At 39.9% G+C, this 260794-nt stretch overlaps 3 protein-coding genes across 9 annotated transcripts; all 3 read right to left on the bottom strand.

Annotated features, from left to right (window-relative positions):
* Window positions 1-22144: 22144 nt before the first annotated feature.
* MET (MET proto-oncogene, receptor tyrosine kinase) lies at window positions 22145-144341 on the bottom strand. Of its 7 annotated transcripts, none has more exons than XM_014248980.2 (22): window positions 144236-144341; window positions 126059-126205; window positions 89502-90716; window positions 77066-77257; window positions 65208-65342; window positions 63672-63845; window positions 58208-58368; window positions 56922-57024; window positions 56584-56720; window positions 54057-54230; window positions 53065-53164; window positions 44731-44949; window positions 37754-37900; window positions 35614-35770; window positions 34675-34815; window positions 32051-32281; window positions 29586-29666; window positions 28786-28967; window positions 27182-27291; window positions 24545-24710; window positions 23506-23642; window positions 22145-23359 (listed from the first exon to the last, which is right to left on the bottom strand). In XM_014248980.2, exons 1-22 carry the CDS (start codon window positions 144236-144238, stop codon window positions 23149-23151), a joined length of 4323 nt encoding a protein of 1440 aa, XP_014104455.2. In that variant the 5' UTR covers window positions 144239-144341; the 3' UTR covers window positions 22145-23148. The 7 variants fall into 7 exon arrangements, with proteins under 7 accessions (XP_014104455.2, XP_014104459.2, XP_014104458.2 ...); XM_014248984.2 differs by lacking the exons at window positions 126059-126205; window positions 144236-144341 and adding exons at window positions 93553-93724; window positions 110095-110141; XM_014248983.2 differs by lacking the exons at window positions 126059-126205; window positions 144236-144341 and adding exons at window positions 93553-93724; window positions 109579-109739.
* An 18367-nt stretch (window positions 144342-162708) lies between these two features.
* On the bottom strand, window positions 162709-182188 carry CAV1 (caveolin 1). Its single transcript, XM_005519249.3, has 3 exons — window positions 181980-182188; window positions 181071-181235; window positions 162709-165038 (listed from the first exon to the last, which is right to left on the bottom strand). Exons 1-3 carry the CDS (start codon window positions 182007-182009, stop codon window positions 164697-164699), a joined length of 537 nt encoding a protein of 178 aa, XP_005519306.1. The 5' UTR covers window positions 182010-182188; the 3' UTR covers window positions 162709-164696.
* A 6292-nt stretch (window positions 182189-188480) lies between these two features.
* On the bottom strand, window positions 188481-198238 carry CAV2 (caveolin 2). Its single transcript, XM_005519250.3, has 3 exons — window positions 198041-198238; window positions 197727-197914; window positions 188481-190658 (listed from the first exon to the last, which is right to left on the bottom strand). Exons 1-3 carry the CDS (start codon window positions 198191-198193, stop codon window positions 190508-190510), a joined length of 492 nt encoding a protein of 163 aa, XP_005519307.1. The 5' UTR covers window positions 198194-198238; the 3' UTR covers window positions 188481-190507.
* Between the last annotated feature and the right edge of the window lie 62556 nt (window positions 198239-260794).

Raw genomic sequence — 260794 nt, 5'->3', positions numbered from 1 at the left:
GGGTCCGTGGGTGCTGGGGCTGAGGCCCGGGCACCTCACAGGGGCTGGGAGAGCTTGTGGGAAGCTCAGTCTAATATCAGCGACAGAGAAATGTGTGAAGTGGTTTGTACTGTAGAAGTTTGCACGTGGAATGAGGTCACTGGGACAAAAATAAGTAGATTGGAAGTTTTTTACCTCCAGACAGGAATTGTGAAGAATGTCATCCAGCAATGTGCCATGGGAGGTACACAGGGATTTGGGCCGATGACTTGCAAGGATTGCCTCTGTGCTAGTGGTTACGCTGGTAACATTTAAAAATACAACTTAATGTCCAGCACAGCGTACTTCACCTCAGCTATGATGAATGAGGAAAAGCTGACCATTGGTGGGAAAATCACAGGTGTTGAAAATACACCTACGTCAGTCATGATTAGTGGTGTGAATGTAGCCAGCTTCAAGCCAAAGCATCTTGTTAGGCTATGGAGTTCATCCACATCTGCCTTTCTTGCATGAGTATTTCTGCACAAGTGCTGCCAACACACAGTAGAGCAAAACATGCCTATCCCTGTAGGATTTTTCAGGGCTGTTACTCTTGATACTTTAAGAGGATTGTCACATGAAAATGACAGAAAGTGAAATCGGACAAAAAGTTGTTTAAGCTAAATGTGGGTATTGTAATGGCACAAAAAAGTCAGTATATAATGAAAACATGGAAATGAAAATAAGTAAAAAATAATGTGTAGGTTGGGCAACTTGGCTGGTTCAGGGCAGTTGAAGAAAGATTTAAAAATACCTGAAGCCATGGAGGATAAATATAATAGACAGTAGTGTATTATGTCAGGAAGAAGATAAATGACAACCAAATCTAATGTTTAATAAGACCATTGCTAGATTTAGAGTAAAGTATAGAACAGAAAATGTGCATCTAAGGGATATTTGGGTTTTGAACATTTTACATATATTATTTGGACTCAATAATAAAAGGTAATGGTCTGTAGCAGGGAACAGCATTGTGCAGCTTTCTGTGTCATGCAACAGTACTTTATAACTTCCACCCAGAAGTCTTAAGAGTAACTACCTGAGGTCTGTGAAATGCTCCTGTTAAATTTTAACATACCTTGGATTTGCCATCTGGGGGATATTGCCATGGGTGTTGCTTTATTTAATATGTAGTAGGAAGACAGTTCATAAAGGTAGGTCTTCTCAGATAAATGTGAACAGTTTTCTTATAAGTTAATATGTCTGTCTGTTGGATGTAACATGTTTAGAGCAGATTTTTCTTGGAAGTTTGCTGAAACTAACATAATGAAGTGAATGATTCAGAGGAGGATGGTGTAGTCATCATAGAAACTGATGTGAAACTTCTTAGTAGTACCCTTACAGGTACTTTACTGTGACCTTAGGACTTAATGGGAAATGAATAATCATGCAGAAATAATGTGACTTTGTATTTTGTGACTAAAGTTATTTTGGGGTGTTTGTGTGTCTTCTCAGGAAGAATATGGAAATTTCAGAGCGATTTTAAAGGAGGACTAAAAATAATCCTGGAGATGCAGAAAAAAATTCAGGATATGAGGCTTAAGGATGTCAAGACTGAGATGTGATTTTGGATATAGCAGTAATACATGAGTTAGTTTAGAATTTAAACACATCTTCAATGAAGTCATATATCTTTGCTTGCTGTTTTAAATTGAATACATCCAATTTCCAACCAGTAAATCTCATGTATAAAATTCATATGTTTTCATGTGACAGTGTCTCTACACATTGATCAAAGGCTAATTTGCACTACAATCACATACAGAACAGCAAAATATCCTGTAGCTAGCTCATGTCGCAGCAGCTGTCTAGTTCCACTATGTGAAGTTCACCATGGGCTAGCAGATCTGACTGATGAGCAGCATGTGGTTTAGTGCAGTGAGAGAAAAAACCAATAAATTATAAAAAGAACCCACCTCCCCACGTCCCAAACAACAGCTACTGAATTTTACTTAATCTAATCAGATGTAGTAGAGCTACCAGTCAAGTACCTTGCTATTTTTCTGCACTGCTTCTGTCTTTTTTTTCTGTATTGACTCTGTAGAGCCAGACCCATGGCCCTTGAGTAGCATTGGGAGGGAGAGCACAGAGCTCCTTACTGCAAGGTCTCCCTGCAGGACTACCAATAGGGCTTGAGAGAAGTGCAGTTTCTGTGCTGAAGCCATCCTGAAGACTGGCAGTGAGGTGATAGGGCACAGTGGTTAGCACAGCACACCTCTGTCCTTCTGCACTGGCCCTGAACATTGATATAAACAATGCAGAAAAAAACCCAAAACGTTTTCATTCTTCTTCATCAAGGCAGGTGATTGACATTTTATCTATTGCATCTGCTGAAAGGACAGACTCATAAGAGGTGTATTTGGGGCCTACTTGTTTAACCTGGAGGATGTACTACGTTCTGTTTCCTATGACAAGGATGGACTCTAGCCAAGCTCTGAGCCTGGCTTAGGTGGTGCTCCTGGCAGTAGGAGAGGAGGAGTGCCCAGAAAGGCGTGGCAGCCTGTATCCCTGATGCCTGCTCCTTTCCATGGGAAGCACATTCTTGCATCCTGACAGGTGTTGGAATAAATCCTCATGTTCCTGTGAGTTGGTAGGGGACATACTCCAGTTCCTGAGCATGTATGTATGTACAAGTATGTAGCAGATCTTAAGGCCTTGGGAATAGTCTACCAAATTGTGTCTGTATGTTTGGAGACTTAGTATTTGCAAACCTCTCAGTTTGCTATTTGTACCTTAGAGATCCTTAACAGCAAAAGCAAATAGGTTTGTTCTAGAGAAGTTGAATGATAAATCCTTACAATAGTGTTGGAAAGAAAGCTGTGACAGGAAGAAAAATATTAACAAGTATATCTGTAGAGCAAGCCTGATACTGAGCTTCCTTCTTAGGTAGCACTTAGGATGTTTTAGAAGAAAGAATACCAGAGAGGATAGTTTGAATGTAATGAAATTAATTCAGTGAGAATGGAATACAAAAAGGAGTGAAAAATATGTACCAGGGAAATTACTGAGGATAGAGTGGGTATTAATGAAATGGGGAATATAATTGTCAAATGAATCATCTGTAAAAAGGTTTAACTTGAGTATTTAAAATTGGATTATTGGGAAGTATTGTTGATACTTTGCTGATAAACATCTGAGTCTGAGCTCGTGACTCTCAGCTTCTATCAACAGAGAGAAATAAGCACTCCAAATGTGAGATTCATCTGACCTAGTTAAGACACCTGTCTTAGGAAAAGCTTATTGTCTATATGAGTTCAGGCCCAGCTGTCTAAATATTAGGTACCTGTATTATGACAACCAAATCCCCTTTTATTAGAATATTAAAAGAAAAGAAGGTGATGGGCCAGTGAAGAGGCACAAGGGCTAAGGGAAGAGCACAAGGGGCAGCTGAAGTTAAAAAGCTAAGGAAAGGAGAGAGGAATTTGTAGTTCAGCACTGCTCTGTGCTCCCTCGGGAAGCTGTACTCAAAGAGGTAAATCACATCTTTATGCACAAAGGACTTTGTACCAAGAGGGCTGTACTTCTGTACTGCCTTTACTGCAGCTCCTACTCAGACATCAGGAATACCATATTGATAGCTATTGATAATATGGAGATAGAGCAGGATTAGGATTAACAAAGAAAGAGGACAGGCTGGGGATTAGGAAACAGACCAGAATCAAAGTGTAAGGGTTCTGCACCCCATAAAGGCTAATGAAGACCCTTAAGATAACAGTGTGCCTTGCAACACATCCAAAACTTCTGCAGCCTTAACCAGTCTTACTCTCTTCTGGTGTACCTATTTGTTTGCCTTTGCTCTGTATTGGGATAGACTGAGAAAGCAGGAGAAAGAAAAACTGAGGAGAGCAAAGGAGCTGGAGCACTGCTTGCCCCAGCCATGAAATTGTTACAGGAATAGAACAGAATAGTGAGTAGCTGCTCACAGGATTTGAGCAGCCACCTGATTTTGAAAAGCTCCATGAGAAAACATAAAAATTCCTTTCCTTCCCTCTCACTAAGCCAGGTTCTTGCTTATATTTTTAGTTATTCCTTTCACTAAAAAAAAAACCAAAAAAGAAGAGGGAAGTGTAGTGTTCTACTGGATTTATTTACTTTCGTTCTAAAGGAGACATTGTTTGACAATTTTATTTTTCAACAGGAAATGGTAAATGTGCTGATTTGTTTAATGAAGTTGAGAGTCACTGTAGGAGTCCAAATTCCTTTTTTGTTTTACTCTCTGTAGAACTGAATGTCTTATATAGATAAAATCTCAATAAAGATAAACCATTCAAGCAGATGTGAGTAAAGAGCTGGGAATTTCTGGGCTACTGTAGAGAAAAATGCCCCACAGAGTCAGTGGTACTTTATGCTGCTTAACAGTGGTGTGGGGCCTTAATTTTGATCTTGTGCACATATTGGAAGAAATAGTAGAAAGGGAAGGTTGGACTTTGAAGTAAAAATGTAATTTTATTTTTGAATGTTTGGCCTCTGAATGATATGCAGCATAAAGTACTTGAGCACACTTACTTCTGACCTCAATAAAAGTCCTGAAAGCTAAATACTTGTAAAACAAGGACAATGTCTGAATGTTCATGTAGGAACATTGCTTCTGTTATCTGCTATTGAAACAGTTACCGTGTTGTGTGTTGATAAAATCACAGTGATGTATTAAAACATCTTTGTTTTTCTTGTGGTGGGTTTGGGTTTTTTGTTTGTTTTGTTGTTGTTGTTTTTTTTGTTGTTGTTGTTGTTCTGCAGTGTTCTGTTTAATCAAAGACTGGTTAAGACAGTGGTGCGGTTTGCCTGTAGCAGTCAGGACTCATCTGTGGCCTTAGAGCCCAAGGTGTGCTTCCCTGGGAGATCTGTCATTTCTTAACATTGGAACACAGTGAAATGCCATTGGATATAAAAGATACTGGAGAATTTATCTTGCCATTTGACTTTAGCAAAAGTAGTCCTATATATGCTTGTAGTAATTGGATTGTTCTCAATTTTCTGTTGCCATAGAAATTTGAGACTACAAGAGAGTCAAGATTTTATCCACATGGATTCTGAAGCTGATGAGAACTGTGGGTCAGGTAAATTAAATGAGCAGGACCCAAGGAAGGTTACAGATAAATGGGCAGTGCGTCTGAAGCAATGCTGAGTTTTATATGACTACATTGTCCCAAGATAGCATTCCACTTGTTTGACTTAAACCCCCTACATTTTCTTAATTTTTGGCCACAATTTTACACTTAATTGGGTTTAAAATGGTACAGAAGTCTGTTGCAAAGAGCAAGATTAATATCAGAAGTGTAAAAAAGTTACATATCCATTGTATTATTACTTTAATAAGTTCAAAACAAGCATTATGAATCAACAAATGCTTGTTTTGAACTTAGCTGTGACTAACTTCATAGGCTTCATATTGACAAACCCTTATTTAGTTGTTTAAAGGAAGAATTTGTACACCCCTCCTCCAAGTATGTCCACTGTTGATTATCTCAATGGGAATGAGTTTTTGATTAGGTTAACAATTTTGTTTATTCCCGAGAAGTTTGTAAAAAGGGAAAATACTTTTTGTTGTTGCAGTAAATTGGGTTATAGGGATCATTCTCCTTCAACTGTCATGAAGAAAATTGACAAACCTCTAATGCAAACCCAGAGAAAACACATACCACCATAATGTCCTCAACAACCCTCCAGGAAGTAATTTTTTTTTTAAGAAGAGCAAATCAGAAAAAATGTAACACAAAGATTAAAGGTCTGATTTTACTAGTTTTATTTCTACAAGCTCAAGAAATGCACAGAGGAATAAACCATTATACTTTGAAAAAACGCTGTCATTTTCCTCTTTGTGGCACTTTAGAAAGGATTTTGTATGGACTATCTGGGAATGAAAAACCATAGAACTGTAACTGTATTTTGGCAGTAATTAATAACTCACCAAAAATTTTTAATATCTAGATGAACTATTTTGAACCAAAGAAAATGCTTTTGATCCTGAAAGGGAGCAAAGTTTTATTCCACACATGCTTTAACCAGTTTTCCAATTTTTAGAGAATTGCATTTGTTACCTATCTGTGCCTGTTTTAACTCCTGTTGCTGTGCTACAGTGATATTCCTGATTGATACGGATCAGTATTAGGCAGAGAGAAAGCCTCGTGAACATTCTTTCTAAATGGTAAGCTCAGGCTTTTGCAATCTGTGGAAAGTTAATGCAAATACTGTGTTCCACTTCCTTCCTCACAGTAGAATTTTGAAGTTCTGGTTTTAGTCTCTTATGTCAGATCAGGCTATGCAGCAAAAAAAGAAGTCTCATGTCTCTGTTGTGATGTGTAGGATGAAGTGATGAAGAGCTACAAGCGGAAGTGGGATATCTAGATATGTAAAATAACACCATCTACTGTGATGAAGAGGGTTCTCTAGTCTCCCTATTATTTGTTTTTTAAATTTTTGTGGCCTTCAAAAGTAATTTTTAGGGAAAGAGGGAAAGAAAAGCAGCAAGGTGCCTTTATAGATGTTTCAGGTGCAACACAGGACAAGACAGAATTTTCTTGGAATTTAATGGTAGCAGAAGATGAGAGTTTGATAACCTATGAAAGACCTAGAAGGAAAGATGGTGGAGGAGATAAGACACAGGTGGACCACTGCCTTCCTGTGTTGCTTGCTACCACGATGACAAGAAGAGCAGTTTCTAAACCTGGTTGAGCTTACTTACAGAACTGCTGTACCTGAGTCCAGCTTCCTCATACAATTTGTGTCATCATGCATTGTTTTCTGGCTGTTCCCTTGTGTAGTACATGATGGTTGGACCTGTATGTGCTAATTTCTGGTAGTTTTAGCTCTTCATTGCCACTTGTTTCTGGGATTGGCTTTACATTCCTTTTAGTCTCAGTCTTTGCTCTGAGCCACATCAGACTGCTGATTCCACCATAGCTTGCTGCCTTGTCTGCTGGGAATTTTCCTGGGGGCGAGGGAAGAAAGAGAAGACCTAGGAAAGGAGTGGGGAAATAGGAAGGTAGGGAGAAAAGAGAGGCAGATCTCATGTAATTTTTTTTCCTTACAGCACATTGCCCTTCACAGTTTCCATGCAATATAGCCTGTCTCTTCTTGTGGAAGGGGAGTCAGGGAAGGATTTTTCAAAATTACCATTTCAAAATGGTCTGTTAACCCTGATTGAGCCACCAAAATCTCTAAACCTGGGAAAACTGGGGTTTTGTTGTGTGTACAGTGGGCAGCCTGGTGATCACATGCTGCTGACCAGCCCAGTTCACGGCAGAGGCTGAGAAGGACAGTGGTGGGGGCCTGATCCTGCCCATGGTGCAAGGTGGAGGGAAAAGACTAAAATGGGCCAGGTCTATGTCATACCAAGGGTTTTGGATTTTAACATTTACAGGAATTTCTCATGGCCAACCAAAACAAAACAAAAGGGAATCCAAAACAAATCGTGAAGTGTTTTCAGTGAATGTCAATGGACTAATTCCCCTGATGTCAGGGAGAAGCTGATGAATAAAGCTGCAAAGTCTGAAGGATGTGTGCTTGACTTCTGTGCATGCTGCACACATCTGTGTGCCCAATGTCAACTGAGATGTGCCTGACACTATATTTTATGGATTAAAGATTAGTGATACCAGGCTATAGGTACAAAAATCCCCAGTGAAATATGAGTCCTTAGGGTAGAAGGGAATCTGAGGCAATTGGCATAGATTGTAATCTTTCTTTTCCTGCTGCAGGTTATACAACCTTAATTTTAGGGTCTCTTTTGTGGTTTAAGGCAATCTGTATTAAAAGCTGACAATGAATGTACTTTAATCTAGTGTAGAGGGCCAAGTATGATGCTAGATACAGTGGGAGGGCTTTGGAAAAGGGAGCCAAATCTGTATTCTGTTTACCTGGAAGGGAACCCTGGTTGTAGGTACAGACTGAGGAATGAGATGCTGAAAAGCAGAGCCACAGAAAAGGAGCTGGGTGTCCTGGTTGATGGCCAGTTGAATGCGAGTCAGCAGTGCCCTGGCAGCCAGGAGGGCCAGCCCTGTCCTGGGGTGCATCAGGCTCAGCATGGCCAGCCGGGCAAGGGAGGGGATTGCCCAGCCCTACTCTGCACTCCTGCAACCTCACCCTGAATATTCTGGGCAGTTTTGGGTGCCACAGTATCAGAAAGATATAAGGCTATGAGAGAGTCTCCAAAGGAGGGGAGCAAGGATGGTGAAGGGCCTTGAGAGGAAACCATATGAGGAGTGGCTGAGGTCACTTGGTCTGTTCAGCCTGGAGGAGACTGAGGGGAGACCTCATTGCAGTGTCAGTTTCCTCCTGAGGGGAAGAGGAAGGGCAGGCACTGATCTCTCCTCTCTTGTGACTGGTGACAGGACCTGAGGAAACAGCATGAAGCTGAGTCAGGGGAGGTTGAGGCTGTATATTAAGAAAAGATTTTTCACCCAGAAGGTGGTTGAAGCACTGGAACAGGCTCCCCAGGGAAGTGGCCACAGCACCAAGCCTGACAGAGTTCAAGAAGCAGTTGGACAGTGCTGTCAGGGATTGCTGTGATTCTTGGGGTTGTCCTGTGCAGGGCCAGGAGTTTGACTTTGATGATCCTTGTGGGTCCCTTCCAACTCAGCATATTCTGTGATTCTAATAAAAAGCTTTGAAACATATGCAGAAATTTTTATCTATTTTAGTGCATGTTATAAAGATGATCATTTGGGTTGGAAAAGACCTCAAAGATCACCTGCTTGCACCCTTCCCCTGCAGAGTTCCGTGATACTTTCCACTAAAGCAAGTTGTTCAAAGCACCATCCAGCATTGCCTTCAGCATTTGGAGAGATGGGGCATCTACAGCTACTCTGGGTAACCCGTTCCATTGTCTCACCACCCTCACAGTAAATAATTTCTTGCTGATATCTAATCTAAACCTATCCTATTTCAGTTTAAAGACATTCTCCCTTTTCCTGTCGCTCCATACCCTCATAAGAAGTCCCCCTCCAGCTTTCTTGTAGGTCCATTGAGATACTGGAAGGATGCTGTAAGCCCTCCTTGGAGTCTTCTCCAGGCTGAACAACTCCTCTCAGCCTAGATAACATCTAAAAATAAGAGAAGTGTTTCAGTGTAGTAGTTTTGAAACAAAATTATTTAGAACCTGAGAATTAATGTCAATGTAGTACTCTATTTCAGTTAACTCACAGTCACTAAGTATATTTCTACTAAGTAGATTTAACTGTGAGGTTTCATTAATAATACAAATGTAAATATGACGTAAGACTGCCTTTGCCTGGAAGTTATATATTCCCCACTGGTAAGCCTCGGGACCTCATAAGCATATAGAGTGTGGCATTAATTTACCAGTCCTTTTTCGTAAGCATTAGGAAATATTGAAATAAAGAATTATGTGATTCTGTGTGACGCTCTGACCACAGCAATGCACTAGATGGCACTGTTGGTTTTAGTTTTACTGCTGCCTCTCCTCGGGAACTTGTCTTAATTAGCTCCTTTTGAAAACAAACATGCTATTTCAACAGAGGGTCAGTGTACATTGTTCTGGGCTGCTGCTTTTATATTTATAGTCATGTAATCAATATGTTGGAAGGGTAATTAATTTTTAACTTCAAGCCAATTGTAGATCAAATGCCACTAGAGTTACTGGGTGGAGACAGTTTAATTTCCTTTGAAGCAATGATACTGATTAGCTGTAAAGGGTTTGCAGAGTTGCTAGAGATCCAGAAGACCTTTTGCTTTGAAATACTGGTGTTAACTTTAAAGTAACACCATTACGGTGATACAGATTAATGAGTTGTGGCATAATTCTCATAAAGTTCCACTCATGTACTTGCTATATTTTGTCCTGTCAATTCCTATTTCAAAGCAGCTTTATTTGCTTTGACTATTCCGTTCCAATCAAAGTAAGCATTAAGTTGATAAAACTGACTTTCTGTTTTTTATCCCTGTTCTCTCATTATCTGTCTTTGGGGACTCTAGAGGCCCGTGGCTAAGGATGAGATGTGACCATCTGTACTACAGCGTATAGGAAGGATGGCATGAGAAGCTTGGGTATTTTTTGAAATCTCTGCAACCCATGCTTGTCACCAGACATGATGGTGTCCTGGCCTCCTATCCCTTTCTCCTATTGTCTAGGGCAGCTCTGTCTGTCTCTCAGGTTCCTTACTTGGAGATACTTGCTAGCTTTCAGTGCTCCTGCAGTGCTTTCAGCCCATGCCCTTGATGCATCCTTGTCCTCTGAGTTAACCTTCCTTGATCATATTTTCATCTGTTCACTCTTTCATCTTCTTCTTTGTCTCTGTTCTTCAACATTCAAGCAAACTGGAATCTCAGTGCTCTGCTCTCTATCCCTGTCTTACAACTTTAACACCTTCCTTCTCCCTTTTGTAATCAATAAATGAGCCATTTTCATGGATAGGCTATTGATCACTTCTCTGACTGTTTGGATTCTTTCTGATCTTGTGTCTTTGCTTTCCATTACATAAAAATTTCACTACAGGCTCTGACTATCCACTCTTGGGCAATTCTCAGAGCCTCTCTGCTGTCCTCATCTTTGTTGATCTCTTGGCTGACTTTTGATACTTTGATCGTTTAATTGGATTTCATGCTGAGTAAAACCATGGGCACTGGTTTAATCTTAAATTAAACTTTTGTTTAGTCTAACATTAAGAAAATAAGGTCAATTTCAAAACAAAAAATATTTCCGTTTCTCTTAAAAAAGCCAGACTCTTGTATTTTTATGTTTAAACTATTAATTTAATTCAGTCTGGACTAAGCAAATATTTCTGTCCTTTCAAGTCATACTTTTGAGTAAATCTTATCAATTAATGGAGCTATGTTACTGAGCTGTGCTGCAAATGTCTCTGATTTCTGCTGGAACCAAGAATAGCTGTCAGATAGATAGACATAGCCATCAGATATTAAACTTGCCAGAATTTTAACCTTTTCAGGAAGACAAAACATCATAATTAGGAAAATGATCAGCAGAGGTTGAGGTCCACACCCTTATATTTTCTGTCAGAAATTAATATTGTGACTAATAAAGGCAGGACTGCAGTTACTACAGCAGACTCTTCTGTAGACTGTAGCCTACAGTTGTTTGTAAGATATTAGATTAAGATCATGAAATTTATTCTAGTTTTGAGACAAACTAGTGATGGATATATTCAGCATACAAGAAGACTGAAAACTCAATTATCATAACCACAAGAACTGAAAAGAAAAATCTGTGCTGTCTTCCTGTCTGCCGGTTCTACAGGCTCCATTTTTCCAGTGATCTTAGTCACAGCACTTCAGAGTAGCACTTTTGTCAAATCTGACCATTCTGGGGGGCAGTGGGGTGGCAGAAGAACTTATCCCAATGTATTTACAGTAGAGGGAGTTGATGCTCAATGTGGGTGCCTGAGAATTTTAACAGCTGTGCCAGTCTTTCTACAGAATATGCCATTACCAGTGTGCGTGTGTAAGCACTGCTGAAGAAACAACTTCTCTCAGGAGTTTAAGAGAATGTCATCCCTTGCCTACTGGTCTCACAGCGGTCTCTGTCAGGGTCAGTGGCCTCAGAGAGCACTTGTTAGAAGGAAACACCTCCTGGGGCCTTTGGGCATTTTTCCATGCATCAGGTTTGACGTGAGGGGAGAGAGTGGCAGGAGTGTCGGTATAACATAGCAAACGTGGAGCCTTAGTGCTTTTCCTCCCTTACCTTCCCAAGTCTAATGTTTCCATCTTTCCAAATATCATAACTTCCTATTACACTATGAACAATGTCTCTATTGTGCTCTTAGCTTTGCTCTGCTTCCTGAATCTGGCCTGTTTTCTGCCTGACCCATCCATGAATTAGTGCTCAAGAAATTATTTTTTGTACATCTCCCTTTTAAGCCAGAGATTTCTCATTCTTTGGTATTGTGTGGTTGGATTATGCAAGCTATTCAACGTTAATGTATCAAAGTTAGTTAAAATAGAGACAAAGGAAGTGTGAAACCACTAAATACATATGTATTCAAATATATATGTTATGTAAAATGAATGTAATATTCTTTTAATGCAAGCCAAGGGATGAAGGATTAGAGTTCCAACTTGAGAGCTTGAGTTCCTGCTCCTGGCTTTGCTGTAGCTCCTTGGTTAAAAGTTGTCCTCTTGAGGCAGCTTTCCTGACTGCAGTGGTTCAACTAAAGTAATCACAAAAGAGTATGATTAGGGGAGGGACATAATGTCAAGACAAAAGTATGATATAGACTAGTAAAAAAGAGGACTCAGTGTGTTGCAGACCCATCTAACTTGTATGACCAGAACGATTCTCAAGCAAGTAGTTTATTTGTCTTGTTTGCACCTAGAGTCACATTTCTCAATCTGTTTGTGGAAAAAACCTCTAAGCACATAATGTGCTGTAGTATGTTTTTTGTCCAGGCAACTTGGGTTATATTATTGGTGACTTAATTTAGCTGTGAGCAGCACAACCACTGACGTAATCACTCTATAAAGTGCTACATTTTGAGAGTACCAAGTTTATCTTTGGCACCACACTTTAGAAGTATAGAAATAAAAATAGACTGGGAAGAACCAGCAAGAAGAAACTCAATATGTTAAGAAAATAAAAGCTATGACTAAGGGATGAAAAGAACTTTTTAATGAGAAAAAAAGAGGTTAAGATGGGGCATCTTTGCTTAAATTTTTTCTATAGATAACCTGACAGCTGTTTGTTGCTTTTGTAGCCAGTGTTGGGGCAAAAAGAAGGATATGGGTCTCATACCGAGTGAGAAAGATTTAGAAAAGAAATCCAGAAGAACCTTTAACACTATACAAATAATGAAACCTTGAAATCCTTGTAGCTTGTACAAGTGTATTTTTAAAAGAAAACATTAGACAAATGTTTGCCAAGCAGCTTAAGTGTGTTCACCCTATCTTAGTGACATGGGTTGGACCACATAATCTCCTGACATATCTTCCAGCCCTTTATTTCTGTGCAGGTGCTTTGAAATGTATTTATGAAAAGCACTCTCTCCAAACTAGGTAGTAGTATTCATTATAATAAAGGAAAACTTGTATCTTCAAAACTGGTTCTTTCTGCTAATTCTCAGGTCAGCTTTCCTCTTCAGGCTTGGCACTAGGCATTATCATAGCAGGCTGAAATTTTCATTAGCTGTTTAATCAGAGGAGTGTTTGATTAGAAGCATCATGAAAGGAAACAAGGAGGCTTTTAGGTTGACATTTCTACAATTTTCAGTATTTCCTAATCACAAATAATTTTGTTCATAATTTCCTTAACAAGTCTTCCTAAGAGTGATTGATTTTTGAGCTGTATGCAGTGGTTTGTGTTGCTGGTTAATACCTTCATGTTTAACAGTGTATTGATGTTAGCTGATCACAGAGGTAGGATGGATTTGATGGTATTTCAACAGCGTTTTATCAGTTTTCCCTTGTCTTAATTTAAAAATGATTGTAGGCCAAGGAACATCTCTCATATTCTCTAAGTGTATCTTGGCTCTGTGGGAAGATGCGATATATATGCAAACTGTACCTAAAGAGAACCCACTGCACAACATAAGTGCATTTGTGGATACCTTTCACATACATGAAAAACAGAACACTGGCATTGCAAAACATAGATAAGCCAAAGCAGCAGCCCTCCTTGTTCAGATCCCCTGTATCTGACAGCTTACTGCTCAGTTCTGCTTTACTACTGAACAGAAGTTCCTTGCAACTGTGCAAATCTGTCACTTTATGCTCAGATATTTGGAACTTGCAGTACATCTGGGAAGTGAAAAAATGCTGGGAAGCGTTTCAGATCTTGCAGTTGAGCACTTCAAACAGACGGCTTTATTCCAGAGAGAGCTCTTCCAGCTTTTAAAATTATTCCTCATAAAATTTGACCTAACTATTTAGGGGTATTAGTAAGGTGGTGGGGAGGGGTGGAATTAAACTTGTAGAAAATAGTGTTTGGTACCTTGAGCAGTAAAATCCTTTGATCTTCTTGCAGTCTCTAATTTCCTGATTGTGGCTGAATGTAGGAATGATGGACAAAGTTTCTATATTCTCATTCAGGTGATAAACTATGTTTGGTATGTTGGTTTTTGTTGTTTTTTTTTCACTGAAATGAGATCTTCTTGATTGTAATTCAGGTTGAAAATACCAGAGTGTTGATCCTGTATGTTGTACTTTATGAATGAGCCATGAGTCTGTTTTATACTATCTGCTTGGCAGACTAGTGCAGAAGCACAGTATGAAAAACATGATCTAAACAAAGCATTTTGTTAAGCAAAGATATTTGTTATTGGCTTTTCAGTATGGGCCATTAGCTTCATGGATGCTACTTTCCCTGCAATGAATCCACTATTTTAACAGCATTCATTATTTTATGCAGTAAAATATGTAACTACATAAATTTTATGATAACTACTATGAGGACTTGGGAAGAGGAGTCTTGGGAGAAGTGCTGTGTCAATAATGATTTGTTCATCACAGTAGCAATAATATAAACATATTGTTCATCACCATCCAGATATCTTCCTATTTAGAATTATCTACAGAGAATAATATTGGGTAGGTGTTTGTACATGGAACCTCTATGTGATGATGCCTTCTTGGAAGAGTCCCATGGTAGAGGCAGTAACCAGGACAAAGTATTTGGTAAATCAGTTTTGGCAGACAGATGAACCCTCAAGTACTGTAGAGAAATGTAGTTTCTGCCAAATAACCCAAAATCAGTTTCCCTTGCATCAAACTCAGCTTTCAAAAGACACAAAACCTATTTTAAGGTGCCTAGAATGGCTAATAGAAAATAATTCCCTTAATTTAGCCAAATGAATTGGTAGATACGTTTTGAAGCTCCTAGATACATGACATAGATTTAAACATATTTTAAAATAATTTATTTTGTATTTTTGTGATTGTCTTAAGGAGTTCTGCTGATACACATTAATAATAAGATTCCTAGTAAATATATTTTATCACTGTTATTGGAGATGTACAGGTATTTTTTCAGGATATTCTTGGGTAAACTTAATATTCATAAAAAGAAGTAGAAATAGTTCTGACATAGATGTGCTTTGTTTACCTGCATTTCATACAGCAGCCCAGGTTATACCTTTCAATGAGGTGCGTTTGGTTCCATCATTTCATGACATGATTCATGGGAACTGCATTTGCCTGACAATTTTTTACCCTCTTCCTATCTGATTCAGAGCTACTGTTCAAAAATTCTGACAATAACCACAACAATTTGGTGCTCAAAGATATATGGAGGACACAGAAGTGCTGGAGCATTTTTACAATTAATGATCTACTGACCTTTGAGGGAAATGTTTCAATGCTGTTGCAATTCCTGTGGCCAGGTGGCAGACATATCACATAGGCATGGCTAATGATTTAATAGACCAGGTCATTTCAATAGATGCATTTCCAGTAACTGACAATGAATGAAGAAGCTATTCATTTAATTACATTTCTCTGCAAAATGCAAAAGTCACATGGTGAAAGTGTTTTTAACTTCTGATGATGGTTGTCATTCCTGTAGCAGTCTTTTCTTCCAAGGTTTGCTTCAAGAAATGATAACATGCAATTGGAGTTGGATGTGACTCACTCCTTGTTACGTTCCACTTGCTGATGAGGGTGTATGTTTTGTCATATCTTCCCATGTGTTTGCCATCAGTTCCCTACCATGAGCTCCAACAGGCTGCAGCCCCACTGTCTTTCATAAATTGCCTTTATTTTATATTGAGCCACACAAGATAGAGCATATACCATTGTTGTCTGGAGGCCTTTTTTTCTTCCTAATTAAATTTCAAACTCTATTTTTAGCATTTGTGTTCAGCTTTGTCACACTTGCAAAGCATGCCAACTGCCCCAGTGAGCCTCCTGGCAGCTGAGGTGTCCATGTTTGGTCATGCACCCTAAAGTTTTTGGCAATAACATTTTTCACATCCTAAAGGAGGATATTCAACTGTCATTTGTGCCAGAGAGGGTCTCAATGTATGCTTGATAATTAGAACCTGGCAAGTGTTAATGCATGGTGTTTGTAGAAATGCACAGAGCCTCAGAGGCCCAAGCAAGGATGACTTTCCTGTTAAATTGTAATGAATGTAAAAAAAACGTTTGGCACATAGTGATGAACCTCCAAACAGCACCGGGCTGCATCAAAGTACTTACTACTGAAACAGAAACCACACAGGAACAAGAGGGTCTCCCTGGGCTGAATATGACAAGGATTTACCTTCTGCTGAGGGTCTCTCCCCAGACATTGTGTGTATTGAGGAGGCTGTTTGCTCTTGGAAGGAAAGCACGAAAATTAATAGTAACAGCAGCCAGGGAAGCAGATTTTCTTACAAAACAGAAATCTTTTCTCTTCTGTCCTCCATGAGGTCATGGAGTGGCTGTAAATGCTTAACCTTAACCAGAAAGACTTTTGGTATCCTCACTGGAAGTAAATGTACTTGTAGTGTTAACAGGTGGATGGGGATTGCAAAAGGAAAATTCAGGTTTAGTGTCAGAGCACAGTTCTGGGGTGAGAGACTGATTTCCACTGGGCTGGTGTCTGTTGAGTCAATAAAGTTGTTCTGAGTTCTCCCTGTTGTCTGTGAGATCACAATTTCTTGTAAATGTTTTTACTAATCAGTTTGGCACAATCCTAAGGATTCCTGTGTCTATCTTTCATGCTTGGAATACTCAGTTTATGACCTGTTTGTTAAAAATAATGTAAACTGGAATTTTAAGGAATAGATGTTTTGCTTAGTGAGTAAAAAACCTATTATGATTTCTATTTCATTTATCTGCTGTGACCTTTTCCTCTGATACAGTATTATGTCTGAATCCCAGAAATGAAATTTCTGAAGGGAGAGTTTCATCTTTAGGTATAAAATTATTTTGAGGCACTTTTGCAGTTTCTCACCTGTACTGTTTTTGCCACTGCAACCTCATAATTTATTTATGTAAAGCATGTAGGTCTCTTTTTCATGACTAATTTTAACACTGGAGACAGAAAATTAGCAATATGCTAAGCCTTAGCAACCCAGTGGTACTGTGTACCATTTTCCTTTGTTTTGGAAACCTTTAATATTGTTGGAAGTATTAAAAATCTTCCTCAACAGAGGCAAGTTACTCTCAGTGGATTAAAAATCTTCCTGAATAGAGGCAAATTACTCTCAATGGTTGAATTAATAGTGCACTCAAAAAGTTGATGTGAAATCAACAGGAAAAATTCTGTGGGGTGAGGATATACCTCCCTGTTTTTCAATCTCTTGGCTTTGTGTAGGGTATCTGTTATGCAATGTTTTGACCACGGGCCCCATCCACTGTTAATATTCCTGCAGTGGGAAGCCTGACAGTGTAAGTCAGCTGCAGATCTACTGCAGTGTGTACCTGCTTTAATCAAAATTAGGATGAAAAGCTGAGCATGGGAAGATTGTGATTCTGTTGACCCTTTCAAAAATGCAATATGTAGCATCCCTGAGAAATCATGAGAAGTAATCAGAGGAATGTGTTACAAATCTGGTATTTAAGTTCTGACCATCATTTGACTGCGTGTTATGCTGGTTTAGATTGAAGACCCTGGTATTAATAGCAGACTGTGTTAAAACCTTTGAGATTTTTTTACTGACTTTTCAGGGAAATTTTAAAAAATTATTGGGAAGTAAATTAAATATAAATAATTAGAATAAAAAAATGAATCGGTCTTGTATCATAGCAGAATGTTTTCATTCTTAGCTATTAATTTCAATGCCTTTTTCACACAATAAAAGAATTAAGGTTAGAAGGGACCTCTGGAGATCAAGTCTGAACTTTTCCCTGAAATATGCTTTGAGGTGAAACTGAGCATATATATTTTTTGTTAAGAAGTAAATGTGTTTGGAGAAAATGTGTTTTGATATTGGGTTTTCCTGATATTTTGAAATGATAAGAGCATATAAATGCTGTTTTTGATCAGTTGAGATCACAGAATTAACTAGGTTGGGGATCTTTGAGATCATCGAGTCTAACCTATGACCTAACACTACTTTGTCAACTAGACAGCTGTGCTGAGTGCACATCCAGTCTTTTCTAAAACACCTCCAGGGACAGTAACTCCACCACCTTCCTGGGCAGCCCACTCCAATGTCCAATCACTCTGTGAAGAACTTCTTTCTAAACCTCCCCTGGTGCAGCTTAAAACTCTGTCCTCTTGTCCTGTCTCTGGTTCCCTGGGTGAAGGGACCAACCCCCACCTGGCTACAACTTCCTTTTGGGTGGTTGTAGAGAGCAATAAGGTCTCCACTGAGCCTTCTATTCTCCAGATAAACAACCCCAACTCCCCCAGCTGCTCCTCACAGGACTTGTGTTCCAGACCCCTCACCAGCCTTGTTGCCCTTCTCTGAACGTGCTCCAGCATCTCAACATTCTTCCTAAATTGGGGAGCAGAGAAATGGACACAACACTCAAGGTGTGGCCTCACCAGTGCTGAGCGCAGGAAAATAATCACTTCCCTGGTCCTGCTGGCCACACTACTCCTGATCCAGGCCAGGATGCCATTGGCCGTCTTGACCGCCTGGGCACACACTGGCTCATGTTCAATCTGCTGTCAATGAGATGGTGTGCACCAAAATATTTTTGAGTAAGTACCAAATGTTCCCCTGAGACAAGACACTAGGGAAATGAGCTCGTAGGGACTGACAGGACAGTGTGTATTGGAGGGTTTGTGGGGTACCCACTTAAAATGCTCTTCACAAAAGGAAATTTGTGAATTCAGTGGGAGACATCTCATGTAACAGGGAGGAAATGTGTGGGAGAAGGGTGAGGCTGGCTCCTCTTGCTCCAGAAGCAAGAGCCCCGTGTCTTTTTCTTTTCAGTTGTCACAGATACAAAACACTTTGCAGACATGAAATGCGGGATGGAGGACCCTGAGGGACACAGATTGAGGTACTTGAAATTTCTTGTGGATCATGACTGACTAGGGACTTTGATACCAAACACAAGTGCTGGCATCCTTGTTGGGCCACGCAGGTACTCCTTATGATACCTAAATTCCAAGCTTCAAATGCCACCCCAACTCTAAGTGGATCAAGAATTGTAAGGCTGCATGGGTACAGTCTGTGGTTAGGCAAGAGGCTTCCTATTCAAACTATGCCATCCATAGTTGTTGATGGCTAATATTTGGCATCTTTCTCTGATGTATTAATGGCTAGGAGGCTGATAAACTGTGTATTTATTTTTTATTGGTGCACGCTGTATTTTTAGGTTTCTGAGCTTTTTCCCCTCTCTCCCACAGTTCTACAGGTTGCTCTTTCCATGTTAGTCAGAAAAAGCATACAGACATACTTGTCAGTTTAACAGTCAACGTGAACAGTAATTATAGCACTAGGAGCTTAAAGTATTACAAGAATTCATTTTAATAACGTGTTTATTCGGTCATAACAACAACTATAAACATAAGTACCATTCAGCTCTTTGCAGATATATGAACTTACTAACATCAAATCTTTACCAGAATCACATATTCTTACAGGTGTCCCAGACACAACATTAACTTTATTAAGCAAAAGTTCATAAATAGTAAAAATGTCCTCTGTTTCACATTGCAGCGTTCCTCAAGCATGTACATACAAGTTTGGAGTAACTTCTCCAAATCTATGTGTCATAAACTTCCTTAGCTATTTTAACAACCATAGAGATGATTTTTTTTTGCCTGCAGCAAAGCCTTTTGTCCTTGAGCAGTCTACAATTAGTATCACTCTCAGCAGACATGAAAGTTCATTTCTGAAATGAAAGTGGTGATGAAACACAATACAATATTATCTGCTCATAGCTTGCCTACACACTCTGCCCTCATTATAAATCTTTCAGTTATAACACAGTCTCCCAAGAACAATATATCTCCCTTATATCAGTTCTTTATCTGCATTACCTCTCTTTGAAGATCTTAAAATGGTTGCCCTGCAGCAATGCAGATATTATATTTATGGTGGAGTGTGTTTACAGTCAGTTCTTTTCCTTTTTAATATTTACACAGTATTTCTTAAGGTTGCTACAGTTTATGAATCATGTACATTGACATACGTTTTCTGAAATGTTCACAGTGCAGTATTTTGTGGCCTAACCAAACTTTGTAAATGTCATTAAAAATAAACTTTTTTTTAATATAAAAATAGAATACTTTATGTGTTTACACCAGCAAACCCAGTTCTATCCTATTCTAAACAAACTATACAGTAGTATGCACAGAATTCCACAGGAACAGAAATGACATGTGATGTTTGCCCTAAAGTTATAATACTCTTCCCTAATGAATAGAAGTTTTATTTACTGTCTCTTTCCAAAATTGTTTCTCTGGTCATAACTTTGCATTAAAAGTAGATAATTCACTGGGCTGTGTGATCCAAGAAGAGAGTAAAGAGGGCCTAAAGCCATTTCATCTTCTTATCAGTCTTCTCTGCTCTTCAGGGCTGGTATGAAGAAGTTACTGATATGCCTGCTATGGTGGTGTCTTTTTACATCAGGGCTGCCTGCAACACCTCCGCTCCTTACTCACCTTTGTCAGTAGCTCCACCCAAGGGTAGGTGGCAGAGCCTCAGCTGCTCACCAAGTGACTCACCGGACAGCAGCCTTCAAGTTTTAATTCAGAGTGATTCATTGTTTATTGAGAGAAATAGAGGCTTTTCATTTTTCAGCAAGAGATCTGTTGCTATAAACTGTCTGACTCAAAGAAATGGTTGAATGTTGGAATAATGTTGATACTAGGAATGCTTTAAGCCAGATGATTTTCCCTTTCTTTTTTGTACCGTCTGACTATAGTAGAGAACTAGTGACATAGAATCAGAGAATCATAGAATGGCCCATGTTGGAAGGGACCTTGAAGATCATATAGTTCCGGCCCCTCTGCTGTAGGTACGGTGATGAATGCTGAAAATTCCAGGGATGGGGCATCCACAACTTCCCTAGACAACCTGTTCCAGTGTGTCACCACCCTCACAGTAAGTATTTTTTTTCCAATATATAATTTAAACCTACTGTCTTTCAGTTTAAACTATTTCCCCCTTGTTCTGTCACTACATGCCTTTGTAAATTCTTGTTCCATCTTTCCTGCAAGTTCCCTCCAGGTTCTGGAAGGCCACAATTAGGTCACCCCGAAGCCTTCCCTCTTCCAGGCTAAACAATCCAAATTCTTGCAGCCTTTCCCCACTGGAGAGGTGCTCCAACTCTCTAATCATCATGGTTGATGACTGATGTCCTTCCTGTGATGGGGCCCCAGAGCTGGATGCAGCACTCCAGGTGGGGTCACACCAGAGTGGACCAGTGGGGAAGAATCCCCTCCCCTGACCAGCTGGCCCCACTGCTCTTGATGCAGGCCAGGATACAATTGGCTTTCTGGGCTGGGAGGGCACTTCTCCTGCTCATGTCCATCCTCTCATGCACCCCAAGTCCTTCTTGGCAGGGCCACTCTGGATCTGTTCCTCCCCCAGCCTGTGGTGATTCTGGGGTTTGCCCTGACCCAGCAGCAGCACCTTGCATTTGGTCCTGTTAAAACTCATGACATTCCCACCAGCCTGCTTCTTGAGCTTGTCCAGGTCCCTCTGGATGGCATCCCATCCTTTGGGTGTGCCAACTGCACCTCTCAGCTTGGTGTCATCTGCAAATTTGCTGAAGGTGCACTTGAGCCCTTTGTCAGTCTTAATGAAGATGTTCAGTAACACTGGTCCCAGTGCTGACCCCTGAGGGACACCACCTGTCACTGATGGCCATTGGGACTCTGAGCCATTGATCATTACCCTGTGGATGTGGCTGTCCAAACAACTTCTAACATCTAGCACTCCATCCACCAAATCCGTCTCTCTCCAGTTTAGAGGATATGTTGTGGGGGGCCATGGCAAAAGCTTTACAGAAGCCCAGATAAATGATAGCTGGTAGCCCTTCCCTTGTCCACTGGTGAAGACAGTCCATCATAGAAGGCCACCAGGCTGGTCAGGCAGGACTTTTCCTTGGAGAAGCTGTGCTGGTATCTTGAATCCTGGGGAACGAGCACCCTGTCCTTCTCGTGCCTTCTAGGAGGATCTGTTCCATGACCTTCCCAGACACAGAGGTGAGGCTGACAGGTTGGTAGTTCCCAGAGTTGTTTTTTGTTCTCTTCTTAAATATAGGTACACTGTTCCCCTTTTTCCAGTCACCTGGAACTTTCTCTGACTGCCATGACTTTTTGAATATCATGGAGAGCAGCTTGGCAATTACATCAGCCAATTCCTTCAGGACTCTGGAATAGATTCCATAAGGTCCCATAGACTTATACACATTCAGGTTCCCTGGGTGGTCATGAACATGGTCTTCACTTACAGTGGGAGGGGCTTGCTCTCCCAGTCCTCATCCTGGTGTCCATCCATTCAAGAGGTGTGGGAAGAGATGTTGCCATTGAAGACTGAGGAAAGTAAGTTAAGTACCTCAGGCTTCTCCTCGTCCATCAGCATTGTTTAACAGAGGGGGAACACCTTCTTTGGCTTTATTTTTCTGATTAACATACCTGTAGAAGCCCTTTCTGTTATTCTTTGCATCCCAGGTTCAGTTCCAGTTTTGTCTTGGCTTTCCTCACCCACTCCTTACTCAGTCATATTGTTCTATACTTATTTTACTGCTCACCATTTCTTGATTTTGATTTCTGTTAAGACACCATGAGGCCAGCTGTCTTGGCTGCCCAGGTTCTTAGAAACCTTGTTGATGTAGTTCAAAAAGACAAAGTTTGCCCCATGTGGGATGAAAATACATTTTAAACTCTTGTAATTCTCATTGCATTTCTTGGCCTTTTGTGTGAAAACCATTTTGGCACTGCTCATTATCCTAAAGTATATGCACAGTAACAGTCCTTCCAGCCATACTGATTGATATTCTGCTTTCATGGCATTAATGATGAATCTTTGTTCTTGCGTCTGAGCACACATTAATTACAGTTTGTGGGAACTAGCTCTGGATGGTAGCACACCACATTTCCATTTGGTAAATTGATGGCGTTCTCCAAATACTTGGAAATTATTGTGATGGTTTATGGAATCCTGTATCCTTAAACAATATGATACTGTGTCCTTGTACTAGTGCAACTTGGGCAACAACATAAACATGTGCAACAGTGTTCTCACAAAGACCAGGCAGTAAAAACTAGTGGAGAAAATGTTTTGCTTTTTGTTCATACAACCAAGAATGGAATTTCCTTAATTTCAGACATACCCGTCATGTGTCAACATCCATGTCTGTGTTGTCTTGCGATGAGAGAAGAGAAGGATAGGGAGCAATGCACTTCACATTGACATAAGTAGCATTGACATGAACATAGTGTTCCCCAATAAAAGTGGAGAAGATTGTTGATATTTTTGAAACAAGTTCAGAAAATGCTGGACGCATCTCAGGTTTCGGATGCCAGCACTTCAGCATGACTTCATACCTGCCATTCAAATAAAAGAAGTGTTCAATTATGAAATCACATCAAGGGAAAAAAACCTCAAACTCTCTCTTTCCTCCCATAGTCTCAATTACTACAGTACCAGAAGGATCAGCATTTGCAGAAGCCTTTGCAGACTATTTACTTACAGTGGATCAGGGCAGTATTCAGGTTGCAGCAGCCTTCTTCCTTGTAGTAAGTAAACAGTTATATCAAAAGAGTTTACATCAGGATAAGGTGGTGCCCCTCGTGTCATAAGTTCCCATAACAATACACCAAAGGACCACTAAGAAAACAAAGAAATAAATAAAAAGTTAAAGGGTTGGAGAGCTTTACATTCCTGTTTTAGAAGATGGTTTGACAGATTTAAGCATTCAACTGCATGGATTTTCCCTTTGAAAAGTTGTTTTACTGCATTCAGCTTTCTTTTAAGTGGGCTAATAAATGCTGTAGGGACTTGAGGAGCCACTTAAATAAGAGCCAGAGAATCTCAACTAAGTAAATGAAAGAAAATAAAAGCCTATAGGGCTTCTACTTTGCTGGTATAAATTGGCAGACCTCTTTTGAGGTTAATGGAGCTCTGCCAGTTTACATGAACTGATGATCTGACTAACTCTGTGTAAATGCATGCTGAAGACAATATACATGGTGAAAATTCTAGGCATCAGAGGTCAATCTGAATCTGGATTGAACAGAGAGCTAAAAGACAAAGCAATCCATTCAACTGACTTCATTGTAACAATTTTTTCTTCATAAATGGCTAGGTAATACTTGAGATTGCTGTAGGCAGCCAGCAAGTATTTATAAAGCAAATAAAGTATTTTGGAGAACTATTAACTTTTACGAGTCGCCAAGTTAACCTGTTCTGTCAAGCTTTCCAAAGCCCCTCCTATAGCAGGGTTCAGCTCCAGCCTGACTTCTTGGAATGTCCTTAGTTTCCCTTGGAACATGGTTAAACTCCTAGTTCTTTCATGAGCAGTAAGATATAATCGGGTCAAAAACTTCTTGCTTTGTGATTGGGACAAATACACTTTCTGGACGTAGAAAGACTCTTTTATTCTTATGTGAACAAAAGTTAGATTCAAATATAAGTTTTGATTTGGAGTTGTTCCATTATTAAATACTAGAAAGATGCCTCAGGCAACATAAAAGAAATAAATAGGTGATACAAATATATTTGTACATTACCACATCTGACTTTGTTGTGAACTTCTGAGTTTGTAAACTTTCTAAAGCCATCCATTTCACTGGCAGTTTAGCTCCTGTTTTATTGTGCACACTGTAGTATTCTTTATCATACACATCTCTAGCAAGACCAAAATCAGCAACCTTGACAGTGAATTTTTCATCCAACCTAGAGAAATGACAAAAGGTATTTGCAACTGAGCAGGCAAGATTTATCTTGTTGGTGGATTATAATGACTGACTTGCATTTTTGAGACTCACTTTGGATAGCAGTACTTTATTTGGGATATATGAACTAACGTAACACAAACAAAAGTGCAGCAAAGTATATTTGACACCCATTTTGCACAGTGAACTCAGGAAATTACTGATATTGTTTTGATAATACAATTTGAATTACAGTTTTTTAAAACAATTGCTATGTATAATAAAGATTTTTGCTAATAGCCTATAAATCCTGATTGAGTTCTACATAATTTCTTCCACAGCTGTTTTTAATTATGCATCCTTAAAACCTGCTCATTTTCATTTCCAAGTCAATGCATCACCTTTCCTACTTACTCTGTTTTGATAAGGAGGGATCCATCATTATCTCAGTGACTGCCTTCATGGAATGACATAGTTATTAACTGTAACTACTGATGAGTTTGATGTCTGTTGTGGGGGAAAATGTTGGCATAACAAAAGTTCTGTTGGGTTACAGCCATACCAGAAGACCTCCTTAGTTTTGCTTCTCCTAAGCTTGGTAATTGTCCTGGTAAGTGGTGTCATTGTCACAGTGTGTGGGTGTTGGCATTTTCAAGCCTATCCTTCTTTACATGTGCAGACCTAGTCACAGCAAGCACTTCCTTTTGGACTTCTTTACAGCATCATAGTCACAGAATGGGTGTGGTTGGAAGGGGCCCCTGAAGATCATTTAGTTCACCACTATCTACCCTGCTCAAAGCAGGGTCTGCTACTGCAGGTTGCTCCGAACCATCACCAGGTGGGTTTTGAATATCTGCAAGGATAAGGACTCTGCTACCTCTCTGGCAACCTGGGCCAGTGTTCAGTCATCCATACAATAAAAGCATTATTATGTTTAAATGTTATTTTCTCTATTTCAATTTATGCCTGCTGCCCCTTGGCCTGTCCTTAGAAGAATCTGCCTTCCTCTTCTTTAATCCACCATATCAGGTATTCATGAATAAAATGCCCTTGAACCTTCTCTAGGCTAAATTATCCATTCTCTCTCAGTGTCAACACATGGCATTTCCCTGTCTTGAATTTATGAGGTTTCTGTCTGGGCAACTCTGGTCTGTTGAAGTCCCAATGCATGGGACAGAGCCATCTGCTGTATTTACTGATGTTGTAATTTAATCTGATAAAGGGAGGGGAGTAGGAGGCAGCTTTGATGGGTCAACAGGAAACAGTTATTGCAGGTTCCTGCACCGTTTCCAGGATAGTGGAATATAGTTAAGAATCCCTGATGACTGTATTTGCATGCTGGCTTCCTTTCTGATAGACAGCAACACAGTAGCAGTAGTAGCAACTCAGTACAGGGCCTGTACTGAGTGTTGGATTGCACATGGCCACTGGAGAATGTGGGTCTTGTGGCAGCAGCCCTCCAGGCTCTGAAGTGCTGATCCCTATAGAAGTACAAAAGCAGTTGTTCAGTGGTCATGTGAGACCCTGAGAGCTGTTTCTTCCTCACCCAAGGAAGAGACAATAGGCCAAGAGGAATGTCCTGTTGCCACTATTTGGACTTTGATTAGATGAACTAGGTCTTTTGTTCAGTAACCCAAAGCATTTCTTCTTAGGAAATCTGAAAATCTGCTTGTGGCTTTTTTCATCCCTTAAAAAAACCCAATACCTGTAAGAAAAAGTTCTTTTTCAGAGGGTGTTCAGCTGCACAGGTGTGCAACCTTGAAAAAAGAATAAGACATCTGATGTCACAGGTTAATGACCTTTTTGCAGCCAGAGTTCCAGTTTATGATGTGCTAAAAATAAACTTTAATGTTTAAGGCTGTGTCTCATTAATTCACAACATCAGTGATAAATCAGCATAATCATATTGGCAACTCCTGTACCAGTTCATCTTTGTGGGAACTGAACTGTCTGGCTTCCCAGACACTAGTAAGATTCTTTGAATGTTAATTTGTGTGCCTAGTTAAGCCAAAGTAAGCTCATACTCATGTAATGAAAGACTACTCTCAAGAAGTCTCACTGGTGTTTCTCTGTGTTCCTGTTTTTCTCACAAAGTTCCCCTGTGTTCCCCTCCCTTGGTTAGGTGTGGCAGCAGAGACATGCTGCTTCTGAAGAGGCTGGGTGGAAGCACAGCAAGTTGAGGCAACAGCAGTTTAACTTCCCTTAGGAGATGCCTTTTATACTCTAACCAATGATTTTGAGAGGCTACACTTTCACCTCAGCTTTCTTATTTCTCACACTCAAAAAAAAGCTTATATGTATGAAATGAGCCCTTAGCAAGATGAGTAGCTCATCAGAATGCAAGACAAACACCAGTATAATTGCAGAGCAATGAAAAAAACACCATCTTTTGACTAAAAAATAGCAGAATCCTGGACACTTCAGTTTATCTCATCTCACTGTTTTACACAGAAGAGTGTGGTAATGTGGCTGAAAGTAGATGTTTGTACTTACATACAGTTTCTTGCTGCCAGATCTCTATGGACAAACTTTTTACTTGCGAGGTATTTCATTCCTTTTGCGACTTGAAGGCCAAATCCAATTAAATCTTTTACTGTTGGATTCTGTAAAATACAAACATTTATGATAAAATGAATGCAGAAGTTAAGGATCAAACTGCTTTATGCTGTGACTCTTTATGTTTTACACAACTCTCCTGCCACCAGAATGATCAAGAAAGGTTTGCTCTTGTGGTGAAACTGGTTTAAGTTTAGGAAGACTTGCCCCCAGTGAGAAAACACACTATAAGAAAACAGAATTGCTGACAGTCTCCAGAAGAGTAGAGTTTGCAGCATAAGCAGCATAACCTGGCCCGGGAAGTGGAACAGTATGCTGAAACCTCAGCATCACAGATGACACACTAAATTCACATATGTGGACTTCAGAGTGATAGCAGTAGAAGGTACTAACTATGAACTTGGAGCTTATCAGCTGGAGATGACCAAGAAAAGAGAAAGTCCTAGTTGTGACAAAATAGATGCATCAGTATGATGTAATGAAAAAGGCAAATGAGACCTTAGCAGTTACCAGAGGAATATTTCTGGCAGTGATTGTTAACTCTTTCTGCTTGCCTACATGGTGAGATGATACTCAAAATGTTAAATATCAAAATAAGTATAAACATAAACCTTTACGGCAATCATATAACTTGTTATGCAATAGTAAAGATCCTACAGATTTTTGTGTTTTTGACATTACTCCGTGTAATTTTCTTCTGTGGAACAATCTGATTCAACTGTGGTCATTATTCTATTTATTTCAGGAAGGACTGTGGCACTAGTTACAGACAAGGGCCCTGGTGCTTATAGAATGAAAGGAGCTCAAATGGGAGCAGGTCCTGGCTTCAGAAAGCTTAACTCCTCCAAAAATGTGTCAAAATGCATTTTTTAGAAATTGTACTGGCTACTGCTGATTGCTTTTATGACAATCAGACATAAAAGTGGGCTTACACTGCCTGAGGTAAGACCTGTGGTCTCCTACTTGAGAAAAGCAGTGAGGTACATTTGAGGAATCTACAGTCTTTCAATGGAAATGGGGAAGATTGAGAAGATTGCTGATAACAGAGTACTCATGGTCTGTATAAAAAATCCTGTTTATCTTTCTTAAGATAAGAAGAAAAAATATTGATAATAAACAGGCTGTGACAGTAGCTGGACATGGAGTTCCCTTACCTAGGAGCTGGAGGAGCAGATGTTGACGACTGGCACAGCTGTGCTAAAGTCAACAGAGATGTGCCAATTTAACCAGCAGCTGATTTGGCCCCTGGATGTAGATCTCATAAGCACATTTGTTTATAAAGAGGCTTATGGATGGGAAATGAGAAATACTTATTGCTGATAATTTCTGGGAAACATTCTAGAGAGGAATTTGAGGGGGAGGGGAAGGAGTGGCAGTGCTGTGGCTGGGCTTGATGCCAGACTAAGCAAGTGCTAAAGGTTAAGGTGTAGTAATAGCAGCAAGTTGCAGACGTAATGTAATTATGAAAGCGTGTAAGGTGTGGTGTTGGAGCAGGGCGTGGCCAGACTTGCATTACCATTTATACCTCACCAGTTACTTACGTGGGTCTCATTCCTAATGAAGTTTCGAAGATCTCCGTGTTTCATGTATGGAAGAACAACTAATGGGGATCCTTCATTGGGCAAACAGATTCCCAGGAGCGACAGAACATTGGGATGAGTGAAATCTTTCATGATTATTCCTTCTTTCAGAAACTGAGCTACTTCTTCTAGGTCTGTAATCCCTGAGAAACCCAGTAATAAAAGGAGTTAATTAAAAGAAACAGAAACAAACTAAGGTTCATTTCTCTACAGCATGTCATTGCACAACAAAGTGATAATGAGAGACTGCAAACATGCTCTCCACCTCCCAAATTACAACCAGGTTGTGTACATTGGTTTTCCTACAATGACCAAATACAGGCTGTTGGTGATTTTAATTCTGTTTCCCCATTTCTTATTTTTGAATGTTTTAAAATTGAATAACAACTTGAGTAAAGTCCTTAATAAATGCTGTTATAGTATCTTCCTGTTTTTCCAGCAGCTTTGCCCACTTCAGCAATTTAACTTCTAAACCCAAATTTTCAGTACTCAGTAGAACAAAAAAATGACACTACCTTTCCCTTAATTTCCAGTGTCCTTTTCTTTATAGAGGAAATATATGGACATTTCATTTGATGTAAAAATATATGCCAATGTGTTGTGATAATCTGAAGTAATTGGAATTACTCCAAGGATAAATCTGATTCAGCTACAACCAAGAATCTTTGTTTGTGAATGTATACTTCACTGGAATTTCACTGGTTCACCCCAGTTGTCTTTGGAATTGACAGTAATGTCTCACTATTAAACATGTAACTTACTATTCAGTGACTTCACAGCACAATGAATTTTCCTGCTATCGTTATCCAGCAATGTCCCATGGTACACACAGCCAAAATGTCCTGTGTAAAAAAATGAGCAATATTAGCTTTAAGAAGTAAAATTAGCTTTCTGGTATTTTCCACTGGGTAGCAATTATACTGTAAAAAAGTGATCACACTCCATTTCTGTCCAATTCCCAACACTTATAATAAATACTTCCTAACTAACATATTAAAATAAATGGAATTGAACCATTACATGAAACCACCATTCATAAAATCACCATTACATAAAAACACCATTACATAAAATGAAAACTCTATTTGAAGCATAATTGGTATTTCTTGACCTAAATGGAGAGTATAAATAATGACAAGGCTGGCGCCACCAGTGTTTCATGTTCTTGTAATAACTATGCACACAAAACCAATGTCAGCCCATTCCCATCATCTTCTCCTGTGACATAGGTGTCAAAGGAGGACACCTGGAAGGCACAGGGAGCAGTTAGGAACCAACATGACCACTGGAATGGTGGTTCCCAGTGATCTGCAAGCCCATGCTTAGTGGTCCACTGGACTGTACAAACTTGATACATCTGGTGGAAAGGACAGTCAGTCTGGGATTACAGCACTCAGGTCTTGCTATTCCATGGAAAATGTTGAATGTTAAAAGTGATGTGTTGGCCATGGATGGCTTGGGAGTTGCTCTACTGATCACAGACTGATGACACCACTTGGAAGTTTTTCCTATGGCCTAGTTCCAAGTATAAAATATCACTAAAAAATGATGAACAAAATTTGCCTCCTTTCTCATGGTCTAAGCAATGAAATGAACTGCCAGGGACACAGAAATCCTATGCTTTCCTGCCAAGAAAATGATGCTGGCTACCAAAACTTACTATAAGAAGTCAGGTTTACCAGTTTGGGAACAGTGAAGTTTGAGATCAAGGCTCACACATTAATTTCTCCAAATCAAATGATGTATGTGCAGTTGTGGCTTTCTTTCACAGATGAACTATTTACTGGACACTTAAAATTATAATATTTGCAGTTAGAAAGCAAAACAATTTTTTCCTTAAGTGTGAGTTCTACAGAGAACAAGACTATCTGATTAATTTTACTATGTTCCAGTCATAAGCTCTGGTCAGAGCTCAGCTGGCTTTGCTTTTGGATTGAGGTAAAATTGATTCAAAGTTTGTTTTATAAAAGCAACTAAAATCCCATCAGACCACAGATTGCTTGGAGCCTGGGCACAAATCCGAAAGCTTGGATTGGGTGTGTCTAAAATATTTTGGGGTTTGGCCCATTTCTGGTTAGAAAGGAGAAAATTTAAAATGGTTAATTATCTTGGTGTCATTCCAGATATTCTTCAACATCTAAAAAATGGGAAATTACTTGGAGTTTTCCAAAATAAAAAAGAAATGAAAAAGGCCCACCCTTGCTTTGGGGATGATGAAGTGCAATACATAGAAGTGAAACACACTGTTTGTTTGATTTGTGGCTCTTGTCCTACAGAAAAGGCATTAAGAATATAATTTATAGCAAAATTTTTATCAGTATTCTGATACTCAACAAGAGACCTCTCATGCATGACCTGTAGAAATACTGAAAATCCAGTTTCTACTTTGGTTACTAATAGGTACTCAATCATACAGAGTTTAAAAACATCCCTAACAGAAATACTGGCTTGGGCTTTGAAAGGTGAATGGAACTTGGTTACGAAGATGTAGAGGAGTAGGAGTGATGAGAGAAATTTAGAAAAATAGGAGACTTGCTAAATCAGGAACAAAACTAAGGGTAAGTGAATCAGGAGCTACATACTTCTGCAGATTTCAGCATGAGAGGAGTGAGGTGATATGAAGAGCATTTGCTGGGAGGAAACAAGCAGCAAATTCCTCAGAGCTGGTGGAAACTTGTGGAGGGAAGAGGTATGGACATTTCACTTGGGCCATGGGGACTTTTACTGTATACACTGATGACTGCAGGAGTCTTCTGGGTCACCTAGCAGTCCTGACAGATAATAGGCGCCAAGTTTAAGGTCTCTTACAATCCTGCCTTGACATCCCCTGCCACTTAGGTGTGTGCCTTAGGTCTCACATAATATCTATCCTGTGGCAGACTTGCTCCCATACCACAGCCTCATGGATCAGAAGCTCTGTCTGAGCTTTCTGTAGCCTGGGAAAGGGTGAGAGTGAGGCAGTTGGAGGGGGACCAGCAAATCCATGAGTTCAAAAGAGCCTCATTAGTTAGCAGACTCCTTCCTCATGATGGTGTCTTCTCCAAATGCACTGGCTTCAAAGGAAAGCTCCTTCATTCCCCCCTTGATTCAGTGTACGGCATGCAATGCTGCAAGATCTAAAAAGCTTGAAAAAAATCTCTGTATAGACACCTTATTCAGAATGGTTTATAATGACTGGGTGTGCAAAATCATGAGCAGTTTGCAATATAAGAGTTGCAGTACCCACCTCTTCCTATTACTTCACTGAAGTGCACAATCAGACTGTCAGCACCAATAACCACATGCTGCACTTCTTTGACCAGGTCAGGATTTAAGGCACTGATGTCAATGTGGACATTAGTTTGGAGAAGTGGACTGGCTAAATCTGAGTCTCCGCTAGACAGAATCGGGGAGAGGTCAGAGTGAGGATACTGGGCAGGTCTGCATGATCCATTCTGAGACATGCTTGGAAACTGATCTGCAAAATGAACAGAAACTGTTATAATCCTTTCAAACCTCTTGAAAAATGAAGAGTTTTATTGCATTGGTAAGCAAGATCTGATTTTATCAGTTTGGAAGTGGCTTGGCTTTACGGAAGTTTTGGTCACAAAGGGAAAATGAAAATATGCATTGGTAATCTGCCAACCTCCAGGAAAACCATGTCACTAGAAACTTATACTTGTCTCAGCTCTACTTTTATGAAATCAAATGGCAAAACTTCCACTTTTCTGAGGGGATGGAATGAAGCCTTGTCACTTGCCAAATAGAGGTTATAACATTTCTAGCAATTGAGAGTAACAAAAGAGAAAAAAATTACAGCAATATGGGAGGAGGAGGTAGTGAACAATTAAAAACATGAAGCTTTTTAATATTGTCGTGTTCTAATTTGGTAGGGAACTTTACACTTCACAAAGGTTTCTAAAGTGCTGGTGACTAGCTATATTTATCCAATGGTGAATATTCAACCAGGGAAATGCCTAGAGGTGATTCATTTCCTGTAACTGCTGAAGATAATACAGTTGGTGCTACTCATGAAAATAACATGAGCCATCTGATAGAGCAGAAACTAAAATATTTCAGTAAATACAGGAGTATGTATTTGAGATTATTTTTTTTTTATCAACATCATGTTGTTCAGGTACTTGAAATTGGTTTTGTTTAAAACCCTTTTCCTAGCATTTTGTTTGACTGAATGAAGAACTATGTTTAGTTTATACCAATTTCTGTGGTATTGATTTCCATGGAGTCAATGAGCTGAATTTAGTCCAGGGTCAAAAAAAAAAAAAGTGGAGTAAATTTACCAACAAAAATTATCAGGTATCTTATTACACAAAGTAAAAAATATTGTATAGACATGTTTTATTTATTTCTGCAAATAACTTGTGAAATTTTTATAAAGTGCTTTTATCACTCTGGGTGCTGAGAAATACTCTGTTATTTTATCTGGGAGCAAAAATACCAACTCCTAAAACTTACACATGAGTGTATTTGTAATTAAGGGTGAATATCTATTTAATAAACACAGTAAAATAATCTTACCATGGCTGCATAATAATTTTTGCAGCTGCTAAATGTAAACCTGCATGTTTTCTAATGTTTCTTTTATTTTATTCTTTGATAATATTGACATCAACATTGCTACAGGAACATTAGATGAACACATGCCCTCCTTGGATGCACTCTCCACTGTGCTTTGCCTGTACACAGTGGCTGCAGGACTGCTGTGGATTTACCTTCCACCAAGGATCTTTGCACAGTTTTGTCTCATGTACCACTTTCCATTCTAACCAGTGGCATGGGCTTTCCTGTCCCTTTGGAAATTTTTCAATCAAGAAACTTCCTGTATGAGCTGGTGGCAGCAATTAAAGAATAACACGGGAAGCTGGGAACAGCCTGTGGCTCAGATTGCTCTCTGATTGGGGCTTGCAAAAGTGGAATAAAGATTTTTGAGTTATTTCTATTGCGTTGTATACAGCAGCACATGAAATAGTACAAAACTATGTCTATACCAAGACTAAAAAATATCTGTGATATCTCACCCACCATAATGTTATAACTCCTAATAGATAAAGGCTCTTTAATGGTAATCACAGAACATGGTCTCCAAGTGTTAAAGGAGCCTAGAATGGTATGGTAAGTGTAGCAGACTGCTCTTCTGAAGAATACCCTCTTTAAAATCATATTATACAGCACAAAAATGTATTCAACATAGGCTTATCCTTCCCTGAGACTGGCATAATGGTGCATGTGGACCTCCATTCAATTTGTCCCAGTCTTCATATCCTTTTAACTTAATTTTTAAAATTAAGATTTCGGCATTATACAATGTCCCATTTTACAGGAGGGACATTAACAGACAAAAGAATATCAGTTTACAAAACTCCATGCCCCATGCTGGGCCAACAAAACTGCTTTATTCCTTTATAAACTTTCTTTATTGTAAGGAAGTCACTGAGACTTCACTGAGACACATTAAACCTACAGCCACTTGATGTTGTCATTAAAATCAGTCTTTTCAGAGTGGATTTGTGCATGGTGTGGTGGATCTTATGACAACACAGAATCACTATATACACTAGTTCTAATAACTTGTGGAGCATACTTATAGAGAGTTTTTACTAATTGTATTTTATGTATTCCTTCAACCTGAGTAAAGGTGAAAATCCTTTGCATCTTAATCTTGGGAAGCATCTGAGAAGCTCAGTTAACATAGCAAGACTGTGAACACATGAGAGTCCCAAAAATGCAGACAAAGAAAAAACAGATGAGAAACTGAAATTAGGATACTGATAAAAATAGCTATCATCTGAAGACATATGAAAATCAAGATGCATAAAATATCCTCCATACTGATTTCAAATAGAAGCGTACCTTCTAGAAAAGTTGATCTGTAGTCTACAGATTCACTTGAAACCATTTCTGTTGTAGGACTTACACTCCTTGCACTCACCAGCCTGTCCAGGTGAGGAGTGTGCACTCTACCATCATAACGAACTAGGTCACTTCCCAGATCTGAAGGGGAAGAAGAAAGCAATATTAGAAAATCCTCATGTTTTTGGTATGCCCATCTTAATTTATCTATTTATTTAAATTTAGATGTTCTGCTCTGCTGGGAAGAGGGTCAGGTTGTTGCTGTGGCAGATGTGCAGCACTTGAACTTGAGCTATTTTTACAGTGCAAGTTTTTCAGCAAAAAAATTTTGTGTGGAAGACTCACTCTTAGCTCTACTGGAAGATCAAAGGGCCAGCTTCGTGGTCTGACTGTGATGGTGCATCAGGACAAGACTTGGTTATACACTAGCTCCCCTCCTCCTCCCACCTTATATAGTGTGGCAGCTCCACTGGTAGGAAACCCAGACACAGGGGCCAGAGAAGAACCAGAGTCTGACCAAGTTCCTGATTAGGGGTAAAAAGAGGCCAGGAGATTGCAGGGCTCTGTGTCTTTCACAACTCAGGCACAGCCTAGAGGAATGCAAGGCAACTGGGTGAAGCTGAAGTACTCTTGATTCCATGCATGGCATTTACTCATCCCCTCTTCCAAAGCTGATTAGGGAAAAGAAGTTACCAAGTTTTCCTAATAGCTCAGAGTTCCTCAGAAATCCTTCTGCTTAAGGCATAATTCGGCCCTTCACCCAGCTCAGGCTCTTGCCAAGCACTGAAAGGCAACTAAACACTGGGACTTGATTGTGAAACCTCCGCTGACAGGTTACAACAGGGCAATGCATAGCAGCTAAGCAAAGCATAAAATTATGTCAGTTTTTAAAATCTAAGATAATAATGGAATTATGTGATAGGATTGACTATGAAGAACCTTTAATTTGTTTCTTCTTCCTTCTCCAGAAGAAAACCACCAAAAAGATAAAAATTATGATTGATGTTGAAAGAATTCCAGCGATTAGTCCTGTGAAATTCTGATCTTGCCGGATCAGCACTTTCCCGATAACTGTTGACAAAACTTCTTGCTTCCACTGAAATAACAACAAAAAAAAAATAGTGTAATGATTTCCAAAGACAAGTAAGAACTAGATTATTAGTACTAAAGTATGAGCTGATATGTCCCGCATGTATTAAATCTTGATTTTGTGATGCTGTACTGCGATAAGACACTGTGAGTGGAGAAATTACTATATTTGTGTACATGAAAACAGATCTACATGTTTATGGCTCATTTCTCACCTTCAAGAGCTCGGGTGGTGACACAGCTCTGTATTTCATGCCCAGCACACACAGCATGCACTCACATGCACTCTGGATAACAGGGTTCCACTGTAACCAGGTGCTAATTCAAAATGTTAAATTCATACTTTTACTCATACATGGTGCATGGAATGGCCCTGTGGCTATATGGGCTGAGATATACATTGAAAAAAGTAGCCCAGCTGTCTATAATGTGTGTCCTTCTGGCATAAATATGCTGTAACATCAAACCCACTCTCTTGTTGACAGCGTGCTTGCATTATAGTTCCCAAGGTCACGTGAGCCTGTCCCCTGCCAGCTTCTAGCTTGCTGACAGTTTAAAGAAACAAAACAAAACAAAAAAAAAACAACCCCAAAAACCAACAACCAAACAAACACCAAGCAACTAACAGGGAAAAACTGTTTTAGGTCACACAGCACTAGCTCAGTCAGTTGGAATGTATTTGGCCATCTTTCCTCTTCCTCCTGTGGAATTCATCCCTCTGGGTACTGTAATGATGGATTTGCCCGTCAAAAGAGCAAATTTTCTTCTTCGCTGGGCAGACTACAATTTCTGAGTCTCCTTGCCAGTAAACAAGTAGAAACCTTATTTAACCCCTTTATCTTTTGTTCTTTTCTGTGCATGAAACATGTCACACATATCTATTTCTTAGAGGTTAAGAAAATACCACATAGTAGAACTAATTGAATGCAATGTTAGTCCTGGCTGCATATGTAAAAATACAACAATTTAACTGAATGCACAATCTGTGCACAAGTGTTATAGGAAACTAGGCACTTAGAAGTCTGGGAGACCTACACCAAAAGGAGAGCTGCATCTAATTTTATAGTTTGCCTGATGTATCCAAGAAAAAGAATACTTACTTTAAAAAAATAAATTAATATTAAAATAAATCTTTAGTTATAATATTAATAAATCAAATTAGCTATTACTATTTACTTAGATTGCAGTAGCACACAGGAATATCATTCACAGCCCAGGATCCTGTGAGATGAATGTCATAAAGACATAGAAAAAATAGATGAACCTGCTTCAACGAGCTTAGACTTTGATCCTAACCACACTTACATGACCAGCAGTCTCCACTGTTTTCAGTGAATCAGAGTGCAGTTTCATAGTTTAAAGGTAAACCCAGTCCAATGTCCTTTTCTATGTATTAAAAAAAAATAAAAATGTACTGAAGAATTTATAACTTATTCTATAAATCAGTATGTCTACAATTTCAACTTGCAGTAGCACACTGAATGTCTCTAATGAGACCACTTTTAAAGCAATGACTCAATAATTTGTCCTAAGTGTCTTCTTCTTACAAAAAAATTCAAATGAAATTATAAAATGCAGACAAAAAAAATATCTTTCAGGAAATATTTGATCCTCTTGACTGCAGCAGAATGTTTTGTTGAAAAAAGGGCTTGTGAGTTCCCAACTAAAACTATCTATTATAGCTTCTCATTCTTCCCCACGTTTCCTCTTGTGTTTGGATTAATAGCTATAATTTTATTTCTGTGCTTAGTTCAGGTCCTACTTTGTGCCTAAGCCTCCAGAAGGTCTCTGAACTAACAGGTAATAACAACAATGACAATCATATTTATTTTAAAATAGCTGATATTATTTAAGTTTCCATCCCAAACAAACAGGGATAGAGATATCTCTGTAAGCAGAGGCTTAGGCTTAAATTTTATTGGTTCAATAGTGACACTGGAATAATAATAAAAATGGCATTAATATCTCTTGTGTGGTGTAGTTGCCTCACCTCTATATTTAGCTCACTGTTGGATTTCAGGAGATCGCTGGGAACCGTACACAGAATTGATTCCGACTGCAGGAGAAGGTTTTCGCAGCTTTTATTTCCCACTTTTAGCACCTCACCTTTAACAGCTTCTGAATCAATATAATTTCCCTTGGAAAAAAAAAAATCAATTTCATATTACATAACTATCTCATAAAAGTTAAGTGGTTACAAGCTTGGAAAATATTTTTAATGAAAAATAAATTGTGAAATAAAAGACTAATGCGAATTTACACTGACCTGTCAATATGCATGTATAGGCTTATTTCATGTAAATGCAACGTTGACAGACAGGTCAGTGTAGGATGGTAAAGTTTACAGATAAAATCTGCTGTCACTAACACTCATACAGTTCATACAGACTTCTGAAATTGTAAACGTCTGAGAGATTAAGCCTGTTGGTCCTGTTTAGACTTTTGCATAATTTGTGCAAGAAAGAATACATTATGTAATGCTTTTGTTTACATAAAACTGGCATTATATTATCCACAAGCTAAAGGCATTGCAAAGATTTTGTTTTGCAAGTGGTTATGGTAGCAGAAGTGAAACTTTCAAAAAGAAGTAATTAATTATAATAAAACACAAGTCTGTTAAAGTCATGTTCCACAGACCAAAATGGAAAAACCCTTGGGAAAGATGAGGCATGAAAAGTACAGTTCTCACCCAGAAAACCTGCTCTCACATCCCAGACTTGGATGAAAAATAATTCCTTTGGGTAGTGACAGTAGAATCCAAAGGCCAAGTTTAGGATCTTTTGAGCTCAGGATTGCATCCCTGTTTAAGAAGCTGCCCTAGCCCATGCACAGCCCAGCTCAAGATGAAAGAAGAGGCATATTAAGTGGGATTAGAAGGGGAGAAGGGAGTATGGGACTAATACAGGCTATTTATATGGGCTGTATGTGGGAGCTTTCTATGAGAAGGGAGGAAGGCATCACAGCTGACACCGCTGTGAAGCCTTGTATATTGGAAAGGAAACAAGAATTCCATTCTGAGGGGCAAAAAATAATCTCACTTTGGCATATGTTTTAGATCTGCTACAGAATGAGACTGAACCCTGGGAAAATTGTAATAAATGTACAGGAGAAACAGTTTAATGTCCTATTTTGATGGCAAAGCTACACCCCAGGTAAATGCTTTTTAATTGCTGGCCATAAAAGTCCATTTTGCACTCAATCTTCTGTCCAGTTGAAGACATTCTGTTTGGTATTAAGTAAGAAAATATTCCTGGTCCAGGGAGCATATGAATGCATATTGCTTATTAGTGTGGAGACTTGTGGCAGATTGTGAGCCATTCATGTTCAAATCTTTCCTCTGAATGATGTACCTCAAAAGACTTGAATTTAATTCTTCCATCTTCAGGATAAATCCATCTTCAGGATAAATATATTCCCCTGGAGAATGTGGTTGAGTGGTCTCTTCCTCTACAACAAAGCCTAGAACTTTTTCTCCACCAAAACAGATGGAAAAAAAATACTGATATTTCCTAAGGTGGTCTTTAGTATAAAGATGGTAGCTTTCACTTACTACTATGACCATTGTTCCCATTAATATATTATAGTTTCAAATATATTCATTATGATATCTAAATATATTAAGAGTTTCAAAATGCTTTCAGCAGTGGTTTTGCTCTTCTCAGGACAACAAAATTTGCCTACGATTTTAAGGAAAGAAGGAAACTGTCTCCATTGAGAACTGGAAAAACAATTTCCTCTTTTCCAATGTGTATTACCCCATTTTTGGTGAGCAACGCCTTTGAATGCAATCTGAAGAGGTTAATCTTTGAGCTGTACTGGGTAGCTGTTGCAACCTGATAGCACAGCCACCTCACAGCTTTAGAGAGATGGGAATAACTTGTGGAAAAGTCTAAAAGCAGGAGAAGAACAGTAAACTAAGGTATGGAAATTCTGAGACTGGTGTCAGAAGCATTTTTGAGGCTCCTAAGCAGAGTGAGCAGGTTGACTTGGGAAGAATGAGGAATTACTGCAGCTGCAGAGGTTCCTGTTCAGCTTGCTCAAAAAAATCAGTTTCCATATTTCTCTCTTTTGGACCAGGTTTTGAGAGTAACAATTTCCTATGTGATGTGAAAGACGATTGACAATAAAGTGACCTATAAAAAGGCAAGAAGATTTCCTTAAGATTGTCTCATAAAGAATGTGTTGCACTGGCTTAGGAATAGGAGCAGGCAATTTAGTAAGCCTTGTCCTACTCTGAGTTTTAAGACAGAAGTGCCAGAGCACAGCCAAGATCTCAGATATGCTGTACAGCGTGTCAGTTGTTACACACTGAATTACAACTGTCCTGTGTTTTTCTCTAGTGGAAGATTTATATTTGTAAATATGCTTCAGTTTCTAGTGGCCCATGCTGAGGCTTCCTCTGGAATAATTGAAGAAAGATGCTTTTCTTATTTATTTGTTGCTTAGTTGTTTGTTTGGGGTTTTTTTCCCAGCTAAATGCTCTGGGCTGGTCTGCCTGCAGGTCTGGATCAGTGGCTTCTGGGGGAGGCAGCAAGTGGACTCTGTCCTTTTCAGCAGCCTCAGCAGTGAAACACCAGAATTTCTCCTGCCCTGACAACTTTCCATGTTGGCAGGAGATAGATGCACTTCTGAAGTAGTGTCTTCATGGTGTTAAAGCAGAGTTGTCTGGTACCACTCTATCATGACCCCTCTGACTGGGGCATTGTGGGCACCAAGAGATTTGAAAGAGTCACATACTTGGCAGAGGAAGACAGTGATGATGTGGGATGTTGAGGGGCTGGCACTGAAGACAAGGAGGACTGGCATTTGTGGCACACAGTGCCCTGACTGTGTTTTAAATAGAAAACCTAATGTTTTCTTGTGTATAACATTTTCTTACAAAAACATCTTGTGGTCATCAGGAGAAACCAAACAGAACATTTCAATCAGTACCCACTGTCATTTGATAAAAGCCAAATATGTCACACTGGATTAGTTAGATTGAAAAACTTGTGATAAAAGCTCCCTCCGCCCCTCTGAAACTAATTAAGAAAGAGATAAAAGAACTTTAGTTTGGTAGAACAGACTGTTCACTGAAGCAAGCTGCCATTTAATTTCATGCTGAGCTTGCTTAATTACTGCATAAAATATGATCATGAGGCATGTAAACTTGTGTGTGTGTATTTTTGAATGTGGGTACAGGGTGAGGGAAAAGTGATGCCAATATGGCTTGTAATGCTCTTTTGGCTCCTGCCTATAATTTATGAAAGTTGTCTCACTGTTTTGATAGAATCACCCCACTATAACTAATTCCATTTAGAGGAAGATGATAAATTGGTGCCTGTTCATGCTTTGTTCTAGGAGACCAGCTTTTGCTAATGCTGTTCTCCAGCTGGTTGTCAGGAAATAACCAGGACATTAGGCTCAGGGAGTCATCTGCCTTGGGTGCCATCACTACAGGTCAATAATACAAAATTGTGACTCTGGTAGCAATGGCAATCCTCAATCAGCCTTTGATTATCTAAAAGAGGCTTCTATATACCAGAGACTTCTTCAGGAAGAAAGTAGAGTTAAAAAAACTAATTTTTGAGCCTCAGTGTCTCCAAAGATTATAAGAGCAAGTCCTCATGGATACAATTCCAGGCAGAGGAAGGACAAGAACATGACTGGGAACAGCTAGCACAGGTTTCCCAAGAGTGTATTTTTCCTGACCAGCCTTCTGTGAGGACAAGACTGTCTCTTCAGATGAAAGGAGAACATTGGACAAGTGGACCTTGGTTTTAGCGAGTTTTGCATTGCAATCTCTCCTAGCAATGAAAAAAAACTTAGGATGGTATGGACTGGATGGATGGTATATAAAATGAGTGAAAACCAGACTGGACAGAGATCAAATCTTCATTTGTCAATGGCTGATATTGGGACCCATACTGCTTAAAATATTTTTTGACAACTTGGACAAAGGTATAGAATGCACTGTCTCTGAGTTTTCAGATGACATCAGACTTAGGAAAAAGACTGATATATTGGACCATAATGTGAAATTAGGCAGCAGTATGCCAGTTTAGTGATGAAGGCTCAGCAGCAGCAAAGCCAGTAGATTGAAGGAGATTGTTCTGCTCTGGTCAGCACTTGTGGAGCCAAGCCTTGAGACTTGGGACAAGTTTTGAACCCCACAGAAAAAGAGGTACTGACAAACTGGATGGAGTACAGAAGAGGGTCACTGAGCTACGAGGTGAACTCAAGCATAAGACGCACAATGCAAGGCTAGTGGAGCTGAGTGTTTTAAAGCTGTAGAATCTCCCTTCATGGAGATTCTCAAAACTCACTTACACAAAGCCATAGGCAGCCTGACCTAATTTTTAATTTAGCCTTGTTTTGAGCAATGGGGTTAGACTATGAAGACCTCCAGAGGTTCCCTCCAATCTACATGATTCTGAATTTTTTTCCCAAATTAGTCCTCTTTCCAACTGGTTGATATTCATGACCTGGAAAATACTGGAAAACACTGCTGTCATTGCACAGAGGCACTGAGCCATGCAGCAGCTATATATTCCCAGATCTCTGCTGACCCGCACACCAGAACTCTTTCTAGCATTTCTCCATAACTGAACAAGAGATTTGCCCTGCATTGAGAAAAAAGTGATTGTATGGCTAAGAGCTCCAAGCAGAAAAAGCAGTGTAAAAATTAAAAATCAGACCAATTATTCTTTGATATTTTCCCAAGACACTTTGCAGAGATAGATCAATATTCAGAGTTTGACTGGAACTCAGCATGGCTGACAGGATTTCTGAAGTAATCCTTCTGATGTCTTGCAGCCCAGAAGTTGTACACTGGACCATCTTGGAATCAAAGACCTTAGGGCTTCAAGATTTCTTCATTGTGATGGGGGAGAAATTTTGGCTTACAGAGTTATGCAGGAGTTACACAAAAAGATGACTCAAGCATTGAGACTGATTGTCTTTCATAAAACATTTTTATCAATTATATTTTATATAAATTATAGATATCTATGTAAATAACATATAAATACCAGTAAATTTTCATAAGTATTCACTGTAAACTGGAAATTCCCATATTTATATCTTTTCTATTTAATACTCAGAAAAAAATAGATTTCAAGAAATTGAACTCTCACAAAATGGATTTAACTTTCTCCACAGCACTGTAGTATAGAACAACCTGTACTATTGAGGGCCCAAATTCCTAAGAGATGCTTCTCAGTGCTTGTAGGCTATTCTCATTGCACTTTGAAGAGGCATTCAGCATCAACATTGCATTTTTCATGGATCCATAAATATTTAGGCTACAGCAGTGACTGATCCTCATGAGTGACTTTGTGCACAGGCCAGAATATCCCTCAGCTCAAGAGAACCAAGGAAGCTAGACCACATCTTTTGTGAGGAAGGACACATAACCATGTGAAAGTAAGAGCCAGGGATTGTGTGCAGACCGCATACTTCAAGTTCTGGACTGCTGGACATGTGCAATCCTGAGCTGGTGGTGTTGCTTATTGCTATCAGAAGCTGATGCAGGGTTGTCATGGGGTGACTTTACCTTTAAGATAGTTTTGAGAGCTAAGGAAGTCGAAACTGCTGGTGACTGATGGGAGTCTTTTCTCCTGATCAGTTATCGGTCATTTTAAGAACTGACAGCAGTTTTGACCATTGAAAAGTGAAATCAACCTGTGAACACCACCTTAAGACCTAAGCCTGAGAATTTCTTGCTCTCTTTGTTTCCTGGCTGTGAAAGGTAACAGAGCTCCAGCTGGCCTCCCGTTCCCCTGCCCAGACCATGTGGCCCGGGCAGGGGCTGGGCTGGGCCCAGCGGCTCCCGGCCGGGAGATGGGGCCTGCGGGGCTTGCCCCGGGCTCTGGCCGGGCCAGGCCGGTCCCTGGCTCGGCTGCAGTTTTTGCTGTGACTGAATCACCAGAGACTGCTGACTAAAGAAAAGAATTAAGCTTCAGAAAAGCCAGAGAATAAGGAGATGCTTTATAAGCTGAAATATTTTTCTGTTAAAGCTATGGAGATGGACAATAAGGTCTTGAAAAAAACTCCTTTAATTCATGACAGAGTATACTGGGAGGAATGCAGTGTTCAAAGTGTGGATTTTGAGTAAAAAGTAGAGTAATTGTGATACAGTGAAGTGCTGGAACAGAGTGAAGCGAAGATTTGAAGCCTTGGGGGGCAATGAGAAAACTGTTTTCCAGCGAAGCTCACAGAGACAGATGAAGAAGACTTTTGCCTTTGAATAACTCATCCTTAAAATGACATCCCTAGACTCATTGACCCATACACACCTCAGAGTGATGTGAAATGGGAGGAGTGAATTCTGATGATAAGATTTCCGGGCAGCTGGCATCAGAAAAATAGAAAGCTATAATAGAAATAGTTTTCTTGTGAGAAACTCCATAGATTAGCAGAAGAAGACTTCTATTTCTCTGCAAAGACTGATGAAAAGACTCTAGCAGGAATTGGGACTGTTTTAAACACCAAAGTTCCAAAGTTTTTGCCTCTATGTAGTCACGTGTACAAGAGAATGGTTAAGTAGTGAGAGATAAAAGAGTTTTCTGGAAGTTTATTCTGGTGGTTTTTTGTTCTTGTAGTTTTGTTAATAAACTTTCTTTATTCCTTTTAAGTTTTAAGCCTGTTTTGCTCTTGCTCTAATCCATATCTCATAGCAAGAAATAAATAATTTTTTTAGTTACTGCTTTAAAACCATGACAAGGGTGGTCCTCCCATGAGGACAAGGAAAGCCCCTCTCCCACTTCACCTGATGACAACAACCACCCTGGTACATATATCTTTGTTTTCAGCTCTGTGTCTTTTAAATTGTGACAACTGGGCTCGGGAGAATGCAGTACTGAACACAGTGCTCTCTCTGCCCTCACTTCCTTGGGGCTCCCTTTATTTCATCAAAAAGTCTGTTCCACTCTGTGCTGCTGATGTGCACTTGTGAATAATTGAAAAACTTATTTCAGCATTTCTTACCTTAATTTCCAGAACATTTTGGTTGCCTCTTGAGATGAACACTGTCTTTTCAAAATGCTTAAATACAGGATTATTTACGTAATCAAAATCAAAGTACAGGGAGCTGACACCATCAAAAATAAAGAACACTTTGGTTACAAAGGGTGGTTGGAGATTGAAAGCTTTCAGTGAAGGCGTTGTACAGCAGATTATCTCTGAGCTAGAGCGGTGGCTACATGCCTATAAGAAAAAAAAAGAGGTAATTGTAGTATGTACATGCATAGGAAGTCACTGATTAATGCAACTTTCTTTAACAATACACATATATTGAAAAAACAAACACCAAGGGTCTTGTTCTTTAACCAAAGTGAAATCCTGATCAGTGCTACACAGCGTTTATGTAGAGCTAGGAGAAAAATATAAAATCTTCATGTCAATGGTGTTTGCACTCTTGTTGAGGAAATGTTCAAGTAAACAAGCTTCCTGGCCTGATTGTTCACAGCACTCTTAAAGTAAATATTTTGCAGATAATTAATGGAAAATGATTTCCAAAGCCAAAGACAATCAGGAGGCTAGCCTGGTGTACTGAGAAGACATAGTTCAGCTTACCTAGTTTGTCACAGTGACTTCAATATGGATTTCTCTTTCTTTTTCACTACCAAAGCAATAGTAAGGGGCCAGAGGATAAGTTAAAAGCCAACAATGCTAACTGGAACAGAGGGAAACAGAAGTAAAGAACTGTTTACCTACAGTGTAGCTTAGTTTCTATGTTTCCAGAAAGGCACTGCGGACTCTGTGAGAAAAGTCTTTGGAGCCAAAGCCACTCTGGATTCTGGGTCACAATAGCTCAGCAAAGTGTATCTTCTTTGTAAAAATATATGTTCAAGGCCCCAGATGTGTGGCACTTGGTGCCTAGGTACACAGTCATGCTGCTGAGAGCGTTGCCTGTGGGACATGCTTTGTGGGACTGTATATCGGACCAACAGGGATAGATGTTTGCCCCTCACTGCAGTGCAGGAGCTGCCTGACAACAGGCACAAAGCCACCCTTGCCTCTCACTCTTCCTTATGATGACCTGCACTGGGGGACAGCTGCTAGTGTACCCCATGATCAGAAGACCTTCTAGAGGATGCTCTGTGCTATGGGGATATGATCCAGTACAAAATGCAGGACTTGTCTGAACTGCCTTGGCAGTTGATAGAGGGACAAAAGCTCATTTAGAGTGGGTTTCATCTGATCCTCTTTAGACAACAATCTAACCTTTAATTATATTAATGGTGCTCTGCAAGAGTCAGCTTTGGACTGTGAAGGTTTCCACAAGAGTATGTTGCTTATAATGTCAACAGCACACCTCCAAGCACCAGTGGGAGGCACAGGTGGGACTTTGCCGCGCAAACTGTAGAGCAGCTTGTTTGTCATGGTATCGTGTGCCCCTTCCCTGCGCCTGCCTTCCATGCTGCCTACCAACGATACGCTTGAAGGACTTTGGCACAAACAGAGTTGCTTCAGCTCCACAGAAGTATTTCTCTTCCAACTCACAAACCTTCTGTGCACTGTGCCCTGAGAGCAGATCAGACTTTTAATTTTTTTTAGAAAATATAAAAGAGCGCATCTGATATGTGTCCCAGAAAGAATGGGGCTAAGCTTCTCATCATCATAAACCTTACATTTGTTCTACAAGAGATTTCCTTGGAAGATCAACAATGCTCTTGAATACCTTTGTGCATCCTGAGAAGGCCAAAATATATATTCTTCTGTTTTGTTTTTCAAAATAAATTTCTTCTCGTTATCAAATGCTGCCTGAAGGAGCTTTGAAATTAGTTTAAATTAATGCAATGTAATTTTGCTGTTTCAAATCAGTGACATAACCACTCAGGCTGTATCAGCTATATACCCATATTAACTTGAAAAGTGGGTTTAAATAAGCTATCTGCAAATCAGGGCTTTTTGTTATCACCGCAGCAATTCATGTTTCTGTGAATAATATTGTGAAGTCTTGAATCTGCCAAGGAAAATATTTTCAACATTCTGAGCATTACAGTTTTAGAGCTCCTACGTGTCTGTGAGTTGTGAGTTCAGCACTCAGTTAAATATCTTGGTGGAGCTCTCTGTGATGTTAATGGGATTTGCACCTGTGTATCTAACATCCCATTTATATTCCTAGCAGAAATTCAGAAATATTTTTGTAACCCCCATGTCAACAAGGTAAACTGTGAGACACAAGATAAGGCAGATTTTTGCTCCATTTGCTTACAGTATCAGACTGTTCTTTTAAATACCTTGTTATACACTACTGACCGTATCTCAGGCTTTGTTCTATCACACAGACCTAGAAATTAATTTGAATTAGTATGGAATTAATAATATGCATCATTAGTATAATGGATGAGCAAGCCATTCTTTTCCATGATATATGAATATTCGTTAAGATATCTATCATATTGTGTTGATTCTTAAAAAGGATTACTAAAGTATATATAATTATAAACCCAAGTATGTTCCAAGTAATCATTATATTTATTTGATCAATGTAAATTCATTAGACTCTTTATCTACTGTAGAGTAGTGATGTCCATTAAATGAATAGCAGTGGTATTCATAACTTTGTTTGTGGCTATCTATTAGAATCAGATACTTTACTTTATCAGGCTGGTCTCTGAAGCAGAAGCTTTCAGAAAATGATAAGAATCTAATAATACTCTTTGGAGGGGATGCAATGTGACTGATTGGTAAGGTCAAGAAAAATCTTATTTGCAATGCCCTTATTGGTACATGATTTGACATGACATTTTTACCTTGAAATTGGTTTTAGCAATTGAAGAATATGACAGTTTAGTTTTCAAGAAATATTGGATTGAGGATCTCCAAGAAAACCCCCCTAATTCAATCTATTGCCTTCTCAATTAAGACACTGCCTATCACCCAGCACCTTTAACTTTTATTTAATTAAACTTTAAAGTACATTCACTTTAAAAGCTAAGCTTACATTTTTCTTGTGACTATAATCTACATCTGAAGACAAAGAGGAAGAAAAAATATAAAAATTATGGAGCATTTCACAAGCATAAGTAAATGCTATACCCCAAAGGGAATAATAATCCATTGCACAATGCATATGACTCATCACTTAAGGTATGTATCCTTGTTCCATTTGTAAAATATGACCCTTGAGGCAATTAATTCAAACCTGACCTACAGAACCTGAACTTCAGTGCCCAATTCAGGTTTTTTTTTTTTTTTATCTGATAGAACAACAGGCAAAATATGAGGGAGGGACTCTGATTTCCAGAGGTCTCCCAGCAGCTGACACAGATTAGAGAGGGGCAGTTGGATGTGCATTACAGGATCTGCAGCTGTCAGAAAGCAGAAAGGGGCCAATTTGTTCTTTCATAAAAAGTAAACTTTGGAGTTCCAGTGAAGAATGAAAGATGAATGAAGTTAAAGACAGGCCTGGAGACTCTCCAACCGTCTTTGCCAAAGGATGATTTCTTAATAGAAAGAGAAGAAAATACAGGTCCAATGTGATGAGAAGCCCATTTAGAAGACTTTTCTATGTAAAGCAGTGACACTCAAGCAGCATATCCTGAGGGTTTTTCAGAGAATTCATTGCCTTTTGCTGCCATTTCAGGTGATGGATTGGTAGCCTTTTTATTTTAGATTTCTTCTTGGATGAAGGCGTAGAAGATGATACTTCTAGTCTATCAGATCATCAGACCAGAAGGTCTTGCTCTGGGGTCTGAGAGCCAGCCCTTTGCACAACATGATCAATACTGACTGGGGGTCCAAATTCCTCCCTGGGCTTGAGATGGTCACTGTACCTTGTAGCACTGCATCCATGGCACCCTGGTGATTTCACACAGTGGCTTTTCCCTGACATCCCCTGCTGTACCCTTTCCTTGGCAGGAGACGTGCATGAGCTACAGATTTGGCACAGAAAGACAGACAAATTTTCCCCTTTGTAGGGGAACTCTTCACTGGGCTTCTGTGGCAGCTTTGTGCCATGGAGTCAAGACAGATAGAGGATCCAAACCTAGGCGGCTTCAGATAGTGAATCATGAATATCTTCAATAATCACACGCTCACTATCCACACTTTACAGGGAACTTGTTTTATCATTATTTAATACATCTAAGGTAGACACTCACTTTCGAATTGTAGGCATCTTGATGAATATGAGTATGGATTGCTTATAGACTTGTAAACATTGAATGAACTTTAGAGTATTTTAAAATTCTCATGTAAAGCAGCAGGAAATGGCACCTGGCAGGTGAGAAATTATGGAATGCTGAAGAACATTCAAAAGACTGCTTACTGAAGAGATAATTAAAAGTCTGTGGAAAGAGAAGATCTTGCATAGCTACAGGGTCAGTTGTTGAAGGTCGTGTATTAAAAAATTCTTCTCCTTAGTTTTGAAGCCTTGAATATCTTGGGACATTCATTGTTAGAATAGATTAGGCAGTGGGAATATATAACCAATTTGATTGATAGATGGAATATTAAAGATGTTACAAGAAAAGATCCCCAAATGACCGCTTGTTCACTTTGGGGGAATCAATGCAAACTGCAGGCTTTCAAAGAAAAAGACATTATTCTCAAGTGCTTCAGAAGCAGAAGAATCATCTAGCACGACTTAGAGCACAGGTTCCTGATCGAACACCATTCCAAAATATGCCTAGGGATTTTTTACAGGCACAATGGAGGGAATGAGCTGCTTCCCTGCTTATGTGCCTCACACAGGAACTGGATACGTGAACAGAAGTAAGAAAGTTTCTGTATTCTTATGCATTCTCTAGAGCTCTTGGGAATTTATGCAGCACTGCCTAAATTCCTATTTTTTCCCTAGTCAGAACAAATGATAAAAAGAACTCATGAAATAGAAATTAAAAAGAAACACATTGCAATTATTGAAACATATGGTTCAATACATTTTTTTCACTCATTGAAATGAATTCAAAGAAGGCAAAATGTATTATTTTGACAGTGTTAACACAGAATGTAATATAAACACAACTAGTGTGAACACAGCACTGAACAATTTTAAGGAAATTTCAATAAATATGGAAAGAATAATATAAAATAGAAACAAGTAATTTTTTGCTCCATAGAATAAAAAAATTCAGAGATACTAAACTACAAACATGAAAGCTGAAAAGCTCAACTTGAATGTTTTTTCTACAGGGGGCTGGCATATTGTGCCCAAAACTTTTCAGTGTCAGTAAAATTGCACTTTTATAGGAAGCTCTTCCAGAAAAACTTTTGCATCAGTTGCACCACTCACCTCTACCGCCAGGATGGAAAGAGTCAGAGAAAAGCAAATGCCCCAGGGCGTGACTGCTGGCTCTGCTCCCTGAGACTTTGGGATGAAGAGCATCCCCAGCAGCTCCTGCTGTTTACAGACATGACCCTCCACTTATATTGTGACTCCATCAGGACACTAGGGCAGAATTAAACCTGAGGACAGAGAGCTGATAGGAAAAGGTGAGACCTGTTTTAAATTGGACACCACCAGTTCTAGGCAAATGGAAAAGCGTCTGGGAGATCAGGGAAAGAATGAGAAGAGCTCTAGGAAACAACATTTATCAGGAGAATTTGAAGTGGTTTGGTTTTTTAACTGGAAAAGAGGAAGGTTGAATCATAATTTAGTGCAAATATATAAAATTAGCAGGAGAGACTGATAATCTGTTGCTTGTATCCACAGAGGGTTAAACAAGAAGATAGGTAACTAGCCACAGGATTTGGGTTAATTATTAGAAAGAAGTCTTTCCAAACCACTAGGTAAGCAGGTAGAGCAGCTCTCTCTAAAGCTTGTTTAAGCAAGATTGTGAAATTTCTTTCACAAGGAGCTTTAATAACAGCCTACACAAGTATCTGTTAGGCAGTGGTCTGGGTACATTTGCTCCTGGCGCAGGGAAGTGGGCCATGCTAAGCCGTTGTGGTCCCTCCCAGCTGTACTTTCCTTTGATGCTTTGGGATGTGTTTCAGTGCTGGCTTTGGTTTTCCCAAGAGCTAGAGTTTCTGAATGCTGACAAAAGCAGCTTCTTGGGGGAGGCTAGTGAGAGAAAACCGAAAAGAAAAAAGGCTTAAATAACAATTAAAAAAATGATTCATTTAGCTATCCACTCCCAAACTAAGGAAGCAAAAAGACATTTAACCTCAGCTATAGAATTACTTGAGCACTTCTTTGGTCTGTTCAGGACAACAGCTTGTCTTCTCCTTTATAAGTGGGATAGCTGGTCTGGATATCTGCTGGAAATAGTTCCTCATTGTTGTTTATTTTTGTAATGACTGCATGAAATATTGGGGTTTTTTGGTATATCCCTCATGCAGACAGCCTGGAACTTCTAGTGCAGAATGGGTTAGACTACAGCCACAGGCATCCTCCACCTCAGAAATTTCCTCAGTTACACAGTACAATCTTGTTTTGCCACTTATAAATCTTCCCTTTCTGCCTGAGAATTAATACTCTTCCGCTAGAAATATGCTCGAGGTAGAGAATAGTGGCAGGATAAATGATTGCCACAGAGGCAGGGAAGGCAACAGAGTGCCAGAAGCCTTTAATTTCAATAAAGAAAAAATACACTGCTTGGGAAATGTCAAAGTATAAAACACTCCAGATTATAATCCATTTGAGGTTATATTCCACCTTTTGTGCAGGGAGAATGGACATGTGTACAGCTGCTCATACACTGGGGTAATTTCTTAGAGTTCAAGCAGTGGCAGGAGATTTGTTTGTTGGCAAATGTCAAACACACTGCAAGGTATGAAAAGGAAAAGAATACAGGAGATAGTTCTGACTAAGTCATGTCTTTTTTCAACAGCAAGTTAGAGGCAGGATGAAGTCAAAACACGGCTCAAAGGCAAGGTTGCTCCCCAATATTTGGGGGAGAGAGTAAATTCTATGGTGTTTATTGCCTGGAGTTGCTAGTCACTTTTGGATGGTGGATTTTCTTTAAAACTTCAGATCTTTCAAATCTGTTCAGATTTGAAGAAGCCCTAAATATTTGACAAGGTATGCAGTATCAGGGCCTGAAGAGAAGCAATATTGCATATTCTCACAGGGGAACAGAAAAAGCAAAGAATGATCTTTACGCAAAGCAAAATCCCAAGACCTGATTTCAGCAATGATCTTTTCCTTCAAAATCCTTTGTGCTTAGAAATAATTATGCTCACATTACTCAAAATCTAATAAATTTTGAGTTTGGTAGATTTCAGTGAAAGGTTTTATTTTCTGACTGATGAGTGAAGTGACTTTTTGATAACACTTAACACTGTGTTTCATTGGAAAGGAACTGATTTTTAGATTAAAATCTGAACCCATTAAATTACAAGCCACGACTACATGCTGCGGAAATTCAGGTCCTGACACTCATAATATTATACAAATTAGGATCATGAAGAATATGATGACCTTGAAACTATAAAAGACTGCAAATTTGCAGACATACCATTTAAAATGCATTGAGCAAACCTAGATCTAATAGTTAGAATTCAATTCAGGAAACAGCGTATGATGATCATTAGAAATAAGCTGAGAATATGAACAGTAAGTAGCATGTCACAAAGAGTATAGGTCAAGTTAGCTTCAGTTAGACTAAACAAACCTTACAAGATAAGAAAATGTTGGAGATTCAACACAAATGTGTCGACAAAAAGCTTACAGAAAGCAGTTTCAGTAAAACTAGATGACAAATGCCATCTTTGCCTTATAAGAATTAAAGCAGATCACATGGTCATATCTGTGTTTGGATTTGGACATTGTGTAGTGTCAACTCAGGAGTACAAAAAAGAAGGCTTACATCTCTGACTGACCTGTTTTTTAAGCAGAGGTACCAAATTGCAAGAGCCCAAACCCATCTTAAAACTTAGTTGCTGAACTTTTCAAAGTTAGGACAGATTTCCCCAACAGGGATTTTGGCAATCAGAAATTCTTAAAAATAATACTTACATTTGATTTTATATATTTACTCTTCCTCTTCCTTTGATATATATATCCACAGTCACTGCTTGAGTATCACAGGAATGCTTGAATCTGACATACGTATATTGCATTGCTCTGTGTTTAGTCACTGAATTTGTATGGTTAAATTGAAATATAAAAATCTTATCAGATACCGTACTAGCCTTATTTCTTTAGAAAACGTTTCTTGGAAACAGTTGTTTTATCCTCAGGTTAATTTCAAACTTGTTTTGAATTTTGTCTATACAGTGAAAAGAGTCTTTGCAGAAAACACCAAAATATCAGTAGAAGCCCCGAGGTTTCAAGGCGAAAGTCAAAGTATTTTGACTGAAAATTCATAACCATTCACCACCCCAAGATGAAAAGATAACAGATTGTCTTCTCTAAGACTGACTCACCACAGAGAAGTTCATTCCTAGTTTAGGTACAGTAATCACCATCTGAGGAAAGCACACTGAGTTCAAGTTGATTCCCTGAGCTGTGATTGTACTTCCACCACTAGGAAAATTTACCAAAAGAAATAAAAAAAAAAAAAAAAAGGAAGGAAAAGAAAAAGAGAAGATAAGTAGGATAAATAAATGCTGTGATAATGTAATGTTAATTACAAATTATATTTTAGAATAAATGATAACATAAAAACAGAATTAGGGATATATTGGTTAAATGCACATACATAGCTTTGAGCAGTGACATAATTTTTCTGGGAAATAGATTTTATATTTACTATAACACCTAATCAAAAAAAGAAAAGAAAAAGAATTTTTGAAACTGTGATAAGCCAGGGTAAAAAACAAAAGTATATATTTTAAAAGAGGTTGCTTTTTTTGTACTTAGCATTTGCTAACTAACTTATTGCTTCCAGTGGTGCTGTAAAGGTGTCTGTTTTACTGCTGACATTTTTTGGCAAAGGCAGATGGCTTGGATTAAAGCTACTGAGATCATAAATATGTCACTTGAAAACACACATATACTACCATACATATATATTCATAATATTTATATAGCACAGGATTTAGACTATTTTAAAGTCCATTTGCTCTCCTGAGTCTGCTGACTTGCCACACTAAATGATTTTCCACAGCACTCAGTGTAATGTCCAGACAGAGTGTAGGAGACACGCTTAGCTGTGCAGTGGGTATCTCAGCAGGACATCAGAGGTAGGCTCAGCAGCAGCTAGGAGTGAAATCACAAAGAGAAAAGAGGCACCCTTCCCCCTTCTCCTTCACCTCTGAAAGGAAATGATTTGCCCTCTGCTACTGCACCATAATAGAAACAATTGGCATTGAAGATAGAGATAAAAATGCAATTTCTTTTGATAGATTGCTGAGCAGCATAGTCGTTCTTTGTTCATTTGTTGCTTTTCTTATTTCTATAAGAAAATTTTACTCACCTAAGAAAAGATTTGGCTGGATGAATTTTTAAAACAACTGGGTCTTCTCTGTATGTGAAATGTCTGCTTGTGTCTCGAATAGCTTCATCGATTTCCATTCTCACACGATATTCCTGGGGAATTTGCTGTGCTGGAGTGTAGCACTCTACACTGCTCGCCGATATGCTGGGAGGACTGAAAACAGATTGCTTGTCACCATTATAAAACATGTACTTGGCTTAAAACCCTGTTCTTTACTGAGCCCCAATATTGCCTAAGGATCCGTTTGTAAAAAATGTCATTGATTTTCCTGCTGGATAATCAAATTGCAACAAGCAAGCATGACTTAAGGTAGAAACTGCAACAGCGTGCCTTAGGGTCAAGATTCATCTTAATTCAATTGACTTGCACCTTGCCTGATGGAAGGTGTTGCCCCAGTACTGGTGACAACCCCATGAGCCCCTGAACACTTCAAAGGCAGCTTCCAGCCTGGAAAACAAGAGCATGCTCCAGGTTTAAGGAGAATGACTTGATCTGCCATAACCAAAGGATAATGCCTCCTTCAAATCCACAGGACTAACTCTGTGTTAAAAGCCTGAAGTAAAGGTGCTCATGTGGGATGTACCAGACGCTGAGGGGCAGGCAGAGGCAAGGAGAAAGAAGAAGGAGAAAATTCAAGAACAGCTGGCTGAATTCAGCACATCAGCAGAGTCTCCGGGATATTTGCCTTTCCCTTGCTATCGTGCTTGTCTGTGGAAGTCCTCTTCCTCCTGTACTGGAGGGAGCTCAGTGGGTGAGTGGGCAGCAGAAGGATCCTGAAGTTTGAAGCACATGAACTGTGGCCACAGGGAGCAGGGCCCACCAGAGACAAGGGTGGCAACTGACTGGAGAAGCAAATATAACTCTACCAGCTGGTCTCAGTGATTTGGGCCCAAGAACATCCATGGGCCATCCAAGTGAGGCTGTTCTCATAGAATGCAAGAGATGGCCTCCCAGTTAGACCAAAGGGACATTTGCTACAACTTATGAAGCTTTCAGGAAGGTGGAATTCACCATAAGGGACAGTGATTCATTCATCTGTATCTGGAAGCTTTTTAACATTTCTTGAAGGAAAGAAATAAACCTTGCTCTAGTTGTCCTCAGAACTGGGGAAAGCTTCCTGTTTAGCTAGAGAAACACCTGCCCTGAGAAACTGGTTAAGACATGCATTAGAAGTCTCCAGGCAACTTGGCTAGTGAGAAAGAGGGGTGCTGGTGATGTTTACTGGGTAAGTCTCAGCTACTGTTCAATACCTAGAGGTACACCTGACCAACATCTGCATCTGAGCTGGCTGCTGTCCCACCCCCATAGCAGATGTCTCAGATGAATCATTTCCAAAAGGTTTATGTATTTCTCCATTAGCTGACCAGTTGAGTTGAAGACACCAAGAAATGCAACCTTAACTATTAAGGAACAGAAGTGATGAAGATCTTTTTAGTGATCAGACTTAAACATCTAAATCCTTTTTCTTGATTTAGTCAGACTTGGCTGTTTTGATCAAGAGCATACAATAAATCATTCAGCAATAAAGAATAAATTTCATCTCCCCTGGCTCTGAGTCTTGCATTAACTAATAGGCTACTGCTTCTCTGTGGTCTCCACAGTTTTACCACTATGACTTTCCATAATCACTAGATGATGCTCAAATTTCAGAGGAATTGCTGGATATCCTGTTTCTGGAACACAGTGAGGCAGATTCTGCCCTTGTTCACAGAGGTGACAATTCTGGAATCACCCTGCTGTACCTAAGCACAGAACCAAGTAGGATTTGTGCCATGGCAGAATGGCTACCAAATTCAGAACTCTTGTCTGCCTATGGTGGAGAATCTGTGCTTGGTATTTAACATTTAAATGCAGCTGAGGTTGAAGGCATTTCCACACAGAACACACCAAAGATTTGTGACTGAGCTCCTACTGGATCCAGTACAGAGACACAAGAAATTCTGGCTTAAACCTCCAAAACAATTTTCTAAATACCAGGAAAAGTCCCAAACTGATGCTGCCTCTGTTTTGTAGGCTGTTCACTGATAGCAGTGCAGAAATAGTGCTCCTCTGCATGGGAGAGACATTGTCACACCGGTCAGGTTTCCACCCAACAAGGCAGTAGGAAATGGTAACTTGCATCCACTGGCTGCTCACTGGCAGCTGCTGCACGAACAGCAGTTTTGCTAATACAAGAGAGAGGGCTGAGTGTGGGAATCAGGGTGACAGAAATGATGGGAAATAAGCAGTTTCTTGTCCATTAGAAGCTGATTTGACACTTCTCTATGCAACCTTTTAATGAGGTTAATGAAGACATTTCAGAATAAACAAGACTTCCAGAGAACTGTAGTTCTTCTAGAAATATTTCAGGTATCCTAAACTCAGGATAGATACTGCTTATTGTATAAATTCCCCAATGAGTGAACAAGGAGAGGAAAGAAAATGTTTGAGTTTAGTTTTTTAACTCCAAGGCTTTTAATCAAGACATTTCACTATTAAAGGCATTGTGTTTTAGTTAGTACATTACCTTTTCAAAGTGCATGGCTGCTCACCAACAAAAATCCTCATGGATTTCCCACTGTCTAGGTATTTGCCAGCTATAGTCAGCAATGTTCCTCCAGATTTGGGGCCATAGGTGGGAGATATACTTGTTATTACAGGATTCTGAAGGGAGGTAAAAATAAAACCAGTGGAGTATAAAATTATTTTCAAAATGTCAAAAGGAGGACTTAAAACATTTATTAACTTTTCCATGAAGTAGCAATAAAGCCAACATGAATACAGAATTTACCATGCTGGATTGGACTCATGAGAAGTTAATATTGAAGCTAATTTTGACTATAAAGGTTTAATCATAGTGCTTACCACGTATGAAAATGTATTGAACAGTGTTTTGCCACGTCCAACAGAAACACTACTGGATATATTAAAACCTGGACTTTTTGCTGCAGGAACTGTGCATTCCAGCCTTCAGAAAACAAGGAAAAAATGGGATTACATTTTTTTCTGATTGATTTTTCTTCATATTAAAATAGAACCACTTTAAACTCATAATGATGGGGAATCCATACTAAACAGATCATCAATCTATGTGCCTCACTGACATTTTAGAAATAACAGCTAAAAGAACTGTGGCCCTCTTCTTTAATAATAAATACAAACACTGTGGTCTATAACACTTGGCCACAGAAAATAATTTTAGTATATCATAGACATTTCAGAAAAAAGAAGCATGATAGAAAAAACAAATACCTCTATTCAATGGCTGATTGATTTTTTAAAATTTTCTTTTAGTTTCAAATTTTGGCAGACAATAGCATTAGGAAAATGAATCATATACACAAGTTTGTTGTTAAAAATTAAATATTACCAAAAATTAAACATGAACTTCGTCAGCAGCACGTGTCAATGTATAATATTGCATTCACATAGTCTCATATATAATCTAGTCTCCTTAAATCATCTTGTTTCCATTCAGACTGATCAGAACAGCAGTCAGGAGAGTGCTCAGCACTTCTGGAGCACTTGCTGGGGTATCCCCATTGCTATGTATGTGAATAGAAAAGCTGTACCATGACTTGTGCATTGCTTTGGTGGAAGAGAGAGGATATTCACTGAACTTGTATTTCTGCAAGATAACAACTACTGTGACCTCTGTGTTAAGCTTAAGCCATTATCCCAGTGCCTCAAACACTTATTTCTGAGGAGGAGGAGAGGTGCAGTTGAGGGTCATAACCTTCTGGATGTCAAAATACCTGCATCTTCTCTCACTCCTCTCCAGCAGCTCTACAGATCAGGAAGACAGAGGTGACATAGCTTCGCCCAGCAGGATCCCAGCCAAAGGAACCTGCCCCCTTTTCAAACCTTTGAATAGATTCATTCTTGCCAGCTTCCACAGAAGCATTTCCACAGCATTTCTCAGACAAATCAGAAAAACTGGTGCAGGAGCTATTGGCATAAACCAGATTTATTTCATCTCTATTTTGAGCATTGTTTTTCCTGGGGAGTTTATTAAACCATGGGATTTTTTCAAATTTGAAATTTCAGAAGCAGAGATGATACTTATAGGCTGAATGTTTGTATTTTCAGAAAAATCCACAACACATAAAGAATATCTGCATAAATGGAAATTAATATTTTAGGTTTCTTACCTATTTTTGTTGCTAGATTTTGCTTCCAGAGGACAAATTTGTCCTCCAATATGGACTACTGTATTTTTTAATTCAAATCTATTATTTTTGCTGAATCCAAAGTCCCATCCACACAGTGTCAATTTTGTCCCGCCTTCTATGGGAGCTCTGCTTGGGAGAATCTGTTAAAAAAATACTGTGTTAGTTGAATCAGGTTTTCTTGAACTTCACTTGGAGCTAAAGAATGGGAAAAGGAATAATTTTAGAAAAGCATTTCTTTTGGTAGACTATGTCCTAGCATTCATCTTAATCGTTCTTCACCTTTCATTTGTCACATTATGAGCTTTCTATGACAGCAGCAATAAATAACAAAACCTATACTAGAAAGCTTTGAAAGATAGTGTTTAGGGGCACTGAACAAGCTGTGCATTGTAATAGTCTTTTAAGTCCTGCCGTTCTTGTCTTTCACATCTTATTTCTGGTGTGTTAAACATACAATATACTTATTTTGTTAGAAGGTGAATGCTGAACACAAAAGAGCCCCCAAATGACCGTTTTTTGTCAGCTTGATGAAAGTTTGGTTCAGAGTGAAGTAGCTTCAAAGACACCATAATCCAATATTGCGTTGACTGTGATAAAGTTAACACGACTTCTGCTATTCTTTCCTTAAACGTTTTACATTTGGTCACCTCTAATTCCAAGTTAAAAATAAACTGCCCCTCAGAAACACAGAGACAATCTACAAAGGAAATACTTTTTTTTTTGTGTGTGTGTGTGTATATTGTAAATTGTCCTGTAAAATATAACAATGGTGGGAAAAACGTAGGAACACTATAGAAGCCTTACAAAACTCAGTAGAAGTACTGGATAGTAGTGTCAGTAAAAAAAAACCCCAAACCCACCAAAAAAACAACCAAAAAGAAAAGACATTAGTTCAGGAATTATGAGGACTTTCAACAATACTGCACAATTTTGCAAACATACCAGTACCGCTAGACAAACAAAAAAGAATGAAAGGAATGAGAGACTGAATTTAAACTTCTGATTATAGTGCCTAAGTATCTTAAACTTAATGCTTTAGTGATAATAATTTTGCCCCTAAAATGCAATACAGCTGTGTCCTTCAAAGGACCCAGCTTAATTTTCAAGCTGAAAGGAAAGTGTTTGAGTGATACTTGGCTATTATTTCATCTGGAAATCCAGTAAGACAGCACATTTCTTTTCAACTCTCTTGTAGCTATACTTCAAGACTCTCACAAACGAACTATTGTAGATAGAAAGGCAGCTGAAGAATACTTCAAAAGAATTATACCATATACTATATACGGGGAAATTTACTGCCCTCATTAGAAACCAGACAAAGAGTCTGATTTAAAATGCACTGGAACCAGGAGGAACCTTTCCTTTTTTAAAGAGCTTTGAATCAGCTCTCAGTGAGCAAAGAGGGAACCTATGCAGGAACAGCACTTTTGTACAAATCTGTAAAAAAGGAGTGATACTCACATAGGCCTATGACACACAACTGCAGCTAAGAGCTTGGAGCCGTACTGGGCTATTCCCAAGTTTAACTTCTCCTTATTTCTTTGGAATATTCTTCTTCAAAATCTGGATTTGACTTCAGATTCTAGTTTTCCACACTGCTCAATATCTCAGCACATTACCTATTTTTGCAATAACAAAACCCTAGCAGAAACTGGAATTGCTCTGGGGGTACAGGATGTCCTGATAGTTTGTACAATATGTTGACAGGTGGCATTGAAGAGTTTGAAATGTAATCTGCAAGTCAGCAAAATAAGGGCTTCACAAAGCCATACAGAATAAAATCTGAAGGTACCAAACATGTTTTCAGTGATCTTGCATGGCAAAAGAAACCTGTGATAGCAACCCGTGTGCCTTAATTGAGGGATAGCAAGTATTTACTACATTCTGTCAACAAATTTAGGAGGCAAGACCTCTAAGTAGATAGCAAAAAAATAAATAAACAAAATCTTTAAGTTTTGTTTTTAAGTTCTGCAGAACTCCCCTGTTTTTACTCAAGATTTATTTTTGTTCCATTTGTTCTGTATGATAAAATGTCTGAAAATCAAAGGTAGTTTTCCAGACTTTTTCCTGGGAGAGTTGACAAGAATGGCCAGTGAACCTCCTGGTCTTTGAACTGAGATATATGTAGGCCTCTTCTGTGTACTTTGCACTGGTAGTAACAGAAAACAATCAAAATGCAAACCAGTTATAAATGCTATGAAATGTAGGATTAAAAAAAAAAAATTGTTATCTCCACTGATAATACAGAGCAAGTCCACTGCAAGGCCTGTCATTCTACTGCTCTCTGAACTTTTGGTTAAGGGAGAAAGTTAACTATCTGTTTTTGGAAAAATTAAAAGCATTTTGTTTTCCTTTTATTTATATTGACAGCTGATATCCACTTATATATTAATACATTTTTGGAATAAAATACTTATTTATTAAAGTTTCATTAGCCCATTCATTTTAATTCAAATACAAGAACATGTGCAACCACATGTGAAATTTCCAGCAAAGCCTCCAAACTAGAGGCAGCAGAAGGCCTGATGTTCTTGATACGTCTGATACAACAGCCAGCTAAAATGACTCACTTTAAAAACAACAACAAACCATGTCAGATTTTTAACCACAACAAAGAATCAGAAGGGAGACCAATTTATTTCTTCTTTTGCACCCTTCACCTTTTAGCGTGACCCGAACGCCACGCACAGATGCCTGCAATTTGTTCCAGCACCAAGTGATCTCCGAGGAGACTCCCTCCCTGGCCTCCCTCTAGAACTGCTCGTGCAGGCTGATGAAACTCCTCATTGTTGGCAGATGCAGTGGATGGGAGCAGACTGGGAGCTGGGCTGTGCAGGGGATGTATCCCAGAGTCTGCCCTACTGTGCTGTCTATGTCTGGGCAGACCTGACTGCTCCTCTCCAACCCACAGCTCCAAGGGAAAGTGCTTAAAGCAGGGAAAAGAGACAAAGGATCCGCAGAACTCCATGGGAAAACGCTGGGCTTCTTCTCTGCCTTCCCTCCTGAGAGGAAAAAATAGATATTTTTTTTCCCATTGTACACCACTCTGTGTAACAACCTGGGAAAATGTCATTGAAGACTTAGTTCGCTAACATCCACTGGACCAGACCCTCAGAGACCAATCTGCTCCTCTCAGGTTAAAGCGATCATATGACATATCTCAAGCAATCTGTCCCTCTGAAAGCTGAAAAATATTAGGGAGAGGTTCGGACTGAATTTCAGATACTATGCAAAGCAGGTCGTCCTCTGTTTGTTAGGAACAAAACTAGCTTGTTTCTTACATTTTATGCATGTGAGTTTAAAGACAGATCAGAAGATGATGAATAATCTATTTTATATTTTGTTCAGTAATCATGTTAAATGTCATGGTCCAGTAGAGCATGAAATTTGTCTTAACAGCTAGCAATCCAATGGATTTAAGTACCCAGCTGCATTTTTTTCCTTACAAACCTTCTGGAAGCAACTTGTACTAACATCGGCATGCAGTAATTCGAGATTCACTTTAAGATCCATCAGTGTCACAGATCCATATTCATTACAGGGGCAGACTGGGCTTGTGCTGAGCAGGCTGTGCTGAGCCACACGGGGAAGGGGAACGCCTAGCCAGCCTCACACCTGTCTCCACTGCCCCAGGTCTGAGCTGGGCTCCCCTCCCAGCAACGTCACAGGGACTGCAAAGGTCGCTGTGGGGGATACACCTCTCGGTCTGAGCGCCTGTGCAGGGGCTCCAGGCTCTTGGTTCTTAAAACTGCTGAGTGAACACAGGCAAAATTGAAATTAAAGAGGGCTACGTGAGTTTACCCCTCTGAAAATCAGAAACGAAGCAGTTCAGAGCCTGAGAAATATTGTTTGAGCCATGGAAATATACAGCCACTGATGGACAGTGTTTGAATTAAAAAACATTAAGAGTGCTTGAATTCCAGAGAAGATGAAACAAACTGTGCAGGATAGATGAGTACCTTGGGCCTGCAGAGGTACAGAAAGATGTATAAGAGCTAATTCTTACAGTATACCTTTAAATTGGTGATTCAGTCTGATACAGACCAAGGCTGGAAAGGATGATTCATTATCTAATATAACCTTTTCGAAATAAATGTGTTTTTTGTATAAAAGAAAAGTAAACTATTCACATTCTGCATGAGTAATTTTTATGCATCTCCTTTGTCTTAAGTGGCCATAGAAAGGGAAGCAAACTGCTCCCCCCCCCCCTTATATTTTCTCTCCATTTGGGGTTTGAATCCTATAATTCTTCATTGTTTTTTCACTGAATTTTGCTTGTGTTAATCCTAAATTTTGTGTCTGAAAGGTGAATATGGAAAAAACCAACCCTGTAAATGTGTTTCTATACTTTCTAAATTAGTAGCTGTTTTGCCTAAAACTTTAAAAGTATTGTTGTATATGAAATCATATGCCTGGATGAAAGAAATACATTATTTATTTAAAACCCACTTTTTTTCTCCCTTTCTCTCTAAGAGTTTAGCATATCAAACTTTCATCTCTGTATATAAGTTGTATTCTAAGAAAGGAAAATATATTTTTAACTACACCATGCAGTTTAAATGCACTAACACAAGTGAATGGGTATAAATGCTACCAGAAATTTTATGCTTGTCCTTCCCTTAGATTTCTAGTCCATCAACTGCCCCACAAAACAGTTATGTCACACTTGACACGGGAAGATTTGGTTCCACGTACAGTACAAATCCTGCATTAACCATATCTAAATTAGAACTGGAGCGTGCCAGTACAGCTCTCTGCTCATCTGTGCATTTTGTTCTCACACACCCTTGATGAGCTTTGGCCGGCTGGCAGCCGCCTCTGGCTGCCCCTGTCCTGGGGGAGCAGCTACAGGCTTGTTCCTCATTGGTGCCAAGTGGACCCATGGGAACAAGGAGCCAGGGAGGGATATTATGGAAAACCAACTCTGCCAGGAGCTTGAGTAGGGGAAAGAGGGGGTTTTTCTCACAAAGAAACACCAGGCTTTCCTCCAGCACTGGAGCCAGCACAGGGATGGATGAAGAGTGGGAGCCAGAGACCTCCTGTGCTGGGTCAGGCTGTGGTGGCTCTAGGCAGGAAGTGCTTTCCTCCACTTTTGTCTCCGAGAGAGGTCTAAGAGGAGGGATGCTCCTTCCTGTGACTTTCCTGAAAGACCCCTGCCAGGCTGGCTCAGACCCATCTTGTTTCCCCATCAGAAGTGCTTTGTAGGGCCAGCAATCTCCCAAAGCTTCTAAGGATGATCAGACAAACCTGTCCATCCATGAGCATCTCAGCCCGCTGTACTCAGGGAGACCATGTGCATCCAGTCAGAGGATTTATGGACATCGAGGCTGAGGGGAAGCTGAGGAAAGCTGACAGTTTATCATGATTATATGAATAGAAAATGTCTACAGAGTGCAGACTCTTCTTCCTTCAAGAGACAAATGTGAGAAATCCACCACTTTACCTCATAAACCCTCGGTAAGCAGGTGTCCTGGGTCCAGGTGTTGCTGGGGCACTCAGAAGACCTGAGGCACTGCTGGCTGCACCAGCCACACTGCATGAAGGCTGGAGCCAGCAGGCATTGGCTGCAGGACCTGAAGTGATGGCAGCCTGGCCCCTTCAGTGAGATCTTTGTTATCTGTCAATGGAGAGACATGATGAACACATCCTTTTAATACATACACTAAGTGGCAAGGAGAATCTCTATTTATGCATAGCATGCTGGTGCTACTCAGATTTCAGATGTGCAAGCCACAGTTTGACTTCTCTTTAGCTCAGTAATTATAGGATCTTATAAGTAATTTAACTGACATGATTTTAAATTCGCTTGGGAGAAACCCTAAAGGCATCTTAATGTTATATACAGTTACTACCAGCATCTGGTGTTTACAGCAAGATAGCATTTTTTGCTGATGGAGAAAGAAAACATCAGTGTGCTCCTCCCATTCTGTATCTCCGTGTGCCTTAGCTTATACATTGGTAAAAACAGGCATGATGGCTATTTCAACTTTGGTGAGGCTGATTAATATCTGTGGCACACTTACAGCATGTGACTGCCCATATACTTGTTTTTTAACACCTATCATCAAAAAAACAATGCTTTACCTAAAATACAAGCTAAAATTTATATTACTTAAAATATCAGGATAGTTATGAAATAGTCACTCTAAACATGTAAGAATTATTTTTGGTCAAAATATTAAAATCAATATATAATTACATTACTATATAAGTGCCTCATATTTCTTTTATACTTCAGGACCTTCCTTAAATTTATTTTGTACATTTTCTGAAGATCACTCTTATAAATATCTCATACACTTCTAGTAAATGATTAATAACAATCTTTATGGCTGATGTATTTCTGTAAGTTCTTATAGAACTCAAGGGGTCAAATTATTGCTTATGATTACGGTTTAGGATTATCTGTAATATTATCCGCTGATGTTTTAAACCTATTCTTCAATGCATATCTACTTATGACAATAGCAAATTTATGATAGCTCTTCATATTTTATTAACTCTTTGTAGACTACATGCTAAAGTAATTTTCAAGCCTTACTGACTTACAGTTTTAAAGACACTCATGTAACTCTTGCACACAGAACCCTCCTTAAAAAGTTACAATGCTATGACACAAACCAGCAAAAGCCAGGAAACAGCACCATTCTTTTCTTAAGCCATTGTGTGTTTTGTCTTTGCAAGCACTTGAATTAGGGACAGGGTTTCAGCCTTAAAATTTGCATTTCCTGGCTTTTGTTGGTTTATATCACCAGCTCTTACTTTATTTAAACATTTCTCGGTATTAGGCTGCAAGTTTGTTCAGTTGGGGAAAAAATATGTCTTGGAGGAAACTTGCACCCCAGTGTTCCAAGGGAATGGCAGGGCAATGAGGGTGCAGCACATAAAGCAGCAGTGTGAACAGCTGCTCTCAGCAATAGCTCTGTTCTGAAGGCAGGTTTACACAGTGCACAGGAGGATTAGATTATGAACCACTCACCTTTTTCCCAGTCACTACCAGGGTATAGCCATCATCTGCTAAGGAATTCTTGACAACAACCTGGGGAGAGATGGGGTGGGAGTCTAACTGAAAGCTGACATGTGGAGCTGTGGGTTCTGAACGGGAAACCACTATCTAAGAAAGAAAGAAATTTTGGAAATCAGCAGGCAGTATGTAACACAAATGCATGCTGCTCAGATGTCTCATGTTCTCTGCTTGCATTAATTACTTTGCATTACATTGCATAATATTTTGCATAATGTTGCATCATAATCTGATTAAAGTGCTATAAAATCTACTTTATTTAATACAGAAAAATCATGGCTGCTGGAGGATCCTCAAAATACACCGTGTTAAAATATGCAGGAGTCACTTTGTGTTTCCTAGTCCTTCAATTTCAGGTATTTATAAATCACCATAAAAAATGAAGATAGGTCATTTAGTCACTCCTATACATTTAAGAATCAAGAATTTTATCTACAGTGTCTATTTAAAAGAATCTTAAAACTCCAGGTCTTCAGAAGTCAAAAACATTTCCTTTTATTTTCCCTTTGGTTCTTCAGTTTGAAAAGTAAACTTAACCCTGGGTCAACAGTCTCAGGTCTTGCTGCACATGGGGCAATTAGATTGCAAAGCTATGTCAGGCACTGCAGGCTGCAGCTGAGGGCACCCTCAGAGCCACAAGTACACAGAGATGTCTATTGCTCTGACAAGCTCCTTGCAAGATTTGGCTGGGCACCCTGAGCTCTGGCTCCTGTTGATTTCTGTGTGAGCCAGGTGTCCAGGACTGAGCATTCAAAGCACTTCTTAAATTACAGGGAATCTGTGGAGGCTCCTTTAGGAGATGCTCCAAAACAGGAGCCTAATTTAGTCATCCCAAAGCCCCTTTGCAAAAACCTTCCCTCTCTCTCTCTCTTTCTCTCGATTTTAGGAGATCTTAGGGAGATTAGTCACACCAGTATGAAATTCCCCCACTACTCATCTCTCTGCATCTTGAGTTACCTAAATTCTTCTGAGAATCTGGTCCTACTCCTGCAAACACACGCCTAACTTTACTACTGTAACTTTGTTGACTTTAACGGGATGAGTCATGGCTGTTAAGCAGAAGCATAAAGCATCTGCAGCTCGGGGTGGATATTTGATAGCAAGATTTTATAGGCTTGGGCCTGCAATCCAGAAGGATGTGCTCCCAAATGTGATAGCATCAGGCAACAAAGGCAGAGGATTGTTTACACGAGCGAAGATCATGTTCATGTTTCAAAAGCTGTATCACGTGTAGTTTACTTAAGGAATTTAGATAATCAACATTTGCTGAGAAGTTAGGATTCAATGGGGTTCATTATTTAAAAAGATTGAAGCCATTCTGGAAATAACTTGTATGCCAAACGTTTCATTTTTTACTATAATGAAGCTTTTCTTCTGACTCCGAAGGCAGAATCAGAACAGCCAGGACATTGACTTACATGATTTCAATGGCTTATCGCACTGCCAAGGCCTTTCAACAAGATGGCTGACTCCAAAACTAGACTTAGAGATGCTGTAATTATAGCTGATGTCTTGATGTAATTCAAGACTTAAATAAAATATATGAGCAGTTAATTCATGCCGATAACTGCTTCACATACCAGAGGTATTTATAGTTTGGGGTTGTAAGAGGCTTTTTTTTCTTTAAAAATGAAACTGGCTTTGTTACAGACTTTGCTATGGATTTATTTCACAGCACAGAAAGTACAGATTTTAGAAATCAATAAGGTATGATCGTTTTTGGTGACACAGAAGTATGGTCTCTGACTCAGTGTAATAGGGCATGAGCTCTGTTTTTCTATTCAGGACAATGAAAAATAGAATGGACTGGAAAGCTGCATGAAAAAGCTTGATTAATGTTGGCATTATGGGGAGAGGTAGCACCACAGCTGCAAATACCTTTTTAGTTGATCATTAGCCGTGTCTCATCTCGAATACCCACTGCTATAAAATGCTAAGAATTCTTTTCCATCATTAATCCAGGCTTCCTCTTATTGCCAAGCATTCTTTCTGATTGAGCCACAGCATTAACTCTTTAAACACATCTGCATTCCAACCTCAGAGCAATACATGAAAATTTGGTTTCCATCTCTACAATCTTGGAAAAATTACTCGGTACTTTAAACACTGACTGACCTTTATTTTACTGAGGTTGATAGTCAAATCACCTGCTCAAGGCCCAAGTGACTAGACTTTGACCTCATGACATACAGGGAGCTCAGATTACACTTCCTAGCCCATGGAATAAAAGTTTGGATTTTGCTTAGAACTAATCTACCAGCCTACAATGCTGCTATAACAGATACTAGATGCAAAAATGTTCTTTTTGGTATATACAACTGTGTGATTTTTCCACACATCAGCCCAGTCCTTGAAATTCTGTCTTACCCTTATCTGACATAATCCTGAAAAAAAAAGTAATTTGAAGACACCTTCTACAGCAGGAGGAAGAAGCTACTTAGGACTCCAGTGTCGTTCGCATAAAGCTCTGATTTTTATGGCTTGGGACTGAACTGGTATGTGTGCAGCATAAATTTCATCTGCCATGGACACACCAGCATACAGAGACTACTACCATGAAAATGGTTCAGTAATAGAGGAGGATTTCCCTCTGCAAAGACTATAAAACCCTGGGGGTTTTGGGGGTGTCTTTTTTGGCAGAGGGAGAGTGGGTGTTGGATTTTTTTGTTAGTTTTATTTACATTTTAGTAATTCATTTATTAACCAAGCATTTCTCCGGAGCATAAGAGAAATGAAAGCTTATTTCCATTCCTGCACTCAAGCAATTAGAAGTGAGGGAAGATCTAGCACAGATAATTAACCAAAGGAGAACAAATAGACACTAGTAGTAAATGGTCAGTGACTGCAACAGTAAGAAGTCACCAGAGGTGTTCTACAAGCTGTGTGTGCTGGGGTCCATACTGCTCAATACACCTATAAATGAGTTAGAAAAGTGGTTGAGCAGTCCAGCGATAAAGTTTTGTGATGATCTGAAGGTATTCAAGGTGGTTAGGATGAGGACAGCCTATGAAGGATGTCAGGAGGACTTTACAAGGCAGCATGTCAAGGCAATAAAACAGCAGGTGAGTAACAACAAAGAAAATTAATTTAAAGCAGCATATGATAGATAGTTATCTAACTGCTTAGCTGCAGCCAAAACCAACCTAATAAAAACCTTAGAAATTGTTAGATAAGGATTAGAAGACAAACCAGAAAACACCCTGATATCATATAAATTAATTGCTTGCCTGAAACTTAAAATCTCAGCGCAGTTCTACTTGCCTCCTAGCAAAAAGAGCATGTTAAAAAGGGGAAAAGCTCAGAGAAGGGTAACAAAGATGATCAAAAGGTTGTAATGAACAATGATTTGGTATGGCACATGTGGAATCTCTATTAAAAATTAATAGAGAATCATGTCTGGGTAGAGACTAGCCTTATACTCCCCTATACAACCAAAACAGGGTTGTAGTCAGCTTGGGGTTGGTCTCTTCTCCCAAGCAACAAGTGACAGGAAAAGGAGAAATGGCCTCAAGTTGCACCAGAGGAGATTTAGGTTATATTTTAGGGACCATTTCTTTACCAAAAGGGCTGTTGTGCAGCGGAACTAGCTGCCGTTGGAAGTGGTTGAGTCACCATCCCTGAAGGCATCTAAAAGACATGTATAAGTGGCACTTAAGGGCATTGCTTAGTTGTGGACTTGGCAGTGTTAGGTTAATGGTTGGACTCAATGATACTAGAGGTGTTTTCTGTCCTAAATGATTCTATTATTCCATGATTTAATTCTAATATAAATTCTAAACACCACCATAAGACAGAAACAAGACTTGGGTTCAAGGCAAACAAAAGAATATGACATCCTAGCAATATGTGATGACCTATGGTACTCCCTGCCAAAGGATGTGAATGCAAGAGAAATGCACATTCAAAGGGAAACTCCACAGGTACATGGAAAGACCTAACAGACAAAAATCAATAGCTCAGGAAATCTCCAGAAAGGAAAATAGTCGGAGACTTTAAGCAGATGGTAGTAGCTATGTGTGTCTGGGTCACTAGGCATCCACTTGTCAATACCAGTGGAGACAGCACTGAACTAGATGGACCCTTCCTTTAAATCTGTGTGGCTCTTCTGATATCTTTTGAGAATCATGTTCAATATCAGTAATTACGACAAACACAATATTTATGTCTCTCTATTTAAAGAAAAAAAATTTTCTTCCAGCATAGCTCAGACTACTTCCATGAAGTACTTCCATGAAGATAACAGCCAGCAGTTAATTAATTAATTAATATATTAATATATTCTTTGTATTGGAAGTCAGCAATCACTTAGGTTCATGAACATTAAATTATTAATTTAAGTATTATTTCATTGCCATCAGCTAGTGTTAATGTTAACTATGAAGACTTGAGTCTAGGTTTGTCTGTGCATAATATGTCAAATTAAAACTGTAATAACTTGAGTTGAAAGCCAGCATGCAACAGCTTATTTTAAAAATCATTCCAACGCTCAGTTCTGCTAGTCAGCAGGATTGAATTACAAATGTTACTGTCTACATGTTGAAATATCTTCTGCAAAAATGAGAGGCCTTCTAAAAGGAATCCAATCTAAGTATCATATTGTTATTTTTTCCCTAGATGTCTGGCAGGTGTATGCCATTATCCAGCAGAGATAGGCTCAGGGTTAACTTTATTGTGCAATGACTCAAATGCCCTGGGATATGCAGCACAGCCTTGCAAAGGGCACATATGTAGCTCTCTCAATGCTGTATATCACTCTAATCCATGAAGAATATAATGGATTTCTTCTGAAGAGCGTAAGCTTTTCTACTCAAACTGAATATTAAAACATATGTGCTCTCAAACCAGTTATTCAGCACCGGGTGTTAATTTTAATTTGGCTATATGGATTTCGCATTATGCAGCGTTTGATATCTTTTTTTTCCCTGAGAGAAGCAAGAATGTTCTTTACCACAGAAAGAACTGGTATCATAAATGCCAAAAGTAGATCTACCAATATGAAAATGCTACTTATCAAGAGTTTGCCACCATTTTCTGTTGGCTAAAAAATGAAAGCTGGAAGGATTGCACTATTCACGTTCCTACAAATGCTTGTGTGCACAGTTTGCATTTGCCTTAAATAGGTCAGACTGCCAGTATTGAAAAGCCAGATGAATTGCTGGGCCACTGAAACAGGATAGCAGTGGGCACTGAGGACAACCTTTGTGATGACTCCATGGGCATCCCATCACTCTTTCCTCATCCAGGCTCTGTAGGGTTTAAAGTCCATGCTCATATATTTCTTGACCTTTTTGCACTTGCTTCAAATACAACTTGCCACTTGCATGGGTGGGTTTTAGCACAACTACATTTCTCTAGAAGGACAGGAACTGGATCAAGAGGAGACTGATAAATTCAAAGGTGCATATGGCTTCTGGTACACTATGGCATAAACTGGATTTGACTGAGTACAGTGAAAGATGCAAAGCTCTGTATTTCTTTGCTCTGCATCAACTCATTTTGCTGACAGGCACCATGGCTCTGAGTCTTGATTCCTGGAGCGGCGAGGTCTTGTTGCCTTGCTGTTTGCAAGAGGAGAGCAATGTTGAAGACTTGGCTCTCTTACTGAATTCTAGGACAAATTTTCCCAATCCTTGAATGTAGTTACAAATAAAAAGCAGATGTGATTTTTTTTTCACTGATTTCTGTAGCATGCATTATGTTCCCTGGCACGTAGTCTATGAAACCAGCTACAACACATGCTAAGTTCTCTCTTTTTGGGGAAATGAGATGTGTGTTAAAGTTTGGTTGTGGTGTTTGTTTTTAATGTAAGTATTCCTGGGAAATGAGTGTGATCAAGTATTCTGTCTACTTGGATGTGAAAGACAACAGATTTGTGCTCAGTGTGTGAGAATTTCCCAAAACATTGATTTGTGAGTGTCCCATTCCTATTCCTCATGAGACAGAATCAAAGACAACAAAAGAAATGATAAGACAGCAGGTTAAGGAAATCCCGAAAAGCTCTTTATCATTCAAAGCAGAAGGAAATTATGGAAGTCATATGACAGAGAAGAAAACAAAAATAAACCTAAACACAGTAAATAAATCTAAAACACAGTAAGCAAAACTGAGAAGAAAGGAGTCCATAAATGACTATTAAGTGCCAAATATGGGTGCAATTTCCAGCTCAGAGTATCTTTGGGTGACTATGTGCCAGAAGCTGGAGGGTGCTGAGAAAGGTATGACTGTGTGCTCTTACCTGCCTTGTATCTCTCCCTTATTCATCTTAGCCCCTGCCAGAACTCTGCTCCTTGAACTTTTATTATTACCCCATATAACCTTTATTAGCAAAAAGTCTGGTTAAAAGTACTGGGATAAAATGATTCTCTAGAATAAGGCTTACATTAATCTGTACTGTTGTTTGTCTAACAAGTGCAGAGAGCCCCCTGGGAGGATGAGTGGCCTGTTGCCTGATGTGCAGTATTCCAGCAAGGCCTATCTGTACCATCACACTTCGTTTTTTGTGCCCAAAGCCATTTTCCATCCAGAATCTGTTCAGACATGACAGTGCATTACCATGTTTTGCTAATACTTGGCTTTTCAGCTAGAGCTGGCTCATGTTCAGCCAGATGGGACAGGACTGCAGCCAGCATGTTGCTGATGGTACCTCAGAGTCTGTGTATGCCCATGGGAAGACCCTCTCCTCACCTCCTGAAGGATGGATGTCCCACTGAACCATGAGGATGAGAGGGCCCATGGTGGGGTCCCACATTCCGCACTACTGCTGCCCCACTGTGCACTGAATTTCACTGGCATAGTCAGAAGGATGAGGCGGCCCTGCTGCCAAAATTGCATCTATAGAGAGTGGTTGCCTGTTGTAGCTGTAAAACACAGTGAAAACTTCTCTAGTCCCTCTTCTTCAAGAAGGTCACCAACAAGCAGTTGAGGTGCTTTTGCTGGAGTGCTACATTGCTTAGGCCAACTTCAAGTCTAGGGGCCACATGCACAATTCTGCTTCCAAACATAATCTTAGGCTGAAATCCAGCCTCTGCTACATCAAGGACATTGATCTCTTGTTCATTGTTACCGCCAGACCAAATGTAAGCTTTTAAGAATAAATCTTGTTAGTCCTTCCCATATCCCACACTTCCCAGAGCTACCACAAAGATTTCCCCTTCCTGAAGAACTCATTTCATCATCACTCTAAAAACACTCTCTGAAATAATGCCAGCTTCAGAAGAAACCCAAAACGCCTTGAAACCAAGCAAAAAAAAAAAAAATTATCTCAATATATTATGGATTTTTTTACAAACTATAATTTCCCAAAATAATGGCTGGTAATATAAGTGTCTTTTCCAGTTGTGAGTTGTATTCTTAGTGCAACTTCATTTGAGCAGAATAAGGCTGTTTTACATCAGCTGAAAATCTGATTCCTCAGCTATAGCAGTGTGACTGGGTGCTGTTTTCTAATCAAATAACCACTGTGAAATACCTGATTCACTTTGCACACAACAGCTGTAGTTACAGCTTGTGTTCCCAGTCACAGTCTGAAAACAAGCACAATAAGAAAGGCTGAAACAGCTGCAACTTCTCAGCAGAAAAAAAAAGAGAAGGGAAAAAAAAGTTTGTTGTCAGGCTCCAGCTTAGGAAGGAAGTAAAACCATTTTTCTTTTCTGTCTCATGCATGTCAGCTGTCTTAGAAAAATTATTACTGGTCTGTTTTGTAACAGAAACTCCACAATATTTAGTAAACTACAAACTCCAATCTATTCATGCCCAAATACAGATTTGACATTTCTGAGGCAGCCAAAACATGCTCAGTATGCGAATTTTCTTGTACTTTTCAGGGGAGATCTGGAATTCACCTCATGGCCCTAATTATACTCCTTAGAAGAACACATGCATCTTCTGTATTTGGACCATCCAAATTGATTTTATTTTAGTTCCAGATTTTGACTGAAAAAAATAAACATTTAGTGAAGGAGGCTATATTTACTTTCCAGTATTAGTGCTTTCCAAAGCTGTTCAACTGAGTAATTCTATTTTATCAAATTAAAAGCAGAAAACAACAGGTGAGTATTCCTTGGTTGGATAAAACATACCTGCCTTTGCTCTCTGATTATTACTGATTATTTAGAACGTTTTTTTTTAAATAAGTAAGATGTGGGCTATGTTCTGAGTTGGATCATTAACAATTCTGATGGGTAATGCTATAAGCTTTGGAGGAATCACTTGTAAAAGTAGGAACTTTTCATTGTGATACATCCCTAATTACATCAAAACTCCAGAATATGGTAGCCATCACCTACAGAAGGAAAAACATACATGTTAAACCTGTTGAATTTTGCAACAATGCTGTGCTATAGCCATAAGGTAAAGAGATGAAAATAGATGGAGATAGAAACAGAGCTGTAGACAAGAGGAACGTAGGAAGGTAGAAAGTGATAAGCAGAAGAAAAACAAAAGGAGATGGAAGGATGACTAGAAAGAGGAAAGAAAAAAAAGACAGAAACAAGTGGTTGGCTGCTGATCAAGTAGAAGCAAGTATAAAGGGGGTATATGGGAAACATTTTCAAATAAATTTCTCTCAGGTTCAATAGCTTGCTGCTTCACCTATGGGCTTCCACAGCGCAGGCTTGGAGCTTCAACTCAGTTTAGGTGACATGATCGCTAAGTTTTCAAGAGGTTCCCCCTTCCCCCAAAGTGTTTCATAACAAATAAAAAAACCCCTAAATTAATACAGCAAAAATGTGATTCAAATGTTCATTACTTTCACCAAACTGCTGCATATCTGGACACTTCAGGGTGCTGTTGTCAAAGACAGAGATATTACTTCTTTTAATCTCATGCTGCTAGCAGGGAAATTTATGTCAGAAACTAAATTGTCTAAATATAGTAAGGTTTGGTATTTCAAAGTAGATACAAGATGAACTGGGTGCACTCAAAAGGCTGAGCTAATTTTTTAAATATAGAAAGCTATACATGAATATTTTTTTCTTTTGCTTTTAAATAGTTGGCATGATAATATGTCATCAAAATACCAACACAATACAACCAGTTTTAAAACAGGTTCCCTAATACATAGAATTTTGTAACTAATTCTCTCTGAAAGCATGTCTGTGTCTGAAGTCAGCTTTGAATAGCTACAAGTTACAAGGGTTGCATGGGAAAATTCAATATTTGCTTGTACAAAGACCTAAAAATATCAGTCCAAATGACTGTGCAAAAGTGAGACACACAATAAGTGAAGAGCTGAAGATTCTTCACAGTATGTTCCAACAGATTTGTGAATGAAACAAAAAACTCATTACATTTCTTTGTTAAAAATGTGTGGAAGTCTTTGGGGATATATTTTTGATGAATTAACCCATTTGTTAGATTATCCTGATTTTTTTACCCATTTTACCTCACTAATGGTCATATAATAGCTTAATTTTTAATGATCTAAATCTCATTGCAGTTAATAGCTATATTTCCATAGAAACACTACAAATCTGCTTTAGTTGGGTATTTCCTAATGAACATGTTTGAAAGCACTTCCTAGATTCCCATTAGAGAAAAAAAAAGTAAGAGAGCATGAAATTCTGCAAAAAATCTGTGTCTGCTGTATCCTACAGATTTGGTATCCTTTCCAAAATAATTTAAAGACAAAACAAATACTAACCTTTTACTTGGAAGTAATATCATTAAAGGTGGTCACTATACACTTTCTCCTCCTAGTTGCACTCAACCCTCAAAGAAAGAGCTCAAATTTAGTACAATATCAGCCCAATGCTGACTTCCCCCTGTAGCTGAAGCCAGTCTGATTCAATGATGAGAATATTTCTGCTAATGGCCATGTGCAGTTTACACAATAGCCTTTTCTTTTGATCTGTAACTGAACCTGGAATGGGAAATGTATTCTGGAAATATTTAATTGTTCCTTGAGTTGAGCAAACATCTGAATGAAGTATGTGCTGCAGGATTTGAATGAATAATTTAAAGAACATAATAAATAAAAATAATGCTCCCTTGTGCTTTCTACCAAACCTTCCTAAAAGCTTTGTGACAGCCCAGAAGTAATGCTGGGAGTAAGAGAGTCGTTGTTATTAATTGTATTTTGTGGGTAAGGAAATTACTTCAGAAAGGTTAAACAAATTGCTCATTTCTCTGTGTGAATCAGTATCTGCTTTCAAGAACAGAACACAATTTGGGCCCATGCTCAATGTGTAGCTCTTAGCACTTGCCTTTCCTGCACAGAAGGCAAACCACAGCTTAAATTTACCAAGGCCATCATGGGAAGTTAAGGTAAAACTGGCCGGGTTGTCATTGAAAGATATGTTAAATTTTTTGGGGGAGGAAAAGAGAAACATTATTTTTCCTATTTTTTCATCTGTCCTTTCTGGCAAATCATTTTGAACTCCTTGCCTGTAGAAGCATTATAGAACTTGCATTACGCAGCTGGTTCTGTCTGCTAGGGTACCAGTGCAGTGTCCAGTCTGTGCAGAAGACTGGAGGTATAGAATTCCCTTTATCCAGAAAGGGTGCATACACTGAGGGCAATATAAAACCATATGCACTGCATGTGGCAAGAAAATGAGGGGAAGGGAGAGAAGAAAGGAAAGGCTTAGTTCCATCAAAAGCTACATGTGCCCAAGTATTTTCTAATGGAAGGTTATGGGAAATGGGAAAACTAGAATGGCACAGCAACTGATGGTCTTATTAACTCTCTGTAGTCTACAGAACAAGAATGCCAGAAGACTGTAAATGCTTCAGGAAGTTTTCTAGAAGACAAATATTACTAGCAAATTGAAATAACACAGGTCCTTGGGTGCAAGAACGATCCAGGCTAAGATGCACATCCAGGCTGGACTGTGTGGCAGCTGGAGAAGCCAAGCTCTCCAAGGAAGTTACTGTAGGATGATAGTGCTTGAAATAAGATTGGTGAACTCAAAGTATTTTGTCTTTGTCTCCTGCTGTTTGCTTTTGACTGCCAAGATTTTAAGACTGCTGCTTGTATGCATTGTATTTATTTCATTAGTCACCTACAAAGAAGTCATGTAGTATAATCTACCTGTCTAGATTAGTTATGTACTTAGTGGAGGAAGGGAGACTACTTAGGAGGGTGATGTATCACATTTTAATGAAAAACTTGTTTTAGGACAGGAAGAACTGTAATCCTAAAAGAACAGAGTGAGATAGGAGTGAGCAAGAGCCTGAAAATCTAATACACATTCAGAGAAACTTGAAAGTAGGTGGAGAAGGAGCTAATCTCAATTCTACAGCTGTGAGTCATAGGCTATGGGTACACTAGCAAGGAATCTGTTGTCAGAGGAGTGGATCAGTATATAGAAACAACTAATGCTGAGGCTCCTGTTTCTACATTATAAACTGTCTTGCCATTTTACATTGAATGGATTTAATCTGATCCTCTAGAGTAAATGAGCATACAAAGTGTATTTTTGAAGCTGTTTGAATAATCAGTCACTGTTTTAGACCTTTCTGCCTCAGCTGGGGGTGAGGCATATTTGATGTCTATCCAAGACAGTGCTTTCAGTTTAGTCTTTGAAAGAACTCTTGTTTGTATGGACCAAAATTGTTCTGTGAACTAAGACAGCTGGAGATCATGGTAGAATTTGCTCCTCAACCACTGCTCCAAACCACAAACTCCAGGTGAACACTTAAAATACTGAATGCTCCACTAGACATTTTATTTATATTCCAGAAGCTGTATTATTTTTGGCAATTTGAATTTTCTAATGCCCTTTTAAACTGAGGTAATAATGCTCTTCCCTTTTCACCATCCTGCTAAACTCAAGTATGTTTTTTTATAGTGAAGTTATTGTCGTAATATTTACCTGCATGAAGCGGCCCTCAGAAGTTCCCAGATTAGCAATGGTAAGGTTCCCCTTGGTGAAGACAGATATGGAAGTTAACAGGACGCTGTTGAACTGGCCCATGAACAAGTCAACCCTCTGCAGAGGAGTCGTAACTTCTAAGCGATATTCATCATCTTGCGCTCTGCAGTACGAAGCGTTTCTTGAAAAAGCCTGTTTGAAAATGAAGTACAGATGAGTACTTTATTTATGAGTAGCACTAGATCTTTGTCAGAATGAAGTCATTTAGCGCAAATGCATTCGACCAAAAGTATTTTAAGATGTTTCAAACTTAATTGCTTCATCAGTTATGATGTTCCACGAGGAAGGCAAAAACTTCTTAATGTCATGGGAATGTTTCTATTAACTTTTAAAATCACGTCTGCAGGAATAAGACATGGGGTCTTTAACTAGATGATATGTGTATAAGCACATATATCAAGATATCCTTCTCATAGTGACTTCCTTAAGGCTGCTTCTCCAAGAGTCTGAGAATTTTTGTGCTGCAGAGCCTGCCCAGTAACACACCTACTTCTGAAACAGTTTCCTAGAAAAAGATTTTCTAACTGCAACATGATTTTTTACATGAAAATAACAATTTGCAATATTCTTCCCTCCCCCCTATTTTCACCACCTTTTTCAGAGATAAGACACTAAAGTGGAAAAGAAGCCAGAGAAAGAAAAGGGAGATAAGTGAGGAAAAATAGGTTTCTGATTGTATGTTTAAATGAAACTTTGGGGAACACAGATTTTGATAATTACTCAGATTATTGTATTGATCATTTATGGTTCAGGCACTATTTCATCTGATCTCTATATGTCTCAAGTGTACTAAAATAACAGCTACATTTTCAGGATTTTCTCTTTCATTTTGGGAACAGAGACTGTATGTTTTTAATTTTCATTGGAAAAAGTCTTACACAATACACTTTAAGTTATCTCTGAAGAAGAATATAACCTCCTAACAATTCAACAGAAATCTATTAGCTGATAATTTCATTATTATTGATATTACATCATCTGTTTTGGGGACATTGTATAAAGATAATAACCAGGAATCCCTTAAAGGATATTTAACCAGCTTAAATTTGGAAGTCATGTAGCATGTTCTCACCTGTGACATACTTTATGAATAAACATTTAAGAAGACTATAAAGGATCTTATGGTGGTTCCCTCTGTTGAAATCAATAGTGAGTTTAATTTCTCTTATTTTTTTATTGATTTGTTTTTGTCACAAACAAGTTTTAAAAAATCTTTTAAGAAACTTGAATGAAACCTTTTGAAGACAGTCAAAGCAGTTCTTTTTACTAAGTCAAATAGATTTGCATCATACCCTTAAAGAGCATGTAGGAGTAAAATTTTATTGTCCTCTTTTCTAGATTCAGATGTCTTTCTTCAAAGTATGAAAAGGAAAGCAACAAATGAAGAATTTCTTGTTGGGCTAACTCTGGTGAATTCTGGACTGAAATCCAAGGCATTGAAACTACTATCAACAAAATGTTCAACCTAGTAGCTCAGCCCTTTGCTGTTGATTTGTGATGTTCCTGAGCTGAGCCCAGCAACAGCACTGGCAGGTGAGGTCTTATGTGGTCCCTGGGAGTTACAGTCAGCCCTGGTGCCAGCTTTTCTGAAGGTGCCCTGCCTGTCAATTTATTGTATCATTTAGGTGAAAGCGTACATCAGACCAAATGAGCAGTTGAAATCTCTGTGCAGTGTCTTAATGTTATAGAAAAAAGGGTTCTAAATTAGATCTGGTACAGCAGTGACTTAACAGTTTGGTTATCCACATACTAAAGGTTTTACTGTATTAGTTTTCTTTTTAACTGTTAATATACAGTGTATTTTGTCCAGCAGGAGCTGAACTAATACTTTGAACTAGGAACACTGAACACACTTTAAGTATTTTTTAACCCAGTGTTTGACTGGGTTAAATCATCAATGGGCAAGTTTAGCTTTTCTTTGTTTTGGCCACCAAACAAGCTAAAAGCTGTATTCTTTTGCACTCATATCCTACCCAGTCTAAAAGTATTTCTGAAACATCTGTGCAGATTACTCATACAATGAGTATGAATAGTTCAAGTGCAGAAAGATGTAAAGTTTTCATGCTTTTTGAAATAAGGCAGATTTCTGATTTTACCCTCCCCCAACATGGGATCTTTGCTCTTTCCTGTAACTGCTTTTTTTCCATAAGCAACGACTTTGGAGAGAGATGTTTCTGTGCTAAGCTTAACGCACTTCCTCCTGCATAGTCATTTCAGCACAATTCAAACATCCTAACATGCTGCCTCATGAAACCTTGTTCAAGATCTTTGGAAAAAGTGGCTAGATTTTCCTGCTTGCCCTGACACCTTTCTTAGCTCCTCCAAAGTCAGCTCAGCCACAAAGTCAGCTCAGCTTTCCTCAGACATGCCATAATTTTGTCTATCTGCTGAAGAACCTGCAGAATGTTACACATATGGTTCTTACAAAACCTGGTGCTTCATGGATTAAGTATAATGTAGGGTTGGCTGTTAAGAAATAAGGAAGGCTTGGCTGTTAAGAAATAAGGAAGGCTTTGATCTTTGAGTAGAAATGCAGAGATTAAAAGGCTACTTGGAAAACTAAAGGAAGATCAATAACAGGGAAAACTTTGTCAAAGACGCTGCTTTAAATTAACACTTTTAAGCCTGGTTCTCTCTCTCTTTCTCTCCGTCTCTCCCTCCCTCCCTCCCTCTCTCCCTCCCAGTATACACATAACTATCTATTTGGCTGTCAATGTGGAAAAATAACTGATGTCAGATGATGCACTCTGGATATGATGCCAAGTTCCACTGAGAAATCACACAACTATTGAAATGGATGATTAGAGCACGAGTAAGTGCTTGGGTTCAGCTATATTGCTTCTCTTCTAGGACAAGAGGTGCCAATTGTGCCTGTGATTCATAGAGAGGGCTTTGTTACTGTTAAGCTGGCACAGGTGTGCTGCTGGAATGCAGTGAGGTGTGAGCAAGCCCTGCCTTACAGCTGTGTCCAGAAGGCTAGAAGATAATTAATGTTATCTTATTTGTTCATATGGGAAGTTGTGGTGTTTTGGAATTTATCTTTGATTTGGTCCACAGAAGACAAACATGCCAAAAAAGTCTCTAGACATCTCTGAGCTGAGGTATCAGGAGCTGCCAGTGTTTTGCAGCTAACTGATGGTTTAAATGTCATATGCAGTGAGCATAAAAATAAAATATTTCAGATGGAGTTGCACATTTGAAGCCAGAAGTGCAAATCAGGGAAGGAATTATTACAGAAACTAATGAAAATCTCAGAAAAATACCTGTCTAGGTTGGTGTCAGAAAAATGATCCAAAAGTCCAGTCTCTAGCCTGAATACTATACCCAGGGGGAAAAAAATCCAAATATATTTTTGTGAGCTTTTCTCTAATTTGCAGTGATTGCAAATTGAAGAAACACTCCTCCAGGCTCCTTCTTCCAGAGCTGGTCAAAACCTGCTCTTAGTTAAGTGCAGTGCTCATATAGAAAGTGATATTATGTATAATGTCTTGATATTATGTTTAATGTCCTGAATAAACTGGAAATCAATGACTTAATCACTGCAGAACATTTCATACTGTCTTGTGAGCCACTTGGAGGACATCATTAAAATTTAATTTGACAAATTGGAGAAATGGTCTGAAGGTAACTAGGTGATATTTCCTAGTGTCAATCATGAAATAATGCAGTTATGCTCTAAAGCTCAAATAAAAGTAGGAATATGCATGAGTTTTATTTCCTGTTGGTTTGTTTATATGACTTTTAACTTGTTGGCTGTCAAGAATCAAAATTCTAAGTATCAGCTTTTTTTTTCTGCTATGAACACTGAGATTCTCTCTCAAAAGAAGTGGTCACAAGAACCAACTGCATTTCTCCTTTCATAGAATCAAATAATTCCTTGGAATTGGAATTCCTTGGTTGGAAAAGACCCTTAAGATCTATGGCATAACATAGGGAGTAGGGAGAAATAAGCTATTGTTAAATTACCTGGATCCAGATGTCTGCAAAAGGCAAAAATCCTTTCCCAAAGAAACTACTGTAGTTTTTCTGAATGAATTGGTGATTCTACATAACAAACTGGGTACCAAGACCATTAAAACCTAAGAGACTGTATAAGTTCCTTATCTTTTCTCTTGTGGAAGTCAGTGAATTAAGATGAATAATCAAATAGAAATACAAATACAGTTTTCAGAGTGGGTCCTAAAGGAATCAGACACATGATGGTGAAGAATTTACATGCACAGCAGACTCTGAACAGGAAGAGTAGCCATGAGGAACAGAGAAAAACCTTATCATATTTTCCTTTTTAAATATTTCTATATATTTTCAGCCAATATAGCTTTGCTGTTCTTGATACAACTTAATTTTCTGGGTAGTCTGCATTATTTCTCTTCAGGTGAGAAGTGCATTTGATCACTGCTTCTCTCCACTGAAAATACAGGAATGTAATTCTGGCACAAATAATTCAGTGAAGCCAGATAGTTGTCTGAGGGTGAGAGTGACTTGATCATCATCATGGTAATGATGGTTCTTGTAATCCTATGGAAGGGAAAAATGAATCATATTGAAGGGCTCAATTTTGCCAGTGGAAGCCAATTCATGTGCTAAACAGTTCCCATAGAAGCAGAGCCACAGCGCTTTTGGTCTCCTTGACTGGTGAACAACACCTTGAGGGTGTGTGGGTGCTGTGAACTCAGTCCAGTGTTCATGCAGGACAGAACATGTCTGGGACAGGGGACTGGGTTCTCTGCTTCTAAGAACTTCTGCTGAAGCAATGAAGCTTTACTCTAAAAGCTAGAAGAGTTTCTTCCTCTTTTTTGTTTTAAAAAAAGAATTTTTTCCCCTCTTCTTCCTTCCTTCCTCTTCTTCCCAATACTATTCTTGTATTTGAAAGCAATTCAAAGAGTTTTATATGGAATACAGAGAAAGCATATCCCTTTCTGAGAATAAAATTTTTGAAAGAACTCCATCAGTGTAAATTTTTACACAGCATCATTTCAGTAACTCTTAATACTTGTTGCTTTGATCTACTCCTAAAATGAGATGGGGAAGGAAGTCACTGTACCGATGCTCCACTTAAGGTAATAGGTAAAACAACATCCATGTTAAATGTAATTAGTTAATACAAATTAAGATGATTTCATGTTCTTTTGTCAAGATCATTCAAAGAGTTATTTGCTTTTGTCATTGAACAGTACTGCATTAGTTCTCATAATCTGGTTAGTGCATTAGCACTAAGTAAATCCTATTGATTCAGCGGACAAAATGGACCTAAGTAATCTTTGTATTTTGCTGATTTCCTTTATATTAATTCAGCATTTAACTCAGTATACAGATTATCAAAGAAGAGGTGTTGACTAATTACACATTTTTAAGAAATAAAGTAATGCATTTGAGATATTGTGCTGATGAAAGCAGTTTTGCTGTACATTTATAGTGTCTATTAGGTGCATTTTTCATAGAAGTCCTTTATTAATATGGAAGCTGTGGTAAAATAGAAAAGCTGGGAATTCTATCTAGACCAGCTATCCAAAGATAATGCTGAGTGTGAAGACCTTTATTCCAACAAAACATTACACAGCAACTGCATGTCTAGCCAAAACAGTGGTGCAAGACACATGTGGGACAGAAAGAAGTCAAGACACTAGAAGAAAATCATGCAATCTGCCCTAATTTCCACAGGTTGTATATAAAAGCAGGTGACATCTGCCCTACAGAAATTAAGAAGCCATTATCACTTACTGCAAGACCACTCCTCTTGCATTTCTTTGTTTTCACACACCCTGTAGACTGTGCAAATAATAATTTCATATGGCTTACACTTGTTTTCTGAACCATTTATGCCATGGATCTTCTTCCTCAGCATTATTATTTTTTTTTATATTTACTGTGGGATTTGATTCTGGTTTTACTTGTATGTTTGGAAATGAGGAGTAATTCCACCTCTGATGCAAAAGCTGTCTGAGATCAGAAACCCACATGCCACCTACAAAGTTTGAGTAACTCTCAAAAGCTCTCTCCTGGATAATAATTACCTACTGTTGCTTTAGTGAGCAATAATGATGGCCAGATGTGGTCCTGAGTCAGAATAAGTAGAGTAAGTAGAAAACTGCTGAGGTAAGGTGGGTGCTGAGTGAGCTGAAAGGCAGATGTCTGCTTTGTCAGGACTTATGTGTCTCCCCATTGTTTGGCAGCAGAACACGAGAAAAATTCATTGCTAGCTTAGATGTGTCAAGCACCTATGGAAGCCAGGTGGGATGAATCCAGGACTTAGATCTGCACACAGTGAACTGCATAATCAGCTTCTCTTTCTCTGCTTAAATTCTGCTTAAAGAAATCCAAGCTGATCTTTCAGAAGGGGCTGAGATGGCCCCATTGCAGAATAGTCATCAGCAGACTTGATATGAACTTAATCTGGGATTAAGGAGTCTTAGAATTTGGTCTGAACCCAGGCAAAGAGCCTCACATCTGAATATTATACATCTTCAGGGAATGTCCTTAGTATTATATAACTACTAGTATACATTTTGGAGATCTCTTTTTGTGGGACTGTAAAATTTTTCTAATTTGCAAGGCTACACAGGATGAGAAAATTATGCCTTGTCCAGTTCTAGTCTTTGGATTTATTTAAGGGCCTTCAGAAACTGAGACATAAAGACCACATGAACAGACATCCATTTTAAGAAAATAAAAATTACTTTCTGCCTGAAATGATATCTGTGCAATTCCAGAGAAAAGCAGCAGAGTCACTTTTCCACACTAATAACCGATAGGGAACCCTGCCTTCAGTGGAAGAATTTGATTAAAAAGTCTGGAAATGGAACATTATTAGTAACTCTGGCTGATAAAGCTGTGCCCTTTGCAGAAAATGGTAGTTTAACGGATTGTACTTTTTCACAGAGAAATCCAGCTTTCATCAAGAAGATGATAAAATGCCAAGCAGCAGCACTAAGAACCAAGGAAAGATAGGTCCCCAGCTGGGCACCAGGAGAGGGAAAACTAGTTTTTGCAGCCATCTAAGAGGTTAGCCCCCAAACTCCATAGCTCCTGGGGCTCAGAAGAGTCTGAAAAGGTATCTACCACCAGGGGTGGTGAGGTACTTTCCAAAAAAACTCCCTGACCTGCCTTTTTCCTTGTTTTGTCTTTTTCTCAGGAACTCCCTTATGAGGGTGTCCATGTGGCCAGTCCCAGAGATGGAACTCTGTAGTTCCATCCTAACTCTGTAGACAAGTGTTTGCCAAATCTGGTTCAGCCCGAGATAACCTTACCCAGACCCACACCCATGCTCTACAACTCATACCCGTGTTCCTCTTTTAATGCAGCTTAATTGGAGACCAGACTCTCCCTGCAATCCCTTATGCCAGGCTGTTTGCCCCAGTCAGGTCCTCCATGGCCAGGTGGGTAGGTGGCCATGTACCTACTGGTGGAGGGGATTGCTGGTGAGCACACCCTGCCTTGCATTCCACTGGTACAGGCACAGCAGAGACCCCCAGTACTGCCAGGACTTAGGGCAGAGAGACAGTGAGGAGAGAACAGTAATGTGGAGGCAGCCTATCCCCTTATTGGTAGGGTTTAAGCGTGTCTTAAAGTGCCAGTGCACTCTGCCCATCATTCTGACCTCCTCATTTATTGTTCTGAGACGTCAGAACCCCACAGAGGAGCTTGCATACAAATGGGAACAGATTTTGTGCCCAGGCAGAGTGCTGTATGCCGTCTGATATAGCATTTCCAGAGGAATAAATGACTGAACTAATCTAATGGATTCTGGTGCCTGACTTTTAGGGAAAATACTCAGTCACATTCTACTTGCAATATAAAAACATCTCCATGCTGTGATATTATCTAAGTAGTTTACAACCACACATTTTAATCAGAGATATGTGGTGTTATTTTTAAACCTGCCAAAATTTTATGCCAAATGGTGTGGAACATTACAGTTAAAGGGCCTCAAAAGAGTTATTTGTCTCTGTTTATTTTATTAAATATTCTTAGACACAGCCTTAAGAGGACAGATCAATAAGTGCCTTTGTGGTTTCCTGATAGAAGGCAGCAATTATTTTCTTCCATTACAATATAAGCATAACCTAATTTTACTCATCTATCATGTGTGTAATGGTAATAAAGAAGCATCACCATGTGTTTATTTTACCCTCACTTTATTTTTTGTTTTGGTGATCTTCTGTTTTCCTTTCATGTTTTCCAACTGTTTATGCCTTTTGTTTCACAGGAGCTGTGACCAGTCTAACTTCCTGGGAGCATGGGAGGTGGCAAAAACCTGTCAGTTGTTTCTCTTTTCCTTTAAGGTCTAAGTATTTTAGGCCTTCACCTGAACTTCCCTGTAGAAAAAATAAAGACATAAGATCTTTACAGAACTGAATTTGGATTTCATTTTTATAGGTGTTTTATCATGTAAGTCCATAATGATTAAAGTCAGGTAATTTGGCTTGCAATTGTTTAGTACGTAAGAGATGCAGAAAGGACAAAAAAAGCTTGTAAAATCTTGATCTATCTAATGACAACTGACATGTATAGTTGAGATTGTCAAGGCTAAAATCAACTCATCTTCCTCACCTTAAAAATCCCATTTAATCCACGGTAAAGATGCACACTATTGGACTATGTCTGCAAATGAAGTAAATGTCTCCTCATCTAAGCATACCTCTGCTTTGAGGATACCACACTGGAGCTGATGACTAACTGACCAAATAAACCCTGCTTAAAGACTACAACCAGTTTTCTCTTTGTTGTGGGAGATTTCTGCACAGTGATTCAAACCACCCCCCCCCAGCAGCTACCTCTCGGATATCTTTGTCCTGACTCAAGCAATAAAACCTCCTTACTATTACTCCAAATTTTTCTTTTAATTCAAAGCCAGTTCTGTTTCCATCTTGCTGTCATTTAAGTGTCAGCCAGCTCTTCACTGAAGGAAATTATTAGGCAGTACTAACTGGTCACAGCTCTGCTGCAGTACATCTGACATCAATCAGATGCTCCATCGGATTCACTTTTCCTAACCCTGACTTCAGTGAGCCCAGGTTTTGGCTTAATATGTATTACACTTAAACACAACTGGAAATGTTTTATTTTGATTTTATGAAATTTTCCATGAGCACTGGAGTAAGTGAAGCACAGTTGTGTCTGGATTTATATTTTGTGGTTGGTTGACTTTGCTCCTCAATTAAGCTGTAACAGAGACTTTTCCCATGGGTGAGCAATATCTTCTTCAATCCTTGTGAGTCCTTCTGATGTTTAGAAAGGTACTCCTCAAATTTCATCAGTTTCCATATCCTGAGCCTATATGGGACCTGTGTCTGGATTCACACCTGAATTCACATCTTTAAAGTTTCTTATTGCTGAGGCTGTAAGGATAACTAACAGAAAGACAGACCTAAAATAGCACGACCACATAAAACTTCATTCCTTTAGAAATCAAGGCCAAAACAGAACAAATTTTGCCAACCACATCAAGATGAGTGAAAGTTTTTCTTATTTTTGCTTTAAATATGATAAGAACAAGTTGAGGAAGTGTTTCTGATGTACCATTCAGGTTTATTTTTGTCTAACTCTACCGTTAGAAACCTCAGATTAAACAGTCCCTAGGGACTGCCACTTGAAAAGATGGACTACCCCGAGTCCAACAAAATTATGTACAATTGTCTTATGGGACTTTTTTTGATAACATGAAATGGCTTTCATCAATCAGACTCTAACTGTAAATTATCAGAGAGCATTTCCTTGCAAAGAGTGAAAGAGGCTCATTTTTCTTTTTAATGTTGAAGTTAGTGGTATACCATATTCACTGCTGGACTATTTTCACTGTCCTATGACTTAATTTTTCAGTGGTCAGTGCCTTTCACTTGCATGAGTCGTCTGTGGTTTTATTCTCTGGACATCAAAGAGGAAGATCATCTTGGCTACATTACAAAAACAAGTTTTGAACTTCACAAAAATAAACTGTGACAAACTCTCAGATTTTATAAAAGCTTTCTTTTAAGTTGAAGGTGACTTACAAAAAGGGGAAAAATGTTTTATGTCCTCATGTACACTTTTACAATGTACAAAGAAGGGCCTAAGACAAGTTAAGGGGTTTGAGACTCTTTTTTTATTAATTATTATTTAATCTCAAACAAAATCAGGAAAGACCAGATTTGACATTTTTGGGACAAGCAGAAAAAATAACGTGCTTTTCTTCTGCATGCTCCTTCCTTTCCTTCGCATTCCAACCCTTCAGGTCTACTTTATATACCAGAGAAAAACAGGTGTATAAAGGATGGTTGGCAAATTCTTGCCAATCTTTTTGTTTAGTTGAAGCCCGAAAAACTCAAAGGACACTTTTTACTGGAGCCTCAATGAGTCGTCTGGAACAAGGCAAAGGAAATGGAATGGCAAAGCTTGACAGTCTTGATATTTCAGTGTTAAGCAAACAATCAAGACAAAAATTTCTGACAGCCTTTATGCCATTTAAAAGAACCACAAGAAATCATAGAAACATTTTTCCCTTTATCAATTTAATGTAGCAGAAATCAGAGCTCTGATGACATTTCTTGAAAATAGGCAACTATAATAAACATGTCGGCAGTATAAGACATTTATTCTGATATGCAAAGCAGCAGCGGACTCTGGAAAAGCTTTTGAAACACAAAAGTATTTCACAGCATGTAAAAAGCAGCAAATTATTCTGTCAATATTTTAACAGTATACTTTGCTTTGATGAGATCACCTTATGAAATGGGTGTATAGGCAAGTGCAGAATGAGATAAGTTAAAGGCCACGAGCTTTAAAGACAGTCATTCACAAATCATATACCCCAGGAATACAGAATAAAGTACTTTCAGAGAAGGACAATAGTTCTTGTTAAAAATGAACTGAAAAATGAAAAAAAAAAATAAATAAGAAAAATAAAAGGATATTACTACCTGAAATGAAAAATTAGGACAGTAACACAGTAAAGAGAGATAAGCTACTGTGATGAATGGTTGCTAACTTGTTTTTAGTTCCTGAAAATTGCCTGTCCCCCTCCCACAAGAAAGGGAATGAAATGCTATGTCTGCTGGGCTGATCTATCAGCATGCACTGGCAATGCTTACATCTGTGTTGAGCACCTGGAACCTGATATAACGAGTCATCCCCCAATGGCCAAGGCTGCTATGGTTATGCTCAGTCCACTTCAGAGCTCCTCTGAGCACATTCCTGCAACTGGGGAGAAGCCGCAGGGTCTCTGTAATGGGTTCTTCTCCCCAGACTGCTCTGTGTCACCTCTGCAGTGGGGAGCAGCCCTTCTCTTTGACAAAATAGACTCCCACTTCCAACCAGGGCATTGTGTCAACATCCTAACCTGATGCCCTGTGCTGAGCAGCTGTGCTAAAGAGGACACTGGTGATATTTGGGGTGAAGAAGGCTTGTGGCTCCCACTCTCACTTCGAGCTGTCCCAACATGGGATATGGCCGATACCATCTGCCTGTAAATGCAGGTTGAGCTGTTGATCTGTCCTGACATAGGCCTCATATTGGCTGAGCCTTGCCTCACCACAGAGGTTCTGGCCCTCTGGTAGAAGGCAGCATGCCACCTCTGAGCTCCAAATTTCTTGTATTGGAGAAAAGAAAGCTCCCCAGGTAAGATATTTAAGGGTCTGCTTCATAAGCAGGTGACTGATTGTAAGTTTTAATGTTTCATGTTTCAAAGCAGCTGTTCAAAGTACCCAATTCCGAGATTCTGTATTTCTTTTAAAAGACCTGAAACCAGCACAGATACTGGCCAGAAGGCAAAGAGAAAATTTCTGTGCTTCCTCTGCTCACAGTATTTCATATGGTTGGAGAGGATCAACCTCCTGAAGTCATGGTGTACAGAAATGCAACCCTCCCTCCCAAGACCACCTGAACCCTCATTTAGATACAGATTTCACTGACACTTCATTCATGCAGAAAACTCATGTCAGTCGGACTGCTTCTGTACCAAGCATGAGTAACTACATTACAATCTGGCTCTTCATGGCATATTCCAAACCAGCTCTTTCATTTTTTTTCTGAGAAGGGCAGTGATTCAGCATTAACATACTTTTAAGTATGTGATGTTTTTCAGGGACTCTTCAGTGCACAAGAATATGAATGTTTATGATTTTTTTTTAAATATCAAAAGAAATAACTGCCTAAATGTTATATTTAGCTGCATCAGAGCTTCTCAAGCAAAACACTACATTTTTTAGCCCCATAAGGACGTCAGTGATTTTTATACTCAATTTACAGAAACTAATCCTTTTAGAGATAAGCAATGCTGAGGAATCTGCAATGATCAGGGAGTTACATTTTGTAACTGAAACTGAAGGGATGGATGTCTGGAAATGGAATAGGCAAAGAGAGAACAAAAGTCCCAAAATGTAACAAACCAATTATCACTTACCCTGTTCAAGCAGTATTTGCTCTCTTTCCCATAAAAGTGTTGGAGACATTTCATGTTCTGCTTGTCAACAATCTTGTTGAAGAACTCGTTGATGGTTCGCACAGAGACGGCGCAGACAGCAGATCGGTTGGTTGGTTCAGAAGAGTCTGGTTTGCTTTGTGCAAAAACACCATAGAGGATATCATCATTGAGCCCAAGGCCCATTTCATGTGCTAGAGCTGCACCAGGCTTGCTTACATAGGCAGCTTGCAAAATGTTGAATACCTCCTTCCGGATGGACCTCTTTCTTCGCTTTTCAGTAAAAATGCACTCAAGAGGCATTTCCATGTAGGAACGCATCTCTGAGTCTAAAGTGCAGAAGCGGATAATTCTAGTGTGAAAAGATTGTGAGTCAAGAGTTTCTCTCTGTACAGTCAAAAAATAGACAAAGTGATCATTTTCAAAGGCATGGACATACCTAATGGGATACGAGTCACGGAACTGAGGGAGGATATCTATATAAGATTGATCTGTGAGAAACTCAAAACCGTCCTGTGTTTCTTTTAATCTTCTAACCGATATTGAATGCAGCACATGGGGAGCCTGAAATGTAGATGTCACAGTATTTCCAACAAAGAAGTTGACAAACCTGTCCTTTTCGGTCACCAAAACTTTGGTTCCTAAAGTGCTAACAACACAGTCAGGACAGTTATCTGCTTCTCCATCCACCTGGGGTGAGTACATGCAGTGCACCTCGCTTTCAATGTCAGCAGGGTTGTCAGGGTGAATGATGTGACGGTGGCAGATGCCTCCGGACACACTACCACAGCTAATGAGCTGATCATCATAATAAGTTTCTAAAAGCAGTGCCATGTTGACATTATCCTTCCATATGCTGTTAGATAAATTGGCTTTATCTCGGCAGTCTTCACATGGTGCACAGTCAGGGTTCTCCAAAACAGGCCCAGTCTTGTACACAGAAATGTTCTGGAGAGTTTCATTTAGTACATAAATCTTATTGACTGCTCCAATATAAACATGATGCTTGTATAAAACTACATTCTGAATTGGTGTGTCTGCAATGAAGTTAGGAAGATCATATTTTACACCAAGATTCATCTCTGATTTTTTAGCTGCTTCTTTGCATTGTCCATGGCTCTTCTGCAGCAAGGCAAACAGGAATACGATAAACCCAGAAGGATGTGCAGTAAAAGGCTTCATTGTCAGAGATCTAATCTGTCAAAATATATTTAATGAAAAAACTGGTTATATTCCATATACTAAACCATCAGTTTATCAGACAACAGAAATCCATTTCTAGGCTGCATGTAGTAGCTGAACTATTTCAGTTTAAGAAGTGTTGCAACCTTGTTTAGTGTCATAATAGTTGTGCTAGAAATGGCTACAATCACTGTTCTTTCTGGGTACTCATTTCACTGCCTTTATAACAATTCACAGAAGGATTTTCTTATGATGAATTTCTCAAGACCCCTCAGCATGTTGTAAAGCAGCAAAAGAGAGAGGACTACTTCCACAATGGCATTTAACCAGCTGACTGATATGGTTTAGAAAAGGATGGTGCAGACATAGCTGAAAGCAAAACTGCCCAGACACTTAGGACACAACGGCACACAATGCAGCTGGAACACTTCAATGTGTGCATATAAGATATTTGTCAAGTTCTCAAGGAGCTGAACAGCTGATCAAAAGTAAGAAATAGAAAAGACATGAAATAATGTGATGGTTTGAGTTGGAGTGGACTTATATTCTGTTGATATTTTTGATTAACCAAAGAAGAGACACTTCTCCACCAGACCAAAGGAGGAAACCCCTCTCTCTCTCCCTCCAGCTCCCCAAATCACTGTCTTTCATAAAGGCCTAGTTTGGAAAAAAGAATGTCTTTTTTCAGCCAGCCCTACTTCTTGGAATAGTCATTCTCCCTAGTGTTGACAAGGCTTTGTAATGTATTATTAGAATATTTTATGCATCATGTGGTGCTTGGCATGTGCAAGCTGTATTTTAGGCCCTGTACCACAGCAGTAAGTCACTCTGGTGAGCCTTACAAGATACAGACGTATCGCTGTATTGTAAACAAAGGGCTATCAAGTGACCTACAGCCATTAACGATGAAATCAAACCACCTAGCACTTCTGTCTTTTTTCTCCTGTCTCCACACAGTTGTTTGATGTGGCTTGAAAAACCGAAGGCAGATGACTTGTGTGATATTTCACCCCCTTGAAAGATCAGTGAAATGAACTGTGGTTATGAGCGTTTCAGCGCAGTATCCACACTATGCCCTGTCACACCAGACATTTTCTATCAACATCATGACACAGTTGCTAAGCCAAATTTAGCTTCATGGAGAAAACAATTATGCATTCTAACAGCAATATGATCACATACTTTGGAAAAATCCCTCTAGTTTGACTATAGTTAGGCAATTGTTGCTAATCAAGAAATGCTTGTGACCACCAAGAGAATTTAAAATAGATGACCTCGAAAATTACAAACTGAATAATAGGAATCTGTACCAACTTTTTATTTCATTAGGACTTTATGCAAAATGAAAATATGACTATAGACCAGAGCTGTTTCAGCTGTGTATATATCTAGCGTTTTCACTAGACTGGTTAAAACTATCCATCAATAACCCTTGTGGTGCTTTATTGCAGCGTCCACTGAATTCTGTCTGTGGTTTACCTCTTTAATTACCCAAAATAATAGGTTTTGGAAACTAACTGTTCTTCCTCCCTGTTATCTGATAAGAATCATGATCGAAAGTTTGGGATAAAAATCAGAAACACAGGCTATTTGCAAGTATTAGCTGGTAAAAACAAGTCACACTTCTAGTACTGAAATATAAAGATCTTCCTTCAAATCAGTAACATTTTTCTGATACTAATTAGTGATAACAGAATCCTGGAAACAAATCTAGCCTTGATTTACATTTGAATGAAAAATAAAAAAGAGCAGGGATATTGCTAAAATTAGAAAACAGTCCCAGTACACAAACTGCTGACCTCCATATTGTATAGGGCAGGAAATTGTCTTTTCATCCTCTATAACATCTTGCTATCATGAAGCTTTTCCTGGTCTGTGCTGGGATGAAACCAAGAACTTTCAAAGCTTGTGTAATACACCCAGAAGTCACACGTGATGTAAGAACAATCATGTTCCCATCCTGCCTGGCCAGTGCCAAGTGAAGGTCCCAGCACTGGAAGAAGTGGGAGCACGGTTTGTCTGCCTCTTCTTAACCAGCACTTCCACCCAAGAAACTGCTGAAACTGATGCATGCCTGCAGGTTCACTTCTGATGAGTCAACATGTTCTGACAAATAGTAGATTAAGCAGAAATTTCCAAAAGTGCTCTATTTCTGACACCAGGCAGAGGTAGGTATATTGTTTATTGCAATAAGTTTAAAAACCACTTAAGAGAGGTGGCCCTGCAGTGGAGAGAGAAAGCAACAGGAGGGACAAGAGTTGCATGAGGATGAGGCTGATTGACTACCAACACAGGAAAAAAAGATGGGAGGAAGGTTGCTTGACAGGCACCTTATTTGTTGCAGTATACTCTGTGCTATGCTGTTGTTTTAATGTTCCCAAATACATTTCCCACCCAATATATCCCTCAGTCTTCAGTTTACGATCGTCCCTATTCTTCCAGTATCTGAAAAAGAGGATCCCTAGCTGTCCAACAACCAGTACCAGTGTGCACTGCAGGGGTATTTAGAACCATAAATACTATCTAACATATTCTTTCACTCCAGCCATATTTTGGGATATGATGCCAGTATCCTCAGATAGTCTGCTCTGCCTACACTCAGTAAAACACCACTGATTTCATCTATGCTCTGGAGACAAAAAAATCCACCTTAGACTACTTTAGCAAGTGAGGCTGGAATGGAAAATTTAATAGTAAGAACAAATGTGGGATTCAGTGTGATGTAAAGGATGCCAGGAATAATAGGTACTTTATTTTACCACTATAGGAAGGAAAATATGAGCAATAAATGAAAACCAAGTCATCTTTCCTCTTCTATTTGAGTCTCAACATAGTGTTTTCCTTTGTATACTTTTGAGATGTTTCAAGCATCCTCCCAGACAGAAATCTTCTGGTTCCAACCAAAGGGAAGCTCTGGCTCAGATCTTTGGGCAGCTTTCTAGGGAAGATGGTTCTCCACAGTCCATGTCTCCAGCATACTGTGAATCCTCTCTCAAGGTGCCAGGTATCAGAAGAAGCATGGCCTAGGGTGAGACATTTATAGCTTAGGGAAAACATAGGAATCATGTGAAGAGTACTATGTACTTCACAGTCCTCACATCATATAAACTCTGCTGCTTCTTACTCAGAGTCTCATGACATTTGGTGCCTCTTCTCATCAGCATCTGACCCAGGTTCTTTCCCTGTTCTGACACTCCAACCTCCAGCACAGAGCTGCTCTTTTGTGACCTCCAGGCCAGGTCACTGCAAATACACTTCACCTGAATACATCCTGAAGGAGCAGATAAATTTTGGCGAATTAAAAATTCAGTTTTTCCCTCTCTTCAAAGTTCCAACAGCTTTCTTTAACACGCACTCAAATGTAACTTGTTGGACTTAAAAAGTTTTGATGAATTAGAACTCAAATACTTGTACTATAGATACAGGTCAAAGAACTAGCTGCTGGCTATCAGTTGCAGAATGAAAACAAGAAAACCTTTTGTTTCTCTACATGGTTTGAATGATGGATGTTGTTCAATCTTTTGCGACCTTCCTGTGACATGTGTGTGTGTCCTTCATGTGTCTACAGATGACTTGTAAGTTTTGGCCTGCAATAGCTACCAGCAAGCAATAGCTGTGCATGGATTATTCCTTTTGTAAGAGATATTTTCTAAGCCAGCGTCATGATGTGCTCATTTTTCCATCCCTCATCAGATAGGAGCCAGTAAAACTGATGAGAAAACAGATTTTGGTTAACCATGGCAAATGGTTGGTAATGATGTGTCATATTAGCGTGATTGGAAACCTCAAGTGCTATGGCTGGTGCTTTGAGTGTTTTTGTACCATTAACAGTTTCTCAATGGCAATCTTCTTCCTACAAGTTTCATTCTCTCTAATTATGATTTGGGTGATAATTTGTAAATATTGAACATCATGTCTCTCCTTCGCACTGTTTGTGACTGTCCTGACAAGTCAGGCCTGGCCTTATTGTGGAATAATGTTCAATCTGGCATATGCAAGGAAGCCAGAAAACACAGCCATGAGTGTTTTCCTTTCCCTCATTTCAGAAACTTGGGTCCCATTTATCTCTAATCACAAGCACTCCATGGATATGCACAAGCTCAGACAACATGCTGACATGAAAGCATTTTGTAGGTTGTTTGGTGCATCTCATTTTTCCTTGCTTTATTACAGAAAAGGAAATGACAGCGTCCTCTATCCCACAGAGAGCGTGTTTGTACAGGAACATATTTAGTTCTCAGATAGGTCATTTCAGGTTAGCTAACAGCACAGCCATGTTAATTCATGTTTCAAGAACTCTATTTTCAGCAACCCTCTTTAAGGTTGATAGTATGGTTTTATACTTTTTCCAGTAGGATAGTACATCTTGTTACTTTGGTCTCAGACAGAGTTGAGGTGGCAAATTTATATAGAATAACTCTAATGACTACTCCTCCTGACACTTCAGTTTGCTTTGCTATTTTGGACTAAAATCTGTGCCAGTGCAGGATCTGATTCCCTGTAGTTCAGAGGCTATGCCATGGAGAGAGCATCATCATTCAAGAGGACAGGGAAAATGAGAGGAGGTGATGATAACAGCTCCATCCATGCAACTTTAATAGGCTATTGCAAATCTGTCACCTCACTGGGATCAGCCTCAACAGATTAAGCTCACAATGGATGTGTCCTCATCAGACTTTTCAATTAACCAATTGCATCTGTACACAAGGTTGATTATATGTAAAACACTTAGGGTAATCTGTTTTCTAAGTTCAGAGGTAAAAAGAAAAAGTTTTAAAATCTGAACTTAGTTACCTTATGACAACAGAGAGAGCAAGAAAATTGAGTAAATCAGCAGCAAACAAATTATCTCTGAGTTGAATTCAAAAGTTGAATTCTGAGTTAAAATTCATGTTCCCCTGTCTACAACACTATTTCAGCTCTAGGTTAGGTCACTCATCCAGACTAGGGTCGCAACATAATTTTTCCTACAGCATGGTATGCACTCTAGCACAATGCAGTTTTCCAGTGTATAAAGAACTTATTAGCAGCGATTTAGGTCATAAATTCATTCACAGCAGAGCTGGGAGGTTTCTATGTTATTCCAAGAGGTGTGTGTGCATGCAGATGGCTGATGGAGAAGAGCTGTTGGGCAGGGCACAGTCTAGGCAATTGCTGGAGGATCTACCATTAACTAAATCCTCTACATACACAGTGCAGTCATGTGTGTTAAGAAGAAATTGCTTTCATTAACAGGTTCAACTGATCTGTAAGCCTTTCCTTACAATATTCAAACACATAAAAAAGGAATTTAAATTATCCCTGCATAAAACACACTCTTTAATATACATAGTCCATTACTGGGTCCAATATACCATTATAATTCACAGCAGCTATGAAAAGAAGCATTTTTGTTGTTTAGCACATTTATTTTTAACAGGCTTTAAACCACAAGAACACTAATCTAGCTTTTGCAGTAGAGAAAATGCTATTCTTACACTCATTTGACTTATTTTTTGGAGGTGTCCTGCAGTGCAGTAGAGTATTTTATTTGAAACTTGGTTCAGAACTTAACATCCTAAAACCAACTCATGTCATGGGTCTCTAGCACAACTGGATTTATTTAATCATTTTTTGTTGTGATGGGCTACAATGACACCACTGGTTCTTTTGTAATGAACCTCAGCAAACACTCACTGACATATTACAAATGAGTGGAACAGATCAAGAGCTATATATTGCTCAAAAAGATTAATTTAATAGATGGAATACAGCATTTCTTGCAATTGAGAGAAATTTCTCATGTGAGGAAGTAGTATTCATTTTAAGGGCTGAGGAATCAATTCCACAAAGAACATGCACTAGAAGTTCAAAATATACATAGAATAACTGAAAACCAGGGAGGAAATACCCCAAACAAGGTAGAACCTTCCCAGTTGCTTCATGCTTATATTTGCAGATGGATTTGGATCTTTAAATAGAAGAGGACAGCTTTCCACATCTGGATGATAAGGATGGATGGATTTTTAAAAAAAAATTGCATTGTTTAGCAATAACAGGAAAATAGAAAGCAAACTTTGAACAACACAATTTCTCCATCCTGCTCATCTGAAATGCAAGTCAGCAACTGTGGAACTTCATTAAGAAAATAACTGATAGTATTGTGGCACTTTACTACAGTTGAAATAAAATAAACCCAGTTCTAGCACAGACTTAGCATAGACAGCAAACAGTTCAGCCTGACGACTGACATATGAACATCTCACTGAGTCCAAAGATTCAGTACAAGTAGAGAAAGAGCTATGTGTGTGTGAGTAGAGTAACACGCTATGCTTGATATAGCACACGTCATGACTATAACACAGGGCAATGTTGGTCTTCTGGTTCAGGTTAGTGCATATGGAGATATTTGGTTGTCACTTCAAATTTTTCATGTTTGAACAGACTAGTTCATCTCCCACCTATTTTCACCACATATGCAAAGCAAAGGCCTTTGTCAACTTCTAGTGAGTTGAGATAAATGCAGACACGCCCTGGTGGACCGAGGAAATCACACAAGCTTGGGTAAAGATGCAAGTCTGTTTCTGGTATGATAAAAACACCTTATAGTAGGAGAAAGCAACTTACTTGCATTTCTGAGTTGATCCTGTTGATCAACTTCTTTGCATGAGTCTAAGCATTTTGTGGTTGTCTGTACTGAATGGGGACAAGTGTAATTTCCTTGGAATGTAGTTCCTCCATTTGTAAAGAGCCAAGTTGGCAAACCTGGCTGTAAGCACAGTTTTAGCTTAATTCCCTCAACTAGTCTGAGCACTTAAGATTTGCTACTTTATGTTTTATGGTTGTCTACCTGAATTCTTGTATTGAAATGCAGAGCGTATTTTGGAAACCTTTCCTGTCTTGTAAAGCTAACAGCCTTCCATACTGTGATAATTAAAGGAATGGCGTGGGTCATAAAAATGAAAAAGATTAAAAGGCAGATAGTCATGAGTAACCAAGACAGCATACAGATTTGATCTAAATGTTCTAACAGCAATTATGAATGATCTTGATGCAGGACATTTCCTGCAGTTTAATTGTCATTTGCTGCTAGTGGTTCTTAGGAGGCCCTGAGATAATAACTCTTCACAGCCAAACATTAATCTCTTACAAAAAAAGAAAAAAAAGAAGTTCTATATGTCAATCGATACCGATGGTAAAGTATACTATATGATATAGGACAACTGCACCAAAATAGTGATGATAAGGTATATTTTATTAGAATGGTACCAATGGATCTACAAGCCCACCAGATTACCAAGTTTCCTGCTAATGTCATAGTAAATATAATAATATCAGCAACTAAAACCCAAGAAGTCCCTGAATTCTTCCAAGGTGTGGTACAAATACCGAGGATACTAGGCAAAAGAAATTGTGCTGGCTCTGTGTTTTCCTCTGAAAGAGCTGGCAGGACTGTGTCAGGCAGCAGCTTTCTGCTTGGTGGGCACACATAAAGCGTGCCACTGTATGCCATGACTTCACCCTTCTTGGTTAATGTGTCTCCAAAACCACAAGGCAAATTAGCAGCAAAACTTAGGGTCAAGGATTTCCAAAAGGTTGCTGATGCCTTGTTGATACATAGCTTGTCAAGCTGAAATGTCATGGTCAAACTGCGCAGGGTCCCAACAAGATCAGCACATCTGTACGAGTGAGCTGGGCTCACAGATTTGGAGAACTGGCCCAAATGCTGGAATGAGTCCCTCAGCTCTCCTTTACTCAGCCTGCTGGGGGTGGCTTGTCCAGGGAAAGGAAAAACAAAAAAAAAATTCTGTTTGTGGACCTGTGTCAGCACTGTACAGAGGACTTAGGGCTGCCTCCAAGTCATCTCCTTGCATCTGGGAACTTTTGTGGGGCTGCTGAACTGGTCTGTTATAGCACAATCCTTTTGTCTTGCATGTATGCTGGAAAGCAGACTGCACTCCTTCCATGCTCAAGCTGGCTTCACAATGTATAACCATGATTGTGTAATGCTGTGTTTGAGATAATCAGCCCTGCCAAACACAAACCACCTCTATGCAAAGCTTTGGTGGTCTTTGCCCCAAGTGAAAATGTGGTGCAAACACTCAAAACAGCTACAAACAAAGCTGAATTGGCTGTGTTTGTAAATTTGCTAGTGAAAGCAATGGGGTCTTTATTTATGCCTCAGCTTCATACATTATCTGATACCAAAGTTAATAACCTGATGGTCTACTTAGCTTCATAGCGGCTTTTTGATAATCAAACAGGAACAATGTCAAGGATAGTGTTCATTTCCCATCTGTATTTGGTTAAGAGGTTATGACCTTTTCTTTTTAATGCTGACCCTGCTTTTGTCACTGTAAGTTTATGTTATTGCAGTGCACTTTAACTGATGCCCTACTTTCACTCAGTTTAGAAACGGAGTTAATGACGACTCATTGGCATGACGGCTGCCTTGCTGTGAACCTGTGATTCATGATAGCTTTCCAAGGACTTTATGGTATTGGCGTTCATAAATCCCGAAATGGCCTGGGACCAGCCTATCTGACATCCTGGCTCTCACCAGAGACAACAGTGTCACAGCTGCAATCAGGAAAGTGGCTGATCTGTAGCAGCCCCAGCTCCCTTTTTTTTTGGCAGATGTCCCTCAGCAAGGGTCCGTCAGCCACAGTTTTTATTTTGAAATATTGTGTTGACCTTCAGAAGATGCTGAAAACCTCAATAGTTTGAAGGAGGAGTTCAGGGATGGCTGAGCAGTCTGAGTTTTTCTATCCTAATGGGATCTTTTTTGTGTGTTTGCTTCTGAAAGGATTTTTCAGCTGGTTCATTTACTTTCTTTCAGCCTGTCCTCTCTCCTCATTTGGAAAGGCATGGGAAGCTTAAATGTGCAACTGTTGCTCTTCAGAGGTTCTCATTTACACTGGGCCCAGAATGAGGTTTTGGACTTGTTCAGACCCTGGAATGCTTCCTTTGGAAATCTGGAGCCAGATTCAAGGAGTCTGTGAGATAAGCAAAGAGGCTGTTTTCAAACTTCAGAGGGTATTTACCTTTCTCATAGGGGTGAAATGAGGAGAATGAATCCATTCTTACAAAACACCTCCAAAACACAAAAGGCTTAGCGCTGGTGTTTACTACAGGCACAGCACAGAAAGACTGAGATGTACAATGGTGCCTGCCATTAAGGGGCTGATTTAAAACCGTGGTTCTCATCCCTGCATGAACAGGCTGGCCAAAGGTCTAAATCTGTGACTAGGGCTTGGCTCTGCTGCATTTGCCCCCTGCCCTCTCTCTGCAGCCCCTGTCTGCACTTTCCTGCCCTTTTGCCACAAGATCCAGCAATCCACCACCCCATGGCCATTCCTCACTCTCCTCCTCCTCTTCCTGTCCTGGTGGGAAGATGCAGACTGTGGAATGTAAGTCCTCCTAGGCAAAGTTGTCCTGATGCTTTGGAGCCAAGCCAGCTGGGAGGAAGAGAGGGGATGGCGTGTGGTGCTGGAGGCTGCCTTTCAGCAGCAGGACCTGTGCCTGGCTCCATCCTGTCTGGGCACTGCAAAGGAGCTTGGCAGGGAGCTGTAACCCAGCCAGGACTGAGAGTCTCTTACTGCCCTGTCTGCTCTTCCAGAACTCCAGCTCAGGTGAGATCCAGGGAATATTCAACACAAAGTGCAGACACTGGTTAATTTAAGCACCTGAGAGCTTTGTGGCCAGTGAGTGCTAGCTTTTTAGATCCCTTTGTTGGACTTGTGCCCTGAACTCACTCTAAACTCCATTTTATATGCCAAAGCAGCCTGTCTGCATCTTCCCCATAATATTAAGCTTGGTCTGCTTATCCAAAAGAAAAATCAAATGGCAGTGGTTAAATTGGAAATTGGTGAAACAACTGCTCCTGAGCATCATGTTTTACTAAACAGTTGATATTTAATTTCAATATTCTGGACACTGAACAAAGGTCACTGTCATTTAGTAGGAGTATTTTCTTTTACATCCCTGGTCCTACTAAAAATATTCAAATTTTATTGTATTATTTATTATGACTATGTATGTTGTGTTAAGACAAAAAATATGGATTACTTGTGATTAATAATTACTCATTTAAGCATCTTAAGTTTGAACAAGATATAGTTGTTTTGGGTGAGGATGGACAGATCTCAACTCTTGCACACCTGGCTTTCATAGAAAAGCCTGGTTTTGGACCTAAGCTTGGTCAGGATAAGCTACATTCCTTCACTGTGAAGCCATCATCTTTTCCAAGACTTGACTCTACAGTCTCTATGCAAACATTAGTCTCATTGATTCCTGTGATAGTTGAGCTGACTAAGGACTAGAGAACAGGGTGCTTAAAACAGGCTGAAAGACAGAAGATCTGTGGCAATGACAGAATCTCAATACAACATCATTTAAAATGAGCAATAGATGATACAGGGTAAAGACTGAGACGTAGAGATGTAACAGGAATGATTGGTGCAGAAGAGTGAATCTTTAAAATCTTATATATTGTTAATGAAGATAATAATTACTCTTTACAGAAAGGCTGAATTAACCAACGCTGCATTTCTAAGTAACCAGCTAATGGACACAGGCATTATCTTTCTATAAGTCTTTGAAATCCCTATAAACCATGAGTAGTCAAATATTTGACTGATGGGCTTTTACCCCTGTTAATAGCATGTGATGGTCTCGGTAAATAACATAACTTTAGATTTCCCTCTTGCAGATGGGGAAGGGGTACTTATTTTTAAGCCACCTCTTATTGCTACTTGCTGCTTCCTGAAAGACTTTTTGTACTGTGAAAACAATTTGCTGCTTGTTACCTTATTTTTTGCCCTGCAGGGGATTTTGGGTGCCCATACTCTGCTCAGATAAGCAGGGATCTCTCCCACTGCAGTGAGAGGAACTTTTCAGCCATTCCTGCTTACCTGCACTCAGAGGTTGGCCCAGCCTGTGTTTCACTTAGAAGAGAATTGTGGCATTATTTGCATAAAAGAAATTCTTTCAAAGCATGTTATATGAGAACTTCTCAATTTGAAAACAAACAAACAGAAATGCAACTCAGCCATCTTCAGAAAGCAGAAAAGTTGTCTCTGAGCTGTACCCCATCTGATTTTATCATGGCAGCTTACATCTGAAGAAGAGCTAATATATACTTATTTTTGTAAATGTGCTTTCAGGAGGAAGGAGAGAAAACTCCACAGAACTGGAAAACAGGCCTTCTAACTGAAAATGACCACACAAGGTGTTTTCCCTTCTTTAGCCCTGCATGAAAATCATGGGCTTCAGCTCTGCAATTAGAACTTAGACCTGCAATTAGGTCATTAATGACTTTTGTGATTTCATGTAGCTTGTGCTGGCTTTACTTACCTTCTGTCTGGCTCTCACCTCTCTCAACTTCAATTAGCATGTTCTGCATTCAGAACACCTCCTCCCATGCAGCCTTCCATAGTCAACCAGGAAAAAAAAAGGTGACTGTTGTTGGTTAGGTCTTTCTGAATATAACCAGGAGAAGGAGAGAATCGTCCCTTTCTCACAAATGGACATGCCTTGCCATTCCTCTCTTTTGTATACATAAAGTCAGGATAAAAAGGACAAAAATCTAATGGAATCTGATAGAAATAATAACTGAATTCTATGGGATTTAATGGAAGATAAAATGTAATGAGATTTTTAACATGCAGTTCTGAAGCACAAAAGGCTGAATGTTAAATTTCATAGAATAATTCAGAAACATATAGTAAGATTTCCTTGCTAGATTCAATACGATTTTCCCATTGTGGAAATTTATAGTGAGGAGCTGACAAGATCTTGAAAATGTCACAGGAGAGGACATTCCCAGAAAAGAAACTATTTAATCCTCTGAGAAGGGAAAAGGACACAGTGAAATGTTGCCACTACGTCATGTGCTCTGGTAATTTGTTGGTAAGGCCAGTGTTTGGAACACTAGGAGAAACAGACATTTGGGAATTTCAGATTCTGACTACAATAGGCTTAATAAACCCTAAATACTAGGAAATGAAGAAATCAGAGTAAAGCATAAAGACACAGTGCACATCTGGGTCCTCTGTCTGTTTTCAACTCTTGCATAGTTTCCACTGAAGGTGATATAATTTACACCCTGAGTTTTACTAAAGGCACCTACATTCTGACTGGGGAAACACCCCTTTTTACTATTTGGAAGTGCTGCAAACACACAGAGTGATAAAACTCATTATCATACAGCACTTCCTCCTTGAATACATATAGGAAGACAAAAGAAAAGTGTTCAAAGTTTTCCTTCATCAAAGTTTTCTTTTCCTTCATCAGAAGAGTTAAACAAGAGTTAAGACAGTTTTCAGTCATCTGCTGCAAGCTAAATTGCATCTTCAAACATGAACAACATTTTCCGCTCATCTAAATGGATGATAAATACATTTTTTAGGGTGAAATCTGGATTATTTTCTCTGATGCAGAAGAGCTTTATCACACAGGAAGCTCCACATTGGCTCACTGCTTACTGGAGCCCATTACTGTTTGCATTATATCTACTCTTTAAAAGATTATTAATATTGCAATTGTATTTTTTTTTCTTACTTCAGCTTTGAGCAGTTGTAAGAATGATATTGAATTCTGAGTATTAAAAAGAAATATTTTCCCTCAGGAAAAATATTGGCCTCTAATCCAAAGAGCAAAAGCAATAAACCTAAAGAGTTTAAAGGAAAGGTTTTACAGGACAGTAATATATAACATGTAAAATTAGTACCCCACTCTCTAGAAGCAGACAGGAAAACTGAGTATAACTAAAGTAATTAATTTAACATTTTCAGTGACATCAGGAGAGGGTAATTAATCACCTTTTAACATTAATTCAACTACCAACACCTTTCATTGTCTTCAGCAAGGCTGCCTCACTCTTTTATCCTGCTTTCTTGGAGCTAACAGAATCTGATCTATTTGGATGAGAAGACACATGAAAGTATATATAATAATACCCATATAAAGACACCCTTAACAGATATATAACAGGATGTATAATAGCAACAGATAAAAGGATATATAATTCCCATAACAGAAATCCTAATACAATTTTAAATGTAGAGCAGTCACAAAGAGAGCAATCCAAGCCAGAGTTACCCCAGCATATATCTAAGACAAAGGAAGCTTGTAGAGTTATTTCAGCTTGTCCTTTTCTAGTTGTGCTTTGGGACAATCCACAGATTTGGGATTTTTCTCTGGGCCTACTTGGAATGCTGGGCTTACTTGGAAACTTGCTACTTTTATTCTCAAAGGATCATCCATGATGTGGGTGTGTAGGTGGGGAGAAACAAACCCCAATGTCTTAATAAATTTCTCTGATGGTCCTAAAATTCTGGTGATTTAGTTTGGGTCAACCAATCCAAAATGCACACTTATTTATGATACAGCTAAAGACAAAACAATAAAAAGTCATGTATGTCTCTAGGCATTCATATGGCACAATAGACTTCTATCAAGCTTGAAATCTCACTAGCTAGATTAGCTTCAAAACAAAGTAAAAGAAAGGTGAGGTTCAGCATGCAGCTCAAACAAGCTAAAGAATAAATGAAGAAACAAAAGAAACATTAAGTTAAGAAACATTAAATAAGTTTGGAATTCTAACTGTAGATGATAATTGCTTTCATCAAACTCATCAAACATGCTCAGAAAGGATTTGTTTCCACAAAATTTAGATGAAAATAGATAGTTCCTCCAGGACTTAACAATTTGTGCAACTACTAATGAGAAAAATTTCATGTCAAAAAAAGATACATCGACCTTCTATTAAAGTCAAAGAAGAGAAAATCCATTTTTCAAATATGAACACATATGTGCAGACACACACAAAAGCAGACCTAAGTCCAGTGTCCATGAAGAGTCAGTGGCAAAACTCCCAGGGACAACCATGAGGCCACAGTCATGCTCAGGGCTCTTACCAGGAAAGTAGCACAACCACACAAACGGGTAAAAAAGCCAGTTTCCTAAGACCCACAGGTATTGTTGTAGGCCCTGGGGGTTTGCAGTGGGTGATAAAGGGACTGGAATTCAGCTGAGGGCATGTTCTGCCAGATGTGGGCAGGGGTAGAAGCCGGCAAAGCTGTGGCTGGGTGTGGACATCCCACACCAGGGCCATGTGGTTCTCAGCCCTAACAAATGCTTGGTGTAATCAGTCCACTACTCCAGGTTTCTCCCAGGCCCACACAGTTGTTTAAAAAGAGCATTATTTGATGCAAACCAGAGACCTTAACACTGTATCTCACAAATAACTGTAACTTTATTGCCTAATTTTATGGTGGTCCAGCCTGGTTACCATTGTAGGCAAAATGCCTCCGAGTCTCATCACCTCTCCCCTCTGAAGGAGGTTCAGCTACGGCAGGTAGGGTGCAAGGGCACACCACAAGGTCACATATCTACACACCCCAGATACCAAGAGGCAAGAGTATTATATATGCTATATTTTCTGGTCACCTGCTCATATCTAAACAGCTGAAAACCCTTCAGGTATTACATGCCATCCTCCTGCAGAAGGGCTACCACCTGGAGGCCACCTGCTGGCCTGCTCTTTCTAAAGAGAAGCAGAAAATTTTATGTGACTCTTCAGTCACAACCAAAGCTATTACTCTAGCCATTTTATAAAATAAATAATACATTTGCCAAATTTCATATCCGTATGCTGAAAGAAAATCTGCCTGAAGCAAAACACTTCCTGTGTGGGAAGTGAACAACTTGCGTTGTATAAAATTGTCAATAAAAATTAATTACTTATTGCTTAAAGCTAGCTGTCTTTATAAGTGTGCCTCCTCAATTAACTGAATCCGTTTGTAGAAGTGTAACTGAGAGGCCCCTGTGCTTCATCATCCACTCCAGAGCCATGCTATTTTGAAAATAAAAGACCTATATCCTGTCCAAAAAATAAACTCTGGAGGTGATTTGCCATGTTGCCATTTTGGATTACAAAAAAATACTCAGCCAACACACAGGGGAAGGCTTAATTCCAGCAAACACACACATAAACAGGAAACCTCTCTCCAGTCAGAAGGTATTTTTCCCTTCATACAATGGGGTTCAAAGATGTGTCATCATATAGTTTAAAACAATTACTAAGGAACCTTACCATTTCCAATAGTTTAGGAATAGAGTTGGCTTCCAAGTTGAAAGCTTGTCTGAACTTGCATGGGAAGCACACAAACACTAACAAATATATGCTGGCTTAGGCCTGTGCAGAATTTTTAATCAATAAGCATGTCAAGCTGGGGGACAGGGAGGGGAGGGAATCAATTTTCAGAAGGCAAACGGTAGCAACTGTAGATTTAATCCAATTGCAGATGCAATCCCTTACTATTCTCAATATTTTTGAAAGAAAGTAGCTCTATGGCAAAGAATGAATTTTAATAAATGTCACATATTTAGGTTTATTGCTGAACTTTTAAATTTATCAAGCTAGGTCATTGATTCTTCACAGAAATTATAACCATATATAACATGTAAAAAATATTCTGATACTGTTTAGCTGGATAAACATCAAAATTAAAGACCTGCAGTAAAGGAAAGTAACTTACATAAAAAATTGTTATTTCTGTATAACTACAGGAAAAAAAGATGTGCCAGTGTGACCCTTCAATGTGAGGCTAAAGCTGCAATGTACACAACAAAGTGGATAGCTATCAAATACCATGGTGATGGCCATGGTGTGAACACTTGAGCAAAATGAAAATCTTCTGAAAGCATTTGGCAATTTTCCTTCCACATGCATTTGCAACCAAATTTATCACTAATTCAAACAAGAACCTTTTGCTGCCTTCCATACAAAAGGACAATTGCATTTTCATTTTCTTGGGATAAGCAGAAGGAACTATCAGAGCTATAGGATGCACAAAAAAAAAGCATTTTGTTTAAGAATTTTGAGATTATTAAACTCCTCAGCATTGCAGAAACTCTTCTGTTATTGACAACTGCTTGAAAAATTAAATGTTCTGGAGCACTTGCTTCCCTGGAGACTGGCATGTTGGGAGGAGAGGTTTCAGACCACTCACTGCTTCTGTTGCACCACGTGCACTCTTGTGCCTGGCTTATGTACACAGCCTCTCCTTAAGATATAAGCATTATAAAATTCTTAAAATTTGAGGGTTATAAGCCCCTCAAATTATTTATCTCCATGTATATTTTCTACTCTCATATTTGGTATACCCAATTGCATCAAATTCAGTGAAAGTTCATCTGAGCCAAGGGGACTCAGTCACCATCCAGCCACATCAAGTGACTGAAAAAGATCACAGCGTGACTAAAAAGTTCCAGAACAGATCAAAAACCATGGCAATCTACTTGGGAACACTGTTTGCATCAAAGGAGTTATATCCTGGACTAATGTGGTCTGATAACTTTACCTCTCTTTTCTTTTTCTAATGTTTAAAATTGGATGGAAAAAAATACTTTATCTTCTTGTACAACATCATAGTTTTCCTCAAGGCAAATAGCTTGGCAATTTGCTAGATTTGTTAATGCTAGAGGAAACAAGTTAGCACACATACCATGTGTTTGAATGCCTTTGGAAATTAGATTGAAACACTGATTTGATTTCCTAAAAGGTATCTTAAACAAGGCAAGGTTAGAGATTTGGAGAGTAATGAGAATTTGTGTGACTTCAAACAGCTCTACATAAAACAGACCTGATATTCTGGGGGGAAAAAGGTCACCTAATTATTCGTTTCCTGAAGGCCCTGTCTATACTACATTTCCCCTGGGTAAGGAAACTGATTTAAAAATGGCTTCTGCTAACATGTTTGCATCAGTTGCTATGTATGAGACAGAGATTGTTAAAGCCACTGCTGAGAAAAACACAACATTTTTGTAAGAGAACAGAAACCTCCTCATCTTGGCTGTAGCAAGAAGATTTTATCCTCAGACTCCTGCATGGAGTTATGGTCCTGCGTCCTTGGTGATGGCACGCTGCTTGGGGCAACGTGGCATGACCACCAGTGGTGCGTTGCACAGGTTTAATTACCAAATACAACATTTGCGTAGGAAGCAAAATCACCAACTGTGGCCACAGCAGACAAGATGCACAGGTTGATGGCTCAGCTGAGGGTAACAGCCTAATGAAACATGAAGTTGTGCCACCAGCTCAGAGAGACAGCAAGGTAGCAATAGGGAGGTAGAAAGCCTGGACATAAGAGTTACACAGGAACCCACCACAGAAGTGACGTTGCCACCCAAAAGCTTAGGAAGGCATGTTTGAAGTTTCACACACTGCATGCATTCCTTCTGCTTTGCACCAAACAGATCTTTGTAACCCTCTATTGAATTTTGTGTTTCTGTATTTTCAGAGAATGCTGCTCAGCTACCCTGTCCCTTTCTTGTTCAAGAAATGATGTGTAGTGCTGAGAGAGCTCAAGCAGGATTCCCCTTACACTAGATATTTCACAAACACAGATGGAAATGCAGGACCTCTCCTTGCTTTCTGCCTGAAGCAAATAAAGTCTAGACACATCCCCACCACAAAGCAATCGTGGCACAAAGCAGATCACCCAGTGCTCTGTGACTCCCACTGCTGCAGCTCTGGCTCGCTGGCTACCCCAGCATAGCACGCTGCCGGCATCAGGTTCCCTTTGAGGCTGCAAAGGCTAGACTGCTGCTCTTGCACTGCAGCCAGCTGTGCCAGTTAGTCTCTGGAGTTCTGGTAGCCAGATTTGGGAGGCAACAGGCTTTGAATTTCTCATTTGAGCTGAAAAATACAGAGCAGGAATTTGCAGACCATAGAATAATAAGAGTAGGTGGGTTGCCCCCTCCAATTGCATTGGACAAGCAAGAAGAGGTTACAGGTCATCAGCTAAGGTACCAGAAAACCATAAATGCCAGAGAATCAGGATGGGAAAGGCAGTCCTGGAAAAACAACACTTGCTACTTAGTTTTGCATTCATTGAACCTCTGCCGAATTTTGGATTTCTGTCTGCCTTGCCCTGATTCAGTGAGCTCCCATGCATCTATGGCTGCACTGTCATCTACACTTGAGCAAACAACACGTCTATGAACCCCTCTCCAGCCACAACATGTGCACTTTAGCTTACCAATAAAGAACTGCTATGCAGTGATTAAGCTCTGAAGAGAAGGGGAAAAAAAAAAAAAAAAAAAAAAAGGAGAGAGAGAGAAACAAGAAAATCCTTATAGAATAATAAAGAAAATTCATTCCCTCCCCACCAAAAGGCACAGAAGTTGACTCTGTCTTCTGTAAATAGTGAGATGAACGTTTTACAAAATATCCCGGTTTCCAAATGATTCAGTTTGTATTAGAAGACAGAAAAAGAATCATACAGTGCTGAAGAAGGATTAGTGCACAAAGAACAAGTGATACAGTCATTCTCCAAGTTACTTTGTTTTCAACATGCAGCTCCTGCCAAAGGCTAGCTTTTTGCTCTGGCAGTGTATGATCTCTAAACATTTGACCAGCTCTCTGAGAAACACGTGAGATACTTTTTCTTGACTGATTATGAATCTAAACCTCTCAGATCTGAAATAAAAAGACAACAAAAAAGAGACACCATCCTCTTTTTGCAGCTGGACAATGAAAAAAGCACCTGTGGGATGAAAGCAAATGAACTACCACACAGCGCATAGGTTCTTCGGGAAAAGTATGCACTGCAGCTTGAATAAACCTCCTACAGGTTACAAACGCACAGTTTGTTAAACAACACTGATATTTGATTATTAATCCCTATTGATGTAAGTGCAAAACTTCCAATTTCTAAGGAGTGCATTCAGTATTTATAAAGCCTAAAGCCACATAATTTAATGCTGACATGGAAACAGTGGTGGAATGCCATTATATGAACCCTTTGCGATTTGTTTACCGTTCGAAGCAAATTCCGCTTTTAAAAATGGGAAAAAAAACCCAAATCCAACAACCAAAAAAAAGCCATACCGCAAGGAAAACTGTGAACGCCGCGCAACCAAAAAGTGCACATCCCCAACTTGGGGAATCCCGCAGGCTCACCCTGCGCCTCACGGAAGGCGGTCGGACCGGCCACCACGAGCGCGGAGCCACCGTCTCCGAGTTGGAACTTCCAGGCTGCACTGCCGGACACTGCCCCGCGGCGCGCTCCTGCCGCGCCCGCAGAGCGGGAAGGGGCGGGAGGGGCAGCGCCTCAGGCTGCAGCCGAGGGGCCGCTGCCTACAGCATCCCGGGAAGCGCTGCCCCGCCCGCGGCAGCGGCGTCGCGGCCGTTCCCGGGTCCCAGCGCCCTGCGGAGCCGGGGCGGGGGCGCGGGCAGTCCCGCACCGCTGTCACCTGCCCCCGCGGAGCCCGGCCCGCCCCGGGAGAGCAGCGGCTCCCGCGAAGTTCCCGGGCGGGGCGCAGCGCAGCACCGTGCCGCTGCCCGTCCTCCCCCGCTCCCGGCTCGTCTCGCTCCCCGCGTCCCCCCACGGGTGCCGGTCCTTACCAGAGCGGAGCGGGCTGCGCGCCGGCACCACCGCCGGAGGGGCGAGCGCTGCGCCCCGGCGGGCTGGGTTGGCTCCGCGGTCCTGGCCCGGCAGCCGGCCCAGCCCGGGCGGGCGGGGCGGAGCGGAGCGGGGCGCAGCCCGCCGCCCCCCCGCGGCCCCCCCCCCCCGCTCCCCTCCGCCCCGCAGGCTCCGGCTCCCCCGGCCCAGCCCCGCGCCGCTGTCCCTACCTGGGGGCGGCAGGGGCTGCGCGCCCCGGCGGGCAGGAGCGTCCCTCCCTCCCGCACGGCACCTGGGCTGCGGGGCGGCTCTCCGCGCCCTTCCCTCCGGCGCCTCCGCCGCGCTGGTGGCGGCTCCCAGCGGTAAATCAGCCGGTCCCCGCGCTCCCTCCGCCCCTCCGGCGCGGTCCTGACCTGCCTGTGACTCACCACATTGCAGGAGCCCGGGTGCTCGGTGGGGGGAAGGAGGGAGGGAGTGGGGGCCTCCTTCTCTCGCTCCTTCTCCCGCTCCTTCTCCCCTCCTTTCTTCCCCTCGTCCCTCCCTGCCAGGCGCCCCCATCCCGGGGGCAGGAGGGATGGCTGTCACTCCCCAGATGGGGAAAGCAAGGAGGGGACCCTTGGTGGACCTTACCCTGCACCTCGGCGTTTCCAGGCTAAGTGGACACCAGTGGTGTGCGGGCTCAGCCTCCCTCCTCACTCACAACCGCTGGGCACCCCCCATCAGGTGTCAATGCCTGACTGATGATAAAGCCTCACCCTGAGAGGTCAAGATTTGGACACCCCATGGCTTGTCCCCAGACCCCCCCAGCTTGTGTAGTAGTGAACGAATTTAGCCCATATTTCACTATCATGGTGTCAGTGCTGACTGTGCTTTAAATGTCTACCCACAGGTAATTCAAGTAAATTACCTCAGTTTATACAGATGGTTAAGTGGCTGTCTCCCCCACTATGTGCTTCCTACAGGGTACTAAACTGCACAGGTTGGGGTTTCTCCCTCACAAGGTTTGCAAAGCAAATGATGACTTCATCTTTCAGAGGTGCTGAGAAACTGAGTCACTCAGCAATACTGCCTGTGCAGTGTACACTTGTGGAGCTGCTGAGAGACAGCAAGTCTCAACACTGGGGCATGCAGCAAAGGATGCATCTTTTTTTCTGGTAACGAGTTTCAGCAGCTACTGATTTAAACCAGATTTTAAGTGAAAGGCTCCATATTCCAGTAGAAGTTCCTGGAGACATCTATTTTCCCTTTCCTTGCTTCCTTTTTTGGCCCCATCTCTGCCCCCCTTAATCATACCATTTAGACCAATGAGTGTTTTTTGTGAGTGAAGTACAAGGAACTGTAAGAAACACTGCCCAGTTCCATGATTAACCATGGGAAAAATGTCAGACCTTACATCAAAACGTTCTGTAAGGAAAATTAAATATTTTATGTATTTGTTTTAGGCCTTGGATGTCACCATGATGCGTACAAAGACAAAGCTGTACATCAGCACAAATTGTTTTAAAAAAGCAGTTAGCCAGCCTTCTGCTAGTCTTCAGCACTTTCACAATTTATCTGTCTCCACTTTCCTATGGACTTGCCGGCATTAAAGACGTCTAACCTTGCTATAAGCTGATTCTGTGCAAAAACAGATGTGTGATTGAGGGCAGCCTGCCCCCCGGCTTTTCCTTGAGAGGAAGTTGTAACTGCAATGAGGTCTCCCCTCAGTCTCTTCTTCTCCAGGCTGAACAGACCAAGTGACCTCAGCTGCTCCTCATATGGCTTCTCCTCAAGACTCTTCACCATCTTTGTAGCCCTCCTGTGGATGCTCTCTAGCAGCTTTATATTTTTCCTACATTGTGGCACCCAAAATTGCCTCCAGCATTCGAGGTGAGGCTGCCACAGCTCAGAGCAGAGCAGGACAATTCCCTTACCCACCTGGCGATGCTGTGCCTGCTGCCCCCCAGGACAGATGTTCTTGGATGCCAGGGCACTGCTAACTCAAATTCAGTTTGCCATCAACCAGGACCCCACAGGTCCCTTTCCACAGTGCTGGTCTCCAACCTCTTGTTCCTCAGTCTGTTCACACATCCAGTGTTGTCCCATCCCAGGTGCAGAGTTCAGCACTTGTCTCTGTTAAACTTCATGACTTATATAATTTAATTTCTTTGAAGTCTCTGGAAATCTGTTTACTTCAATAACCTTTATTTCAATTAATACTCAGCAATAGTTAGAAAAGGAAGACACAGTGCCAGACCCGCCAGGGAAAAGCATGGCTACAATTAGACTGTACTGCTAGCTGGGCTTTGCAGTGATCACTGTGCACCCATACAGCCACACCAGATTTGGAAGAATCTCCCATAAAGGTTTTGAAAGAAAGTGATAAAGATTTCAATCCAGAGTTCATCCTAAGGCCAGCCCCTCATGTTTTCTGCTCTAAGTCTGCTTCTGAGTTCGCTGTGCACCTGCCTGGGCTGAACAGCCAGCGCCCAGGCTGTTATCAGTGGGACAGCCTGTGCTATTCTAAAGCTAACAAATGGATTGTCACTAACATAAAAAGGAGAAACAGATGTTTCCTTTCCATTTTGACCATGCTGATGCCATGTTATTTTAGGTTACTTTTATGAGACAGTGACACTGCACTGAGGCTTTGATAATTGTCTGATACTCCTTTCATCATGCTTGCAATGATATGTGTGCACCATGAACAGCTTCTCAGAGGCTTTAAGCACCTTTAAGGTGCAGTCATGGATGAAAAAGAAACTATGACCTTCTTATTCATCATCTTGGTTTCTTTACAGGTTTTCCTAACTTCTCCCTCCTGTCCAAAAGGAGCTGGTCCTCTTCAGTCTGGCATAAGATGGTGTGACACATTTTAGAAAGCTGACAGCACTGGAAAAAACAATTCAGAAGTGTGAAGGAGAGTCTGTGAGGGTGTTCAGTAAGGGAACTGGAACGCACCGGCAAGTGTACTGGCACATGCTTTCCAGCCCTGACGTGTTTTGAGATAGGAAGCTGATGAGCAAACCATATCGCATTTCCAAGAATACAAACATAAAGTTAGAAGAATGAATTGCAAGGCTATGTTGAAGTTAAACTTTCAAGTGTAAACATGAGGAATGAAAACATAGGTTGACTTCTATTTCTGTGCATTGGCAGTAGTGCATCTCAACACACCAAAGTGTCCACTTCAGTTTTATTGGTTTCATTGTGACTTCTGTTCAGAACCTAAGAAGTTATTTATCATAAATACAGGTAGCAAAATGAGGTCCATAGTCTTATGTATCCAATTTATACTTAATTTCAATGAGAAAAAAAATATATTTAAATACCTCTGCAAATCTGGATCTAACCACATTTTCTAAAAGTGCAGAATCAAACTTGAATCTACCGTGTGTTGCTGAAGAACCACACTCTATATGGCACCACAGCTATATGGTACTCAGAGGATTTACTCTTTGTCCTCTTCTGCAGTCATTCACACTTTTGGGAGCAGATATAAAATGCAAATATCATTGTGAGACTCCAGAGACTTCTGACTTAGCAAAGCTTACTCATGAGTAAATGATTTCAGAAGGAGCAAGACAGTGGAAAGGAATTAATTTAATGCTTAAGAACACACAAGACAAAGATCTCTAGAGCTGAGCTTCATAGTGGTGGGTATCAGGTACCCTCCTGTCTCAGAACCCTGCAACAGGGACTCAGAGTAGCTGAGTCTGGGTCTCCCTGGATCGTTGATAAACAAAATAAGGGCCTTAGGTAAACCCACCCAGCTCACCTGCCTCACAGACCAGTGATCCAAGGGGAAAATTACAGTGCAACAGCCTGCTGGGGTAATGTGTAGCTGTATTTCCTGCATATTCACTGGAAGGCAGCCTGACTGCAAATGCCAGGGGCAGTGCAGGGAAGAGTTTGTGCCTGAGGCACATTTTCCTGTGACTAGTTTGTCCCCTCAAGTCACTCTGACACAATCTGTCTTTCACTGTCTTTCCTGGGCTCAAAAAGCATGCAGTGGGCAGGGAGACAGTGTTGACTGGGGGACTGGGCTTTGGAGAAAAATGCCCATGGTGTTGTTTGCCTCTCTGGAAACCAGGCTAAATATCAGAATTGCTACTTAGATTTCTAGATTCCAAAGATTTTATCATCACTGCATTTTATGATATTTATTATCTAGCCATTTATTAACTAAGGCCATAGATTCTGAAAACTGAACAAGTACTTTCTGTTTGTTTGTAGGAGGGTCAACATTGTCACTGGAAGAAATTTCAGCCTGTGACTGGTAGTTGCAAAAGTCCCTTGCAAAGCCAGGAATACAAGTCTGCAGTAAGAAGTCCTAATCTCTAACCACTAATCTACCCTGGGCAGTTCTCCTTTTGTGTGGAAACACAGATCATAACCAAAGCTGTTTCCATCTATCACACATGGATGATAGGTGATTTCTGAGTAAAGGGAAGTCTTTTGTTTAACTTTATGAGGTCTTCCTCCTTGTTTGTCTTTCTCCTTGTCAATGAACATCATGACTGGGCCATTCTAAAATCCAAATGGTGAATGCATCAAGTGTAATTCTTGAAAATGGAGGAAAATGTTAATGGGGTTAATGCATCTGAAATCTGGATTGTCATGGCTCTATGTCCTTTTTGTGCCAGTCCCAGAGCCTTGGTGATCATGTGGGAGACTTGCACAAAAAGTTCAGGAATCCAGCAAAAATTAATCACTCAAAAGAATAAAGATTAGTTTACAGATAGATTAGCTCTTCAAATCCATCTGCTATGCAGTAATGTGAGTGCTAGTGCTGCAAAAGGACGAGGTCAGAAACCAAGGAGGAGGGTGGGCTCATAGCAGCCAAGATTTACATCAGATTTAACTGGAGGGGGCACCTCACCCTCCAGAAGGCAGGGGAGGAGATGGTATGGATCTCACTGCTCCCCACCTGAACCTTGTCTCCTTTCCTAGTGGTGGTGAAATACATTAAATCCCTGAATCCTCTGAACATACAAACCCAAAAAATCATTTCAGGGATGGAAAGCTGAATAGTCTTTGTGTTCACATCCCTGAAAATGACAGAAGTGCAGTAGCCCTTGGTTGAGCCACTGAGCTCACACTGCAGCAGCAAATGCTTTTCAGCACATGCTGTAGAGAACTTTTCTAGCATAGCTCAGCATGAACTACTTCAGGCAAAGCACAGTGACAAAATCCAAACCCAGTACCATATATGTGCCGCTTTGGAAGAGTAGATTTGTTTGCATAACTGAAAACAAACCTGATGATACTCAAAATTAAAATATTTACCAAGTGAAGAAATTGCTATGTATAATATTTAAATGTTCACCACTATTGCACATTTAGTTAAAATGCATAACTGTTTCTTGACATTGGTTTTGGTACATTTTAAATGAATTCCATCACTAACACCTTTTAATTTTAACTTCAGACATGTTGCTTTTGTTTAGTAGTGAAATCACTTATATTTTATATTTCCAGGATTATTTATGGACTAGCTATTAGAAAGTTTCCTAAAGTCTCTTTCAAGTCTGATTCCTGTAATGCAGGTGCAGCCTTCCCCCCACCCCCAGTTTGCTGTTTGTATTTACAAAGGGCACAACATCCAGATCACTGAAAATAGAAAATCTGCCTATTTAAAAGCACAGGAACAAATCCTGCCTCCAGCTATGTGTGCACCTGGTGAGCAGGGGAAGGGTGTGACTATGCTAACACGCGTGTGAGCATGCATGAGCAAACACAGTTCTGATTCAGACTGCTTTTGGAGGACATAAGCTTCACTAGAGGTAATCGGATGCCTAAAATTAAGCACTTGCTTTAGTGAGGTGATGCTGAGTGCCAGGAGCATTTGCAGCCTGGCTTTTACAGTTGTGCTCATCCTTGCAGGTCATGGCACAGCTCTGCAGTTGCCATTTACACAAGTAATATTCTTGGTGAGCTCCTGTGTACTGAAAGAGAGCCATCACCTTCAGATTTCTCCTTTGCCTGGAAGCATCTCAGAATGCTACTGTTTTAAAGTACTGCTGCTGTAAGGACTATCTCCAAGGAGTGGAACAGCGATTTTGAGGAGAAAAAGCCCCCTTATTTTCTGCTAACTTACTTGCATTTATAGCACTTTGTCTGTTTTCAAATTAACTCAAAGATTCTTTCCTCAAGAAATTATTTTTCAACATGTGTGAGAGAGGAAAGCATTTTAAAACAGGAAACCATCTTTATGAAACTTCGTAAAATGCCAGAGAATACAGAAAAAAAATGAGATGCTGTATCAATCTATATTTTCTTGGCATAACATTAACTATGTGTCAAGAGAAGATAAAGGAGAGGCACTTTAGAATGGCTTGGTAATGAAATCAATTGCATAAACAAGTGTTTGCAGACTTGGGAACTTGTGTCCTAGCTTTCTGCAACTACCAAAGTGGAGGTCTTTGGCAAAACCTCAGACTGATGTTGTTTATAGTGGCAATTTGCCTGACATGCTTAGTCTTGAAGAGCTGTATCTAGGTGTCATCATTATGTTTTCCCCACGTCTAGGGGCTTAAACGCAGAATTATTTGTCAATTTGGAAAACCTGGTCGCTTTACCTTGAGCGTGTAAAATTTGTCTTGTACATCTCCTTGAATAATTAGAGCACAGTTCTAAAATCTCATAGTGGCTTTTTACTAAATGTCATTAAACATGAGATGTTTCTCAGATGTGGTTTAGATTGTGTTGCATTTTATGTACAATACCTATTCTGATACATTTTTAAAGATAAAGAAATGTATTCTGTTACCAAGCCAAATTATTGTAAGTCAGTCTTGGATTTGGTTCATTATCATTAAAGAATCTACATTTTAAAGTTAACTTTAGAATAACATAGTTGATTCTATAATGATGTAAGTATATGGTATTTGCCAAAAGCTCTATTTCATAAGGCTGGTTTAGGATACAGCCCAACTCATGAGGATCTTGATAGGAGATCATTCCTTTCAATAACTTCCATTATTTAATTAGACACATGTGCTGATTATGAATGTAATACTATGGAGAATGAAGTCAATGTTAAAATCCCATAATTTTAAATTAGGCAGGAGCACACCCATAACTTGTAGCCAGGAAATATTTGTGTACTTAACAACATCTATACTGATAAAAGTACATTTATTCACCAAAAATACCCAAAAAAACAAAACAAAAAAAAAAGAAGGAAAAAATTCAGAGTGTCCTTATACTATTAATAAAATTTGATTGTTTGTACTCCTTTGGGAGCTAATAGCACTGTTGTGTAACATACAGGGAGAAAGCATGTTTAAACATACCAGCAAGTACTCAGGTGAGCTTAAAGTTTAACTTTGAGTTTGGGAACATTTTCAAATCAAATGAAACAAGGAATTTAGAGGATATACTGAGCCAAACCAAAAGGGATTACTTCAGCTTGGTAATTTTATGTTTCACTTCCCTCTATCCGCTGAGAGATTTTTAACAAAGGCAAAATTCAAAGTTAAAACATAGGTTTTGTAAGAACACCTTACTGATTTTGGTCACTTTCATAGATTTAATTTTATCTCTAAGAAGGAACAAAGGCACCCCACCAAGAAGAGGGCAGCAGGAAAGAGGGGACCAGTAGGACAAAACCTATCCAGTTCTGGAGATTTAGCTGTATAATGAGTACATCAGAAGTGAGAGACTGGAAGTTGATGCTTTTTTTTTCAAATTAAATCATGGTACTCACTCTGAATACCTGCCCAGCCTGCTGTGGAGGGCTGCGGAAGGCTCAGGCGTTGTGCTCTGGTGTTCACTGGGCCCAGTGGTAGCTGTGAATCTGTGCCAGTCCCTCATAGATATGGTGACAGTGTCTGCCCTCACTTTGGCAGGGGTGTTTTTAATAGCATGCTCATTATACAGAAATATTTTCATTTGACAGACAATTTAAATGATCGTATAAAAGCTGCAATTACCATCAGGACAAATCCAGCTTTGATTGACTCCCACATTTGCTCCCAAAGTTTGACTCTGAACTAAGAGACTAGAAAGATTTTTACCCTTCTTTTCTTCGTTTTCACATAGGCTCTTCCCTCTTATTTCTGTCTCCCATGCTAACATATTGAAGAACATCTCAAACTCCTGCTGTCTTAGTCCTCCCCAAAAGTCAGTATTGGGAAAAGTCAGTACTATTAGCTTCATTTTACCGATGGGGGACTGGGGAACAGAGAAAACCACTGTCTTGACTAAGTTAACACAGGAATGAAACCTCTAGAGAGGGGGAGGTATGAAAGTAGGTCTAATGTAGAATTATCTTTCTGAATGTCCAAAAATCCTAAAGAAAATATGGGGTTTTTTTTATGCCCAAATAGGTCAGAGAGGTAAGACTCATGTGAAAATAAAATTAAAATCACAGCTCTGAAATTGGGACCCTGTGCTATGATGCTAATTCTGAAAATATTCTTTTTGCCAATGTTGTGTTGTTATCTATACATTTGTAACTTGTTTGTTTATCTGGCTGTGCACATAACTGCTTGTTTGTGAAATCCAGTGATTTTTGTCTGCAACCATTTAATGAGAAACAGGGAAGAAGTCAGAATTATTAAGATCTTCTGCCTTGAGTGTCCTGGTCACCATATGAAGGTCACCTTGTTCACCTTGGTGAAGCTGGCTTGTGAGGTCAGCTGGCTGCTTCAAAGTGTCCAGGTCACTTCAGCCTGTCCTGCCAGTCCCCAGAGAAACAGAGGAACAGGGCTGAGAAACTCTCAGGAGCTGCACTGAGGCCAGTGCAGGAATAGCCATTTGTTGGGGGTTTTCAATTTCCTCTGAAAGTGCAAGCTAGACAGACCTTTTACATCTTAAAGTCGCTTTTAATGCTTTTCTGAGAGCTGAAATGTTTTGCAAATATTTTGCTGGTATTTGTTAGTGCTCTTTAATGACAATTATGATGTAATAACTGTTAACATTATCTTAGAATGCTGCGATGTGTCTCATTGCACACATCCTATTGGCATTAATCAGGAGACAAGCTTAATCTCAACCCAAACATGTCAGGGGAGTGGCTGGGGTGGAGGTGTGACTGGAGATAAAAAGGAAAGGGTGCTGCTTTCTAGGAAGGAAAGGAAGATCTCCAGCCCCATCACCCCACTGTGGGGTGGCCTCTGTGTCAGAGGTGGGCTCTCAGCCATCCTCTCACCCAGGCAAGACCCAGATCACTTCATGTGCCTTTTGAGTTGCCCAGGGATCTCAGTCTAGTCTCCTTTTACAGCAAAGAGCAATAGAGAGAAAAACATCTGAGAATTTAAATCAATGCATCTAAAATATGAAGCATTTTATTTTTCTTCATACATTTGATTCAAAATTTAGGACATCTTCCTATTTGGGTCTCAGTTGTAGACAGGTAGTCAGACAAGAAGAACCCAGCTTTTTTTGTCTGAGTGCTATGAGGGAAGTACCTTGGAAAATGCAAAAGATGGAATTTTCAAAACCAATCAATTTAAATCAACTCTCAATGGGAATATTCTTGGTGAGTTATCTCCAGTTGTCCAAGAGATTTTGAAGCAGGCCACTTTGCTTTTGAGGAAGAAAGCAAACAAAATCCACAGCTGAAAACATAAAAACCCAACACTTACGCAGCTCCTAAATTTATCCAAAATTTCCTGACTCTAGACTTCTTGGTTTTTTTCTTGTTATGAAAGGTAGCATTAGACCACACATTGGAATTCTGTCTTTTTGTTAAGATTAAAAGTGCAGCAAAATATACAGGGAAAAATTCATTAGTTGTGATAATTAGCAGTTTTACTAAAATCTCATTTAATATATGGCTAATGAGGCACCTGATCTAGCTGACCTCCTGATCTTCTTCTGCCACAGTAGTTTTGAAGATAGTTCTTAAATGGACACAGAGAGATTGCAGACATTTGGGGTCATTCAACACTCTGTTTATCTTCTATTGTTCATATCCTGGCAATTCCAATAGCCTATAAACATTTACTTTGTGTGGAGCAGAGCGCTATTTAAATCTGAAAGTTTCCAGTAAGGCACTTCCTAATCAAACCTCGGTGTATTTTTCACCAGCCTGATTGTAAACCTTGCATGCCTCTGTCCTGGATGGGAATCTGCCTCCATGCCTTTTGAAAGGATTCAGAAGTGGTTCTGCTGGTCCCCCTGCCCAGTATTAGAGCTGAGTGACACTTCTCTGAAAGGCTGCAGAGGTTGCCCTCAGACAGAACCTGTGATTTAGAGACTGGCCAGGTGTGGGCATCTGCAGGTAGGTCTGAGGTGGCAGCATGACTTGGGCTTGCAGCAGGACACAGGTGACAAAGCCCTGAGGAAGGCTGAAAGCTCTGTCATAACCAGGTTTGGCCTGAGCTGCTGGAGATGGAAAATGTTCAGAGAAGATGAAAGGCTGACTCAGGTAGAAGGGTAAAGTGTGTCTTGTGTATGCTGGGACTCACTATAGATGTCTGCCTGATTCCTGGCCTGGCTGCTGGTATAAACTACACCTCCACACAGTGTGACATGAGTAGCCAGCTCACATGTGGACACCTGCAAGTGGGCACCTCCAGGTGGTTGTCTTCATCATACAACTTAGTATGGAATGGCAAAACAGCTGGGACCACAGCTGAGATTTTATGCATGGGCAAGATAGTCTCAGGAGAGAGAGAAATGAAAGGGAGTAAGAGTCAGAGCCATGTGGAGAGTTGGAGAAGAGGTGAAGATCACACAGAGGAGTGGTCAGGAGGGAACAAAGGTACAGTCACAGACATGAATTTTTAAGAAGAGCACTATAGCTGCCACGGAGTTGTTTTGGAAAGCGGTGGCAGGTTGAATTAGCCAACTGTGCAGCTTTTTGCTCTGAGAGGCAAGTAGGAAATCCCCAGCAGCTAGGAAATCCCAGCAGCTAGGAAATCCCAGCAGCTAGGAAATCCCAGCACCAGCTCTGCTGATAACAGCTCTGTGTATTCATGGCCCCACCATGGCCTGGTGTTTATTGAAAGGCTCACTAGAATAAGGGAGGAAAGCTCATATTGGATGTTGAAAAGATTGAAACTGACGTACTGAGTTTAAATAAGATTACACTAATTAATCATCCTCCTGGGAATCTGACGGATCCTGACGGATGTGATCTATCCAATCACATCCATCTTCTCAAAGGGACGGCCACTCCACGCGGGCCACCCAGCTCCACTCGGCACAGAGCCAGCAGCTGGGGGATGGCCACAACCCCAGCCCTTGGGACCGAGCAAACCAGCCTGCAAACAGCCTCACAGCGGGTGCAAAGGCAGTGGTAGCCAGGGAATTCAAAGAAAACCACTTGCTAAATCCTTCATGACCTTTCCCTTCATTTACAGTAGAGATGTGGTGTTTCCTGGGGAAGAGTAGAATAGGACAAGGGTATTTCTCCCTTTAGATATTCTTAGCAGTTCTGCAGTCTTATTATTTAAAAAAACCATAATGCAGATATGTTTACACATAGATAGGGACATATTTTGTGTTTTCCAGATAAGGAGCTTTTTGTTAAAGAGATCTGATATGAGCAAAAAAATAGGCCTAACATTTAATAGTTTTGCTAAATAACAAAGTCAATGTTTTCTGAATAAAAATGAAATAGAGAGAAGTTGTCATTTTTTTTTTTTTGTCTTTATGAAAGTTGATTTGGAAGACTGGCTGGTTTTTGGATGTGATGTTCTGATTGCTGGATATGTTCACATCTGAGTTCAGAATCCTTCACAAGCTTCTGTAGACACCCCAGCACTGAACACCCAAGGCCATGACAGATGCCTCACAGGAAGCCAGCTCCATATTTTTATTACAACAGTTTCTGCCTTTTCTTAGAAAAATAATTTTTCCTTGACAGGTTTTAGAGACAAAGAAGATGTGTCAAATAACTCCGCAAATTTTTCAACCAGAGGTAATAAATATTATGATGATATGTGATATCAAAAAATATAATGATTTTAAAAGAGTATTAATGTTTTAGTGTACAATACTTAGAAAACTATGACACTGCCACCTCGTGGATTCTGAGATAATATCCAGATCATAATTTATCATCCTTATTTACATAGTGGGGTGTGTGTAGCACTTCAACAACAAAATAGCTCATCTCTTACCACAAAATTTTTTTTAGCATTTAAACTTCTATTGATATAGATGTGATCTTACTACGATTTATGCAAGCAAGTCCTTAAGTTCCTAAGACTTCCTTCCTGTTTGAAAGTTAGGAGACATTCTCACATAAGCAGTGTAGTAGCCTAAACTTGACAATTCTTCTCTCTACAGCACCCACAAAAGCTAATGCTGAATTGAGATGTAGCAATACTTGCAAATTATACCTGGAATTTAGTTCTTCTTAAATTGTTGAAGGCTGCTATTATATGCAATGAAAAACTTCTCCATATGTAATTGTTCATAGTGATATAACCTAATTTTATAATTCACCTCTGAGAAAATCTGGGTATGTGCATCAGGGGAATCTTTTCGCTTGTGTTCTTCTGCATGTGGGCTCTGAAGTGCTCTATTCTACTGGACCAAATGAATCAAGGAAAAGTGAAAAAAGCCAAAGACTTTTTCTTCCTGAAGGATCTGAATAATTCCTTCAGCACATCATCAGTGACTCCCTAATGAGTCAAGGCATGAGAAAAAAACCCCAAACATATTATGGCAACTTCAGAGACATCTTTGCTTTTTGAGTTTACCAAGAACAGCACCAGGATCCCAAATCCCATACATGTGGGAACCAATATTTGAAGCAGAACTCCAGTAAAACATTGCTTCAGCTTGATGCGCAGCATGGATCCATTCTGACACCAAACTGTTGGTAGATGTAATAATCAGTGATATCAATATTTGTGTCAAGGCAGCTCTTCCCCTTAGGGGAATGAAAAATAGCACTTCTGCCCATTTAAACTCAGGTATGAACACATTTGTGAAAGATGAGTTTTTGTGCTGTACAGAAGCTAGGGAAAGGGCCTTAAATCCCCCAAATAAACAATGCCTGAGGACTGCTGTAGTAGAAAAATCAGAAAATAGACACCATCACTGAAATAAACTCCATTATGGTTCATATTTAAGGCTAGACAGTGATTCATACTGTTTCACTAAACTCAGCATGCTGCAAAAGGCACTTGAAATAATTAACACTTAGAATTAAACTACTTAGATTTCACATCATCAAACATTTAACTTTCTGTAATTCCCTCTGCAGCTGTGATTTATTTGCATTTATTATTTTCTCTATTTACCACTTCTTGGTTTCTTTTTGAGTTGCTCGTACTTCCTTCATCTGTAAGTCTGAACACTGACTTATTGTTCTGGCTTCAGCTCTTGTATCTTTCTCATACACTTCTGGCTAGCTAAAAAATGCATTCCATCAAATATAGTTTTAAAATTGCTAAAAGGAGATTTGTTTAATTTTAATAATTGCTTTCACCGGACTTGTTATTCACAAAATGCATGCTCATTACTACAATTTGATTGTTTGATATTGGAAGAATGTCACTAGATACATTTTTGTATTTGTTAAAAAAAGATTTTGTTTTGATAGTGTTTAAGAGAAAAGGGGAAGTCTCCTTATATCTTATGCTTGTATCAACAAATATAGATCAGAGTTCTCAATATGATCAAGTTGGAGAATTTGTGGAGACAAAGGCCTGATAGATAACTTGAGAAGAATGGACATGGAACACGTCATAAAATTCACCAGCTTTGACAAAATGCACTTGGAAGTTATGGTTTCAGCAGGAAATTTTAGAAGGTGTTTGTAGTCATAGGAATGAGAGAGAACCAGGGAGAGACACTGACTACATAAGTGTATAAAAATTGGTACACTGGACCAGGAGAGAAGTCCAAGAAACCGTCAAACTTCTGAGTCACCCACAACATATGTTTGTGGGAAAAGCAGACTAACGAGGCAAACATACAAAGAAAATTTTCCGTTTTCCAAATCAATTTCCAACAGTCTGCACCCAGAAGTCTTCCCGTGCCAGTTCCTGATTCCTCAGAGTTTTGTTTCATTACTCTTGATGGACATTTCTTCCATCTGCTTTTCCTGTCTTTTGTACTTGCATATACATATGGCCTTCAGTGTCTTCTGCCAATGAGTTCCAATATTTAACTAAAATCTGTGGAAGAAACCCTTCAGCACTTCCTCCTGTACATTTTAACCTCTCTGCCTTCTCATTTCATTTTCTTCTCCTCTATTTTAAGAAATATTGAATATTCTTTTCCCTACATTTTTTTTATCTGTAATATTTGATTTCTTTGTAAGCCTTACATTTTCCTCCAGTTGTCACTTTTTTCAAGCTGACAAATCCTAATCAATTTAGTCTCTTTTTTAAACATCATCCTAGTTAGTGTATTCAAAACATTTGTATAGTTCTACCATGTCTTAATGTCAGTCCCAGAAGCACATATAAACAAATATATTCAAAACCAATTAATTTTTCTTAAAACTAATATAATATTTCAGATTTTGAGAATAAACAAGTTTCTTTTGGAGTTTGTTTTCATTCAAAGCTATCCTGAGAGTTGGTCGCTAAGGTCTCAGAAGCCAAATTAATTCAAGCTGGTTGTGAACTGCAAACCCATGTGTGCACAGTGGTTTCTCCTCTGTTTTTAATTTATTGCATGTATTTATTATATATGTGTATATATATATATATTTATTTATTATATTATATATAATATAATATATTATTATATATTGACTGTGAAGTACCTAACTCTTGTGCTTTCCCAGTCAATTTGGGAAAAAAAAAATCTGTTTATCCCTCAAGGGAAATTACAGGAAAATAGTAGCAAGACTATCAGATTTTGACTGAGTTAGTCAGCATCCTCATTGAAAAATACCAGGTTAAGAAAAACAAAACAGGTCTAACTGCAGTCTTCAGTTGGATAATTTACTTGCTCTCAAAGTACTTCCAAAGGAGGATAATTTTTTTTGTTGGCTTGTGTAGGTGGACTTGAGGGGTAAAATTTGAATAAGAGCTTTGGTTTATACCACTGTGGTTTCACAGGATATTCTGGTAAACATTTTTACTTACCTTCTGAAAATTCTGCTATTATTATCCTTTATGTGCTTAGTATTTGCTGAAATAGTTATTAGTGAGACGATTGCCCAGTGCATGCTCAGATTAAAACCTGGAATAATGACAGAAACTGCTGGTCAATGCCTCTGACCAGAGCAAGGGGCTCAGAAGAAACTAAGGACTGGGATCTGCCTCCTGTTGATACCCACCAGAGTTTTTAAGCTGACAAAAACCCCCAAATTTCATTGACAAGCTGCTTTCTGTAAAGCTCATCACCTCAGAATTCAAATCCTATAGCTCGAGCTCCTGTAACTGATGAAAATGAAATTTATCTAATTCTGAGAGTGCAAAAGCCTGGTGTGTAATATAAACTAGCCAAATCCTCTCTGTAGTTAATGGAGATGGGGCCTTTTGGAAAACAATCATTCTCTCTTCTTCAGACTCCATTTTTCATCATGTTCTCAGCAGAAATTTAGCATTCTTGCTAGGTGAATCCCATCCTGAGAGCCACATGACTGATATTCAAATGGAAAACAAACTTGCATGTGAAAGAAACAGCAAATAAGGAACCCAAGGGGAAACCTGCCAGATAACCTGACTGGTCCCATTATTTTCCTCAAGGCATCTGGAATCAGCTTGTGGCAGCACTTCTTGCTCAAAGCGCAAAATCTAGGAGTGGAAAGATGGTCATTACTCAAAGTACTAAAAAAAGGTACCTCCCACAAAGGTGTTAATTGAAGAGATTAAGTCAGCAGTAATCCTCTGAGAGCAGATATCAAACACTGCTCATTGCACTGTTGTGTTGCAGCCTCAGCTTTCCCTTGGCACTTTTCAGAGCTGACAGGTATTTGCTTCCCGGCAACTCTGTGGGTGGATGCATGGACCTGTGCTCTGGTGCAGCTGGCTTCACAGGCAGGGTGAAGTGAGATGCTGATAACAGCACCCTCAGAAGCCTCCACCATTTTCATTACCTTCCCCGGGGAGCACACCTTACCTGCCAAGGAGCAGGTTTGTCCAAGGCACGTAGAGGCTGCGTGGCTGTGCTGCAAGGCGAGGTGTCACAACATGGGAAGCAGTCTATGTGGGGCTGACTTCTCTTTTGGACAGTGGCCCTGCATCTCAAGGCTGGCTGTCCCCAGCACTGCAAAATAGAAATACGTTGGTTAAGACAATGCTCAGATAAACTGAAGAAACTACAACAATACTTTGTTTGACAGAGAGTGTTATAAACCACAGCGTGAGACTAGGGAGGTTGTCATCAGAACATTAACAAGACAGTATTTTGTTATTTGAAATTACCTTTATGCTTAGTTCTCCAAACACTCACATACACACATATTCACACACAGTCTGGCTTTCAGTGTGAAACCTAGAGAGCCTCTTATGTTATATATGCACATAATCTACCCCTGCCATTATTATTTCTTGGCTTTTTGTACAGATAAAATTCTGATTAAGTTTCAGCTATAACAATGTATTTAAGTCCATGGATAAGATTTTTTTTGATTCTTTATTCTGTCTTGCTTTTTACAGAAGCATTTTTCTTGTCACATCAAGAAAGATGGGGTGTGAACATGAATTATTTCAGACAGTCATAGCATAAGAAGTTTAGAAATTTTAGTTATTTGTAATCTTCATTCAGGGAGGGGTTGTTTTAAATTTTTCTCCATGAACCAATGTCACTCGAAGAAGGAACTTACCTTAATGAAGAACTACATTCTCCCTAACACTGTTGCACCAATAAACTGAGGTTCTCTGACAGAGAATTTTTTCATAACAGAAGACCCTTCTGGAACTGGTCTAGGGAGATATGAGAAGGTACAAGGTGTGACAGTGTTTCTGTGGTCTGAACATGTTCAACGGAAACTGGGCTAAGACTCTTGAAATGGTTTCAGAAGACAGCAGTTGATGATTTGTTCCATACAGAACATCTTCATGTTTTCCACCAAAAAAGTTAATTATCAGTGTTCTTGGCAATAAGGAACTGGCCTTCTTGTAATAAGCTTCATTATGAATTTAAGATTGCCAGGAATATTAAGTATTTTGACCTGTTACAGTCCATTCCTCCTTAGCTCTGTTGTCAGTACGCAGCATAACTAAGCTAAATCTAGGTTAGAAACACCTCTCAGGACTGGAAACACTCACAGTGAATATAGTGGAGGCAAATCCCAGGATTATAGCATTTCCAAGAAATTCAGAATTCAAATATTCCTCTTTCTCATGATGTTTTTTTAGCTTGATCAAATGCATATACGAAGAGTTTTAGGAGGACAGAAAAAGTTCAGTCTTTTATTGTGACAGTTAAAACATTCATTTCTGTTCCATAGAATCATAGAACGGTTTATGCTGGAAAAGACCTTTAAGATAATCGAGTCCAACCATTAACCCAGCACTACCAAGGACACCACTAAGCCACATCACTTTTGTGCAATCATATCCATCATAATGTGAGCCTTTGTTTTTTTCTGGTTGTAGTTCTGCTTTACATAATTCTCAAGAAAAAGGATAGGAAAACAATCAATTGTATCATCAAGAGGAGACAGACTGCAGAGAATCCTCCAGACCTTTGGCACAATATTTGACAAAGACCTAGCCAGTACTCAGAGTACACTTTGCAGACTGTCCCATCCCTGGCTGCCAGGCTTTTTGCTTTCTCCTCCAAACTTCTACAATCCACCCAAGACTGAGTTACAAACCATGCACACTCGCTGATTCCCCGCTTTCTGAGAGTAGGGAATGGAGTGGGGATGTGGCAGGACCATCACACGCTTTTTTCAGAAGTGGCCAGAGCACTTTGCTAGGGGTGTTGCACACTACTGGTGCATCCCTGTGTAGAGGGGAGGCAAAACTCAGCTGATTACATACATTGAGATGTTTTTCCTTATTCCACTATAATTTCTACCTACTATATATATACATATATATATATATATATGTATTTTTTTTAGTAAAATGTACTTCATGTCCAAGAGATAGTTGTTTCATTTCAAACTGAATATAACTGCAAATTGTACTGCTGTGGATCTTACTATTAATGTGATTATAACAATACCACATGAGCTGAAATGAAGGAAGAGTACAGATGTTAAACAGCGTGAAGAAAAATTATAGACTACTTGGAGTTTACATTCTGGAGCTGGGAGTCAACCTGAAGATGAATAAAACAATACCAGGGCATATTCCTGTTATTTCCAGTCAAGATGATTTCCTCTGCTTATCTGTAGCCTACTTTAAAATGTATCCTTACTTTTTTCTCTACTACCAGCTTTATTCAAATGTAAGTCTATTGACTTTAGCAGAGCTCTGATATTTATCTCATTTCCTCAGTGTATTTTCTAGTCTTAGCATAACTTTCTTCTACTAAAAAGCCCTAGGAAAAAGACCTGCCAAGGTTTATTTATTATATGCAAACTGAAGCTCAGCATCTGCAAAATGGTGGAGGCTGAAACAGTATTATTAGGTGCTGACCCTGTTCCAAAATCCTTTCACAAGCCTCTGAAGTTAGCTTGTTATCAGATACAGTACTGGGCTGAGTGGACCTATCTATCTAACATGCTAGAGCCTTTACTGTATTCTTGTGATTGCAACTCTATTGTTAAATTATTTGAATCCTCCCTTAGGAAGCCTAATCCAATTAAGCTAACTTTTAGAATTTGAAAATAACAGCATGAATAACAAAACCCAGCATAACTAACAATTATGGTTTTTTTCACAGTAAAAGATCAGTGATCAGAATTAAATAATCCCACCAAACTCCCTTCCTCTTCATTCTGAAATGATGTATAGCTAAACACAAGAAAGAGAAATGGCCAGTCTTTTTACACATGACCAGCAAGTTCCGACTGAATTTGTCACAGCAATACTTACGTGACGAGCCAGAAATCGTGGAGGCATCCTAGGATCCTAGAATTTTTGTTTCTAGAGAAAATAGTTAAGGTCACTGGGCTAGTAAAGAAGAAGGCTTGTATTCATTGTACTCCAACTAGAGCCTCAGATTAACATTTGGAGCTTTGGTTTGAACAATGTCAAATACCATAGTCCTTAGAAGCAGAAGTACAAATATCTGCTCTTAGAATTAAAGCTTGTATTCTTTTACCAAAGCTTATGTGCTGCTACATTTTAAAATATAGAATCACATATGAGATCAATGTGGCAGCATAGGATGCTAGGAGGTAGGAAGATACCATGTCAAGGATGGTACCTTCCATCCTGTGGGCTGGAAGTCTGGAACCCTTGGCTAGGCTAAGAGCTGGGGTCCCAACACCTCGTTTCTTGTACAACAATCTGGAGATCTTTCCTTTTTTTGTTTGGCAGCTTAGTAGTCCAGGAGCTCACCTGAGGAAGTGGGTCAACACTTAGATTCTTCCACTTGTCTGGTGGGATGGGATTCAGATCTCCCATTTCCAAGGTGTTTCTGCTCATTTTCTTATTGTGCTTCTGCTTCCATTTGGCATCAAATAGATATTTATCACTGTAGGAGCAGCATTTTTAGCTTTCATGTCAGCTGTAGGAGAGGCAGTCTCTCTCTTCTCTGAATGATTTATGCATGTGATCAGAAGCATCCTCAGATGGGAAGAACTGAGAATGCCTTTATGTAGATGACCTAGCAGTCTGGATGATAAAGTTGGAAGGTCAGAGGCGGCTGCGGCAGGGGCAAATACTGATGGAACCGGACCACTAAGCTGGCTGCATATGTCTTTCTTGCAGTTTTACTTCTGTTGACAGGAAAGCACTCCTGCTATCCCAAACAGGTACAAAATAGATACTTAATTAGAACACTAATTAGAATAGCAACATCTTCAGCACAGCATGGTTTTAGGATTAAGTGCATTTTGATTACCAGGTTAGCTCTCAAAGGATGAACAAAGACCGCATTATTGTGGTGATAGGTATGGAGCAGTGCTACTAATATTTAAATAAAAAATGTGTGCTTAAACAGTTTAGTGCTGCCAAGATTCAGATGGTTCTGGGATGCTCATATGCAGAAATGTAGAAAGCAGGTTCTGGGATACCCATATACAGAAATGTAGAAAGCAGGTGGATTTTTTGTGTCTATCTGTAGTGTTAAATGGAGGTTTTAAGGATGTTAATTTGGGACTTCAGGAGTCAGCTGGAAAACTCACTTCCTGTTGTGAAGGTGGTAATTGGAGGCAAAGAGCTTTTTCACACATATTGAGTGCTCAGTTACTTGGATTGTGTAAGTGTGTATTTCACATAATGCAAAGTGCCTCACAATTGTACCTTTGCAGTTGTGGGCATCAAATTGTAAAGATTAGCTGTCTGACAGCCTGCTTGGCCCTTAGCTGTTTTTCTAAGCCTACAGGGCAAATTTGGCCAGCACGGTGGGAGAATAGCTACACCCAAGTAAACAGTCTGATTCAGTTTCTTTAATTTGCCTAAATGAAATGTGCATGGAGGGAACAGCAAGCCCCAGTGTGCAGAACATAGTATTCACAAACAGCAGCTTACTGTAGAAATACACTGTGTTGTTGAGGAGGGCATTTTTTTTTCATCCAAGATAAAATGATCTTTCTCAAAGCATGATGCTCGTTCACCCTTTCCAGGCTGGCAATGCTGTAACCCCTAGTTTCCAAAGCTGTTCCAAGGAATAACTCTCTCTGATGGCTGTGACTTGTCCCAAACCCCTTGGATTAGCCAGGGAATGAAGCACTGCAGGGTCTCCCAGGGAACACAGGGCAGCGTCCTGCAAACTTCCCCGGGGCTGAGGTTGCTCCTGCAGAACAATGGGCTGAGCAGTATTTCGCTGTCAGCGTGGTGACAAATGGTGGCCCACTGAGCCCCTGAGCCGTATGTAACTTGGCTGGCAGTCAGTGGCAAAGGTCATGAGTTGTCGTCTTACATTTAAAGCTCAGTGAGACGGTTTTGTGCCGTATTAGTCTCTGTGTATTAAATTTCAGCGAAGAGGGGGCAGGGGAGGAGGAAAGAGATTTTTATCTGGAGTTAGGTGATGTTAAATATTCTCAATAATTAGATAAGATTGTGTGTGTCAAACTCTGTAAAGAACAGGTTATGTTAATAAAATATCTTTGACTCACTCTTCCTCCTTGCCCTGCCAGTACATACATGTATACACATACACACATACACACACACACGAACACTTTTTAAGTGGTTTCAGGGCATTTTAAAGAAGCCAAGCCCTTATTCTTTCCCACCCCCTTATTCTTTCTCAATGAGGCAATGAATCCATATTCTGTGCATTTTTTGAAGTCCCAAAAAGTAGCCAAAATAGGTGAAAATTCATTTCCCATTGCTGATTGTTTTATGCTCAGCATGGAGCTTTCAAAGCCTGACTAAACCTCCATTGCCAAGGCAGTGTCCCAGAGTTTACACCATAATGTCTGCTTCAGCTGCTATTTCATTTTGAGAAAGGTATCCAAACCTTACCAGCAACAGGTGTATAAGGGTACAATGTAATCCTGACTAATTTAGAAGGAACTTCGACCAAATTGAGCTGTGCAAAAACCCGATGTCATTACACAGATTTGTCCCGCTAAGCAGCAGTTCCTTCTGACAAGTGAAGCGAAGCCAAGAGGAGGACCAGCCTTGCTCCTTCTGTCCAAAACCAAGCCTGCCTTCACCTCAAGCCTGCTCCTAATGGGAAGAAGTAATTTTCCTGAGTAAAGTGATATTTGGGGCATTTCTGTTACTCATATCCTCTCACGTCCCTAGCTGCTGTCACATCAGTGTTATTGAATTGGGATCTATGATAGTTTATCAGGCAGAATGCCTGAAGGCTCTGGTAAGCAAAGGTATTACAGAGGTAGAAACACCAGGGAAATCACAAGAAAATCATTAAGATGAAGAATGATTTAAAGGCAGTGCCACCACTCCAGAGGTCTGCCTGTCAGGAGGACCATCACTTAGCTTTTTTAGTTCATTACAATCCAGTAAACCTGGTGTCAATGTGTACACAGGGATGGAATTGTAGTCTCTTTTTACAGACAGATATTTGCTACATATGAATAAATTTGTCTTCTGCACCCCACTTCCTGCAGAGGGAAACATGGGGTGCAGCCAGAGGAGATGTCATGTGGAGCGATAGATAACCTGAGCACCTTTCTTCCACTGCGTGGGTGGTAGGACCAAGCAGGGAGGCTGTGTGCTCCTTTCCTGCAGGGAGGTGGCTGATGGCTCCCATGTATAATGGGTTACAGACTCTCAAGCGGCTTCATTGCATTCTGTTCCTCACATATCTGCTTAGCAATAGCTTTCCTTGCTCTGGGACCTGATTACTCTGCAAAAAGGTGAAGTGTGGAACTTTGTGTCAGCTGTGAGCTGCAGTTGACTGTGACTGGAACCCCTGGACACAGGTGAATGAGTACTCCCCACAGTCGGGGCTCTCTCATGACCTGTGGGTTCAGGGCACACACAGGGAAGCTTCCCTACAGGTGGTCATTGCACATGGGAGCTGAGACCACCATACTCTACCAGAAACTGATCAATAAGGTAATAAGTGGAAGCAACCATTGCTATTCCTGTGCACATTTGTTTTTCCAGTGCAAATACTTTATGAGTACAAACTCAGGAACGTTAGGTATGGCATTGTTATTGATTCCCTCAAGCTCATACTTGTTTCTGAACCACCAAACTATTAGATGAAGAGCTATGTATGCTGAACAAATCCAGCACCTGATTGATACGCAGGGGCGTGCAAGGCCCCAGCTCAGGGCAGGACTCTGCAGGCATGCGGAATACACTGGGAGACAGCACTCGCATGTAAGCAGTCCTTGTAGGAGATGTAGAGCAAGAATAACATCAAACCCTGCTCTTTCTGATGGGAATTTTGCACTTTGTATTGATGTACCCCTGAGGAATTAAATAGCATTTGAAAATATCCATACAAACACACTTAGTGCTGCCAAGGGAGCAGAGGTAGAGGACGCAGAGATGTGTGGGCACTCTCTCTTCCCCTGGCTGCTGTGCAAGGAGACGATGCAAGTGAACAAAGCCAGTGATCGCAGCTGTACCCAAGGATACTTTAAAACAAAAAGAAAGATAATACTTTTGAAACCAGGGCCATAATTACTATTTATTTCAACAGCAATTTGCCTTATTATGGTACACAGCATTTGTTACCTAGGCAACAGATTTCTGTAGAGGCCTGGATCAAATGAAAGTAAATCAGGCAAGATCTAACACCAACATCAATAATGTATTTTGAAAACAAAAGACTAGAGAGTCAGCAATTTCACCTAAGAGTTTTATTTTTTATTATTGCAATCAGCAGATACAAGCAACAATTTCCATCTAAGTAATACCTTTCTCTACTGTGCCTGACAGATCTTTTTCATATACATTTACAAATAAAGAGAATTTTACAGAGTTCTGCTCCTGTAATTGTAAGCATGGATGAGTGACATGCAATACACTTCTGCAGCCATGTGTAGAAGAAGCACTGTTGACATATCTAACCTGATATTTTAATGTCAAGTCCTTACTCAAGCCCAGCCTCCAAGTTGTTTATGAGCTGGAATGTGCTCCGCTGTGGGCTCAGAAAGGTATTTGGTGTACACCTGGAGAGGAAATGCTGTGTCTGGTCACTGTCATGGCACCTGCTCTCTCTTGTTTGGGCTCCAGCTGGACATTATTTATGGGTTGCCCTAAGATCAGGTGCTTTGAGTGAAACTGTTAGTCAGGGATATGTATGGAAAGCTCTATTCATGGATGGAGAGCATGACAGGATGTTTAATGTCCTTGGGCTTCTCCACAAGCCTATCTTAATCTCACAGCATAAGCAGAGGCCAAATACCATTTTATGAATTCATACACAGTGTGCAGTTTGATGATTTTCCTATCCATTGGCAAATAACTAAATTAAAGGACTAAAAATTTGCAAAACAGATTTAGGGAACAGTGTGCAGATACACTTTCAAATGTAGCTTTTGGGAGATAAATGGTTGTATTTTGGGACTAGCTTTTATTTGAAGAAACACTGAAGAAACAACGTAACTCAGTGCAGATTAAAATTTTTAGGCAAGGAGTCTGATATTTTAGAGTCCAAGGCAGAATGAATATAGAAAGACAGGGCTAAGCACTATAAACTATAAATACATTAATCTCTTTCTAAATTTTGCTTAAAAAATGCTAGTCAGGAAGCACTAGACAGCTTGAACCATTGATCATTCTAATGGTTTTTTTGCATCTTTTCTCATTTGATTTTTTCCTTTTTCTTTTTTGTAAGTATAGAACAAAAACGAAAAAGCTGAAGAAAAAAGTCTTGAGAGTTAATATGAGCCTAGAAAAAGTAATACGAAGTTTGTAGCAAAGAACAATGTAGGAAGGCTCATTTTTAGGCTTTTTATGCAGCTCTTCCACTACAATCTTAATGGGGCATGTCCCCTGCAGATTTCTGACCTATTATATATGTTTGACTAGCTATTGTGGGCTTTCCTTTTTAGACTGGGCTCTTCTACTCCTGGCAAGCCACTGTCTTTATTGTCTAACCTTTCTTTAATCTACCTCAATCAGCTTTCTTCCATCCCAGGTCTGCTAAAGCACTAGGACAGCTATAGCAATTATGGATGAACTCTGCAGGTGCTTTGTGTCTGCCTGTCCATGGTGGTTGCCTGTCCTTTTCCCCTCTCTGGAAAAGCAGCACTGGGGTAGGATGCCAGCCCGCAGGGCTGGAGCTCTCTGCTGAGAGTCACACACCTTCTGGTGATGCTCTTCACAGCCCTACCATTGCTTTCATCCTGCCTCTCACATAGTCTCTGAGAGCACCAAAAAATCACGGAGAGAAAAGAAAGGTCCTGACTGTTAGAGCCATTGGGCAGAAAATATTTTGCTGGGAAAACTTAAGATGTTGCAATATGATCCTAAGGTAGTGCCCTCTTGCTGAGAGCCTTTACAAGTTCACAGCTGCCAATAAATCCCACAGAGGTAAACAAGGCCAGTTGCCTGACACTGAGAGAACAAGAGCTATTTAGTAATCTGAAAGAACCTGGACTTGCCATGCCACACTTGGGTTCTCAAACATGCACTTGGGGGATTTGCATCAGTTTGTGCTGAAAACATCGGAGGCTTTTCTTGGTAATACTCATCCTGTTTGTAGATTTAATACTTCTAATAACACCAGCAATCAAATACAGAAAAGACCATTCCATTTTAATACAGCTGGAGAAAGAGGTACGCGTGTTGAATCATTCACTTGTTGGCAAAAGAAAGGAGTTTTACTCAATTTTGGCAAAAGTAGGCATTTATTAGTACTAAGTTTTCCCAAATCCTTCCGGATAACTTCCTTCACAGAGTCTTAGGGAGGTACAGGACTTTGGAAGTAACAGGTTTTGGATAATGTGTTTTCACTGGCATCTGTGACTGTTAATAATTTGAAAAGGTCTCCTGGTTCTTTTTTTTCTGAGAATATCCTGGCTGTGTCTCAATTTTATAGCATGCAAATTCCCCACTTTGGTTTTAATAAGCCATTGAACTGTGTATGCCACTGGACTGTTGTTTTTGGAGCTGCTCAGAAATTACTTTTCTTAATGAAAATTATGCTTTATGATGAAAAATGAAGCTCATGTTTTCAACTGAAAATGGTTTTGTTTTGATACCTCAAGCGTCTCATGGGAGCAGTAGTCTGCATGCTTCATGTTCCAAAGCCTTCAGTTGTGGGGGCTTCTTAAACAAACTGCTCCTCCCTTGACCTGCCCTGTGAGTTCCCGGCTGTAGGACTTGTCATAGGATATCTAATCCAGCTAGAAAACCTGGGCAACAGAGGGGAATGGAGACAGCTACAGCTTTCATGAATTACCACAGGGACAATCCTGAAATGTTTTGGGTTTTTAAAGAAAAAAAGCCAATACAATGATAACAACAACAACAAAAAAAAGAAACCAAAAAAAAAGCCAGAAAAAAAAATTAGATTATTTAAATTTCTGGTAATCTGTTGTGAGGGTTTGGCCTTGGCTGGATGCCAGGTTTTCACTAAAGCCTCTTTATCACTCCCCTCCTCAGCTGGACAGGGGAGAGAAAATACAATGAAAAGCTCAGGGGTTGAGGCAAGGACAGGGAGAGATCACTCACCAATTACTGTCATGGGCAAAACAGACTTGACTTTGGGAAATTAATTAAATTTTTCACCAAGCAAGTCAGAACAGGGTAATGAGAAATAAATCCAAATCTTATAAAAAACTGTCCCCCCACCCCTCTCTTCCTGGACTCAAATTCACTCCTGCTTTTCTCTCCCTCCCCACCCCAGCGGTGCAGGGGGACAGGGAAAGAAGGTGTGGTCAGTTCACCACACATCTCTCTTGCTCTTTCCTCCTGAGGAAGAGGACTCCTCATGCGCTCCCCCTGCTCCCATTTGTGTCCTCCCATGGAAAACAACGCTCCACGAACTTTGCCAGTGTGAGCCTTTCCCATGTAGTTCTGTAGTTCTTTATGAACTGCTCCAGAGTGAGTCTCTTCCACGGGGTGCAGTCCTTCAGAAACAGGCTGCTCCAGTGTGGGTCTCCCACAGGGTCATTAGTCCTGCCAGGGTCCTGCTCCAGCCTGGTCTCCTCTCTGCACATGGCCATAGGTCCTGCCAGGAGCCTGCTCCTACGTGGGCTTCCCACAGGACCACAGCTTCCTACAGGCATCCACCTGCCCTGGTGTGAGGTCCTCCATGGGCTGCAGGCAGATCTCTGCCCCCAGGCCTGGAGCACCTCCTCCCTTCCTTCTTCACTGACATGAGTGTCTGCAGAGCTGTTGCTCTCACTCCTCTCTCTCTGGCTGCTCAATTTCATTTTCCCCCTTCTTAGATGCATGATCCTGGATGTGCTGCCACCGTCCCTGATGAACTTAGCCTTGACCAGTGGAGGGTCCATCTTAGAGCTGGCTGCTGTTGGCTGCATCAGATGTAGGGCAAGCTTTTGGCAGCTTCTCAAAGAAGCCATTCCTGTAGTCCCCTCGCTACCAAAACCTGGTCATGCAAACCTCATACACCTGCTTTTTGAAAAAGATGAAACTCTCACCAAGAATTTCATTTAGCTGAAAACTGATCAGAAAACAGTGTGATGAAAAGAATTTGCATGTAATTAACTGTTTTTTCCCTTTTTAAAGAATAATGCTGATTCTGCTGGAGAATGTACAGCAGTGCTGTACCAGAGGAAGGTTTATAAGACATGTCTGATGACATTGCAAATGGCTGCACTTAAGATACACTGTCAGAAAGCACTGGACACAAGGGAAACTAGAAAACATAACTGACCATCTGTGCTTGAGAGATTAAACTCTCCTGCTGCATAAAAATCCTCTAGCACCTTAAAAAACTGAGCATTCTACATTACCTACAACTGCTTTCAAATTATTGCAGACTGATTTTCAAGGTGTCTGCACCAGAAGATCTTGCAAGAGAGGTTTTTAAAATTTCTTGGTTTGTTAAGGTTTGGCATGACTACCTCTTGAATATCATCTGCTTTCCTGACTGCATTCTCATTTTTACTATATGGTCTTAGATTCTTGGTAAAGCAAATATATTGTCTTTTTAAGTCAGAACCTGGATTTTTGTTTTGCCTGTGCTATGGTAGCAGCAGGTCGTTATGTTATCAGACACTCTCCCTGTTTCAGCCACCTCTTCAGTTCCCTCGTGTTACTGTTTGCACAACTGGGCCTTTCTCATGCTTTTGTGCTCTTTGTCATGGGTCTCTGAGTTGCCTGAGTACACCTCTGAAGATTTTCTTTCTCTTTTTATTGCAATGGGGTGCCTCGGACAGGTTTTGCAGTGCTAAATAAAGTTTGGGTGAAGTTTCCTTCTATCCAAACCATAGATATAAATCCACGAGTTTATGGTATACTCAGTGTTAAGTTTGCTTTCTTTGTGAGAATTGATGATTTCCCACCTACAATAGAATTATTTGCTGGTCCTTTGTCTCAAATGCTTTTGGTGTTTATGATCTGTATTAAACTTGTGTTTTTCATGTCAGTGAACTGCTCGGTGAGAGGTTCTAATTTTCTAGCTTCCCTGTGTTCAATTCTGTGTCCATTCTCCTGACACCTTTTTAACCACACAGCAGCCAAACAATTGTTCTTTGGGAACTGGGAGTCAAGCAAAAAATTTTCCCTCTTTCAGGCCAATTAAAGACTTTTTGTGTTCTTTCAAAAGTAGCAAGCACTGGAGAACAGTGGATTCACAAAAAAATTGGTGTCATTTAGGCACATTTATTGATTATTATCCTAAAACCAAACTATTTATTCTTCTGAGATACCTTATGTCTTTTGTCTCTCTCTCTCTCTCCTGCTCCTGTGAGACTGATGGAGTAGACACAATTCATTGACTGACTCCTTTGATGTCAATAGGATGAAAGTCACAGCCAAACAGGGCTATGAGCTTTTGAGATTACTTGGTGTATTATTTTCTGATTGCTTTAAAAAAAAACTACTGTAGCAAATCTACAGCTACCAAGCTAATTTTAATGCAACAAGAGTCTTTCTCATAATGGTATTCTGTAATTATATTGTGCCTAGGAAAAAAAAAAGTCTTCAGGATATTTCTGGAGGCTGCTTTTATACAATATTAATTTTGGTTGATAATCTGATAGGCAAACATGTTTACCTATCATGCAGCCAGTATGCTTCCTTTGTTAAACATGACTATGTCATGTAAGATCTACCTTTCATTCAAAGAGCTTGAACTGGCTGAGAGGAAATAACCAAACTGGCAGTTTTACTCCAAAATATCAGCAAATGAACTGCAGCATTAGTTCCCATGTTGGCTAACTCTTTGGGATGTGGCCAAATCTCAAATTCAGAGATGCTATTTTTTAGGGGCCTAGAGGTGTTTCATCTGCATGGGCAAGCCAAGTTTGCTTCTCCCTGACTCCTGTCAGCTGTGTGGATTCTGCCTGTGTAACCTGTCTGACAGTGCTGTGGCAGCTGGGTGTCCCTGGAAGTGCCTAGAATGCTTCTGCAGAACCACGTGGAGTAAAGAGCAGTAAATCCATACTGTGACTAGAAAATGAGCAGGTATCTATTGACTAAAGGACCACAGAACCTTCTGCATAAAAAGCCTTGGTTGCTACGCAGTCACAGTTTGGAGAGCAAATGAACCCTTCAGATGGTTTTCATTTATTAGCTTGTTCTGTCCAACGTAGATATGAATGTTGATTTTTGCTTCCCATAAAAGAGGACTGTAGTGACTGCAAATCTCTAGGTATTTCACATGTTTATTTAATCTTTTCCAATCAACTACCTAAAGCTTCATGAACATTAAAATTAATCAATTTAGGTTTAATTGAACTGTGTTTCAAAATCACAACATATATCTTTATTCCTAAAGTAAATTTTAAAATAACCGGAAAACATAACTGCTGAGACTATAATTGAACACTATTTATCTCCTTAATCACTTGTTGGTTATGTTCCAGGCTTAGCATCTACAATTGAATATTCAACAAAATATCAGCAAGATTTTCTTTCTAGACTACTGCTTCAGTACTCAAGGCACACATTAATTCTTACTTTCAACTGTTAGTAATCTAGCCAATACTCAGTGTTTAGTATGCTGGATCTGTGAAAGAAACTTCCCCCCACACAGGCAAGTGTCTTTGACTTCAGTACAGTATTAAATAACTAATGTTGTGACAATCTTTCAGAAATATCATCACTCCTGCATGTCAAATGACTCCTCAGCACATTTTCAAACCAGCTGACAGCAACATGGCTTGTTAGGTCAGCTTAAATAGTGGCTTCAAAGTATAACTTCATTTACAGATCAGAAGAGACTTTGAATTTCTGTCAGGGTAATTTCAAAAACCATTAAACAAGCTGTGAGGCACAGGGATGCTCTCACAAAAATGAGGAGAAGCAGTGGACCCATGCGATTCCCCCACTGCAGCCCCTTTGTGCCCTTGCCATGGGTGACAGTACTCTACTGAGCTCCTCCTCAGAGAGGGCTTCTTCCAGTCAGGGAAATACACAGGCATCCACACACTCTTCCTCTTCCTATTTATTAAAAAAAAAATAATAATCTGAAAGCCTTTCTTATCTGTGTTGTTGTACAACAGCAAAATGGTATAACTGCCCTGTGGCTCTGATGTATAGTCAGATTCCAGATGCAATAGATTGGGCACTAGATTACCACTAACCCACTCCTATTTAAGCTCAGCTGACAGACTATTCTTTTCCATTAATATGTTGATTTTTTTTTTATGCGAACAACAGAAGATGGAATATGGGAAGAAATAAGGAGGTGGATGTGGAACTGCATTTTCTTTCTATCTCCAGCTAATTCACCTTTTAAAACCTATGTACAATCAGCAGTGGCTCTGAATATGGATTTACAGCATTGTGATTCCTGCCTCACATTTTGTCTGTTTGAATGTATTTATATTTAATCAGGGTATTGTGTATTTTTCCAGATACTACCTTGCCTGCAGCTATGGCAGCAGCCTTTTAGAAGAGTCTTTTAAATTGTAATTAAATAAAATAAATAGAAACAGAAAAAGTGCAGAAACATTTAATGGAGGATAAGAGCATTCAGGATGCAAGAGGTGCTATTTTTCTCTAATAATTTGCATAAACCACCTGCCTTAGTTTATCCAACTGTTAAATTGTTATAAGAGCACATTTTCCCCCCACCCCAAGGGTTGTGGACAGAACTCATTAATGTTTCATAAACACTTTCAAATACTTATCTAAGATCATCCTATTCATAGTGTGTCACACTAATGAGATCTAGTAATGAAAGGTAAAAAACAAATATTATTATAATATTATTTATTCAATTACAAACACAAATATTTTGACAGGGTACAACCATCATGGCATCTTTACAATAATAAATTTATCATAATTTTAAATTTAAGCATTATTTCTAATTAAAACCGCATTAATTCTATACCAATAAGGTTATTTGTTCCAATAATAAGCCAATCAAAACTCTGACATTCTGTAATTAAATTCTTTATAACACAGCTTTGCCTCTGATTTTTATCCATCTCCGTGCACAGGGCTGCCAGTAGTTTCCCACAATGACTTGATGATTTCTGAGAGAGCAGCCATTTTCCTCTCTCAGCCACAATTAAGAAGGTTATCACCTATTTCCAGTGGCTCCTGAAGAGGTCCAGGCACATCTGCATGCGACAGGCGCTGGCCAGGAGTGTTTTCCATCAGGCCCCGTGGCTCTGCAGGTGAGGCAGCTGTGTGCCCCTGGAAAAGCTGGAAAGGCAGCAGCAGCAGGCAGGTGTGCTCAGCTACACCTCCCTCACCAGGCAAAGCTGCTAGAGTTGCTAATGCACAGGCACACACAGCACCTGGAGTTTGCCCCCTTCAGAAGTGTGGAAATTACAAAGATTTGCTACATTACTTAAGTTTTCCAAAGACCTATCTGCATATTCAAAGGTGAGGTCTCTTCCAGACAGATTCAAATATTTTTTCTTAGGATACTCTCAACTCTTCTTGAAGATGATCCCTGAAGGTAGTGCTTAGTGCCTTGTGGAGGAATGCTCAGTCCTCCAAATCTGGGCATGAGGTGCAGGCTGAATATGCTCAGATAAAATTTAAGGCTGCTTTGGCCAAAGCTGGTGGAGTTATGGCAACCCGTACTTCATAAATGCACAAAAAATATTATGTACTGTTTTCCAGGTTTTTTTTGTTGTTGTTTGTTTGTTTGTTTGTTTGCAGTCCTAGGATTGCCTAATAGATCAATTTGTTGTTACACAAGGTTCCCCAAAGAAGTGCCTTATGGACACAGGGATCTGTGCAAAGATTTCCTTTCTATTCTACACATATTTAAAGCCAGCTCTAAAGCCAGCTAGACAAGGTAAGTCCTGCTCTGTAGGAATTAATGTATTCTGAGTTGACTGATCCTAGTGAAACATTTGAGAATGCATGTTATATGAGACAGAAAAGCTGAAATGATAACAGTGAATTGTTTCAACAGAGTAGAGACTAATTTGCAACAAGATTTTTAATTTACAATTCCAGTGAAATTAATAAGTTGCTGCTGAATATTTTGGTTTATCTGAAACTCTGCTTCCAGCTGGAAAAATACAATAGCAATTGGAATACTGAATCCTCCTGTCAATTTTTGAGGCTATTTGATTTTGAACTACCCCTCTTTAAAATACCTTTTTCCAGGAGGCTTTTTTGGGTGTGGGTAATGCACACAGCAGTGCAGAAGGACAATTCAGCTTGGGTGCATAGCATTGTCCTCTACTGAGTCCTTCTGCCCCTGGCAGGGTGCCTAGGAAAGACAGCCTGTAAATGCAAGCACCTGAATCAGAGGCTGTAAGGCTCCTCTTTACATGTAAATAAAGCACTTCACCGTGGATTTTTCTCAACTTCACATAATCAGTTCTTGCAATAGGAAGGAGATGATAAGCAAAGAAGCAGAGGATATTGTGTAGTAGGAAGAGCGTTGTGATTACCCAGTAATGTTTTCTTCATTAATTGCTTGAAAAAAAAATAAATCTCGTGTTTACAAAGGTAAACAGGTTTTACTGGGCTACCATGTAGCCACAGGATATAAATACTTGAAAGACAAAAAATAAGTTTTAATTGTAGATGCTTGATGTGCACTGGAAGCAAGCAAATAAAGTCCAGAAAGAAAACTTTATTTGCCAGGAGCCTATATGTGAAGCACTGTTGAAAAGCTGTTTTTTTATCCAACTTGAATTACAAATCTGTTACCTGTTAACCTGAAATAGCTTTTGAGGGTTCTGAAAGTAATAAGTAACATGGATTTTGCTACTTTACTAAAATTATTTAGGTCCTTAGGGTCTATGTGCTTTGTTACTGACCTACTGAATTACATGAAATTTAAAAATGTGGGCACAGCTGGCCTCTTTTTTTTTTTTTTTTTTCTGAGAGAGAGGTTGAAGGCTGGGAATTTTTACTAAGATGACCAGAAGAAAGTAACTTCTGGTTAAAGAAGAAAGAATGTAAGGGACATCTACAGACTTACAGACTGTGGAATATTAAAAATCAAATAACCCACTTCTTCCTAGCCAGTTATGGTGATGCCCATGATAAGGAACTTACAAAGTGGGCCTTCCTTTCCAAATTTCTCCTTCTCTTGTCTCTAAAGTACATGTTTTTTTCCATCTACATGGATGACTTTCTGAATGTTTATCTTTTAATGAGGCACAGAAGCAAAATGCTCCTTTGCAAGTCTCATGGAAAGAAGCATTTCTTGCAAGTTTTCCACTTTGCCCAAAGTGTTTTGAAGGTCTGCCAGTTGCATAAACAACAAAACAACATTGGACTGTGTTTAACAGAAGATAAAAATATGACGTGCCTGTCCCAGAAACCATGATCACATTGTTGATCACAGCCATGGCACAATTGCAATGAAACATATTTCCTTTGGCTACAGGATCTCCACAGTTCCCACTGACAGCAGGAAATGGAAGTACCATGGATGGTAGTACACAGACATTGATCCAGATGCAAGGACATATACACCAGAGCAATTGAACCCTGCTCTAATGAGGAGATGGGATGAGACAGTGAAGGGCCTTGACCTTGCTCATGGCACCCACAGAGCCTGAGCTCCCCAGTGAGCTGGAAGCTGCTGACCTGGCAAAGCACTGACAAGCACAAGTGACAGCCCCTCCTGTCACATCTCATCTTTGCAGCTCAAGGACCAAAAGTAAAAAGCTCACTGGAGAGAAGATCTAGAGAGATTGTCTTCTGAGTGTTTGACAGAGCCTGGCTATCTCATTGTTATTTTACCAATACACTATAGAGGACACTAATAACACTTTTATGTCATTGAAACAATTTGGAATTCAGTTCTTCAAAAAATTGGAGACATACAGGCAAGATTTTTGTTTTATTCAACACATTGTACTCTCATTGTACCAGAATAGCACCAATGTATTGAGCTGTGTGGGGGAGTATGGGACTCTGCAGCTTCCAGCATTGCTCTCTGCTATTGTGCACTGTTGGTTGCACTGTTGAGCAGCCACCTGAGCTGCAGGCTCTGAACCAGCAGGCACACCTGGATGTGCTAGAGGAAGTTTGCCCCAGGTCTATGCCTAGTCCTTCAACATCCACATATTGTGCTAAGTTCTTCTGAGATGATTATATCTTATTACCCTAAGCCCTCATTTTTGCTTAGCTGGAAAGCATCATTACACACCTGATGATTTGGAAGCTTCACTGCAATGTTTCCAAATCCCACTCCTAATTAACAAAGGAGCAAACCCAGCACAGAACTACTTACCATGCTACTTTCTTCTGCCAGCGAGTCCAAAATGAGTCTTATCTGAAGCTTACAGATGTAGCTTTGGACTTAGGACTGGCTTTAAAATTAATCTGAAAAAAAAATATATAAGAAGACATTAAAACTGGTATCTAGTCTCATGTGAGAATACTGATGCTAATTCACACACACCTAGAAATGTGTGGGCTGAGTGTACAATGTTTGCACTGAACACATCCCTGGTTTTATAACTGAATTAAATTAATAAAACAGAAAGTGTTTTCTCTCTGTGGCACCCACTTTGCAAATGTTTTTAGAATCACCAGAGTCTTAAAGCACCTGTGGAGTCTTCAGGGCCCCAGTTTGCTGGTGTTTCAAGCAGACCTCCTACAGACAACATCACTGAAATTCCTCTAAGCATGAACCCATCCTGAAAACTGCAATTTGCATTGAATTGTTTCAGTTCTGATATTGCAGAACATCTTATACCTTGGGAAGGTGAGGACATTATGAACAAAAGGGCTGGTCACAAGCTGCAGGCTTCATTGTAAATCAGTGCTGACGACAACTATTTGTCAAATGTGTTTTACACCTAATAAGAAACAACATAACATCCCAAACTGTCTGCTCATATCTCACTGATCTGAATTTATTTAGCTAAATATTTCCTGTGATTTCTTTCAACATGGCCTTTAGTGCAATTCTTATCAAAGGAATCAGGCTCTTATTTCTCCCGAGCAGATTGAGTTCTCTGTGTTAACTAGCAGATCCCTCCATTGCCTTGTATTAATACCTCCAAAATCCTGTCAATGTGGTTACCTAAACCCAGTAAACGTGTACTAAATAGCAATGCTAACAATTTGACAATATAGTTACAGCAGTAAGTTACAAAAGAAGTCATCTCTGCCTTTCATTTATTTTCCCCTTAATGGTCTCATTAGTTTTTGTAGCTGGGCACAGCAGTTAATGGCCTCAACAATAAATCCTGCAAAGTGAGATTTTAAAACTTCAAGGTAGATCTGTGCTACTGGTTCGTCTTGTTATTTCCTATGTTGACCTCAGCTACCTTTATTTAGGTAATTTCCCCTTAACTTTTAACTGTTTCAGAGTCTAACAAGTGATGTCTTATTCTGAAATATTAACTCTGGACCACACATATGCCAAATGAGTGCTCCAGGCTCTACAAAATGATGTAGCAAGACCTGCCAGGATTACAGTAGCTTAAAATCAGAAGTATTTGAAAACAGTGACAGTGAAAACATAGTTCCTTTTTATTTGTGTCTTGAACTTCTGAACTTTATTATTCAGGTCCTTCCAGCAGCCCTGTGAGGGCCAGAAAGCCCCTTTTAAAAAATAACAACACAGAGCCAACAGTTTTTATTTAATCATATGACTCCAGCACCTGGGAGCTTAAGGAAGAGCAACAAGGAAAACAAAAGTCACAATCAGAGCTCAAGGCTGGTAGCAACGTGCCTGACACAAAGACCCTTCTCGTGACTTTGGGATCAGTGTACCACGATAATAACCAGATTAGTGATAAAGATCATTGCATTCTGTATTTCCTTTCTCTTGAGAGCTTTCATATCTGATTCACTAGGGTGCTTATTGAGTCCAGGGGTGTTCAGCCAGTGTACAACTGGAATAAAACAGCCATGAATCATGTCCTCAAAGTGCTCTTTACCGCAGCCGCTAACACTTTATAATGTTGACTAGAAATCCAAAAGAATGGTTTAGTCAAACCACGGCTTCTATTTCATTTTTATTAAACCTGGCTCTCTGCCTAAACTCTTGGCATTTTGAACAGTGAATAAATTGCTTTATCCATAACATTTGTAACCTTCATTGATCCGCTCAGGTAAAAGCACAGAGTAAAAGTCCTTTATTATTGATGTGGAAAATATTACTTCTCTATTGCTTTTTGTCCACAAACATCTGTCACTTTTCCCTGACAGATCTCCTTAAGTCTTCTTTGTTCTGGGCCTAGGAATCCCATCCGTGGTTATTTTGTGGGATGCAGTTGTTTTTCCATATAAATCATAGCATACTTTGGTTTGAAAGGGACTGTCCAAGGTCATCTGGTCTAACCCTGAGCAGGGACATCTCCAGGTCCAACCTGACCTTGAATGTTTCCCAGGATGGGACACCTATCACCTCTCTGGGCAACCTGTGCCAGTGTTAATTGAACTTCAAATGGCTAAATCAACACTGGTTCATGGCACTTTCTCCACTCCTCAGCTTTGAGTACAATCATTTTGCACAAACACAGCTTACTCTGGTCACTCATCTTCTCAGAACAAAGTGGTCTTTTCTTACAGCTTTGGGGACCCCTTGCCAGGGACCCCTTTGAATTCACTGCAGCAGCACTACCCCGGGGTGAGCATCCTTCTTGAGAGCACAGCAGGTCTGCAGCCTGTCCCTCCCAGTTTGTGCATATTTTCCAGAGAAAAGTAAATTGTCAGCATAGCTGACAATGTTGAGCACAGCTTTGTTTTCTGATTTTATCACCCCTGGTTTTATTGCCCCCTGCCCCTCCTCTCCTGGTGCCACAGGAGCTTCCCAGCAGTGGGAAGCATAACACCTGTACCCCAGGAGCTGTGGGCATAATATCATGGCTAATGAATTATTTTTTTTTTCCTGCATGATGTTTCTAGTCCCTGTATGTGACAGTTCCAGCAGCGTAAGCAATAATTTTCCTACCTGTCACAAGTCCCATGACCCAGCTGCAGCCTGGGGAAGGTTGCTCTGTGCCTCTGCCCTGCCAGGGCTGCTATTCCAGCACCCTTTTTGCTTTTATGGCTTCTGAGGCAGAAGCAGCCTCCCAAGGTTTTCGGTCAGTGCATGCCTGTCATATTTCATTTTGCCTAATACACATCAAAGTGATACCTTTGACAAGTGCATTCTCCTATGCCATTTGTTGATTCCTTCTCTATAATTCCACCTGCTGGGATCCAAAGTGTCACCACATCAGTCACCAGGGCACAGAAAATTTCACTGGCTATTTTCTTTGTCAGTGTACAGTTAGGGTTTATATTACTTTTTAGCATTTAAAATTATTATAGCTTATTATTTATATATGTGTCTTCAGTGTGTATGAGTATGCAGTCAGTATTTTTATTATTTGTTCATTCCCATGTGGACTGCATGTTAACTTTGTGTATATCGATTTGCATATTGAGGGTGATATCATTCGTCCCTGTACAAGCACCCTGTGTGGGTCTGTATGCATACAAGCAGTTTATTCATCTCTTCATGCATGTGCAGCATGTTTCTGTCTGTGTTACACAAAGATGAGCCAATGTTGTGGTTTTTCTTCTGCACGCAGCGCATCTCTGTCTGCATGTTAATATTTCTCTGCACCCTAATGATTTAATCATGTATTAATGGTAAGGAAGTCAGCACTACTTCCCTGTGGAGAATATTTGCTTTAGGTTTCCATTTTCAGAAATTATTTCAGGATGATGCTCCACCATTATGAAAGGGAACAAAAAGTAGTCCACTTGACTAAGGTATTTACTTGTATTGGGAGAAGTATTATCCTCCCATTGTACTAAAGAACATCTCTGGATCCAGTGGGGGTGGATCCACCTCACCTGCTGATGGCCATTGCACAGTCAGGCTACTCCAAGTTCATCTTCATGGCTCCTTCTGTAGTCAGTGAAAAAAACATACAGATATATAGACTCCTTCTGTAGACAACCCATCCTACAACAGATGTCTACAGCAGTGAGAGGATCACTGCCTAGGGACAGGGGTTTGTAGTAGCCCATCGAAACCTGCTGGGTTTGCATTGCTCATGTAGGAGGAGAGCTTAACTCACATCTTTATTTGATGAGGTGAATCCTGGGACTCCAGAAAAGCAAAACTAGCTGAACTGAATGTGTCAGTTTTTCTCTTTATATGTTTCATGACCACAGTTTTTCTTGCAAGCAGGTTTTTCAAGTTTAGACATGAGCCACAGTGGATGAAAGGCATTAAAGGGAGTGGACTAGAATATGTAACCTATAAACAGCAAAGGCATTTAATAGCATAGATCCTGGAGGGAAGTTTCAGCAGAGGAACTGTGGATGCAAGACTAACCCCAATCCTTGAATTCAATCCTTGAATTAACCCTAATCCTTGAATTTATGAGCATCATTCCCACAGGTGAATGATGATTATCTTGAAAATGTAGAAATCATCTGAATTGTAGTGAAAGGCAAGACCACCAGCTAATGTTTGTATTACACTGTAACTGCTGGTCAAGCAGGTCATCAATACTGCAGCACTGGTGAGCTTGACAAGGAATTTATAGTTGCTGTCCCCAAAGAAGCTTGAAGATGCTGAGTAAAAACAGTACAATCCAGGCAATGAACAATTAATACCCAATTTTGGATGACTTCTCTGGAAAGAAGAAAGATCTGGGGAAAGATCAAAATCCAAGGTGAAACCAGCTGCATTTTGTAGCTATTAAAACATAAAACAGACACAGATTTGAACCTATCAAAACTACAAGATGTCTGTTATGCAGTGGAACTGGAACATCAAAAGTGTCTTGGAAGTCTAATAACATACTCAAATTTGAACAAAATGGAAAGATATGAGCTTTCTCTTTTTTGGCTTTGATACTCTTGAGACATCAGTCATTTCATGGATCTAGGGAAGCACACTTATTTATAGAACAGAAAGGTTTTTTATGAGTATAAGGTTGCTGATATACATAAAAATTTACAGAAGTGGGCTTCTATGTTCCAAACCTCTCCTTTTAAGTGGGTCTTTTAATGTGTGATCAGGTTACAGCTTATCTCTATGGAGGGTCCCAGAGTGATACAATTTGAGGAAAAATAACTGCCAACACCTAGTTTAAAGGGATGAGAATTTATTAATCTTACTTTATTTTATTTTTTTTAGAATGTCACTGGACTTGGGTGGAGCTGAATCCAACTGTTTTAATAAGACTGTATTTATTTACTATTGTAAATGTAGAAATGCTTCAGGTTATTACTTTTTTCCAGGGCAGTAATGGTTGATTGATGTTAGACATGTCTTACAGCTGTAGCTTTTCATTATACTTTTTGTTCCTCCCCTCCTCCAATGTCCCATGACCCATGATTCCTCAGTGTCCCTGTCTTCAGAGATCTATAGCACTATATTTCCTTCCTACTGAGCAGCTCAATCTTCTGCTCTTAGAGTTGGACCTGACAGTGAAAAAACGAAAGTGAAGAAACATAACCTAACAATTCTCTCTCTTCTGTTCTTCAGTGTCAGCAGTACCTCTGGTCTCTCTTCTATATCTTATCTTTAATGCTGTCATGCCTCACTAAGAGGGCTTGACTCACGGGTTGGACACTACTGCTGTCGGTGATGACTTGTTACTTTTTTTTCTCCTTCTGTTTATCACGTCTGAGTGAACTCAACAGCATTCAGCCACTGCCAGATTGTCAACACTGGACCCAGACGTTCCCTGTGTTCAGAACAAATGTGGTCATATCTTTCCAAGTACAGCATCTAAAACCTTCTTCTCTGCTTCTTTCCTCTCCCCACCAAATACGCCTCAGTTTTTTCCTGGAGAGATGACACTGGCGCTGGGAAGGGGGGATTTGGCTTCTTTACTCACTTGTCGCGCTTCTTTTCAGTTGAGATGCCAGCCTGGGAGTCTGCAGTGATGCTGGTGTTGGGATGTGGCTTACAGCAGAACTGGAATAGCTGTTTCCCATCTGGTTCAGAGCAGCTGTCAGAGACAACGAATGCCAGTATCCGACAGCAGGAGCCTGGTTTTGTTGTGTGTATGTGTTCGTGTTGTGCACGTGAAACTTCTTAACCACCTCTGTGCTGAGAAGCAGCTCTTCTCTTTGCTAATGGATGCTCATATAACTCCGTGCTGTGGTCTGCAAACCATAGATTGTATTGCTCTGGCTCATTAGCTAAAAGACCAAGTTAATGTGTAAGTTTCAAAGTAATCTAATGAACTATTAACTGGAAGTACACATTATTTATATTTTGCAAAAGGATCTGGGAGAGAAGACAACTTGATGTCTTGATTAAGAATCAAAAAGGACTTTGATAAGTCCTTAGTTTAACATATAACATGACCCAATGGCTAAAACATCAGCTATGATGTGTATAAATGTGTATAAATGTGTTATAGATGTGTTTACATAGGAAGAATGCAAGGGAATCAGGCCACCTGCAGGGTAGTCTTTTTGAAATGATACCATATTTTCAAGCATTGTAGAAACATTCTAAAGCCTGTAGCAAACCTAAAAAATAGGAACAGGTTTAAAACTTTCCCTAACAGAACATTTTCAAATAAATACATGTCTCGGCAAAGCAGGTCAGTTTGGGTCCCTGCCTAAGGGAAAGTGAGGACTATTTCAAAATTGATTATGGGGGAGCAAAAACCCTAAATCGGTGAATCGCGTTAAAAACTAGTGCTGCTTGTCTGGAATTCTGGACAAGTCTTCTGTGAAGTTTTAGTTACTTCAAGTACTGACTGGGTAACAGGACCAGCCTTCCAGCACTTGCTCTTGCCCATCTGGCTGAGGCGCTCTGTGTGCTTGGCCAGAGCCTGAAAGCTTTCAGGACTGCTGGTGTGTGGCATTTAACCAAGGGGAGCAGCTGTTCCTTGTTGGAGAGACAAGTTCTTGCCCAGTCCCCAACTGAGAGCTTGTCATATAACATAGCCCCATAACAGAGATAATAATGCTTGCCCTTCTTTAGAAATTACTTTGTGATCTGCCAAAGAAAAAGGCCTATTCAAATGCAAAGCCTGATGCTTTTATTTATTAATAGATATTGTGCCAGAGTCACCAATCTGCTCCTGGTGCCTAGTGTAGCTTTGAAAACAGAGGATCTGCTTGCTCGATTGAACCCAGCCGGTGACTTGAGGCCTAGGGCTGTTTTGTGATATTGGAAGGAGAATGAAACAGCCAGATGTTAACCAGCAACTACTCAGACTTAGTGTTTTCATGCCTTCCTGTTATTCCTCTAAACCTAGAGAAGACATGGGAGTACCTAAGCTCACCCGCTAGCAGCACCGCTGCTTCTGATGCAGGGGACCAGGCTTCTCAGAACACTGCTGTTTCCTTAAAGGATCTTCACATGCTTGCAAAAAATAGCAGTTACAGGTAAAAATATTATCTCCCCTGGGAAATACACTTTATCTACTCCACAGGATCCCATGGGAATTCTGTGCTGTAGCAGGCTTCTGGCAGGACCCGCCCTATGGAGAGAGGAGCCCGTGCTGGAGAAGGGGAAGAGGGTGAGGAGTCCTCTCGGCAGAGGAGGAAAAAGTTGCAGGGACAACACGTGATGGCCTGACCACAGCTCTCATTCCCCATTTGCCTGTGGTGCTTGGGGATAGGATGTAGACAATTCAAAAATTAAGTTTCACCCAAGAATAGGAAGGGGTGGAAGGAATGTATTTTAAAAATTGTTTTTATTTCTTACATTTTTGCTGTGATTTGACTGGTAAGAAATTCAGTAAATTTCCCCAAGCTGAGTTTGTTTTGCCCATGACAGTAATGGGTGATCTCTTCCTGTCTTTAACCTGACCCATGAGCCTTTGGTTGTATTTTCTCTCTCTGGTCTAGCAGAGGAGGGGAGTGGTGGAGAGGCTTTCAAGGGTACCTGGCAGCCAGCCAGGGTTAACCCCCTATAGACTCAGAAGCCAAGCACAGTATTAAAGGGTTCACCTGATGCATTATCTTTACTACAGCACTACCTGGCATCTCTGGAGCCTCTAGCTCAGTTCAATCCCAACAAAGATTTTCAGGAAAGACAGGCAGGAAAAGAAAAAAAAAAAAAGGAAGAAAGCTTTTTTCAGTCTTGCTCTAGAATTATCTCACTACTGTGATTGATTAACAGGTGGGAAGTCACCTTGTCTAAATTTGTGCCTTGCTTGCTTTGTTTTTGGCTGCACTTTCCTAGAGTGTAACCCTGGTACTGATTTCTGTCAATCCATGGTTCACACCGCTCAATTCATTTTTGCTGTCCTCAAGGGAGTATTTCCACTGAATCATAGAATCACAGAATATCTTAAGTCAGAAGCGACCTTAAAGATAATACAGTTCCAACTCCCCTGCCATGGGTATGGACAGCTTTCATTAGACAAGGTTGCTCAAAGCCTCATCCAGTGAACACTGCCAGGGATAGGACATCCACCAGGGAGACCTGTTCCAGTGTCTCACCATCCTCACAATAAGGAACTTTTCCTAATATCTGATCTAAACCTCCCCTCTTTCACTTTAAAGCATTCCCCCTTGTCCTGTCATGACATGACCCTGTAAAAAGTCCCTCCCCAGCTCCCTTGTAGGCCTCCTTCATGTGTGGGAAGGCTGCTCTAAGGTGTCCATGGAGCCTTCTCTTCTCAGGGCAGAACATCTGTGAGTCTCTTGGCCTGTCTTCATAGGAGAGGTGCTCCAGCCCTCTGATTATCTTCATGGCCCTGCTCAGGTCTTGCATCAAAAGGTCCATGTGTTTCTTATGTTGGGCTTTTTTCCTATTACTTTCCCCTCTACACTTGCAGAAACAGATGACTTTTTGAAACAGTCCCATTAAAATGAAAGCAGAGGTTATGTTTCTACCCACAAAGTGGTTGAAAAACTTTACCAGATGAAATATAAACATCAATAGCTTCACTAATATGCTTTTACCAAGCAGTTTCCTAAAGCTGATACATCACTTTAATTATTTTGGTTTCTCATATTTAGAATTTATTTCTCACATTAGGATTTTTCCTGCAGCCACTGAAACATCCCAGACATATCGTAAAGTGATGGATAATTTTAAACGCTTCCTTACCACCTCATAAAGCTCGAGAGAGCACAGTAGAGCCCTGCTGCTAGATGATGTACGCCGGGGTGTTTTGATCAATAAAGGAAGGGCTCCAGCAGGACGGAGTGATTCCGTCCGGGAGCTCCGCGGCCGGGGAGAGCCGGGAGGTGGCAGCCTCGGCTCGGCACAGCCACCTCGGCTCCGGGCGCTCCCGGCTGGAGTGGAAATTCCCCCTCCTTAGACACAAAAATAAAACACTGCGTTGCCATGGATTTAGAGGCAAACCGAAGGGGTATTGTCAGGGAAAGGCTCTGCCTTGCTGCCCGGGCGGTTCCTGCGGCCGCTTTCGGGGAGAGCTGCGGGGCCGTGAGGAAAGCGGGACGGCAGCCGGGGGACCCCGGTGGGAAACGCGCCGGGCTCGGGCTGCTCAGTGGGACGGATGAGGGACTAATTTCCATCCAGTGCACGTCAGTGTCATTCATAAATGTAAGAAGAAGAAGGACACTGGAGAAAACCAGGAGAGAAAAAGAGCAAGCATTAAAATCAGTCCTGTTTGCTTTGCTCTCCGATTGCTAACACCTTTTAATGATGTTCTCTCTCACTGTGGGGTGGATTTTCATTGGCTTACTTCACTTTCCATTGAAGTAACTCGGAAAATTCCAACAGCTTTGGTGGAAACAAATTCCCATAGTCTGGGATTCTCTGAAGTGTCCTTCCTTTCCAAGAAACATAATCCTTCTGCGATAGAGAGCTCTATCATTTGCAGAACCTTAATGCATTGCTTTCAATGCTGAAAATGCACTGCATCAGAAATAATGCCCAGTGCAAATGCAATTATACACAGAGCTCCCTACTCAGATTAAATTGCACATTTTAGATATCTTGCATTATTATTATTTGGTCCTTAATTTCACTTTTTTGTCTGACATTTGAAATATATTGCACAGTCCTAGTTACACTCAATTTAATTCACTGTCTTCAATGACTTGACTACCATAGGGATTTTGGTTGTCTGCCTTCAAACAGAGATTTCCAGTTCTTATTAGCAAATTCCTGGAGCTGTAAATGCTTTTCTTAATTTTCATACCTCCACAGTGCTTCTGTGAATTGATAGAATCACTCAGAAAGCAAAACTATTTTCGGGTGTCTCCCTGGTCAATAAGGAAAAATGTTCCTCTTGCAAAAGAAAACTGTTTCTCTTCTGCATGAGTCATGACTCTGCTTGTATGCACAGAGCAAAAGATTTCCAGCTTTTCAGGCCTCACTGGCATTCGGGGTAGGATTCAGCCAGCCAAGATTCACATGTGGAAACTAAATATGGTCATAGGGTTACACTCCCATTTTTTGCCCATTACTCAGGCTTCGGCATGGTGTATTTCAGTGCCTACTCCCTTTCTTCCTCTGTATATCTCCCTCTGCAGTGATAGTTTACTCTGTGGATACAGCTGGTAAGATCTTAGCACCAGTTACAAATATGTAGCACCTTTCATCTGCTTAGAGTACTACATAAAGAGAACCTGTAGTAATCCTGGGAGGAAAGCTAAAAGCTCAACACCTTTATAAAACTTCAGGCTAGAGGGTGCAATCTTAAGTTTTACTTGAGCTTTCAGCTGTAATAATCACCACAGTTTTCATGGTAGAACTTGCCAAAAATAGACTAACAAGAGGGAAAGAACATGTTGTTTTTTTGAAAACAAAACAGCCCATGTATTTTCAGCAACAAGAAGTCAGAGAGACCTTTTTATAATTATATACAACATCAGAATGGTTATGATGTCATGGAATTCAGAAAAATACATCCTAAATTATACCACATTTCACTATGGAGGTTAATCAGCGTGACAATGCCATTTTTAGGTTCCACTAAGGATGTTCAGCCCCTGCTTGGGACTGGCCAACAAGTGGGGCTGTGGAGGCACAGTGAGCACAAGTCACTGGGGTCTCAGCTGTGCACTGCTCTGACCCGGAGACACAGCTCTCAGCAAAGCACTGGCTCCCTTCCCATCAGTTGTCCCAGGGGGCCTCATACCCACCCCACAGGTGCTTTACAGATTCGTCTGCGACTAGCAAGGGGTTTGATCTTAGACTCTGGGCTCAGTTTTGACTTCCTTAAGAGTTCTATGTTCTCCTTTCATCTTCTGAGCTGTTCTGTGCTGCCTGGAGCCACAAACTGCAATACATCCACAGTGGAGAGATGATGTCTGTGCAGGTCTCACTTTCCACCTTCAATATCCATTCAGAATTCAGTACAGAATAGTAATAGCAACATGACCAAAGATTTCTATGAATTAGGCCAGTTTTCAGCAAAGCTTTTACATAGTGTCAAATTTGTAAATTCTCCCAGGAAATTATATGGGACCAGACTTGATTAAAATAGAATTATGGTCAGGCTGGATTACCATTTGGTCAGGAGATATTTTGTTACCTGATGAATTACACTTACCCTGTATAACCTCTATGTGACTTTGTGGTTTGCTGCAGTATTTTTGCTAGAAACAAAACCCAATTATGTTTTACAATAGCTGTGGTGACCACATGGATTAGAACCATTGAACTAGGAGTATCTCATACAAATTTTTTCAGCCAAGCATTTTAAGTTACACTTATGCTTTTCTGCATTTTGTTGTGTTTAACTACAAAATAGTTACCAGTAGAAGAAATGAAAGATAAATGATTCTAATTTTAATTAGTTAAATAGAGCTTATTTCCAGAAGAAATACTACACGGTAGAGAACCACAAAGTTTAAATTCATGTCTGGCTATGCAAAAAATTCCTGCATCTTATTTCTTTACCATGAGAACCAGCCTTTTGAAGAGACATAGGATAGACAGTGCTGTAGGGCAATATGGAAGTGCTTCTACTTCTCTCATGTGTACCAATATTTGTTCTGGAAACAGACAACTTCTTTTGTGAGAACTATTCCATTTCATGCCCCTTTCCAAGGTTATTGAACTGGCTTTGGAAATATTCAGACATGCCTTATGCCAAGTATTTGCACCTGTTACATTCTTTATGCAAAATTAAGTCACTGACTGTAAAGGTCCTAAGGGACTTATGTTCTGCCTCAGAAAATCATTTGGTGTTTATACATGTGAAATTTGATAGTGTGTGTCATGAAAATCAACCAGCATGACTGCTCATCTGGGCCTCAACTACCCACCTATCCTTGGTTGACAGATAAACTGGTGCTTCTATATTCATATAAGATAAAAGTATAATTTTTAAACAGATTTTCATAAATAACAATGTTGGTTAACCCAGAACAGCTTAGTTTTGAGAAGCAATTTAAAACTTGCATTGGATGTGAGTCTTGGAGCCATGGCAAGTAGCACCATGTACTGAATAAACTGGATCTAATCCATCATTATTTGATCAAATAACCATTACCTGATTTGAATTTAGAAAAATAGTCTCAGAACTCAACACAGAGCAATAGAATGGTTATCTGTTACTTTTTTAGTCACATATTATCTGGTTTCCTCAAAGAAATAAAGGCTACTACTACTACTACTACTACTTGGTGTTTGTAAATGGAGATAAAAAAGAATACAAGCTCCACCTATGAGAAGCTTATGAGGTATTATTAAACAGGGAGAAGAACACAGTGCTTTTATTACCCCTGTACTTGTCACTGGTGAGGCCACACGTCAAGTGTGCCTTCAGCTCTGAGCCCCTCATCACAAGAAGGACATTGAGGTGCTGGAAAAGAAAGGCAACGGGGCTGGGGAAGGATCTAGAGAGTGAGTCACATGAGGAACAGCGGAGGGAGCTGGGGTTGTTTATCTGGAGAAGAGAAGGCTCAGGGGAGACCTTACTGCTCCCTACAATCACCTGAAAGCAGGCTGTAGCCAGGTGGGATTGGCCTCTTCTCCCACAGAACCAGACAGAACAAGAGGAAATGGCCTCAGGCTGGGCCAGGGGAAGTTCAGGGTCAACATTAGGAGGAATTTCTTCACTGAAAGGGTGGTCAAGCATTGGAACAGTCTGCCCAGGGAGGTGGGTTCACCATCCCTAGAAGAGTTCAAGAAATGACTGAATGTGGTACTTAGTGCTATGATTTGCTTGATATGGCGATGTGTGGTCAAAGGTCGGACTCGGTGATCCTTGAGGTCATTTCCAGACTAATTGATTCTATAATTCTATTTGCATGAGCTTTCTGTCCAGAATCACCTACATAACTGCTGGAGGCTCATGCTGAAATGGAGGCAGACTAGAACAGAGATTAGAACAGAAGCGGAGCAAGGACTTTTTTAAGACTCCTGCAAGTTGTAGACCTCCTTCAAGATGGTGATGAGCAAATATGGAGGTAACTTTGGAGGGAAAGAAATACCTTGAGCTGAAGCTGCTGAACAGAGCAGCATGGCTCTCTGAATTCTCTGTAAGTGTCATGAAACAAGTGGGGTAAGGCTGAGCATTCCTATCAGCCAGCAACATGTCTGTGAGAATGAAGGAGTTCCCAGATGTTGGGGCGGTGTAACAGGTGAAGGTGATGGTATAACATGGAGAAGGGCTAGCTGGAATCACAAGAGTGACCACAAAATGGCAATAGCTGAAGGAAGAACCATGGTTTTGATGGCTGTGAAATTAAGTAAAATGTTTAGTGCAAAGAAATAAAGATAGAGCCTTTAATTGTTGTTGATACAAATATATGATTAATTTATCTTTGTTAATTGTGCCCAAGTTTGTTTTACTTTTTCTTGTATCTACACAGGCTTAGTGCTCTAAATGAGAAATTTTGCTTATCAAGAGAGTCAAGGTTCAGCATCCCTAAGCTGAGGATTCAGACTGAAGGCTTTTGCTATCACTAAGAGGAATCCCTCTACATTTTCCCTCTAGTTCTTGTTGCCATCAGCAATACAGTTTTTTTGAGTTTCAGTTCTCAATAATCCATAATGCAACAGGTCATTGACAATGAAGTTTGGTGTTTGTTATTGTTGTTTTGTTTTTTTTTAAATTAATATTGGCTGAGTATCCACCAGCATAGTTTAATTGTAAATTTTTTAGTCTCTCAGCCAGGAAGGAGTAAACTGATACATGGAGAAGTCCAAGTTCTTTTGAGAAGTCTGCAACAGAAAGGTTTTCCTCACTATACTGAAAAGCTGGCCAGTGCTAGCTTTAACCTCCCTCTGCTGAATACACTAAGACAACTCTGCAACCTAGAGAAGTAAATCTGTGTTTTCAGTGGCCTCCTTCAAAGGATATTTGTTAGACACATACAAATGAATTTTTATAACTACAGATATGATGCTCTAAAGATGCTCAGGTTCAGACCAAAATCCTACTGAAATATGACAAACACTGTTCCAAATTTTTCATCTCTAAGCATCCTTATTTCATGGGTTTCTTTGGACTGTTTCAGAACAAAACAAATGAAACGGGCAGAATTCTAGATGCTTCTAAATCTAGTTGAATCATTAATCATTGTCTAGCAGAGAGTAAGAACACCTGCTTTTGTTAAGACAGCTGAATTGACAAATGTCTGTACCATTTGAATGGGAGTATACACATCATGAAATAAGGAGATAAAATACTGTACAAGCCAGAATATTAAGTCAGGAGTTGGCAAAGTATGAACAAATGTCAAAGACACTTGTCTAAACCTTCAAGAACTCATATGGTCTATTCAGTTGCCAGTTCCTATTATTGGGATATTTACTGTCCTGCAAAGAATCTAGACTACAACAGAAGATTTCTGTCTCAGTGAGTAGTCTGGAAAGGCAGCAAATATTTATCACAGGAAACACACAGTAGGGATCACCCATCAACACATTTGGATTGTGTTTGGAATTGCATGCAGAGGGTTTTCATACATGAGTCTGACTGCTGCTGACAGCTCAGGGTCCCTAGCTGATCCCTTCTCAAGGATGGAAAGCAGCCACCAGGCCTGGCTCAGGTGGCTCCCGTTGTGGGAATCTGGTCATACATACTGCATGCAAGATAAGTTCTAATCTTACTTATCAGTGCATTAAACATAAATCTACCTGGCCACAGCTATTGTGATTCCCCTTCAAGGCAACTCACACTTAAGTGGGAGTTTGCACATCCTAATGGTACATTAATGCCTTGGTTATTGCTGCCTCTTGGTGCCTGCTACTGCACTGCTCATATTTGCTCTTCTGTATGGTTCTATTTTGGTTTAGAGTTTATCTGCAAAAAGTTAGATGTAGGAATTGAAAAAAGGTATGAAAAGTCATCCCATTCCATTTTTTCCTTTCAGAAATCTCCATCCATCCCTTTCAGATGGAAGTGTGCCTGCTGTGCACAGCTTTGCATCATTGAATGAATACGAGAGGCAGATCTGAAATCTCTCATCCACTTGTTCTTTGTATAGAATATACCTGCTCCTTTTGATGAGATTTTTTTTTTTTTTCCATAGCACCAACTAGCTCATTTCCCTGCCAGTTTTTCCACTTGGGATTTTCTGACAATAGGGTTTCTGGTAACATGTACATCTGGGCAAGCTACATCTGGTGCTTTGGTTGCTGGAGATCAGCAGACTGAATGTTTTGATGACTAATAGTCACAGATAAATGCCTATATTCTGTTAGTTGCCAAAAAGTTATGCAACTCTAGAGTCCTTCATCCTTTAAGGTTACTCTGAGCAAATCCACTGGTGTAAAATATTTTCTAGCTCAGAATAAATAGCCAGGAAAAGACTGCCAGTGCCCAGATGCACTGCAGGGGTACTCCACATCCTGGATAAAGGTTCAGAGATATAATCAACCAAGGAGGTCACGGTTATGATAGGTTTATATCTAAGTTAGTCTCTGGGCACCAACAAAACTCTTGAGAGCTTCTGTGAGTGTGCAGAAGAGCCTTCAGCATAGATTGCTAGTGCTTCAAGCTGGAAAACAGAATTACCTCTGAAGTAATAGAACTGAAGACGATAATAACTTTATTCTCCTTTGATAACCACTGATAACCACTTGATAGAAGGGAAAAACTGAAGATTTTAGACCAACAATGGTGTCACACAGCTCAGGCAGGGCCTTTAAGGTGACCTGACTCCTGTTGGAAGCCATCATACCACATCAGGTGTCTGTGGTTAGTTCCTGAAGAGCACACCATCAGTCTTACAAAAATTGGTTTCATAGTAGTCAGCAAACTGAGAGGTGAGCAGCTTAAATTTACATCTGGGAGTACAGTGAGAGGAGTTTAAAACTCCTGTCTCAAGGAGTGAGATGTTAGACTACAAGCCTCAGAAAGACATAATTTCTCAGAACTTGTTAGGGGTTCCTGAGAGCATTTATCATCTCCAGCTCCTACAGGAGAAGGTGCTCATTAATACCTCCCTGCAGTATGTATGTATGTATAACCTGAGCACCCTTTCAGAGAGTTTTAATGACCATAATGGGCCAAGCAAATTCAGGTTCTCAAAACAAAAGCAAACCACCTACTAGAACTGAGCCTAGGCACTGTGGATTGTGTTTCGAATCAATACTAAAATGTGCTTTGGCTGTGAGAGAAGGCACAGGCTTGAAATGAGTCTAATCACTGTCTTCCCACTTGTGTTGTCCTTAGAATCACAGAATCATAAAAGTTGGAAAAGACCTCAAGAATCATTTGTGTTCAACCATTGACCAAAACTACCACATCAACCAAACCATAACATTAAGTGCCACACTGTCATTTCCTGAACACTTCCAAGGATGGTGACTCTACCATCTACTTGGGCAGCCTGTTCCAATGCTTGACCTCCCATTGAAGAACACGTCAATGAAGAAATTCCTCCTATGTCCAACCTGAACCTCCCCTAGTGTAGCTTGAGACCATTTCCTCTTGTCCAGTCTCTGGTTGCCTGGGAGAAGAGGCTGAACCCACCTGGCCACAGCTTCCTTTCTGATGGCAGCTGCAGAGAGAGGTAAGGTCTCCCCTGAGCCTCCTTTTCTCCAGGATAAACAACCCCAGCTCCTTCAGCTGCTCCTCATAGGACTCACTCTCTAGCTGCTTCTCCAGCTTCATTGCCCTTCTCTGGACACACTACAACCCCTCAATGTCTTTCATGCAATGAGGGACCCAAAACTGGCCACAGAACTCGAGCTGTGGCCTCACCAGTGCTGAGTACAGAGGGACAATCACTTCCCTAATCCTGCTGACCATGCTAATTTTTGTATATAGACTGCTCAGTAATAGCAGTTACAAATTTAGTGAGAATACTGTGCATTTATATTTTCACAGTTATCAAATGTACATTTTACCACTGTGCCTTCAGAAGTCCCTGACAGAGAAAAGCATCTTGGAGACAGGATGTGTTAGTTGTACTATATGATTGAAATTTTAATTAAAAGAAGAGAGCAAGATAGAATAAAAAAACCCATGTCACACGGTGTCCCAGTGTCAAATAACACGACATGAAAAAGCCAAGGTTTGTAAGACAAAAATGAGGATAACAAAGGTGTTCTATCTTAGCAAAGACTTTTATTCTGTGATTCTTTCCTCCTCCTCAGGACATGAGGAAACAAAAGAATGCAGCAGACACAAGGCAATGGAAGCAAACAAGTGAACATGGAACAGCTCCAGTTAGACCTAAGCGAGGGTTAAAAGGTAGTTTAAGGGCAGATATGGAAATTTTCCATCATTATTAAAAGTGTAAGGTTTGTCTTTATATTTTGTTGCAACTTCATTTCAGTAAGTATATTTAAAAAACATATTCTGTACTTAGTTCTCAGCTAAATTGAGATGGATCAACCCCACAGCCAGACAGTTCACATGCTTTCAGTACCTGGGTACTGCAACTTGTTTGAAGTGCCCAGCTCTGCCACACTTTGTCTCAGAAACACAGTTCAAACTACATGGCAAAAATCTAAGAACTGGTGACTCAGAGGATGAGAGGAGTGACCAATGACAGCCACAAAATTTTTTTGTAAGAGGAAAAACTATACTGAGCCCATCTGAAGCACATGTCTTGAGGCAGTTTATGACACTGATTTGTATCTATCAGAGCGAGGCTGTCTACACCCCATTTACAGCCAAACCAAGAAACTGCCTGGTGCCACTGTCCAACACCTAATCCTCTACTTGACAAACCTGGATCTTGCTATGGGGTGTATCTTGGCTATGGCCCTAGGTGTTGTGGCAGGAGCATGGATATGAGATCCAGCCACAGCCCCACGACCATGGCTCAGGGAAGTGCCAGGAACAGTGCAATCATAGTGTGAGCCTGCACATCGCTCCCATGAAGAGTCTTGGAATCATGATACTATAAATAGTTAAGCCTGAAAATATCAGGCTCCTTGCAAAAGCAAGGTACTTGTGGATAACGAAGGCGTATTTGCTTTTCTTTCACATTAAAACCTGCCTTCTACTTTTAAAATAATTTATATTTTCTCACATAGTCCAATTCAACATACTATTTGCAGCCACTGGCCTAATAAGTGTTACTAAATACACCATTCTCTTATTGGAAAATATATGATGAACCACATTTATTTGGTATCTGCCATTTGAACATTAAAATACAGTTAATAGATTTGTAGACCATTCATAATAACATGTTTTGTTGGGCTTTTGTGTAACAGTGTGACAGGTATTGTGCAACAAACCCACAGAAATGAACTGTCCTGTCACAAATTACATCTATAAATGGCTGAATAAAAGCTGTCATTCCCCTATTTCCATACATTAAATGCTAAGACTAATGAACTTTTATTAGGAAAAATCCTGTTTCTACTGGACTGATAAAGAAAGCTTTAAACAATTTTTGTCCACATGACTTTCAAGGAAAAAGAAGTCAGACAGGATCTACCATTAAGCATCTTTTTATTGTAGTCTTTAATGTACATGCAGAATTTTAAAAAATGTGTCAGTTATATCTGTAAGCTTATAACAATAATGTAAATGGATCAGTAATGTATTTGGGTTAGGGACTAAAAACTCTAAGTGAACAGACATCTTTCAGGATATACAGTTTATATGGTAAATCAAGAAGGTTTTCTTCGGAGTGATTTTCCTCATAAAAAGATAAAATATTTCTTGTTTACAATCTTGGTTGTTTTTAATACTGAAAAAAGTCTATAATAGTACACTCTTCATTATGTACATAGAAAAACATAAAACTATATCCATACCAGTGTCTGTTTTAAATGCAAATAGTAGTTAATAGCTTTGTAAATTTTTGTGCACCCTTTCCCCTTTTCCCTCCCCCACCCCCATTTAAAAATGCAGCATTTCCTAGTTTTCAATGCTTTGGCAGAAACAGAATGGAAGGCACTTCCATGTTAGGTAAAGCAATATGTGAAATATCAGCGCTAAATAAAAATGCTGTAGGTGTACCAGACAGCTCCATGTTCATCCCAAGGGATAAATTTTGCACTTCTGCAGGTCAAGAACTGGTTTGCTAGAGATTCCAGCTGGAGCAGGCTCAGACCCCAGCTTGGTTTACAATAAAGCTGATTAGTCCCACAACTATTTTTACAAATGCTTCAAACAAACCAATGAGGATGCAGAGAGCATCTCTGAACACAGAACTATCATGAGGGCAAAAAGCTCTTGCGGGTCACAGCATCAGAACATGTAGCAAAGGCCCTGCTACTGAGGCCTTCCACTTTGCAACACGGTAGTTTCACACAACACCCTCTGTTTAAGACTTCCTGATGTGGCAGCTCAGCTAAAAATGAACAAAGCAACACACAAATGTGAAGATTCTAAAGCATCTCTTGTGATGGATAAATTTAGACTCAGCAAAGCATCCTGAAAACAATGTGTGCTAGTGGCAGGCTGACGTCTGCTGATAGGGTAATTTTGAAAGCTGTAGGAAAGTTTCTCGCAGGGGCAGCTCCTCCCTGGCCTCCTGCAGCTTGTTTGTCACTCCTTCATTTTTCTTTTAACTCAGGATTATCTCTGGCACACCTGTGATATGCATTTATATTAATACTTTGCAAAAATACCCCAGATGCCAATGAGATAAACACCTAAATGTTTGCTAAGGGACGTGTCATAAGTCACAGTCAGGAAAACATTTCCTTAATGACCAGTTTTAGCTCTCAACTGCAATTTATTTCTGCAATCCTAGAAAAGGTTGAGAAATGACTGGATACAAACTTGCAGGACAGAAAGAGACGGAAAGGCACTGACCAAAGCTTTTACACGTCAATGTCTCCAGCCTGACAAAATGTTATATTTTCAGGACATACGCTAGTTCAGTTATATGTTTATTTAACTAATTTATTCATACTGCACAGTATCTGACCATGACTGTAAATAGCTGCAGTCAACTGACAATCCAACTGAAAAAGAACATTCTGCTAAAACCTGCCAGCTGGTCACGTTCATTCTGCTGTGATAGCGCTGCGCTCTTTAGCCACAATAAAATGAATGGCTTTATAGTGTTGGAAAGCATTTTTGTCATTCTTCAGTATCACTGTGGATTTATCTCACAAGGAATGAAGGGTAAGATAAAAAGGCATCCAACAACACTTCAATCTCTGAATTGAACAGCCAGCAAAATAATATGCAGCTGGCATGGAAGAATAGCCCTTTAAGGTTAGTTTAAAATGCAGACCAAAGCAGGGAAAAAAAGGCAAAAGAAAGAAAAAAAAAATAAAAAGGCAAGTAGTTCAGTAAGAATGAACAGTAGAAAAAGAAACTGAGCAAGTGATTCTTTGTTTTGGGCCAGTCCACCACCAGTTGCTGTATGTTGCTTTGGGAAACACAAAACTGGCACCAAAACACTCCAAAAAACACAAAACCTTCACCCCCTTCCTAGGCTGATGGCTCTCCTTGAATTGTCCCTCAGATCTCTTTCCGTACTGTGGCTCGGATGCTGCTGAACACTTTGCCTATGGCCTCAAAGAGCGGGTCGCAGAAGGTGTGGATGCAGATGGAATAGACACGACTAATGCACTGGATCTCAATCAGGTAGCTCCTTATGCACGGCACCACCGCCCAGATGTGCAGGAATGACAAAATGGCAAAGTAGATGCCCCAGATGAGAGCCATAGGAATACCAAAGATTGCTGACAGTAAACGATAAAACCAGTATTTCGTTACAGTGAAGGTGGTAAAACTGGCCTTCCAAATCCCATCAAAGCTGTGTGTTCCCTCTGGCTCAGCAATCACATCTTCAAAATCGATCTGCGGCAAAGAACACAAAGTCGGGTCAGTCAGACATTGGCATCAAGGGGGTATTCCAGAAACACCTGGAGGGCTATGGTCCCCTGCAAGAAAACATGAAGCACGTACTTCCTACATCCCCACATGATTCAACCTGTTATAACCCATGATTTAAGTCACAAATCTTCAGTAACCTTTACCCAGTGACTACCAGGGAGCCTCAATGATTAGCTCAAAATTAGACATCTAACTTCTAGATGGAGTTTTCTACAAAACTGAATATTTTCATCTCCTACAGCCCTAAGGTATGCAGTGCCCTTATGGTCTACTTAAGGTACAAAACAGGTGAATAGTTTTGACTATTCATAAATCATTCAAAAAGTCACCTAAGGAAGCAGTGCATTCCAACAGGCATATTTTAGCACTCTCTGTTGAAATACGGAGCTGTTCAGGAAGTGTAATTGTCATAACATTTCCATAAGAAAATTAACAGAATTGCAATGATGGTTCAGCTCCATGTCACACAGATGTGTTTGATATAACCCACAATACAGGATATTTAGTTTAGTCAGCACAACCTATACAATTGTATAGGCACTGCAAACAACAGGAAAGAGAACATCACAACACTATTCCTCTGCAAGGAAATAAATGGCTGTTTAAGTCAGATGAAAGAAAAAAGAAATTGCATGCCTGGGACTGGATCCCAAAGTGAGATAATAATGCTGCCAGACGTGAAGACTTACAGGAGCAAGGTAAGGATGACATGGGCCAGCAGCCTCAAAAACCTAGGCAATTGTACCTTAGCATGCTGGGAGAAGGTGAATATACATCTGAGTATATTATATGTATATATGTATGCATACTGAGTATACATATACTCAGTAAATACTGCTCATACTGTAAAGAAAAGGCTCACAATCACTTCTTTTAATCTAAAACTTACATCACTATTGAAAACCACTCATCCTTCTCTTCTGCTGAAACTTTATCACCTTCAGATATAAGTAACTAACAAAGGAAAAAATATTATAAAACCACTGGACTTTCCAGCTTCTTAAACAAAAAAGATAATTACAAGCAAAAGTGTACAGTCTAGGTTCAACCTGTGTGAATGGCTGGAAAGTCCTTGAGAGGAAATTTCTGAATTATCTGTGATATCCAACACCTTGAATGCCTAACACCAGGCTGGCTTAATTGAACATATTCACATTACTGTCTCTCTGCCAGTGCTTCTCTCTAGACATCCTGCTATGCAAATTGCAAAGCTCCTCTTTTTCTGTTACTCTGAACTAGGTTCTAGTGATCTGAAAGTCATTCTTTGGGATAGATATTCATCATCATCATCATCACACCTAAAGGTAGCATTTGAGTTGAAACTTGATCTCCACAAAAATCTATGACAGACTGCATTGTCAGTGTAGATTTTCTTTTTAGAATGTATAAGCAAGCATACTTATACAATCTGTTTCTTCAGCTCTTTGAAAACAAACTTTTAATTGTAGGCACATCCTATGTTAGCTCATTTTCAAAGTGAATGGGTGTTCTTTGCTTATTATCAACATTTTCCTTGAAATCAGATAATAAAAATAGCTATATGATGGCAAAACCCAGGATGATGACAGCAAAAGAAAGCTGCTTGTCATAAAAATATTACTACATAAGGACTACAGGGTTCAGCATAGCCCTCTTATTCTAAAACTTTTGTCAATTTATTGCATGCTTCCCAACAGCTGATGCTGTAATCCTTGGCAAAGATAACACAGCTATCACAGAGGTTCAAGTGCTAGTCAGTGTCATATCTAAAGTCTTTTTATTCAGTTCAGTTGTAGTGGAGTCCATCTTGTATTATTTCAACTGGCTGATAAGGGAAATATTAGATCTCATAAGGAAAACAAGTTTGCATTGAGCTTCTTCAGCCTCTTCATGGTTGCATCTTCATTTTAGCCAAGTAAGATCTATTTTTATCAGAAATGCATTTTTTGGGCATGCAAAATGAAGCCATAGTTTAATGTGAATTTTCTAGAGTTTTATATACTAGAGTTTTTCTAGAGTATATATTTTAAAATATATATAGTATATAATATATAGCAAGATTAGCCCATAATTTGATTACTTTCAAAATTGTAATGAAATGGAAAATGGAAGCAAATAATCTCTCTGGTTTTCAAATCAAATAGTAAATTTCTCTAATTGTGATTCTCAGTAACTAATATTTTTAGCCTGTTTTGTTCAACAAAATGTCCATGCAGAGCTGGGAAGCTGACAGAAGAATCATGCCATATAACATTTCCAGATGGACAGCCCTGTCCTCATGCCAGGAGATGGTGCTAATATTAGAACATTTATGATATATATATTTGGTCAGGATTTCCCAGCTCAAGTCATACACAGTTGTCCTAAAAGTACTCAGGAATAAATCTGTCTGTGGGATAATAGTGATGCATTCATGACACCAGTAATTTTCAAGAGGTTAGTTTCTTGGAGCAATTTCAACAGCTCTCAGAATGTTTCCACCAATGCACAGAAGTAGAAAAGATGGCCCTGTAGGAATGATAGCTGATGTCACACTACTGTGCCTTTCCCATTTCATTATTCCTCAAATTCCGTTTCACATTACTCCAGTTTGAGTAAGGGAACTTGTGAGTGAAAAGATAGAAAAATGGCCTGACAAACTACTAGCTGAATATAGTGTTAAAATGAAGCTGTTATCTTCCCAAAAGCTGTTAAGAACATTATGAACATAAGAACATTATGTACATGCCAAGAAAGTCCAGCTACGCCTGGCACGTGAACCTCTGCTGTCCAAAACCAGACTTACCTGCAGCAGTGTCTAAAGAAAGACAGGCAGGGAGTTGAAGTTATCTGGGCTCTTCTATTCATCTAACAGACCACTGCCTGGGGAACACTATTTCACTCTTCAAGCAGTACAGGTAAGCTCTTATGCTGCAGGAACTGAGATATCGCTCAGATTCTTCCTGCCACTCCCATGAAGGATGGTGATTTTAACTTGTAGGGATCTGTTCTCCACAGGCTGCAGGAGGAACAGGTGACTGGATGCATTTTGCCTTGCTATGGATTACATTTACATCACTGGGATTACTCACTCCCTCCTCAGTCCCTCCAACTACTCTCCTCTGGTTTTTAGTTCAGTAGCACTCACTGATGGTGAGTGCCATCAGACTGATAAAGGGTGTCCAGATGAAATAAGTAAAAATAGGACTGGCAGGAGAAAGAGAAGTACCCAGAAATATGATCCTAGAGAAGAAAGATGCTGTCATTTCTGGTAATGACTCTAACTGTCTTGCAAGCATAAGACAATGTTTTTAGAGTGCAGTTCTCAAGGTCACTTTTGTCAAAACATCATGTGCACATAGATCTGTGAACTCTCATTTTATCTACATAAAGGTTTTCTTAGGTTGTGTACAGGTCTTGTTTAGTAGATTGCATGTTCCTTGTGTAGTTTGCTCCTCCATAGCTGTCAGGATGTGCTGTGCAGTCACACTGAGGCAGTTGCCAAGCTAGTGAAAATACATGCATATTCACCTGTGAGAGGAGAGAAGTACAGGAAATTTGGTTTGACCCTCTAAAGGATGCTAATAACTTGCTCTAGCCTTCTGTTTCAGACTGAACTATTAAATACTATCAACTCCTGTTCCATGCCTACAATGCACTTCCTGACTTCAGCTATTCTTTGTTTCCTACTATTCAGTTTGGTAAAAGCCAGTTTTTACATTGCTTGAAGCTTTTGTCTGATTCTGTTATGAGAATTAATGCAGCTTCTTTTTCTCTGCACATGTTTATTAAACTTCTATCAGGAAACTGAGGAACCTGCTTTGATTCTAAAATAGATTTATTTACAAGAAAGGGAAATGGTATGGGATGTATTTACAAGATTTATTTACAAGAGAGGGAAAATGTCTGTTTAAAGATCAGAACTATTATTTAAAAAAGCTTAACAGTGTGAAGTTATCATCTGACTCAATAATATATGCCACATGTATGAAATTAGTTGACCTGCTGACCTTGTCACTTCAAGTCCCTATGTATCAGAAGCTGGCCATCTGGAAAGGTATATTGAATGCCAGGCTTAGATCACCTATTTTCCAACTGTGCTTCTCAAAAGGTTTGTAATATTCATTACATAGAACAAATTGCTGTGCTTGGCCTGTCAGAAAAAAAAATAAAAAATTATTAAGACCACCAGCATTAGGCTTTGACCTACATTTCTGTGATTGTAACTATCATGATTCATATCTTTGTGTGTGGTAGCTGCATGCTGCCACTGTGCTCACAGCTCACAGCCAGACACCACCCCTACTCCGCTCCAGAGGAACCCAAACAAGTGCTGATGCCCACATTTTGGCATGCTTTCAATATCTCTTGGACTCAGTAAAAGGAGGCTTAGACCCTTACTGTATCTCTATTAATTGATCACCAATACGTCCAGTCAGGCAGAACATATAAATATGCACATAATATGAAAAATGTGAACTGTCCCACTGATGTCAGTATGCTTATGTCCTCTGCCAGACCAGGGCTAACTAAAGTCCAGGCTGAACATACACAGGAAAAAGTCATCAGCTAGTTTTCTTTACATTTTTATGCCTAGAGTGTGGAAACTGTCTTTACTGCTTTTACTACTGGGCTGGTTTTAAACAGGCTTTCCCTGATTCCAAGGCCATAAGTGTAATATTGTTTCACTGTATTAAATCATGTCCTTGCAAGACATGAGGCAGATATGGTATTTTTTTTTTCTGTTGTAATAAATGCAATTTGTAAAATTTCCAAATACATTCCATGTCCTTTAAAGAAACGTTTAGCATAAGAAAATGTATAAAATATCACAAAACGACAAGCCTTTCTATGGCATGGGTTACATTTGGGAGGTGATGTTAAGGACAGATGTAACACCGTTCTTATGCTGGAAAAGACTGTGGTATGTATTATTAAAAATAAAATGTGTGGGCATATGAGATTATTATTATCTTAGCACTTCTATATGCTATTTGGAACTTAAAAATTCCTAGTTACAGTGCCTGGAGCAGAAAGGCATCACAGCAGCTTAAAAAAAAAAGCAACAAATGCACAACCTTTCTGTTAAATGACTGATGCCAGTTAGGCATTCATGCATTTCCTTGATCCTTTGGAATACCACATTACTACATATGCTGATACTTGTCCTGACTGCTACCACAGTCAGTTTAATGGAAGATGATGAAAAAGTTTATACTCTTTCTACTGAATCTGCAGGAATGAGGGAGGGGAATTGTTGGGACTTAAAGGAGAAAAGTTGCTCTTCTCCCTTCCCTCGCAGACACCCAAAGACTCATTCACTCTTTTAAGAGCACTGTGTTATCTCCATCTGGCAAGTGTTTACCTGTAGTTATGTAGAAAAGCTGGTACTTTGTTCCTGAACACACTTCATGATTCCTATATGGTCTACTTCCTCACTAATCAGGCTTCAAACAGCAGGCATTAGGCGATCTCAGGTGTTTACTAAAGCAAAAATTCATTCTGTTCTGCAGTATTTATACAAGCCTCAAGCTAAAGCATGGGTGACTACAAAACTTTGACATGTAGCAGTGTTCTGTTCCCTCACAAGACAAGAAATCACCTTGAATCTTGGTATTGCTGGCAAGCATCTAACAAGGGAACCCCAAGAGTCCCTTGAGGCTGGGCTGCAGTATGATTAGGCTTTGCCTGTCAACCTCGAACTCTGTCTTCAGAGCACACTGTTCTTCTGGGGACTGGCCAGATCACAAGGCACAACAGTTGCTCCTTTGCAAAAAACAACAAAAAAAACCCCAAACAAACAAAAAAAAAGATGCCATGACTGCAGATGGCTAGGACCAGAGCTGTTGTGTAAGGTTGGTTGAGTGCAGAAGAATTATAAACAAGTATTTCCAAAGTGAATGAAAGCCTAAACAAGCAAGCAGAACTATTGCACCCCAGTTACTTGCACAAACCAGCCAATGAATTTGCTTTACCTTTCCAGTCTCTCTGTGCCTGCTTTCCACAATATGGCAAGAGAAGTATTCTGCTGGCAGATCTCTTAATGGAAACAGTGAATCTTTCCTGAGTGCCACAGAGTATGCCAGAAAAGCAAACAATGCTTTAACAAACAAGGATATTCATATTGGAAAGTAGAATTGAAAGACTGCACTCTTCTAAGCCAGAGAAGAAAACCAGGCCGGGAGTGACTCCTACTGCACGCAAAACAAATGCTCAAATTCATGATGAAAATGTGTAAATGACGCCACGACTTAGAAAAAGGGATGATTGCAGACCACCTTTTCACAAACTGAAAATCGTAGGAAAAAGAAAAAAAAAAAATTTGTTTCTAATTACTGAGGGAACAACCTCCTGCTCCTTGCCCATGCTGACTACATACCAGAAAAGCCCTGCTGATGGTCTTTGTTTCATCAGATGGGCAGGCTCACCAAAATCTGCGGAAGTACTCGTGAGCAAAACGCAATTGATGGCAATGGGTCGGCACTGTAGCAACCAGCTGTTCTCCAGGGATCTCTTCCTGAAGCACTTGCCTGTCCTGCTCCAATACAGGCTGGCAGAAGGAAAGACAAGCAGTTTCAAGGAAAGATCTGCACTATGCAACACAGCAAAACTTCCTGTGCAGGTGAGGATACCATGTCAGCTAGTTTCTTGACAAATGTCTTGATGTTTTTGGAGTAAGCAGTCAGAAAATAAAATTACTGCGTTCCTCCCTGGAAACTGGGCTGCTGGGAGATTATTGCAGCTTTCCCCAGGAGAAACCCTTAAGAAGCTTGCTTTATTTTTATTATTTGGCTCATGTGCCACAGTTCCTTGTTTGATACAGCTATTTTAACAAAGAACCCTAATACATGTACATATATCCATAGCCCTCTGTCCGACTTTATGTTTAAAAAGGTATATTTATGAACATCAATGCCAGTGTGAAGTTTTGACAACACTAAACATAACAGGATTTTTTTCTTGTATTTCAGTGGTGCCTGGAATTCAGCTGAATCCAAAAACCTTAATAAAAGGAAAGACATAATGTAAACTGATTTTATATTTTAAATTATATTTAATAAAATATAAACATTACAGTTTTATATTTTATTATTGTATGCTTATATGTTATTAAGGTAATAAACTGCTATTAAAGATAACTTTTTGGAACTTGGGCTAGCTTTATCACTCCTAAATTTAGCATTAATGGGAAGTGGAAATGTAGTGACCTGACTCTTTAGTAGTGCATGGGGAGACAGGGACCATTGGAGATTGGTTTAGATCTGGAAACTACTCTTTTCTCTTTGTAGTTTGTGAAGGGAGTCTAAGGAGAGGATAAATTTATTTTATCAATAAACACACTCCTGTTAGCTGCTGCAATTATTTTTTGCAAGTCTGTATAACTTTTCACATTTTCCCCTCATTTCTATCTGAACCATGCTTATTGCTGACACTGAGTGTGCAGTGATGCCCATCTGCCTCTCTTTTCATTTAAAAAAAACCCTGCATTTGTAGTCAGAAGGTTGTCTTTCTTATGGAAGAGCTTAAGTTACTGATCCTTAAATATAAGGTATTTAGTATTTCATACAGATCAAGATATTTTATAGTTCTGCTCTTGTTATAAACTGCATGAGAACAGCAATGGGATTGAGTGCAAGTTTGTTGATGACATCAAGCTGTGTGGAGAGGGTGAACGTTGGAGGAAAGGGATGCCTTGACAGGCTTGAGAGCTGGGGACCACATGAACCACATGAAGCTCAACAAGGCCAAGTGAAAGGTCCTACCCATGGGCCAAGGCAGTCCCAAGCACAAATACAGGCTGGGTAGTAACTAGATTGAGAGCAGCCCTGCAGAGAAGGACTTGGGGATGTAGGCTGGTGAGCAGCTCAATACGATCTGGCTTGCAGCCCAGAAAGCTGACAGCATCCTGGACTGCATCAAAAGAAATAGGTTGAGGAAGGTGATTCTCTCACTCTGCTCTCATGAGACCCCACCTGGAGGCCTGGGGCCAGCTCTGGGGCCCCCAAGATAAGAACATGGGCCTGTTGGAGCAAGTCCAGAGGAGAGCCAAGAAGATGATTAGAGTGCTGGAGCACACCCTCTGAGAAGACAGGCTGAGACACTTGTTCAGTCTGGAAAAGAGAAGGCTCTTAGAGCAGTAAATAAAGTGGGCTATAAAGGGACTTTAGCATGTAGTGACAGAACAAGGGAGAATGGCTTTAAACAAAGAGAGTAGGTTTAGATTAGATATTAGGAAGAAGTTCCTAAGACAGGCACTTAGAATGGGTTTCCCAGAGAAGCTGCGGATGCCCCATCCCTGGAAGTGGTCAAGGCTAGGCTGAGGGGACTTTGAGCAAGCTGATCCAGTGAGTGGCATCCCAGCCCATGGAGGGGGCTGGAACTGGATCATCTTTAAGGTCTCTTCCAACCCAGACCTTTCTATGATGCATGAACTTGGATTTCATTAAATAGTTGATGATTTTATGGCTAAGCTCTACAGAAGATAGATCCCTGATCTTGAGGGAAAACTGATTATTTTTTGTAGCATCTGTTTGAATTCCAAGCAGGGCTTTCAAAGTTGAAAGAGGAAATGTTGCAATCCATCTACGAGACTCCCTTAGGCTTTTTTGGAAGTCAGAATATAAATTCAGCACAGCAGGAGTTTGGATTGAGAATGTGATGCTTTCACCTTCAGCTGTGAGAATGTCTTCTCACTTCTTATCTATGAAGCTGAATTTATCAGTTTCTATTTGTTTAACTACAAACAAACTCCACCCTAGATGTTAGTACACCCCACTAACATCTAGAGCACAGCTCCTACCATATTTTATCAATTCATGAGCTCATAAAAAGGGGACAGTGGCACTGAAATTAATTTTTATTTGACAGCTAATTTGATAGCATTTTCTGACATGAATGATATTGCATAATGTCCAAATTTTTCTTTAAAACTATCAAAAGAGTTTTCCTAAGAAATCTGTCAAGAAAATATAAAAAGACTAATGGGGTAAAACCTGCCTCCCCAGTAAATCAAATGAAATTAAATGGCATAATTTCTCTTTCATGTTCAAAATTCCTCTTTCATATTCAAAATAACCAACCTTTTTAGAGTTCAAGATGGGTTTTATTACTGCCATTTGTCTAGAAAATAAATATGGTAACTCTGGATCAAAAAGCTTAGAAAATCAATTACTGATGTAGACTTCATCCTACTGTCTATGAGAAGGGTATTTGAGAGCTGTGGGAAATACAAACTTATCTTAGTTTAGAACTATATCTCTCTTCAGTTTTCCAGAGATCACAAGTGTTACAGAATCACCCAAGTTCATTTGTATTTTTTTCTTTCTGTTGCCTAAAATACAACCAAGATCAAATTTCCTCACTGGGGACCTCATTGGCAGACCATTCTCCTGTACACAATTATCCCTTTTTTCCCTTGGAGAGTTCTGCATTTCAATATTTTTTGTTTGTTTTTTTGTTTTAGATATCCATATTTTATGCAACAGAAGACAGTCTTTCTATCCGCATAGTGGCCTAAAAATTCTACAGTCAATTAAAATTGTTCTTAATATTTTCTAATATATTATCTAAATTCTGTTGAAGTTATCAGAATTGAAAAGTATTTTCCTCTTTTGAATCTGAGATAGTGTGCAATAAATTCTAACAAAAGAAACAGCCACGGTGAATCATTTGTTCTGTCCCCATAGCCATCAAATGAACATTTTTCTATGGACTTATGAGTCATGTTCATCATGCCAAGCAAGGAGGCTGTGCATAAGGCTTTAATAATACCATGAGTTTAAATGGAAACACATTTTTTTGAGAAAGAAGCTTTCATTAGAACAGATGCCATTATTAGCTGTAATCTTATGGACATTCAGAAATCCCATGTCTGAAAACTCCTAATTAAGGTGCAAGATGCAAGGCTATTTTTCAGAACTCTTAAAACCTCGCTCAGACTTCGTATAAACTGGCATTCATAATGACACAAGTTTTTAATGTCCTACTCCTTGACTAGCCTTGGAAGAAATATTTGAAACAGAATTGGATCATGTGGGTAGTCAAAGTCAAACATTTGAATTTTCTTGCATTTTAAATCTAAACCCCATAGCTTGTTAATAGGACACAGCGTTACAGAACTACTTCATTAAACTGGTTGTTATGCACAAGTAAAGTGTCATGTCTAGGCTACAAGTATCAGCAATTGAGACAAATATGCCCTCTGAGAGCTGCTTCTCCTGTCCTGTGGTTAGGGTTAATGCCGCAATGTGAATCTGCCTCCAGAGGCATGTCATGTTGGTCACTGCCAAGAGCAAGAGCCCAGATGACAAGTTTGGATTAGAACACATAAACACACATATATTCATGTATCTATATTTTTATATGGATGCTTTTAAACTTAAACATTTATCTATGTTCTCATGACCTTTAACAATTTCTAAAAACAAAGAAAAAGGGTCTGCATTAAATTTCACTTAATTCCTTATTTCAGAAATAGCACCTGACTGATCTCTGTTTTTCTCTCATTTTACTATGTTGAAGAGCAGAACTGCATTCCTCTCAGGTTGACCCTCATTGTCACATCTGACAGCCCATCCCTTAGGTCTCCCTTTCAAAAAGAGCATGGGGTGACACCTGCTTTCCTTCCTAGAAGTTCTCAGGTGTGGGGATGGGAAGTGCTCTGTCATCTCTCTGTGCATCTTACACTGTGCTCAGTACAACAGGGAGGGACCTCAACCATGAACGACCACATAAAATGTAAACTGCTTTTGAAAAAACCCTCTCTTTTTATTACAAGGCAGGAATTGTAAACAGCTTTAAAAACATGCCTGAGTAATACTTTCCTCCCTAATGAGTACATAAGGGTATTAGAGTATTTGTCACCATCTGACTAAAATTTCCAGACTTTTTCTTGCAGTAAGCTGAATTGCTCTCAATTGCATTAGTTTTAAGTGGAAGGCATGAATAAGTAACTTTTTGAAACTTGGTACAAAAGCCCTGCATCCTCACACCTGTAGCCAAGTACTGGATTTTTTTTTTTTTTCCAGAGCAAAAAGGAGTCCTATACAGCAAATAGCAGATAGACACCACTTGTCTAAAACAACATAATAGTTACATTCTGGATGGTAGATCAGGCACGGGCCTTTCTTCCTGGCACATCGCTGTAGGAAAAAAACGAAGCTGCTGCAGATGTGATTGCACAGTTGGTCCTCACTAGTCTCAAAGGATTAGACTTTGCAGTCTTGGCAACCTGCAAAGTCCAACCCCATTCTCAGCAAGCAGCAAAGACGTTAGCAAGAAGAGCAATCCGTAGGAGAATTGGCTCCCTCCTCTGTGCTTTCCAAATTCAGTAAACTCTGTGCAGACGTGACCACAGGTATGTTGAGAAAGTTTGAACTCTAGAACTTGAAGGCTGCAATTTAGCCGTACTCTGAAAAACACAAATACTGTGTTGGGAAACAAGAAGAGCAAAGCCTGAACTTCAGGCACCTTCATGTGAGTTCTGGGTCACTGGGGAATGAATGGGAGAAAAAAGCAATAAGCTTTCCACTCTGATTGTTGTGTCTCATCACAAATAAAACCTGCGGGACACAAGTCCAAAAGCAGAGCTGTCTGGTGAAGGACTTACGAAACAGATAAAGCTATGGCAAACCACCTGTATAATCACCAGCATGACTCCTGGAGAGCTCCCACATGCACAGAGGCTGTTTCTCCCTTGCTAGATGCCCTCCTTGCCTCCTGCCTGACAACCACCTTCACAAGCCAGTGCCTGAAATAATGGATCCACTAGTGCACACTCTCCTGCTTTCTAAGTGATGTATGAGGACAGTTGTGTGAGGAAGGAAATGCTTTCTTTCTGGTCTCCACCAAAAAAATTGGATAAAAAGGAACTTCTGGTGATTTTTACTAGATTGTGCTTCCTCCAGTTCAGAGCTGTCACTTCCATGTCTGCATACCTCAGGTTCCACAAGGCCTTGTTCACATCCCTCCCTGAACAGAAATCCAGCCATTTGCCCCATTTTTCTGGAATCCTCCCAGCACGAAGCTTCCACTTGGTAGTTAATTCAAAGACAAACCATAAGTAAAGTCACCAACAGCTTTGATGCAAAGCTGCTCCATGTGTCTAGTTTTCATGAAAGGATCTTGACTGGGTTTCTGCCCCTTGCCTGGATCCCAACCCTAATGCTGCCTGCACCACACATCTGCTGCAGGGGAAGCTGGGCAGATGCTCTGTGCTGCAAATCAAGGGAACGTGTCTCTTGCTTCTCACAAGAGAAGGTTATTTTTAAAATGTGCTATGGGAAGTATTTGAATACAGACAACACTGAGGCCTTTTAGAGAGCTGCTTACAGAGCAGATTCCTCATTCTCTGTCTAATCATTTCTATTTCATGGCTGACTGATTTGTCCCCAGTTTCCATGCTGTTGTGCCTCATAGTCAAGTGGCAAGAAATGCATAAAATAGCGGGTAAAAAGCAGAAAGTTCTGAATCTAGAAAAATGCAATGGCTCTAAACAAAATTGAGCTCAGTCTGAGCCATACTTCTGGCATTACAGGACTCCTACACATTTTTTTTTTTCTCTGACTTTCAGTACCTAAGACTGGGGTCTCCTTCAGTCAGTTTTACACTCTGCCTGGATGTTTTACAGCCAAAGTAAGAATGGCAGATGCATGTCAGAAGGGGACTACAGACTGATGGCTAAGGCAGGAGCTGAATCTGTGTATTTTCACCCCAATCCAAGCCTGTCCCCTAGGTACTGGGTGTGAATTTTATTGCTACGTCTAATAGGCTGAATTTGAACACAGGGTCCATATAAATGCAAATTGTGGTAAAATTCCTCTCTCTACTCTGAAGGTTGGACAATCTATGAAATACTTAAAATAAAAGGTACTCTTATTCATCCTTGTAACAAAGCAGAAAATGTTAATTTACAATGCCATTTTGTACAAATACTGATATGTTTATGATGTAAAATGGATCCAGTCTGGTTAACATCAAATTCATTTTGGTGTATTCCTATGTCTTGATGTGACTATGTTCACTACCAGGAGCACACTTGCTGACATAGAGGCAGTATTCTGGCTGTTTGTCGTTTTTCAGTGAATGTGTTGGTCCATAATTATTTCAAAAGGACAAACTGAAAAACTAATTTTTTCCATTCCTATAATTATTATTCTCCAAGTTTATTTTAAAAGCCAGAATGTAACAAACTTCCTTAATCCTTGCCTCTGTGGGAGGCAGAGAGGGCCGGATAGGCTTTGTAGGTTTCAGCTTCTTTTAAGTCCATTATGGGTTTCTTTCCTGTCAGTGGTCTCACTCTTTTCCCAGCAGGGTCTTTCTTTCATATAGGTTAGGTTTGTGCACACCAGGATTCTGACTTGTTTGGGGGCTATGACTCATCCTCAAAAGGTTTGGTTGCTTTGGGGACTTCTCCTGTTGACACACACAATTAACTGTCATGCAACACTGTTCATGAGCCCTGGCATTCCCTGTCTACTCAGCTGCTCCTCCATGGGTAGAACAAAAAAAATAATTGCTCTTTCTTTTTTAAAATCATCCATTTCAAAGGCAGTTTTGTACCATTAGGTACCTAGATGATTTTTTTTCTAAACAAATAACAATTTTATGCCTTTTCATTTTTATATGGATCCTTAAAGGTACAGGCTACTGTGAGGGATAATTCTTAGCATGGATCCAGCAATATGACCATGGCTTGTCATATTCAGCACCTTCAAATTGTGTTGAAATCTGGAATTTGAATTTACTCATGACCTTGTTAAATTGTCTGCACATAGCATGACTCATTTTACAGATACACATTCAGGAACCAGCGTTCACCCTCTTGATTCTCTGGAAACAATACAGTATTTTTCTTTTTCAATAATGGGTCTTCATTACAACAAACATGGTGAAGTGCACACACTCTAACACTGCTGGCCACAAAGCAAGCCAGTCAGTGGCTTAGTTACCCACTATGACTGGGCAGCTTCCACTCCTCCTGTGGTCTGACAAACCCAGATGATTGCACCCTCAATTTTCACATTGCAGTGGTGTATTCCCTCTCCTTATTTCCAGGCTGCAGTGTGATCTGAGAAATGTTCATTAGGCCTTGGCTTTGAAAACACCACCTGGGCTCAGCTCTTTTTGAGCTTATCAGAAACACTGTCTGCTCCCAGGAATTGCTAAAAAGCTGCTGTTTTCCTTATGACCAGCTTTGGAAAATATTCCTCCTGCCTGAATGGCATAACATTCCCGTTGTCACACTTTCAGAGAAAGTGCCGACCCAAACTGTGGCCAGGATGAAACATTTGTTATGCCTAAAGCCCACTGTTTTGCAACCCCATAAACAGCAGTCCAAAATGGGGCCCTTTGAGCTCTCCTGGACTGCAGCAAACTACAACCAGCAACCTCCCCCTGAGAGGGATGCCTCTCAGAGCCTCGTGTATGGAGGATCACCAAAACAAGCTGTATCTTGGGCCAATACACACACTCCTCAAGGCCCAATCTTTTGCCCACTGGGAGATGCAAAAGCATCCAAAGTGAGTATTGACCTCTGGGGAGAATTTTTCACAGCTACCTTGCTTGCACTGATGGTTCCTGTCTGTGTGCATGCCCCTGTGCATATGCTACAGCAAATCTGAGAGAAATACTGCTTCCTTAGATGTTTAAGTACCTTGGATACCTAAGTAAGTTAGGCTTGTGAGTAAGTTTTAGTTATAAACTTACTTAAATGCTGTTAAGTATTGCTCTTTTGCTAAATTGTTAAATATAAGCTATAAGTTAAGTGTTGCTAAGTGTTGCTCTTCTGCTGAATTGCTAAATATAACTTCAAAGTTATAAGTTAGGTTAAATGCTCTTTAGTGTTACTCTCTGTAAATTGTTAAGTTATAAATTAAGTTTAAGCTGTATATTATATCTAAGTGTTTTTCCTATGTTAAACTGTTAAGCTTAAGGTATAAGTTAAGTTCTGTTAAGATGGAGTGTTGTTAAGCTTTTAGGTCCTGATCCTTTTTATCCTTGCCTGCACTGTCTTTTGTCACACACACACCTAAGGGCAGGCACACACACCTCTAGATAGTACTCGGTTCATTTCTGTTTTGATTGCCCGGATATTGTTTTGTTTTGTGGTTGTTTGTTTTCCCTTGTCGTGCCTTGACTGTCCTGTAAGCAGTAGAGTAAATCTTGTCAATGAACTTGTCATGCTTTGCTGCTTAATATTGTCTGACTTTTGCTCATACCCTTGCCAATGATTTTTAAAGTGATCTCTAACACTCTCATTCGTAACACACATGCATTGTATAAATTTGTCTGTATAATTTTTTTTTTTTTCTACGACAAAACCTATTTCTGCAACATTTCTGACCAAAGTGACTTCAAGCAAAAATCTCTGTGGACCTTGACTTGTCAAAACAGTCAAACCGATTTATAAACCCAAACAAAAAATCTAAGCAAGGGCACAGTTAGATTTTGCTTAGCTTGCTTATCATCTCTTGAAGGAAGGAGAAACACCAAAACAGATCAAGGACACAAATCCAATTGCCATCAGAATCTCTGATTTTGCACCCGCCAGGCTTAGGGAGGGCGATCTGGTTTGTGACATCTCCCCGCCCTGCCTCCGTGCGTGCCTCGGGGAAGGAAAATCCTTCCGACGGTGTTACACAAGGTCACGCAACTCATCGCCCCGCTCCCCCGGCCCCGGGCGGGACGTCCCGGCTGCAGATCTGGCTGCCGGCACACCGCGCTCCGGGACCCCCGCGGCCCCCGGCCGCCTGCGGCGAGCCCAGCCCAGCGCGGCCCCGCGGGACAGCGCAGCCAGCCCGACACAGGGCCAGCCCCGCTCCGCACCGAGGCTGGGCTGCCCTGGCCGGTGCTCGCCTCTCTCCTGCCCACTCCGCCTTTTCTTTAAAAAAAACCCCAAAACGATCATCCCCTAGCCCGTTCCCTCCTGCAGCAGGTGGGATGAGGTTCGAGGGCTTCAGCCGCCCTGACAGTGCCCGCGTATCCTGCCTCGGCAGGACTTGGTATCGCCCACCGAGACGTCCCGCCTCGGCCCCTCACCTTAACCACGTCGTCGTTGAGGTGCTTGGGGTCTCGGTTGACCAGGTCGATCTCTTTGGTGTGCACGTCGTGCACCGCCTTTTCGCTCAGCTCATCTGCCATCATCTTGTTGTTTGGCTTGTAGATGTTGCCCTGCTCCCGGACGGGCGCCGTGTAGAGAAAGCCCTGCGGGGAGCAGAGGGAGCGCGGGCGGGACGGGAGAGCCCAGATGAGGCGGGGAGGGCAGGGCAGGGCCGGTCGCAGGAGGGCGGGCTGGGGGAGGCGGCCCCGGCTGCCGCGGGCAGCGGGATCCAGGCTGCGGGGCGGCCCTGTCCCGGCTATTTAACCGCGGCCGCGGGGCGCACACCACACCCCCGCCGTGCCAGGCGCCGGCTCCCGCTCCCGCCGCCAGGCGGCCCCGGGCCCAAGGAGTTGCCCCAGGGCGGAGTGAGTGGCCCCTCGGCGGGGTGGGCGCTGGCGTGGCCCCCCGGGCACGGCAGGGAGCGCCCGGGGCTCCCCGGGAAGCGCCCTCCCCGTAACGCCCTCCCCACGCTGCCCTCACCCTACCGCCCCCGCTGCGCTGACCTGGGCACGGCGCTCTGTCCTCACCATACTACCCCCCTGTACTGCCCTTCATGCAGGGCCATCACCGTACCCTCTCCATCCCAGGGCTCTCGCTGTAGTGCTCTCCATGTACCGCTCCTCCCGCACGGCCGCCAGCAGCCCCCTTCCCGCGCCCCGCCCGGGACGAGCGCCCCGGCTCCCCCTGCCCCGCTGTCCCTGCCCACAGGTGCCCGGCTGTCCGCCCTCCCGCCGCCGAGCCGGCCCCGCGCCCCGCTCCTCCGGCGGGTCAGGGAGCCTGGGGGGCCGCGCCGCTGCAGGTACTCGGCGGCGGGGCAGCATCCCCGCCCCACGCCCCGGCGGTCCTACCTCCGAGTCTACGTATTTGGTGCCGGACATGCTGCCGCGGGCTGCTGACGGCTCTGCCGCTAGTTACTCTGCCCTGTGACTTGTAGGACCGGAGGCAGGAGGATTCCGCTCTGCGGAGCGGCCGGCCGGGGGAGGTAGCTGCGAGGAGAGGGCTGGCCCCTGGCCAGGGCGGCTCCCTGCCTCCGGCTGGGGTGGATGACAGCGGCGGTACGGCCCCGCACATGGCAGGGCGGCCGGGAGCCGCCGGGGGTGGGAGGGGAAAAATAGCCCTGCCCCGGCAACCTGGGATCTGGGGAACCGGTCCCGGCTTGGGCCACGCCGTGCGGAGACAGGGGCTCGACAGGGACAGGGACAGGGTGCCCTCCGCGTCGGCCGCCCTGCCCCGGCCGCCCACGACCCCCGAGCGCGGGGTCCTGCCGCTCGGTGCCGGGGCAACAGCGGCTGCGTGCGGCAGAGCCACCTGGGCAAGATGGGGGGGGGGGGGGGGAAGGAAGCAAAGAGGAGATGGAAAACTTTAGTTGCGTTTAGCGTCCAGAGAGAGCTAAAGAAGCCAGAGGCGTTTGCCGGGCTCCCCCCTCCCGGCGTTGACAATAGTTTACACAGAAGCATCGCTGCTCCAGGAACAGTCGTGGAAACTTGGACATCCTTGGGATGAAGAAAAAGAGATTCTTCTCAACTGGTTCATTTCAAAACTATGAAAATATTTAACAGTTCTGCACTTTAACACTGCTGTATTTTTCCTTAGAGGAGATTGATCCATGCATCTCTGCCATGCATATTAACCACTGGGATTAACTTTAAAGGGCAATGGTGCAACACTGTTTTGTCATGCTCTGTTCTCAAGGCTTTTTGTAAGCTCAAGGGCATTATGTAGGTGTAAATGCTGTAAATATAAACATCCATCACCATATTCAAGATCACTCAGGTTAGGGTTGTAACATCACTATACATCCAAAAAATTAATTTAATTTCACTTCTTTGTGTTTGTGTCCATGTTTGCAGCCATTAGTTTTGTGTTAGGAAACCAGACTATGGTGAAAGATTTATAACAATAACAGAAAAATTGTGATCTTAGTGACCTTAGTGTTATGCCATTTAGCACACAATTGCAGCAACAGAAGTAGAAAATTCCTAACTACAGTATATTTGGCTTTGGCACTTCAACAAATGGCCTCGAAGAAGCCCTTGGCTAAGATGGATGTAGGCACCAGAGATGTAAATAACTGGATCTGTTGAAAATGCAGTCTACATGGGTATGTGCTGCTGATACATCAGTTAGCAGTCAACTTTAGTTTATATTGCTCATAAACTTTAGAACAAATGCCTTGGATGGAAGTTTTCCAACTTTCCGAGTAGTTGTAATTTTAAAAAGTAACTTTTTTATTTGTGCAATAATTCACTTAAGCCATCATCAGAATATTTTTGTCTGTCCAAGCTTTAGAGTGTGAATATAGAGTCAAACAACTGTATTAAAGGACATAGACTCTGTAATTTTTCTATCCATCTGAAAAAAACCCTGCAAGACAGTTCTTTGTTTTCATATCTAGAAAGATTTTTCATTTAGTCATTGTCCTGCACATGAATCAGAACATTTTGATCCATCATTCAGTAGTACTGTGTATCTCAAGGATGACTGAAAAAAATGAGAAAAAAGAGAGATACTTGCTAATGTGAAATGCTGAATTGATCCTGGAACAGTTTTTTCAGAGCAATAGGCCCCTTTAAAAAAATATTTCTGAATCACACAACACTACTTCAGCTAGAAGAATATCATAAACTAGTGGAATTTATAAGTTTTATGAGATGAATTCCAGAAAAGGCTGCATACAAAGTGAAATGAACCATCACATTAGCGGTGCTTTCTTGAGCTGGAATAACAAGAAGACAGCCTACTCAGAAAAAGGCATGGGCACTATCAAGCAGTAGGAGTGAGCAAGTTACATCTGCAGAGATGGAGAGGGATGGAGCCATGGCCCATTGCCTCTAGTACTGCTGTAAGAGAAGTGCACACAAACTCAGCAGCCAGAGACCTGGATGCACACAGGAGCTCTGCAAGAATCTCCTGCTACACTCAGAGAAAGAGTAATGGCTCAGTGGGAAAGGGCCCAGTAAAGGCCTGCAGAAATCTTCTGAAAGTTCAAAGGGTCCATTGCCTTTCTCAATTGCTATGAATGGATTATCCAGGGGTGGCTAGAAATTACCAGAAATTGTAGACACTCAAGGTGGCCTTGGAAATGCCACCCAGTCTTCTAATGGAGCTTTGCTGTGTCTTTGGTAGTCCAGGACACTTGCTAAACAGGACTACATGTCACCTTGGTTGGCCACCTCACTGCCTTTCTTCATCACACCAGCCTTAGCCATTTCATACCTAATTTTAAAAAGTTTTTGTTGCTCCAAAATCTTGCTTGAACTGAAATTTCAAACTTCAGTATTACCTTAGTTGAAAATTTTCCCTAAACCTGGAGCAAAGCATATGCAATTTATGATTGATTTTTTCCTTTTTGAGGGGAGGAAATGTTTTGTTATGGGTAGGATTCCCAGTGGAGGGGGGAAAGGATTGGACAAAATCCCTCAAAAACTATCAGTAAAATGAATCATGGAACTGAACTGAATGTGGATGACTGCTCACTGAGTGTCTTTGTCTGGCGTCAAACACTACTTCTTCCTCCACTCCTCACCCCCCCTTTTCATTTGAAGCTTGTGTAGTTATTCTAGTTATGGTATTAGCAATACTCCTGATATATTCCAATGTCAGCAAGATCAAAATCAGCCCTTGGAAACTGTTTTCTTTATATACAGTTTCAACAGCAACAAGGCTATCAGGTAACAGAGGCTGTCCATGAGCAGCCTGCCTTATGCAGAGCACTTAAAAACCTGAGGTTCAGGAGTGAAAGATCATTGCTTTTCTGTGTGTCTTCTGTTCAACTGCTTAACCACATCATTTTATGTGCAGTTTTGTATGTTTTGCTGCTGCCAGAACTGTTGGTACTGAACTTTCAGCAGTCATGCTACTGTTCTCACCCTGTTGCATGATAACAAGCAGTAGGATAGATTTAACACGCAGGGCAAAATTTTCCTCATTCCATGACTTGTAGTTCTGAAGAATTCACATTGGTCATCCTGTCCCCACTCTCTTGAGGGTTTCTGTATTTTAAAATATAGGTCACTGGATCAGAACCTTTCCACAGAGATGGGTTCCCCTTGCCCTGCAGAATACAGGGCTGCAGGTTTATGTATGCATTTGGTATTTGGCCTGTTTGTGCCTTGAATCCAAGGATTAGTTATACCAGGGGAGATGGGTAGCTCTTCTCACATTCCTTCCTTCTCACAACCTCTACCAAGGAGAGATTTCATTTTATGTGAAAGTGATGCTGCCATAAAACATTTCACAATAGCCTAAGGGCTAGAAGACTCAAACCAACACCTGAGAAACTTGAAATCAGTTTTTGCCTGAGGTGTGCCACTGCATTTGGACTCACTCCTGGAAAAGTGTATTTTGGGAAGTACCTTATTCTGCTGATGTCCAGTTAAGTATATTTTAAGGAGTCTAAGACACACCTTTCTTTTGGGGTTCTGACTGGGCTTAGGTATGAGTAAGATGCCAAGCTGCTTAAATAAGGGCAGTTCTGGGCATGACAAAGGTAGAACTGTAGGTATTGTGGGGGGTTAGGGAAAGGGTGGTGCCTTCTGAGTTCAGACATGTTCCTAGTTGGGTGGCAGCTGGGCAGGGATTCCAGTTTTGGATCAAAATGCATTGCTTTTTCTCATCCCAATCCTATAGTAGGTGTGTACATCTTTTATTAGAGCTAGCCCCTGTAGGTCTTTAGCAAGATAGCTTATAACTGCCTTGACTAGAGAGGGAAATAGATTGAAAGCCTTAATTCTTAATTCACAAGGCAAGACCTTGTGCAAACCAAGTCCCTCTTCTCAACCCTTTGCAGTATCAAGAACCTTGAAAACTACTGAGCTGGACCATGGTCTGTGTCAACACTGTTCTGTACCATTCTTCTAGTTGTACTGTATTATTAAATGTTTTATAGAAAATGTCAGCCTATGGGAACTAGTCTCATTAATGGGACCTAAATACCCACTCCTTAAGGCTTATGTAGGATGGGCTTTTGGTCACTGCTTCTCTACCTAGGCATTGCCTGGTAAACCCTAGCTGATAGTTGTATCATTGTGATAGTTCTAATAGTGTAAAATAAAAAAGCAAGATCAGGTACATGGGATGAAAAGGCAGCTCTTACTGAGCTGAGGCAGTTAGAAAAATAGACAAGATTTCCTTACGGTTTGAAATTAAAGTGAATGTCTGTATTTTATCCCATCTGAGTGTCTTAAGTAGGATCTGATTCAGTGCTATGTGAAGGGGTCTGTCTTTCTCCCACTTGCAGTTGGAAGTGGAAGCTATATAACAGCCAAAACTGAAAGTCTAACACAGGTGACACTCACTCCTGGCATCAAGTTAAACCTGCCTCACTACTTTCATGAAACTCTATTTGCTTCCATTTGCCTTCCCAATTTCTGCAGTAAATACATCTTTTTATGTAGCAGAGCAAAGAAGCCAAGCCAAGCCCAGCCCAATATTTTGCATTAATCAGTACAGACTATTTTCTCTAGAGGATGATTCAAAGCAGGAACCTATCTTAGTTCCTCTGAATTGCCTCTCAGAAGACATTTTCCTTTTGTTGCAATAAGCTTAGGAAGATTAGTGCCACCAAGCTACAATTAGCCTTTATTAATTAGACTAATTTGTAAATCCTTGCATGAAGAAATAACCTGTAATTTTAATGCCTAACTGGTGGTTCAGTATCTCTAGAAGCATTCAACTCTAATTTTTATGAGCACAGACATCAGTCAACACTGGTAAAGTGTCTGGTGTTTGACCTTGTTCCATTTGCATTTTTATTTAAAAAAAACATCCCAAACAGATGTATTTTTCCTTTTTTTTTTTTTTTTAAGAGTTAATAAGACCAATAGTTTTATCTCTGCAGGTGGGGGAATGATCACACCCTGTGAAAATAAAGGACTTGCCATTCTTTGGCTTCCACTTAATAGAAGTGTGTGGTCTGAGGTCCCAGAGCTGCAGGGATGTTCTGAACTTTTTAGTCAGTGAATGCTTAAGTGAACTTTTTGGATAGGTGGGAACAGGCTTCTCCTTTACTAATACATCAAAGTTTCCATTAAGAATTTATTTAAATTTATATGGTGAACCACTAAGGTGGTGAAAGATAAGATACAATTATAAAAGTTTCAGAATCAGATTAGTAGCATTTTAGGAAACAGCTCTCATAAGGAGGCAGGTTAAACTTCTCTGTGAATTAAAATTAAGAAGACCATGAACACAAATCCAGGGTGAGTTCTGTGTGTTATGATCTTCATGAAAAACAGTATCTTGCAGGTCAGAACTGAGTTTCCAGCTGATGGTTGTAGACCTAATGTCTACAGTAATAAGAGACAAGCTGAAATCAGAACGTCTCACACTTATTGTTAATAGCTCTACCATGATGATGGGAAGTCTACTCTTGTTATGAGCAGTAACAGTTTCCCCATTCCACAGACATGAAAATGCATCAAAGTAATCTGAATCGGGTGTAAATTTTTTCCTACATTTGTTGCAGACAATGAGACTCAGTTTCTGGACTCCCTTGCCTAAATTCTCATTTGTAAGTTGCTTTTAAGGGATCAGCTGGGACAGTTTGTACTCATTTCAAACAAATTGGAGACAGACCTGCTCCTACATCATGAGCCCAGCTCAGTGCCAGTTCCTATTCAGTCCCTGTTGTCCAACAGTGCTGTGAGGTATTCACAGTATATGCTGTGCCAGACCTTCAGGATGTATGTCAGAACCATAAAATCCTGAGAATACTTGCCAGCCAGAGTTGCCTGGGGCAAATTCACACCTGAGTATTGGAGAGTCTGTAAATATTTATAGTTCCTTCCACTCCTTTCAGGGACAAAGTAAGAGTATTTGCCATGCATCTAATATTTTACCCAAAGTCTAAGAGTGCACTTTGTATTTTCTTAGAGTATAGGCACACCTGTTCCAGAGAAAGGTATTGCTATAAATAGCTAAGAAACCGAGAGCTTTAATTACAAGCTTGCTTGAGTCTTGTAGCAGCTGGAGAAATGGTGAAAAGAACTAATCAATGAAAAGCCTGAATCAAAATAAGAACTAACCAAACCATTCTACTTAATTGTCTGTGGTAGCTAGAGCCAGCTGACTTCAGTAAGCTATTTAAGAATGCACATGTCCAGGAATGCATACCATAAAATGATATATCTTTCTCTGGAGAATGGCCTCATTCTCAAAACTTAAAATCCAGACTTGGGTTCCTTCAAAGCTTAGGCTTTTATAGGGCTCCTTTGAGACACAAGAACTGGTATTGATTGATTTACTTTATTTTTCTCTTTTAAATGAATTCATCAAATGGATATTTTTCAGTGGAAAATATCTTTGTAAAACTCCTTGGATGCTGTAAAAGAAAATAACTCTCAAAAGAGTTCAAGCCTACCCTGGCCAATTTTTATTTTCAAAAGAGTTATTTCCATTTTTAACACAAGAAAGGTATTTTGAAGAACACATCTGAAAAACAAGCTAAATTGTTTTGCAGAATAAAAAAGAACAAGAGAAGTTTCCATGGACACTAATCATTAAGATCCAGTTTTTTTAAAGCCATATGAATCCCTTTCTAAATGACACAAACGCTAAAAATACTTTTAATATACAAAGATGTTCTTAATATACAAAGAACATACAGTGTTAGGTAGCTTTAATAGGCCAACAGACAAGAAAAGGAAAATTCTGCAGCTCATCTGTAAAGAAAGCATGCGCCTGTAAAAATATTAAGCATTATTTTGAATGCTGAAATTCTGCAGAGAGACCTACTTCAGAGAAAGCAATCATTCTGTATGGGCTTAACTGCCAAAAGAGATATGTAATTTTCTACTATAAATACGTTAAATGCAGTCGATAATAGTGGAACTGTATTGATACTCATTAATTTCTTTACCTCTCATGTATTTTGGAAGAACTGCATAGTATTCTATGCTGTTTGGCATTTTAAGAGTCTGTTTAAAAGCTGACAAACCTGAAAAGAAATGAAGTTGAAAATGGGAAACAGCTGATATTTATTATTTTATTAGATACCTCTTGTTTGATAAGAAATTTGAGACATCACTTTAGAAAATAACATTCTAAATCATACAAACATTTTACAATTGGAACTTACCATCTGTATTTAAATAAAACAGCAGCATAAGCCCACCAGAAGGCAAATATAATTTTAATGTAGCTCTGCACACATTCTGTTATTCTGGCTTAAAAATTCATATTAGGTGCATCGAAATTAGAAGGTGCATTAGAAGAAGGAAGGGTCTTTTTCAGGGGTTAAGCTTTGAAATAGTAAATAAGCAATATAGGGAGTCAAGTCAATCGGTTAGGAGAATAAGACAAGGATACGAGTACACTCGCCTTCTATGAGAGCTTGCTACCTAGTTAAAGTGCTAGGATAGGGTCTATTGTTTTAAATATCACAATGTTCACCCCAATAATATACAGAAATAGGCAGGGTAGCATTTATTACACACAATTTTTAATAAAAACCATTTCTCATAAACAGATATTTCCAAGTCTTTTGCATAATTGTGTATGAAAACACTTATAATCTTTGCTTTTACACACAATCATATATAATTAATATATTAGAATTGCACAGCAACACTCAAAATCTACTTAATTTAGAAAAGGAAATTTAAGTTATCTAAAGTAATTTTTGCACTGTCTCACTCTTGATGCTTAGTAAGTTGGTTAGAATTCAAATAGTAGAGAAACTATGCTTCATAAAAACCTCATCAACTGTCATTTACAAAGGTACAAAATATACAGCAAAGTTAATCTCTCATTAAATAAAATATACAGATTAGCTAATGTTACAGATCATTAGCTAACACCTTATTTTAAGGGATAAATTTCTAGGGAGCTTCTCCCCCAGTATAGGAGGATTACACAACAATTCCTTTCCCTGTATGTTTATGCAGTGAGTCACGTTCACTTTAACTGCTGATAACAGAGGACTGGGTTTATCATTCTACATAGCGAGGCCAAAAATGATCCCTCGTGGAACAGCAGTGAAGTCAATGTGAAACCCTAGAGATCAGTTTTGTTTAAGGTATCACAGACTATTCATTGATTTATTTATAGTAGTAACACCAGTCATTATCACTGTGGTGGCTTTTAATCCTCCATGAGAATTCTCCTGTAATCTACCAATCAACCTACCATTAAAATAAAGTGTTGCCAATATACTCCACAATCACTCTGCTGTTAAAATAGTGAGCTATGAAAACTGTCTACTAATTCTTAAATGGATCTCCCTGATAATAAATGAATTTTAATAAAAACAGCATGTTCCCACTTAAACCAGCCATTGTAATTTAACAGTTTGGAATGAATTGTAAGTACTTGAATGTTAGGTTAGCAAAGAAGTATAACACCAGCTACAGCTACAGCAGTGTCACATCTCTGATGTTTACTCTTGGTCCAGGCGTATATTAACCATGGCAAAGCACCGGCCTAGACTCTGAAAGAATGGTACAACAAAAACATCTGTCAGGCTCTTCCATACAGTTTGCACTGAAGGCAGGACCATGAGACAGGTTTTCACAAAAGGCACCACAACCCTGTAAAAGAGAAAACAAAAGATTTGAAGATTGGTGCTGCAGTATAGGGAAATCAGGATAATGAAACACAAGTGTGACATCTTATGGAAGAGAAGTGGTTCTTTAATTTTTATAACTTTAAAATACAAATATAAATATTTAAGCAAGTTTACTCTCTTGCAGTCATTTTCCATCAACTTTGTTTTGCTCAAGGCCTCACACCTGCATATGCATGTGGTCCTCTGGCCATAATCATTTATATACAACATGAGAGTGTAGACACCAGCTTTCTTTCAATGTATCTCTGCTTGCTAACTGGCAATTTCTTTACATGCCATTTAGAATTATGAACTTTTGCTGTCTCTCCCTGCTCCTGGCAGGGCTGGTGTACATGATCTGTTGAAGCCCTGCTGCCACCAGCCGTGGATCATCTCCTAAAGGAGATGTGTGCTGTGGTCATAGCTGAATGTGGGTCCTTAGGGGTTGGCAGAAACACCATGTTCTCCAGTTTGATTTACTGGAAACAACACCCTTTACAATCTGTTCTTGCTCTGCTGCCTCTTCTGGTGTTTCCTGTATTTGTCTGTCTTGCAGGCACACACAAGTGCACAGGCACACATGCACATCACACCATAGGTGTCTCATTCCTACCTATCCCTGCTACAAGATGCTACAGTAAAACAGAAAAAGGAAGGCAATATCCAGTTGCATCAGATTATTACAATACAGGTACACAGCACATGTCAGAAAAATGGGCTGATCCTGTAAAGTTCTTAATTTATGGGTCAGATATTAACATTAGAGTATGGTCAGAACTCTTCATCAGCGGAAAAGATCTTTTCATTCACTCAGGGTGCATACTAGAAAGTATTGTGCTTTCATCTCCTGAGCATTGGCAAGCATCTGGGGATTGCTCTCCATGGGTACCAATTCCAAAGCAATGCCATTACTGGTGGCTTGAGCCAAGCATGCTAACAGTGGAGGAGAGCCAGAAGAGTGGATATGTGATAACTGACCACACTATTTTAAGTTATTCTCCTTCCTTAATCATTTACTGGCCTAAACCTCTGGTCATTTCACTAAGCTGTTCTTACTTGGGTGCAGACAAACTAAATGTATACATAAATAATATTGAAGTTCTACTAGCGCAAGATTTTAGAAAAATCTCTCTGCCATACTGAACATATTTACTTTCTAAATTAGGTAAAAGAATATATTCCTTTGACAAAGATAATAAATTCTGTTTTACTTTACTGTTGCATTCAAAATTTAAGTTCCCAATCTTACATTTACATTATTCTTCTGCAGAACTTTCACTGACTTTTATTGGAACGACAGAAAATACATAATTTAATATTTCATTGTAAATATCAAAAAAAAGGTGCTGTGTATTTACAGTGCATACTCCTCAGATTAACAAAGTAGAAGAAATCTACCACATTTAAAAAATGTTGAAGGTTACAAATGTACAGTATCAAAATTAATTACTTTCAGTGTTTGGCTAACAGCTTTTGTCATACAAAGCAAGCCATATACTAGTATGTCAATGCTCTACTCAAAGCTAGCCCAGATGGATTTAAACAAGAATAGTTTTTCTAAAACCTTCTCTTTTGTCTCTGCTGAAACACCCCATATAGGACTGTGAGCATTACTGGAATAATGTGCCTCTAGTTTTAAACTGAACCCTGTAAACTATGTGTTTATAACCACCTATAATACCACTGCATATAGAATAGCTGGTTACTATAGAGTAAAAAATTAGGCCTTAACCTGTTAGAATTCAGCTGATAAACATCAATAATTAAAGGAAAAAAAAAAAAATTGCTATTTTTCAAAGCAACACAGGGAACGTTCCAGAAATGGCTATTCTGTTTGTGCTTAATTCACCTCTTTTTCCATTTCGGATAGTTTATAAGGAGTATGTAATTGCTCTTCGCTACCATCTATAATTCACTTGGCCAGTTTTTTTTTTAAAAATCTAACTGAACTGGAGAGAAGCAGAAAAGACAACATTTCTTTTGAATCCTCTGTTGACAGGATCACACAAAACACAAACTAAACAAATACCACAGTATGCAGAAGATTCACAGAAAGATGTAGAAGGCCGGAGAAGCAGTGATCATAATATTTGAAATTGGTACAGAGGTCATTCACACAGTACTGGAACTCAACCTATTTTGATAATTTTAAGCAAAAAGGACAGTAAAATGTTTTGGTAATGTTTTATAAACTTTTAGCACTGGTGATAATTTTTTTTTTACTTATGGTAAATGCATGCAAAATCCAATGTAGGCTAAATCCATAGGAAGATACATGAGACATGATAGCAACTAAAGCTAATTAATGTAAATTTCAATTTTAAAATGAAAGTTCATCTACTTATAGAAAAAATACTCAAACATCTTTCCTCAGAGGAGAAAATCCTTAACACCAAGGAGAATCATAAAAGTTATTTTCTAAGTTTTAGATTATGTGAGTGTGTGTATATACATATGTATTTACATATGTACAAGTCTGCATCCTGTTCTGCACAGGATACCTTATCCAACAGTGTGGTATTTCCAGGTTACCAGAGGGTGCAGCGTGCTTTCTGTGGAGTGACCACTCACACTTAAAAATAAATAATCAAATGCCATTAGAAGCCCTGCATTTGTTTTTGTGACCTGACAAATATAACATACCCATCCTTTGCTGTGTTTTTATCCTGATCTGCACTTTTGTTCACAGACATGGCAACTACCTGCTTGAGTAATGTCTAACAGTAAAATTAAAGTAGCATATCCCAAGGATATCAGCACTGATGCCATATTGGTACTACTACTGGTTTTACCATGTAGTACAGCACTGGGAAGAATATTAAAGGTCTGTTGAATTTGTCATCTAAACTGAAGACAGCTACCTGTATGACCTCTCATTGAATCTTGCTACATATATATTTTATAAAATACTTTTCCTTTGACCAAGTGGCATGAATTGTGTCTTTTGGGAACTGTTGAATTGAAAAGTGCAAATTACCCCATTTTTTTCTCCCTCCTATTCTATTTTCTCTTTATTCTGTTCAAGGCATGACACTGACGAAATGATACCCCTCAAAGTTTCTCACTTTTGTGAGAAACTAACTCACATTAGTTTTTCTTCTTGCTAAACCCTGAACAGACACTGTCAAGAACCAAACACCTCTTGGAAATGGCAGAGCAGAGTTTAATTCCCACTGATAATGAGAATCAACTTTTCACAGACTTGGGCAACAATGTTGGAACAGTCATGCACCATTAATTAAGATTCCAGCTTCAAAGTGAAGAATCACACCTTCTCCTGCAATGTTTTTCAAAATGTAATCTCAGACATGTCATAATACTATTTTTCAAATGCTCTATGTTTCTGTGCTTAATTTACCTAATTCCATGTACCACATCATGATTGTGAATTAAAAGTCTTGTATAGCTCTACAGTACAAGCAAGCACTGTGAAAAGATGGCTAAAAATTACCTAGCAGATGTACAGCTTCTTGTTGCATGCTTTTAAATATGTCCTCAGATTGTAGCTCTTAAGATTATTGATTTTTGAACATGGATAGAACACTTCTGGTTTTTCAGGGGGCTCAGGCAAAATTGTTATATTTCTTGTAGATCAGCGACTGATTCTTGGGACAGAATTGGGAGATTCCGACATAAGCACTGGGACAAGTGAGACAGTGGCTAACCACCAGAGCCTTTCATGACTCATACACAGTATTTGAAGTGCATTAAAATTAAATATTATGTTCCAGGACCTGGGTAGACTGGAAAAGGTAAAACAACTACAGAAGAAGCAAGACAACATCCACATACTTCCTTTTCCTAAACCAAGGGATATGTACTAGACATCAAAGAAGAAGCACCAAGGCAGCACCACCAGACTACAAGGTAGGCCTTCCTAGCTGTAGTGTAATTTATTTTGATTTCAAGCAGTCAGTAGGGACATACAGTTGAGTATGCTAGCAGTTATGTAAATGAAGTTGTGGAATACAAAAAGGTAAGAAATAATGTATGTCCATATCTACTTTTCATGTAAGTCTGTGGCTCTATCTTAGCACTGTGAATGGAAGCTCAAGAGGAGAAGTGCTGTGAATACCTACTGCTTTAGCTGATGATGACTAGAGAGCTGAGTGAGCCCATCTCAGATCCAAGACTCAAGTCATGGATCGCTGATTCTTAGTGTAAATATGCAATGTACCAGAACACTATTCTGATAAGACTACAAAAATGCATATATGAAATTCAAGTGTTCATTTCCAAGAGGTGGCAAACATGTGGCTTGGAACAAGAATCCATGGCTGATCTACAAGAAATATAACAATATTTAATGAGCCTCCTGAAAAACCAGAAGTGTTCTATTCATATTCAAAAATCAATAACCTTAAGAGCTACAATCTGAGGACATATTTAAAAGCTTGCTAATTTCACAGAAAGATGTTACAACTCAGTGTGGCCTGTATACTCTGTGGTGAGAATGACAGTCATCAGTAAAGGAAAAATGTGAAGTTGACTTCCTTGAACTGGCTTGTATGTAGACCACCAGCCCTCTAGCTGGCCCAGTTTCAGCCCATCAGTATCTTTCACCAGGTAGTGTGAAACTAGATTATAGCTCAACCAGCCAGTTTGGGAACACAGTATGCTCCATCTTTATGGTTAAAAATGAAAATTAAGTGTATTACTATATATTTCATACTCAGCTTTCTTTTTGCAGGTGAAAGACAACATTTACTATCAGGTGTAAAGGGGGAAATTCACGAGGTGCCCTTGACCATAGAAATGCTGAGTAAGGCTTATGTGGATTTTTAACATGCTGATGAAACTGCAACATGTGTGGCATCAACAACTTTCTGCTTGAGCACCTCCAGAAGTTGTTGAAACACTTTTGAACATTGCCCCAGGAAAGGCTCCTTTGCAGCACATCAACATCATCTCCTCACTGGTTTGGATGATAAAAGTGAAGCACAGAGACTCTGTGTGGCAGACTTCTGGGAGGGTTTGCCCCAGGGTTTTCCCATGACATTTAAACAGCTGAAGACAGAGTTACAATGGAATTCCCTTTCCTTGGTGTACAAAACAATGAGATACTCTTGGTTTTTTTGTTTTTTTTCCAGACCCAATGGGCCTACAAGGGAACTAGGACCCTATGTTTAGGGCCTCTAAACATGCACTGCTTTTGCAATACCCTCTGAAAAGCAGAAACATTGAACTCCTCACTTGTGTGATATTTGGAACATGAAGAGGTGCAGAGATGCCAACTTAGTCTCAGAGTGTTCCACCTTTGTGCTGGAACAAATCCAGCTTGAGTCTGTGGGAATACGAGGCATTATTGCCTTTGGATGGTGACACTGGATGGAGTCCAAGGGGATGCAGATAGCACTACTGAGTTACATGGTTCTTTCACATCCATCCCAGGTGCAAGGAAGATCAAAACGAAAAGATCAATTCTATGTTGACAATGAACCTGGACAAAGAAAATGATTTGTTGGGGAAGCAAGTGTGTTCACAGAAGGTTGAGAGAAACTTTTAAAATTAAGTGCTACATTCAGACAGTCCTATTTCACATGTACTGGGAACCCACAGTTCCTGAGATAGTCACTAGGGACTACGTGCATAAATAGCAACTGACCTCTGAGTCCTGGATCAGTGAAACTCAGTATCCATTCTGTGAAATCCAGACACAAGATCCTTCTAAAGCACAAAAAAAGTACTACAGTTTTGATGAATTTGGCATTGATGATTTTTTTCACAGATATTTCACTGCTGTAAAACTATATATACTCACCATATCCTTTTGCAATCACACTGCACACTATGGCACAGTGACAGCTGACAGATCTAAAAATCTGGGCAACGCTATGCCTATGCACTGCTTGTTTGTAACAATTTGGGAACAAGAGATGTAACAAGTGGGCATCTCTAAACTGCACTGCAACTCTTCTGGATATTATGTAAACACTATGCTCCAAAATTCAAGTTAATCAGTTTTCGAAGTGGCCTGACAAACATCACCAACACAAGCTTCCATAGCACTTTGAAAAACTGAAATCTGCACCCATGAGATTGCCACCACAGGTTCAGATAATCAATGTATTCCTAGGGTTTTGAGTTCACTTCCAGTTTCTGTATTCTGTTTTCCTTGACAAAAGGAAAAGGATTCCAGTGTTACCCCAGTCAAATTAGACTTTACCCAAAACTCATGTATACAGACAACCCTGCTTTGCAGAAATAATGTCAATAAACTGCATTCACCCCTTTCTCTACAGCCTTTTGGATTGTCAGTTCTTTTTTCAATCTCATTATTCTCCCTGCCTTTCTTCCTTCTGCACCATCATCTCCCTTTCTGGTCTCAAAGTACTCCTCCTGATATTTTGTGAGTATGTTATGCTTAAAGTGCACAGGTTTGGTGTGACATGGATGGCCACTGTATTTGCCTACGAACTTGTGCCATGGCCAGAAGCAGCCTTTCCTGAGATCAGCAGGGTATTTTGCTTAGGTGGAAGGGTTTTGGAGCACTGCATCTAGAGATAGCTATGTACCAGGTGCAAGGTACTGGCACTACATTTTATGGCAGTAACATAGAGACAGCTGGGCCTCAAAAGCTTTCTTCAGTCTGTGAGGGAAAAAATGAGAGGTAACGGTACTAAGAAGTTAGTAATAACTTCAGGTGTTAGTAATACTTCTGCCTAGATAATTCATTTAAAGTACACGTTTGAACCAATTCTGCACTTCAGTTTAAAAAACAAATTCAGTCACTATTATCACTCCAGAAGCCAGCCAAGGCTGGAATGCATTGCTGTAGGTGCCATCCAAGCGGGAATACAGGCTCTCTGCCCCAAAGAGCTTACACAGTCATGACAGACCGCTGGTAAAACCAAGGCAGGGAACTGAGTCACAGAAAAAAACCACTGTTTCCCCTTCTGTCCCCTTAGAAATAAAGCAGTTAATATTAGCTGATCTGACTACCGGTGTAAGGTCGGCGATCGGCGGCTGGGCAGTAATGAGTGCTAGAGGAGAGGAGTTCTGCGGAGCTGTCGGCAGAGCCCAGGCTCCGCCGGACACAGCAGGCGCTTACCAGATGTGGAGGCAGCTGAGCGTCGCGAAGACGATCCCCACAACCAGGGCCAGCGGTATGGCGAGGACCAGAGTCAGGACCTTGTAGATCACGTACTTGCTGAGCTCAAACAGAGCGTGACTGCAGATCCAGACCTTGTCGAAGGAGTGGGTGAGCTCGGGCTCCGCGATCACATCCTCGAACCCCAGCTGGAACAAGAGGAGGCTCTACCGTCACGGGGAGCTGGGGCGCGGGGAGCCCGCCGGGGACGCCCCTCTCCGAGGACCCGAGCCCCGGCCCCGGCCCCGCCCTCCCCGGCCCTGCCCGGCCCGCACCTGCAGGTGGGAGTTCAGCCCGTGGGGGTCGCGGTCCAGCTCGTCCTCCGCGCACTTCTCTGCCTCAGACAGCGCGGGGCCGCCGCTCCGCGGAAAGTTGTCGTCGTCGTCCATGAAGATGCGGGTGTCCACCTTCTCCGTCTCCAGCCCCATGGCGCTGCCGCCGCTGCGCGGCTCCGGCCCTGCCCCGTCCGCCGCCGCTGCCCCGCCGGGCCTGGGCGGGGGGGGGCTGCCCGGGGCACGCCCCGCGGGCCGCGCCGGGGCCGGCAGCGGCAGCTCCGTCGAGCCCAGGGAGCCGCGGGCCGGGCTCGGGGTGCTCCTCGCCTTGTCAGCCGCTTAGCGGGCGCTGAACCGCCGCCGGCGGGCGCTGAGCCCTCCCGGCGGGCCCTGAGCCCTCCCGGTGGGCGCTGAGCTATAGCGGCGGGCCGTGAGCTATACCGGCGGGCCGTGAGCCATACCGGCGGGCCCTGAGCTATACCGGCGGGCCCTGAGCTATACCGGCGGGCCCTGAGCTATACCGGCGGGCCCTGAGCCCTCCCGGCGGTCCGTGAGCCCTCCCGGCGGGCTGCCCCGGCCGCGCAGGGTTTTCCCGCTCGCCTGCGGTGCCCGGCTGTCACCACAGCCTCGCGCCCCGCGGGCCTTTGTCAGCGTTTGTGGCATGGCAACAGCAGAAACAAAAAGCGGAGGGGATTGTCCTCCGGGCCATGCTGGGCCGTGTCTGTGCCCCCTTTGCAGCTGTAGGGGAAACAGGGAAAGAAGGGGGGAGGAGAGGTGAGTCGCCACTGCTCACCGAGGTTCCCGTGTCCGGCCTCACTGGCCCGTCACACTCCAGCGGAATTTACTTGACTCGTGCTGCTTAAACTGCCTAATTTTTGCTGCAATAAAATACTGCATCTGTCATTACAAGTATTTTCATGCCTTCTTTGGGTTTTAGCTTCAGTCCATACAAATGATTTCCTCTGTTTTATTCGAGAACATGTTTTAAACCAAAGAGTGATCTGTATAAAGTCACTAAATTATTGTAAAGACTGCTAAAAGTACCTGATAATATTGATACGCAGAGTGATCTCATGAGCTGCCAGGAGTTAATTCTTGCTGCATTCAATAACCACAGTTGCCTGTCAGTCTCGGAGAGAAGTGATATTATTAATCAATCATCCAGGCCTGTTAAATTAAAGAGGAAGTTGCTAATTTTAACTTCCTTTAACTTTCACCACTACATTAAGCTAAGGGGACCTTTAAGCTTTAAAAAGGTCACAAGAAAATGATATAAAAACAACTATTTGCATAGGAAAATTTGCATAGGAAATCACCTATTACAATGCTCTGGTTCATACTGCATTGCTATTGTTGGAAACTTCTGCATCAAAGTTTTGCAACTTTTATGTGTAACTCGTATTGATGGGGTTTTTCTCCCATTCTAGTCAGCTTAGTGATACTGATCTCACATAAATGTTTTGGACTAGGTCTAAAAAGCCTGCAAATACGAGTTTACAATAGGTTCAAAGGCAAGCAAAGAAACAGCGTGATGACTCAAGACATACTTATGAGCTGCATTTCTACCCTGCTTCCCCTCACCCCTCCTGCCTTCCTCCATCCCTCTTTTCTCCATGAGTGAGAATAATAATAAAAAAAAAAAAAATTAGAGTTGAGGTTCAGCCCTACGCTTCAGGGTGCATCTGTCCAGAAACTGTTATTTTTTTGGTCTACTGATACAGGGACCTGGATGCAGTCCAAAAGCATTTGTCAGGTTTCTCGTAGCTGCTTGGGTTAGGCATAAAAATTTGCATTTGGTGCTACTGAAAAGCTGTGCCATGGCCATCCAAAAAAGCGAGCAAGGCTGTGGTAGGCTCGGTAGTTTTATTACTGTTTTTATACACATTATTGGAAAAGGACTTTTAGGAACTAGTTTGGAGTGGGATTATGAAAATACATCTTGCAACTCCTCTGAGGTGTGAAGTGCAGCATAAGGGGAAACATCTCAGTTCACAAACAGATTTTTGGAGAGCAAAAATCTTGGCAAAAAAGTTTTCATATCTGTCTTTGAAAAAAAAGATACATTTAGTCTCTAACTAATGTGTAATTTTATTGAAAAATGTAGCGTCCATTTAATTCTATATTTATTTTATAAGGCTGTTCCTGTTTAAGCTTTGAGTATTACTTTGATTACTGTAGCATTTTATTTACAGATACATACTGTCTTTCTTGATGAAGGCAGTCCTGTCAGTTATGTATCTTTTGGCAAAAGCCTTCCCAATTTTACTTAGCATTTGAGAAAGTGCCTCTGTCTTTGCAACAAGACCACAGACAATGGCCGGTTTGGCCTCATCCATTCTATTTTGCTTGTCAGGATGAGTTCAGCTCTCAGGGTATCCTTTTCCTGTTTTATCTCAGTTTTCCCTTAAAAAAATATTTGTAGTTTAATCTTAAAGTACCATATAATAATTATAATACAAATAACACTTCACATTTTCAAAGAGATAAATTAAAAGACAAGGAGTCGTATTAGCTTCTCTTGTAATTTTATTGGGGTTTTAATGGATGTGTACCTCAAATATTATTTTCTTTACAAGATCAGTATTGAAAATCTTAACGATTTCAGAGGAGCTGTAAAATAATCTTTTATTTTACCCTCATTTCTCTGTGATATACCTGGGGAGTTTTTGTTACCACCGTTTCACACATAGGCAGTATACTGGGATAGAAAAGGTCAGATGGGCTCTCAATATTTGTTTACATTAGAAGTGAGGTGTAAAAACTGTGGCTGCAGCTGTCCCCTGGCCGTGCAGCATGGGTGGACGGGAGAGGCATCTGCACTGCTGAGATTTCAAGAAGTGAACCAGGCAGTGTTAATGGACAAGTTGCAACTTCTTTTCCCAGTTTTTCTTCTGATAAATTTATGGCTGCATGCAAATCCATTTGAAGGAAGCAGTTGTAGACAACTAAGAAATTTGTGTGGCATTCAGGGATATCTGAGATGTGTTAAAATGAAACCAACCGTGAAGGGCCTTGCAGATTAAAGATATGGATTAAAAGCTACATTTTCTTATTTACACAGTGGGCAGTTTAAATATTCAGATTTGACATGGAGGGTTTTAAACTGCAAATGCTAATGCATTGCCTTGATATAGCCATAAGCTAAAAAAAAAAAAAGTTAAATAAATTGCATGTTTGAGGAGTTTTCATAGGAAAACTTGATGGGAAACTTCTGCAAAAAGTGTGTACATCATATGTATCCTACTTTGTCACCACTGAAGCAGTGACCTTTGACTTGTTCCATTAAAAAGGATAATGAGATCCTGTCTCTGTGTATGGAAACTCCCTTGTGCTCTGTCACTTTTCTTGTCATTTTTTGTCCTGTGGAGTGTAAAATTCACTGTTTTCAGTGGACAGTCAATGCAAATAAATGTAAGCCTTGGCTAAGCATTTATATTTAATTTGCTGAATTATATCCATTGCTGCTAAATTTAGCCAAATGCTTCTATGAAGATTGGTTTTGTATGTGCTGAGGTGAAGCTGCTCTGAGAGTCAGAATAGAGGTGACATGATAAATATGTTCAGGCCAAAAAATGGTTGTGGAAATGATTTTAGGACTTTCTGGATCTCTTTTAGCTGAGCTAAGTTATGGTAGTAGAGATGTTTATAGTAGCTTTCAGCATAGCCTCTGATTTCTAATATGAGAAAGGAAGAAAGCAAGTACTCCCATGAGGTCTCCTGAGCTGCTGTTTTGATGACTTAATAGTGCTCAAATAGTCTCCACTGAAGGATGAGAGAGTTTGCTGTTTAATACCAACACTGGGAATATAGTTCCTTGTGAGCAGATAGAGACCAAAAGGGCTGGGCTCAGACATTTTTACATACTTGTTTTCCTTTTCTCCCACCAATAGAAGTTTGGAAATATTTTTAGTGTGTTTTCATAATTCATTCTTGTGAGCTTTCAATTTTTTTAAAATTTTGCTTCTACCAGCAGTTTACAGGATCTATCACCAGAGATGTTATTAATATGTCAGTGTATGTTACAGGGTAAAACTCATGATGGTTCACAGATACTCGGATTTGAATGCTGGAATAAGTGGTGATCTAGTGAAAAGTTCCCAGCTTGGGATTTGGAGGCTCTGTGTATGTATGATATGTATTAAATTATAGAATCATAGAATCATTACAGTTGCAAAAGACCTCCAAGATCGAGTTCAGCCTTTGACTGACCACCACCACGTTAACCACATCATAGCACTTAGAGTCATTTCTTGAACACTTGAGGGATGGTAATTCCACCACCTCCCAGGGTAGCCTGTTCCAGTGCTGGACCACATCTTCAGGGAAGAAATTCTTCCTGATGTCCAATGTGAGCCTCTCGTGGTGCAGCTTGAGGCCGTTTGCCCTTGTTCTGTCTCTGGTTGCCTGGCAGAAGAGGCCTATCCCACCTGGCCACAGCTTCCTTTCTGATGGTTGCAGAGTGCACCCAAATCCCTCAACTGCTCCTCATAGGACTAACTCTCAAGATGTCTCACCACTATCACTTGTTTTCCTTCTCTGGACATCTTCCAGCACCTCAATGTCCTTCTTGTAATGAAGGGCCCAGAACTGGACACAGACCTTGAGGTGTGGCCTCACCAGTGCCGAGTACAGGACAATCACTTCCCCAGTCCTGCTGGCCACTTCAGTGTTTACAGCAGAGCAGAGGTGGATATAATCAATGTTTCCTGTGTGTTTCAGCATGTTAAAGATTATAAGGCACCCTAATGGGGTTCCTGCTCAGTGGGCCAGCTGTACCTTATAAAAGGTTATGAAAGGGAGGTAGGATATGGAAAGCTACCGAGCACTGAACCTATTCATGGCCCAGCCCTGCCAGAGCTGGGGAACAGAGCTATCTGCTTCAGCCTTGCAGCACGGTGGTCCAACAGCTGCTACTGTTCAGCTGACTGGTGGTAGCTTGTTAAAATGTGTAATCCCAGTGTTTATGGCTGTTTATTTATAGTAGCAGAAGAAAGAAAGAAAGACATTAAACCAGTGTAGCATGAAACTAGAACCTGAAAGTTCATCAGAGCTTGGTCTCTTTGCCCACTGAAATAGAAAAGGGATATTGTGGAGAAAATATGGAAACAGCTTGGGTGCTCATGGGATTTGCAGAAAGGACCAAGTAATTTCTCTATGACCATCCAAGTTAAACCAGATTCTGATGAAAAATCATAAAAGCAGTAACCCTTCTTAGATGGCTTTTGTTGCAAACATTCTGTCATTAGTTGTCAGTGATGGATCATTAGTTGTCAGTGATGGAGGATCCTTTACCTTGGACCACACCATATTTTTTTTGGAAATTGCTGAATGTTCTGTTTTAATTAGGACTCTGCTAATGGTTGTTTTATTCTTCTATTGATGAAGTGTTGCTTCGCAGGAAGCTATGTCTGGTGGGAAGCAGGCAATGACTGGGGATGTGAAGCAGTGTGCTGTCATTGATGGATGGCTTCTACAAAGATGAAAATCAAACTCTTGAACTCTTCAATAGTTACGACAAGCCTAAGTGCTTTGGGTACTAAAAAACCCCAAAACCTGATAACCTGATAATTTTTTTTTTTTCTGAAGATGCAGATTTCTATCCATTCAGCAGCTGGATCAAATACTTCTCAGGTCTGTTTTTAAGAGCCATCCATAAAATGTGGCAGACAATTGAGACTAGAATTGCTTAGTTTTCATTTTTAAACTACTTCAGGGGGTTTGCTGCCACTAAATTTTCCAGATGTCTTCTGAAACTTGCTATTTAACAACTCTCTATGTGAAAATCTCTGATTTTTTTCACCATTTTCTGTTCTTTTCATGCTTTGTGTATGGAAGAGGAATACTGAACATGTTATACTTGAATTATATTATTATTTTCTGCAGATCCTTTACAAAAATACTTAGGGTCTGATGAGCTACTTTTGCTAAGAATGCATTTTTAGTCTGTTTGCAGTATGTTAATGACCCAGAAAATCTCTGAGGTGTTTAGTATATATTAGTAATTCAACCTTAGACAACAAAACTTTTCATTTCTTATTCCTAAAATATAGAAAAAATATTTTACATTTTTATTCATCATATAGTTTTCAAATGGCTTATTGAAAATCCAGAAATATATGTAAGTCAGCCGTACACAGAATGCTGAGTTTTTCTTTTCCAAGACTTTGGCCATTCCTACACTTTGGGCTTGTAAATGTCTGAATTTTACTTGTCCAGAGTGCTTCACATACACTATTCTTTGGATTTTTTTTTCTTAAACTTAACTTTATTATCTTTTAATAGTCTGTTGGTTTGGTTAAATCTTGACATCTTTAGGTAAGTAAAGTAATTTCTGAGGTAAAACCCTTTCTTTGTGGAAAAGGATGCTCTTTTGAGAAAAGTGTAATTTGCAGAATACTTTTTCAAAGGGCATACAATTTTAAAAATTCCTACTTTGTGGACTCCACTGAGAAGAGATGACAACAGAATGCAAATGTCCTTGTGAGCAAGTGATATTTTTTCTAATTATTTTGAGTCAAAGAAATGTAGTTGAAGAATGTACCATTCTTGGAGGTGCACTTGAATTACATTCCTTCTCTCTGTAGGACTTCTCTAGTATGACTTGGCCTGCCCCAGTGGTGTCTGCAACTGGTCCATTTATTACAACACATGTATATATAATATATATGCACATTTTGTGTATGGATGTATGTTACAGTGTTTGCTCTGTCCAGGTCATCCAAAGAAAGGATATTGGAGCAGATAGAATGCAAAGTTACTTTCTAGAGAGGAGGTACATTATCAGTAGTCAAAATCTAGCAAATTGTGATTAACCTTCAATTGGCTGCTTCTGGGGTTTTTCCCTCCAGGCCACTCCCTCCCAAGGCTATATACTCTTCCTCTTTCTGTCTGAGTTTTATTAAATCCAGAGGGAATAGGGAAACTCTTGTCTAAAGAGTTAACAGCAGCCAGTGAGTTTGACATGTCCTGAAAGCAAGTATGCTAGCATCTTAAAATTTCCTTCAGTTTGTGCTTGTGATAGCAGACATAGCAGAGAACAGGATTAGAGATCGTTTTTTTCTCAAAAATTTTTGATCAGAGCTAGATTTTTATTGAATAAAATGCTAGCTACTACTCTGCCATAATAAAGTAAGTGTTCTTAGTAAAGAACACTGAACTGCAGATGAATTAATAAGAACAGGAAAAAGAAATTTTTAAGAGGGCTACTGTAGACAGGTCTGGGAGAAGAGAACATTGTTAGTCCTAGACTAGCTTTTACACATCCCATGCTTGGAAGAACAGTTCAGTCTACTTTGGAAATCCAGAATGCTTTTTTTTTTTTTCTTATTCAGTTTCCCTTCCTTTTTTCCCATAAAAGTCCCTCTCTTTCTGTATTCATGCCTTTCAGACCGTAGATTGCTCTATCTCTTTAATTGTCATACAGCCAATGTCTTAAAAATTCAGTTCTATTTTAGTCACTCACCACGTATCAGTCTCTCCACCTCTCTGATCATTTTTGCTGTTTTCTGGACTCCCTGGGCTCCTTCCATTTTCTCACTCAGTCTTTTTGATAGTTAGACAGCTATAACTACATGTGAAATTCCTGGCATGCACAGAGGGAATAAAGATTTTTAACTTCCTTTTTTTTTTTCTTGTGCTCGTGAAAACAGCTCAGAACTGTTTTATTTGTACTGCAAACAATGCATTTATTTTATTAATGCATGCTGTCTCATTCATTATAGCTTTAAGATTAATCATCCCTTTTGTTTATACCCCTATCCCTTCTGTCTACCCCTTTTGTTTTCTGTTGTCTGCTTCAAGTTATAGCTGCTTTTATTTTGTGTGTGCGCCTGTGCATTCATGTTCGTTCATTGATTCTATTTATAATAATTTCTCTATGTATCTTTCTATGATTCTCTTCTTTTTCTCTTTGAGAAAGAATTCCATGTAAGGACCTTTATCCTTCAGATAGAAACCTGTAGATAATGCAGCTGAAATAAGTCAGAGCTCCACCTTTTCCAATAGAACTTTGGGGAATAAGGGAAAAAATCAGAGGCTTGAATGTCAAAGTATTTAAAGACTGTATCCTGGCTATATATGGTAAAACAGCCCAGGCAATACTCTGAATTCTAGGCCACTCCTGAGACTTAGTCCACTCTTGCCCTTTGAGGCAGTTTTCCCTCTACATGATCTCTGGTTCCTCGAAAATCTTGCTCATACTGGGACAAGAAATGCTCTGAGAATGTTCTTGGGGCCCTTCTAAGGAAGCACCCAGGAAGCCTGGACAACAAATGTCCCGGCAAAACACAAGAACAAAGGTGCATATATATCTATGCTTTGTTTTCATGTTGGTAATTGTCTAAAACATATGCTGGGCACTGTGAATGTTTGAATATCTGGTTTATTAAAGACTATTGGCATATACTGAGAGAATGACAAGCCCAAGCCATTTCTTGGATTGTGACTCATTCTGTTTTCCATTTCAGCAGATCCAGGTTTATTTTGGTGCCTTAACCAAATACTTTAGATTTGTTTAACTCTTTTAATTATAAGCTTTCTAGTTTACTTCAAATGTTTTAGTAAAAGAAAAGTAAAAGACTAGAGAACACATCTCTTTTCTGACATAAATACTGAAGTATCACTATGGTTGTCTGAACACTGAAACCTGATAGACCAGTGTTGTTTTTCTCTCTATATAACTTCTGGCAGACGACTGGGCTTTTTGTGCTGTATTGTCTTTATCTGTCTAACTCATTGCCTTTTTTTTTTTTTTTTTTTTTTGTTGTGTGTGGGAATGAAATGCAGTTTTGTCAAGCTCATGTTTATTAATCCTGTGAAGCATATCAGGGAACTCATTTGCCTTTATAAGTGCCCAGTGTACCATTGAAAATCTGGTTAGCATGTGCTGCACAATATTGTATACATCACTCCCAGCTGTATCATGAAAATTCAAAACTTTTTGATAGATTCTCTTTTTCTCTCAAATTAATTTTATAGTCCACATCCTGGTGACATTATATGAGTATCCAAATTCTCAGGAGCAGTAAATGAAATCTTTTTAGCCACTTAGTTTGCTTCTTGAACGGATGTGTAATAAGGAAAAGCACTGTTCAGCATATTTGGTAGGAAAAGCTATGAGAAGTATGAAAGCTGTTTTAAATAGACTCTGCCTGTTGCATGTGATGAAATAGATGCAACCTGCATTTTCACAGTGTTTGAAAATACAGTACAGACTGAGCTTTGGGATCACCACAGTGTCTCATGAAAAAGCAGTATGCCAGGATGTTTATTGCTTCTTCTCTTCCTCCAGGAGAGAGATATTTTGCCCAGTCCTTGATTTTCAGTTGATCAGATCAATGGTAAAGGTAGGGTCAAAAAACCCACCATGCTTTTCCTAGCTTGTTGCCTGCCCATCCCATTGATAGGAAGCAGATGAGTGGTTTCAGTGCTGAGTTGTTTCCTATGATGATTGTTAATGCTGAAAGGAAAGCTGATGTGTAAAGGGACATGGAAAAGTCCATTACTACCCACAATGAGTGCACAGGATAAAGCACAAGCCTGCCGAGAACTGTTACAAGTAGAAATAGAGGTGCAACCCTTAGGGCCAGGAATTCTGCAGATTGACTGGGATGTATTTCATTAAACATGCTCAGTCTGCATCAGAAGGCCTCTTATGATAGGCTGACAAGGAGGGATCTTTAAAAAATGAATAAGAATGCAGTTGCAGAACGAGGGCTGTGCAGTCTAACTGTCCCTCTAATAGGTGTCAGAAGGAAAAGAAGTTCACTTTTGCCTGTTATACAGAGGATTATTCTGATATTTTTAAAAATACCATTTTGAGACAGGCCTGTGACAAAATGTATTTTCTTTCCATTTTGTTCCATTCAGCGACATTATTTCCAGATCACTGTGACATGAAAGAGAATGTGTTTACACAGTAGTACAGAGTGTCTCTGACAGAACATAGCTGAGGGCAATGTAACATGGAGAAAGATGCCTCATAAATTCCATCCCATTTCATGACCCATCCAGAAGAGGTGGTTTTGTTCAGACACTGATCAAAAACCAGCTGTCATCATGTAGGCAAGAATGATTAACAATAGACAATGAGAGCATTTACCCAGAGCTCACCAAGGAGTGGGTGGTGGGCAAAAAACTAAAGAAAATTTAGGAACAGAGCTGAAGCCTGACATGATTAACAAAAGCATGTTTTTGTAATTAGCATGCCCTTAATAGCCAAAATAATTTGCTGCTTAGTAAGTGCTCTGTACAAGCCAATTGGGCAGTGGGTAACAGCGCTCAAACATTCCTGGTTTGCAGAGAAGTGCCACATGCCTTCTCTGAGTGCAATGTCTGAAGATGTTGCAAAGTTTTTGTCCCTGTAATATCTGCAAACCATGACTAACAAATAAAGAATCAGAAGAGTATAGTGCTGGCTATGCCACTCTTCCCACCAACAAGCTCACTCTCTATTATCAGCCCTGGCAGCATCTGTGCTCTGGGCATCCAAGTCTTGATGGCTGCAAGAAAGCTGACGGTATAGCAAAAGAAGGAAAGCAGCACAACACAGGCTGGAGTGGTAGAGAATGGGTAAGAAGGAAAGATGGGGAAGGAAAAAAGCCTCATATCAAAGCAGTGTTGTTTTTTTCTTTTGAACATTATACAAATCTCCATTAAAAACCTCTGCAGGTTTTTTAGCAGGAATTTATAGAACACCATCTCGATGGAGAGGAGTTTTGCCACTTGTGTACTCTGTCTCCAGTGGCTTTTATACGCAATGTCCAAAAGAAGTTGAGTGCTGCCCAAGTTTCATGTTTCCCAGGTACAGAAGTTACAGGAACTATGAATCTTATCTGTGTTTTTATCTCAGCAAGCTTGGCAGAGAGAAGGGGGCTTGGCCTTTGGAGTCTGCACATAGCTAAGCCAAATACTTCATGTCAGCTCAAGTTCAGGGAAAGAAAAGAGAGACATTCAGCACAAATAAATTGTTTGCATTCTGGGGCTGACCTTTTGCAGGTAGAGGTCAGGGAGGCTCATTCTTTTGAAATCCTGAGGAATGGAGAGGTTGAAAGGCTGATAGCACCTATCCTTGTTCTTTGCTATGTAAGACTTATTTGGTCTGATTTCTCTGTGAGGAGGATTTTGAAGATACTGAAGTAGAGATCCATATGGTTAAAGGCTTTTCATGAAAGAGTTGTTTGTGGTTTATTAGTTGGATAATGCAGTTATTGAGGTTAACTACTGAAACAATATTTGTTCCTCTGTTAATGGTCAAAGAGTTTGGTAGTGAAAAAAAGCTGTTAAAATAATTTAAAGTTTAAAGTTCCTTATATTCACACTGACTTTCAAAGCAGGGTGTCAGTTCTGCCAGCACATCAATTACAGCCACTGAATACCTGCTCCTGTGCAGCACCTCTTTGCAATTTGAATGGAGAAGAACCAGGGAGACATGTATGGTAACTAAAGCAGAAACTCGAGCCCAGCTTGTTGCTGTGAACAGGGCAGCAGTGAAGTCTGGCATTACAAGAGAAACACCTGTCACTGAGTTCTGGTTTTGGACAGTAGGAGAAAGGAAAAAAAGCATTAAGAACTTTTTCCATCAATATGTGCCTAAGTGTGCCCACCTAGGTTAATAGCCTAGTAGATTGATTTTGGAATTTGCGATCTACCAAAGCGCAATTCCCTTGCTACTAACAATTCTTACTGCTAAGGAATACTGGTGGTTTTTCAAGAGCTCTGGAAGTGGAGCTCAGGTGAGGTAACAATTATGCTAACATCTGTCTGGGTGGTTGGTTAAGCATTTCAAGTCCATTCACAGGTCAGAATTCAAGATTGAGAGCTCATTCCATTCATTCAGGAAAGCTGGTCTCTCTGTCTATGGACCCCGTGTACCAGCTCAGCTTTGCAACCATGATAGAAATCCTTTTGTGTCTCTAGCAATGCACTGCACACTTTTGTGACACAGGTAATTGCTTTGGGTATGCCAATAGATAAAATTTAACAATTTATGACCAGATAAGGGAGATGTAAATACTGTTTGATGGGAGCTGGCCAAGTGCTGACCTGCAGCATGGTTATTAATTAAGATTAATTCCAGGGATTTAACAGAAATGTTCAGCCACTGCCAGGAAATCAGAATGTCAGATTCAGGGGTGGCTGTTGTGGTTCCGCGTTCCTCTGCACTTATTTAAAGGATCCCTTATTTTTTTGTGGTGGGGAAAAAGTGTGATTTTGTGGAATGTAAGAATGTTTGTTATTTTTTTTTATGTGGTTGTGTGACACCATTCACCCCTAATTTTTTTTTTTTTTTTATGTGGGGTTTGATAGATTGCTGTACTCACAAGCTTCTTGGATATTGGTTTCTTGTTAACTCCAGTTGCTTTTATTTGGCTGAGCCATTTTGGGTGAAAAATCATCATCTTATATACTTTTGATAAAACTAGGAATTTTAAAATTTTCAGCGAGGTGGTAACAACAAGATTATTTGTTTTGTGTGCCAGTAAAAACCACAGTGTCCTGCTTCTTTCCATGTGTTGGCTGGCTAGTGTATTTCCCTGTGATTTTCAGACTTTAATTTCCAGCCTGAGGCTGAAAAAGCCAAGAACACAAAACCCACAACTTGTTAATAGATTGGTTCTGCTAACCACAGTGGCATTGTGCAAAGGTAGGCAGCACTGCAGGCTCTTCTAGTCTCAGAATTATTAATATATATTGACTGCAAGGATATCTACTTTGCAAATTGTGGATATTTTAGCTGGATATATACCAGCTCAGCTAAAACAGATAATAGTATTTTTGAGTGAGAATAAATGAATAGGAGAAGCTGGATACCAAAAGTATTCTAATAATACAGTGCATTATTTTAACTTACAGAGGCAGGTTACTGTACTTTTTATTTAAAAAATTAGCAGGATTGACTGGGAATTTGTCATCCTGCTGAGAAACATGGGAGACAAACTATGCTCAGCTCTTATTTGAAACATCTTCAGAAACAATGATAATTAAAAAAATGAACTAAACCAAATATGTGTTCAAAATACTGCCTTTCACAGTATCAGTAGAGTTGTCAGTACTATGGCTTTTACACCTGGGTGCCAAGATTTTCTCTTGGCCAGTTTCTTAGTATCTGGTTTTACAGACTTTTTGTCACCATGCAAGGAAAAAGAGAAAGTTTATTGTTCCTAATTCCTTGTTAGAAGGAAGAAAATGTAATTGTCTTTACTAGGCTTTCCCTCTATTTCATTGCAGAACATCAATCTAGAACTTGGTTGTTTCACAGCAAAAAAAAATATATTATATGTGTTTCATTTTGTTTTCCAGATTTATAAAGTGGAGGTACATGAAGTGTATTTCAGGGCAGCCTTTAAAAAGTTACTTTTTTTTTTTCTTAAGTAGTCAAGCCAGTAAATCATAACTGGAAATGGATTTCTGTAGGTACAAAGCATGCCAAATACTAATGCCTAGTCTGATTTTGTATTTCTGTTTATTTTATCACTGGCATGCCACTGTTCTTTTGAATTATCTTGTGTCCTGCAGGATAAGATAGTAGCATACTTCCCTTTGGCTTTCAAGATGTAATTAAATTTGGCTTAGTTTACCATTTTAATTAGGAGAATTCCCTTCACAATTCTCTGTATCATGAATAAACATTGATTCCTGTTTATTCGTATGGAGAGATCTGTTAGCATTTTATTATACTAACATCTGTACCTTGAAACAAAGAGCACCCGTTTTAAAAAATCTGTGAATGGATAGATGTGTAGTTGGGTTTATGGAATAAACCAATGAAAACCTCAAGGGTAAACAATCAGTGAAAGCCACCTGAGCTTATCTAATTAACACTCCAAAAAACGCGAACATGTCCGGAGAAGTACTCCTGTATGTTTTGACGCATTTCTTTGTTCTTCTACCCATCAAGATACAATCCCTACACAATAGAAGTCTGAGTGTTGTTTAATGTCTGGGTAACTGAGAATAGAATAAGGGCTGTACTGCCCTTATATTCTGTTTATATGTTTTATATCTTGGATCTCTCAGGAATGTGCTGCAACCCCTATCTAGTCAGCTTAGGTAGGCTGCCTTCCCGTGGGAGCAGCATTGTGATGGGAGGGACAGGGCAGCCACAGCGTCCTCCTGAGAGGGGACTGGGTGTGTGGATCCAGCAGCTTAGAAGCTCTTCGTGCTCCCATGGATGAAACAACCCTTGTGAGGCTGGACACAACAGGACTTTGTGTGGGAGGCACTGCTGATGCAGACAGTGAAGATGTTTCCATCCTGTATAGAAGCCAACAAGAGGAATGGTTTGAATTGCAGTTCTAGCATTGAAATGAAGCCAGGGACTATTCCCTGTTAATTTAAAGTAATATGCTCATGTTAAAATTCAGAAGAAAAAGTGTATGGCTTCATGAAATGTCCTGTGACAGAGCTATTTGGATTTACCATAAGAGCCACGGCTGTGCTTAAGTGGTGCTATCTATTCTAAAGAACCTGCTTTCACCAGGCAAAGTTTTTATTTAGAGACACCTAAAGCATTTTCAAGTGGTGGCATACATGATGTTCCCTAAGAGTGCATGTAGTCACATTGAGAATATTTTTATTGAGATGACAACATTAGAGTAAAATATTGAACTGGTGAATCCTGGAGTATGAACAGTGGCTTAAAAATTGTCTTCTAGTGAGAAAATGAAAGATCAATTCCATTTACAGGAGAGAAGAGAAAGCATTATCCAATGCCTTTATTGTAGAGAGTGTGTGTGTTTCCATTAAAGGACTTTTGGAGCAGCTGGAGGACTATGACATGGTTACCTCTCCCGACCCAACATTCCCTATAAGCATATGTTTAACATTTTGCCTAGGACATGTTCACTAATTGAACACTGGTAATGTTTTAGCATCTGTAATGCTGATTTGTGTCTATGGAACATTTTTAATTGTTTGATAGGAAACAATGGGGTAGGTTTGGGGTTGTGCAATGTGAGATGCCTGCGTAAGTTTTCTAAGGTCCTGTAAAAATAGAAAATTAATATTTTTCATGAAATTTGGGTGTCTCTTGAGCAGACATTGCCTTGCTTTACAGAAAATCAGCTCCAGTACCTTTGGCACAAAGAATTTACCAAGAGCATGTCTCAGAGAGGTCAGCAGATTGCTCAGTCAAAATATCTTTCCAAGTTTTAGATTGCACAAGCTTCAGTCTTGAGAAAGGTTCCCTTGAGTGAGTCCCCTTTTTCTAATAATATTGTATCGATTTAACAGTGAAGTTTCACTATGTTTCTTCTTCTTGAAACATGTTGCTAAGGACACTATCCCGTTTTGTGTTCACCATTTGGACAACACTTCACCACACACAAGGAAAATTACTTCAAGGAATGATTGCTGATTGATCCAGCACTAATGAACACCTAGAGCACAAATGTCTCCACCAAGAAGGTGGGTGGCAGCAACACTTTATTTAGATTTTGTTCAATGATTGAGCCAAATATTACATTTTTATCAATGTCTGGCATCACAACGAAGAAATCCTGGGTCCCACTTCAGCAGAAAACACATCTGGCAGTTCAATGCTGACACTGTAATCATTATTTCCTAATGGCCTGTTGCAGTTCTTTCCAACCTCTCATTGTTCATGACTTAATCACTTCCCATCTTAACTATTTCTGCTGCCACTTTTGTGCTCTTAAGTCTCAGAGCTTCTCAGTGTCCAAAGTTCAGGGGCTAAATCATGAATTTACTCAAGGAAATGGTTCCACCCTTCTCATTCACTGTACACTGGTGCTCTACACAACTTTAAGGACAATTCAGACTTTGCCCTTTGTCTTTCAAACCTTTCCTCTATAAGCTGAAACACTCTGATCTCTGTGTCTACTCTGATGGTGACTTAATGCATGATGATCAAAGGGGCTCTATGCTACCACATTTCATATGTTAATTGTAAATAAAAAGTTCCTAAGAACTACAAATATTGCATTAGGCATCATTGTGAGAAGGAGTTCCCAAGGGGTCTTTGAACATTGTCTTCTACATGTGGTTTTCAGGATGGAAATGAACTCCAGATATCATCTGGAAACCCCTAAAGAATTTTGTTTTCAGTGGTATTGTGAAACTCTGAGATTCTCTTGGTGACAGCAGCTACATACTTAAATATACACAGCCACTGCACACAAAAGGATTGGGTAAAATGGTGGCCATCTCCAATTATAAAACATAATAATTCAGTATTAACCTCTTCCAAATTTGCCTATAGTAAAAGTGGAAATTCTATAATCCAGACATTTAACCTAAGTTAGTAGTTCTACAGTTAGTAGAAAGAGAGGCTCTTCAGAAGGATATTTGGCTAGTTATTTTAGATGTGTGTTTTATATTCAGGCTATAATACCCATAGGAGCGAATTTATGTCTGCTTATTGTAGTCAGTGACAGACTCGGGGTAAAACCCAGCTGTTGTATAGCTGGTTTCACTTTTACATTGTCTTTCATGGTTTTGTCTGCCTAGCCTTAGGCTCAGTTCTGCAGTGTGCGTGGTGCTGGGATCTCCAAGGTGGAGACACCTTGACTCCAATGGAAGAGCAGGTAGAGGATTGGGTCACAATCCAGGTTGCATCAACCAAATGATCATTATTTTCCTGTATTTTGCTTACAGCAAGTATAAAGGAATTTTAATACTATTTTAGTAGGAATGTCCTGATTAATGGGAAATAATAGGAAACTTTAAAGTTCTGTGTTTACGCTTTTAAGCACATTTTATATGATTTTCCACCAAATGGTAAACCTCATTCCTGTAAAGCCCTGCTCAAGGTACTAACCTTCTTAAATGTTTGCTTTACTGTGAAAACCATTAACAAGTGAAGACTACACAGAAATTGGTACAGGTTATTCTAGTTAAGCTGTAGTTGCTTTGCAGAACTCTTCCAATTTTACAAATACTTAAAAAACTTAGAGTATATCAGAAAGAAGATGCAACCTGTTTGAATTATAACACCTTCTGTCAGTGTATTGTGCTCCATTTCCATTTGCTTTCACTTTTCAACCTGTGTTTCTCAGTTGTTGTTCCTCCCTTACCTCAACATTTGTTTCTTATTTTGGCCGTGGTTTTGTGAACAAATTATTGCAAGCTAGTTGTCAACTTACTTATTTCTTGGTGGATGCCTGTGTGCAAATACCAACCACAAGTAAAGGAGCGGTGTTTTATCAAATTTCTAGCAATACCTAATAAATTAATTTAAAAAAGTTTAGAAATTATCAGTGAAAATGGAAAATAAAAATCTATCTGTGAGAGATTCAAGAGCTATTGGATCATTAGGCTTTACAAAAGTGTTAAAAAGTGGCATATTGCAGCAGAATGTAGAGGTTTCCACTTGTTTCTATCATCTTGTGTTCATAAAATTAGTCATCGTTTGCTTCCCCTAGTTTTGCCTTACACAATAGATACAGAGGAATCCACTGGGATAGCCATGGAGTTCCAAACCATTGAACTATATTTATTTAGATTACAAAAACAAAAGCAGAAAACCTGACTGATGAACATCACAGACTGAAGGAACAATGCCTTTGGAAACATGCAAATAGATTTCCTTTAATTCTGGAAGGAGGTCTTTGAAATAAACAGGGTGGTAAATTATTTAGATTGTTTTTTTGGAGCTTGAGCTTTCTAATGTTCCAGATGTGAAAGAACAGGAAGTTCTATCATTTCCTCAGAATACGTGATGTGTAGACTATAATTATAAAACTACAGATTTATAAGAAAATCAATCTTATATTTTTCTTCTTATGTTATCAAAACGTGTTATGGTATTAGTATTATTCAATATACCATCTTAAATTTTTTTTTTACTTTTTCCTTTCTAACATAATTGTTTTCTCATTTTAAGAACCAATCTAGAGGTAGAAACCTATTTTTACTGCAGTTGGGATGAGAAATCTTTAGGATGGAATTTTCAGAATATAATTACACTGATAACAACAACAACAGTAATAATAATAATAATAATAATAATAATAATAATAATAATAATAATAAACAATATTATTTTAAAAATTGAAGTCTGTGTGGAGTATTAATGATGATTATTAGTACATGTATGGAAATATATTTTCCACAACACTTACCATAAGATCTTGTGTGGTGCCACTGATTAGACAGACTTCTTAATCAGTTTGTGTGATTAGAAAATATGTGCTTGAAAGCAGACAAAAATATAATTCAAATTTATATGGACAACTGTAGAATTTTTTCCAGTCTGATAGCAGCTAAAGCAGAGCAGCTGTTCAATCGGTAAATTCCTCATTAATTCATTTAATGATGAATTTGTGAAGTTTTTCTTGTCCCATACACTGAACTCTTCAATATTGTGCACTTTTCTTAAATACAGACACTGCTACAGTAAACTCTTTTCCTACCAATATATATTTCTATGTTTATGTATGTAAACTTTATGTATTTTTCTCAAGAAAACTAGTTAACATGAGAAATTCTCAGAATCATGTTTTGATCATCCTTTTTAGGATGCCATTCTACTCTCTGATTCTGGATCTGTCTATAGGAAAACAGCCTTTGTTCCTCAGGGGATAAAAAGTGTGCTCAGCTTGCACAAGTTAGCGGAGAAAGCAGGACAAGCGAATCTCTGCAGGGACAGCACTGTCTCCAGATGTCCAGGGGATGCTGAGTATCAACAAAATGAAGCAATGCACTATGAAAAATAGTTCAAAACACTGTCATTTGGTGAGCTTTTGCTCTGCAGTTTTTCACAATCCGAAAATTTTAGTAAATCCTTAAATGTTAAAAATTCCTTCAGCAAAGTTAAAACTTGAATTCTGAATGAATTCACACATCCTGAAGAAGAGAAGAGGCAAATCAAGATCTTTCAAGAACATCTTTCATTGGATTGTATTTTCAAAAACACTACATCCTATTATCAGTCCCTGTTTGGTCTTAATATACATTCCAAATAAATGTTAACCTAGTGAATAAACACATTCCTGTGAGTGGTTTCTAGATAAAGGCATGAGAGAGTGTCTCAAACACAGGAATCAAACTAAGTTACCAGTAAATCTTACAGAGCAGAGCTTCCCCTAGGTCTAGCCAAATTTAAACCTGATCATTATTCAAGATAATTTGTGTAATTTAATCTACTGGAAAATACTCAGATTTTGTTTATTGCAAGTGTAATTATTAATAATTAGACATGCTACAATTGAAGTTGTGTGATTTTTGGGCAGTACTGAAGTCATAAGAATTCAAAATCTAATTCAGGTATGAGTTACACAAAGAAAGATGGGCTATAGTCCAGCTGTAGTGCTGAGCCTGCAAGAATGTCATCCTGCAAGCGTGACAGCAACTATGTGATACCACAAATAAAGCAACTAGGTGGAAAAACATCAAGAATAGGCTTACTAACTCCCATCTGGAACTATACTCAGCTCTAAATTGCACAGTACCTGAAAAGAATCTTAAGTTTGTAGTCCTGTAAATGTGTGGGCTGTTTTAGTACAGAAACAACATTTTATTTTTCTCCACCATCAGCAGGCTGAGAAAACTCAGCCAAGGGCACTTCTATATATAGAGTAACAAAATGCTCATGTAAACAATGTGGAAAGGGGTGTAATAACTCTGTGTTACATTTGAAGAGATCAGAATATCGACTATGAGGATAAATATCAATTCATGATTTAGGATTCTTTCAAGCTGTATACTTGCCTGCAGAAAAAAACTTTCTTAAAACACTGAAATATGGCAATGCATTCAAATTTGCATTGAGTTAATTTCAAAGGGACCTGTGTTTTGTAAGTTTCCAGAAATCCTTCAATTTGCTGAGATATATTTTGAGAAAACTTCTTTATATAAGCACCTAAAAGACTATCAATAAATTAAAGAGCTATCAGTGAAGAAATATAAATTTCTTGGCTTCCAAGAGCTTGTCAATAGTCTACTGAAAGTTGTGCTGCAGTAAGGCACCTGTCAAAAAATGCTGCTTTCTTGGCATGACAGAAAGCAGTGCAGAAGATGAAGACACATGTTTGGACACCTACTTCTGTCTCAAGTGCCACCTGCAGTCGCACTGGTCACTCCAAAGGCTTCACAAACCTGAAGCCGTTCCCAGTGTTGCGTATCAGCAGTATGGCTGCATCCATACTTCAACATGCATTGAGTACTTTGTGTTGTTTCGTAAAATATGAAAGAGACTGGGCCATGGTGACATGAACCAGGCCTAATTTAGGGAAATCAACATGGTCACTCTGAAGTTAGTGCAACTTTTGGAATAAGCTGCTTCTCCAATGGTCCACTTTTAAGAGCAGTCTAAAAACAGGAAACTGTATTCACTAGTCCTGAAAACACCTTGGACCGTAGCAAGGAAATAAATAGCTCCTTTCCACTCCAAGCTGCTGGCTGTGCTTGTGCGTTGTTTTTTTGGCTGGATAACAGCTGTGAAGAGAGAAATACTTTCCAAATGCAAATATTAAAATGCCCTTAAGATGTAGATATTTTTATTGCTCTTTGGGAACAGTGCATTCTAGTTTAGACATTAAAAATTCAACATAAAGTACATAGTTCACCTGCATTAACTTCATTTCTAATGGCAGTTGGCCTAAACAAAACTGTACATGGCAAGGATATAAGAAAGAGAAGACCTGATGGAAAATTAAATTACCTCCAAATATATGGTCTTCACAGAATTACATTTAAATATTCTCATTCTTTTTCCAGTCCTTCTCTAAGTGAATTCAAAAGCTCATGACTTCAAGGGCACACAGGCAAAATACTTTGCTTTTAGCACATTTTCTTGGAAAAGTCTCCGTGTCTAAGACATTAAGGCATGTCCTATTACCATATAGAAAATACTATGAGTCAGTCTTCTCTACACTTAATTTTCTTCTTGTTATGAAATACAATACAATACAAGCACTGAGTCATTAAAAAATGAGAAAGATCCCTAGTTATTTGTTAAATAGTAAAAAAAGAATAAACTGTTTATTTTTTAGTTGATTTCTAAATTTATTAGCTGTTAGATTTCCAGATCTTTTTTAAGAACAATTGAGAAATTGCTCATTAATTATTTTGTTCTGATTAAGAATGTACTGAAATGATCTGAAGAATAATTTCCAAGATAAAATGTGATCTAATGAAATTGAAAAATAGCTGAGAAGATTTTTTTTTTTTCAGTTGAAACTGCTAATGGAAGCTAGACTGGCCTCCAGATTTTTATCCTTCTTGTTGTCCCATTCACTTTATACTATTCACTACCTCTTCAACAACTCAATTGAGCTGCAATTAAAAAAAACAAAGCAAAACTAAACAAACCAAACAACTTTGGCATCAAGAAAAAAAATTCACCTTCCATAATTTAATATAATGCAGAGAAGAAAAAGGGGATATTTTATATTTGGCTTTAAGGAGTTAATTTTTATTTTACAGAAAGGAAGGTGAAGATCCCACATGAAAATATTTGCTAGTTCAGAATGTTAAGAAGACCCCGATTAAGGAGAGACAGGACAGTCTGAGCCTCCATCCAATCTTGGCTTTTAACCTCAAGTTAAAATTTGGAAGGAGGTAAGAAAGGTAAGTTAGTGTCAGTAACTAAACCTCTGTAGTCTTAACTTTTTTACCTCCGATTTGGTATCAGTGAAATTACGTTACCCCACCTAGAAACTCTGTGGCTTCTTGATACAAATATTTTGTTAGAGAAGCTGTTATAAAGTGCCTTTAGAAATTAGGAAGGGATATAAACACGGAAATCCCTATTAGCATTTAATCTGAGTTAAGTGCTAAATTACAGGCATTCTAGAAAATTATCACAAGATAGTTGACTTTGTGGCTACTTAGCTTTCTGTGAAAGTGAGCCAGCTACTAGCATTAATGGAGACACTGCCTCTTCACTGACTCCCTGGAGCATGCTGAGGCTCTCACCCTGGCTGTGATCCATGAAAAATAAGGTCATACATTAAGATTCATATTGAATTTTGCTCATGGTTTCTAACCTTCTCTTCTAGCAATCCCCAAGCATTACTTTAAAGCCATTTCTGGATCTGGATTCCAGTTTATACTCAGGCCCATACTTCGGCACAGCACGTGAATGAAGTCAGAGAAATTAATGGCAGACTCACAATTCAGGCACTAATGTTTCTTTACAAGCCCAGTTTAAGGAACTAGATTTTCCTAGACAATTAATGAAAAGCATGCCTGGGCTCTGTAGGTGCTCCAACACTTATCTTAAACCTGAAAGTTATTTGGATACCTTCAGTGGTATTACCACAGACGATAGGGCCTCAGTTTGTGGTTAAATGAATCAGTTCAGGGCTTTTACCTGTAAGGGCTTGATTTGCTAGAAGTAGTTTGAGTGCTCTCAGGTCTGCAAGGGAAGAGGGAAAGGCAGTGGCCATGTTGTTCTGAAGACCTAGGGGAAAGCACTTCCCTGGGAAGTGGAAGATCTGATTCAGTTTCCTCCACATCCTGAGGAAGTGATGGCCCCCTCCCATTTCCCAGTCTTTTCCCTAGACAGGTATGGGGTCACACTCCATCCTTCCTACTGCAGAAGAACTACTGATAGTCCAGATGAAGCAAGCATGAACCCAAAGAAAAGGCCGGCAGGAGAACTCCCACGTGTAATGTGTGAGCTGTAGGGAAACTTGGCTTCCCTCTTAGGAGTGAACATGTAAACAGCTTGGGAAACCTCTGATTAGGTGTGAATATTAAAACAGCTTGGCAAGTAGGCATCAGAGTCTAAGTTACCTCTAAATGAGTAATGTGTTTTCTGGGCAATGCCACCACCTGTGATTTGGGCTGATATGAATGATTCAGTGTGACATCTGCAGCGTGCACTCTTCTGAATGCATCATTGTTACCAGTGGGATGAATATGTATGTCCATTTTGGCCCATTTAGCAAATTAACAAAAGCTTTGAATAATGGTCATGATACAAAAACATAAGATGACTAATCAGTTGAAATTATTTTTGGCAAGGATGTCAAAAGGCATTAAACATTTTTCAGAAATAAGGAATGTAATAAGCCTCTGGACTGCCAATAAAAGGCAGTGCTAAGGCAAGTGAAAAAGAAAACACTTGAATGCTTATTGGAGAACAGAGGGTACCAAAAGGTTCATACTTCTCCTAAGTTAGTGAGATGAGGGAAACTCATGATGAAGGGTGAAATAAAGCATCAAAAGGATGTCATTTTTGGAGACAATTTATTTGTTGGGATCCCTATTATTTTCTTCATCTTTGTTCTTCCTCCCTCCTGTTCCATCTTCCTCACTGGAGTGGGGCAGGAGGTGGTGTGACATTGTGATTAGTCCAGAATATGGAGCAGCTTCAATCTTAGATGCCTGTATGTGTTTATGCATGTGTGCCTGTGAGTATATTCACGCACTTGTACAAATATTCCATCTGATGCTGTCAAAATACCTCCAAAGGAAGGAGTGATGATATTTCCTCCTTTTGTTCTTGAGGAGGGTAAGACACTTTTTTCTGCACACAAGTGCTCTCCTGTTTCTGATGCAATCACTTTCAAAATGTGCTGTCCCACCCAAATGAGAATTGCTTCCTATTTTTCTCCTCTGGAGACTGCGAGCTTTAATTTTTAGGGCTTGTCTCTACAAGCACAGTCTTTACTTCCCTCTGCCCCCATGCAGGCAAAGAGAGCAGACCATCTGGTTCTGCATCCATTGCATATAACCTATGCATCACCCACAGTCAACTGTTTATCTTGAAAAACCAGGGTACCTCTTAAAACTGGATGGAGCCTCAAGATGTGTTGGGGGAAAAGTCTGTAAATTTAAAATGATGTATAATAAATAATAAAAACATAACTCTGAAATTCAGTGTTGTTTTGTAATGTCAGCCTGTTATCTCTGAGCTTTTATCTCCAGGGACCACAGTGGTAGGTGCTGAGCCTGAGGCTCTTTCTGAGTCAGAAAGACACAGGGCCAGGAAAAGTGCCAGTTCCCAGCCCTTATTAATGAGTGCATGGGGAGATCTTTCTGTTTACAGGATCAAAGACCAGCTGACACTTGCTCTGGCACTGAGAAGATTATAAAGAAGAATCCTGCTTTTGTGAGTTCCTGAGTACCTTTAAATCTCTTTGACCTTGATGAAGAGGAAGAAGAAACTGTAAATATAACTTTCTGAAGATTCTCTGTGAAGTTCTTACATTCATGTGGGACAGCAGTGAGAAATGCAGGAATCTGAGCATCCCCAAGATACCACGAACTCAGGACTCTTACAATAAGACCCGTTTTTTCTGAAACCAGCATATTTATTTTTTAATCCAAAGTTGTGGGTTTTTCAAATGAGCATTGGAAGACATGACCTTGTGATATGGGTGAAGTTGTATTTAATACCTTAGATGATGAATGATGATATATTGTATCCTATTGCATGGTTCCTGAGGAGGAACTCTTTGACTACAGGAAAGGTATTAGCTTGGATACTTGTTACCATTTCCTTTTCATATTATAAAACCAAATAATATGCAGACTGGATGTCCATGCTTCACCTAAAAAGATGTGCTTAGTTTTCTGTTATTCATTCATTAAATGCTATGGATATAATTTACAAAAAAAAATTCCTTGTCCATGGCTGAACTTTATGCAGTTTTCTACTTTCCTGATTTTGGCAGAAAACAAAACAAAAGCCTTATCTGGGTTTTTACCAGTAGGCTAGTGTATCATACTTTGGTAACTTGGTGTTTTTGTCTTTAGCTTATTTAGTCTTCTATTTTAATTTTTTTTTTCAATTGTTTGCCATTGATTATTAACATTTTAATTATTAATAACCTGATAAATTATTTTTTAATTTGAAATGCTCTGAAAAAAATAGGCAGAACAGAAAAGTAAATCATACCTGAATCTTCAGTTCCCTCTTCTTTTGACATCTGCCTTCTGCAAATGAATGATTTGCATATAAATACCTTTAAACTGCAGCTGTAAGGTTTTTTGTAATCTGTTCTGGAGAACTGTTGGCATGAGCACTTGTGACCATACCAAGTAATGCCAAAATCACTCTTTTTATTATTTTATGGGCCCAAAACCAGAGATAGCTAAATTCTGGAGAGCTACTATATTAGATAGTAACATCATCTGTAGAGTAGGTAGAGTGATTTAATGTGTGGCTTTGCTTTGGCAAAGTAAAGAAAAAATGTATTGTAAGGACTAAGATTGAGTGATTATGCATTTCATAAAAATGCTGTTCAACTTAATTTTTAAAAGAAAGAATATTTTTTTAAAAATGAAGTGTGAGTTTTGAAATTTTCAGCTCTCTTTTTACCAGCAGCAGCTCATCAGCTTTTTTACTCACCTGTCCTGTGATTCTTTTGCCATTTCCCCCTCTCTGTGCTTACTTCCTCCCCGATTCCCCCTCCTTTGGAGTGTCTCCATTGTTTCTGCTCTTCTCCTGAAGCCCCTGCATGCCAAGTACTATTGCTGCATGGGAAAAAATGCCCATCCCTAGGGCAGCTTACCTGGGGAGTGGGGAGTAGTTGCACCCTAATTCCAAAGAAGGACAATGCAAGCACAGAGGTGGCATTTGGGAGCCAAACAAGTCTAAAGCACTGTGTGGAACCAGACTGACATCTATAAACAGCAGCTAGATTTCGTGTCACTTCATCTCTCCTCCCACCTTCCGAGAAAGTGATCTAAGACAATGCAATGTTATATAGGCAAAGTCTCTGGCAAATTCTGGTTACATCAGGGTATTTGGAAAAAACTCTGAGGAAAATGTCTTTGTAGCTAAGAGCCTGTAAGTAAGTTTACAGATTAAAAATAACATTCTTTTAGGTTCAGTTCCTAAACAGATCAAGTTATCCTAATATCTGCCTTATAAATGTTTATACTGACAAAAATCTGTAAAGTAAAGTTTGACTTGCAAATTCACCTGTATTAAATGCTGACCTCCTAGAAAGACACTTAAATACACTTTCACAAGTGAACCTTGTTTATAATGCTGAAGTGTATAACTTGGAGGATATTCAAATGAAATTGTTTTGGAAGAGGTTTTTGCTTCCCTAGTTTTCTGAGCTGAACTTGAGAACAAACTCTGTGGTCAGATATAAATGCATATTTCAGTGGGAATAGTTTATAATAGCTTTGTTCTAATGTTCTAATGCAAATTTATACCAGCTTTGCACTGGTGTAATTGCTGGCTTCAGATGGCCAGCAAGGGTCAAGAATACCCAGTCAGCCCCTGGGGAGTTGAAATAGGGAGAAAAAAGTGGTCACGGTGTACGTAACAGCGTATATGTTTAATAAGGCATTTCTATAGTACTCTGTGTGTGTTTATGCGGTGTAGATGATTTATGTAGGGAGATCCTATACCCATACAGCTGAAATACTGTGTATTTCTCTGCTGAATCCATGTTCTGTTTACCTTCTAGTCCAGATTGTGAACAGCATGACCCTGGTCCTTGAAGTTCAGTGGTTTATATTAGTTTTAAATTGGTCCTTTAATAGGTCTGCTCATTCCTATTAAAGCCTGGCAGATTGACTTCATTTTTTTCCTTATATCCAAAGAAGAAAAATCAGAAACACCCGTTACCTCTAGCACAGTTGCATTTCAAGTCAATACAGGTTGCTTTTATTTCTGGGATTTCCACTCGGTTTTTCTGTCATAATCCTTGGCTCAAGCAACACTCCTTTTTTTTTTTTTTTTTTTACCCCAGAAAGGGGAAACAAACTGCTTTTCCCCTCTCCAAATCTTTTATACAGATCATAATTCCGTACAAACTTGCTAAATGTGAATGTCAGAGGACCTGGATTGTTCCCACTTACTGGAATGAAGCTGCTAATCTCTTCCTGCATCTGATTTATATGTAAATGGAAGGAGGTGGCTTTTAGGGAGGCCAAATAGGAATCCCTTCTGTTATAGGAAGCCACAGCTATGAGTCATTCTAAATGAAAAGCTTAGTAAAAACATCAACATCCCTAAAATATTTTCTGGGGAAAAAAAAATCCATGCAAGAGAAAATTAACCTGCTGATTCTAAGCCCATATTATGGAGGTGGTTGGCTTTTTTTGGTGTTTTTTTTTTTTTTTCCCTGGATTTTCATTACCTTTGCTTTAGATAATAATGGTGCTTTACTACAGAAAGTGATTTTAAATTGTACCCAGAGCCAGCTCTTTGAAGTTTAAGGCAGAGCAGAGATGAGTGAAGCTTTCATGTACTGCACACTCAGAGGATCACTGCCATGAGCAAACACTACAGAATGAAGGTGATAAGCAGAAGAGGAGCATTACAGAACTACTGTGAAGTTTATAGCTTTACTAAGAGGCCAACTCTTACACAAAAAAGCCCAACTGGAATTCTCAGTCCCTTTTAACTATTTATGCTTCTGAGCTCTCTCTCCATAGGTAATTCTATTTACAGTCTCAAGCTACTCTTCTCCTGGGTTTCTCACCCCTATTTTTTTTATTTTTTTCCCTTTTTCTACACTTTGATGTGGCTACTGAGAGGGCCTGGCCATTGTGGTGTTCCCCTGCCAGGACAGCAGCAGCAGTGTTTTTACCATTCTCCCCCTATTTTGTATCTGACTCTTCCATATGTCTCTGCCCACAAGTTTCTGTTTACTGTGTTTATTTTACTTGAGTTTCTGTTTGTTTGTCTCACTGGCCTTGAAGCTTTTCCATACACAGCTTGTTAGGGAACAGCATTTCAACTGTAGTAAAATATAGCCATTACACATTTTTTGCTATTTTAGCAGAGTGTGGCCTGACCTTGAGCAATGCACAGACTGCGGAGAAGACTGGAAATTCAGCTTGAAAACAAAACTGAAAAATAGCAGGGGAATTCTCATCTACAAGGAAATAAGCAGCAGGCTCCATGAAGCTGTGTGGCTGGTGGCAGCAATCTGTACCAGCAGCAAATCCTTCCCTACATAGGAGACAAAAAATGAAGTAAAGCCACTAAACCTCTGCCTGGGATTTTAGTGCTCATGTAGGTGATATGTACCTGATTCCTAAATTTGTGATAATTTCCTTCTGCCATTTTCTTTTTTTTTTTGTATAGTTGTTTCCTATTCTTTGACACTATATAAAATTGCCAACTTTTGTTTAATACAATATGTAACGAGGAAAAATCTTATCATCTTTATAATGAATAAGAAGTGGTTCTTATAAATGTATAAATGTGTAAATTGCAGTTTTCCAGTTCTCTGCAGGGGACTTTGTATGTTATGCAGGTGGAATGTAACACCTTTCTGGTCATTCAGCCAACATCACCTGAGTTCCATAGGTTTGTGTAAGTGATCATCACTTGGAAGCAGTATCAAAACCAAACAAAATCCCCAAATATATAATCCTTATTTTCTTCCAGCTTTGTAATAGGTCATTCATCTGATCATTTATTTGGTTTATAATACCTTAACCTGAAGCAGTATCCCTCTGGCTGAGGAAAATAAGGGGTCAAAAAAACATTTTAAATCTAGCAAAAGTTTTCCATGTGTTTCTGCCACCGTAATTTAAAATTTTTCTAGGCACACTTACTGTTTAAACATCCTTCATAATTTGATTATGAGCAGGATAAAATGTGCAGTTATTTACCTGTCTTTGTGTGCTATATATATTAGTTTTGGTAACATTTTGCAGAAGGCATATTTTTAAAAACATAAGTAACTGTTGTGAAGTATCTTATCAAACAAAGACCAGATAAATCTAGCAGGTTTTATCTACTTTCCATCTGAATCACAGTTGTAAGATGATGCAAACTCAGGACTTTTAGGACTTAAAATTTACTTCAGTCTGAAGTGGCCAGCAAGCAAACCCTGAAGGTAGCAACCTAGCCTCATGGTGACAACATGCCCTTGCAAAACCCAGAGGTGTGGTTTGAAATTCTTGTACCCTTGTTGGAAACCTTCCTCTTTGCACTTCTCTTTGAACAGCAGTATTGTTAGTTTGATCTCTGTTTATTTTTCAGAAGTCCAGTTTAGATGCAATCCTGCAAAATATTTGGGACTTCTACTACTTTCAATTGTTCAAAGAAGCCATGGAATGAATTTCAGGTCCTTGGAGTAGCTGTTGGCTTATGGTGATGTCAGTAGAGTTGCTTCAGGAATGAAATAAGTTTGTGGCAGTTGACAATTTTGATGTAATACTGACTTCTTGGTTAGTATGCTGCTCATGCCTGCTAATAATGAAAGTATTTTTTTTCTCTCTTTTTTTTTTTTTTTCCTGTGAGATTAGAGATTGCTTTAGAGTCTCAAGTAACAACAGTTTACTAGACATTCTGTTTGTTAAATGTTCTCACCTGGATATTTGGACTATGTTCAGACTGTTCTTAAATCCTTTACTTGGTCATCATTTCTGCTTTGGTTTGGTACTCTCAGTAAGGGATCCAAAATGACATTTTGTCACTCATTCTGTGGCTGAGCAGTGGCTCTGCCCCAAACAGAAGGAAGGTGCAGCTGGTCACTTGTGGGTCTTCTGCTCCAGACTTGCAGAGCGAGCACTCAGTGTCGTTGGCCAGATCACCTGCACTGAAATGTTGTGTGAGAATGAAGAAATCTTGCCTGTCTTCAGATTGTTCTATCTGTATTCCTGCAGTGGCAATTGATCTCACAGGACAGAAATTTTTAATTAGCTGTCTTGTAGAATGTATAAAATCAGTACAGTCATGTATAAGACAGGACATCTACTAACTGCAGCTTTTTCTCATGCTGTATGATAGGTTATCTGGATCCAAATCCAACTGAAATGGCTGATCATTTGTCCTGCTTCAAGGTCTGGAAATTTAGACATGGAAGGACAATATGCACTAATTACTTTAGAAAAGAGAGGAGGGACGCAAGGATGATACGAGGGCTGGAGCACACCCGCTATGGAGACAGATCAAAAGAGCTGGGGTTGTTCAGCCTGGAAAAGAGAAGTCTTCATGGAGACCTCACATGGCCTTCCAGTACCTAAAGGGGGCTTACAAGAAGGAAGGAAATAGAATTTTTATATGGGCAGGTGGTGACAGGAGAAATGACAGTTGTTTAAAACTGGAAAAGGGCAGGATTACGTTAGATGTAAGGAAGAAATGCTTTACTCAGAGGGTGGTGAGACAGAAACAGGTTGACAGAGAATTTGTGGATAATCCATCCCTGGAAGCACTCAAGGCCAGTTTGGATGGGACCCTGAGCTATCTGATCTTGTAAATGGCATCCCTGCCCATGGTTGGTGGCTTGGAACCCAACTATCTTCAATGCCCTTCCCAACCCAAACCATTCTATAATTCCATTATTCTTACTTCTTGTTCCTTTTAATTTCAGGAAATCTATCTGTCAGCTAGTGTCCCCAAGAAAAAAGTGAAAAAGGATCTAAAAAAATCAATTTATATTGTATTTAAAAATTGTCAGTATTTCTACTAATTTTCAATTTCCACTAACATTTCAAGTCTCATAAAGATTAATTTCTTTCTTCCCTCCTGTTGTTTAAGTCGAGAGACCTTGCTGATTTCAGCCTTCCAACACAGCTCCAAACATTTCTGCTTTTTCCTCTTTATCTGCAGTAAATGTGGTAGTTTAAGCGTCTCTTCATGAGATGCTTCTGTTGAGCCTGGTAAGATTAATAGGAAACTAGTGTGTAGGCAAAATCTGTGTTAGGACAAAAGAGCTAGGAGCCTCCTCCTGGAGAGAAGTCTTCCTACACTTGCCCTGCCAGCCCAGACACAAGAATGAGGCCTTTCCAAGTTCTCTGGCTGGATTCCTCCTGGTGCCCCAGGCTGGGTGACACCGTTTGCAAAGACTTCTCTCCGTTGTGCTCACATTTTAAATTTCATGCACTTCAGCCTGACCACAAATGCAGCAGAACTATTCTAACAGGAGTAGAGCAATGGTCCAGAAAATGCCACACGGAAGCAGCTGTAACAACATCAGTGGCGGAGTGCCAGGAGGGAAGGACAAGTTTTTCAGCGGGAGGTGAGTCATATGCTTTTTGCTTCAAAGTACTTGTTTGAGAATATTGCCCAGAGATTCTGCTGCTGAGTTTACTTCCTTTCTACTTCACAGTAAAATGTAATAGCAAAATATTCCCTAAACTCTTTGGGATTTTAATTTATGTGTTTGCATAATTAAATAAAATAAATAAGCTGTTACAACTTGTTGTTCCAGTAAGACATTACTTTCCAGATGAGAGGCTCTCTGTTTAGTCCATAGCTTTAAAATCTCTCCTCTGATAAAGAGATGCTATGTGTAAGTGCTGGCTTTTAACTTTCTTTCCTTGGCATCAGTGACTAGCAAAACCATTTAAAAAGGAAACGTCAGAAAATTCCGTTGCAAAACTGGCAATAGCAGCTCACTCTTCCTCTGCAGAGCCCATGCAGAACTAACAGCTGCTGCACATCTCCAGCTGCTGCTCTCTCTGTACCACAGCAGATTTTTGGGTTTTCTCTTGACCAACTTCTTAGAAAGATCCTTTCAGGTATTTTTGCCATCAATGAACACAAATTTTAAAGGAATCAGCAGAAATAATATCAGAAAAATTATTTGGAGCAGAGAAGGGAGGAATTTCTCAGCTGAAGAATGGCTGTTAGCTGCCAATTTCACAACAAGCTTCCAGAAGGAGTAAGACTTTATCAATAAAGGGTATAAAGTTATGCATACTAACTGCTGAAGAAATAGAAAATATTTATACAGCAGTGTAAATCAGAAGGTTTTCTGGCGGAGTCAGTGTCCCAGATTCAATAGCAGAATGCTAGTGGTTAACATCACTGTGAAGCAGACTAAAGTAAAACAACTAAACCCTATGGAGAGTCTTAATGTACTGAGTGCTGGTCACACATCTTAATATTTTTACTTTTTGCCATTTTTAGCATTGATTGCTGTAAAACTACAGTTTTCTCACAAAGGAAATTAAAAACCCCTTATTATATATGGCTCTTAGCTCTCTACCAGCTCATCCAAACTGTCTGCCAAATGAAGAGAAGGAAATGTTGCATTTCAAGTTGAATGAGTGACTTTTAAAAAGTTAAGATAATGGATGAGAATTTTCTGAATATGGATCAAGTATATCAGTGTTATTTAGTCCAGTAATGAGTAAGAGCAGAATTAACTGCATTTCATAACTTGTGTGTGTGTATCTGTGTCTATGTGTATCCATGAATACAGATCCTCTGCTGCAATTTTGAGAAATACATGGAATTCCTTCCTGTTTTAAAATTAGCCTGTGACACGTTTCTTTTCAAAGTACAGTATTACTCAAGGGTAATGTTTTGCTTTTGCTAAATGTGTGTGCACTTGCTTGCAACACGATCCCTGCCATTAGTAGAGCCTGGAGGCTCCATCTGTAGGAGCAGCATGCCTGGACACCACTCTTTATTTTAATCACTTGCTTGTGAGCACTCTAATGGCAGCAAGAGGGAGATTTGATGATTTCTCTTTCCTTAAAGAGCTTAGAATTACTGTTTTCTCACTTTGTTTTAGTTATATAAAAAAAACAGAGTTAATGAAGACTCCAAGCAGTATTATCAGAAATAGCAGTATCCGTCTATCTCAAAGAACGTGCCTTGCTCAGACAATCCTAGAACCATACACACATGAAATCATGGAATCATAGAATCACAGAATGGCTGGGGTTGAAAGGGACCTTACAGATCATCTAGTTCCCCTCTGCCATGGGCAGGGACACCTTCCACTAGACGAGGTTGCTCAGAGCCCCATATAGCCTGGCCTTGAACATTGTCACCACATCTTCTCTGGACAAATTATTCCAGTGTCTCACCACCCTCTAAATAAGAATTTATTCTCAGTATCTAATCTAAACCTCCCCTTTCAGCTTTAAGCTGTTCTCACCTGTCCTATGCCCTTGCAGAAAGTCCCTCTCCAACTCTCTTGCAGGATCTTTATAGGGTTTGAGAGTCTACTCTGGGTCTCTCTGAAACCTTCTCTGCTCAAGGATGAACAGCTCCAAGTCTCTCAGCCTTTCTTCATAGGGGAGGAACTCCTATCCTTGAGATATTTGATTATCTTTGTGTACCATCTCTGAGCTTGTTCCAACAGGTCCATGTCCTTCTTGTGTGGAGGGCCCCAGAGCTGGATGCAGTATTGCAGGTGAAATACCTGTAGCACCAGAATAAGTCTAACATATATTTTTGCATTTAAAGCTCACAGAAAGTTTCCTGCATTATTTTGGTTTCCTTGCACTCTTAATAATTCTGAAATGCTTCTCCTGAGACTGTCCCTAGCTGGCTGGTTGGATGAGAGTGGTCCTGGCACAGGAAAGAGGCAGTTGAGATAAGCAGACTAGGAGGGTTTGGAGAAAGACTTCCCAAGACAACTGAGCTCTGCCTCGGCAGGCTGCCTTTCCAAGGTGTTTGCCCAGGCATTTGCCAGGGTGCTACAGGGGCAGCTAGGGACTGAAAGCACATTCAGGTTTTGCTTTAACTCCCTTTAGCAGCATGAGAAAAAATATGGCACTGGTTTAGTGACAGCAGTAAGTAAAGGAAGATACTGCTCCAACTGAAGCACTCATTTCTTTGGAAATGTGCACTGCAAATCATGAGTAATCCTTAGGACTGTGAATTCCATGTGAATGAATAAAAAGCCTTCCTTTGCTATCCAAGCTCCATGTCAGTCTGGGGCTTCAAGACCATTAGCTGCAAAATGAATTGCAAGTAAATGGAAGGTTTCATTGTGCTTCATTTTCTTGCCAAAACCACAAGAAGCCTATCCTGTTTTATTAACAAACTGGAAGATGAAAGAAAAGTTAGAAGACCTTATCTTAGTTTTTATAACAAAAATCACTCAATCACTTGAGTCAGTTCTACTGATATGCTCTACAAGGACTGGCATGTGTCACCATATGGAGCAAAAGATGGAGCAGATCAAGGATTTTACAGTTTCCTCCTCAGTACTGAGGAAGCATGAATAAAATTAGAGGCGGACTACAGGTGGTGGAGAGTTTTATGTGGTGATTTCGTGTTCATTTACATATAGCACACTGCATGTGTCAAGCACAGCTAAGCAGCCAAGGGAATGCTATTACATATCTTAAGAAGTCAGCCTTTAAACCTGCATTTCTGAAAAAATATACCACAAAGAGAGGCAGAACATACACAGATGCTCTTGAATGCCGTATTATATTTTTCATCAAGTCACCCAAATTGTGCGTTATAGACAAATGTGTTTACTAAATTAAGGAAATTCTTCTAATCTGGCAAATATAATCTATAGTTTGCTGTTTCACTCTCCCTTTACTTCAATACTTTTTTCCTCTTAAACAGGAAACAGGAACTCAGGTGGGCTACACCCCAGTGTTTTCAGCATACCCTGGTGACTGTACAGCTCCACCTGAGCTGGAAGCACTGATGTGGCCATGCTGCCATGGACAGGTGACATGGCCAGACATATCCCAGCCCCACACTGTTCAGCACCAGCTTCCACAATCCTCTTTACTGGTCTTTCCCAACCCAAATAATTCTTAGATTCTGTGACTAAGAATTGCTGTTGGAATTTTGTCATTGCTACTTTAGGGAAAAGGAAAGACAGTAAAGCAAAGACTATGTCAGGGAACATTTTACCAGCTTACAAAGGATGAGATATCTGACAACTAGTTTATAGGCTGCCTAAACTGTCCTAGATTACTGTTCCTCAGTTTCAATCAGTTTGAAGTGTTTATACAGTGCAGGTCACCAAATTGGATCAGATTGAGCCATTAGGCTTGGATCCCAGGCTGGAACATTTTGAGAAGATACTGGTGGACTTTTAAAATCCTATCTCTCAGACAGCCTTCAACAACAAGATAAAGATTCTGTTCTACATTTTTTACATTTAGATCATAGCTGGTGTTAGAAAGAGCCAATTTTCAAGAACCACTCAGTTTTCACACATGACACTTTATCAGTCATATCCCTTGCTCTGGCAGATTGCCTTCTAAAGGCTCTTGTCTTTGCATATGTATCTCCCATGGGTCTCTCACATACCCAAATAGACCACTCACAAAGGGAAGGCACATCCAAGAACAAGCAATGCTAAAGGTCAGTGCTTTTCCAGGCCTTGATTCAGAAAACTGTAATTTAGAAATTTTTCAGATTCTGCAGTTTCCCATTTGAACTTTCTAAAGGAAAATTCAAGGAAATGAGATTTGGCACTGCAGTAACATCAGACTGGTGGGCAGACATATGGACTTCCCACCTACTTTCTCATCAGCTTTCTCAGATGTCCTGGGACCTGGTGGCAAGATCAGTAAAACAGCTGCTGTGGGGCTGAGCAGGGCTGCTAACAATTCTCTGCTTAGTGACAGAGAATATGAGAATTCATGATTCCTTATTCTCAAGAGATATCATTTATATCTTGGGAAGATCTGGAAGAGTGGACCAGAAATGATCTTTTGTGAAGAGAATTTTTTTCTATATTGTGATGCCCTCAGATGGCTGGCAACTGAGAATTTCCCCTGTGAATGTCACTGCAAGGCCAATGGCAAGCCAGTTTAGGATTTTGGTCAAGGGAATGAGAAGGACCCTGTCTTTTACCAGGTCATCTTGGCTTTGTTTTCAGGCCACGCTGCTACAGCAGCTCACAGATATTCTTCCTGCTGTGCTCTGAGAGCAACAGTAACTGTGTGGAATGAATATGGTTAGTCCGTAGTCCAGTTTCTTTAACAACCACAAGACAACAAGACTTGTCTGACTCTCATTGCCAATGTGTTACACTTGACTGGTGCAGCCTTTCTGAAAAAGGCACGATGTTCCTACAGATCTTCCACTGTGAATTAATATCATCAGGGACTTGGAGAGGGTGGTTACTTTCACCCACATATTTGCAGTTGCTTTCACAAAGAACAGTCTTGTCTATAAAATTATAAACGCCTAGATTGAAAATGAGGAATATAGTACAGTGATGTTTGCCAAGCACCCCGTCAGTTGCTTTCTTCTTTGTTTTGGTTGCATGTTAATTTTGTGGACACAGATACATTGGAGAATGTTCTCTGAATTCTGTACTTCTCTTGAGGCCTTTGCTCTGTGAGCAGGTATTATGGTTTGGGATCTGAACTGAGCTAAAACACTCATATGTTTTTCTTCTCATGTCATCACTAATGGAGAAAAAGTCATTTAGAATGCTAGACGTGGAATCCCTAAACATGCAGTTTTGGTTGGCCTTGTTACTTCTGTTCAGACCTGTGGAACTGTTGTGTTTATAAGTCTGCAAACACTCCAACATTAACCTGTTCCTCCAGCTGTTCAGTGTATGCTCCCAGTATCTCCCTAGTTACTGGGTACTGAGGTTTACTTTCACAGACGTTTCTAACAAATATGATGAAGGACATGGATGCAGCAGCTTTGTCTCTGAGGCACGGGCAGAAGTGGGGCAAACAGATGCTGGGCTCCCCTTGCACCGTGCTAGTGGGAGCCAGGCAGCTCCAGATGGGTGGGGAAGGAGCCATGCCCAGGGGACACAGGAGGGACAGAGACACCTGAGCCCCTCCTGTGGATTATTGGAGGTGAATATCAGGGCAAGTGACATGATGGAGGCCTGAAGACTTGCTTCTCCTGACAGAAGCTGGATATTGGCATCAACTGAGGGTGCAGAACAGGACATTACAGCCCAGGAGTGGCCAGGTGCCCATCCTTAAGCGAGGAGGAAGCTTCTCCCTGTGCTGCTGCATCTGCTGCAGATTGATGGAGAACCTGTCCTTCTTCAGTGAGGCACTTCAGGGAAAGTGTGCAGTCTTGTTACAAAAGCTCACTGAAAGGGGTGAGGATTTAACCTGGTATAAAGCTGAGCAGTTGAATTGTTTATGGCTAAAATGTGACCAATATGCAGCTGCAAGTTTTCCGTGCAAAGCCAAATAATGTCCACCTTAGAAATCCTGGAGCTGCAGTGTGTGGCAGGCTTTATAGCCTGTGAGATATGGAAATTAATTACACACAGCATTTGCAATTCTTTTGGGGTGGAGAGACAGTCTTATGTCAACATTTTCACTTGCAAATGTTCAAAAATGTCTCACACCTTAGAAGAAATAAATCTGATTTTTCCAGGCATATAATGGCTTGTACTAATTAAAGAACACTGCTCGTATCTGGGCCCAATAAAAGTAAGTGAACAAAGCAAACTGACATGCAAAAAAAAAAAGAGATCTGATATGGCATAGTGTAAAGTTTAATCCAAATAAGGCTATGAGTGGGTTCTTCACAGTGCTTCATTGACAATAAAAAATGTATTTAAAGCAGTAAATGTACAACAGCTGGCAAATATAATGTGCCAAGTCTTATTTTAGATTAGTAAGAGAAAACTGAGGCTTATTAAACTGCTGCAGTGATTCCCAGGATAGTCAGTTGGATTTTTAGAACTTCTTTCTGGTGCTACTAAATTAGTACACTACTTCAGGGAACGTGTGGCCTTAAAAATAAAGAAGATACAGAAATTGTTTGATTGATGAAAACAAAGCAAAAATAAACCTGAGAAAGGAAAACAGCCCATCCCAGTCTCAGTTCACTTAAAATGACTGAGAAGCAGGCATGAAGGCAATTCATTATATCATTCATCATCCTTGCACAGACAGGAGAGAGTGACAGTCAGTTTAATAGCCTCTGAAATGCTTTAATAAAATTTCTGCTTTTAAATGCTGTTTGCCATCTGTTTTCAATGGCATGTATTTTAGAAAAGTTAATTATAGATTTTTAAAGTTGTGTAAAAACATTATAATACTTATTTTTAGTTTTCATTTTTAAAAAACCAACCAGATAAAAATAACCCCTGCAGAGAAAACAGAAAAATTCTTATTCCTGAGGATTTTAATATTTTCTTTTTTTTGTTGTTTGTCTTTTTCAGTAGTAGAAATATTAAAACAATTCAAGTTACAACTGTACTCTCAGTCATTACCAGTTAAATGGAAAAGATTTTTTTTAAATTAATGTCAGTTTTTGCTGAGATGAGCAGTGTAACTCAGTCTGGCAAGTGACCAAATGGGATGGACCACAGAATCACAGAATATTCTGAGTTGAGAGAGTCACACAAAGATCATTGAGTCCAGCTCTTGACCTTGCACAGGACAGTCCCAAGAGTCACACCCTGAGCCTGATGATAATATGATGTTAATGTCAAAAGTGTCAAGCAGTGGAGAAGTCTCTGTAAGATTTGTAGTCAGGTTTCATTGTGTACAACCTCATTGAAGTCTAAATGAAGGTGCTGCATGTAAAGGTAAAGAAGTCCCTGATTTTTCTATGCAGTAATTGTCAAGAGTCCTGCGGCTAAGGGAAGCTCAGTAGGTGAAATCTCCAGTGAATCTGCAGGTTTAGAGCAGTGAAGCTGTGTTGGTTTTGCTTGAGATGATGTAGAGAGGTGGTGGCTGAGCAGCTCCCCGGTCCCCTCGGTATCTGGTACCACCTGGGCATCCTGCCTGTTCCATGCCTGGGTCCTGGTCTGAGGTCTGACTTCCCTCTTGAGGGGTTTCTTGTCCTTGCCTGCTGCTTCTTGTATGGGTTCATCCCTCTAAACCTTATGGTTGTGCTCCACAATTGTGATTTAATTTTGCAATGAGTAAACAGCAACACTGGAGAATTTTCCTGGAGCAACACTGACCTTGAAATTCTCCATTTCTTAACCTGGTAGAGCTGGGTTTTACTCACCTCCTTTCGGCATGAATATGCCTTGAAATTCAAAGGGTTTTTGGATTGCAATATATAATTATAAAGTCGGGCTATATTTGGTTTTCTTTCCAATCTGAATGCACAGATATGCACACAATAGTGAATTGGAGCATGCCCCTAAGATGTTTTAAAAAGTGCTTGTAGCAAGGACTATGTGTCTTTAGATATAAATACAAACACATGACATGAACATTATTTTATTTTATTTTTTCAGCTTTACAAAGCAATAAACTACTAACCATAGAAATGTGGGCAGGAAATAATAAAATAAGATTCAATCTGAAGAAGAGTGGGCTGATACATCAGATGAAAAAATAATTCAAAACATATATATTCAAGAAGAAAAAGAAAAGATAATTGAAAAGTGGTAATATAGAAGAGACCTAAGGGTAGCATTACACAGGAAATTACAAAGCCATTCCAAATGCAATGCAATCATTACTTACATGAAACAACAATAAAAAATAATAATAATAATAATAATAATAATAATAATAATATTTTATCTGACTGAAGATCTCAAAATGATTCATGGGCTCCATACACTGCAATCAATTTTTTCCCATCACTGCGAATCACTCATCTTCAAGGTGCTTTTTCTTATATTTCATATTTTTACTCCCCTTAAAATGTATGTGATCATTTGTAATTATATTTTGCTGCTTGGGTTTCTGCTGCAGGATAGTGGGGGTCATGGCAGGACTGTCAGTGCTGTTGGAGGGGTGAGGGCAGTGACTGAATTTTGTTGAAGCCATGCTTCTGTGTTCAGAGGAGCTGCTGGTGGGAATCATCCTTCCAGGGATGTCCCAGTTTCCTTTTAAAGCTGCATAGTTTTGCAGAAAGCATTCATCTGGAGCTTCCCCATGAAGCTCAGCATCTTGTTCCTGTGCACAGCTGTTCAGGGAGCCCTGAGGGAGAGGAGGATTCATTGGTAGAGATTTTCAAGCAAATGCTGGTCTGGTTTGGAGGGAAAATGCCTTGTGCCAGCACATCATGGTTTACACTTGACAAACAGAGAAGCTTCAAACAATTTTATATCACCTGGGTGATCAACAAATAGAACCCATTAATTAAAAGCTTAACAAATGACCCATTATTATGTATTAAAAGACCCAAACACTCCAATTTGTCATTTTTTAGGGGTTATGAACTCTTGCTGGGTATGCTTATTCTAAATTCAATAATCATAGAGCTCTGTTGGCCTATGTAGATATCTAAATCAACCATTCAGAAAACATCACCAGGGTAAGAAGAGGAATAGTTACTGCAGCTATCCTCTGCTACTTCCTGGCATTTCACATAAGATAAAAGAACACTTTAAAATACCTTCATTCTCTACAGTCATTAATTTTATCCATAATATTCAAATAATATCCTGTTATCCTTCTCATCAGAACTTTATGATTTTATTCTGATTGAGCTTAAATGCATGAAAATGTATCATAGAGCACACACAGAAATAAAACCTACTTACTTTCTCATGTGATTTTTCCCAGGATTCTTTATAGGCAGAGATATATAAAGTAAGAACAAGACAGAAAATATGATGCTTGAGGAAACACCCAATGTTCAAAGACAACAGCTGCATGCACACCGCTGCAACACACAGCAGAAGCTGTCAAATGGTTTATTCTGAGGGAAATGATTGTTCTGTGTATCCAGAAAAAATGTAAGGAGGGTTTTCAAACATATTTATGAGTAACTCATCATTCCTCTGCTGGTATGTACCTCTGTGTGTACCTACGTAGTACTTTCTGTTTATGTAATGGGGATTTTCCAGAGGGAGGAATTTATCACTGAAGTATTTGGATCCTGCAACTGCAGGTACAGCTTAGGATTTGCAGGCTGGAAAGAGCCCAGATGCTTCCAGCTTTTGTCAATTCCTGCTCTCAGAATTGCTTTAGATGCCTACTGCAGCTCCTAGAGTTAACACATTGCCCTTCTTGCAATTTAGCAAAGGAAAAGGAGATAATCTCAACATTCTTCTGCTGGGCTTGCTTTGGAAGATACAAAGAGTAGGAAAAGCTCTATCTTGCATGTTGAAATAATAAGGCCTATGATGCTTTTTCTGGCCTTATATAGAAAAAAGGTTTTCTGGAGTGCTTGAAATGCCCAAAATAGCTGTGGGGACAGACTGGACTCTGAAATGAGTGGTCTTTTCTTCTGGATGTCTTCTAGTGATCTGTCTAGTTCCTTTCTAAACCCTTTGTAGCTGCAGTAGCATTTTCATAGCTCAGGAAGGCATTTCCCTGTTCATCCTCTCGGCCACTGGTGACTGCTATCAAATCTCCACCAACATGCTGTTCTCAAGCTGAATTGTACTTGTCTGCTTAATTGTCTTTATTCCTGATACAGTTATCCCCTATGGCCAGGATCGTGTAGGTAGTATTTCTTTGCTTGTTTTCCAGTTCTCCTATACCTTTTTTAAGACTGGGCAATCAGAAGTATCTACTGCCTTGAAGAAGTGGACACTGTAAGGTTTTATGCCAGGGACATGCAGAGCACTTGTGTACTTGTGCTCTGCACAGGGGGGACAGCCTGGGCTGCTCATGGAGCAATCTGGCAGGTCCAGAAAGGTGTGAAACCCACCTGCTTCTCACAGTGCCCTTCTATGTCAGGGTCACTGCTGCAGATCCTGCTCCATGTTAAGCTCCACACTATAATCTAAAATAAAAAAGAAGAAATCCCTCATATAAAAAGAATAATAATTAAAAAAAGAAAAAAAAAAAAGAAAAAGCAAAGAAAAAAGCATCATGAGGGAAAACTCTGTCTTTGAGAAAATTCTTTGAAACCTGAGTTTGCATGGTCAGATAATTTGTAAATTTTCTAAACCATCCACAAAACCACTCACTTCTAACTTCCTTGTGGAAAATAAGTACTAGAATAAAATTAATTAAGAAAGAGAACATCACAGTGTCATATTTTATGTCTATGTTTTCATCTGTGCATTTTTCTGTTGACTACAAACTATTCAGCAATAAATCACACATCTTGACCTTAGATATATTTTCCTGTAAGTTAACCTCTTTCAAGAAATGCTGTCCTTTGGGCCTGCCTATTTGTTTTATTTTATTGTTGTTGAGGTTATTTTTGTTGTTGTTTTGTTTGTTTACTTGTTTGTTTTAATCTGTAGTGCAATTTACAGTGTGGTTGTACACTTTTAACATTACATCTGTTAATGTTGGGAGCTTACCTTTCCCCCAAATGGAGGAAATAGAGGTCTGTGGTGAAAGCTTTTTAGCTGTCTTTCCATATAAAAATCAAATGCAGTTAACCACAGTGGAGAATCAAAGATGTGTAGATGTTAACATGCTTAAACAATTTTCCATCATCCAATGCTACTATGTCTTTTCTGGTATGGTTGCCCATGAAAACTGCAATTAAACAATGTTTTATTGTCTCAACTTTTATTATGGCTAGCAGCAATTCAGACAAAATGATTCATTTAAACATCTGATTCTATAATAAAATGTTGGATCCTATTGAAGATTGTGTCCCTTGAGGCTATAATATTTCCCAAGATTGCAAAACCGAGGTGCTGTCTCTTCCCTGTTTCCCTTGTGTCTTTGGATGCACTCATCAGAATTCCCAGCCCTTTTTTTTTTTCTCGTTTTCCTATAGAGCAAAAAACTAAGGATGATAAATTTAACAGGGGCTGTAAGTGGTATTTTCATGGTAAAAAAGCTTTTGCCTATTTAGCAGTCCAGCAGATTTTGCCTCTTATCAAAACTGTAAATAGAAGCAAAATAGTGCTGGTGTTAATAATACCTGTCTTTATTAAACTCAGTTTGAAATGACATGGTTTTCTATTAATGTTATATAAACACATGAGTTAATGAAATACCAGCCAGGAGTACAAAGCAGTTTCAGGGAAGTTCTAACATAGACCCTAGATGTGGAAGCTGAAAAGCAGATTTTGAATTCTGTTCAACTGCCTAAACCCTGCCTAAACTCTGGATGCCCAAACACCACTGAATGCTGACTTTTTTACTCCATTGTTCCCCAGGGAAAAATTTCTGTGCAGATGCAAAACATCTTGGCATCTGTCTCACGACTGAGTAATTAGTAATTATGTATAGAGAAATACCTAATGGTATCTCCCTGCTGAGTACTCCCAGGGGTCCACCTTTGCTGCTTTACTGCCAGTCCATGTGTTATGTGAGATGGGAGAAGGCAGGAATGCATTTCACCTTTCTTCTTTAAACTGTGTCACTGCACAGAGGGGTGGGGGTGAGGAAGAACTAAGAATCTGTGCTACACAGTGTGTGAGAAGCCTTAAGGACCAGAAATGAGGTTTTCCCTATTTCCTGCACTCTAGATGAGTCATCTTGCTGACAGCTCATTTCCCTCTTTCCTCTTTTCCCATGCCCATCTCTGCTCCTGCCTGCTGCTCAACAACTCTTCTTCTCACATAATTCCTTATTACTGCTCTTTCATTATCAGCTCTCTATCATCAGAGAGCTTCTACCCTGCCCAAGCATTTGAGCAGTGGGATCTTAACGTGCGCATAGATTTCACATCCTGACCTATAAGAGTACTTCCTTTTTGCTGCAGTTGCACAGAGCAACTGAGAGGCTGAAGAGCCAATGGAGAAACTACAGTGTTTCCCATATAAAACTCTATTGCCCATGGGAAATGGAATTTGCCAGGGATATGTAATATAGTGTACCTGTGATTTTCTAAGGGACTTCAGAAAGTACATCCTCCTCTTACCTTCTTACTAAATTCAAGTCCCTCCTTCAGGGAGCAAGCATAAGAAGAGAAGCAGAAGTTTTTTCTAAGCAAGCATAAGAATTTCTCAATACAAATACATTAAAAAATTCTTTAACATAGAGAGAACATGTATTTTCCCTTGTCCTTACCCTTGACAACAGTCACAGCTGGGGTTTTAAAGCTTGCATGTGGAAAATTTAAAAGGGATCAAATTCCCTATTGACTTAAAAGTGCACAGTAACTGCATCTGCTTAAGCTATTGGCAAAACTGGCCTCTCATATTGTCCTCAAAAACATTTCAAAATGATAGCACTTTTTAATATAATTCTCAGTATGGTTAGTGAAAATGACTACTTGAATCATGTTGATGTAAGAAGTGTTTGTCACGTAGCACTGGCTGTTAAGAATTTTTCTGTAATGGTGTGTAGCAACCTATCTGAAGCACTTTAGCACAAAACGTGTTCCAGACTCACCCTATTGCTCACTTCTGAGTTTCAATCCATTGAATCATCTCACATGGTATCAGGATGCATTTTTTGCAATCTTCATAACTTTGCCTGCTGCTTTAAGAGCATACATGCCCCAGTACAGTTCAGCTGTATGGAATTCAGGAATAGGCGGCAGGACAAAATGACCCATCAGAGATGTGTGCTGAGATTAGAAAAACTGGGATTGTGTAATGAATTTCTGTACAAAACTGTAAATATACAATAATAATTCAGCTGAAAGTGGTGACATTTAAAAAAAAGTAGTTAAAAGGACACCTTCAAATCCTATGCATATTTTTAAATTAGAAACACTTTAAAAAAATCAGCAAAGAATACCTGATTTTGAGAGGGGCTAAGGTGAACAGGGAGTATATTGCTGTTCACTCGGGCAGTGTGCAGGTCTTTGGTGAACAGGTTTTGTTCTTTGCATGCCTCACTCAGCTGCTTTCCTGGTCTTTCCTGCTTTCCTGGCGTAAGTTAGCAGAAGTGGAGCTGCGTGCTTTGCTTCCTTTCCAAACATCTGCCCTCGAGGATGTTTTTGTTTGTGCCTGCCCCAGAAACGCGGGAGCACGGAGCTTCCAGCTCTGTCCCCTCCCGAACCCAAGCTCTTGTGGAACAGCCATCTGCTGCTCTCAGCCTTGGGGGACCTGGTAGCCTCAGTGGTGGCCCTGGCTGGGAGCATCTCAGGGCTGTGTTTTCCTGCTCCGACGGGGCAGCCCCGGAGAGGCAGCAGGATCTGTGACTCAGACAGGAGAAGGCTGTATGGCAGAGCCTGTCCCTGCATGGGATAAAGGTGCTGGCCCTGGCACATATCAGCACAGCAGAGGTGTGCTGGCACTTGTATGAGATGCTTCTGGCTCCTTGAGAGGGCTTGCACCAGCATGGCCTGTGAAACAAGGTTTCCCAACTCTTCAGGGAGGTCACAGAACAAATTCATCCCTCCTGGGCATTGGCACAGCCTGGCCCAGTGAGCCAGCCCTGTGCTGCTACCAGGGAGTCAAGAGACATTTAGTAATATCTGTTCTCAGCCCCAAACGTGGCAACGCATCTTAGACAATGCAATTCAACAGCACTCAGCAAGCTGTGTCCTTGTCTGTCCAAGTCCTTCCCTAAACAAGCTGGCTTTATGAAAATATTTGGGAGAACTTCTGCTATGGAGTTGGGCTTCAATGGTGTCAGCTTTGTTTAAATGTAAGAATGTTATAAAGAGAGCATCGAAGAGCTGGGCAGAGCTCTGGTGGCCAAGGGGTGTGAGGTTTGTACCAGAGACAGTGGTGCTGCTCTCTGTCTGTCCCCTCGCAACTGCCGATATTTGCTGCGTTTCCTTTCTGTTTGTTTTTCTGCTTCCCCTCTAAACTTTTTGCATCATCCTGGCTGCTTTCCCGAGCTGAGGCTCAGCACCTCGTTTTCTCTCTGGAGTCCTCCCACTGCCCTCGTGCAGCGGCATTAGGCTGTGTTGCCATGGGAAGGGGCAGTTTGTTACCTATGGCACCAGGCTCCGAAGCTGGGGAGGACAGGTCCCGGTTAAGTCAACACACTGTTGGAAAAGTGCGTGAACTTTTGTGATATACACACTGGCAGAAAAATAAAAGAAAAAAAAAAAAAAAAAAGAAAAAAAAAAAAAAGAGGGCGGATTTTGGCTGCTTTGAATGCACTTGAGCTGGGCAGTGCCCATACCACAGCTCTGACTAACCCATTTGGCACAGCCAGGATCCCCAGGGCTGGGTTCTCCCTGGAGGTAAAAAGTTCCTCGGAGGTACTGGAGAGGGTGTTTCCAAATGGCGAAGGGCAAGCACCTGAGCAAAGCCTTTGTTCACCTTGTGGTTTTCAGGGTGTTGAGGAAAGGCCAGCTGAAATCTGGCCATGCTCCCTGCCTCAGCCACCGCAGCTGAGTGGGGAGCACGGGAGGAGAGAGATGTTGGGTGCAAAAGCTCTGATCGTGCTGAAATTTTACCATGGAAATTGACTTTGTGCAATTAATAAGAACAGGAAATACTTCTTGTTTTCTCTCAGGAGGGGAACATTAAGTAATGGCTTTATCTTAATTTGTCAGGCTTTGCTCTAGGGACCAAAATTAAATGGCTGGAAGCCAGAGGAGACTTGAGAACTGAAGCATTAACACTCTGATAAATAAAAAAGAATTAATTTTAATTAGTTTTCCAGCTGAAAAATAATGAAGCTCTACATGCCAAAAAGCTGTAATGGAGTAATGGAAAGGCCTGTGCTTATACAATGGAGCCTGATTGCAATCTCAGGGCTCCATTTGTATTCGTTTGTAGCATGAAACAAAGGAAGGTGTTTGGATTCTCTCTCTTTATATAAAGCCTCTGCTCCAGCACTCTGGGCTGGTCTTCAACCAGGCTTCCCACAGTCCTACTGCCAAATCTACAAAATTTTCCTGGCTGACGTTCAGGAAAGTACTGCTCGGGCTCTAGGATGGAAAGTTAAAAGACTTTGCCTGGTTACTCTGAAACATATACAAACAGTACTTGACATATGGCATTGATTCATCCTGCACAGGCTGTCCCTGCTATATCCCAGGGGGTTACAGCATTGTAAAGTTCACTGAAAGCATCTCACTCACTAGTGTTAGAATCTAGTCAGAGGAGTCATCTTAAACACTTGTAGGGGTGCTTTCCCTTGGAGGATTAGCAGCATGTAGCTGGACTGTAGCACTCATTGGATCCAGGGTGGGATTAGCCTGGGATAAACAGCCCAGATGCATTTATAAAAAGCAGTGCTATGGTCAAAAATATCATTAGTTACTGTGACTAAGAGGCTGTCCTTACCATTGGAGGAGTGATAGACATTTCAGTGCTCAGAGCTCCTATTTTCTGTTGCAGAGGACTAATAGAGCTTGAGTCACAAACTTGTATTTATTTACTGTATTGCTATCCAGTTAGTAACAGATTAAAACAAACAAACAAAATCTCTGTTTAGGGGAGCAAATAGAAAAGGAATAGGAAATGTCTCACTGCCATGAACACCCTAACAGATATGCACCTTGTTTATAAAACCACATTGTCTCTGAGAAGACAATGATCAGCTGGGCAAACACATCCCTGCCTCTGCCCAGAGATCACCTCTTAGGAAGCAGGACTTGGAGGTTGATTCTGTGGCTGCCCTGCTGTGCTAGTCTCCAGTGGGGAGGTACACAACAGGAGCAGGGACAGCATGCCTACAGCTGCCTGCTTCTGGAGGATTTGTCCTGGAAGGGTGACATGGACTGTTCCAGCCCCCACGATGCAGCCACCTCCACAATGTACACTTTTCTCTTTATATCACTCCTCCCAGCCAGGACAGCCCTGGTTCCTGCCATATGCCTCAGCTTTTCTATTTGCTTCTCCATAAATGGCCTGGATATAGAATGACAAGAATTTACCCTTTGCTCATCATTGCTCCAGTCTGCTCACAAAGCGCAGGACTGCTATGTTTTTCACACCCAAAAAGCACTTGTACAGACTATAGTCTGCATACAAAATAAAACTGAGAAGAGCTCAATGCAAAATCAGGCATTGTTCTTAACCAGGACCCCATGAGAAAGCACAATGTAAGGTATTGTCCATACCTGGAATTAAAAAAACATGACTTATGCAGCAAAAAACATCTGAGTGGCTTAAAACTGAAGCAGGGCTGGCTTTTTTTTTTTTTTTCCCTTCTTTTTTTTTTTTTAATCTGGCATTTTCAGGCTTTAGGTCAAGTTGTCAGACCTGTCTGGCCTTAAACCTTCTCTTAAAAGTGAATTCAGTGTCTTACGGACAAACTACATAGTTCTGGAAGCTAGGACTCTCCAGATATTAAAAAAAAATGTAAAAAAAAAGCTGACATTGGAGCACTGATGTCAGGAGCAATCACCCATTTTCAGTTTGTTAGGAGTCAGTTTGGATTAACTTTCCCAGCTGCAAGATATGATGGAGAGCAAATACGATTTATAAGCTGCTTGTCCCGCAGCAATGGAATAGAATCTGTTCTATACAAAGCTGCCACGTGCAGAAATCAAGCAGGAAGTGATAATTGCCACTTACTACAACAAGCAAAAGTCAGCCAATAAAGAAGAAACCAAATGAAAATTAGGAAAATAGAAAAAAATATTTATCATAGAATCATGGAGCAGTTTGAGTTGGAAGGGACCTTAAGCACCATCTAGTTTCAATTCACTTGCCATGGGCAGGATGTCACTCACTAGATGAGGTTGATCAAAGTTCCATCCAGCCTGACCTTGAACTCTTCTAGGGATGGGGAATCCACAACTTCTCTTGGAAACCTGTGCCAGTGCCTCACTATCCTCACAGTAAAGAATTTCTTCCTGATATGGAATCTAAACCTCCCCTCTTTCAGTCTAAAGCCATTTGCCCTGTTCAATCACTACATGCCCTTGTAAAAAGTCCCTCTCCATCTCTCCTGAAGGCCCTCTTTACATACTGGAAAGTGCTCTAAATTCTCTATGGAGCCTTCTCTTCCTCAGGCTAAACAGTCCCAATTCTCTTGCCCTCTTTTCATAGGAGAGGTGCTCCTGTCCTCTGATCATCTTTGTGGCCTCCTCTGGACTTGCTCTGACAGGTCCACATCCTCTTTATGTTGGGGATCCCAGAGCTGGATACAGCACTCCAGGTGGGGTCTCACTAGAGTGGAGCAGTGGGACAGAATCCCAGAATCCTCAACCTTCTGGTCACTCTGCCTCTCATGCAGACCAGGATATGGTTGGTGTTCTGAACTGCTGCAGATTGCTGGGTCATGCTGAGCTTCTTGGCCATCATCACCCACATGTCCTTCTCCTCACGACTACTCTCAATTCCTTCTCTGCTCAGCCTGTGCTTGTGCTTGGGATTGCACCCACCCAGGTGCAGCACCTTACACTTGGCCTTGTTGATCTTCACCAGCTTCACATGGGACCACCTCTTTAGCTTATCTGGGTCTCCCTGCATGGCATCCCCTCCTTCCAGTGTGTCAGTGGCACCACACAGCTCAGTGTCATCCACAGATTACTGAACATGCACTCAATCCCACTGTCCTTTCACCAACTAGGTGCTAAACGGTGCTGTATTACCAATCCAAGAGACATGAGCACAAAGCAAATAAACAACTGTATTCATAAAGTCAAAAAAGGATGAGACGTTAGTTTATAGCTTTACTTGGTGGCATTTAAGTTGGGCATTTTATTTATTTATTGTGCAATATTGTTTATGAGTGATGGCTGGTACCCAAAGTTTTGAACAAGCACCATTCTATTTAAAATTACAAAACATAAAAATAAAAGACTGAGAAGGTTTTTAAGAAATAATGAGTATTTTGGGACAGAAGAAAGCCCCAGAAAACCTGTCCTCCTTAACACAGGATGAAGTGCTTTGTCTCACTGTTTTGCAACTGATCCTACAGCTTTTCTTTGGTTGAAGCATTTGAAAGCATATGAAGAAGGAAACAATCTTGATTACAGATGTTAACAGACAGATAATCCATCACTTGATGTGATGACTTCTTTAAATAACTATGAGTCCTGATTTTAAAATATCTTTTTTAAAAGCTACATTTTTCTTTTGACTTGTCTGACCTTCTTCTGTTGGCCCTTGTTGTGTTTGGCTTCTTAGTACCAGGAATGTCTTTCAGTAAGATGTTTATACCCATGTGTGGCAAAAACATGCTGTTTTTTCAAGGCTAGTGTTTTTCTCAGGGAAAAAAATAGAAAATAAGTAATTTTGTATTGGATTGAACAAACCTGTTGTGAGGAGCCTTCTGTGTCATGTGTATGAATAATAATCTTCCTGCCTCTTTCAGCTCTAAAAAATATAAACCCTAAACCAACACAGAAGATGTGTATGTTTATTATTTAATCAGTGGCTGTATCATTCAGAACCTGTGTCTTCATGGATTGAAAACAGATTAAATGCCTTCTGCAAGATACAGAGATCTGTTGACCAAACTGCCTGGTTGTCAGAGGTCATAGAATCACAGAATATGCTGAGTTGGAGTGGACCCACAAGAATCATCAAAGTTGAACTCCTGGCCAGAGAGCACAGAACAATCCCATGAGTCACACCATGTGCCCAAGAGCATTTTCCTAGCACTTCTTCAGCTCTGTCAGGCTGCTGCTCTGACCACTTCCCTAGGGATCCTGTTTTGTTAACCACCCTCTGTGTGAAAACCTCTCCTGACTCAGCTTCATGCGTTTTCCTTGAGTCCTGTCACAGGACATGAGAGTGAAGAGATTGGTACCTGCCCCTCTGCTTCCCCTTGTGAAGGTGTTGAAGATCACAATGAGGCCTTCTCTCAGTCTTCTCTTCACTAGGCTGAACAAACAAACAAAATTGTTGTGTTTAAGTTGACAGGTTTTTTATACTATTTCTGTGATTCAACCAATGTTCTCAAATCAAATGTTGCTTGGAGCCTCGTTATTTTGTACGTAGGTTTTTAACAATCCAGTGTCAAGTACTCCTGCAGATCTAAAAACATGTTAAAAGTCAACTGAAATGAGTGGAACAATTTTTGAATAGCATTTCTTTATACAAGCAATTGCAATTAGGATGTCATGTAGCCTTAAATAGAAACAGTCCATGCCACAGCACAGAGAAGCATCATCAAGGTTTGAGCCAGATCTAAAATCTGCTATTTAGTGCTGTATGTTGCAGTAGTAGAAGTAAAAATCTTATGGATGGCTTAAGTCTAAATATCATAAAAGAAAGAGTAAGAAAATGACATTTTGATTATAGGCTGTTGCCATTGCACTTATAAAAATGGTACCTGACTCAAGACAAGTGTAATACTGATCTGAACACTAGAGACAAAATGAGGAACAATTATCTGCTAAATAATTGTGATCATCTGGTAAGATATGTAAGTCAAATGGTTAGTTTTGATTTATAATTGTCATCTTTGTGACTAAAGCAGTGATTTACATGGAAAAATGATATGTTTCAACAGCACCTTCACCTCTCAGTTTCAAGTTCTTGGATTACGTCAGAAAGACAGGTTTGTATGAAGTGGTGTAAAAAGTTCCCCAAATCAAACTGAATAAATGAGAGCAGTGGCAGTGGTGGGCTTTGCTGCAACACCCATGTTCTATCTGTGCCCAGCAGGTCCACCCTGATATTATTTGTGTAAAACACCATGTGTCAGTAAGGTGAAATACTCAAAGAAGGTTCTGGAGTCTTATTGCCATGTGAAGCCCATTATTAAACCATCTCCAAGACCAGTGTCAAGGCATTGTAATTCAAAATTGTGTTTCTGGAGTGGAGCAGTCTTCTATCTGGTACTTTGATAATCAAAAGAAGCATTTTTCTGGCTCAGCCAAGCACTGCCTTCTAAGTAAATTGATGGCAGCTACATAGGCTTTTGCTCTTCCAACAGAATATTATGGATTCCAGATCCCACAGTACACATACATGAATGACAAGTTTTCAGAATGGGGCATGAAGCCTAACCATTTACTGTTTTCAAATAGGATGCTAAAAAGTTGAGACAATGAGCACCGTAAAAATAATCACAGAACTCATTTACAAAAGGAAAAAAAATTGAACTGCCAAAAAACCAGGAAGTTCTTGAAAATGCTTGTATTTGTAACTACTATTCAAATTTAACAATAGACTGTGAGAATGTGCCCAGTATAATAGCTGTTAGGAGTATCAGATACAGAAAAGAAAATCTGCTGCTGAATGGAAGGTCTATCCCAGCAATTTTCTGCAAGCCAGAGATTTCATTTCAGTGTTCAGTTTTGCTCACCATTTGGTCACCATTGCTTGATATCTGCAAGGCTCACCTCCTATCTCCCAATCTGAAAAACAGTGAACATAGTATTCTTGTTATTGATGCCTATGTCATACAGGAATATTCCCATTCAAAGTCATCTGAAGAGCCAATGTAACTGAAAGGCTAAACAAATCTGATGTGTTTGTGGCTGTAACCAAAATGTGTTTACTGGCTCACCAGACCTCACTCTTGTGGTTTGCTGTCATCATTTGTAATCTGCTTTCGCTCTGTGTGATTGAACTGTGAATGTTTTTGGCATGATACTTTCATTTATCATGTTTGCACAGCACTTCACAAAATCTTTGGTTTCTTAATGTTTTATTACCAGAGAAAGAAGAAAAAGAAATATTGCATCAAGTGCCAAAATAAAGCACTGCTTAAAATTCATTTGTTGGTATTTTTAAAAGTGAACTTTCTAATTTTGTGCCTGTGTTCCTGAACTCACAGATTTCTTTGTCTCATTCTGCTGTTGCATCCTGCGTTACCATGGGTGCTTGGACCTGGACTCATTCTGCCTCTGCCAGCCAATGAGCAGAGGTGACAAGATTAGGAGAGCATCTTCCCCAAGACCCTTGTACAACGGGGAGAGGTGAAGAGCCGCCTCGAGTTCTCATTCCTCTCCCAAAAGTCTCTGAGCAAGAATCTGAGGAAATGGCTTCCATTATCCTCCACCACAGTGATATGGTTTGTGAGATTTATGTTGTTTCCAGATTTCTGCTATGAATACATAAATATAGTCATGGTGAGGTGAGAAATTGTGACTGTAATATTTGGAACTTTGACATTGCTGCATAAACTAGAAATTTTAAAAACTTTCAATAAGATAATCTTTTAGTGCAAAGCAGCTTGGTATATTTCTTTGAAAAAGTATTTTGTTATTAACTGTATAAAAATTAATTTACAAAATTAAAAATCTTAAAAATACACAAACAATTTTTACTATTTTGAAAGAGGAAATTATGCTAATTGTATTGAAAATTATTTGATGCAAAATATATATTTTTTATTTTAAACTTCAGCTTATAGAAACTAAATTATCTGTTGGGAAAAAAAAAGTTTCCTTAGAGACTTTCAGCTTCTTATATCTAGATATAGATATATAGATATATATCTTATATCTATGGCTTATTTTACAGAGAGGGAAGAAATTAATTAGAAAACCATGTCAGAGTCACTCTGATAAATTCCTGTTACTGAATTTTAGCCCATGGGAAAGGGAATCTGTTGGGAAAGGATGTAAAGTAATCCAAACCTATGACTACTATCATCACTTCAGTGACTGTATGTTACACTGTTTTGCAGGTCAGACTAATCTGTGTAGCTCAGGCTGTGCATCACCCGAGGCTCTCAGGCTTGCCATCGATCTGTCAACAGGCTGAGACCAAACCCTTCTCCAGAAAGTTAACGGATTGCCCCTATGAGCTTATAGCCTTCTGCCAGATTAATTTACTTTGTGTACTTTATTTGAAAGCAATGGATGAGTTTCCTGAGGCCAGAGCCACATTCCAAACACAGGAGGCACAAATGGGATTTATTTATGGTGCTTTTAAGCAGGATCACAGGACTGATAGAAATTGCAGGGTTTTGGGAACATGCACGTGATGAGGATGGGGTTACCAGCTAAGGGTATCTGAGGACATCTGGTCTGGCTGAGACATCCCAGGAGGCATTGCCACTGCCTAGCACTACACAGATAACATGAGTAGCCTGGTTCCCCAGTCCTGATACTAAGGAAAGAGGAACATCCAGAAAGCAAATCAGAATAAAGAGTCTAATGTGTTGAGGAATATGACACTTTCTGTTTGTTGTTTTTTTTTTCTTTTGTGGAATTAAAATGGTGAGATAAAGCTCAAGGACTACACTCCTTTAATAATACACAAATTTCTCCAGTGTAAAATATTTCATTGAAAAAAATCTTAATAAGCTCTAGTGAAAATTTGCAGGTCAGGCTAAATAAACCATGGAAAAAAATTATGGAGCAGGCTTCTCATAATTTGCAGCCTTTAAATCAAGAAAACATTTCTCACTAAAAGATGTATGATGCTTTATCTCCAATTAATGGGATTCAATGCAAGAATTACTGGGTAAAATTTGATAGCCTATGCTATGCAGGTCAAACTAAATGTTCATATTGGCCCTTGACCTTTGCAGCTATTAATCTTTCATGAGAGCAAAGCCATAAAAGACAGATGAATGCAATAAAAGGGAACTGCTGTCTCTGGAGGACTATTTAGAAGGTTCTCTTGAATTAGCTAATGCGAGGAAAATACGTTTTCTGATAGAAAGGCCTCCAAATCGCCAAAGTTACACAGATTATCTTTCATTTTGACATGAGAGGAAATTGCATTTTGGTTAAAGATATTGTTTACTAATATCTTCTTGTTTCTTTTCATTTGGAATGTGATCAGAAAGTGGAGGAGATTTAATGAAAAATAGGAAAATGGAAATGTTGCAGGGTTTGCCCTTTTGGAGCTTTAAAACGTTTTATCTCCCCAAAAACCAAGTGCCTTTGGTGATAAAGTAGAAATGTTATCTCTCCTCTGGTGTGACCAGGATTTATAGATGTGTTTAGGGCACTGGCTGTCTCTTTTGTCCCCTCCATCTCCATCCAGTGTCCTCGAGGTGGGGTTTGGGTGGGAGGTGCACTGGCACCACCCTTCGGGAGGAGAACACAAGTGCTTTGCTCACACAAATACCCAGGGAAGGTACAGCCCTGTGTTCAGGGAAAGCACAGCCCTGCGTTCAGGGAAGGCACAGCCCTGTGTTCAGGGAAGGCACAGCCCTGTGTTCAGGGAAGGCTCAGTCAGTAGGTGCTCAGGTCCTTCGTCCTGGCCATGATGAACTGGAGGGGCTGAGCGACACCTGAGGTGTTGCCCAGAGCCCTGTAAGCCATACCCTGAGGAACAAAGGGGCCTCAGGGACTGCTAGGATGTTTCTTCCCTTAACAATTTTCCTGATACCTGTAATTAGGGCTTTATTAATTCAGCTGCCTCTGTTACTACTTGTCCCTTTTGTTTTTTTATTTCTATGCCGTGAATTACACTATTATTTGAATATATATGTTGTAATCAAGAGGACAAAATAGTACTATGGCATCTGACAAGAAATAATGTATCTCTCCATAAGAAATATACACCAACGCCTGGATCTTGAGATCAATTTTCATCTTCTCATGGAATTTTTAGAAATCTATTGAAACTCTTTCTGGGGTGATCATTAAAAATTCTGGGTGTAGTGGTACCTTGTAAATTGCTTGTAAAGTGCTATATCCCAAGCTGGTGCAAGTGGCAGCAATGAAGCTGCAACAGCTGGTTCTCATGGAGGACATGGTCTGACTAATACACAATTTACCACATAACCATGGTCAAAGACAAGTGCAGGTTGCCAGCTGCGCTCACTTTCTGACAGCTGAGAGAAGTTTTCTATATGGCTGTCCCACCACTGGCCAGAGACCAGAGAAGACAGCTCAGGATTTAGTCCCACTACCAACAGCTTGGGCCCTCACTGATCCCAAGGCTGGCTTTGCTGGCTGGTAGCTTATAACCCATATATCAGTTATGAGAACAAAACCATTCTTCTCCAATTCATCCTGTGGTACTTAACTACACAATTTCCACCATCACTCTTATATATGTTATTTTCTAATACCTGTGTGTATTTTTCTGTTGTTACTTAAATAGGGCTTCTCCAGTGCACTGTGCTTAAGGCATTTTGCTGACTCACAGGTAGAGCTTTTCCCAGAGGGATGTTTAAATTAGCTGAAATGAGAAGACCGTGTTAGGTGAAGAGCTTTTCTTTTCTGCCTGGTTTTAGTTCAGTTCTGGCTACAAGTGCACTTGGTACGCGCTCAGCTCCTCGCTCGTGTTCCTGCTCTGTGGGTTGCTGACTCACCCTTGCTGGCTGAGTCAAGGTGTAGGAACAGTTACTGAAGGTTGCCAGATGGACTAATAGGAAAAATACTTAGGCCAGAGTTTTACAACAAATACCAAAGCAGTTGAGCCTGTTTTATTCCTTGTCCTAGAATAAAAGTTTTCATTGTTGTCTAAGCCCTAAGCTCTTGCTTAGACAGCTTTGCAACTTTCCTTTCTTATGCTTCTTCGCCAAGGTTTGAATCTCTCTTGTTCTGAAACAGAACAGAAAGCACATGGTGAGACTGGGGGAAAGATTTCCTCCAACAAAAATCAAATAACTTGGAGATGAAGGCAAAGAATAAAAACTGTTGCTGGAATTCCCACACTGCAGTGTCCTTCCTTTGCAGAATATTTACTTCCACTCTCCATGTTGCCTTTTTTTGATCAGCACCTAATTTTGCTCTTCTCCACACAATATGTGGGCAAATGTATGCCTCAGAATGACTGTCTGTGGCTTTATTCACATTTAGAGGTTATTGAAAAAAAGCACATAAAGAACAAAGTTCTTCAAAGAGTGGCAAAAGGCTGTCAGTGTCATTTTTCAGCTGGGTGAGATTTCTGTGAAGTGCTTGTGACAAGGCTCATTCTACAGAACACTTTTCATAATAGGGTGAAGGCTCTGGCTTTTCATGTATAATCCATCTCCAGTGATTTGTCGTTCTCCTCTGCAAAAAGAACACTAGATTTTGGTCAGGGCTGTATGAATCTTACCTTGGTTAATGTCAGAAAATAAGCCCATGTCTTTTTCAAGTAGAGACAGAAATCTTTATACCTTAAACTGAAGAGCTGTTAAATTAATATTTTTTCCAGGCTTGCATTCTCTGTTATTTGGGAGCAGTTACACACTCATGTACCAGTGACTTACACAAATGAAAAAAAAGTATTGAAACATGATTTGCATTAATCCAGAACTCCAGATTGTTTCCCTGATTTAGGTATAGGTCCTTGGTTTTTTTCTTGTGGGCAGAAGCTGAGAACTCACAAGTGAATCTGTAAACTGTGCATAAGTCTTCAAAACTTACATGATACTGCTAAAACTGTATCACACATAGCTGAAAGATGATCCTTGCAGAGAATAAATTCCATGTAGATGGTCTTCTCATGTGTTTACACAATGTTTTGCAGCATTTCATGCAGCATTTTAGCCAATAAATTATATTGCTCCAGATTTTACATAGAGACCTCTCTAGGTTATTGCCTTTGGAAAGTCAGGTACCTACTAATGGAAATCTGGTTTGGTTGAAAGAATGTATGAAAAATCCTGTTATCATGAAATCACTGAGGAACAAGAGGGGCCAGATTTCTCCCTTTAAAGTGTGCAGCTTCTCTAAAAGAAGCCTCTTCTGGCCTTTCCCCCTAAGTCACACTCTAATGGCTTGCTCACCTCTCTCATCCTGGCCATTTCTACTGTACAGACATGGTTTTTGAACACATATGGCCCCAGTAATCAATGCCAGTGCTTCCCCTGCAGAAGCCATTCACTCAGCTTCTTCCCCCAGAAACTGCTTGCCCTTGTTCAGAGTTTACTCTTGTTCTTAGAAGTGCCTGTCAGAGTGAAAAGCAGAAATATGCTCAGGATCTGATCTTTCTGCTCTTCTTCCCCTGCCACTATAATCTGGACTTGAAAATTATATTAGGTATCAAATATGCAAAAATCCAATATCAAGTAGAAAACATACTTAGTGGGAGTCAGCCCAATTAAAAACACCAATAAAATCTGTAATATGTAAGCTTATTTTATTCTATTAGTAATTGGCCTTGTCATCATGTTATTTAAAGTTGGCTTTAATTAATTGCATTTTCTTTTCTTCTCTTAAGTATTGCTCAAGGCAAATTGTTAGTACTTCAACACTGCTATTTCTTCTTCTGTTTGCTTTATAATTTCCTTTTTCTTTCCTTGCCACTGCCCTCTCCTTGTGCCAGGCCCTAATCTGAACCTTATTAATCAGTCTTTTTTCCCGCTACACAATAAAACACTATTGGACATGGAAATTTCAACTCAGCAACCTCTGCTCTTTTTTTTCTTTTTCTTTTCCCTTGGTGTGGTCAGTTTTCTTCTTTGTGTTTTTAGCACTATGTCTCTGGTAGTGTCCATTCAAATGAGCCCTTGCAATATGTTTTCAGCCCTCATGTTTTCTCACATGTAGACCATCATTTGTATACTCCATTCCACTCTCTTGACCTACAGCTACAGTTCTATTCTTACTCTAAATGTTCTTTAACTTTCATCCCACTACTGCCATGGTATAAAAAAGGAGTGAAGCACATATAATGGTTGCTTATAGAAGTAGTTTGATTCAGTTTGGCATCATGCTGATCTCCATGTTCTTCACCACATTTGTAGAAATCTGCTTTTCTCATAAAAGAGTCTTTGCATTTAATTTTTTTAAGAACACATTAAAGACATATGGCTTTTCTCTCCTGCTAGACCCTTCAATTAAGGTGTGACAACTCTTCATTTTGTTACCTCTCTTTTCACTTCCATTGCAATTTCACAACTTCATGTTATAGAGCAATTCAGAGAACTAATGCCCCTGTTTCCATTTCATTTGCTTAAGCCAGGAATATGATATGCCCCACTGTGTTTTCCCCTTTCTGTCCCTGTTTCATTTTCTAACCATACCTATCTCGTCTCAACATACTGTTCAAAGGAAAAGGAGAAGTGAAAGCACCAAGAGAAATAAACTTCAAGGCTTTATGCAGGGTTTATCCTTCTCCTAAGTGAGACCAGACTGTAGGGAGATCTGGTAACTTTGTGGGAGATATTCACAGAATGTTAAAACAGCACTTTTCTCATCTTTTATATTTTTCATATAGCAGCTTTGGCTGTTATATGCACAATAGCAGTACTGTTTCTGCCTCCCTGCACCTCGCCCTCTCGGTCTTGGAGGCAGCTCTCAAAGTCTCTATACCACCCCTGCATAAAGCTTGAAGGACATAAAATCTTGTCACCTTTACAATCTCTCTTGGCTTGGACAAAACCACGTGTCATCAAACAATCAGTCAATCAGTTCAGTGCTAGCTGTACATTTTACACTGTTACCACTGGTGAATGTTACTTCAAGCTCTCCTCTCTGATTACTGGGTTTTATTTTGGTTTCTGGGACCTTGCTGTGTCACACACACAGAGGTGCAATTTACAGTTCTGCAGACAGAGGACTATTCTAGCTACATTTTTGTTTGCCATGATTTCAGTATGGGGATTCTTTTTCATTTTTTTTGTTTGTTTATTTGTGTCCCCATTTATTTGTTATTTATTTTTCCTTTATATCTGCTGCAGTAGCTGGAAAGAAACCATTAATCTACTTATATTAACCTTCAGGCTGCTTCTCTTTGGTTATTGCATACAGAGACTAATCCTCAGCTTCCCTTGATCCACAGTGCTCTCCTGCTCTTCTCATTTAGACATTGGTTGCATGTTTGCTTCTTGGTGGAAGCTGGGGGCTTCTCAGCCACAGAAACTTAGTGTTATTCAGGTGCCAAGCTCAACATAAAGCTTGAAGCCCTCCAGCCTTGTGCATTTGGATTTACAGTGCAGCTCTTTAGAGGCTTCTCATATCTGAAACAAATAGTAGCCAAAAAAGTTCTAAACCCTATGCTTTATTCCTCACTGTAAATAACACAGGAGTATGTCACTGCTCACACAAAGCTGTAGGACTGGACACAACCTTCTCTGTTGCTGCCATTTTGGGTTTTATCTCTCCCCACTCCTAGGTCTTTTCTAAGTTCAAGTCAGATTCCTCCATACATCTGTGATCTTGTCTCTGCAAATGCTCTGAGTTTGGGGCACAGCCCTGCTCCTTTAAAGACTCACAGCCTTGTCATGCTCCATCCTGCTCTGTCACTCAGCTCTCTGAGCAACCCATGCCCACACATCTGTCCAGATATTTAGTTTGGGAGGAGAGAATGGGGTAGAAACAATTTTGAAATTTCCAAAGAGACACAGAAAAATTAAGCAATTGAGGTCAAGAAAGACAAACAGAATAATGGAAACCAGAAAAAGATGTCAACTATTTCTTTTCAGGTCAACTCTTCAGCAGTAAACCCATGGTTTATTTCCTATGCCTTAGGTCTCTATACACAGACAAGAAGATGAAATTTGAAATTAATTTAACAAGCATAATTTTATTTCAGCCAGTGAATCAATTTTATCTGCCTACTTATTTTTATGGCTGCCTTCTTCATTGTATGTGTAAACCTCTCAAATAAACATGGTTTGTCACCACAACACCTCTCCAAGGCAGAGAATGATTATGAGCTTGTTGTGCATAGAAAATTGAGGTGCAGAAAAATTAGCCTCACACACTGGGTTAGGGAAAGATTTTCGGACTCTGTCCCAGTTCACTGACTTTCCTCCTCCATTTTTACAGGTTTATAAATAAATATATAAATATATATATATATATATATATATAAAAATATATGTATAAAATATTTTTGCTTTTGAGAACCTTATGACTGTTAAATGATGGACTAAGAGCATTTAATTAATTTATTAAAAAAAAAATTTGAACACTTAGTACTGCTGATAGATACACTGAATTTGGATTCTTGGCATATGAGTCACAAATTACATGTATTATTCAGAGGTTTCATAGACAGGAATATGAATGCAGTTTATAACCCTGCTCTCCCAAGGGATATATGCTAATGTGCTCTGATGGAACCACCAGGAAAAAAAGTAGATATTTATATCTAAACTGGTGCTGGCAAGACAGGTGGGTTTGGTATCTGAATTTCCCCTGTCTTTCTGTGACTGCATTGGCCAAATATGTTTCTGTTGTTTTTTGTGAATTTCTTTATATTTCATTACATATCCAATTGTCATTGTTACAATAACTGTGAAAGATTGAGATTATGGATAAAAAGTGGAATTATCTACATTTAACTCCACTCCCATCAGTCTAAAGATCAAAGCACTAAAAAAAATAAAGTAGCTTTAATATTAAGGTTTTGGGTTTCCTAGAAAAGTGTCTCAAGAAAAATCTACTAAATGTATGGAGCTGTGCATATAAATTTTTTAAAAGGCTAAATTACAAAATCTAATCATAAAACCCCACTATCTTTAACAGGCTCATGCTTTAAATGGCAATAAAAGTACCATTAATTTCAAATATTGAAATAATAGTAAACACTTCGTTGGATTAGAAAAAATAATAATTTATCGCATTTTAAATAAAACCAAATAAAATTAAATAAAAATATGGTACCCTTTTCCAGTTCAGCACTGGTAACCTTGCTCTCCAAAGGTTACAACATTCCATTACTGTGCAGTAAAGAACATAAAAGTACCTTCTCTGAACAGCTTGAGTATCAATTGCAGTTCTTCTAGTCTGTAAGAGGTTGAAGGTATCCTGCTGTTTAGATTCATGTATGGCCTAAAAGAAATGTGCAGGTGTTTGCTTTCTTCCCTATTAATGATTAAGTGTTTGAATCATTTGTCATTCTTTTTATTTTTCTCACTTCTTTATGAAGAATCATTTCTTCACCAAAATGATTTTTAGCCAGGTAACTGGAGAGTTAATATATGGTCATATTCTACTTTTTACTTTTAATAAGCAACACCCAAATTTAGGGGCTCAGATCCATGATAGATCTTGCTGCAAAGGGTCCCAAATGCCAGGCTGACAATAGAGATGTTTACCTGGGAATTGACAATTACTTTTATTCATAAACAAGAGCTACTTTTAACTCATTTAATTTTAGTTCACTTCAGATGACTCGTATGTAATTTCTAAGGATTGTCTGTGGACCCTGAGCATGCATGGCTGAGGATGCAGGAGTTAATTTTTGGAATAAAACATAGCTAAATTAAGGAATGATGAAGATTTACCTTATCTCTTTCAAGACAGTTTCTGTTGGGTTGTGGTGTGTCTCTGTGGAAAGAGCTGTACTTAAAAGCAAAAGTTTTACAGCATTAGTTTTGATGAGTTACTAAAACATGCATTTAGGGGATAAGTGCAGTTGGTGAAATTCTGGCACAGTTACCATGAACAGGAATTTTGTCAGTGACTGTAGTGGACGTGCAAATTCACCCATTTCATGAAATGAAATGAATGAACAAATCATTTTTATTCTTGTTGCCATTAACATTTTTCTTGCATAATTTTCAAAATACTGAGTGACCAGTTTATTTCATCCTGTTTTCTCGAGCATTTTGGAAAGTACACTTTGCAAGAAGATCCAAAAAAACTCCCAATCTTTATCTCTTTCTTTCTCTGGACCAGCCTGCTCGGGTTTCCCTATTGAGAACCCTCCTGTCTGCTTCCAAGTACACGTCACTGGGCTCCGGGAGGAACCTCTGCTTATGGCATGTTCTGAAGGCAGCTCACCCAGGCCAGGGAGGAGGGAGGAGAGGTGGGTGTTTATTTCCATAGTGGCTGATTTCCCAAATGAAGAACCTGATTATTCATCTCCCTTGGTGAGTTTATGCCTGTGAATAAAGCATATGCTTTTCAGTAGCTGTGATAGGGAGGGCCCCTGGTTCTGGAGAGCAAATGCTGGGGTGGTCCCAGAGTGGAGTCTGCTGTCGAGGTACCCTTGTGAAGTACAAAGGGAGGTTATATTTTTGGGTGCGTTTTAATTCTTGCTGGTAGTAGTCATAGCCTCGGTGACTCATCAATCTGGCTCACAAAGTAAAAACAGATTTACCCTTTATAGGGTTTGGCAGTTGGCAGATGATTGTTTCCCCTCTATGAATCAGACTTTTATTTATTTAGTGTAATCAAGAAGGAACTGTCTGTTTTGTGACCTTCTAGGTTAGTGAAAGGGAACAAAGGATTTCTCTTTATTATTATTATTTTTTGGCATCATGCAGTTAGCAGAACAATGCAAAACTATGATAAAGGATCATGCTCTGGTTGGCTGGCTGCTTGGACGGTAGCTGCATGCCACATTATTATTCCAGTTGGTCTGAGGAACTCTTTTACATGAGCAGAAATAAGCTATTTATGACAAATAAAGTAGAATCCATACGCTTTAGAGTCAGTCAGGAAACACTGTTCCCTTTTAACAGATAGCTAGATAACCATTTAACATTAAGGCACTGAAAGTTCCTCGAATAACTTTGCTAAGCTGCATAAAAATAACAAGAGGCTTTTGCAACATGCCTGGCTATTGGATCAAGTACATCCTGCCAGATTACAGACATATCTCATGCAAATTACAAGAAAAAAAAATTCAGATGGCAGTCAGGGACTCTGGTAAGCAAGTCAAGGACAGCAATTTTGGTAACAGACCTAAAATACATTTAGAAATTGCTCAATGACATTGGAGCTGAAAGAAATTAGAAAAAGCTAAGTGTAACTAACCAGAAATTATTAATTGGTTACTGTTCCTTATCCAGATAAGGAGATAATGCCATTTGGAAAGCTCATGCAGTTTCTAA

Source organism: Pseudopodoces humilis, chromosome 5 (assembly GCF_049639895.1).
Source record: "Pseudopodoces humilis isolate 2021_Gansu_Grassland_sample_001 chromosome 5, ASM4963989v1, whole genome shotgun sequence".
NCBI lineage: Eukaryota > Metazoa > Chordata > Aves > Passeriformes > Paridae > Pseudopodoces > Pseudopodoces humilis.
This window is presented reverse-complemented; position numbering and strand designations above follow the sequence as displayed.

What these genes read in the sequence shown, in the direction of transcription:
- CAV2 (XM_005519250.3), bottom strand. Translation starts at nt 198,193, where the DNA reads ATGGGGCTGGAGACGGAGAAGGTGGACACCCGCATCTTCATGGACGAC. An exon ending in GGCTGAACTCCCACCTGCAG is followed by an intron (nt 197,915 to 198,040) that starts GTGCGGGCCGGG and finishes CTCTTGTTCCAG; the next exon opens with CTGGGGTTCGAGGATGTGAT. An exon ending in CTCAGCTGCCTCCACATCTG is followed by an intron (nt 190,659 to 197,726) that starts GTAAGCGCCTGC and finishes TCTCTTTTACAG; the next exon opens with GGTTGTGGTGCCTTTTGTGA.
- MET (XM_014248980.2), bottom strand. An exon ending in TGGTAGTGACTGGGAAAAAG is followed by an intron (nt 63,846 to 65,207) that starts GTGAGTGGTTCA and finishes CTCCATTGACAG; the next exon opens with ATAACAAAGATCTCACTGAA. An exon ending in CCAGCCAAATCTTTTCTTAG is followed by an intron (nt 53,165 to 54,056) that starts GTGAGTAAAATT and finishes AAATTTTCCTAG; the next exon opens with TGGTGGAAGTACAATCACAG.
- CAV1 (XM_005519249.3), bottom strand. Translation starts at nt 182,009, where the DNA reads ATGTCCGGCACCAAATACGTAGACTCGGAG. An exon ending in CCAAATACGTAGACTCGGAG is followed by an intron (nt 181,236 to 181,979) that starts GTAGGACCGCCG and finishes TGCTCCCCGCAG; the next exon opens with GGCTTTCTCTACACGGCGCC. An exon ending in TCAACGACGACGTGGTTAAG is followed by an intron (nt 165,039 to 181,070) that starts GTGAGGGGCCGA and finishes TCTTTGCCGCAG; the next exon opens with ATCGATTTTGAAGATGTGAT.